The following is a 245,414-nucleotide window of genomic DNA, read 5'->3' as shown; positions in this document are numbered from 1 at the left end:
ATGTTAACAAGGGAAAAATATTGTGGGCAACCACTTTGAGGGGACTAGATTATTGTGGCAAGGTGCATTATAGGCTTTGTCTTCTATCCTGATAGTTGATGCTTTATTGTACAGAATCAGATGAGAGGCTTCTTCTGCTGCTGGATGAGTGTAGTTTGAAGGATAAATAGCAAGCTGATGTTACAACACTCTCTATCTATCACAGCATGTGCTTTACCTCCAAGAAAATGCAGTGAAGTACAATAAGACTACTCAAAATGTAATTTAAAAAAAAGAGTCTTAATATGGTACTCAAATACATATATATCTTCTTTGCACATTGGAGGGTTTTAGGGCATGAATGGCTTGTTTAAGGTCATGCCACAGGTAGGCAGCACCAGACCATCACATTAAAACCACTATTTTTGACTGTTGGTATGATGATCTTTTTATTAAATGCTGTGTCTGTTTTACGCCAAATGTAAGGGGACACACACCTTCCAAAAAGTTAAGCTTTTCTGCATCAGTCCACAGAATCTTTGTATATGTCCTGTCAGTAAATTTTGAACCACTCTTTACCTAACCCACTATGAATACCCCAGTAGTCAAGGACGTTAGGAAACGAGAGATTGAACAATAGCCACTAATGAAAAAATCTCTAGAGAGGATCTGGACGTGGCTATAGCTAATAATATGAAGCTAGTGCTCATACAGCAACAAAGTACATTCAATTCGGTTGTGGCTTCGACCGTAAGAAAAGCAATAGACTCTGTACTGACCCCAGCACTCCGTGATCTACATTTGGATATACAAACAACCAACTATTCTGTGAAAGAGCTAAAAGAAGAAGTTGAAAAGCTAGCCAATGCAGCAATGCAGACAAGGGGCCTGATTGATTCCATTCAAACATCTTCGCATGAGGATAGGAGAACAGTCAAAAATGTAAGAAATCAGTTGGAACAACTGGACAATGAATATAGGAGTATGAGAAATAACGTTCGACTGGTGGGGTTGCCAGAAGGGGCCGCGGCTCTGATGCAGCTTGCTTTCTCAGAGCTGATCTTTCCAAGTGAAGCCATTCACTGAAAAGCAATGACATCGAGGTTGACCAGGCACATTGCAATTGGAAAAACTGAGATCAGTCATGTAATCTCATCTTCCGTGTACTATCATGGCATGACATCTCGACGATCCTGAAAGGTGCTCAGCAGGCATATCTGGTAAAATATATGCCGGACAATATCATGCTTCTGTTTTTCCCTGACTTTAGTCCAGCTACAACTACCAATAGAAAGAGCTTTAATCCAGTCTTGTAAAAAATGACAGCACTCGGTCTCCAGCCCTTCCTCACCTATCTGGCGGTAATTAAACTACGACACAAAGATGAGCAGATGATGTTCGACTCTCCTCAAAAGGTGGAGGATTTTGATACTTCACCATTGCAGAAGATGTTTTCAGCAGTGCTACAAAGCAGATCTTGATATGTCAATAACTGGATTAATTATGGAATTTGAACACTTCAGTAGTCTGTCGGAGTACAAGATAAACTGGACCAAATCTGCTTTAATGCCAATTAACAATGTTAAAGTTAACTCTCCTATCCAAAATTATATAGCAAAACAGTTCGCTTTCATCTTCCATCCCCCTGAACACATCTGAGCAATGGAATTTCGTTTCCAGAAGGTCATGTCCTACAGGTGCATCGAGTACATGAATGTTTTACCAATTTAATAGCAGACCCATATACAATAAAGAGCAAATTTTCTCTTCACACACTCGCACAAATGCTAGTTCCCTGCCTTCTCTCGGTGAGCTCTCATTTGTAGAAATATACCCTCTAGTCTCCCGTTTCACAGCTTGTGCAGCTATTCCAAGAGTGTAGAGTTCGGTTTTAAAAATAATTCAGCGAGGTTACTCGCTTCAGTTAGCTCACAGGCCACCTCGCTTCAGAGGTGTTATTCAAACTTCTGTTCTGGACAACGAAGAACTCTTTCTCCAACAAGAAGTGCACACATTGCTTGCAAAAGGCACTATGGAAATGGTACCCTCAGCAAACAGCGAGTCGGGCTTTATCAGTCTCTACTTCCTCGTTCGAAATGGAGATGGCAGGCTGAGATCCATTCTAGATCTTTGATGTATTTAAAACGCTCGCATATGCTATCAAACAGATAACGTAAACAGATCCTCACATTTGACCTAAAAACGGTTTTTTGAAAGTGGATCTGAAAGATGCATACTTTCACATCCACATAGTGCCCCATCACAGACCGTTCTTGAGATTCACATTTGAGGTAGTGGCTGATAAATATACAGTTCTTCCGTTTGGACTGTCTCTGGTCCCGCGCACTTTCACGAAGTGCATAGATGTGGCTCTTTCCCCTCTAAGACAGAAGAGAATGCATATTTTGAACTACCTTGATGACTGCCTGGTTCTAGCTAGGTCAGAACGGCAGTTGACTGCTCACAGAGAGCTCTGGGCTGTTACTCAGTTGATCATCGACCCCCACAACAGTCAGCTGTTGTCCAGAAAGCAAACTGTCTTTTTGGGAACAATTTGATACTCCATCAAAGCCCACGTTCCACCCCATGCCTGCACCTGGGGTGGCTTTCATTCAGGGTAGAACACAGCTATATCAAGTCTGTGGCTCTCAGGATGATCTCTTGCCTGTTTCAAACAGGAACGAGGTTAGGCCTGACCACCAGAAGGAAGGTAGTCACAACGGAGGCATCCAACTTGGGTTTGGCTGCCCTGTTGGAGGGCAATCTGGCATTCAGCTCCTGGTCAGCCCTGGACCTCCTCTTGTTAAGGGCGGTTCTTGTGTTGGGCAGATTAAACCTTGGTGCAGACTTGCTATCCAGAGGCAAGATAGCCCCGGGCTAATGGGCGCTATACCCTTCAAATGGTTCAAGAGATCTCGTCAGTATTTGGGTTGGCAGAGGTCAACCTCTTTGCATCAAAAGTGAACTCTCAGTGCCCATCATATTTCTTGATACAGCGAAATTCACTGGCCCACAACTAGCCCAATGCTTGCTTATACGTGTTTCCTCAATCGCCCTGATTCCTCAGGTCTTCAGACAGGTCAGGGAGACCAAGTGCTCTCTCCTCCTAGTGGCCCCACTCTGGAGGAACTAAGCCTGGTTCCCAGAGCTACTGCAACTCTCAGCAGCAGCCTGTGGCCCATTCCGCTGAAGAGAAGTTCTGAACAAAGGTTGGACCCGATATCATGTCATCGTCCCATGTGATAACCCCATGTGATAACCCATTAGCAAAAGCTTCAGAGTAAGGGGCACACTCCCTCTTCAGGATGGGCTCCTTCTGCGCGTGGTCCAGCAGATAACTTAGACTAAGTTTTTTCAGTTTAATGTACGACTCTTCCCCCTTGGGCGAAGCTGGTTATATTTGTACTTCTCAGCCACTAGCTTGAGGCACAATGTGCTCATTTTCTCAGGGATCAGTGTTAGTGCTCTGAGACTGGGCTCGCAAAACAGGATATCCTGTATCTGCTTTTAGCACCACCGATTGGGTTCGTTCCACTTAGTGTCTCACACAACTTGAGAGACCGTTCGAAAGAGACTGCTCTTATCTCGGATAAGGGGACCAGCATTGCGTCACTTGCTGTGCTATAAGCTGCATGTGAATCAATGACTCGATGGCTCTGAGCCGTCTTATAAAAGGGTTGGTTCTGCCCTTTCTGCCGAGAAACACAAGTACAGTACAGAGTAAAAAAAGGCATTTTCCCCTTAGCGTCTCACGCAATCCTTGTTCCCCTATCTCAGGGAATCGAGGTTACATCAGTAATCAGAAAGTTATTTCATGATTTAACAGGAGGAGGCAATTCATTTTTCAAGTAGGGCAAAGTAGGTTTGTACAGTTTTTTTCCCATTAATAAATAAAATCATGATTTTGTATATACTTGCATTATATTTGTGTAATATTTAAATTAGTTTAATGATCTGAATCTTTTAAGTGTGACAAATATGCAAAAAACAAACAAACAAACAACAACAACAACAACAAAAAAGGAAGGCGACTATATACAGGTCCTTCTAAAAAAATTAGCATATTTTGATAAAGTTCATTATTTTCCATAAAGTAATGATAAAAATTAAACTTTCATATATTTTAGATTCATTGCACACCAACTGAAATATTTCAGGTCTTTTATTGTTTTAATACTGATGATTTTGGCATACAGCTCATGAAAACCCAAAATTCTCAAAAAATTAGCATATTTCATCCGGCCAATAAAAGAAAAGTGTTTTTAATACAAAAAAGTCAACTTTCAAATAATTGTGGTCAGTTATGCACTCAATACTTGGTCGGGAATCCTTTTGCAGAAATGACTGCTTCAATGCGGCGTGGCATGGAGGAAATCAGCCTGTGGCACTGCTGAGGTGTTATGGAGGCCCAGGATGCTTCAATAGCGGCCTTAAGCTCATCCAGAGTGTTGGGTCTTGCGTCTCTCAACTTTCTCTTCACAGTATCCCATAGATTCTCTATGGAGTTCAGATCAGGAGATTTGGCAGGCCAATTGAGCACAGTAATACCATGCTCAGTAAACCATTTACCAGTGGTTTTGGCACTGTGAGCAGGTGCCAGGTCATGCTGAAAAATGAAATCTTCATCTCCATAAAGCTTTTCAGCAGATGGAAGCATGAAGTGCTCCAAAATCTCCTGATAACTAGCTGCATTGACCCTGCCATTGATAAAACACAGTGGACCAACACCAGCAGCTGACATGGCACCCCAAACCATCACTGACTGTGAGTACTTGACACTGGACTTCAGGCATTTTGGCATTTCCTTCTCCCCAGTCTTCCTGTAGACTCTGGCACCTTGATTTCGGAATTTCATGCAAAATTTGCTTTCATCCGAAAAAAGTACTTTGGACCACTTAGCAACAGTCCAGTGCTGCTTCTCTGTAGCCCATTTCCTGCACACACCTGTGCACGGTGGCTCTGGATGTTTCTACTCCAGACTCAGTCCACTGCTTACGCAGGTCCCCCAAGGTCTGGAATCGGTTCTTCTCCACAATCTTCCTCAGGGTCCGGTCACCTCTTCTCGTTGTGCAGCATTTTTTGCCACACTTTTTCCTTCCCACAGACGTCATACTGAGGTGCCTTGATACAGCACTCTGGGAACAGCCTATTCGTTCAGAAATTTCTTTCTGTGTCTTACCCTCTCGCTTGAGGGTGTCAATGATGGCCTTCTGGACAGCAGTCAGGTCGGCAGTCTTACCCATGATTGCAGTTTTGAGTAATGAACCAGGCTGGGAGTTTTTAAAAGCCTCAGGAATCTTTTGCAGGTGTTAATTAGTTGATTCAGATGATTAGGTTAATAGCTCATTTAGAGAACCTTTTCATGATATGCTAATTTTTTGAGATAGGAATGTTGGGTTTTCATGAGCTGTATGCCAATATCATCAGTATTAAAACAATAAAAGACCTGAAATATTTCAGTTGGTGTGCAATGAATCTAAAATATATGAAAGTTAAATTTTTATCATTACATTATGGAAAATAATGAACTTTATCACAATATGCTAATTTTTTGAGAAGGACCTGTACGAGTGTGTGTGTGTGTGTGTGTGTGTGTGTGTGTGTGTGTGTGTTAGTGCTGTCAAACTATTTATTATAATCAAATCAATAATCAAAATAAAACACTCTGTATATTTTTTTATGTATAAATAAATACAAACAGATACAGTATATATTTAGAAAATATTTACAAGCATATATTTATATTCATATAATGTATATTATATGAATTTAGATAAATTAATTTAATACATAAACAACATTTTTTTTCGTAAATATATACATGCACCTGCATTGATGGGGAAAGTTACTTTTTTAAAGTAATGCATTACAATATTGTGTAACTCCCTAAAAAAGTAACTAATTGAACTAGTAACTAAAGAAAATAATGCATTATGTTTTAAATATAAGCAGGACTTAATTGTTTTTAACATAAGTTCTATTTATAGCCAATGTAAAAGCACTTTAACAACAAAAAGTGTAATGAATAAACCTCAGGCTGAAGGAAAAGTAAAAAGAAGGTTCAACACTTATCAGCAATAAGAAAAACAATGAAGCACAATTGTTAGTTTATCTAAAGTCATTTTTGCTTATTAGTATGGTTGAACTGGATTATCAAAGGTCAGCAACAAAGACACTACACTACTGTAAGGGAAACAGTTCAATTTAGCTCAAAGGGAATCTCTTTTCAATGTGAATAAGGCTTTACTAGATAAATCTAAGACATATAAACTAATCTAACAAATAAACGCACGCACTCACTCATTCACACAAGTTGCAGGAAGATCGAAAGTTAGGGAAAGATGAGTTTAAGAGAATGGAAATGTGAAATCCCAAGTTAACAGCAATACGTTAAACTGCATAGACATGAGCAACCATCAATCACTTAATTAGCCCTCGCATTGAGTTCCTTAATGAGGTTAAAATTAAATTAGATACACCAGTAATGGTCAGAATCTGAAGGTAAAGTTACTTGCGTCTCCTGTGTAAAGGGAGTCCCCTTCGTTGTCATTGAAAGGGGGTTTCCCGATGTCGCTGATTGGCTCGAAGTTCAGTAGTTGCTGAAGTGACGTCTTGGGATGCCCGTGGTTGGGCGCTGGCTGACGATACAGAGTTGTGTGGCTGGTTGAAGTTGAAAGGGCAGTCGAGGTCAGACTCGGAGACCGGCATTACAAAACTTAACTCAGAACAAGAAACTCTCAAACGGAAAAGAAAAGAAGTAAAGTTTGGCGAGACTAGGTGGTGTTTCTTCTCATCGTGGCTAAGTAGCAGCAGGCAGGCCAAAGCACGCTGGAACCGCGCTCAAAGAACAGTGATGACTAAAAGCATGGCTAAAAGCTAAAGCTAAGAAGCAAACTAAAAGCAAACTACAAGCAGGCATGACTAATAGCAGAAGCTAAACGCAAGCTAAAAGCTAAACGCATACTTAAAAGCTGGCATGACTGATAGCAAATGCAAAGCTAAAACTAAAAGCAAAATTTAATGGTGTCCTAAGTATTTAAACTGGCCTGTTGGCCACACCTCAAGTGTTGTCTTGACCAATCAGATATTGTCTTGGTTCAGGGGTATTACAAATCCTATGTTATCTTATCAAGAACGTGGTCCGAATTTTCCCGCTCTTGCAGGGTATAATTTTGGACTTGATTCCTATAACAAGAATATGATACATTTGACAAATAACTGATGGTCAGAACTGTTTCAAGCTAACAGAATCGAATACATACATACTAGACACGAATATGTATCCTTAAGCTATCCAATAGTTATTAAAAGACATACACAATAAGTGATTATGACATGATAGTCAAATGTGTGGGTTACATATAAATGAATAAGGAGTGAAGCGATGGACTGATATTCATTTATAAGTCTTTTTGAGTTCATTTTGGTCCATATATATCTAGAAAAGACAGTTTCTGTGCCATTCTTTTGACAAAGATTTCTGTGGAGACCAGAGGTTAAAAGGCCCCCCTTAGGAATTTCAGTCTGGTTCTGCTAGGTGGGGGAAGTGTTTAAGGATATGGTGTATAACTCTCATTGGTTTACATGTGATGTCCGGCGTTGGATCTCAATTACTTGCCCCAAATTTGACAATCTCTTCTCCGAATTGAAATTGTCAGTAATTGTTCTAGTGGTGTTAATGTTGAAAGCTGTTCTGTGAAAGAGTTGGTTGGTTTGTTATCTTGCTTGGGACTTGTGGCACAGAATGTTTTATGACTTCCTGTTGCCTTTTTGAGGAATTCGGCTCGTGTTTCAACCACAGTCCTAATCGACTCTTTAATTTGTCTGATTCAGGTCAGATCCGCTACACTACAATACATTTGTTTTATTTAACATATTTAATTATTTCAGGTATTGCCCAAACCTGGGTCATATTCTGAGTTTGCATTTCACTGTTTTAATTCATTTTGATGAATAATAATCAGTTTTTTTTTATGAATTAATGCACATTCTCATTTAGTCTAGAACTACATCATCATATTCACACAGAGCACACTATGGGTACAGGAGACTTGTCAGTCAATAAATGGGAAAACAAAGTAACTGCTTTACTTTTTTGAAAAAAAGTAACTTTTTTTATTTTAAAATAAAAAGTAATGCATTACTTTAATAATTACTTGAAAAAGTAATCCGATTATGCAGCATTATACAGTCGTGGGGCAGCAATGAAAACAAGTTCCTGCTTGCACACCGACCACCGATCTCCGACCACTCTCTGTGTGTCTGTGTGCAAGAATTATGTGTGTTTGTGTTCATCAATTAAATCAGTGCATTAAAATAGAACGCTGATTAACAGTGGCTTTGAAGCACCTTTGCAATAAACGGTTTTATTGCCTACCTGCTAGCCATTAAGAATCCAGTATTCCGACAGACCATGGTATAACAATTTAATTTATTTTTTACATTTAAGCTGTTTGATACTGAAAGGTATGTATATAAGTCAACTAGCCTATAAATAACGTGACTAGCTGGAAAAAGGGACAAAATCTTGGAACCTATAATTAATTTTCCCAGAATAATCATTAGTTTCACTTGTTCTTTTTTTTTTCAATTCCTGAAAACTGACTCACTGTTAAAGAAGAAAAGAGCACAAAAACAGTTTTTTCAGCATTACAGGCTTATCATTATGATTGGTGTGGGATGGCATTTGTTTTGAACATAAGGCTATCTATATAAAATGTCCTTTTCAAGACATTCACTGTGGGTGGGGGGACTTATTAGCGTTCATTCAGTAGCTGTCACAGCCTCAAATGACTCAGATTTATTGTTTTATCTCCTCCACGGGAATTTCTTTTGTGCATCCAAACCTGCTAACCTCAGTGCGGTGACAGGAAATGTGTTCATTTTACCTTCGCGTCGCAAGATAATATTTTGCAAAAAAGCACTCTCGCACACACACATGCCTCATTTTACAGGAAATTTGCTGAAGGCAAATGTACAGAAAGAGAGTGAAATGTACTAGACTCACTTCCATGAACATCTGAACATCATTTCAGCAACAAGAGTGACAGCTATTTCTCATCATGACTGAAGCATATACAGACAGGTAAAGATACTTTTTATTTATTAAATTTTTATCATGTTGTGTTTTAAACCATCATTAAGACATTTTAATAAATACATTTTGAAGATTGGCTCAATATTGTATCCTTGTTCCCTAAGAACAGCCCAATATATTACAGTCAATATATATATTTTTTTTTATCCAGTTATTATATCAAATATTGTACAAGTGATTGTATGTCTGATCTATTCAGCATAAGGAGTATTTTAGGACATCTTGACTGTACTGTGCCAGTACTGTTATTCACAAAAGTATTACATGATATCACATTGATGTATGATAGTGGGATTGCGGTGGGATGCTTGAGAAACCTGTGGTTAATCAACTTGCTGCGACCTTCTTCTGTTTGTATGTATTTCATATTTGAAAACAGTGTGGTCTGCATGTGGCAGCTTTGAGGTTTGACTTTAAATTGTTGTCCCTGTCAAATTTTGTATAAAAAATTCTAAAAGCATTTATTAAATGCTTTCCTTTTGAATGTATGTATTATTAGATACACTTTTAACACCTTTGAGCCTTGAAGTGTTACTGTACTATCAGTGTATCACTGCCTGCCCTACATAACGCAAATAAACCATTATACAACTTTGTCTTCTGTACAGCCACTAACCATTAGGCAATGAAATATTACTCTCTACAAATTATAAAGGTTAATTTATGTAAGCAAACTGGCATGCCTTCTGACTCACAATTTCCAGAATTATACAGTGAAATCCCCATGATTTGATAATGAATAGTGAAATTTACTGACATGATCTTTCACACTAATGATGACATTATTGCACATCAGTGTGGCTTGAAAAAAAGTTTGAAGAATCATTATATGATGAGTCAAACGCGTGGTTACGGTCCATATAAGTGGCATGTTACTAGTTTTATTAATTGTGTTTAAACTATCTTTTTTTTTTTTTTAGCAAATATTGATATAAGCAATTAATTAATCAGCCTGTCACTAAATCACATTTACTGTTTGTTACAGCATGAATACAACAGCATATGATAACTACGAAACAGAAAACGTATGCACGATTGAGGGTTCACACCTGAATTCACATCTCAAGGCTGCCATTTTCTACATGGTTTTTGCACTTGGCCTCATTGGTAACATCACCGTCTTATGGGTCCTCTTGAAAATCATGCATGTGAAAAATATGACAAATCTCTGCCTGCTGAATCTGGCTCTATCAGACCTACTGATGGTCCTCTCACTGCCCTCTTGGGCTCTCTATGCTCAGGGCCACTACTTTAAAGCCAATGGGATGTGTAAGGCAATGGCGGGTACATACCAAGTTGGATTTTACAGCGGGATCTTATTCGTGACTCTAATGAGCGTGGATCGCTATTTGGTCATTGTACATGCCGTTGCGGTGCTGGGATCGAAGATGTTGCGATATGGAATTATTGTGAGTCTCATTATATGGATGGTTTCCATCTGTGCTGCCCTTCCAGAGGCCATCTTTGCAGCAATGGTCACAGAGGACAACATTACCAGCTGTCAGAGAGTTTATCCTGCTGGGTCAGCCCAAAAGTGGAAGCTTTTCCGTAACTTTGGTGAAAATGCAGTAGGACTATTCATCTCTTTGCCCATTTTAGCCTACTGCTACATCAGGGTCCTAATGGTTGTGAAGAAGACAAAAAACTCAAAAAAGGAACGGGCCATAAAGCTCATTTTAGGCATTGTCATCGTGTTTGTGGTCTTCTGGGTGCCTTACAATGTGATGGTGTTTCTGAAAACCTTGGAGGAGTTTGGCTTTCTAAGTGGCTGCGAGGCTTATCGTGGTATCAACATGGCCATGAACGTGACAGAGACGATCGCACTCACTCACTGCTGTGTAAATCCGATCATTTATGCCTTTGTTGGAGAAAAGTTTAGAAAATCCCTAATAAGTATGTTTTCAAGATATCTTGGATGTGTGAAGACTTACCAATCGTCATCTACACAATCCAAAGTTTCAGAGAATGAAACTTCCAACACGGCAATTTTTTTTACATCTCCCATCAAAAGTACACAAGTGTAGGTTATAATTTTTAAAGGTTTTATAATTTTTTTCTTTGTAAATATTGTGCTTATCATTCAAAATGTCTTCATTCATGTGTTACAACATATAATACATTTGTTGATTTTATGATGGTAATATCATATCAATTAGACTACCTCAATTAATAAAACCAAATGTCAATTATAAAAATTAACCATCATACAAGAACATGAAAATTCTGCGTCAGCTTGGTGGGGCAAGAGATGCTTTCTGTCTTCTGGTGTTTGTGAATAAACTAGTGTTTTACACACTGGCTTAAAATGAACTTATGCATTAAATTTAATGAATTTACAAATGATTTAATGTTACTAATATATCTGTTCCTCAATATCTCTAAGGTCACATTACGTGACCTGTTAAAAAGTTCATTACTCTTTCCGTATAATAGTTATTAACCACAGGAAAAAAAAAAAAAAAAAAAAAATCATCTTTAACCACACACACTTCGAAGGCAAAACCAATCACAAAAAGTTTTTCCCCTCACATGGGCTAAAAGAGGATGTGTGAGTGCAGTATCGATATAGAGGAACTGTTCTTTGAATGTATTACTGAATTACTAAATCGATATCTGTGAATTGTGTATTCCTAATGTCTGTTACATTTTATGCTTAAACTACCTATTTCAAATGCACTGTTACACATATCAAGATGTATATCAATATGTAAATAAACAAACAAATAAAACGATCAAACTGTTTCAAAAGTATTTTGTAATGCTACTGCTTACCACAAGAGCCCTCCCTATAACACATATGGTACTGCCGTCACATACATGCCTATTTTATTATAGTTTTAAATCTTTGACAAACAGTGTCTCTGTAGCCTAACAGTATACTGAATTATGCTATTTTAAACATGTGGATCCAGAAATGAACCTTTTACTAAAGTGGCATATTTATGCATATTATCATGCAATAATATATCAAATATGGCATAATATTTGGACCATGGAATTTTAGATTTGATTTTAGATACTTTAATTTTAATTTTATTTTTTTACATTCATGGGGTTTTGTTTACACACTATGTTTCATCTACGCTGTCAGCCAAAATTAGGGGTACAACAGCTTGTCACTGAGGTAGTCAAGTCAAGTCACCTTTATTTATATAGCACCTTAAACAAAAGACATTACGTCAAAGCAACTGAACAACATTCATTAGGAAAACAGTGTGTCAATAATGCAAAATGATAGTTAAAGGCAGTTCATCATTGAATTTAGTGATGTCATCTCTGTTCAGTTTAAATAGTGTCTGTGCATTTATTTGCAATCAAGTCAACGATATCCCTGTAGATGAAGTGACTTGATTGTAGTGTAGAGATAGTGCCCTCAAAGGGTGCATATTAGCACCTTAGAGTAGTAATTTGTATCCTTAAGGTAGCAAAATGTACTCTTATGGTACTATTATAAACACTAGGGGAAAAAGAAGGTACAGAGTTCTCCCTTTGAGGATACTTCCCAGTGACAGGCTGTTATACCCCTTGAAGGTACTTTTTTGTTGTTGTCAGCGTGTCCTGTATATAAACAGTCTGTTGTTTATGTTTGTAGTGTGATTCAAATGCTTGTATGATGAATTAACTAATAATAATAATAATAATAATAATAATAATAATAATAATAATAATAATAATAATAATAATAATGGTTGTTACCTATATAATCAATACAAAATACAAAGCCAACTCAATAATAAATACTGTAGCATAGTTCCTTGAATATAATTTGCATATATTATTATTTATTTATTTGGCCATATTGGTTGTCATGTGTAAAACATCAGGAAGGTTCGGAAATAGCTTCTTGTAAAAGTGTGAATAACGTATGTGAAGCTTCAAGGAAGTAACTTCACACTAACCATTGTCTTTACCTTTTAAGCTAGAGCAGAAAGCCACAGTTTTCTGAAGAGACATGCACTGCAGAGTGAAACGGATTTCCTGTGTTCTTTGGCTCTGATGCAAACAGTACATTAAGACTGCTGACATGACTATTGTTTCAAAAAGCACAAAACAGATTAGGAAAATAAATCCAGAAAGTATTTTTATATAAAATGCACCCCTGAACTATACAGTAATGTGATATTAATAAAATAATTTATGCTTATAATGCCCTAATCAAAATAATAATTTAAAACAATGTGTCAAAAACCTTGCAAAAATTTTCTATAGGGTCTAAAACAACATTCTTTTTTTTATAGCGCTTTTTACGATACAAATCATTGCAAAGCAACTTTACAGAAAGTTAAATTTCTATAATATTTAGCAGTAGCTTATCAGTGGTAATTTTCAGTTTATGTGCATATGGTAGAAATGTTCTGAAAAATTAATAAACTACATTCAAACAGACAATGAACACTATCAACATCAATTATTATATGATGTAATCACACTAGTGGCAATACCCCTCCTCTGAGGGGTTAGCGTAGCTGCTGTTCCAACCAAGTAAAATTTATTAGTTTAACCCAAGCTAAAGAATTATAATGAGCATTTGATCAGATAAAACTGCAGTCTGAACCCCGAAAATTATCAGGAAGGCTATTCCAGAGTTTGGGAGCCAAATGCGAAAAAGCTCTCCCTCTTTAATGGACTTTGTTATCCTAGGTACTATCAAAAGTCCAGCATTTTATAACCTTAGGGAACATGATGGATTGTAGCATGGTAGAAGGCTAGTTAGGTATGCTGGAGCTAAACCATTTAGGGCCTTATACGTAAGTAATAACATTTTGTAACTGATACAGAACTTAATAGGTAGCCAGTGCAAAGACTGTAAATTTGGTGTAATCATCATATTTTCTTGACCTGGCAAGAACTCTAGCCGCTGCATTTTAGCCTACCTGTAGCTTGTTTATTGAAGATACAGGACAACCACCTAGAAGTGCATTACAATAGTCCAGTCTAGAGGTCATGAATGCATGAACTAGCTTTTCTGCATCAGAAAAACATGTTTGTATCTTAGCAATGTTTCTAAGATGGAAGAATGTGTTTTTTGTAATATGGGAAATAAATGTTGTTTTCAAAAGACAAGTTACTGTCTAATATAACACCCAGATTTTGGACTTAGAGGAAGTAACAGTACATCCATCTAGTTGCAAACAGTAATCTACGAGACTGTCTGTATTGTGTTTTGGTCCAATAAGTAATATCTCTGTCTTATCCAAATTTAAAAGGAGAAAATTATTGGAAAATTATTTTAACACACTCTTTTAGCTAAGATAATTTTGAAGTTTCATCTGGTCTCATTGAGATATATAGTTGAGCATCATCAGCATAATATTGGAAACTAATCCCGTATTTTCTAATAATATTACCAAGGAGCAACATGTATATTGAAATTAGCAGAGAACCTAGGACAGTTCCGTGTGGCATTCCATATTTTACTGGTGAAAAATTAGATGATTCATGTTGTTACAGGTAACAACTCTTTCAGTAAGTTAGTGGGTACAGGATGTAATAAACATGTTGTTAGGTTTAGATGCAGTGATAAGTTTATTTAGCTCTTCCTGTCCTATAGTTGTAGAGCACTGCAGTATATATTTGGGTGCGATGGATGAAACTGAAATATTAGACGCTGTAGAATTAACATTTTGTTATTGAATTTCTCATGTTATCTATATTATCAGTGAAGAAATCAATAAAGTCATTACTATTAAATGTTGATGGAATATATAAATCAGCTGGTTATTTGTTAATCTATCCACTGTGCTTTTTTATTTCTTTTCAATGAGTTTGGGGATATGACCTGGCAGTTTCTAGAGTCTGTCTATAGCTGGACATACAGTTTTTCCACGCAATTCTTAAGTTAGTTTTTCTCCAGTCTTTTTGTGCTCAAGACTACGAGTTTCTTTCTTGAGAGAGTGGGTATTACTGTTATACCATGGCACAAGTATGTTTTTCTCTAAACTTCTAATGTATTAGAGAGCATAGTGCCCATATGCCCAAGTTGCCAGATCAGTATTTATCCAAATCTATCAACAGGATATTTTTGATCAAGTATCTGGTGCATGGCATGATGCAAGTTCATTCATTGATGTTTTTGATTGGACTATGGAGATCACACACAACCACTTCCACGTTATGAGTTAGATGTGATTTTATCTGCATGCAAATATTATAGGTAAGACCACATTCTGGGACAATCAACACGCACGCATGCACTCGCGCATGCACGCACGCATGCACGCACACGCACACACACACACACACACACACACACACACACACACACACACACACACACACACACACACAATGTTTAACCACAGACTAGAACTATGCAGTTAAAAGAAAATGTTCAAAATAAACATTTTGTATTCACCAATACAATATACACCAAAAGTCTGCTCCTATTTTTGACTGGTGTTTCCAGTCAAAAATGACCAGCCTTTTAAAAATTGCTAATACATTTCTTGTTACACTATATTATTAACAAATATTGCATTCAATATTTTTGTTTTCTTTCAGTTAACACAGGTTTAGTAATTTATATTAAAACTGATTGTTCACAGGCCTTACAGATCTTAGCCTGACTGATCAGAAGATAAAATTAATCTCTGTGTAAAGGAAAGCCTGTAATACTAAAAAAAACATGTGCTTGTGCATGTGTGTGTGTGTGTGTGTGTGCATGTGTTAGTGTATGCATGTATTCATGCATGCAAACGTAGGCATCAGACCTGTGCAAGCATAAATGCACATACCGTATTTTCCGCACTATAAGGCGCACCGGATTATTAGGCGCACCTTCAATGAATGGCCTATTTTAGAACTGTTTTCATATATAGGGCGAACCGAATTATAAGGCGCATAGAATAGAAGATACTGCAGTCAAATGTTTGACTGGGTTTGTGTTATGCATCCAATAGATGGGGCAGTGCTAAAGTGAATGTTAACCTTTTGACAGAGTGCCTTGATCCATATATAAAGCGCTCCAGATTATAAGGCGCACTGTCGTTTTTTGAGAAAATTATAGGCTTTTAAGTGAAAATACTGTATGTAAACATAAACATGATGAAAATGCTCCTGAAAACTAAATGTTTCTCTTATTTTCATTATTAATATAATGCATATTATTGTCATGATTCTGCCCTCGTGTCCTTGATTTTTCCTAGTCTTGAGGCAGGATCATGACAGACCCATGTTTTGTGTACAAGCGCATGGCCTTGTCTTTGGGCCATGTGCTTGTGTTGTCTCGTTCCCTTGCCCCGCCCCCCTTGTTAACCTAGTCGTGTCTTGATTGTCCTATCTGTAACACCTGTCGCGTCTTGATTAGTACCCCTATTTAGATCTCCTAGTGTGCTCTGTCTTGCGTCGGTTCATTGTCATTGTGATTGTACCTGTGATTGTGATTGTTCCACTCTGTGATTGTTCCTTAAGAAGTGTTTGTATTACCGTGAGTGTTTGTTTATAGTTAGTATTTAGAGTCCTTGTTTATCTTGTCAGTCCAGTCCTGTTTTAGTTATTTAGTCTTTACCTTGCTCCGTGTTTTCCCCCTCGTGGGTTTTTGTTTCCCCTTTTTGTAATAAACCCTTTGTTTGAGAATCCCTGTCTGCACCTGAGTTCCTCCCTTGCAAACCCTGACAGAATGAACCGACCACCAAGGAACTCAGCAGACAGGAGGCAATTCTGGTTATCATCAGCCAGCAAGCGGGATGGTTATGAGGGCTCTCGCTTAGTGGTGTTCCGGGGGACCAGGGGAGGTCGCTCCGGAGCAAGTGGTCGAGAGGAGGAGCCACAGAGGTCCCCCCCACCTACCCAGCTGCCAGCAATCCCAGAGGGTCGGGTCCTGGCCGTGGCAACCCTGGGGGATCAGTTAGGTCCCTCCCAAGATCCTGAGGCACCTCCCACTACCTTAAGTCTCCCCAACAAGCGAGGGAGACGGTTTTCATGGGAGTCAGCTTCAGAGTCTTCGGCGTCTGAGGCTGCCCTGCCCGAGACCAAACTCCCCCAACCCGCCTCTGACCCAGCTGTAGCCTCTGCACCGCGCCCGAGGAGGAAGAGGAGGAAGAAGGGGCCTGCCGGTCCTGTGACCCTGTCTCCTCCCGTGCCAGCAGCGGTGAGCGCTGGCGTGCCCGTGCCAGCAGCGGAGAGAGCTGGCGTGCCCGAGCCAGCAGCGGTGAGCGTGCCCGAGCCAGCAGCGGTGAGCGTGCCCGAGCCAGCAGCGGTGAGCGTGCCCGAGCCAGCAGCGGTGAGCGTGCCCGAGCCAGCAGCGGAGAGCGCTGGCGTGCCCGAGCCAGCAGCGGTGGGCGTGCCCGAGCCAGCGGCGGTGAGCGCTGGCGTGCCCGAGGCGGCAAAGAAGGCCGTATTCAAGTCGGCAGTCGTGAGAGCGGAGGAGAGAGCCGCGGCCGACTCTGCAGCAAAGACTCTTGTACAGTCCGTCTCATCTCGTAAGGAGATGCCAATTGTCCTGGCTGCTAAAGCCTTTTCTGATTATTTGTCCCGTCTTGTCCAAATTTTAGAAATCCCCGTCAGTCCTGTCTTGTCCCCTGACCCTGTCCCCAGAAGTCCCAAGTGTCCAGCCGTTGTCTCCCCGTGTCCTGTTGATGTGGCCCCGTGTCCTGTTGATGTGGCCCCGTGTCCTGTTGATGTGGCCCCGTGTCCTGTGGTCCCCCCGTGTCCTGTGGTCCCCCCGTGTCCAGTAGATGTTGTCCCCCCGTGTCCAGTAGATGTCGTCTCCCCGTGTCCCGTAAGTGTTGTCCCGCGTCCCTTGTCTGGTCCTGTCATGTCCCCTGTCAGTTGTCCCGAGACCCCTCCCCGCCCCTCACCACCCAGACCTGCCCGTACCCCCCGCCGTCAGCCTTCGTCCTGTCCTCCTAGGATTCCTACCCCTCCCACCCGCCCTGGTCTGTCCCCCATGAACCTTGTGGTCCCGCCCCCTCCCCTTCCCTGTTTGTTTTTTTTTATTTGTCACCCTAACCCTGCCGTCGTGTATTCATGTCTGCCTTTGTTATTATTTGTCATGTCCTGTTGGTTTGTGTCTGTGTCCCAGTCTGTCATGTCAGTCGTGTCCCGTGTTTGATGTTCCCTTGAGGAGCTTCTGGAAGCCGCTCCTTAAGGGAGGGGTTCTGTCATGATTCTGCCCTCGTGTCCTTGATTTTTTCCTAGTCTTGAGGCAGGATCATGACAGACCCATGTTTTGTGTACAAGCGCATGGCCTTGTCTTTGGGCCATGTGCTTGTGTTGTCTCGTTCCCTTGCCCCGCCCCCCTTGTTAACCTAGTCGTGTCTTGATTGTCCTATCTGTAACACCTGTCGCGTCTTGATTAGTACCCCTATTTAGATCTCCTAGTGTGCTCTGTCTTGCGTCGGTTCATTGTCATTGTGATTGTACCTGTGATTGTGATTGTTCCACTCTGTGATTGTTCCTTAAGAAGTGTTTGTATTACCGTGAGTGTTTGTTTATAGTTAGTATTTAGAGTCCTTGTTTATCTTGTCAGTCCAGTCCTGTTTTAGTTATTTAGTCTTTACCTTGCTCCGTGTTTTCCCCCTCGTGGGTTTTTGTTTCCCCTTTTTGTAATAAACCCTTTGTTTGAGAATCCCTGTCTGCACCTGAGTTCCTCCCTTGCAAACCCTGACATATTATAGTCCAAGGGTGGCTAACTTCAGGCCTTGATAGCCGCAGCCATGCAGAGTTACAGCTACAAACCCTAACTAAAACTCACCTGCCTTTAGCTTCCAAGTAACAGGTCAGACTTTAATAAGCTTGTTCAGGTGTGATAGATTAAGGTGGAAGCAAAACTTTGCAGGGGTGCCAACGTTTGTCACCCTTTGTTATAGACTTATGCTGTGTTCACACCAAATGCGAATAGAGTATGTGGTGCGAATGATTTCAATGTTAAGTCAATGTAAAGATGCGTTTACGTTTAGGTCTCGTGGCGCGAATGAGGCGTTTAGCGCGGCGCGGTAGACTGGTGATGGGGCCTTTGATGTGAATTTGTGTCTGATGCCTGAGTTGAAAAATTTTAACTAATTCATGCCGCGTTAACCAATCAGGAGCCCGCTCAGGAGTCACTCATTCAACATGGAGGAACGACTGATGTTGTCAGTGAGCAGTCAACCGTAGCTATATGACACAAGCACATATAATTCATCCAAGAAGTTACCTTGTGGTCCTGGGTGTCGATAAACAACTATAAAATGGATTTTAAAAGTATGGTTAATAGTGACTGAATGTAATTCAAAGGAGCTATCAGTGTCCAGAGAAAGTAAATGAATAAATTTGATATTACACAGGCAATGTGCGCAGGTTGTTAAGATATATTTTTTAATGCATTTAGCAGATGCTTTTATCCAAAGCGACGTACATTGCTTTCAGGCTAACATATTTCTACTATCAAGTGTTCCCTGGGATTCAAACCCCCAACCTTGCACTGGCTAATGCAATGCGTCACCAGTTGAGCTACAGGAACACTAAGGATATAGTGTGTGATGTGTGGTTTGCAAGTGAGAGTAATAGTATGGATATGGAAATACATAGTAAGAGTTGAAATTGAGTTCAGAAACTGAAACAGAACTAAAGCAAGGTGTAGAAAAGAGAATGAATCAAAAGTGAATCTTGCGTCCTTTGCCAGTGTCCCTGCATGGTGGAGTCTCACAGTAGAGTCAATGGACTTTACACTCTTCGGTCTTTACATGAGGGCTGCTGTGACCGCTGCTGTGGTATACTTACCTTTTTTGTACCCATTTGACAAAATGGAAATTGAATTCAGCTGACCACACTTTACTTTTATCACAACAAAGGTCTAAGCAAGCACACGACACTGACAAGTTATGCGATACAGGGCGAGACCAAAAGCGACTTCAGCACGTCTCAACACAGTAAACAAAAAAATTGCTTCCAAGCTATGACAATGCGCTTAACACTAATGATGCGTCACAATTCACATACTATCCATCCTAAATATTTTCTGAAAATAGAATTCGTTTTTTCCAAATCATAGAATGTTGAAAGAAGTATGCCAACGATTCCCAGATGGTCTACTACTTGAGATTGAAATTCAAAGTCCAAATCGATGCACACTCTAACGGCTAATATTGCCCACAACACATTGCACGGTGGACGAGGATTTGATTATATCTACAAACATGCATAAAAAGTGTTTAAAAACTACTAACATGGTGGATATGCTAAACCGATGGACAGGCAGAGAAAGGGTTTTGAGTGATAAATAATCAATGTCTAAACCGATTAAAAATATTTGTTTAATATTATGCACATTATATTTCATCTGCAGTAACATTGTGAACTTTTATAATGAAATGTTTGGTCATTAACTTTTTAATGCATCATTATGCATACACAAAGAGAGTTCTCGGCATGATAGACCCACGACTGGTAAATCAACATTCCTCTTTTCTCTCCAATATGATAGAAAACTTAATTATGTTAACTGTTGATTACAGTGCAATTTAAACAGTAATAGATTGCACATAACTAAGCAACAGATTGTCCCAAAGCTTGCCTACTATTCTGCTCAGGCTAACTGAATAATCAATTGCCCTTATCATGACTTTTTCATACTAGAAAGCTGCAAAAGCAGAGGTATTTCATGCAGACATGGATAAGTGCTAAGTGTGGGATGGTGTGATGGCTCTTGTTATCTGCAAAAACCCATTTGATTGCATGGAGTTGTCCCAGGATTTTTACAGCCATGGCAGAGGTTGATCCCCAATGAGTTGCATTATCCTACAATGATAATAATATTTAAATAATTAATTTATAATGAATAATTAATTAACAACAACAATAATAATATTTTTTTTTTCTTTTTTTTTCTTTTTTCTATTGGATGCTAGGTTATATTAGGAAATTTCTAGAGAAAATTTTAACGAATAAAATAAGATTTGTTTAATGATAATTGAGTGTTTGAGACAGCAAGGAAATACACACTGCTTTGGATGGGTTTGGTTATACAAAAGTGTATCCCCGCTTTTTTAAAGATAAAATAATCTTGTAACATACTGACATAAAAATACAAATACAAAATATATTCCATTCATCATTATTAAGAACATTAAACATTTGTTTCAAGGTCTCCCAAACTTGGGTTTGTGTAATAACTATAGGATGTTTGTAAATTTCTTTAGGCATAGAAAATAATTTTTAAATAACATTAAAAATAAAACACTTACAGAAAAAAATTATGAACATGAATATTATCCAGTGTCAGAGAACCATGAACATGCAAGTAGTTTAAAATTTCAGGGTATACTACAAGTAAATACAGTATACTAGGTGAAAGACATTCTACTGTCAAAAAAGTTGGGAATCCCTGTATTATATGTAAATAAGAAATAATGTGTAATTTGTGCATTTTAATGTGTATGAAGGACAAAAGCCTTCTAATGACTTTTGGTGCTAATTTGTGACGGGCTGTTACTTTGTATCTATCACTCACATTTGTTTCTATTTTGAGTTTATAGTCTGTGTGTGTGTGGTGAGGATCCTCCAGAATGGTCGCACGTCCTGATATTGCTGAGTTAGATGTGTTCCTAGGTCAACATATTTTGTTGACCCTGGAACAACATTTTACTCAAAATATGTAGTCTTGACCATATCCCTACGCCTAAACCTAACCTTAACCATGAGTGATCCTTAAAATCAGAGGAAATGATAGATGAATGACACTGATGTACAAGCACCTAACAGTGATTGTAAGCATAAACTTCACAAAATCTATGAACTTGTTCTTTAAATCTGATTGTTAATCATAATGTTGTTCCAGGGTCAACAAAGATGTTGTCCCAGGAACATGTCTCACTTGGTTGAATCAGGTTCTGCGGCATGGTCTGCTGCAGCTGCATCCTGGTGTGATGATCGAGCAGGAGCAGGAGCAGAGAATTTAGGCAGTAATGGTTCTGCCTGGATATACCATTCGTTGAGGTTGCCCTGGGGATGAGGAAAAGTTGATGTCTTTTTGATTAGTTGATTTTGTTGTTTGTACATTTTGTGGTTGATTTATATTCTTGTTTTTCTTTATCTTGATTTAATGTTTCTATTTGATTTGGTTTTGATTCATTTAATGTTATGTGTTGAATGTTATGTTTCATTGGTTTCCCTCTTAATTTGTAAAGGGCCCATCTTTTCCTTTATAAACTGTTGCTTTGTTCATTTGAATGGTTAGGTTTTTTTTGTTGTTGTTGTTGATTTGTTTTCTGTCTGAAAGTTTAACTTTACTTTCTTTTAGTTTTTTGTTTAGTTTTGTGTGTGTGTGTGTGTGTGTGTGTGTGTGTGTGTGTGTGTGTGTTTGTGTGTGAGTTTTTGTTTTAGATTTGAGTTTGTAAAGATGTTTTATTGGGTGGGTAAAAATAAAAGTCCCATCTTTCAGTGGACAGCTGGTGTTCCTTGTTCTTGACTTCTCGGTCCCTCACAGACTGTAAGCTATAAACAGTAAGTGGTAGGGTTATTGTTATTGTGTGCATAATATATAATCATGTAATCAAACAAGTAACTGTAGACTGATTGCAATTATATTATAATGTAATATAATCTAATTATAATAAAGTTTAATGTTACGTTGATACTGAAGTATGGGGTCTCACTTGGCACCATACAGAATGTCAGAATTGGCATAATGTGTTACATAAATAACATATTTTTTTCAAGTCCTTTTTTGTTTATTTGTTTTTCTTTTTAATGTGGTGGGGAGATCAAGGCTAACCAGAATTAAAAAAAAATGTAAAAAAATAATAAAGCTAAATTTAATATATAACTATAAATAGAAGGCCGACGAGAGCCCCAGAGCTGTCGTGCTTCACGCTGGGGTTAACGACACCACGCTGCGGCAGATGGAGACGCTGAAGAGGGACTTCAGCAGCCTGATCGAGACGGTTTGCACGTCTGGGCAGAACTATTGTTCCAGCCACCAAAGAAAGATTTGCAAATTACCTGCCTGATCTATCTCATCTGCTATTTGTACCCAAAAATACACATGAATAAGACGAAATGACTAACAACATGGACACTATTTTCTCTAATACATTAGAAACTGTTGCCCCCATCAAATTGAAAAAGGTTAGAGAAAAACGTAAAATCGTAGACTTGAACGCAAATGGAGAAAAACTAACTTGGAAGTTTTTAGAATTGCATGGAAAAACAGTATGTCCAGCTATAGACAGGCTCTAAAAACTGCTAGGGCAGAGCATATAAACAAACTCATAGAAAATAACCAAAACAATCTAAGGTTTTCATTTAGCACAGTGGCTAAATTAACAAATTACCAGACGCCACCTGATTCAAACATTCCACCAACGTTAAATAGTAATGACTTTATGAATTTCTTCACTGATAAAATAGATAACATTAGAAATACAATAGCGAATGTAGATTCTACAGCATCTAACACTTCAGTTTCATCAATCGCACCCAGAGATAAACTGCAGTGATTTACAACCATAGGACAGGAAGAGCTAAATAAACTTATCATTGTATCTAAACCAACAACATGTTTATTAGATCCTGTACCCACTAAATTACTGAAAGAGTTGTTACCTGTAGCCGAAGAACCACTTCTCGATATCATTAACTCGTCGTTATCCTTAGGTCACGTCCCAAAACCATTCAAGCTGGCGGTTATCAAGCCTCTTATTAAGAAACCAAAACTAGATCCTAGTGTACTGGCAAATTATAGGCCTATTTCAAATCTTCCATTTATGTAAAATTTTTTTAGAAAAAGTTGTGTCTGCTCAATTGAGCACCTTCCTGCATAAAAATGATCTGTATGAAGAATTTCAGTCAGGTTTCAGGCCCCGCCATAGCACAGAAACTGCACTTGTTAAAATTACAAATGACCTGCTCCTTGCGTCAGATCAAGGCTGCATCTCATTTCTAGTCTTACTTGATCTTAGTGCTGCGTTCGACACCATAGATCATGACATACTCATAGATAGATTACAAAACTATACAGGTATTCAAGGGCAGGCTCTAAGATGGTTTAGATCCTACCTGTTCGATCGCTACCATTTTGTTTACTTAAATGGGGTGTCATCTCATTTATCATCAGTAAAATATGGAGTGCCACAAGGATCCGTCCTAGGTCCCCTTCTATTTTCAATATACATGTTGCCCCTTGGTAATATTATTAGAAAATACGGAATTATATTCCACTATTATGCTGATGATACTCAGCTATATATCTCAACGAGACCAGATGAAACTTCTCAATTATCTAAGCAAACAGAGTGTGTTAAAATAATTTATAATTTTCTCCAATTAAATTCGGATAAGACAGAGATATTAATTATTGGACCAAAAAACACTACACAGAATCTTTTAGATTACAATTTGCAACTAGATGGATGTACTGTACTGTTACTTCCTCTACAGTCAGAAATCTGGGTGTCATATTAGACAGCAATTTGTCTTTTGATCATATTTCCAATGTTACAAAAACTGCATTCTTCCATCTTAGAAACATTGCCAAGATACGAAACATGTTATCTGTTTCTGATGCAGAAAAGCTAGTTCATGCATTCATGACCTCTAGACTGGACTATTGTAATGCACTTCTAGGTGGTTGTCCTGCTTCGTCAATAAACAAGCTATAGGTAGTCCAAAATGCAGCAACAAGAGTCCTTACCAGGTCAAGAAAATATGATCATATTACCCCAATTTTACAGTCTCTGCACTGGCTACCTATTAAGTTCCGTATCAGTTACAAATTATCATTACTTACCTATAAGGCCCTAAATGGTTTAGCTCCTGCGTACCTAACTAGCCTTCTACCATGCTACAACCCATCACGCACCCTAAGGTCACAAAACGCTGGACTTTTGGTAGTTCCTAGGATAGCACAGTCCACTAAAGGAGGTAGAGCTTTTTCACATTTGGCTCCCAAACTCTGGAATAGCCTTCCTGATAATGTTCGGGGTTCAGACACACTCTCTCTGTTTAAATCTAGATTAAAAACGCATCTCTTTCGCCAAGCATTCAAATAATGTATCTCTTAAATTGTTAGTGTAGTTGCATCTGATCAAATGTGCATTTTTATTCATTAGCTTGGGTTAAACTAATTTTAGTTTGTTGGATCAGCAGCTATCAGGGATGGGCAGTATTTCAGATACATGTATTTAAAATACGTATTTGAAATACAAAATACTATTTTGTATTTTGTATTTTAAAGCCTTTGGAAAAAATCAAATGTAATTTGTATTTAAATACATTTATGACGAGTATTTTTGTATTTTCAAAATACTCAAAATATTTTGAGCCAGTCAACCTCTTTATCAGAGCGCTGTTTTCATGCATCAATTAGTTCAGACCAGACACGCCCCTCCCCCCCAACCCCAACATTCATCCATGTGAGCCGCAGCTGTACAACCCAGCCTTGGATCAGCAACTTTTCTGGAATAAAGTGAGGATGTGCTACTTGTTGATTAAAGTAGCTTGTCAAATGTGTTTGAATCATTAACGTTACTGCATGTTAGGGATGGGTGATATCATATGACAATATCATAGATTCGTAGTGATGGTATAAATTGTGAATCGATGGAACTTTTTCTAAATCTTTTACATTGGACTTTCCGCTTTCTCTTTAGCTTTGTGCAGTTGAAGCCTTGTTTATACTTTCGCAATTCGCATGGCTCTACGCCATGAACCTGCTTACTGCGTGCACTCCTCAGTAAACCTACAAGGCTTTTTATGCTTGACATGCTCTCCGTTGTATAATTCTGTGAAACGACAGAAGGCAACTCTGAGTAATTGTTCCCTAAACCACGAAAAAGCAGCGATGAGAGGAAGTAGTTTGCCGAATAGTTTGTCAAACATCTCTTATACTATGTCAAACACTCGTCTCGTGAGAAGTTTGTGAATAAATGGATGACACGTGAAAAAGTTTTTTAGTAAACTTCTTAAACCCTAACCAAATAATCAAGTTAAAACCAGTAAACTTGAAATTGTGACTGGTGACATTAGAACAAAACATTTTGCTCATTTTGTAAATGTAATCATTTAAAATTTTACAAACATGGTGCTTTATGAAAATGTAACTGGGCACATTTGCAAATTGTGATTGTGTTTACCCATCTATGCAAATCTTTGTTTATGTAGAGATGAAATAATTAGGTATATTATTGTCTGTCTACATCAGTTTAGTGTAGTGATTGTGTGCATTTGTGAGGACAATGATGTAAGATACACCACACTTTTAGTTTTATTGTTCACCAAAAAAATTGTGCCAAATGATTTCTAATTAAAAAAATATTTTAGATAAACTTTATATTTTCTAATTATGTATATAGAAACAAATAAACTTTACATTAAACAAACATAAAAGTTACTATACTACTTGCGTAAAAAAAGCATCAAAAGAGTTTGAAATTCAGTTTTTGCTGTGGTATCAAAACTGATATTGATAATTGTGAAATGCCATATATTGTTACTGTAAAGTAAAATTAAGATTTTGGTCATATCACCCATCGAAATTCCATCAACTAGTTCAACTGGGCGGGTTAAGTCAGCAATATTGGATGGCAGATACTTTAAGATTGTGAAACAAACAGAACTGGGCCACATTGGAACGCCAGTCTGTCACATTGGCTTTTAATGATGGTGATAAAACATAATAAAAGTTAGTTTTTGTAGTTTTTTGTAGTTTTTGTAGTTTTTTGTAGTTTTTGTAGTTTTTTATTTCTTACACTGCAGGGGAAGGAAAGAGGTATATAAAATTAAAATGAAAGTTTCTAAGCAGTTGCACAAATCTAAATGCTTTTTGGCATTCAGAATAGGCCCAGATAAATTTCAGTCTAATAGGGATACCTGCACTGAATCTTCAATTTCACATGTATTGTCAATAAAAAATACTGTATTTGTATTTAAATAAATTTTTCCACACAGTATTTTGTATTTGTATTTTAAATACATTTCCATGTATTTATGCCCATCTCTGGCAGCTATGCTAATGTTGTCTCTATTTTGTTTCTATGTTTTGCCATGGGATTTACATCCCGTGTTAACTAGGATTTACACAAGCTCCAGTCTGGATCCAGAACACTTGAGAGGAGATGATGCTGACCCTCAGAGGACCTCAGATGATGCTAACCCTGAATCAACAAACAGAACTAACAAATATTGCTACAAGTGTGACTGCATCATATAACAATTATTAATTAATAATATTAAAAATGTTCATCGTCTGGCTGACTACGTCTTGTATTAATTTTTTCTAAAAATCCTGTCAAATGTGCACAAAACTGTCACCACCATAAGCTACTACTAAATATTGTAGAAACATAATTTTCTGTAAAGTTGCTTTGTAACGATTCGTATTGTGAAAAGCGCAATACAAATAAACTTGAATTGAATTGAATTAATATGATTTTATTACAATTTTACTAAATATTATAATTAATTATATTTATAACATAAATATACAATATAATTATACATATTATAATTAAATAAGATATTTTTTCTTACTACTAATTATATTAGTAATACAATTATTATGAAATGAAAAAGTTACAATTTAATTTAATTTATATATATATATATATATATATATATATATATATATATATATATATATATATATATATATATATATATATATATATATAACAAGCCACTTTTTTCAGCAAATACTGATATAAGCACCCAATTAATCAGCCTGTCACTAAATCACATTTACTGTTTGTTACAGCATGAATGCAGCAGCATATGATATGAAACAGAAACCGTGTGCACGACTGAGGGTTCACACCTGAATCCACATCTCAAGGCTGCCATTTTCTACATGGTTTTTGCACTTGGCCTCATTGGTAACATCACCGTCTTATGGGTCCTCTTGAAAATCATGCATGTGAAAAATATGTGAATTTATGTGTCTTAAGCTGTAGATAAAAGTCACATACAGCTTGGATGGCCCGAGGAAAGTAAATTGACAGCAAATTTTCATTTTTGGATGAACTATCCATTTAAACCTCTTTACGACAGTCATTTTATGTCTACAGCACAGTCATCTGCAGCTGATATTCCTCTTAATAAATCTCTTTCTTTAGCAAGGCACATATAATTCATTTAACAAGAGTCAAGAGTTAAGTGCAACTATTGTAACCATATTACCATATAGTGACTTCATTTTTCTTCAATAAAACATCAAGTCAAAGAGAGATATAATGTGCTCTTTTATTTGTAGCTGATTCTGTTTATGGATGGATCCCTGACTGATATTCTGTATTTAGCTCATTTTGGGGGTTTCTGGATAAAACTGGTGCTGATATAGTTTAAGGCTGATATTCGGCACCACTGTTAAAGCTTATTCTGGCCTAATTCAAGGCTGGTTTGGAGTAATATTTGTGTACAGTCGAATGTGTAGCCTTTCAAAGTATACTTAATTTGATAGCGTGTACTGTATTTACGCAGGTGGTCGACATATGTGCTCTGTAATGTTATATCTTTGTCCAATGCCTTGCATTATTTTTCCCCAGAAATAATGATCAAAAAATATCTTTGAAAACGATTGTCCTCTAAAATCATCTAAAATCTCATAACCTTCTCTCACACAAGTGCTTGTCAATGCAGTTGTCTTACATGGTAACTTGTTTTTGTTTTCATTCTGTCTCTTTAGTTTAATTTTCCACTGTGACACTATGGCCAGGGCTAGTGTTGCCACTTCATGGAACAACCTCATGGTATAAATGATGCATGGTACAGTACATGTATACTATTCTGGATGATAACATGTTATGCACTGTATGTGGAAACTCCCATCCACTTAAAAAACAAGTGTACTTTGGGCTTTATACATGTTACCTTTTGGCAAGTGACTTGTCCACATTTATGCTATAGATGCTATAGATAACCTCAAATGAACTTTGTTGAGAGGAGATGAAGACTTCAGCAACATGTCAACAATTGTATATTTAAGCAAGCTCTATTTAAATATTGAAGCTATACTTCAAATGTGGAAATCTAGTTATATTTTTGTAAAATGTTTTAAATTTGATACTATTAAGTCTAACACATCTGTGTTTTTACACACTGTTTAAGCCTAAATAGTCTGAAGAAATAGAAAACTTTGATTTAAACTTTTCCAAGGCCAAGGCAAAAAAGAAACCCACAAAAGTGCAAAGACAAACCATCCCTGCTATTGGCTTCATGTTTTCTGTTTTAGTGTCTTACTCATTCAGATGGTGCACATCCAAATCATTGTTATTTAATGATAAAACATTTGAAGAAAACCAGAGTCCCTCTTACTATACAATGTTTCTGGTTATTCAGACGGATATCTTTTTTTAAAGTACAAGTGGTTGGGTGTGTGCAGAGCGTGTAAAACCACATAACACATTGCTTAGCCGTTCTGAGTACACATGCAAAGCTGAGCTTGTTTTTCTTTAAACTGGTTATTTATTGGCACATTTTATTATTGTTATTATTGCACCATTAAAGCACTATGAAGTTCATATTGCAGTATTACAACATTTGCAAATAAAAAGACAGAACATGAAAGTGACGTGATATACAGCCAAGTATGGTGACCCATACTCGGAATTCGTGCTCTGCTTTTAACCCATCCAAAGTGCACACACCTACAATTCCTGCCAGCCCGAGACTCAAGCTCACAACCCTTTGTTTGCGAGTCTGACTCTCTAACCATTAGGCCACGACTTCCCACATAGATGTATAGCAATGTCATTTCCTCTAAACTGTAGTCGAAAAATGGTGGGAGCCAATAGACACATTGCTGTTGCAGGCAACATGAAAGTATATCTGCAATCTGCAGCCCCATACCCCAATTTAACTATTCAGGAAGTACCATAAACCAATAGCCTTAGAAAAAAAAAAAAAAAAAAACACCTATAACAGATCATGCTTTTTTGACCGATCTCATATGGTATGATCTCAACTTCACAAGGTCAGGGGGCAAGATCACTTTGAACTCTTGTACTGTAAGTATGGCAAGCACATTTGTTTGACATCTTTTTAAAGTAGCATTTATTTTTTTGCCTTTAACATGCATGGAGAGCATTTTAAATATGAGCCCTAAGCCATACTTTTGCAGCAAACTCCTTTTGTATCAGTTTAAAATGGTTATGGTTTCACACTTTGGTTGGTAAACCAGCTGTTGGAAACATTCAGTGTCACAGAACTAGTCTGAATGTCACAGGTGGTTTCCACCACAGATCGACGTTCATAGTGCTCATAGGTATGTGAAACTTTCTGTAATGCTAATAAATAATTCTTAAGACTTTATTTGTTAAATTTATAAAGTGGTAGGGTGAATTTGGGATGTTCACAGAATGCTAATGAAGTTTTTCGAAAATCTTAATTGCAATTTGTAAATAAAACATCAAATTGCTCAGCACAAGAAGCCATGTCTTTTATGTGGTGGATAAAAGGCTAATACAATTATAAAAATATTAAAAATAAAAATTATTAATTTTCAACCACCTGTGACATATTGTGGCTCAAATGAACAATAATGTATACTTTTGTGTGTGCATATATCTCTACATTTCTGAGGAAGCATATTTAAGGCATATTGTTTGAAATGGTGCTATGAAACAATACTTTGTGTTTTTAAGTAGAATATATATTTAAGGGCTGTACAAATACACTGCATTTAATAGAGTGTCCCCACTTTGACATTTAATAAAGAAAGATGCCTAATTGTTACTGATTAATTTTATATATATATATATATATATAATGTTTATTTTTCTATTTTTATATCAAAAAGCAGTTGCATATTGTTGCATAAAGTATGTATTGTAATACTATTTGTGTGTGTGTGTGTGTGTGTGTGTGTGTGTGTGTGTTTTTCTTTTTTTTTTTTACTAATGCCTTAAAGATATAGCATTATGCTAAAACTTTCAGTTTCCCTGTTTGTCTTAGTTCACCTCTGGGTTTCTGATTATGAATTCTACAGCTGCGTTGCTGAGGTAAGACCAGACATCATCTCCAAATGTAGTTCAAAGAGCAGATAAAGAACACTGAGAAACTGAGACATGAACACAAATAAGTCTATACATCCACAAGTTATCCCGTTTTCAAGCCTATAGATTTCTTTTTTAAAGGCTGGTCACATCAACCAATCAAGATATAAGATAGATATTTCATTTGTTTCTTTTCAGTGTGGGTCAGCAGACGATGGAAGCCACACCATTTTCCAGGTGAGGTCACATCACACACGTCCTGATATTGCTGAGTTAGATGTGTTCCTAGGTCAACATATTTTGTTGACCCTGGAACAACATTTTACTAAAAAACTGTAGTCTTGACCATATCCCTACGCCTAAACCTAAACTTAACCATGAGTGATCCTTAAAATCAGAGGAAATGATAGATGAATGACTCTGATGTACAAGTACCTAACAGTGATTATAAGCATAAACTTCACAAAATCTATAAACTTGTTCTTCAAATCTGATTGGTTAATCACAATATTGTTCCAGGGTCAACAAAGATGTTGTCCCAGGAACATGTCTCACTTGGTAAAATCAGGCTCTGCGTCACATCATTTATTAGTCACAGTTGCAGGAGAACTCTGCTTTGCTTATAGTATAATTTCTTTTTTTGTTCAAGTGAGGATGGATACTCTACAAATGATACAACTGCTGATACAACTACAGGGGACTATTATGGATACTATAAAACTACAGGGGACTATTATGGATACTATAATGATGACATTGTTTCAAATTCCTGTATTTATGGTGATCATGGAGCTAGCATTCTTCCTGTGTTGTACTCTCTGTTTTTTGTGGTGGGCTTTCTGGGTAACATACTGGTGGTCTGGGTGGTTTTGATGGGTGTGAAGCTGAGAAGTATGACTGACATCTGTCTTCTGAACCTGGCTATTGCTGACCTGCTCTTAATCTCCTCCCTCCCCTTCCTGGCACACAGTGCCAGAGACCAGTGGATTTTTGGAGATTTTATGTGCACTATGGTCCTCAGTGTCTACCACATTGGATTCTATAGTGGAATATTCTTCATTGTGCTGATGAGTATTGACCGGTACTTGGCTGTAGTTCATGCTGTGTTTGCCCTGAGAGTCAGAACAAGGACATATGGGATCTTAGCCAGTGTGGTCATATGGATTATTGCCGTTTCTGCATCCTTTCCTGAGCTGATATACCTTAAAACCACAGAACACAACAAAACAAAAATATGCATGTCTTATCAATCAAATGATAAAGATTCTTATAGTACTACAAAGATAATTGGTATCTTTAAAATGAACATCATTGGTTTATTTTTTCCACTTTTAGCGATTGGATTTTGTTACTTGATGATCTTAAAGAGACTCCTGTCAGCTCGCTCCTCCAGGAGGCAGGCCATGCGTCTTGTCATCACAGTGATGGTGGTCTTCTTTTTCTGTTGGGCTCCATACAATATTGCTGCTTTTGTAAAAGCTTTAGAGATGATGGAACATATAACTGCATCTTGTGAAGGCAGTAAGGCAATCCGTCTAAGCCTGCAGTTCACAGAAGCTCTGGCTTACTCACACAGCAGTCTGAATCCCTTTCTTTATGTGTTCGTGGGGGAGAAATTTAGGAAGCAACTTTTTAGACTCCTGAATAAGACACCCCTTAGTAGAGTGCGGTTCATAAAAAGTTACATTGTACAGGCCACAGGATCTGTTTACTCACAGACCACTAGTGTGGATGAGAGATCAAGTACAGCTGTTTGAATAGAATATGTGACCCTGGACCACAAAACCAAAGTGTTAAATTTTCTTAAGTGTCACATTTTTGAGATTCAGATTTATACATAATCTTAAAGCTAAATAAATAAACTTTTTGTTTTGTTTTTGGTTTGTTAGGATCAGACAATATTTGGCCAAGATACAACTGAAAAACTGAAAATCTGGAATCTGAGGGTTCAAAAAAAAGTTAAAATGCTGAGAAAATCATCTTTTAAGTTATCCAAATGAAGTTCTTATCAATGCATATTACTAATCAAAAATTGTTTATATATATTTACAGTAGGAAATTTACTAAATATCTTCACGGAACATGAAAGCCTCGTAGAGTTATTTGTGCATATAAATGTTTGTATTTAATTTTTATTTAATCATTTAATTTGTATTCATACTTTTTGCTTTTGTTATAGCTTTGTATTATGTATATATGCATACATACATATACATATACATGGATATACATGAATTGCACTAATATTGTAACTATATGAATTATATTTTTGTAAGAATACATAGCTTCAGTAAAATGTTAATAAAAATCAATAAAAATAGCTTTACATGTAAGTGTGGCTCACTTTGCAGAGTGATTATTTTACCCCAATGATAACAGCAGGAAGGTTAGATGGTAACACACTTTAACCCATATATAATATATATATGGGCATAATGGCCTAAAGGTTTTTGGTGATTAATATAATTTTAATACATTTTATTTTCTGAACAAATGCTGTTAAAATAGGTTTAAAATAAAGCTACTTTGAGTGTATTCAACCCTGTTTTTATACCAGTTTTTTATACAGAAAAAGTGAACACACACACACAAAACACAACAGAGGTTTATGGTCACAGGTAAAAAAAGCAAATCCATAATGCTCCCTATTTGCTATCATAATATAAAAAAAAATCACTTTGCGGCATTCATCTTTAGTAGACGCTGCATTTTTAGATTATGGTAAACAGGCAACAGTCACAAGAATGAAAGTGTACGCTTCTCGAGGGGGTTATAAAATATAACGCAATGAGTGATGGTGATGAAATGTCCAACTCTGCCATTTGAAGCAAAATAACACGTACTGCACTCTTCAAAAAACAGGTAAATTATGTAATCTGTTAAAACACATCTCAAAAACAGCCCTAAACTCATGTAGAACTGACGCAATAGAAACTGGTTCACAGTCTTAACCACAGACCCCAGCCACTACTCCTCTCCAGAAGCATGATTCAAATCATGCTCAACTATGTTTCTCCCACGATGAGCTGATATTAAGCTGACATTATGATTCAGTCTAATATCCCCAGTACAGTCTTTCTAATGAAATTATGTGTCGTGTTCCCATATCTGACCAGTCATCGTGATTAAGCCTTCACTAGCCAGTCAAAACATTATGTGTTAAACATCACTAACAGGACAGGATGCACTGACACCTCCTGAGGTACTATCCCCATTACCATAATGAAACTGGTGCTTGCTGTTTCTGCTTTCTACAAGTTTGGAAATTTTTCTCAAAAGAGTCACAGACACTACGGGTAATTTTAAAAACACATATGTTACTCCAATATAATACTCCAACACAATGACTATGGCATTTTCATTGAAAACGGCAAGGAGTATTGTGTTAAAACATATAATGTATGCAAACATCTATCGTTTCTTAAGGACAAAATTGGTTGAGGTTAATCCAGTACAACCCAAACCTAATTTACACAGTTTATGAATACACATTGTACATTACAAAGACAATTTTAACCTGCTCTTATTACACTCCTTTACAAGTTCAATACATGAACATGATTTAAACTTTTTTCTCACATTGCTGCAGCGCCTCTTTTCACCCTCTGCCTTATATACTCTGTTTTAGTTCCTCTCTTTTTAAAGCCCTGCCTTTTGAAAAAGCCTTGTCTGCTCTGATTGGTCAACTACTTAGTGCGTGTTGGAAATGTAACACCTCTTACCATAACCAGGTTTCAGCTCCGGAGGCCTTTATGAGCAGTTGTAAACAACATTATCTATGGCATGTGGTAATTGTGGTATAAGTATTGGAAGTCTGGAAGAAGAAAAAAAAAGGTGACTGAAAATTTTAAAAACAGACAAACAAACACATAGATATGTATTATTTTCCTTGATGCTAGATTTTAGCTTACTTTTTCCTCCTTGTTTCACACTATAGCAAACACCAAAATACAATGCTTTGAAAATACACTGTGGTTCTGCAGCGTTTAATCTAGATATAAAATTTACTATATAGATACACATAGATATATTTCACACTTAATTTCAAATTTAAAGGTTGCCATGTACCAGAATTTTTTTTCTAAGCCAAACTCAACACAAACACATCAAAAACAAAGAAAACTAGCTTTTGGATAATTTTAGTTAAAGGCTTGATTAATTGTATTGTTCACATTTTATTACTAGAGTTATTATTATTATTTTATTATTAATATTTTAGTTCTTCACTCGAATAATTTATATTTATTTATTTATTTACACCAGCCAATCCATTTAGCATGCCTTAAAGGGATAGTTCACCCAAAAATGAAAATTAGATAGACACTCTATTTACAATCATTTGAGAGATAGGTGGCGGTAATGCACTCATGAGTCTGTGATCCTCCATAATGCAAGAAGAAGAAGAAGAATGGATCACATGCTTTGCTGCACGCTCAAGCACATTCATAAGAGTTCTGACAGTTTGGACATTGTGTGAATCAGTGGTACAAAAAAAAAAAAAAATTATTTAATATATATATATATATATATATATATATATATATATATATATATATATATATATATATACTGTTCAGTTTCTTGCACAGACTGATCGTTTTGGTGTCTTTACACATCAGTGTATTATCCAGGCTGCAAGGAATTCGACCGGAAGTTGAAGTCGGCCGCGTGCCGCCATCTTGTAGCAGAACTTCATTTGCGTTAGCATTCCCATTGACTTCCATTCATTTTGGCGTCACTTTTACAGCAAATAACTTTACATCTGAGGCGTTTAAAGACTCCATTTTTCCATTATTTATTTCTAAAGATACACGACATTATGGCCCCGTAGAAACAGTTTTTTAAAAAATAGGCTAACGATTGCGTCATAACCACTCGACTCTCTGTTGCACAGTAGAGAAATTACCGTACAGACAGGAGGAGAAGCTCGCAAGCAATTAACTTAAAGGGGGGGTGAAATGCTATTTCATGCGTACTGAGTTTTTTTACACTGTTAAAGAGTTGGATTCCCATGCTAAACATGGACAAAGTTTCAAAAATTAAGTTGTACGTTTGAAGGAGTATTTTTGTTCCAAAAATACCACTTCTGGTTTATCACAAGTTTGGGAAAGTTTTTTTAGAGTATGGGTGTGACGTTAGATGGAGCGGAATTTCCTTATATGGGTCCTAAGGGCACTTCTGCCGGAAGAGCGCGCGCTCCCGTAGGGCAGAGCACAGCAGAGACATTCACTGATCAGAGCGAGAGCGAATTGTCACAATAGTGTTTTTGGTTGCCAGGGCAAAACAACCCTGCACAGATTACCAAAAAAAAAAAAAAACAGCATTTGCATATCGTTTATTTCTTAAGGATAATGCAGTCCCAACGAAAAAGGGTCACGATCGTGTGTTGGAACCGCAGGCGGTGAGTAAAACTGCTTCAAATATCTCTGTGTTGTTAACTTAGCAATCGGCGCATAAGAACATCAAGTAAACAACATGCGATGTTGTCATCAAACTGCATGACATAAAGTGGAACTTTTGGTCATTTTCCAAAACCGCTAAGCAAATATATACAGTTTCAATACATACTAGGGCTGTGCAAAAAATCAAATGCGATTTTCATGCACCTCTCATCAGTAAAGACGCTCCTGTAATTAGAAGTATATCTCCAGCATGTGCGTTCAGATCAGGGTTGCCAGGTTTTCACAACAAATCCTGCCCAGTTGCTTCTTAAAACTAGTCCAAAACTAGCCCAATCGCGTTTCCGGGAGGTTCCCCGATAAAAATTGCTTCCCGGGGTTAAAATATAAATTTTGGGGAAGGGTTTCCCTGGTAAAATTAGCATTTTAGGGGCTAAATATCACGTTATTGGTATTGGGATTGCTTCAAACCGCTGACTTGAAAAACAACCGCAGACTTGGCAACACTGGTTCAGGTGGAGTGCCAGTTACTACACAGACAACTAACCGACAACTAACACAAAATCGCTTTCAAAATCGATAAAGAATCGCCTGCGATTTTAACATCGATTTTGTGTAGATTGTCAATGAATTATGGCTCTGTGTAGTAAATGCCAACCAGTGTTGCCAAGTCTGTGGTGGTTGTTTTTCATGTCCACGGGTCACAGCGACCCCAATACAAATAACGTGATATTTAGCCCCTAAAATGCGAATTTAACCAAGGCAACCCTTCTAAAAAAACGTATATTTTAACCCCGGGAAGCAATGTTTTACCTCCCGGAAACGTGATTGAGCTACTTTTGAGAAGCAACTGGGCAGGATTTGTTGTGAAAACCTGGCAACCCTGATCTGAACACACGTGCTGGAGATATACTTCTGATTACAGGAGCGTCTTTACTGATGAGATGTACATGAAAATCGCATTCGATTTTTTGCACAGCCCTAACATAGAGACGTCGTTGCTGATGCTGCTCTTGTTAAATTTCAGCCTCTGGATCTGATTCTGGATCATAAATATACGCTGAATCTGACTGCCATGGTTTGTTTTGGATGATGTATTTTTCCTCACGGTAATGTCACAGCTTCCAAACGCTCTCAACGCAAAAGCCTACTTGCGCTCCTGATTCTTTAGCACCGCCCAAACGTCACGCCTCCAGGCGCTCGTGTTTTTCCGGGAAAAATCGGTACAGACTATCTTTCTCTTATAAATATAATAAAACTAAAGACTTTATGGAGTTATGAAGGATGCAGTACTACTCTAAGTAGTACTAAGATTAACAGGATATTGAGTGAAAACGAGCATTTCACCCCCCCTTTAATATGGCGCACTGGCGTTACATTTTAAAATACTATACAAAATAATTAATCAGAATACTTACTCCTGCTCTCTCACGCCAAAGAACTCCCCGCTCAAGCTCGCCGTCTCTGCAAGATTAACGATGGCGGTTTGCACGCACAGCTACTAGAAGATTTACGTCTGTCAGACAGGTTGCTGACATCATCAAGCTTAGTTTGAGTCTGCGCCTCAGAAACGGAAGAGCTAAAAAAAAAACGCTAAAAATGGGCTTCACTTGTCTCAATTGAGTTCCAATGGGGTCGCTGTGTCCATTTCTTTTACTGTCTATGGTATTATCACAAGCTGTACAGTTTAATCTGTGCATGTTTTTCTCTCTCTCATATATTCTGTTACCATTTGCCATGCATTATACAATTAAGAGACTGCAACGAAGCTAAAAATAATAATTTGTGTTCTATTGAAGAAAGTCACCTACATCTTGGATGCCCTGGGGGTAAGCAGATAAACATAATTTTTTTTTGGGTGAACTATCCCTTTAAAATTCCTGATATGCAATTCATGCAATGTCTAGCTGGTGAGACCCCCAATGGGTTTAACCTGACCTGCTTTTTTAGTGGTCTGTGGGTTGAAGGGTTATTATACAGATATTAAAATTAAAACAAAATCATAAAAAAGAGATTACTTATAATGTAAATAATTTTATTTTTATTTAACCCTTATTTAACCAGGAGAGTCCCATTGAGATTAAAAACTCTTTTGCAAGGGTGACCTGGCCGAGACAGGCAGCAGCATATAAAACATAATACAAAAACATAGACAAATAACACAGAAAACAAAAAATAACACTTCAAATCATTTGCAATCATTTTTACAATCTAAAAAAAAAAACATTTACTTAATTAAGGTATCTGCTTTTACATCTTTCTATTTAGATTTAAATGCATTTAGCGAAGCTAAATATATTGACTGATTTCAATATATTATTGTTTGTTTTTAAGATTTTAAATGGGTTAGCACATGCTTATTTATCAGTAATTTTAAATGTCCACACTCCTGTTAGAGCACAGAGGTCAGTCAATCAGGTGCTCCTCGATGTTTCAAGAGCCAGGTTAAAAAAAAGGTGGCCGAGCTTTTTCAGTGGTGGCACCTAATTTGTGCAATAGTTTACCCGTACACATAAGAACTGCTCAGACTAATGGAATTTTAAGTCGTTACTTAAGACACAATGTATTCCTTGGCTTTTATTTCGAATTGAGCTGAGACTTTTGATGTTTTTACTGTATTTGTTTTGTTTCTTTGTTGTTGTTTTTTTTCTCTGACGTTGTTAGGCACTTTGGTCAACCATAGTTGCTTTTAAATGTGCTATATAAATAGAAGCTTTTAGTGGCTGTGGTACATTTAAGGGTTATATGGAAAATTACAGACAGAGGAAGCCCGAAAAGCTTAAGCAGGAAACATAGAAGCATCCTATGCAAATGTTTTAGTTTTTTTTTCAACAATGTCATGGTCTAGAGCAACAAGAAGACTAGAAATGTGTACATTTGCAAATTGTTTTATTAAATAATAATAAAAAATAAATAAAACATTACTCTGGAACATGGGAAATCAGGTAAATAGGGATACATCAAACAAAATCTTATATCAATTAAAAAAGAGGGATAATTAAAGTTCAAGAACTAAGAAAAATAAAAAAATAAAAAAGTAAGAGTGACATGACATACAGCCAGGTATGGTGACCCATACTCAGAATTCATGCTCTGCATTTAACCCATCCAATGTGCACACACACAGCAGTGAACACACACACCCAGAGCAGTGGGCAGCCATTTATGCTGTGGCACCCAGGAAGCAGTTGGGCCTTGCTCAAAGGCACCTAAGTCATGGTATTGCCGGCCCAAGACTCAAACCCACAACCCTAGGGTTAGGAGTCAAACTCTCTAACCACTAGGCCACGACTTCCCCTAAAAGAAAGAAAGAAAGACAAACATACACTATTTGTCTTAGACATATTTCCAGCTACTTCCTCTATTTTAGCTTTCGCAACTTAACTAATTCCAAGTAATCAATGAATAGAACCATGTTTCAGGCATAAGGACACAGTCACTAGATGAGTTGCATTTGGAAATTGTGAACTGTAAGAGTACAGAACTGTATTTGATGTAGAACTTTGTGTCTTAAAAGTATGTTTAGACAATAAAAAATGTTTGGACTGTCTTTTAGTGACCGATTGGGTGATGAGTAAACATGTTGTTTCTAACAAAAGCATTTTTTGAGATCTCCTATCACAGCTATAGGAAGTTCTTCTGATATCAAGGATGGTTTACTCCAATAATCTGGACTGTCCTATTGATACCGAGATGTTGTCTAACGTCATCGAAAGGAGGAACATCCTGAGTTTACACCATGCATGCATATAACCCTGGCAGGGGCAGAAGTTTCCCCCTAGTGGGACCAGCGAGGAGAATGAGCAAACTCAACTCAAACTCAAGCAAACAAACTCAAACTCAAGCAAACAAAACCTCTACTACTATGCTCTCTATTCCAGTTGGTCTCTGGAACTCAACCTCATGGCACTGACAGAGACTTGGATCAAACCTGAAGATACTGCCACCCCTGCAGCCCTCTCTACTAATTTCACTTGTTCCCACACTCCTCGTACCACTGGGAGGGGTGGAGGTACGGGTCTCCTTATATCCAAAGAATGGAAATTTGAACTTCAGCCATCACCTACAGGTACTGGTTCATTTGAATCACATGCCATTACTGTAACCCACCCTGTTAAAATTCACTTTGTGGTCATTTATCGTCCTCCAGGTCAACTGGGAAACTTCTTGGAGGAGTTGGATGTGCTGCTATCAAACTTTCCTGAAGATGGTATTCCTCTGGTATTGCTTGGTGACTTCAACATCCACTTAGATAAACCCCAGGCTGCTGACTTCAAAACTCTGCTCACCTCATTTGATCTCAAGCTAGTGTCCACTACAGCGATTCACAAATCGGGCAACTAACTTGACCTCATCTACACGCGCTGTTGCTCTGTGGACACCTCTTCAGTTGCTCCACTGCACACCTCTGATCACTTCCTCATTACTGCTAACCTAGCACTTACTCCTGAAGTGGCACACACTCCAACGCAGGTCACCTTTCGACGGAACCTACGCTCACTCTCTCCATCTCGCCTATCTGCTGTGGTTTCATCCTCTCTTCCACCATTCTCTCAGTTTTCTGCTCTGGACACGAACAGTGCTACGGACACTCTTTGCTCCACTTTAACATCTTGCTTGGACAACTTTTGCCCACTGTTGTCTAGACCAGCACACACTGCCCCATCTGCCCCCTGGCTGTCCGAGGTTCTCCGTGAACATCGCTCTAAACTCAGGGCTGCAGAGAAGAAATGGCAGAAATCAAAAAACTCTACGGACCTCAGTGTGTATCAATCTCTCCTCTCTTCCTTCTCTGCAAATGTCTTCACCGCTAAAACATCCTACTACCACAACAAAATTAACAGCTGCTGTGATGCTCGGACACTATTCAAGACTTTCTCTTCTCTTCTTAATCCGCCGCCTCCACCTCCTCCATCGACTCTTACAGCGGACGACTTTGCAGCTTTCTTCACAAATAAGACAAGATCCATCAGTGAACAATTCTCTACACCGCAGACTGAGGAAAACTTCACAATGACAGATGCACACTCTTTATCCTCCTTCTCCCCACTCTCAGAGATGGACGTCTCCAAAATTCTCCTGTCCAATCATCCTACTACTTGTCCACTTGATCCTATCCCCACTCACCTCCTTCAAGCAATCTCTTCTTCAGTCATACCTTCACTTACTCACATTATCAACTCCTCTCTTCAATCTGGAACATTTCCCTTACCATTCAAGCAGGCTCGGGTAAGCCCACTGCTCAAGAAACCATCTCTAAATCCAGCGCTTCTGGAAAACTACAGACCGGTATCCCTTTTTCCATTCATTGCAAAGACACTTGAGTGGGCTGTGTTCAACCAGCTTTCTATGTTCCTTGGACAGAACAACCTCCTGGACAGCAACCAATCTGGCTTCAAAAGTGGCCACTCAACTGAGACTGCTCTGCTCTCGGTTACTGAAGCCCTGCGATTAGCAAGAGCAGCTTCAAAATCCTCGGTACTCATCTTACTGGACCTGTCTGCTGCTTTTGACACTTTTAATCACCAGATTCTCCTGTCCACCCTCAGAAAGATGGGAATCTCTGGAACTGTATCTCCTGTGGGTTAAGTCCTACCTCTCTGACAGATCCTTCAGTGTGTCTTGGAGGGGTGATGTTTCAAAGTCACACCACCTTGCTACTGGGGTTCCTCAAGGCTCAGTACTTGGACCACTTCTTTTCTCCATCTACATGACATCTTTAGGATCTGTCATTCAGAAGCATGGCTTTTCTTATCACTGCTATGCTGATGACACCCAACTCTACTTCTCATTCCAGCCTGATGACCCGACGGTAGCTGCTCGCATTTCAGCCTGTCTGACTGTGTGACATTTCTAGCTGGATGAATGAACATCACCTTCAGCTTAACCTTACAAAGACTGAACTACTGGTAATTCCAGCTAACCCATTGATTCTTCACAACTTCTCTATACAGCTGGGCTCGTCAACCATAACTCCTTCGAAGACAGCCAGAAACCTAGGAGTTGTGATGGATCATCAATTAAGCTTCACTGACCACATTGCTACAACGACCCGGTCCTGCAGGTTTGCCTTATACAACATTAGGAAGGTTAGACCCTTCCTGTCAGAGCAAGCAACCCAACTTCTTGTCCAAGCTCTTGTTCTCTCCAGACTGGACTATTGTAATGCTCTCCTGGCGGGCCTTCCTGCATGTACTGTCAAGCCTCTGCAAATGATCCAGAATGCAGCAGCGAGGGTTGTCTTCAATGAGCAAAAAAAAGCTCATGTTACTCCTCTCCTCATCAGGTTACACTGGCTACCAGTAGCTGCTCGCATCAAATTCAAGGTACTGATGCTTGCCTACAAGACGACCACTGGCACGGCACCAACTTACCTAAACTCACTGGTTAAATCCTATGTGCCCTCCAGAAGTTGGGCTCTGCAAGTGAACAACGCCTTGTGGTGCCATCCCAAAGAAATTCAAAATCACTCTCACGGACCTTTTCCTGGACTGTGCCCAGCTGGTGGAATGACCTCCCAATCTCAATTCGTATCAGCTATCACAGTATCATTTTCAAGAAACATCTAAAGACTCATCTTTTTCGCCTGCACTTAACCTACTAACACCAGTACTTTTCCTTTTCTTGTCTTTTTCATTTAATAAAAAAAACAAAAAACATTTTATATATACCTGGCTATGCGTTCTATACTAGACTAACTGAGACTTGTCATGGCACTTGTATTCTGTTGTTGTTCTCTTGTTGACCTGACTGCTTCTATTGTTCTCATTTGTAAGTCGCTTTGGATAAAAGCGTCTGCTAAATGATTAAATGTAAATGTAAATGTAAATGTCAACTGGTGGCTTAAAAGCCCGCTGTTTGCTCCAACTGATTAAGATCCTGCCAGCAACAAAGAAGGATTGAGGAGCAACTCTTAGCAGGAAAAAGAGACTGATTAATGACCTCATTCTGATACAGCATGGAATGAAGAGATTATGATGTGGTTTAGATTTCTCAGAAGATTTTTTTTTTGTATTTGTTTGACATTACTGATAATTTTGTTGTTCTAGTTGACTCGAGTTACTGCATAGGTCTATAGCATTGATGTATATACTTTAAAAGTTAATTTGTAAGATTAACTTGATTTTTACACTAGAATTATTGATTAAAAAAAAACGCTTAAAAGTGTAGCACAAATGAGATGAGTTGAAAATTGGACCAACTCTAGAAGTCCACCTAGCATTAAATGACGTTTTTATTAACAAGATTCGGGAGGAGCGTGTCAGTGCCTAAGTGCCTTGATGAATAGAACTGTTGAATGTGCTGATCTTAAGTGGCAAGAAAAAAATGCTAGTTGATGTTAAGAGAAGGGGAATTTGGTAGAGATCCTTTATGCGGTTTATTATATAAACAAATGGGGGAACTGTTAGATTATATCACAATCTCTATCAGATATTTCTGTGAGTTAGCCTTTTATGCAATTCCCCCTCCCTTCTTTCTCACTGCCTTCTGATCGCTGTGATTTTGCCAAGTACGACATGTTGCTGGATCAACATCTTTTGATGATCCTGGATCAACGTTATTGTCCAAAAATGTAGACTTAACCCCAATCCCTACCCCTAAACCTAACTCTACCCATAATTTATTCCTAAAATCAGAGGGAAATGATAGCTGATTAACAAAGCTGAAGAAGCGCCTAACCCTGATTTTAAGCCTAAAAGAGATATTTCCTTAAAATTTATATATCTCAATTCTGATTAATTTGGATGTTGTTCCAGAATCAACAAGGATGTTGATCCGAGAACATGTTGTACTTGGTGAAATCACGCTCACCCTCCCTTCCACAGATGTTCCCTATTATTGTTTGAATGTGAGAATTTTTATTTTCTCTCTTACTCCTGTCCTCCCTTTCTTTCCCCATGTTTTCCTCCCTCCTCCCATCTGCGTTCTCTCTCTCTCTATTCTTCAGTTTTTTATCTCTTTACCTCAATGTATACCTGCATGCACATATGATACATAGAGTTGAATCGGTGAAGAATGGTGGGGGACCATTGTGGGCCCAGGTTGCTGGGTTTAGTTTGTCCTTTACTGAACGATTAAGTGTTCAGTGCCAATATTATTCCTTATATGTCCAGTATTTGTTGACTATATGCTTACCTCAGCTAATTTGTTGTTTTATCTCAAACTCAACACATATGCAATCCGTATCTCATTTGATAAAGTAGAACACCACCCCTTTGCAATGCAACTATATAATGTGTTAATGCAATAATAAACTTAATAATGAAGACGTTTGTGAGCAGAATAAAAGGCTTAATGTTCATACGTCTTTCCATGGGGCCATGCAAGGACTGAGAAAGGTCAGACGGCATCAAAGATAAAGACAGTGAAATGTGTTCATTTAACAGAAAATGAATAGATTGATAATTTTATTAGAAATTGCTTAAACATTTACTATACCGAAGAAGAAAAAAAAAAATCATAAACAAACAGTTCGGTTTGCAAACAGTAGAAAAGCATGGTGCCAGAAACATGAAACTGTAAACATTTTTTCATTAGCAAGACTTTGCAGTTCTTTGCAGCTGAAGTATAGTAAGCACTTTTCAACCGAAAAGCTTCAGCACAGGCAATTGTTTATGTAGGTGTCGCCTCCTTCAGGTCTTCTGTACTATAGCAGATAAAAAAAAAAAAAAAAAAAAAAAAAAAGATGAAACCAGCTCTAAAGTCAGAATAAAGTCTTCCTTTTATTCCACAATTTCCATATAATCTATGTTAGCAAATCTACATGGAACATTGAATACATAAATATTGAGTACATCAGTCTTTTCACTATTACTCAAAGGATGCATTTATATTCTCAATCTACTGGATGCAAAAAATATTTAAGTCAGTAGACTGTTTTGCAATTTTTATTAAAAGCAGACCGCATAAAAGAAATCATATCACCGTATTTCTTTGTTATATAATTTGGCACTGATTAGTTAGTTATAAATATATAGTTCTGCTTATGTTAAATGTTTGTAATTTTAAGTGAATGATGTAAAAAATACTATCAAATTAGAACATTTAAAATATTACATTAGTATGCCAGATATTTAAAGTGTTCTAATAACAACGGGCAAAAATGTTCTTTAAGTAATTACTATGCAATTATTTTGTATGAACACACTTTTGCAAATCTTGCCTCTTTTTTTTTTTTTTTTTTTTTGTGCAAGAAAAATAAGGAAGTTTGCTTGAGTGATTTGACATTTATTTAAATAACTCCATCCAGCCTGAGATATTTTCACTCATAAACATGTTGGTTTGAAACTTCACTTAGTTCAAATGTTGCAAAAACATTTAATTGTGTTTAATTTGCAGGCGGCGTGACTATGTAATAGCTAATGACTATGTTGCAAACAACAAGGCTTAAAATATACTTTTGTTATAGAAAAAGTTGTTTTCTAACTACATTGTAGTTGTTTCAATATTTTGCACAGTAATATAATTCATTAAGACCACAAGAAACACTCTTACCTTTTAAGCATTGATGAATCTAAAGTATTCTTTGCGTCAAGATAAACTAAGACCGTTTTGTTTCTATGCTGCATCAGACAACTGAGAACTTTGTATGGTATCTTAGGCAATATAAACAATCAGTATATCTGATCAAATCATGACAACATTTAGAAACCACAAATATAGCATTCTGATAAGTTTCTCATGCACTTACTTGCAGAATTATTAGTCCTCTTGAATTATTAAACTTCTTAATCTAATTAAAGTGTGCCTCCTGGTGGTAAAGCTACAAGCTTTTTTTAACTGCTAAGAGTCACTGTTGTCTAAATACCCCATTATAAAGACCGTGTCAACAGACAACTTATTTCAAACCAAAAACTTGCAAAATACATAGATGAGTCATGGAAACTGTTTTGACAGTTTCTTAGAAAGCAACTTGAGGGGGGAATTTTGATTTATACTTATGTAAGATTGAATTTAAAGTTTTCTTTTCAGTATGAAAGGTTTATAGAGATCATTTAGTTTTACTCGGTTGGTTATTTTACACCACAAAGTCTGGGCTGGGCCACTAAATGGAATTATTTCAACGTCAAAGTCTGAGGCACACTGCGTTTCTCAAGAGGAACAAACTGTATGTGTGGGTGATTGCAGAACCACATTAGCAACAGTTCAAACTCGACACCAAACTTCTCACTCGTCATAAAAAAAAAAAAAATATGACACAAAGCTGTTATATTCACACTATCAGACAAACAACCAAAGATGCTGCAAGTGCAAAAAACAGTCACAAACCTTTCTGTAAAGGCATACAAAAACCAGGTATGCCTACATGGTCACAAGAAAACACGCACACAGATACCTTAGCTGTGTACTTCTCAATTAACTGCAATTTTGTAATTAATAGGAAACCGGAAACCAGCATGCATAATAATAATAATAATAATAAAATAATAAAATATATATATGACCGTGCAAGCGCATTAGGGTAGATTGCCTGATTGGTTAAAAAAATGAAATCAATGTGCACATATAAATTCTTAATATTATTTTTGTTCTGCAAAACAATTCACTGAAATGAATTCACCGCTGCCATAAGATCAGGGTGATCTGAAATAGTCATTTATTTGTTTTGGGATCTTACCAAGATCACCCGAAAGCACCCACTGATGCAGTTCTCACACGTTCTGGGTGAGGCCTCGAGACACAGACAGGAAATATGTAAAAATACTTATGCTCAAATCAGATAAACCTGCTGTACCATAACATTCTTCCGATACCAGACACACTTCACAGACAAAGACACTGGAGACTAGCTGTACGAATAAAATGTTTCAGATGTTTAATCTCAAAAATAACTGAGGGTAAAGTAACTTATGTACAGCACGGAATGTGCAAACATGTATGGTTTCTGTACAAAGAAATATACATGCAAGATTAATATTGAGTCAAAAACATTCAAAATGACATTATGTAAAAAAGCAGGGTGTCGCTACGTCCATTTTTTATGGTGTCTGTACATCTATACATTATGATAAACTCACTTAAATAAAACATGAAAAATATACTAACATTACTGACTGAGCATGTTATTAACCTCCTTTATATTCAGCAATAATTGCAACTAGGTTTTAGTGACAAGCTGCTATTTTTGGAATATTAGAGAACTGCAACTTGCCTCTTAAACTTCAACCCACAATTCGGAGGCAATTCACTCTACACTTTCTCCCTGTACAGCAAAAACAGTACATGGGGAACGATTCATCTCATTGTATTTAAAACAATGTGAACTTAAAACAAAGAATAACTCTTGTCATTTAGTCATGCAAACTTACATTAACAGACTACTGCTACAATGAGCAGATATGGACATTAAAATTCCTAATAATCTGACAACATGAAGCGCTACTTCAATTCAATTCGATTAACAAAAACCGATCAAGACACAATAAATAAAACAACAATCAATATGAGTAAACTCCAGACTCCAGACAGGAGTCAGAACTGCATTCATAACTTATTGTTAAAAATTATAACCACCAAACAGGGAGAAGAAGAAGGTACATGAGGAGTAACTTTGGTATAACGATAAAAATAACGACATTCATGATGGAAGTGTGAAAAAAGACATTATTTTTTTACCAATGAGGCTTAAGCTTACAAAATAATACTGAACACAGAAATTTCAGCAAAAGAGCAATGGACACACATCTCAACTCACATGTACATAACAATGTTGATTTACACAAATCATTATAAATAGCTGCAAAATGTTAAAGCCCTGACATCGCACATTTCAACAGAGAGTACACATTTGCTGTGGTTGCAGACACTTCCTGCCTTCGCCGGCTTTCCAGCTTGTATTCTATCTGGTCAGTTGAAAGTCATGAGCAGCCAATGACAAAGCATTTATAACACTGCAAACGGACACGAACAAAGGCAGATCCAGTTTATTTACAACATAGGGCTGCTAGTCAGATGCAAGTTGAAATCAAGAGCTTACAGTATCATTTACTTCTTGTCTGAAAGAGCTGTTAAAAAGTTGTTTCATATGTTTTAATTCATTCCAATATGACTGTATGTTTATCAAACATGGAACTTGAGATGAATGCCATAGCGTAACCTATTTTACTTCCCTTTAAATCTTTAAAGATTTTTTTTTTTAAGATTTTTTTTTTCTCCAAAACGTTCAGGATAAAGATGCCATCTTTACTGTGCTTCTTTACATGGTTTGTACAAAATGTAATCTTTCCTGAATGTAGCTATTCAGATAACAGTACTCCACTGAAACAACCTGGTTAAAATACTGTTTGAACACGAGGCTAAACCTTTCTGGGTCAGGGGAAAAAAAACAACTTATAAATAAACTTTTTTTTTTTCCTTTTTAAAAAAAATACTGTTCGAACATGAAGTTAAACCTTTCTGGGTCAGGGAAAAAAAAAAAACTTCTTCACTTTTTTTTCCTTGTAAGTTTCGCCCATTCAAATGGAGAACATGTGCATGTATCAGAAATGATTTTTGAAGGGTAAGGGGACTTCAGAGATTTGTCAGCAGCAGTTACAGTAACAGAGACCCAGAACCATTTCAGAATGACTCAAAAAGCAGGATGAGATTTCAGCATATATCAGCAACCTATACTTTCCTTAATATCCTACAAGATTTGCACTCTACATTTCTCTCAGCTCTGGCTTAGCAGGCGACTACGCAGGAATGCTCGGAAACTGGCCACGGGTCGCAGGTCGTTCTGATGTTTCCTCCGCTCTATAAAAGAGATGAGTCTGGAAGTGTCGAGGCGAGCTGCTCCAGAGGCTGCATTGGGCTGCAGCCATGGCTGCTCACGCAAGCAAACCTGTGCAGAGGGACGTCTGCCTGGCTCGACTTGAAGAAGGACGCATACCAAATCCCGGGCCGCCAGACTCACGCCGCGGAAGTAGTCCTCCGGGAAACTGAAGTCGAGGCGGCAGATGTTGAGGCAGGTCTCCTCGACACTCTCATCAAGGAAAGGGGATGCCCCGCTGAGCATCACGTAGGCCAGCACACCTAGACTCCAGAGGTCAGACGCCAGAGCCGCGGGCTCACCCAACACCAGCTCAGGGGCGGAGAACTCAGGGCTGCCCAGCAGAGGGTGGATGAACGGGGTGTTGGAGAGATGTGCCGCATCACCAAAGTCCGTCAGTTTGACTAGAGGCTGGGTTGACGTTTGCTCAATTAATACATTCTCTGGCTGAAAGACAGATTACGGAAATGAGTATGGGATAGCAGACAGGTTTGACAGGTTCAAAATGTAGAATATGAGATATATTTGAAATATGATACATTGTAAACACATTTACAGAATGCTGTTCTAACATCCCATAGAGGCATCTCAGCATACTGTATTCATGTCAGCATATATCAGCTATCAATAATAATAATACAGAAAAAAATGGCCTGTTTTTTTTAAAGTCAAGCTAGTATTCTAGTATATGTTATTGATATATTAGTTATATTTAGAATTTTTATGTGTTGTATTGATGCATCATATTGTTATTCGTTTGATCTGTGCATTGATTTATATTAAATTGTTGCATTCCTTTTTGCTTAATATCATGTTTCTTTTGTTTATAATAATAGTTTCTATTGAAAAGGATTTATTTGTGTTACTGTTTATATTTAAAATGATAGCTGTCACCAGGATAATTTTTTTTTTTTAATTAAATTTTTTTTTAAGAAAAAAAAAAGATTATTACTATTATTTATTTTTTCACTTTTGCTGTCCTGCATTAGTTTCAGTTTGAGTCATGGGCGTTTCTCTTTGTTTGAGTTACATGAGAACTTTACTGCATCCTGCTTACTCTTAGAAAACAACCCTTGAATCCTTCCCTGTTCTAGTCTTTGCTATTCTGGACAACTCTGCATTGTTAGCACTTCTCATCTTCTTTAGATTAATTATTTGCATTGCTCATTTGGATGAAAGGGTCTGCTAAATGTATAAATGTAAATGTCAAATAAATACAAGTTTTTAAAATGTAAATAACTAAATTCAAGAACTGAAATGAAAAATTCAGGAAATGAATTTTCTTTGAGATTAACACTTTTTGACTAATTTTGAACTGTATTTCCAATCGTACAGAGTCTTTTAATTCACGAATAGCAATTTCTAAAAAAATTGATACCTGAAACATAAATAAATACATCTTTTATCATAAAAAATGTCCATGATTTCCCCAACATTCTTCAAAGTCTTTTAAAACATTCAAGTTTCTTAAATAAATCTGACAGTTAGTGAGTGAATGCATTAAAATAAGACAAATGCCCTCAGTTTTAGGTTTATTCGTTTACACTGTATAAAACATTTTATGTTGTAAATACGAGACAGCACTACTTCAGTCATTATACTTAAAACTTCATGTTATTTCTGAGCAATTTTCGAGTTTAAATTGGTAAATTAAATTTTTCAGTGTATTTTATAGCTTGTTTTGTCTTAAATATGATCATTTTAAGCCATTTTGTGCCTTTTTTGGAAATGTGATGAGGCTGACTAGTAGGTCTTACTTCCACAAATGATCTACTAATTTATTAAGAATAATTCTATGAAAAAAGCTCACCTTCAAGTCAAGATGAGCAATCCTACACGTGTGAAGGTAGTGTAAAGCTTCTAGAATATCCCGTAGGTAAAGAGACACCTTTTCTTCTGTCAGGTTCCCCCAGCTAACAATATAATCCAGGAGACGACCTTGATCCGCGCTGATGTGCAAAAAAAGAGAAACAAAATGTGTTAACTAAAACATCTTAAATGAACTGATGGTATTATGATTAGCGTTGCCTTTATGTGTGAGAAGATAAAGTAGAGAAGTCCACGTACATCTCCAGGATGAGAACATAACTGGCTGGGGTCTCGTAGGTGTCCAGCAGGCCCACTAGGTGAGGATGCTGAAGACACTGAAGGACACCCAGCTCTTGAACCACCTGCTCTCGACGCATTAGCTTCTTATTTACTAGCTTAGCGGCCACTGATCGCCTGCTTCCTCTTTGCTCACACCACTTAGTGACGGCAAACCTGCCTCTACAGACAGACAGTAAACAAACATAAGCTGGTTTAGAATGTTAGTTGTGTGTATAGAGATAGATGGATTATTTGTTTAATAGTATGTCAAAACATTTCATTTGCGCAATACCTCCCCAGTTCCATGACTTCAGTGTAGTGGGACTCAAAGTTTTCCTTCCAGAGGATCCCGTCACAGGAAGTGCCTACAACAACAACAACATCGGCGAATCAACTTCCATTCAAACTTTTTGTTTTAAGCAGTGTTAGCTGAAAATCAACTGACCGAGCACCCTGAGGTAGGCTGATGATGTCACTGAGCCCACATCATTAGAGGCGATGCAGGTATAGGTGCCGCTGTCGTCCAGAGAGGCAGGTGAGATGCGAAGGGTCACTTCCCCTGTCTCACTGAACAAAACATTAAACAATTAGGTGGCAAAATGTATAAATTGTAATGCATAAAATCAAAAATGCACAACATAGTCTATTAAAAACATGTTCTTTTAGTCTAGAATATTCTCAACTGCTCTATTCAGAGGACAAATATTGCTGTATAATGTCTGTTGTTACAAGCCAATTTGATCTCAGAAGCAAATTAAATGTTGTTTTTACAAAATAAATTAATTGAATTAATTAAAATGAAATTTTAAGTTACATCAATATTCAATGTGCATGTATTAATTTATTTGGTAATCATGTAATGTAAAATCAGCTAGTCATTACCAGAAAATAAACCCCTTGTGGAAAATACGACGTGCTTGTGGAAATAACTAGCTCACATAAATGGATTCTGTAAATGCATGTTTTACTTTATTTTTGCTAAATATTTTTATCATATATTTTTTTATTTTTACTTCATACATTTGTACAATTTTTATTTACACTATGCTATATGTAGTATTTTTTTAACCAATTTTTATTTGCACTATGCTATATATATACAGTATATATATATTTTTTTTTTGTACAAACCAAATATATATATATCTAACCAATAAGTATTTTCATTAAATAATTATTTTAGACTTTTTTTCTTCTTCAATTTTGACAGCATTTACATTTTCAGCAGAAATTTAACAAAGTATGCATATCCAACAGGTGAAAAAAAAGTGCGATAAGGGTGCTCAACCACAAAACTCAAACATGCTTACAAGTTATTTGAAGGTGCCCTTGTTACAGTGAAGTTATACATCTAAGTACTGTGTAATATTAATGAACCACACGTGGTAACGGTTTGGTTTAGTGTTACTTGCATGTAATTATGCATAATTTATTGTTATTATAATAGTAAGTACATGTAACAAGGTCACTAAAATAAAATGTTAACTAAAAAATGTATACTTTCTCACTAAAGGTAAAGTTTTAAAGCAATTTGGATCTTTATCAATAGCCACGTTAAAAACAGTACTTCTGGTGAGAAAATGGCATAAATATTTTTTATGATGTGCCATTTTTTTCTTCTTCCTTGTTTAGACATTTATTTTTACAATTCTAAAACATAATTAGATAATTGTAAATCAGATATTGTCCAAAAATTTGATATTAAGTTTATAGCCATGACAAATGGTAAAACTTAATGAATTTGTTTGTTCATATAGTCATATTTGAACAACATGGAGACAATTTCACAGAAATATTTAGCATGGAAAATGTTTCTTTTAGTAAACAGGTATGAAACTAGCAAAATGACTGTACATCTTTCACAATAGACTGGATCGAAAACCATAAAGCAAAAGTGCCCCCTGCAGTCTGTATAGGTTCATGACATATAAAATGATGTCTGTGTAGTGGTTTTACCTGTGTGTGAGTGTGTATCTTCCACCATTGCTGAGAGTGCTCTGGTCAGGCCCTCTCCAACAGACCGAGGCTTTGGGCTGCCCACAGATCTTACAGCGGAGGGTTACACTGTCGCCCCTGTCACACACGACCTCAATCAGGGGGACCACAAACTCTGGGGGAACTGCTGCCAGCAAATCAGAAACTTAAAGTCATTTGTCTGTTTCATTATGACACATGAACAATTTAATATATGCAGAGTTTTCCAAGAACGAAAGAGCAATATTCTAACTTACCATCATAAATGTAGTTGGGATTCAAAAGCTGCAAAAATTACATAAGCAATAATGTAATGTTGAAAGTACATAAAGTAAGTAGAAATTATCATAGCTATGAAATTGCAGCAATGATTACAAAATGAATCATTCAACTTTTAAGGTAGTACCTTTACAGAAACCTTATTGGCTGATCCATCTCGAGACTTGCGATAGCCATTCTCTGATTTGCTTTCTTTTCTGCCCTCTTTGTCTCTCTTTTCAGATTTTCGTCTGATGCGTAGAGCTGTGTGCCATGATGAGGACTTCCTGAAAGATAAATAAAGCACTGTTTTAAGAGAGAATTCACAGCTAGACTATTAATGTTAGACAGCAAACAGAATTAACTTGCATACATACTTGAAACACCTTCAAATCTAATTTTGACAAATCAATTCCCTTATGGAACCGTAAACAGTGAAGCTAAAATATGAAATCTATTTTTGAAATAGAAAATATATTAAGTTTCAACACTCATATACTAAAATATATACCAAAATGTATTTTAGGGTAAAAAATGTCGTAAATGAACCTACATTTAGGGTAAATGCAAATCTGTATGCAATGGATCAAATTTCATTAATAATTAATAATAATTCTATACTACCTATTTTATAAGACTATTTACCGTATTTTTCGGACTATAAGTCGTACCTAAGTATAAGTCGCATCAGTCCAAAAATACGTCATGACGAGGAAAAAAACATATTTAAGTCGCATTTAATTAGAACCAAGAGAAAACATTACCGTCTACATCAGCGAGAGGGCACTTTATGTTTTCAGTGTAGACTACAGGAGCACTGAGCAGCATAGAGCGCCCTCTGGCGGCTGTAGGCGGTAATGTTTTCTCTTGGTTCATTTCTCTTGGTTCATGTTTGAAAAACTATGAAAAAAGTGCGACTTATAGTCCGGAAAAAAAGGCATATTATTTTTCATTTATATAGTTATATTATAAGCTTATTTAATAATTGCATTTTATTAAAATGTGTTATATGTTCATATGTGTTATATGCTACAAATAAATGTGATATGCACGTATTTTCTTGGATTGAACTATATAAAACAAAATGTACTTTTCTCAGTTTTTTTCTTAAAAATGTATGTGTATATATGTGTGTAAATATACACTTCAGGGAGCGGTCCTCTGGACAACTCTGCTACATATGTGGAGTGGGTGCTGGGGCCTAATGGACTATGGACTCTGTCTGTCCCACAGGTGAGGACATTTACAGCCGCACTCCCAAACCAGAGACCAGCCAGATGTCATCCTGCTTCATGGAGCTTTTGCCAGGGTCTAACGCAGACAGAGAGCCTTAATCTCCTGTGTCTCCGCTGGTTCTGCCCATCCCTGAATCTCCTGTGTCTGTGCTGGTTCCGCCCATCCCTGAATCTCCTGTGTCTGTGCTGGTTCTGCCCATCCCTGAATCTCCTGTGTCTGTGCTGGTTCCGCCCATCCCTCAATCTCCTGTGTCTGTGCTGGTTCCGCCCATCCCTGAATCTCTTGTGTCTGTGCTGGTTCCACCCAGCCCTGAATCTCCTGCGTCTCCGCTCCTGTCCTCCAGTGTAACCCTCCCAGCCTCCCTCTCCCGCCTCCTCTTAGACCAGCCAGTTCCTCAGCCTCATCTCTGCTGGTGCCTGTCGGCCCCTCAGCTCACCCTTAGCACGCCATGTCCAGTGGGTCGGTTGTGCTATGGGACTTCCTGTCACCAGCTACCTCAGGTTTGGAGGATTCACTGTCTCCACCTCCAGTCTTCGAGACCCGGACTCCACCTCGACCATCCGACCCATCTGCTTCACCTTGGCTCCTGGTTCCCTTGTTTCCACCATGGCCCGTCATCCCACCAGCTCCATTGGGCTCCCTCATCCCTCCAGCTCTGCCTTGGCCAATCATTGACCATCCGATGCCTCGGGACTCCACTCCTCTGGCTTCGCCTCGTCACTACATCCCTCTGACTCTGTCAGGCTCTGCCTCGGTCCTCAGTTGCTTTGGCTCCACCGCGGTCTTCTGGAGCCCTCGCCTGAGCATTCAGCTCTGCCTTGACCCTCTGGAACCTCAGTGTCACTCTGGGTCTCCGTCTGCTTGGCTCCATCCTGGGTTCAGTCTCAGTCAGTTGTCTCCAGGGTGTCATCTAGACCAACTCCTCCCTCCCTTGACTCCACCCTGGGGCTTCCTCCTGGCTGGTCTCTTGACAAAGATCTGGCTTCTCCTGTTCCTGGCTTCCCATTGGCTCCTCCCACCCTACACCCTCCACCCTCCCATGGAAATTCTTTTTGGACTCTTTTTGTTTCAGGCACTCCTCCTGAGCCCCCACCCTCCCTCCTCAGTTGGAATATGTTACAGCATGGGGACGTGCCTTTGCAGGAGGGGGCGAACTGTCACATGACTGTTAGTCTGTTTCCTTGTGACCTAGTTTTACTTTGACTCCTTAGCTGTCATTTCGTTCACCTGTGTTTGATTAATTAACTCATTAGTTCTTTTGTTTGCTCCCCTACAAATACTCTGTTTTACCTTAGTCTGTGTCAATTCTCATTTATGATATATTGGTTTTCTTGCCTGTCTGCGGGATTTTCTGATTAAAAATACCTTTTTGTTTATCTCTGTCATCCTCCTGTGTATGTAACTCACCCACCCATAACAATAATATAATATATAAAAATAATTAAAATAATAAGCTTCTTACTCTTGAAGTAACTAAACAGTCAGTCTATAATCAATAACCATTAATAACCTATCCTCACTTGAGGGTTCCATCAGCGTAGTCGGGAATGAAGGTGGAGGTGTGACCCAGAACGTAGCCGGGGATCCAGCCCTCGGCTGCTGGGCCTTGTTCTGTGGCGGCACGGAAAACTAGAAACATGTTTTGCTGGTTAGAGGCCAATATCTGCACAACCTCTCCTTGATACACGCTGATCTCATCTTCTTTTAGAGCCACGTAGTCCTGGGTCACCAACATGGTTGACACACTGCTGCTGCTGCTGCTTTCACTCTAGAAGCAGAAACACAGCAAAACATCAGAGTAGCAACTTTTATATTATTTATATTTTTATATTATTTTTTATTTGATTAAGAATGTTTGCATATGAAGAATGTTGAAGACATTTAGTCAGCTGGTCAGAGAGCAAGAATAAAGCAAACAATGGCAGTTGCAGGAAAAGATTTACAATAGAAAGTTTACAAGATCCTCTTCCGAGTTACACTAAAGAGTCATGCATACTGACAGTACCAAGTTAAATTGCTGATGGTTGTCCAGACACTGTACTGTTGGTTAAGTATACCATGAGGTGGATGAGCTCAAATGTCTATGTTCCCACTGACAGTCACCAAAACATGCTGAACTTTGTCACATCATCAACAGTCTCTGTCACTCATGTTGCTTGTAACCACTTACTATAATTAAAAATAAATGACTTCTGGCCTCTTTGTTGCTGCAAATAGCTTTAATTGTGAGTACCCCTCAAGACTGTTGGTTAAAAGAGGAAATCTAACACCCTTAAAGACCCCATGATACCATCTATATGCTAGTGGACTGCTGAAAGTTGACAGGAAACAGACAAAATATACTGATGCACTCATGTGTGCACCCGTGTACCCAAATGTTTCGTCCAATTAAATGCTCTCTAGAATGAGAATATACTTTCCCCTAATACCCCGACTTTCTTCTGATGCAAATAAAGTATATTTGCTATGTTAAAAAAAGGATTTTAGCACAGGATTTTATGGGGCCTTTAACACCCCACAATATATTTATAAATTTTTTAAATATGTAAGCTGGTTAAAAAGAAAAAGAGTTAGTAATTGTTAGTTGGCAGTGGTTTATGTGCTTCCAATGCTTGCATATTAGGTCTTCTCAGGCGGTTAGAGAAAGAACATCCTGCCAGTTTAGAGCAGATAGAGTCAGCAGAAAGTCAACGGATGTACAGAGTTTCTGAGAAACTCTCAAGGTGATATTCTGGTTAACAGTGTACATTGTTAGTTGCTCAGCAGCACAGTCAGACCAGGCCAGTTAATATCCACACAAGCCGGTGAGAATCCTCTTCAAAGGTCAATGCACATATACCCCAGTGGGTTAGTATGAAGCCGCAGGTGGAGGTGAAGCAGGACCAGGCTTCACTGAAGCCAGGAGCTAGAGTTTGTCTCTTACCCCATTGCTGTGAGTGGAATGCAGGGACTGCTCACTGGTGGAGGAGCAAGTACTGATGTGGTCCAATTCCTTAAAGTGGGTGGAGTGCCTGCGAGTCTGACACTGGTTGCGACTCAGTGTGTCGCTCTGCTCTGTGTAAGAGCCAGGCCTGCCAGTAGGTGAGACTGGCATTGAGGCCCAAAACGGGGAGCCCTTCTGGACTGTAAAGTTCTGAGGGTTCAAGGGGGAGAGAATGGGCGAGGGGACTCTGAGACGGGGCTTTGTTTGGGTGAGAGACATGGGTGCGACTGTGGCTCTTGGAATGGGTGTCCCTGATTGGGCTTCCTCGCGCAGCTCCTTCAAGGGGCTCTCCAGGACCCGCATCCTAGGGACCTGACCGTTTAGGTCCTGGTCAGGAAGAGGACACATACCTGAAGTGCGGTCATCTGGGGCGGGGGCGTGGTGGTGGTGCTGCACAGGCTGGGGGAGACGAGAAGAAGGTTGAGGGATTCGGGATGTTCGGGACCGAGAGCCACAGCTGGGAACCATGGCAGAGCTGCTGCTACCCCCCGGAAGTCCACTGCTGCTAGGTCCACCCAGACCACTTGCCCCCACATGATTCCGTTGGTATTCAATGGGTGATGTCAGTGCTGAGAACACAACAAGAGGCAAGTTATATTATATAATATAACCCAGTCACAAAATACATAATTTTTTTAGGTGTATGCATTTTTATAAAGTGAAAGAGTAAAGCTTTGAACAATACATTTTGAAAAATATGTTTTAAAAGTCACTGGGACTGAATGACTAGATGGTCTTAAAAGCTGTGTTACCAAGTCTGCAGTTTTAAATTAGGGGTGTCCTATCCTTCACCAGGGGGCCCACTATTATGCTATTTAGCTCCAATCTTTATTAAACACATTTAAACCAGCTAATCGATGTCTTTAGTGTTACAAGAACCGTCCAGGCAACTGTGTTTGGACAGGTTGGTGCTAAACCTTTGGCCCACTAAAAACAGGATTGGTCACTCCTGATGTAATGCAACATAAAGTACACACATTATGTGGAAAATCCCACTGGAGAAGCAATGAGGTTAAGCAAATTACTTGGTTGTTGTATACAGTTTGTGGAGCTTTACACCTATTACATTTTGGTTTGTAGATATTTAACCAGTAACCTACCATTTTATAACTTTTTTTAAGAAATCCTACAATTGTGTTACCATTGAGGAAGTTTCTCTGGTTCTCCAGGATGCTGCTGATCTGTTGAATCCATGCCAGGCAAACCGCCCGGTTGGAGGAATGGAGGACATAGTGCTCTGTACTGCCAGCGGATGACCTTGAGGTCAAAACAAACTTGCAGGGGTCATTATCAGGACTCTCTTCTAGACCCAACCAACTGACCTGCAGAGCAGAGATAAATAAATGTTTTTACTTGCTATACTGTACCTTGAGCACTGTGTTTTCTACAGCAGTGGTTGTCTACATACTTTTATGCTGTTCTTAAACAGATAGCCCGGCATAGAGAATCCCTTCTTTTTATCCAGAGGTTCACTGAAGATAACTATCTGCTCGAAGAGAAAGACACGCCTCTCTTTCATGCGGGAAAGGAGACCACCATCCTGGTCGGAGACCATGAAGGTGTCCTGTAGAAGCAGTCTTCCCTGGGCTACAATTTTACCCTAAAAGCAATAACAAAACAAACAATGCTTAGTCCTCAGAACAGTTAAAATTCCCTCGCATGTGGAAACAAAACTGCATTAAAAAAGAACATTCACAACAAGTACAGGTTGGTTTGGAATATTGTAAAGTGAGGTTCCCACATTATTTAATTGGAGGAAAGGTCACGGTTTTATTTGCTTGGATTGTGAATAATTTTGTCAGACATCTAAACTTCCGTGTATTTGGTTTTATTAGTTGTGAAGTGAAGAAAAAAAAAAGTTGTGAACAGCTTGATGACTTCCTGCTGATTTTGTACATACAGTAAAACTGTTAATGGCTGTGTTTTTAGCTTTCCACCTACACACTCACAAACTTTTGCAAATAAGTTAAGAGAAATGTGTCTTACATCAAATCCTTGGAGGCGTCCAACATTCATCATGTCATTGCAGCGTTTTGGAACAACACACATCACCTCTACTGCTTTCTGTGAGAGAGAACATGATTTTTACATTTTATGAAGAAAATGTGACTGCTGCTTGCCTGTGTAAAATTTGTCACCATAATACAAAGGTGTTGTGGGTGGTTACTATGGTGTTGTTACTTTATGTGCTTTACTATAGCCCAAGTCAAAGATTCCCACCTGATTTTCTGGGATCTAGATATGAATCTTGTCAGTTGTCATATTATTAATGTTTTATCATCTCCTAGTCATAAATTGATTGAAAGTCAGACTAACTGTTTAGAAATGTCAGATAACAAAATTTTTCTTTAACAAGCTGCATGATTTGAGGTACAGTATTATTTATATTCGTAGCATAAATGTTGTTGCTGGATGAGTTATGTGTCAAAGTTAAACAATTAACCTTACCTCTATTTCTACAGTGTCCAAACCAGCCTTTTTGGAGAACTTGAGGAAATCCTAAAATAAAGCAACCAGTACAATGATGAGTTACATTAATTAATGTTGAAAGGCTGATCTTTTCTCAACATCTATTCTTTACATAAAGATGGGTGAGTAGAACTGGAAGGAATGACTACATTGCTACAGCAATTTCACTGCCTGACCTTCAGCAGAAGCTGGTATTTCATGATCCGCTGCACTGGTTTAATCAGTAGATCTGTGATCTGTAGCCTGTGGCCCAACCTCTGTTTTAAATCCTGATGACGATATAAAGAAAAGATGAGACAATGTGGTTCAAAGTCTGTCTTACTTTTTATGACTCATGTTTAAATGTCAGGGAGGATGTAGGCAGTGACTTTAGTCTTACCTCAAAATACGTATCAATGTATTCTGAAACAATGTGCTCTGATTTGGGCTTGTTTTGGCAGTACACAATGTACATGTGCAGTCTTCGTTCCTGTAGCCAAAACAGAATTTCAGACAAAGAAGGTCAAAAATTACTCATCAAGTAAGATTTGAATAAAAAAAGGATAGATCCTGTCCTTCATTCTGATTGTTCTATGCTGCTTGCCTGTTATGCTGAAATATATAATGTACTAACTATGAATCAGTTATTGCATATTCACCACATTCTGACCATTTTCTACTACATGCATGGCATGGCAGGAAAAGTTCCTCCAAAAATGAAAATTCTGGCATTATGTTTTACCCTCAAGACATTCTAAACATGCATGCCTATTTTTCTTCTGTTAGGTATCTCAGCTAAACATACAGAAAAAAATAACCATATGCAATTCATAAGTTGAAAGGGTAGACATTGTAGCTTTATGTTGTGAACAAAACATTGCTCTATTTGTTTGAACATCCCAACCAGACTGACATAGCAACATGATCTAAGTTTGAGGCGAGAATATCCATTTAATTTAATGATATTTGTTGAAACCCCACAATGAATCATTTCATACCTGTCTTATAAACAGGGGTGCGAGCCTATCTGGGTCTTCCAAGCACTTCTCTAGTTCACCAAGAAACAAGCTACGAAGATGAGAGTTGCAACATTAAATGGCAGGAAATGAAAGTAGGGGTCTTGGTGGTATTTACAAGAATGAGAATCATGAGTGTGTCATTTCAACATACTCTTTATGCCAGTCATAAATCTGGTGAATGTTCCCAAAGACGATCTTATCTTTGCCTTTCATGTCGTCGGGTACACCTTCCTCCTTCATCCTGCTCATGTAGCCCTGCAGGTGCCAGAACACATCAGTATGGTTACCATTGGAGACAGAAACACATACAACATGTGATCCTTCTCGACGACCATTCTGAATAACACAACACAACAAATGCATAACAATATCCTATCCTCAATAGAGGGATAGACAACTGATCAAACAGAACTGAACCCTGACAGCAGCTGCCAGTTATGATTCCTCGAATGAATGTGTTCAGTTACATGCAGTCACCATAGAGATCTCACTGCGTTATTCGTTAAAAGAACTGAATATTAGCCCACCTCCACAACTGCACCAAGGTCTCTCACATAGTCTCTCTCCGTCTCCACCAGTTCCAGCAGTACATAGCTGAAAATGAAAGAAATAAACACATTCACATACAACAAATCAAAGAACAATTCAAGATGGCAGGCTGAGTCAAAAGAAACCTATTTTATTTAGCATGAACATGTATCTGTAAAAATACTTCTTATGAAATCAATTAAAATGTCTTATAATATAATATTGTAATTCACATGACTCACATCAGTGTTCCTCAATGTATTGATCTCTACAGAATGAACATCAAAGCTAAATTAACTAAATTATAAATTCTTTCTAAATGAGAAGCTCAAAGTTTAAACTATTTCAGCTTTGATCCAGTTTGCTTCTGACGTTTTAAAGCAAACACAATAATTATGAGACAAACTGCGTGTCATACAATAATGTATAAAGAATATGTTACATGATCCTGTACCTGTTTTGAACCATTTCAATTAAACAAGAGCTTTCCAAGACAGTAAGTAGTCATGAAAAGAGTCACATTTGAAGAGTTATTTTGACTATCTTCAATCTATCAAACAGTCAGTATGACTCTTTTCTGATCTTATCTTCCCTCTTTTTTCTTCTTTTGCCCTTTGGGTATTTAAGTATCATTCCAGCTACCTAAAAACCTCTGTGATACCTTTCTGAACCTCTGCCACCTGCAACACTTTTAGCGTAGAGTTTTACACATTGACACTTGTGTTGAGAAAAGCTTGGAAGCTCTGACATAACCTTGTCACTAAAACAATCCACACACAAGATTTAATTTTGGTGAGGCCTTACAACTACTAGTTTTTTTTTAGAGTACTTATATACAAATACTTATAAATGAGAGAGAAACACACTGTCGTCTCTTGAGGAAGCCAGTCTTGCGTTCATCCATCTCATCAATGGGAGAGGAGGAAGACAGGAGGGAGTTATCCGATGGGTTGCAGGAAGGACTAGTGCTATCTCCTCGCTGAACAGGGAGAGAACTAGGCCTGTCCTCCAAACTCTGAGAAAGAAAAGTGGACAATAAAAAAAAAAAAAACATTTAAATACGAAGTGATGGATTTCCTACTACACCTCTGTGATCTCTTACCATTTTGCTCTTGACGAGTTCCTCAATGGCGCTGACCAGTTCAGCTGCACTTGGTGTCTCTGAGGTGCTGGGACGGAGATGGGAGGTAGCCTACACAAAAAAGAAAGAAAGTAACAATGTTTAGAATCTTACTAAAGTAGGACTCACAAAAATGAAACAAAATGAAACAAAACAAAACAAAAACACAAAACAACAGAACCAAAACAAAACACCCCCCCAAACAACAAAACAAAACAAACAAAACAAAACAAAACAAAACAAAACAAAACAAAAAACAAAAACATGCCTGTTAAATGCCCTGTATGTCTTTTTTCATGAGGCTTTGAGACCCTTTTAAGAGGTTTGACACTCTTTTCGGGTTACGGTTACATAGTTGAATGACTAATAAGTAAATAATACTGGATCCAGTGTTGAAAAATGAACCGCAAATTCTAAAGACTTCAAGATTGATTTATTTTGTGAATCTGCAATGATGCTCACCATTGTAGTGTTCTTACAATGAAGGCGGAAACATTCCAGTCCAAATATGGGAGTGGGTGCGGTTTCTTTATTCGCCAGCCAATCGGGCCTAATTTCAGAGTGGGAGGGGCATACAGCATACAGGGGAATGGAAGTAGGAACTTTGGTTTGGAAGATTTAGGTTGTTTTGGGTGAAGAATAAGTGCACACATGGCCCAGTGCATGTGATGTTACGCACCCCTGAATACTCCATTAAGGGGCACATGTAAGGTCACGGACAAGGTCAAGGACTTTCTCAGTCTATAACAGTCAGAAGTTCACATTTTAAGAAATGCTACTGAGCAGGATCAGTTTCTGTGCCTCAGTAAACAAGCTCTGGTAAAGCATAAATGAGGACATGTGGAGTATTCAAATACATGAATGGACAAGAAGGACAATATACAGTGAGGATGAGGTATAAAAGTTGAAAAAAGGACTGCAAATAAAGGAAAGATGAGGAGAAAGCTGGAGGATAGAAGACTACATAGAGAGATAAGGAAACTGAGACAAAACAGAGGCAGAACAGAAATCAACATAATGCTGGAGAACATTAAGAAACAAAGAGAAAACAGAGCAGCAGTTAGAGAGGCCTATTAGAGGACCTTCTAAACTAGTATCATGGGGACAACATGAAGTCAGCATGAATAAATATTCACAACAGATTTTACGTCCACAATGTAGCCAACATTTTTCTTCGTAACAAAGTTCCTAAAGAGATGTAAGGTAAGCTTTGATCTGCAAGGTACTGATGGCGTAACTAAAAGTGGGCATTCCACACTAGAAATCATGAGAATACAGATTTGGAATTGATTGTGAAGGACTGTTTTCTCTCTATAACAGTGCTTTCATGTGCCTTTTTGACCAGGACATGGACACTAAAGGTCAAGTTCATCCTCAAGATAATATGTGCACAATAAGGCCAGAGATATGTTATAACAGCATCCAGGGTATGATTGCATGTTGACTTTAAGAATGTTTATTAATTGGACTACATCAGCATTTTAAAATCAGCAATAAAATTTCAAAACATATCAATAATGATTAAATAAATCCTTCCACAAAGTTATATTCTGGTGACTGGCATTTACCTTGTCCTCCTGGGAGTCCTGATGCAGAAGGCTGTGCTGTTGGATGGCCATAGGAGGCGGCAGGGGAACTGAGTCAGGCCCTTCCTCCCCTTCCTCCTCACCACAGCTCTGCATCCCTGAGGAGGAAGACTTCGATAGAGTGCCACTGCTCAGTCCCTCATTTCTCATCCTCTGTGAGAAACAGAGAGGAAGAAATAAAGAGAGATAAACATTGTTAAGCTATGAAACAGCTCAGCAGCTGTGGAACATTTTTATACCAAAATAGCTCCAGTGAAAGAGTTGCACTGTATTTATAACTGCTCTACACCAGAAACCACAAGACAAGAATAACACTTACAAATCATACACTTAAAAGAAGACAGAACGCTACATTTACCAAATGCATTTACCAGGAAATGAGTGGCAACTAACTACCATATATTTACTCATCTGGGAGCTGTTTTAAACATTTTCACTGTTTCAGTAGGGCTCTGCTAGGCACTTTTTATTAATACTGTAAACTTTAGTCCCATTAACTTTTTCTTTTTTAATTCAGTGTTTTTGGAGAAAATTCAGTGTTTAATTCAGTGTTTTTGGAGAGGTTTTGGAGTTTTCTGTGTCATAATATATATATATATATATATATATATATATATATATATATATATATATATATATATATATATATATATATATATATATATAATTATTTTTTTTAAATACAATAAAGTGAAATATCATTACTTAAAATAACTGTTTTCTATTTTAATATTTGTATTTTAAAATCTTATAGACACACAAAGTTTTCAGCAGCCATTTCTCCAGTCTTCAGTGTCACATGATCCTTCAAAAATTCTTCTAATATGCTGATCAGGTGCTCAAAAAACATTTCTTATTATTATCACTGACAACTGACAATATCTGACTCCAAACTATGAAAAGTAGCGTATATACATGCTCAAATACAATATCAGAATACATTAATTGATATACAGTTCACTGCAGAAATGTAATCATACTAATAAACCTGAAAAAAATAGTGTGTGTTTTCTGGTCACCAACCTCTTCTAAGGTCTCATCTTGTGGTGTGGCAGCACTGTCATCTGAGTCTTTCTGTGATCCGGCTTCTGCGTTCTTGCGGACATCTCGACTCTTCTTGTGCTTGTGTGCAAGTTTTTTCACATGGCCGTCTGCTTTACCACTGCTGAGCCGTCTGACAGGGCTGGTCAGCCACTTGCGGAGAGTATTTCCAGGCCGTTTGGGTCCAGGAGAGCTCTGCAAATGACCCGGCTGCAGTGTGGCACTGCCCGAAAGTCCTCCTTCATTACTGGAGACTGAGAGCGTGTCTTCAAAGAAAGAGGGAGACAGAGAACAAGAAAAAAATGGTGTTTACATGTCTCGCTGCAGGCCGCAGTATTTTTATTTTATAGAACAGCTGAAAACAACTGGCAAGAGTTCATAGCTGTACAGTTGTACAAATCATTACTGAACAACAAATCAATAATCTGCCAATTAATCAAATGTCAAGAATTAATCAACAATATGGTATCCTACCCATGGTATCCAACCCTAACATGGTATCATACATTAGAAAGGGTAATTCATAACATAATATAAAAATAATATTCTGTTTGTTTATAAACAGGGGTGCACATATTTTTTTCAGCCTGGTTCTCATAAGAGAACTGATTAAAGAGCGTCAGTGGATAAATGTCACAGTTTTGCATTGTGCTTTGAAAACGGCATAGCCTAGATTTATGAATTACTTATTTTAAACAAATGTTGTTTGTTTCAATATGTTTTATATAACACAAAGACATGCGGATATTTTTATATCTAGGTTTAAGAGTGCAAATATTTTTGGGTGCATTGTACATAACCATATCTCTAAAACAAAATGATTGCAATATCAGTACAGCGCAGTTTACTGTGTTATAACTATATAATAAACATATTATACATAACTAAAACGATAGAGCATATCTGAAAAGTCAAATCTGACAGATGCTATCTGTTTCTGATTATTCTGGCGTTTGTGGCGAAGTGTGTGAGGGTGCTTTTCTCACCACAAGGTGACTCTATAGTGATGCAAATCGCAGATCTACATTTCACTTCAGAGAGCTTAACCCTCTTAAAAGACCCTGCTCTGCTCCTTAGAAAAAAAAAATGTCCTTACATAAAGCTTGCATAAGATATTCTCGTCAGTCTACGGATGTGCAGAAGGCAGGCTTATGATGAATGGAAAAACAAGAGCTAATAAATAGATTTTTTTCATTGAATTTCGCTATATAAACATAGTATATAAATATGTGTTATGTTGTATATATGAATTCTCAGCTGTCTTGCACTCAGTAGTTTGTCCCCTCACTCTGGGCAGTATATTGAAGTAGCTGACCCTAGTGTGACCCATCTGTCATAGTCCACACTCGGTGTAATGCAGCAGCAAGAGTTCTTACTAGAACCAGGAAGTATGACCATATTAGCCCGGTCCTGTCCACACTGCACTGGCTCCCTATCAAACATCGTATAGATTTTAAAATATTGCTTATTACTTATAAAGCCCTGAATGGTTTAGCACCTCAGTATTTGAATGAGCTCCTTTTACATTATACTCCTCTACGTCCGCTACGTTCTCAAAACTCAGGCAATTTGATAATACCTAGAATATCAAAATCAACTGCGGGCGGCAGATCCTTTTCCTATTTGGCGCCTAAACTCTGGAATAACCTACCTAACATTGTTCGGGAGGCAGACACACTCTTGCAGTTTAAATCTAGATTAAAGACCCATCTCTTTAACCTGGCATACACATAACATACTAATATGCTTTTAATATCCAAATCCGTTAAAGGATTTTTAGGCTGCATTAATTAGGTAAACTGGAACCGGAACACTTCACATAACACCGTACTTTCTACATCATTAGAAGAATGGCATCTACGCTAATATTTGTCTGTTTCTCTCTTGTTCCGAGGTCACCGTGGCCACCAGATCCAGTCTGTACTCAGATCAGAGGGTCACTGCAGTCACCCGGATCCAGTACGTATCCAGACCAGATGGTGGATCAGCACCTAGAAAGGACCTCTACTGCCCTGAAAGACAGCGGAGACCAGGACAACTAGAGCCCCAGATACAGATCCCCTGTAAAGACCTTGTCTCAGAGGAGCACCAGGACAAGACCACAGGAAACAGATGATTCTTCTGCACAATCTGACTTTGCTGCAGCCTGGAATTGAACTACTGGTTTCGTCTGGTCAGAGGAGAACTGGCCCCCCAACTGAGCCTGGTTTCTCCCAAGGTTTTTTTCTCCATTCTGTCACCGATGGAGTTTCGGTTCCTTGCCGCTGTCGCCTCTGGCTTGCTTAGTTGGGGTCACTTCATCTACAGCGATATCATTGACTTGATTGCAAATTAAAACAGACACTATTTCAACTGAACAGAGATGACATAACTGAATTCAATGATGAACTGCCTTTAACTATCATTTTGCATTATTGAGACACTGTTTTCCAAATGAATGTTGTTCAGTGCTTTGGCGCAATGTATTTTGTTTAAAGCACTATATAAATAAAGGTGATTGATTGATTGATATTTGCCAAAAATACACACACACACGTAGCTACACCTGGTAAACAAACTCCACAAAGTAATGAACAAAGAGATGAACACATCAGTTTCAGCGCTGAAATAAAATTACTATTGATGTCTGTAAATTAGTCATTGTAAACTGATTATGCAGATTAATTTGAACTGATTCACAAAGGAACTGAATCAATTCTTACTATGGCTCATTCTGCCCAAGAACTACCCAATCAAAACTGACAAGACAAGTGACCAATCAAAGTTAGTTTTTTTTTATTTTTATGCATTCTTATGCATTTTTGGATAGGTTTATCTAAAACAGGCAATATCTAAGTAACAATATTGTGTGTTTTTTGTAACTGTCTTTTTTAACAACCTTCATAGCAGGACAGAAACGGTAAATTAGCCAGTTCGACACAGACATGGAAAAGTTTACGATAACTGAATATGGTTTTTGAGTGTCATTACTAAATATATCAGTGATAAATGTGGTGTGTGTTTGCAGTTGTTTTCCAAAATAATTCCTCCTGCGCTGTCGTTAAATTCACACCTGAACAAACCGAGCCTTCCACGCCACAGACATGAGCCCTGTGTTGGACACTGTGTACAGTATTTGTCCGACTGTCCCCGCATATGAACCTTAAAGTCATTTGTACATTACACCAGATATAAATCATATATGAACATATTTGAAATATTACAGAACACTTAAAAAAAAAGAAAAAAAAAGAAAAACACTTTTCATCCCAACTGAGGTAACATTCGTTAATTAAGAAGGGGTGTGAAATCACATGCTTGAGGTGTGACAAAATTATGCTTTCTCATACTCTGAATCTCTCACTTCAAGGCTTCAAGGACTGATGGGTAATATTCAGAAAGAGATCATTAGTTAAAACCTCTAATTTATGATGCTTTCGAATAAGCATTTTACTGAGAGCCTCTTATGTCTCATTTAATAATGAAGACTCGCTCACAAACAACAATGCACAGGTTTCACAATGTTTTGCTGCATGTGCATAGCAACCTTTATTAGGGGTACAGAGACAATCCAGACTGTATACAAGCACAGCCCTGACCCAGAACACATAATCACCAACAAAGCATCTACACCAATCAGTCTGTGAACAAAAGCGAATTGTGAACACCATCATAACTTCATATTCCTATGCTACTTGAGTCAATAACAAAACAAACATGTTAATAATAAAAAGTAATAATAAAGTAAATTAGTGCCAAGTTATATAAATGTACTTGTTGTATTCAATTTGATTTCATGAGGGAAAACAAAAAACATTTAATTAATATTTTAAAAAAAGGTTAACATTTTTAAAACATTAAAAAAGTAATAACCAATTCTGAGTATTGTACATTTTAACAATCACTTTCAATAACATTTTTACATGAACATTTTTAAGGAAAATTATAATTTATTTATTTATTTTATTAAATTTATAAACTATTCAGTCATTAATTTAATTTAATTTAATTTAATTTAATTTAATTTAATTTAATTTAATTTAATTTAATTTAATTTAATCTTGCATGATTATCCGGGTAATTATGTGTTCTTAAAAAATAGTAACTGTTTTAATAAGATTTGTTTTTATTCATTAATAAATCAGAACAGTTTCTCCCTGACATTTCTGACTTATGAACATGTAAAATATTAAAATTAATTTTAATTCAGAAGTAGAACATCTTAAGAACAAAAACAATGCATGTGGAAAAAAAATTACAGAAGTGAAAGTCTAGTAACTAAATTAATATAAATAATATTCTATAGACACCTGCATATCTATAAAATGTCTATACACACCAAATAGATACAGGAACAAAAGCAAAAGTTCTGAACAAGCTTTTTTTTTCATTCTTAGATGCCATGAGTACTGAAAATTGTTGATCAATAAATATAATAAAATTACATCAGATTTGAATAATAATAAAAACTACTTGTGGTCTTTGTAGTAGTGCATTAAAGGCAACTCTTGTGTATCTTAATATAAACCCTGAATATGATTTATACATCTGCATATCAACATACCCTATGCTTCATTTCCTAAATACACTGAATTACCTTAAATAAACATAAACCACACTATATTAAGCTGAGTTACGTCTACTGTATTCAGTCCTGACACTGATGTTGTCCTGTGAGGCACATACCCAAATCCAGCAGCCAATACTTGCAGGTCTCGGAGCGTCCTGAAGCTGAACCCATGTGACAAAGTGGCCTGACTGATAAAAATGAGTGTATTCCATGTGCCATACCAAGAAGCAATCCGGACAGAGGACGCAAACTACACCAACTCCTCTAAACAGAAAGGATTTTACCACATTATGCTGAGAGGAGAGTGATGGACTATGAAAGAAAGGGAGGGAGAGAGGGAGAGAGGAAGGGGGACGGAGAAAGAGGGAGGTTTGGTGTTTCATGCACAGCTGTGACTAAGTTATGCTCAGAATGAAAGAGAGGGAGGAAGGGAAAACCGGATGAGAAGACTCAAAGAGAGGAAAGAGGTGTAACCTACAATTCTTTAATATGAAAGATGGGATTCTGAAAGAGTCAGAGTTAAAGTCTTCACAAGATCAGGCAGTTTCAGCTTTAGTAGCGGCTTTCTAAATGGTGTAAGCTCACAAAGATAAGCAGGTCATATTTAATTAATTTTCCTTTTTTTGTTGCACTTTTGTATTTGATCTTGCTTCCCAATTTATAATCCAGATTCTCATTACATTTGTTACCCTGGACCACAAAACATAAGGGTAAATAAAAAATGTAAATAAATTAAAATAATAATTGAGATTTATACATCATCTCTGAAAGCTGAAACTGAATAAACACCCTTTCCATTGATGTATGATTTGTTAGAATAGGACAATATTTGGCTGACATACAATTATTTGAAAATCTGGAATCTGAGGGTGCAAAATAAGTTCTTAGCAATGCAGGTTACTAATCAAAAATTAAGTTTTGAGATATTAACGGTATGAAACTCATGGAACTTTTCTTAATATCCTCATGATTCTTGGCATAAAAGACAAATTTATAATTTTGTACAATGTAATAATCCATACAATGTATTGTTGGCTATTGCTACAAATATACCCTTGCTACTCATGACTGAATTTGTGGTCCAGTGTCACATTTACCTTTTACTGTACACTTTATATTTATACACTTATTTTATAATTTTCACTGTCACTTTTGCAAGTTTACAGTTTTACATGATGTCAGGTAGAAATATGACATGATTCTTGACAGGTTGGCTTTGTAAGTTTCACACAGTTAGATAATTAAAATATAATAATAATAATAATAATAATAATAATAATGGATTTACAGATATTTGATATTCTTTTATATGTAGATTTCGAAAAACAGCAGAACATTTTCAGCATTTTTCAGTGGGAGCACAGTAATAATACATCTCAGACGTAAATTACAGTTTAAGTACAGTACGACTGGCAGGCTTGGCCAGTATCAGGTCACAGCATGAAAATCAAGTTAACTATACAAACAACTGCCTCTATATCACCTACACAAATGGCTGCCTCTCTTACAGGCTGCACCGGGGCGGATGGCTACAAAGATCTCCCTGTTTAAGCGTCTTTGGCTGCTTAACAGTAGCTGGTCTGTGGCCAGTCGAACTGCTTCCTTTGCTATACATACACAAACACATACACACACACACAGATGCAGATCCGTAACTGCTTATGCCAGAACTAATCAACATTCTACTGAAGATTCTGCTCTGGTCTCATGGTAGCCTAAAAGTTTGATTTCTTTCAGCCCCTCTGGACACGTTGCAACACAGCAGCTGCCTTAAATATACCTTGAACGATTCAGCGCACAAAATAGTCTGGGCAGCAGTTTGAAGAGGTTGAATACACTGGCCATCGTGAGTTATGACAGTTCCTATTTCACATTCTATAAATACAGATTGTCCTTGCTGTAAGAGAACCGGCTGTTTGACATTTCCCATGACCTTTGCCAAAGGAAAGGTGCTCGTCTACTTGTAAAGATGTCATAAAATGGACATAAATGACAGGTATGTGTCCTTTTAACTTATTAGTTAAAAAAAAAATATCAACATCATTAATTTCAATATGACTTTTACATAACTTTACAAGCTTTTCATTGAGAATCTCTTTAATAGACGGACAGACGGACAGATAGATAAATAGATACTTTTTGGGAAACATTTGAGGAGCATTTTCTTACTACTGTATATCCTGAGGTCAAAATAAGTCAGTTTCAGTAACTTCCCAGAATTCCCCAAACTGAACACCACACCCTGCACACACTAATGATCTCCTCTCAGATGCTGCCCAGTCATCCTTGTGTGGGTGACCTCAAAAATCTTTGCCTGGTGACCTTCTTAGTTTTACCACATGCTCTTCCTTTGTAATCAAGTCTTTGTCACAAATCATGGTCCATTCAGAGTTTTCAAAAGCAGTGACTAACCACCATGAATTCCATTTTACACAGCTTTGATCACAAGGAACTGACGAACACATGTAGTTCTAGATGTACTTACTACAGCCGAATGAAATTCCATAAAATGCATGTGAACAGTAAGAAAGCTCCAAAATGAATTATGCTGATCCTACGTCTCCTTCATATGCAAACATTTATTTCACCACAAAGAGTTAAATCTTAAATATAGTAAAGAGTAAACCTTAAATATTGCATGAAATGATAATGAATCATATACAGTGTTAATAGAATATTGTAATAGAAAAACAACATTACCACTGTTTCTACTAGGGCTGTGTATCACCAGCAAAGTTACATGATATGTATCACGATACTTATCACGGTACAAGACTGCACTGAATTTTACCTCAGAAGAATTTAGTAAAATAGCTGTTTATTAAACACTGCATACCATAGAGGCGTTGCTAACTATAGGCAGAGCAGGCAGTTGACCTCTGCATTATGAAGGGCCTCCATAACTGTACCACAGTACATAACAATATAGGTAATGGCATATATTTCATGATTACATTGGGCACTCCCCACTAGGTACAATAGTCAGATATTCAATATTCAATACAATATTCAATATTTGCATCTTGTTTTTAAGCCCATAAATAATAATGTACTCATTCTAATATATTAGAATCATCCTAACATTGCTGATAGGTTATCATAACACAAATCAACACACTCTCTGCGTAAAACTCTCAAAAATTGTATTAATAAAATAGATTCATGTCTGAAGAGCAACATTATCTTTCTCAACGAGGAGTTGATAAAATCATTGTTTCAAAAGCAATTAAACCACAACTTCACTGTTAATAGAGAAATGATGAAAAACAGTGTAATTCATACATACACAGCCCCCCTCTCTCTCTCTCTCTCTCTCTCTCTCTTATAAATGAACACTTGATAAATTATACTTTTCTGATAATAGTATACTGAAGTGGAGATCGCACAGCAATATATACAGCAAGCGCGTTTATTCTCTGTGAACAGAGACACAGGTTGACAAAGATAAGTAGCACACATAGCAGACATTTCCGTATTGTGCAGTCCTCTGTTTTGAGGACTGCATCTCTTTATATCAGGCAACCCAGTTGTGTTCCTCTGTGGCCAGATTAAACCCATTGTAGCCTATATATATTATGCTCTTTTCATTATTTTCAAATCTCTGAAAAGATACATCGTCTTATTGATGTATCGAACATGGCACTAGTTTCTACTGTTCCAATAAAACCAAGGCTACCTGTTTGACCAAACCAGAACAGAACAGAATAGAGAAGTATTTAACTGCCAACCATCCACAATTTATTCAAATCCTGGCAGATAAAATCGAATATTGTCTAAATATTTTCCTGCAAATATTCATCTTCTTTTTGAAATAGGTCACATTACAAATGTTACCCATGCTTTAAAAATATTTTGTTATAATAAAAAATATGATCATAAATGACATACAATAAATGTTTTTTTTTTTTATTATTATTTAAAATTATTTGAAAATGAATACAGCAAAAATGGCAATATTGTGAAATATTTTTTCTATTTTAATATAATAATAAGGATTATCTGATAAATATGAAGTTTATGACAGCATTTGTTTTATTATAATAAATCATTTTAAATACATTTAAATGTCTTTACTGTCACTTTTGATCACATTTATGTGTCCTTGCTGAATAAAAGTACTAATTTGTTTGAAAAAGAAATACTGACCCCAAGCTTATGTATTATTGTTTTCAAAATGCCTGGTTTTAATTGCATGACCAAAATCACAAGATCACATTAACTGTCCTGTGTACATGGATATAATCCTAGCAGGGAAGTCCCCAACAGCCCGGCAACCCTGTTCATCACCTGACACAGCCCATCACCATGGTTACTGCATGCTCAACACACTTCAACCCTAACAAGAAAGAGCAAAGCTGGACTGCAATTAAAATTTTATTTGGGTTCAGGGTGAGTCAAGAACAGACACACACCTGTTCACGGCTTTGATCCATTCCTCCTGAGAGAAAACACAATATCTGGCACCCACATTAGGATAATCCGATTTAATTTTGGATTGTGTATGTCATGCTTAAACTTGCACACAGCTAGAAATCTGTTTCCATAATTACTGTAATTAAACATCAATCCTCGAAGTATTCATTAAAAATCAAATTATTTTTAAAATGCTACCATAACAGATTAAAAAGCTGAGATTCCTATCGAGTCAAAGGTGGTTACTTAACAACTCTTACACAAAGCACCAGCTGGAAACCCCAGACGCGTGTGTTGACGTGTCTTTGAGTAATCCCTCAAGCATTTACACAGAAGCTCTTCCCATGACTGGAGAGGAACATCAAACTCTATTCCAGATTCTCAGGACCTGACAAACTCAAAACACTGACAAATACAAGTAGTGCAGCCTCTGTGAAGTGTAAGCCTTAATAAATGCCATTCAAATTCCTGAAGCCATCTTTATCTAACCCCATAACAAGGAAAGAAGAGCATGAACGTCCCCCAAAAAATCCAGAACTTTTAAGTAAATTCCGTCTAACTGAATCTAACCCCAAAAAGCTGTCCATCTTACCTTTATGATTGAAAATGCCCTCCATCTCCATGCTACTTCGGGAATGTGCGATGCAAAGCATAGAGCTAGGAACCAGGCCTTCTTGAGCAGGTGAACGGTCAGTGGTACGAACCAGACACCAGTCGGGCTTGTCTTGGGGCCTTTCTACAAGCTCCACTGTCTGACCCCTGCGTACAGTCAACTCCGATCCATTACTGGCCATGAAGTCGTGGATGACCACCGTCAACTCTGAACCACCGGATAACTGTGGAGAAAGTCATAGAGTCACATTCAAATTTCAAATATATGTGATAAAGACAACAAACGTGACAAAAAAAGAGGCATAATGAACATACCCACTGGTAATGTGGCGTTGCCAATGAGCTCAAAAGATGAGCAACTGACCCTGAACCTTTACACGCCATGTTTCTACCAAAATATCAACCCCTAGTACATCCTTATGCAGGAAACATCACACAGAAGAATGGTCTGGGTCAAAAAAAAGACATTTCCGACAATGCCATATCCTATAGTCTGGAAGAAAGAGCGTTGAATAACCATGTCTTATCAAAATGAATCTCATCTACAGTTCACGCTCAAGCATTCAGAACTCCAGTGAGGTAAAGTGGCAGGCGTTTGAAGGCTGCTGACACATCCTCGCATTGCCACGGAGATGGAATCAGTCTGAAGGAGTGACGCCTGGCAGGAGGAAGGGAGAGGAGGCAAAGACGGACACAATGTGCCAAGATTTAAAGGAGCAGGAGGCAAATTAATCCTCATTAGAAGTGACGTGCAGCAAATCATCCGCTTCTGAGAACTTCACCTTTTCACCTCACCATGAACTGAGAGGGCTCTGTGTGCGTTAAGATGTCTAAAACAGTGAGCTTTTGTGCAGGGTCATCAGGGCACATGAGTGAATTTAGTAACTCTTGACGTGTTTGTGTATGTCATGAAGAGACGGGGAAGGGACCGACATGGAAGAGAAGACAGAGAAGGACTAAGATATTCAAGTGTGTTTCGATCGGACAGTATCAGCAAGTAACGTGTGTTGCTGTAGGAGGCTTGCAATACATATCGGTGACAAAAAGACACATGTGTGAAGGCGTGTGAGAGGAGAGCTCTGACTGTGAGTGGGAAGACAAGCGTCTGTGCTGCTAAATCCAAAGCAACCGAAGCAACAAAAGTTCCCCAATGAGGAGCCTTCATTACGTCTGTTGGTAATCAGGTTAGTTGAATGTTGGAACTACTGGATGCCTCTGTGTCCAGACTTCTTGTATGGCTGATTTCATATTCAATTAGGATGAACTTTCTGTTCCCTAAAATGTTTGTATGTATAAAAACTTATCATAAAAATCCTAAAACGTTCTAAATGAGAGACTATAAAGAATTGTACTACTTTACTTTATTTACAAATTTGACCCTGGACCACAAAACCTTTTTATTTTTTTATTTGAAAATCTGGAATCTGAAGGTTCCAAAAAGTTCTTAATGCATATTACTAATCAGAAATTCAGTTTTTATATATTTACAGTAGGAAATTCACAAAATATCTTCATGGAACATGATCTTTACTTAATATTCTAATTATTTTTGGCATAAAAGACCCATAAAATGTATTGTTGGCTATTTATGACTGGTTTTGTGGTCCATGGTCACATAATAATTTCATAAAAAAGCTTGCTTTTTATTTTAGAAGCTATTTTTTAAATGTTTAATTAATTGAGTATTTATATGACACTAATTGCCTCGCTGCTTATAGCTGAACTTAACTGATGAACAACATTAACACTATTGAACTAAATAACATTGAACTAAATTGAGCTGAATATTATTTTAAGGCACTACTGTCTTCTTTAGAGCTGATTTACAGCTCTTGTTGTTTCATCATTTATTATTACCACTGATACCACTGTCTGTCTTCTATGAAGAGCTATATTAATAAATGTCACTTGACAAACAACTTGACAACAAAATGTCCCCAATAATGCTGTGATTACCACTTTCCACTGATGAGTCATTTTTTCCACAACTGCATAGTGACAGAAATGCAATTAATTTTAAGCTAATGATAATGAGTAGCTCTATTACTGTTAAAGTGTTATGGCACAGGTTCTATTTTTGTTTTTGAATTTTTTTTTTAGAAACAATTTAGCATTTATTTATTCATTTATTAAAATTAAAAATCACCACCATCAAACATTATAACAGAATCATTTGTCAAGAAGTAGTGTAATTGGCCCTATTTGGAGATTCACCCATATTAACTTGTCTCTAAAAACTAATGCTTGGAATCAACTGTCTTTAAGATTTTATTCTTTACTGAAATTTTTAGGGATGCACAAATATGAAAACTTATAGCCGATACGATAACCGATAATTCTTTAATTATGAAAGCTGATAACCGACATGTTGGCCGATAAATTTAAATCCACATTTTTTCATTATTTTTGAGAGCCTGTTTACCAAATATGTCTCATGATTAAAAGGCATTAAACACTTCAACATAAATCAAACATAAAGCAGCCTTACAAATAAATAAAATAATGCTTAAATAATGGAAAAAAGTTACTGTACAACATAACTTACGTGTAAAAAAAAAATAAAAAAAATATTATAGGTGTAGCCTGTTTCTTTCTTTTTTTTTTTTTTGCTCAGGTACATTTCACTGATTTTCCAGCAGCTCAGTATCATCTCTAAAGAAGAGTGTACATTTCAGGGTGGGAAACAATATTCTGTTCTTTAAATATTTGGATTAGAACAAGATGTTACTATGAAGTACAGTTCTTTAAATTAATTCTCATCCAGAAATGCCCATTATGGAATATAGCTTGAAGCAGCAGTAATGGGGCCAACCACACAGATGGCACAAATGTGGCATGTAAAGTTGTTTTGTCATATAATCCTTATCAGTGATTGTGGATATGCAGTTTAAAGGTTATAAGTATTTCTAGAAGTACTTGTAAGTTTTCACAACAAGGTGATGCAGTCATAAAATCGGTAAGGTTTTGTCAGGATATTGTGGTAAATATAACCGCAAAATTTTGTGCCAGTATGAAAAAAGATTGCAGATATATAGTACTTATAATTAGTCAAACACAAATGAACACAGCTTTTAATATTCTCTTATAATTCTTGTCCATCCATTGGAAGTGCATATGATCAAAATGTTAATGCTTCAAAAGAAATTGTAAAAGTAGTCCATGTGAATCAAGCAGTTTAAACCAAGTCTTCATTGCACATGCATAGAGCTCATCAATATGGTAAACACAGTTCCCTATCTGTCGGTCACTACGAGTTATGTCGACCGACAAATGGGGTCTCACTTGGGAGGCCAATCATCTCTGATTTTAAGAGAAAACGCCAATGAAATTGGCAAGTGGATTAACACACCTGAGCCACTCCCCGTGCCAGCGGGTATAAATAGGGCGAGAGGTGCATCCACTCATTAGATTTTTGCTTCGGAGTCGAGTGGTTGTATGAAAGCCGTTATACTCCACAAAGCCATTCATCTGCTGTGTCGGGAAGCTGTTCTGGTTGGCGGTACGGCGCAAACAGCGGTGTCCCTTTCAGCGATTCCCCTGGGCGCTTCAACTAAGAGAGCAGATTTCCTAAAAGAGCAAATCGCGGACGATTCGCGTCTTTTTCAAGACGCCGTTTCGTCCGCGTCCTTCTGGATGCGGTCGTTTCCTGTTCTCTGACAACGGCCATGTTCGCTCTCTTCCGTGTCTGGGCATTCAGCACGCTGAAGGCGCGTTCGTGGATGGTTCATGCACGCACTGCGTGTGTGACCATGGCAACGCTGTGATCGCGTCTCCCCTTTCTTAAAGGGAAGGGAGCAGACCCCTCTGTCACTACCCGTTCTGGTTTCTCTGTCTCGAGCAGAGGACCGCCGGCTAGTGCTCTGGGAGATTTGAAGGTGACAGTGAGAGCTTCTCCGCCGGGCCACGCCCCACGGACCTCTTACCCCTTCCGCAGTGTTTGTCCTGTGCAGCTGCTGGGTGATTTTGCTGGGCTGTCTTATGGCAGTCCCAACGGGTCATTCAGTTTGCCGCCGGAGATCAGATGTCGATTGCAGCATCGGGGATGGGCTGTTGACCTCTGTGGATGAAGATTCGGCGGGGCTGCCCCCTCGGGTGTTGTCGCCACTGCCGAATTGGACCCAGAGTTGACAGCCGTGCTTGCCCGGGCAGCTGTGAGCATCAGGATAGAGGTGAATGCACCGCCCAGCCCTGAGTGCTCATGGCTGTTTGATTGGTTCTCGGTGTGGAGCGCGACTCACAACCGCGTTTTACTCTGGTTCCTTTCTTCCCGGATGTGCATGGGGAAGTGATGTAGTCGTGGATGGCCCCTTTTACGGCCGGAAGCAGCTCATTTCGTTCCTCCGTCCTCACTACCCTCGATGGCGAGGCAGCTAGGGGTGTGTTGACATTCCCCAGCAGGAGAGTGCGATTGCGGTGCACTTGTGTCCGCAAAACGCCGCCACTGGGAGGGATAGTCCGCGCCCCTCACCCAAGGTCTGTAAGCTGTCGGCCGCGCTCGCTACCAAGGCTTACAGTGCTGCGGGCCAAGCTGTCTCTGCTTTGCATGCCATGGCTATCCTGCAAACCCAACAAGCCAAGGCTTTAACAATGCACGAGGGTAGGACCAACCCGAGGTTGATGCAGGAGCTGCCCATGGCGACTGACCTCCCCCTTCTGGGTGACGGAAGTCACAACGCAGTCCCTCAGGTAGGCGATGTCCACTCTGGTGGTCCAGTAGTGCCGTTTCAGGTTCAGCCTGGTCTGTATGAGAGACATTGACAAAGTGCACTTTCTCGATGCTCCCATGTCCCAGGCTGTCCTGTCTGGCGACGCTGTCAGGGGCTGTGCCCAGTAGTTCCTGACAGAACAACAGCAGACTGAGGCCATACAGCACATCTTGCCACGACGTGATCCTCCGGTTGCCACCATTCCGTCGCAGGCAGTGCCTCAGCCTGCTCGTCGCCGAGGGCGCCCCCCTGCGTCCTCCACACCAGCTCCGCCCTGTGCTGAGAGTTCTTCGAGGCCGGCGCGTCGAGCCCCGCGCAGGAGAGCGGCGCCCCCCGTGTCACTCCCGGCTGCAAAGTCCTCGAGGAAGTCGACTAAGCGGCCCTGACACGGGCAACTCGGAGATGCGGAGAACTACTCTTCAGGAGATGGCGGAGAGAGCGCCACTCCCTCCCCCGGAGGAGGGCCGGGTGGAGAATCTTCGGGTTCTGTTCCGCCGCTGGTCGAACGGCCAGTGGCACCCACATTTTCATTGGAAGAGCAATTTCTCCTTCCTCCGAGTTGCAAGGCTCGTGGGCTGACAATGAGCGACGCACAGCTTCCTCATTCTCACCCACGACGCCCCCTTTCGCCAGCAGCCAAGAGGTCGCGGTTTGGAGACGCAACGCCTCTCCACGCGTCTCTGGAGTGTGGTTGCGATGACCCAGGACGCAGTGCCTTCTGGGCCTTCCGGCACGACTCCCCATCGCTGCACCACTGCGGGTATGTCGACTGTCCCCTTGGTGCCACTTGTACGGTATCTGGGAGCATGGCTTGCGCTGCCCAACCCGTCACGCTGGCTCATCCGGACGGTTCGACTCGGCTATGCGATTCAGTTCGCCCGGCGACCCCCCAAGTTCAATGGCGTGCTCGAGACTTCGGTGGCAGTCCAGGACGCCCCTGTCTTGCGCGAGGAGATTGCTGTCCTCCTGGCGACGGATGCAATCGAGCCGGTCCCTCCAGCCGAGATGAGGACGGGGTTTTACAGCCCTTACTTCATCGTGCCCAAGAAAAGCGGTGGCCTTCGACCTATCCTGGATCTGCGAGTCTTGAATCGGGCCCTACACAAGCTCCCGTTCAGGATGTTGACGCAGAAACGCATTATCAAATGCGTCCAGCCCCAGGACTGGTTTGCAGCGATCGACCTGAAAGACGCGTACTTTCATGTCTCTATCCTCCCTCGTCACAGACCGTTCCTGCGCTTTGCTTTCGAGGGTCAGGCATGGCAGTACAAGGTCCTCCCCTTCGGGCTCTCCCTGTCCCCCCGTGTCTTCACGAAGGTCGCGGAGGGCGCCCTTGCCCCACTTTGGGAAGTGGGCATCAGGATCCTCAACTATCTCGACGACTGGCTCATTATGGCCCGGTCCTGAGAAGAGTTGTGCGATCACAGGGACTTCGTGCTTCGGCACCTCAGTCAGTTGGGGCTTCAGGTCAACCGGGAGAAGAGCAAGCTCTCCCCTGTGCAGAGAATCTCTTATCTCGGTATGGAGTTAGACTCGGTGAGTATGACGGCACGTCTCACCAGCGAGCGTGCCCACTCAGTGCTGAACTGCCTGAGTTCCTTCAGAGGCAGGACAGTGGTACCGCTGAAACACTTTCAGAGGCTCCTGGGGCATATGGCATCCGCAGCCGCAGTCACGCCGCTCGGGTTGCTTCATATGAGACCACTTCAGCACTAGTTACACTCCCGAGTCCCGAGATGGGCATGGCGCCGCGGTACACATCGTGTCACCATCACACTGATGTGTCGCCGCCTATTCAGTCCTTGGTAGGACCTTGCTTTTCTACGGGCCGGCGTGCCCTTAGAACAAGTGTCCCGGCACGTTGTTGTCACAACAGATGCCTCCAACTCGGGCTGGGGCGCGACATGCAACGGGCAGGCAGCTTCAGGGTCCTGGACAGGACCTCTACTGCTGTGGCACATCAACTGCCTGGAGTTGCTGGCAGTGCATCTAGCTTTGCGACGGTTTCGTCCGCTAGTGCTGGACAAGCACGTGTTGGTCCGCACGGACAACACTGCGGCTGTTTCGTACATCAACCGACAAGGCGGTTTACGATCACGTCGCATGTCTCAACTCGCCTGTCATCTCCTCCTCTGGAGTCTGACGTGGCTCAAGTCGCTGCGCGCTGTCCACATCCCGGGGGAGCTCAATCGTGCAGCCGACGTGCTCTCACGACAGCTCACTTTCCCCGGGGAATGGCGACTCCATCCCCAGACGGTCCAGCTGATCTGGAGTCGATTCGGGGAATCCCAGGTAGACCTGGTTGCTTCCCACGAGTCCTCCCACTGCCAGCTGTACTATGCCCTGTCCCAGGCCCCCCTGGGCACAGATGCACTGGCACACAGCTGGCCTCGGGCTTTACGCAAGTATGCGTTTCCCCCAGTGAGCCTGCTCGCACAGACACTGTGCAAGGTCAGGGAGGACGAGGAACAGGTCCTGTTGGTTGCGCCTTACTGGCCCACCCGGACCTGGTTTTCGGAACTCATGCTCCTCGTGACAGCCCCTCCCTGGCGCATCCCCCTGAGGAGAGACCTTCTCTCTCAGGGGCTTGGCACCATTTGGCACCCGCGCCCAGATCTCTGGAACCTCCATGTGTGGCTTCTAGACGGGACGCGGCAGACCTAAGTGATCTGCCCCCAGCGGTGGTAGACACTATCACTCAGGCTAGAGCCCCTTCTACGAGGCAGGCCTATGCTCTGAAGTGGAGTCTGTTCACGAATTGGTGTTCTTCTCACCGGGAAGACCCCCGGAGATGCCCGGTCAGAGTCGTGCTTCTTCCCTGCAAGGTAGGCTGGAGCGTGGGCTGTCACCCTCCACCCTGAAGGTGATTGCAGCCCATCACGATGCAGTGGACGGCCGGTCCCTGGGGAGGCATGACCTGATCGTTAGGTTCCTGAGGGGTGCCAGAAGGTTACATCCTCCTAGGACACCCCTGATTCCCTCCTGGGACCTCTCTATTGCCCTGGCGGGACTTCAGAGGGGTCCCTTTGAGCCGCTGGATTCGGTTGAGCTGAAGTTCCTGTCTCTCAAGACAGCGCTCCTGATCGCGCTCACTTCCATCAAGAGGGTCGGGGACCTCCAAGCATTTTCGGTAAGTGAAGAGTGCCTTGTGTTCGGGCCGGCCTACTCTCACGTTGTCCTGAGACCCCGGCCTGGATACGTGCCCAAGGTTCCCACCACTCCCTTCCGAGACCAGGTGGTGAACCTGCAAGCGCTGCCCCTGGAGGAGGCAGATCCAGCCTTGTCGTTGCTGTGTCCCGTAAGAGCGCTTCGCATATACGTGGACCGCACCCAGAGCTTCAGAAGCTCTGAGCAGCTCCTGGTCTGCTTTGGAGGTCAGCAGAAGGGGAGGCTGTCTCTAAGCAGAGGTTGGCCCACTGGATAGTGGATGCCATCGCCTTGGCTTACCATTCCCTAGGCGAGCCGTGCCCCCTGGGGGTGAGGGCCCACTCCACACGGAGTGTGGCCTCCTCCTATGCGTTGGCGCATGGCGCCTCTCTGGCAGACATTTGTCGAGCTGCGGGCTGGGCGACACCTAACACCTTTGCGAGGTTTTACAACCTCCGTGTAGAGCCAGTTTCCCCCCGTGTGTTGGGTAACAGGTAATTGGCGGGAAGGGCTGGCTGGGTGTCTCGCTTGCTGCGCCATTCCCCCTAACACGGGGATGTGAGCGCCTTCTTCTCCCAGTAGAGTTCCCCGGTTGGCGTACCCTGGTCGAGCATCCTCCAGCACCCTCGGCGTCAGACTTGGCGGAGCAGTCTGTCGCCAGGCCCAATACTGGCGTTAGCATGCCCGGAGCCGGTCAGCCCCTGTACTGGGCTAGGTGTCCATATGGCTGGGTTCCCTACGGGTAATCCCATATGTGTATTCTTCCACGGTAAGGTTTCCCTCTTGGCAAACCCGTGTCTTCCCTTGACAGATCGCTCTGTCAGTCTCTTCTGGCAGCCGTTCCATCCCTACTCCAAGGTAGGACCTGCCTCAGAGACCCTTTCCATATGTAGTACTGCCCCCTGGGTCAGTCCATATCGGTATATCCACATGTCACCTCCCTACGGGTAGGATGTGGTCTCCGTAGCGACCTTTCCTAAAGGCTCGCTTCCCCATTGTCTTGCCAGCTGAAAGAACAAATAGGGAAGATTTGAAGCAATCTTTCACTGAAGGTTGAAATCCCTTCCATTTACTTTATGTGGGCGGAACAGCAGCATGGCCTTCTCCAGCAGCGATGTACTCACCCTTTGGCCCCTTCGGTACCAAGGTCAGTGAATTTGCGCTGGGGCTTTGGGAAGGTTACGACCTTAAGCGTAGCTTTTGTGGCACGCCAAGGCTTGTCAACAATTGCAGCGCCTCAAGGTTGTGACGAGGTTCAGGTTATGGCGTTTTCCATAGGACCCCATTTGTCGGTCGACATAACTCGTAGTGACCGACAGATAGGGAACGTCTCGGTTACGTACGTAACCCTCGTTCCCTGATGGAGGGAACGGAGACGTTATGTCCCCATGCCACAACCTTGAACCATTCGCTGTTGCCGGGACACGTTCTCGGCTCCTCAGCGTAAAACCTAATGAGTGGATGCACCTGTCGCCCTATTTATACCCGCTGGCACGGGGAGTGGCTCAGGTGTGTTAATCCACTTGCCAATTTCATTGGCGTTTTCTCTTAAAATCAGAGATGATTGGCCTCCCAAGTGAGACCCCATTTGTCGGTCGACATAACGTCTCCGTTCCCTCCATCAGGGAACGAGGGTTACGTACGTAACCGAGACGATATTACCTGACAGGTGAGAATGGATCGACAAAAGTGATAAAAAATCTCTTTGTGTTAATAAGATGAATGGGAAGTCTTATGGGTTTAGAATGATGTTATGGCTGAATTTTCTTTTTTGGGTAAACTATCCCTTTAAAAAATTGATTGCAGTATTACAGGTTTCATTACAGTGGTCTTCGAATGTGATGGCAAAAAGGTTTTTTTTTTTTTTACCACAACAGCGCGTTTATATTATATCTTGGGAAAAAAAAAAAAACATTTTATACTGTATGTATATATATATATATATATATATATATATATATATATATATATATATATATTAGGGCTGTCAAAAATAGCACGTTAACGGCGTTAATTAGTTGTTTGTCGTTAATTACGTCAAATTTTTTTACGCATTTCACGCATGCGCAGTGTGACAAATTATTTAGGTCAGGAAAGTCTTGTCGATCTCTGAATTCTCAAGATAGTAACAAACAGCGGCGAGCGCCGCGACGAAAACACCGAAGAAGCTTAAGGTTTTACCCCAGTTACTCTCAAATACATTCATGCCAAGCTCGATAAACAGAGACGACTTTGGTAGTTGATACGCTGGAGCTTCTTCCTGTTATAGCGTCCTGTGTTTCACACTGTGCATGCGCAGAACGCATACATGCAATGCAGCGAAAATTACAGCTGTTTGAAAAAGCATTTGCATTTTTACTTGGTTTTACTGGCACTTGAAGCCTTCAGAACGTGAAAATATCGATCCTAAAGAATTGTGGCAGAGCAAATGAACACCTCCTAAAAACAAGAGTGCCCAGAGTGCAGAGGGCGCATGTTTGTGTTTCTGAGTTAATTCTTTCGAGTTTCTCTATGCATAATTTCATAGATATGTGGCTATATTTAACCACAGGTTCACTTAAAACTCTTACACTATCTGTAGTTAAATGGCATGGTTTGATATAGTGGTCAGGTAAATTTGATTAAGTAAATGTTAAACTTTTGAAATTCAGAAAAAAAGAACCACATATTGATGAATCAATACATGAAAATTATGTATCTGTGTCCTGTTATTTATCCTTTGGTACGCATTTCAGAAAAAAAAAAATGGTTAGGATTCAGGTGTATTTGCAAATAGTGATTAATCATGATTAATCCACTGAAAATTCTGATTAATTTGATTAAAAATTTTAGTCATTTGACAGCCCTAATATATATATATATATATATATATATATATATATAGAAGGAGGCAGCTGTGTCATGCTTTTAGGTCTTGAACTATAGGTATTAAATTGTGTGTGTATATATATATATATATATATATATATATATATATATATATATATATATATATATATATATATATATATATATTGCTTTTAGTTTGAGGCTAAAAAATTCAGTACATACATTAAACAATTTTCCTTGTTCTTACAATGCAGCAGATTTAAATATGTCACCAAAACACCAGAACTGAATGAACACCAGTTGTAGCATGGCACTTTTAGACTAAGCTCGACAGATTTTCACACTTACCTTGTCGCTATCCAGTGTGTTCTGGGAGGTGCGGGAAGCGATGGAAATGGTGTCAGGCTGACTGCTTGCATCACCCTGACTGTCTAGGTCCTCTCCATCCCTGTTATTCAACATAATATATATCATTCAAAAGTGCACACTGACCAAGGTAAAGCCACCCTGATTAGACAGTCGATATCAGAGACAAGATACTGATATGCATAAAACTGGTTTCTTCTGTGTTAACATATTCTGCGATCCAGAGACTCATCCTTGTTTATTGATTTAGACTGATGTGAGGTGTTAAAGTACCTTTTGCCCTTGTGTTTGGTTGCAGTGGCTTTGGGAATGGGGATTGGCTCTTTGAGTGCCCCCCGTAAATGGATGGTACGCTCCTGGATAACTTCACGAACATGTTTAATCCAATCCTGTTTGTTTTCAATACATGAAGCCTGGGAATGCATTGAACACAACAAAAAAATTAATGAACCTCAATTTACACAACAGACATAAATATCAATTGGACTTGTCAAAGCCTACAGATCTGTTGCAAAAATAATGACAACATGAATTTAGAGTTCAAATGAAGTCAAAAACTGTTTACCTAATTAATGTGATCCTGGTCTTATTATGTATACCATAAAGCATTTCTTATCATTTATCAAAATATGACAAAATGCTCTGTTTCTTAAAGGGATAGTTCACCCAAAAATGAAAATTCTGTCATCATATCCTCACCATCATGTCTTTCCAAACCTGTATGAGTTGCTTTCTTATGTTTAACATAAAATAAGATATTCTCAAGATTGCTGGTAATCAAACAGTTTTTGGTTCCCATTGACTTCCATAGTATTTCTTTCCCTACTATGGAAGTCAATGGGAACCACCAACTGTTTGATTACCAGCAATCTTCAAAATATCTTTTGGACAGAATTTTCATTTTGGGTGAATTATGCCTTTAATGTGATTTCTTTAAGGTCCCAGCCTCCAATCACATGTCAATTAAACTCTATCAATGATTTAATCAATTCTCAAAGTATGAAATCAATTCCCATGCAACTTTTCACTTGGGAATCAGATTACAGAAATAAAATAGGTGGGAACAATGTTTAGTAACTGTAAGCAGGCTAAAATTGTGAACATGAATGAATCCATTTTGCATCCATGTGTCTTGTCTATTTACACGTGAGAACATATAGAATGGCATATGAGTCATTACATGATTCAGTAATGTCTTCAGAGATGAAGGGCAACAATTCAGAAATAAAAGTTACATAAGTGTTTTTTTTTTCAATGTTACAAGTTTCAAAAAATGATTTTATACAATGGAATGACTCAAGCCAGAGCTACAGCTTGGAAGACACTTGAAGACATATCCACTCATGTCTAAGATCCTTGGATGAATGATATATACTGAACAGTATATTTTTTTATTTTAAAACAAAGTCGAACGGACAAATCCATTTAATTTGAGATCAGAGGCAACATTTCAGTAATGAAACATGCTTACGTGCTGTGCCAGTTAGCAATGGTTTTGACAAAAAAAAAAAAAAAGTGGACGAGGTTTCATTTTGGAACGTGAATCATACCTTTAGCACTATTTTGTCAGAGGTAGGTGTCCGTCCAACCCAGAGTGCAAATTTACATGGATCTCCTTCCACATGTTCAGTAACTCCTAGTTCTGAGGTCTAGGCAGAGTAAAAAAGCATAAATCAAACATGAAATAATTCAGTCTAATATAAAGTATTGCCATCCATAACCTGATAATCAAACATTTCCTTATTTAAACAACTAAACAAATTAAAAGTAAAACCTGTACCATGAGTTTGCTCTTGTAGAGGTACTTGCTCCTTCCGTTGGAGTCTTTGACGTCCTTGCTGAAGATGAGAGACATCTCAAAAAGGAAGAGGTGCCGCTCTCTGCCCTTACGAATCAGAGTCTTTGGATCCCAAACCTGGAATGACTCCTGCAGAATCAACTCACCCTGAGACTCAATGTTCTCATCAAAACCTGATGGTGAGAAAGAGCAAAAAGGAAAAAAAAAGAGGTTGAAAAACAATAAAAGATTAAAGAAGAAGGATTGGGTTTGGTGTAGGAAGCTGTGTCTGTGTGCGTAAGTTTGTTACTCACCCTCTAGCATGCTGAGGTGCATAGCATCATTAGCTTTTTTGGGCACACTAAGCATAACCTCCAGGCCATCTTTAATTTCTCCTTTACCCTCCTCACAACACGTCAATAGTTCCTATAAACAAACATAACAATTGCACTTTTACATTTGAATATGTACATTGAAGATTTTGTGCTTTAATTTGGATTTTGTAATACCATATTAAACCTTAAGTATCTTTTGGACCATCATTTTGGTTTTGGTAATGTGTGTCTAGTCTACTTTGGATTTATTTTTCTTTTTTTGTGACTGTGATGGTTTGTGATGGTTTTACGTTAGCTTGGTTTGTTATGGCTCAATGATAAGTCTGTGCTGGGCCTGTGTTAGCTTATGGTGTATTTGTTGTGGTTCTATGTAAAGGCTGTGCTGGGTTTGATATAGTTCTAGGTTTAATCTGTCTGAGTCTGTGATAGGTCTAGGTTTAGTCTGTGCTAGGTCTATGTTTAGTATGTGATGGAATTGTGATAGTTCTAGGTTTAGTCTGTGCTGGGTCTATGTAGTCTGAATTGGGTTTGTAATAATTCTAGGTTTAGTATGTGGGGGGCCTGTGTTGGGTTTGTGATAGTTCTTGGTTTAGCCTGTGCTTGGTCTGTGTTTAGTCTTTGTTAGGTTTGTGATAGCTCTAGAGTTACTCTATGTGGTGTCTGTGATAGTTTTAGGTTTAGTCTTTACTGGGTTTGTGTTTAGTCTTTATTAGGTTTGTGATAGCTCAAGGCTTAGTCTGTTGGGGTCTGTGTTTAGTCCGTGTTGGCTTTGATATAGTTTTAGGTTAGTCTCTGTTGGGTCTGAGTTGGGTTTGTGATAGCTCTAGGGTTACATTGTGCGGGGTCTGTGGATAGTCTGTGCTGGGTTTGTGATAACCCAAGGTCTAGTCTGCGGGGGTCTATGTTTAGTCTGTGTTACGTTTGTGATAGTTTTAGATTTAGTCTGAGATGGGTCTGTGTTTCGTATGTGTTGGGTTTGTGATTGGTCTAGGTTTAATCTGTGTAGGGTCTGCATTTAGTCTGTGTTGGGTTTGTGATAGTTCTCTATGTTCATTATGTGTTGGTTTTATGTTTAGTCTGTGCTAGGTTTGTGTTTCATCTGTGTTCATTGTTGAACAAAATTGCCATATGCTGGTTAGGTATGATTTGAAGTATGGCAGCTCCTTTGAGCCGGTTTAAAATGGTGCTTAGCTGGTCATGAGCTGGTATAATTTAGTCCTGGTCTGGTTAGAAGTTGGTTTTGAGCTCGTCTTTAGCAGGAGCTAGTTCACAATTATTATTATTATGTTTTGAAGGTTTTGTAGTAGGTCTGTACTTAATTTGTGCTTGTATTGTAAAAGATCCCTATTAAGTCTGTGCTGGCTTTGCGTAAGGTCTGTACTGTAGTTACTGTGCTGAGCTTGTTTTGGCTCAGTGCTGGGTTTGTGTTGGGTATGTTTAGTTTGTATCTGGTCTTTTTATGTCTGTGCTAAAATCTGATTATTTCATGTTTTTTATATACAGTAATGAAGAAACTGAACTGTGCTGAGTTTTTTTTTTTAAATGCATTGTAGTACACATACCTTCAGCAGAAGCTGATACTTGGTGATCCTCTGAACTGGTTTAATAAGGTACGATGAGATGGAATTAGCCAGCCTGTGTCTCTGTTGTATTTCCTGTACACATACAGTAAAGCAAACTTAATTCTTTCATTTTTCACCTCTTCACCCAAAAGCAATAACCATTTATCTTTAGCTTTTTAATTCTTAATAGCTTATTGATATAAATTTTGCAAAAGTTCTCAAGTTCTCAAGGCTACAGTCATTCATCAGTGCTCAGCCCTGAAAGAAGAGACCCTCTGTTCTGATCGCCTGGCAACAGTTTAATAGTGAGGCATCACTGGTCCCCCACCCACCCCCAGACACACAGGAAGTGCCCTCTCTCTAAGACCTCCACCTACCAGCTCAAGAACAGAACTGATTAACACACCACAGTAGTCATACACTCACTCCCACACATACACACATGCATCCCAATACATATACACATTAATACACACACACCAATGCTACCACAAATACACACTGTCACATAAATATTCATATAAACACCCACATTCTCTGTCAAATGCACACAAAAAGTCTCATATAATCAGAATAAATAAATGGAACTGCCTTAATTAAAGTGTGTAAAAGGAATACCTTAAATAATCCGTACACACAATCAAATTAATTGTATAATTAGTTTGCTTATTACTCACATCAAAATAGGTCCCCGCGTGTTCCAGAATCAGCTGAGTGGAGTCAGGCTTGTTCTTACAGTAATTCACATACATCCGAAACTTATCCGCCTAAAAATAAAATACACATCCAAAACAAACAAAATATTTTAAACATTTTTTAACATGAAGATGCTCTGTTTTAAACTCTAATAACCGGTTTCTCTTTTATCATGATAAGCTGTTATCAGTATTGAATAAAATACTGATTTAAGAGATAATTCGTAAATAGTTCTACAGTATATAGCTGTAATTGTTTTAAATATAAGCACAATCACTGTTTTCTATTAACATGAATCTTATTAGATCAGAAAATATAGTAACACATTAAAACTGTGAAATATTATAATTAAAACAATGATAAATAATTGTATTATTTCAAATAAAATGTGTTTTATTCATCGGATGGCAATGCTGAATCTTCAGCCTTCAGTGGTCACATGATTCTTAAAAAAATCTTTCAAATATGCTGATTTTTTGCTCAAGTAATATTAAATATTTTTATAATCACAGTTGAAAAAAGTTTGCTACTTAATATTTTGGAGGAAGCTGACACTTTTTTTTATTTAGGATTCTTGATGAATAGAAAATACAAAGAATAACATTTAATTCCCAAACTTCTGATTATAATAACAATAATTAATACCACAATAACAAGGAACTCTGAACCCAAGTTTAAAATGTTATATTATATATAATTTCTTATATTATTTAGTACTTCCACTGTATGCAAACTGTAAGTGCATGTACTGTCAAATACAGTGCAACCCAGATATGCATTTTAATGATCTGATTTAATGTCAATATAATGTTACATGAGTCTGGGGAACTTCTTGATAAGATTAGCATATCTTGCACACTGAAACTCACCCATGTGACAAAACAGTGACCCACATCCTCTGGAAGCTGCTCGTATTTTTCCAGTTCTTTAAGGAAAATACTGAGAAAAAGACAGAAAAGGGCATAGGGAAATGGTAAGTAAAGGTAATTAGATATACATAATTAAAAGAATTGCAGTTTATAAGGTTCACATACTTGTGATGGAACTCGTATAGGTCTTGCATGTTGCCGAAAATGATGTGCTCTTTATTGACAATCCCTGGGGGAATCTCCTCCACACCACTGGTCATCTCCCACAGATATGTCTGAAACACACACACTCACACTTAGAATTTCACCAAAAATTTGATAAAAGACTATTACACTTTCAAAGACAAATTCTGTATTTCAGTGTTTACATTGTTGGACTTTATCTATCTGGATGTGTTCAGATTGTGGATAGTTGGCTCTGTTATTATTGGTTAATACAAATTTCCTTCAAATGCACCTTTATTTATTTCAGTGGAAAGTATGTCTGAAGCAAAGAACATTCTCTTAGAACTGTCATCAAATGTTTTGTAATTTGATCAAAATGATTATGAAAACAAGAACCTTATATTAAAAAGGGTAAATTTATTTATTATAATTTCTTTTATAGTTTTAATCATATTTTCAACATTCTATTTTCTCTAAAAAATTACTTTTGACAAAGTCCAGTGGTATTAACCTGCATTAATCAGAATTTGGGGTTATAAAACCATATTATCTAGAATATACATTGAAACATCATAACAAAAGTAATTCAGCTACAATAGAACAAGCAGATCGTACTATTGATGACTATTGATTTCTGTTACAAACCTTAACTGAAATAAACATAAATCAATATAAAGATGGGTTAAAACACCCTTTGAGGTGACCTACGGTTTGTGTATGCTACTGGCCATGATGCGAATGAAAATAAATGAGCAGATTAAATTACCATGCAAAATTACAAAAAAATGCATCATAATAAATTAATCACAGACAGCTAGAAGAGAATGAAAGAAAAAGAATGCATATGTATTATTTTGAGAATAGGGTTACATGTGTATTCCAAAGTGCATGAATATTCCAATAGATGTGGAGCTCTTTTTTGGATTAAAAAATGGTGCATGTAAACATGGTCAGTGTTTTAATGACACTCAATCCTTTCATGAGATCAAACAGTAGCTATTCCTGGATAAACTGGATTGTTCTTAGGCTGTACTGCAGTGAATACATTTATAGCACAGGGCTTTTGTGATCTGTCCAAAGTGGATATTGGTGTACCACACCCTCTAAATGTTGGTCCGTATGGAGCAAATTGTGACAACAGCACTTACATCCATACACTCCCGCAGGTCTCTCACATATGCCTTCTCGGTCTGAATGAGCTCAGCCATTATAAACCTGAAAAGAGAGAGGTAACAGGCAATGCACCAGAGACCTATTGTCAACATTTGTTTGAAAGCACTATACCTCTGGAAGGGGATTCATTCTAGTACAAAAACCTCCAAAATGAAAACATGTTTACTTTAGTATGCATATTTATGGGTGTTTCCTCAAAACACAAAGTAACTAAAGCTGGACTTTCAGCACTTCCTGCTGTTGGCTTGATATCATATAATCAGGTTTAAAAGACATACTCTTTTCTGCGGGCCGATTTGCGTTTCTCCTCATTGAGTTCATGGTTGGCGTCTCTGAGCTTGACCTCTGCACCAGGAGCACTGGCTGGAATGATGTCCAACTGCAGATCTTTACTCTGAAAGCCCAAAAGAAAATGTTTAAATGGTCAGAAATCACCTTTCTTTCATAAATTAACATGGTTAACGACCCTTACAACACAAATACAGTTCATCCACACTCCAGCCATGCAGGCCACATCAACACACCCAACTCCCAGCACTCTCACCGCTTTGTTGGAGTCAGTGGACAGGCCGAGCGCTTTCTCCAGGCAGGAACGGTACTTGTCCATGCGGAGGGAAAAGTCACGGTAGCGTTTATCCACTGAGGCGACCCATTTCTGAATCTCGTTCGCATGGGCGTGGCCCTTCTCACAAAAACCATCAGCCAGCTGGATCAACAACTTTACCCGCTCTTTAGTTTGCTAGGGAGAAAGAGAGAGAAAGAGAGAGTGAGCTATAGAGAGAGCTACACTGATTCCACAGAGGCACAGATCAGAGAGGTGAGAGGTGTATTATGATTTGCTGGCAAGATGATAAACCTGCAACGTGCAATCACAGTCATAGAATAACTTTGGATGAACTAAGTGGTAAAATTAAACATTTTACCACTAAGTGGTAAAATAAAAAAAAATTAGACAGTTTACCTCAAATTGAAAATCAATTAATGTTTTCCCATTATAATATAATATAATATAAAAAATTTACTTTTGGCCACAAAATATTATCATATTTTGAAGTACTCTTTTTGTATACGTTCAGTTTTTTTTTTTTTTTTTTTTTTTTGTTAAAGTTTTAGTTATGTTGCACATTTTTGTCATTTTTTCCCCCCAATATGTCTACGTAATTTATTTTATAATTATTTCAGTTATTTTAGTTTTAGTTATATTAATACATGAAGTTAAACTAAATGACAATAAAAAATATTGCCTCAGCAACTAGCTGACATAAAACTTTTTTTTTTGTTATTTTATTTTATTATTTTAATTTAAAGTTTTGCTTTTTTTTTTGCATACTACAAAGTATGTCAAATCTGTTCACATGACTTGGAAGAAAGCTGGGGTAAATGACATTAACGGACAATAGAATATGTTCATAGTGATGTAGAAGCTTTCTGATTCGGTTTACACGCATCTAGGAAAATAAGAAAGAAAAATGTTTCTATATTGAGACATACCTTAGCTGTAATCTGGAAATCCTCATGTTCTTTCAGCAGTTCCTGTGTGTGGTGTATAGTGGAGCCTTTGGAGGTGTGTGTGGATAGGTAAAACTCTCCTGTATCATGAATCCATTCTAAAGCCTGCAGAAAAAAAAAAGTTATACAAGAATAACACATGAATATGAACTTTTAGTTGTTGTTGTTTTTATAATCTTGTGGGAGCAAAGCTTTTAAAAATTGCCTCAAATGAATTGCAGTAAGGGAGTCAAAGTAACGTCTTCAAGGTTCAGTTTATAGAAATTATAATTAGCTTTTATTAACAATAGATGTAAAAGGGAAATCCAGACAAGGATATATATATATATATATATATATATATATATATATATATATATATATATATATATATATATATAAAACCCAAAGTGTAGGAACCCGTGTATATGTTATACTCTCATGCATCCACAAGAGGGAGTGAAATCTCTAAGTGCTCAATTTCATTTTGAAAGCCATCAACATTTTCACATCAATTTAAAATAACTGATTTCGGAACAGGTTTGCCACTCATTTTTACAGACAAAATGTTTCTGTGTGTCATAGAGGAACTTTGCTGGCCACCCTCATCACACAGCCTGGGGAACGTCAGGACAAGACCATGAGTACTGCAGCAGAGCACTGTGTGGTCAAACTAGAGGCCTTCCTCTCAATTACTAAGCTTTTAAACACAGAACGAAGAGAGGAACTCCATCCAATACCACAGACTTCCTGAAACCTTTCACTGTAATTATGCAACAGACACAATATACACAACTTCAGAAAATGTGCATTAGGAGAACATTTTCAGTTATTTTTTTAGGCAGATGCTTTTTCACCATAATATGGTAAAATACAAATGAAGTGCTAGTAAGTGCTACAAATACATACACTTTTTTAAGTATGTGATATATGGCAGTTGAACCTCTTTTGGGTTTAAACAGCAGTCATGCAAACCACTGAATGCTTGACCTGACATGGTTCTGTTATTTGAGACTCCAGAAATACTTGTTGTGGTATGCGGCGGCTTCCAGTCAATTGTGTGTGAAATAAAATAATTTCATCTCAATTAGACTGAAGGTCTGAATAAAAAAATTCGGTCTGCGAATATATTCCAACTCTCATTCTTGAAATTTTGAAAAACTTTTGAGATGACACTCCGAAGGACTGTATGATGCACACTGCACACAAATATGGCACTCCACTGCATTAAAAATAGACATTTATCATAATTTCAGTTTTCTGGAAATGGCATTGAAAACATGACTTGTGGCTGAATAACATCTGTTAAAATTAGCTCTCCATTTATGCATATACAATATATAAGCTGTTTTCTTTTACAAATGTGTACCTTACTATTAATTTATCTTATTTTTGATGAGTTGCTCACATTAACAAGCAATTCGTTTTGCAATGGCTGTAAGAAAATCTTTCTCTTCTTTTTAATTTGTTCATCTTCTGTAACAATCCTTACACAGAAATTCAGGAATCACATTTTTCACTATATTTTGCTTTTGTCTGTAAAAGTAAGAGAGTTCAGTGACATTTGAACCACCATATCAAGTTACCACTTTGCTTCAATCTAAGGTGCAACTTCTCACAAACAGACTCTTTCTGGTTACATTTACCAGACTTTATGCTGACTCCACTGTACAGAACTCTGTCTTTTTACAGGTTCAGACTGGAATTTAACCAGTACAGACCTGTTTGGCGCTGCGTTCAAACACCACATACTGCTGACACTGGTCAAGCCTTCTCTTTCTCATGGTCCAGAAGTGCAGAACCCGGTTCTCCCGCTGCAGCAACTCATTAAGGATGTCTGCAGGACACGGTGACAGAATCAGAAACACAGAACATAGGTGAACCCTGAATCATAACAATATGTGACCCTGGACCACAAAACTATGTAGCAGTAACCAAAAATACATTGTATACATTATCCTAACAAACCATACATCAATGGAAAGCTTATTATTTAAGCAATGAACCCTTATTATTTTGCGATAGCAAATCATAGTTAAATTTGGTCCCTTTAAATCAGTCATAAAACAGTTTTTTTTAAATGAGGATGCAGTCTTACTCTTGACTTGTTGTTCAGGGGCTTTGACATGCGCAAGCATTCCCGGCATATTCACACTGTTTCTGTGCAAGTACTTGAGGAAGACATCAGCGTTGCGTCTTGCTAATGTGCATGCCTTCAAACAAAGAGAAAAAAAAAGTCACTTCTGAGTAAATGTTCACCAAATGTCATGATCAGAATGATACTGCATGAGTGTTTGTAGTTGGTACCTTGAGGAAGGCCTCTTTCTGCTCCAGGTGTTTACTGACCATGGGCGTCACGTGATCTGACTCAGAGTTTGGTCCCAGTTTATCAGTCCCTCCACACCAGTCTTCCTCTCGTTTGTATTCCTGCTCTAAACTTTCCAGCACACTACACACCTGCAGAACAATCACATGTAGTTATACATAATAAATGTGAGCAAAAATATCTAAATGCTCTTTAGAAACCTATTTCCACCACATAAGAAATAAAGTTACAATTATGAGATACTAGATCATATTTATTGGATAAAAAATATGAGACACTGAGTCATATTTATGAGGTAAGTCAAAACTGACATACGTAAAAATTATGACAAAAAGTCTCAAACCAGTTCAAAATGTTACAGAGAGTGAGTACATAAATAATGAAAAGACGCGGGCCCAAAACATAACCCTGCGGAACCCCAGAGGTAACTTTAGATGTTCTTTATTTGAAACTTTTTAACTGAATACATTAAGTGCGCCCAGAAAGATATGACCTAAACCAAGACAGAGGAGTGCCAGTAATCCCAATAGAAGCAAACCTGATTATTTATAAGTATCTTATATGAGACAGTATCAAAGGCACTGTTCAAGAGATCAAAGGTCAAAAATGATGGAATCACTATTGAGACAAACTCACTGACCTGCTCCGATGTCTTGTAGAAAGCCACTGAGGCATTGACCAGTTTGAGGCGGTCTTCCATCTTCAGCATGAGCTGCTGCCAGTGAGACGCCACCTTCTCTGCACATTCACGGATCATGTCCATGTCGTAATGATTGGCCTGTAGCAGAGCCTCTGCCTTCTGCTGCACCTGCAGTGCACTCTGATGGGTTTTCTTCATGCGATGAAATGATAAGGAAAATGAAAGAGAAAGTGAAAAACAAGAAGAGAAAGTGAAAATGAAAATGACTAGAAATTAGCAGGCCATAATAAAAAATAGTTCATGCCATGGAAAACAATTTTCCTTGCATTTCTGGCACAAAACCACAATTTAAAAAGTAAGTTGAGTTATTTATTTGACCAGACAAACTGTGGCCACCATGAGGTCATTTATTTATTTGACATATGATTTACATATACATTTCTAATAGAGACGACAGCAAAAAGAAAGTTAAAGCAACTAATATTGAAGTGCAACAGTTACAGTATTTTTGGGGCAAAAAACAAAAAAAAACTAAACCCGGATTACCAGCATAGGAAAAAATAAAACAAAACAATACAAACAAAACAGGAATGGCATGTCTATGGAACATCCACATTTAAATACAAATAAATGTGTTTTGTTTGGAAAAGATTGTTTGGTACCTCAATAGCGTGCTGAAATTGTTCATGTTCCCGCTGCAGTTGTTCTGCCTCCTGAAGAGAGCTGGCTGTGATGAGACCTGCATTGAGCATCGACTCCCCATTACGGATCCAACCCAGCACCTGAAACACACATACACAAAGCATTTAAAAGGGGCACATCATAGAAAACAGAATATTCTATCCTCTATGTAAACATATTCACATTTTCTAATATAAAGCATACAATGCTGCCTTTTACACTAAACTGAAAAGCACTGTTCCATGAAAGTTGAGACATGCAAACTTGTAGTGTGCTGTTAACCGTTAGATTGCATCAGTGGGGAAAGTGAACATATTTGATACCGACAGATGTGTTCTCTGACTCCACCTTTAGGTCTGAATTCCATGCCGTCTCCTAACACACTGACTCACACTTTACACACCTGATTTAGTGATGATACACTGCCAGTGACAGATAACACAACTATGCTCCTTGCATAAATTTAAATAAAAACACTGCCACACGGGCACACACATACACACATTTTCACTATAAAGTCAAATAGATGATTACATGTCTACTAACCACCACACACCCACTCAAATACTCTGTGGCCGTGTCAGGCCTTAAACTACACGGGCGTCCTAGTTCCTCGACATCTCTAATCACCCTTTTCCTCTAGAGTGGTCCAGACAAAAATAAATATATAAATAATAAAATAAATAAATGAAAGGATGAAATGAGATTAGCAGCTGCTCCTCCTGGCCTAGATTTTCTGATTTTAAGCGTGCCCATTGCTATAAAACTGCTCTGTTTCCCATCAGCTCTACTAACACTGCACTTAATTCAAAATTAAAATGCCTACATTAACACATTTTTAACAAACTTTATATAATGCTTAACAGATCAGTAGTTAATAGTAATTTCGTATTTCAAATGCATATTTAAATATAAAAATCAAGCTTCTAGCTATCTGCATTTTAACAAATTATATTTTGGCCATAATGTAATGTAATAATGACTGTTAATGTAATTAATAAAGTTTAATTTTAATTTAATTTTAATTTTAAATAAATTGAATAAAAATTTCAGGGTAAATAAATAGAAATTTAATAAATGTCAAATTTAAATATGATGGTTTTATTATTAACATGGTGATAAATTAAATTAAATTAAATTAAATTAAGATGTCTTTCTTAGAGATAATCTCCATGTTAATAATAAAATAATTATGTTTAAATTTATGACATTTATGAAATTTCAATTTACTGGTTGTGGGGTAAAAGAACCTCGTTGCCATCTCAAACATTTATAATACAATCTATAAACATTTTTAAACAAAACAAACTACTTTTATGATTCCCCTATGTGTTGTTGCATGAATTTTCAATATATATATATTGAAAAAAGTACACATTTTCTTTGAGGCGTGCCTTTAGCCCCATTGAAACCTACATGTATATATATATATATATATATTTTTTTTTTTTTTTGAAAGAATGGCACTGCCTAAAATATTATGAGCTTACTCCTTGATTACTGGAAGAAGACAGCCTATCATAGTTACATCACAAAAAGCTATATTGTGTGACAATGTAATAAACCCAAGATATGTTAGCAAGGCGTCAGTGGTATTAATGTACAAGGTAATGTCTCATTTTCAACCTTAGTTTAGCCTACATTCACTACGCGTGAGTCACTGCTCAGGTACAGACAGAGGAAATTCCCACCTCTAAAATAAAATCTCTACTGCATAATTAATCAGGACACTTATTAAATATGGAGGTGCTTTAGAAAAAACGCTTTAGACAGTGGTTGTTTTGTTCTTTGCTGACAAAGCCATATCATGATCTGAAATTTAATTCCATGCCTGTATTCATGTCCCCTGAATGAGTTTCTGCGTGGGTAGACAGAGACACAGACAGTCAGTCAGACAGACGAATGTTACCTGTTTGACCTCGGCCTGTAAGTGACGGAGCTGCACACACTGCTCCAGGTGTCTCCTGTGCTGCTCTGCGGCTGCATCCAGCTCCTGCTGTTTCTCATGCAGGAAATCCAACAGGTCCTGCACCCGCGTCGCCATGTCAACATCACGGTCGCACAACAACTCCACACCTTGACAGAGAAAGAGAAACCCAGAGAAACAGACAAATGGAGAGGTGTAACGCAAGGGCATGAATAATCTCCCTGACACAAATAAATCCAGCTTTTGTTATAACAGACTTAGTACTGACAGCTTCAAATGCCTAGCACACACATACTTAGGTCATATTTTATAAAGCAAAAACACATTATACATATATGAATGACAAGAGATTTGGAAAATGGATTTTTATATTATATTACAGTATATTAAATATTGATGATATCATCAAATATCAAAAATAGTATCAAAAATACTTTATATTCATGACAATTAAGCATAAATTCCTATTCAGTTCTAAATACCATAATGCAAAAAACAAACCAGCAAACAAAAAATATATTTTCATTAAGGTAATGTGAGAAATATATTATAACATATTTACACATCATTGTAGTATTTGTATTTGTTGTATTGATTTTAATTTATGCTGGTTTAAATTTAAAATATAACAATTTTATATTTTTTCTGGGTTGACTTTTGATAAAAAAAAGAAAAAAAAGAAATAGCATCACATGACAAGGAAGGACATGTTGGTAATCCTTAAAAAGACTTTAGGATGAAGACTATTCAGCCTGTGATTTTTTGGACAAGACAAAAACCTGATTACAGAACACAGATGCCACAGTAAACATTAAAGGAGAAAGGTGGAGGATCACACATATATGATTTATTTGAACTGAGCTCTATTTAAATTATGGGGATTTCACAAAGAATCAGGTGAATTATTATCCTAATTGTTTTTTTTCCTCCAATCCCAGCTTAAAGAGATAGATTACCCATTAATTTATATTCTGTCATCATTTATTCACCCTCATGTTGCTCCAAACCTGTTTGATTTTCATTCTTCAGTGAACAAACAAAAGAAGAATTCTTCCACTGACAAACAGAAACAACCCACTTCAACTTTAAAGGCACTGAAATGAAATTCAAAATGCATTTAATCTTTGTAATGTGACCTATTTGTCAATATACAAAGGGAATGTTTTATTTGATACACAGGAAGTCCACTGATATTATTAGTTTAAATTCACAAAATCACAAAGTTATTACATTCTAATTAACATTTTTCTTTAGAATAATGTGCACTGATGAATCGTGCACAATGCAACCTGCAATATGCGTGGGTTCAATTTTGATTTCAAAATGTCCTTATAGTCAGTACTGGAAGAAGCAGCATGACTTGTTTAAACTAAACCAACCAACTGAATTAACAAAAAAGATAACTGACATATGACACAAACAGCATGTACAGAAGTGCAGAAACCTCGGTTTTAGCATTGTTAGCACACACGTTATCACACACACACACATACTCACATTTTATACCCGTAGCCCAGAGCTGCATTGGGCTAAAGTTCTGAGAGTAGTCCAGTTTTGCGTTTGTATATGTGCCTCCACAAAAGGATGCTAGTAAAATGAGGATTCGTTTTGCTCTCTGCTATCTGTGTGTGCTGTCAGATGTCAAATCTTGTGTGTGTGTGAGACCAGTGATTTTGCTAGGCAGTGTGAGTCTATAGGATTAGTGTCGGGTGAGAGGAAGGGAGGGCTGCTGGGTGCCTGGATGGACCTGATGTGTTTGGCTTTAGAGGTTAGCGTTTAGCTGCATCCACTCCTCCCCCCTTAAGCCTGCTCTCGACTGACATACTAACACACACACGTGCACATACTCACACACACATCTCTGATGCCTCATGAAAGTGATCCTGTGACCGCAAAGGTTAGCTTACAGAAACATCACATAAAGTCATGCACTCTGTTTCTCTGCTTGTGCAAAAATCTTGAGTGCATTATTAGCTCACAACAAAACATTTACACATTTATATATATATAATTTTAATCAATATATTTTTTTTCTAAATAATTAAATACCATGGTATTCCAAAAATTATAGCATTTTCAGGGAACTCTGTCCCAAAACAAAATTAAATAATATTAGTACATTCTGGTACTTTTTTGTTAGTGTATTCTTTACCTAATACAAAAAAGTTTGAATGTGTGCTCACCTGAGGCCTGAACTTCTGTGACGTACTGCAGGAGTTCCTGTCCCTGGTGTATGACGTGGAAGGTGAGGTTGTTCATGGTGAGAGCTTTGTCTGCGTGATGCTGCAGTCTCTGCTCCGCTAGTGTCAGATCCTCAGTGTCAAACTCATTCATCTGCTGAGACAGCTCCTCATTCCATGACTCCAGGTCTGAGATGACCTACACAACACATCCACACAAACAACACCATAATAAGGCATGTACCATAGGTATAATAAATGAATGAACAGTTTTTGAATTAATTGTATTATTCTGAAAATGCAAATACTGTACAAAGTTAATTTTAAAAAAATAAAAAAAATAAAACATAACATAATATTCAAAATAGAAAATACTGTATTATAGCTGTATGGAAAAAGACATTAATCAAGCTAGATAACATATTATAACAAATTAAGTTACAGTTTGTTTACACATAACTTGCTCAATTGTTTGTCACTCTAGTGAAAAGAAAATGTGTGTGTGTGTGTGTGTGTATGTGTATATATATATATATATATATATATATATATATATATATATATATATATATATATATATATATATATATATATGATAACAAATAAATAAATAGATTAAGTGTGGGAGTAAAAAGTACAAAACATCCTTATTTCATTCATTAAAAATGTAACCTACTCTGACTAAGTAGAAATATTTTACAAATTAGATTTTTTTTTGTAATACATTATTAACACTTATTTTGATAGTCCAATTTAGACATTCTATTAAATAAAAGTAACGACCAGTCATTAGACTATTAGTAGACTGTCTAGGCTTGTCAAAATGAGTGAAAAACTAAATTTGAATTTTCTACTTATTATATTCCAATTTAAATGTGGTTTTATTAACAAAGTTCGGGAGGAGCACGATCAGATAATCATCCAATTTGGCACAGGTGCATCTCGTTTAGCTAATCATCTTAACTAGCACACAAGCGTATATATATCCAGTCTTCCTACCTCCTGTCCCATGACAGTTTTTCGGCATCCCTCCTCCACACCAACTCACTTCTAATCTATTTATCCCAAATTAGGGATAGGGGAAGTTATTTGGGTTCGGGCTATGCTCCGGGCCCGGACCTCTCCCCCAGGACAGCACGCTAAAATATGCCTACTATTCGCCTTCAGATTAGATGTACGGGTGAACTCGTGAAAAGGAAACATTTCAGTTGGGGGAAAAAGCTTTAGGCTTCTTTCCTGAAAAATATTCTCTCTGGAAAAATATTATGCACGTTTCTTCAAAGCGTAATAAAACGACAGCACTATCTTTTTAAAAAGTGCATAAGAAGTGCATAAAGTTTAAAATAATGTTTATAAACCATAAATAATTAATAAAGATGCTTAGACAATTAGAAAAATAATAATAATAAAAAAAAATAAAACAGCACCATGTATTTATAGTTTAATACAAAGGACCAAAAACCAATCACAAAAGTAGGCTATTTTCTTCATTTAAAAACATAAGATAGAGTGGGATGGGGAAAAACTGCCATAAAGTCTTGAGACATGTTTTTTAAAAGTTGAACTTACATTAATTTTACGTGGCTTTCTAAACATGCGGCTCTCTTGAGCGAGATGCGAGTGCAACACTGTCCCTTTAAAAATTTTGATAAATATGCATTCTGTGTGAACGGCTTGGTTTCAGTTTTAACATAAAGAATATCTTCTCCACACTGATGCTCTCGTTTCCCACATTATATTGAATGAACAACGTAGCAGCACTGCATCTAGTGGGTTCAACTGGATAGACTGACAAAAGCATTCAAATGCAATGACACTTGCACATTTCGTGCGTCACTGATAAGGCTGCCAGACGGCTGACACAGACCTAAAATTCGAATGTAACATTTTTGCATTCAAATGTGGGTTAAAAATAAAAGTAATTCTATGCATATTTAAATGCTTTATTTTTTTTTGACAGACCTACTGCCTAATATCTTTATTTGGATGGTTCTGCTGACAGTAGCAATGTCATGTCTGTATGTCATCTTATTTTACTAACCCGAACACTAAGAGTCTACTAATACTCTAATGAGAGTTAGCAGACATGACGTTACTTATAGTTAGCAGAATTTTAAAAGTAGATTCAAATAAAGTGTAAAAAAACAAAAATAAATAAATAAAAACTCTAAATAGGTGACTAATGCATATATAAAAACACTTTAATGTAAAACATGTTCAAATTTCAACCAACATTACTGTTATTATTTAATATCTCCTTGTATTCATTCCATATGCAGCTACAGTCTTGCCACTGCTTGTTGACTACTAAACATCTTCTATTTTCAATATCTGTTCAGTTTTGTTTTAAAAAAATTGTTTGATTACAGTCTCATTTCATCATCCTTAACTTGTAGTATTACATATTAAATCAGCCATTGGCCAGTCTGCTCACTAGCTACCAGAACTGGCCATTAAACAAAACTATTAGTGGTCTATTAAAAATGAATATTTACAAATTTTATGTTGAACATGCAAGACGAAGTACACAACTTAATCAGCAAAACAACAGGTGGGTAAAACAAGAGAAAAATGGTCCAGAGAACAAGCACTTGGCAAGCAGTTCACTTCAGCCACGTTTAACATCACACAACACAAAGCATCTAATCAAAACTTCACAATCCAGCTCAGTAAATTATTCCACAATAACACTACAGAAGACATTTGCCATTGATATAGCAATTAGTTTAAAGTCATAATTTGAACAAATAATCCTCTCATCAAAAGTCTAAAGCACTCACTCTGCACTGCTGTGTGGTTGAAAATTCCTCCTCTAATGAACATGATCATTTTTTCCAGCTTTTCTGAGTGAAGCACTGATAAGGACAGCCGATAATGACTAGAAAGGGAACACAACCATTTTCAGTAAGAAGTAAACGTGTTCTTCAATGCGTTGAAGCAGCATTTGGAAAAGCACACGCCCACTGCTGTACCTTCTGGCACCCTGCCGCCTTGACTGACAGTGCCGACCCGCCCTGCGCTGAGTAACTACCTCACATCCGATGTTGGAGTACACCTAAAATCGTCACCCATACTGGAACTTATACACGTCTGTGTACGGTTTTCAGGTTGTCCTTTCAGGTTTGCTCTGTCTATACAAGGTCTTCTTAGGTTTTCCTTATCTATCACTGAAACGTGAGTGCCTTCAAAACTCCCCATGGAATGTGATACTCCTTGATCTGTATTGGATTATGTTACAGAGAACGATATCACTTTTACTACAAAAGCCAGCTTGTTTTGTGGACTCTGATTACTTCATATAGGGTTTCCTACAAACAAAACATTTAAAACAGCCACCGAAGGTCAATCGCACAGCATGGTGTGGTTTATGCAGGTTTATGCAAATGAGCAAAAGAATCTCATTTAAAGTCAACACGAAAATGTCCATCTTTATTGTATTCTGTTTCTATCTTGTGCATGACTGCTCAGTGCATGTTATTCAACAGAAGAACATTTGTATTTCTTTTGTAAGTTTGCTCCACCTCTTCAACAACTTCTATTTTGGATGACATCATCTAGGCTCACTATATGGCCAAAATTATCAGGACACCTGACCAATATACCAAAAGGGACTTTATTCATAGATGTTAATTTAGAGTTGGTCACTCCGTTGCGGTTATAACAGCATCCACTCTTCTGCGAGGGCTTTCCACAAGATTCTGGAGTGTTTCTGTTGGAATTTTTGCCCATTTATTCAGTAGAGCATTTGCGATGTCAAGTGCTGATGTTGAATGGGAAAGCCTGGCTCACATTCCAGTTTATCTCAAAGGTGTTGGATGGGGTTGAGGTGAGGGCTCTGTGTGGGCCAGTCAGGTTCTTTCAGACAGGCACCTCCCAAAGTGTTGCCACAATGTCACAAGTATTGTATTGTCCAAAATGTTTTGGTATTCTGAAGCATTTCCCTTCACTGGAAGCCAGGGGCCTAGCCCAACCCCTGAAAAACAGCCCCATACCATTATTCCTCATGCATTATGCAGTCAGACAGGTAATGTTCTCCTGGAATCCGCCAAATGGAGACCATTTTGAAAAATTTTTGAACAACCATTTTTTTTTCTGCTGTAAAGTTGGGCATTTTAACATGGGGAGTCTATGGGACTGACTCCCTTTTGCAGCCAGCCTCAAGCGGCCAGTCGATGAATTGCAGTTTTAGTCACTTCCTTATTGGCTACACTAGAGAGAGCGGGAGGTTGCCGCTCGATGGAGACTCGCAGATCAGAAGCATGATTCTGTTAAAATCTAGATTAAAGGCACATTTCTTTAGCCAACCATTCACATAATGTATCTCATAACTTTGTACTTCAGTTACATCTGATCGAATGCACATTTTCATTCTTTTGCTTGGGTTGATAATTTTTTTGGCTTAGTTGGAACAGCAGATATGCAATTTTTTTCTCTATTACCTTCGCTGTTTCTGCCATCATGTGGTAACTAGGAATTACACAAGTTTCAGTCTGGATCCTGCCCTTACAAAGACCTTATACGACCGAACACCTGAGAAGAGATTATGCCAACCCCACAGAGGACCTCAGATGATGCCAACCCTCAGACAACATACAAAACTACCAAATTTTGCATATGACAATAAATAACTGCTTGATATTTTCTGTACATTTCTGCCATATGGACATCAACTTAAGATAATCTTATAGGGCCTTATTTTAACGATCTAAACGCAAAGTAGGTGCACTCAGGGCATGACCAAATCCACTTTTGCTATTTTAATTACGGAAAAATGGTTGGGGCACCTGGGGCACATGGTCTAAATTGGTTGTCCCTATTCTCTTAATGAGTAATGGGTGTTTTTTGGGCATAATGTGCAATAAACCATTCAGAGTCTCATCTTCCATTCCCTTTAAGAGCCAGTTGCGCTCGTGCCATGATGGATTTGCTATTTACATGGCGGAATTTGGCAAGCGCAAAGACAGAACGCATCTCCGAGATGAAACGGAGCTGCTTGTGTGCAAGCAAATAGTTAGCCTAATTCTGATACATGCGATGACTATCCATTATGACATGTAGGCATTTATATATATATATATATATATATATATATATATATATATATATATATATATATATATATATTATTTATATATATTTAATTAGCCTACAAAAAATGATTATGCATTGCAATCCTTTAATTTTTTATATTTGGCATGTTTGTGTGCTGCTGTGCGTCCCTGTGTTTAATAAGCAGCGTGTACGTGCATTGTGGACCCGCCTATGCTAACACACTCTTTAAATAACAAAGAAAAATATTGTGCCAGACTTTAGACCAGGTTTGAGTCTATTTTCAGCTCCTTAAAATAGCAATGTGCCTGAATACACCTCTTTTTTAGACCAGCACAAATGGGCGCAAATGCATTTGCTAATTAAATAACGTGGTGCTCATATCTATCTATCTATCTATCTATCTATCTATCTATCTATCTATCTATCTATCTATCTATCTATCTATCATCATCATCATCATGCATTTCCTTATTTCCTAAAACTGTAAAACATCTATTAAACTATAAAGAAATGCTTACTTGAGAATAGCGGTCAATGGGAAACAAGCTTTTTGGCTGAACAATGATTCAGTTACAGCATCTACCAGCAGAGGCTAACTGTTCATGCTAACAAGCCAAACCTTAAGCCTTTGGTGAGATTGCAAAAATGAAAAAGGTTGTTTCATGTTGACTTTCAGAGCTTTGATTCAGAGCAACCGTTAATGTGATATATATTTAATAAAACTGTTAGTTTCTCAAACATCTTTTTGATAAAAGTGTGACTAATTTTCACATGTCCAGAGACACAATTTTCCATGCCGGCTGTGAAAAGAGCATCCATGATGGCTTTATCTTTGCTCAAGGCTTCCGCGCAGAATCTCTGAGATCAGTGGATTTTATCTTTTAGCGCTTTTGTTCCTTTGATCAGATAAAAACTGACAACAAATATTGAAGAGACAACATGTGGTATACAGCCTTCTACCTCACAACTGATGCAGAACGGAAACTTTAAATTCATGTAATCAAGAGGTGCTGCCTGATGGCTACAAGAAAAATATATTTGTATCTGACAGATAATAATTGAAAAACAAATAGGTTCCTAAACTCAAATATTGAAAGGTGTTAATATAATCATGACTCGTAATGGATGAGCAACATGCAAAATGATTAAACACAGCATAAATGTAATCTAAAACATAGAAAGCTGTATGAGTATGACAAGTGCATTGCAAAATGTTAACTTTCATGAATGCAACCATAATACTGTACATGCAGCAAGTGGGAAAACCAGTGGGTTATCATTTGAGAATGAACTATCAGACATGTCATAAATTGGGGACTCACATCAATGGCATCTCGTTCAAAGATCCTGAGTTGGAGAAAGAGCTCTAGCTTGATCTTCCGTTCCTGAAACAGTTCCTCCATCTGAGCCTGGGCCTCGTCCAGCTGCTGCAGGACGCTCTCGATGTGAGCCATAGAGCTGTTATGAGGAGTTTTATTGCTGGAGATTGCAGAGTCTCTGCAGTCAGAAAAAAAGGTAATGCACGAGCATTAGAGACAACGTCTACTACAGAATATGCAGTACCATACAACTTCAATAAAGCATCTTCTTACTACAGTTTACTTAGTTTATTCAGATTAGGACATGGGTCATAGATAAACTCCACATGATATTGCAATAACATTGCAATATCAACTGTAGACATAACTGAAAAGTGAATTAGTTATTGAGAGTAACACGTTTACTGATGTTTCAGGATGGATTTTCCAAAACATGTGTAATTACACATTTTTAAGGTGTCCGTGGTGTGCATGATCTTGCAGCCGGCTAAATTTGCTCTATTGATAAAACCTGAAAAACTTGCATTTGCTTTCGGCCCCCATGAGGTCACTAGTTTCATAAAATGACTAAATAATAAAAAAAGGCAAAAAGTGTCTGCAGGGTTAGGGGTTAGTAATTGTAATTAATGCAACAGCCTCAATGGGATGCTAAGGCCATTGCATGACGTGCATAAATGCTCGAGTCAGAATTCTCATGACAACAAGTCAGTGTCATTGGGAAGTACCTGAGCTGCTGGATAAGATCCTCCCCTTCTTTAATGACGTTGACGGTGACCTGTAGGGTGGTTTGCTGCTGCTGACCGAAACGTTTGATCAGCTCCTGCACTGCCTCTACTGACTCAGCATAAACATCATCTAGCAACTCCTTCTGAAGCTCCTCCAACCATGTCCACAGCTGCAGAGAGATAACATCATTACCAGCCAATCAGAAACCTCACAATATTATGAACCAGTCAGTGACCCAAGTAGATTCATGGGTCTTCAAACAAATGACATTTGTTCTATACTCTAAAAAATATCCAAATGCACAAACATGGCAAGACAAACAGCCAGACCGAACGGCTGGTGTTGTTATTTCCTGTGAATGGCTTCATCTTATGTGAGCTCAGGATTAGCCATCTGCCTGTGTTGGCATGTCAAAGAGTGTATCTCCTGCCACAGCAGGCCATGCCTGTTCTTCCACACCTCCCCATTGTCTTTTTCCACCTCCACCGTTCTCTACCTTTCTCTTTTTCCAAAACTCCAGCCTTTAACCGCTGATTAATACCTATACCGTTATAAAACACACTCTCAGAAACAAAGATGTCTATATATGCCAGCCTGCTACAAATAGCAGATGGCTAACATTATGCCATATGGAGACATTAAAGAGAGCATTGTTTGCTTGTATTAAGTATATTATGAATCATGTACACACTACTACTCATTATCATTCACTGTTTGTGGAATATAGACGGGCCAGAAGTAAAGAGTTCTGAATATATAAGCAGACATATTGTAAAGATTTGAGGTCCAAACCACTAGTTTGGCTTTAAAGCAAATAATGTTTAATTTCCGAAAGTGAGAGGCTGCATGGGATTCTTTTAGCATGTAGGACACAGTTGAGACTGACTAGTCAATTAGTTCTGCCACTAGTGAATGTGTGGGGTCTGTCAAGTAGTCGTGAAACACAGTTTCAGTTGTGCTCGTTCTATGTAGGACAGCAGGAGGGAAATTCCTCTGTCAACAAACTAAATAGCATTAACAGGTTTTTTTGAGATGGAGTTTAATGTGCGTGAACATATACATTTTTTTTTCTAATTCTTATGTCATCTAAAGGCTGGCATTAACTACAGCAGCATGACTCCATGTTTTTATTTATCTATGTACAGTATTATTAATTTTTTTAAATATATTCTCATAAATATCTGGTATCATCTCAATTGTGACAGTCTCTCTGTTAACACACTCTACATCCATGCAAGTGAAGACCAGAAAAAAAAAAAAAAGTACCTGTTACATCATATTCAGGAACACATTTATGTCAAGTAGAACACGTCAACACTGGCAAACCCAGACAAATCCACACCCACCAACACCCATTCTTATTTTCTCATAACGTACCTCTTTGCTGTGAGTGTGGAAGGCCACAGACATGTCGAGCAGGACTTTGCGTTGTTCAACCCGTCTTACGAAGTCCTGGATACGATCTTCCAGCTGGTGTGCAGCCTGGTAGATCTCCTCAGGGTCACACTCGCCCGTCTGAGCCAGCTGCTCTGCCGCCTCCAGGAGTTTGTCTGCATTTGTGTAGGTGTTCTGAGAAACATGCAGAAGTTAATATGCATTTGACTCATTTATGCGATGGCCTAGTTTTGATTATGGATGGATATCCAGGTGGACAATAGCCAAAGCGATGATCTTACATCTGTTTCTCCTTACCTGAGCCACTTCTTCAAAGTCCTCATGACGTTTCTGTAATGCTCGAGCCCTGTGCAGAGACTTCCCTACTCCTGTGTGCTTACTCAGGAATGCCTCACCATGGTTTTCAATCCAATCTAGAACCTGTGTGAGAAGATATTCACAAAGAAGTGCATAAACAAAGGTTTAGAAGGTCAACAGAACCACTAAATCACTATAAAAGAACCAAAAAAGTAAGTACCATAGTACGTATTATTTTAATAGAGACCAGATCCCATATGGAATACTTTTATGCCGGGTATTTTTTTTTTTTTTTTTTCATCCTTTTTTGTATGTGGATATCTTTTAAAAACATATATATATATATATTTTTTTTTTTTTTTTTGCATACAGATTTGTAATGGCATACAGGTGAACAAGTATTATTAACAATTCAATGCGGTGGTGTCCAAAATCTACTTCTCAAATGTATATTTTGTTTCTTAACTGGGATAAGGACTTTGTTGAACAGGAGTGACAAGACATTCACAAAGAGAAACATGCTCAGAGTGTCAAAAGAACCACCACCTGCATTATAAAAACTAATCATTAATGAGACACTACATATTTATCTTTTTAGAAGTAAAAATATACAAAATTGTTAGTACTGCAAAATGTATATAATTTTAAATAATTAAACAACTATAATTCTGTCCAATATACTGTGTGTGTGTATAATAATATATATTTATTTTATTTTTTTATTTATTCAGTCATTAATTTTCATAAGATGAGGATTTTCCAGATTTTTTTCAAAAAGAAAATATTCGTTAACACTTTAGAATAGGGAACACTTATTCACTATTTACTATGGCTTTTCCCTCAATAACTTCCTAATTTGCTGCTAAATTAATAGTTAGTAATGTAGGTATTAAGTTTAGGTACTGAGTATGATTAAGGATGTAGAATAAGGTCATGTAGAACAAGGGACATTAATAATACATGTATGGAGACATTAAAGAGAGCATTGTTTGCTTGTATTAAGTATACTATGAATCATGTACACACTACTACTCATTATCACACTACTCATCATTCACTGTTTGTGGAATATAGATGGCCAGAAGTAAAGAGTTCTGAATTTATAAGCAGACAAATTGTAAAGATTTGAGGTCCAAACCACTAGTTTGGCTTTAAAGAAATAATGTTACATTTTAATTAATTAATATGTGCTTAATTAGTATTAATAAATGGCTAATATTTTAGTAATATTCATGCTAATAAACAACTAGTTAATATACCTTAAAATAAAGTATTCATTATAGAAATGTACATAACTTTTACATTTCCTGACTTTTTTCAGGCTTTATGTGACCGTTGGAACAATTTCCACAATTGGTAACACTTTACAATATGCTGTCATTTGTTAACATTAGTTAATGAACGAACAATGAACAGTATATTTATTACACTATTTATTAATGTTTTTTGATGTTAGTTAATAAAAATACAGTCGCTCATTGTTTGTTCATGTTAGTTCACAGTGCATTATTTAATGTTAACAAACACAACTTGTGATTTTAATAATGCATCAGTAAATGCTAAAACTAATATGAACTATGAGCATAATAAATTCCACAGTGGGAACCCTGTAAAAGTTCAGTACTTTTCTAACAAACAGACAAGACAGACAGACACATATATAGACTTTAAATACAGTATATTTTATGATACTTTGGCTAAATGTAATAAATCTGATTCATAAATGTAAAAGATTTCCACTGCATTTCCAATGTAAAACCAGCAGGTGGAGTCTCAAAGCATCAGGATTCACTGCGACAGCTCAACACCAGTATGAACATCAGCACCAAACACGCAGTGAGGTCATCCTGCAGAATAAGCGAGGAAGACTCTGGTGTCTGCCCTGATGGTGTTGTCTGAGAGTATAATAACTGTGTTTATTATAGATATCTGATTAATGGGGTAATATCTGTTGTTTCTCACAGGTATGCATGAGCATTCAAACAAATATGCAATATTTTACCAATAAAAACATACTAGAAAAGGTTTTTAGTGAGTATTTAATATTTTCTTAACCATTTGAAATCTACAAGGTGGAGCTGCTAAGACAGATCTCGCATCCGAGTTTGAAAGCTTTCTACTTGCCTCAAAAGACGCCAGCGCACACGGCGAAAACACACTCTCCTCTACTCATGCATATTTCATTATGCCACCTTTGATCTGGCTGAATGTGCCATACACAGAAATATTCAGAGCTGTTTGTGTGGTGGCATCTGTCAGTGTGTTTGTGATTAGATGCAATCATTTGTTGTGCAGATGTTGAGTCTCCTGCTCACATGGCTGCTGTCTGATGTCTAGAGGGTTTTAGAGGTCCCCTATGCCTGCATCATTTTATGGGGCAAACCCTCAACATAATGAGGCTGCTGAACACAGTTACCATGACAACTGATACTGAATGCATCTGAGAGGGAAAAAAAAACAACAACTGTGGGAACAGTGTGGGACAGACCGTGTGTGAGAGAGAGTGAAAGAGGCATTTGGACGTTGTTTTGAAAAAGATTACAGAATTTTAATCTTTTGGGGTAACTACTGCTTTAGAATTTCTTAATTATTTAATAAAAATAAATTAATAAATGATGCAGTGATGCCTAAAATCGTACTTTCAAATTTATATTCAGTTCTTAAGTGAGCAGAGAAATCCTATTTTAAATAGACTAGAACTCACTTTATATTCGACATAACGATGCCTCACAGGCATGTAGATTCTGCCATTTTATTCGGACAAAGAGAATAAGAAAGTGGACCAGAATCACCTCATCTATGAGCAGGAATCATTTTAGTGTCACACTATCATATTTATATTCATATGTCAAACCATTGATCATTTCACTAGCTAGGACCACGCCACAAACCAGCTATGCAACTGGGCAAGAGTAGAAAGAGGATGAAGGGGTCGAGGGAATGGGATGATGGTCAGGTTGATCAGGGAATCTTGAATTGATGGCTCAGGGAGACTCAGGGTGGGGGTACCGTCTCTAGCGTATATTTAGGCCAGACAATGAGGAATAAATTAAATTTTAATATGTAACTTTTTGTAAATTGTAAATATGTAAATATATAATATTATATATGTATATATATATATATATATATATATATATATATATATATAAATTACATTAAAAAACTTTTGACCCCATACTGTATTTGTTTAAATTAACAATTATTTATTTATTTATTTTAGCTTGATGGAAGAAAATCTGTGCTAAATCAAACTAAAATTGACCAAAAGCAGGCAGATCAAAATCACTGTGAGCAGAAAGTGAAATACAGTGGAAACAGTCATGTGCAAGTAGAAACTTCAGGGAAGTGGGTGAGAATGAAATGAAAAAAACCTGTCCCGCACAGATGTCTCCTGCAACATTCTGACACTTCATACACCCAGCAAATCTCTCACTTCACAAATAACATTGATTAAATAAAATAAATTGAACCCACATCCACATGAGATGTAAAAAAAAAAAATATTTACAATAATAAATAAAAAATAAGTGTCCTACCTGCTGGACATCCTGTTGGAAGACACAGAGCTGTAGCCGTTGGTGAAGACGAAGTTTGCGGTGTTGCCAGATGTTCTCCAACTGCCTCTGGTGATGCAGAACCTCATGAATGATGTCCAGAACATGGTGCACCGCCTTGGAGTAGTTAGCCGAGGCAGTCAGCGAATCTGCACTTCCTGGGGTCAAAGGCCGCTGTAGCTTATCTAGTAGGGCTTTGCCATCCTGACTTACCTGGGGATGTACAGATAATACACATCAACAACCAGAAATGTTACTTACAAAAAAAATCCCACCTTTATTTGAAAATCAAGTTCATTCATGAAACGTCACGTTCTTTTACATCCCATACACCATTTAAATAGTCTGGTACAGTGTTTTTTGTAAGTTGGTCCTGCAGTGCACTATTAGAGTTCCTTTGAAACCCTCCACCTCCCCAGCTCCACTTGTCTAGTTCTGCTAGGGGATTTATGTGTGTTTATCCATGCAGCAGCAGTAGCGTATCTTACAAGCTCACAGCAACATGTCTGTGTATCTACCGGCAGTAGCAAGTCCATAGATGTGCGTTGCAGATCTAGTCCGCAAAGACCAAATACTTGAACACTGTCATATTCAGAAAAAAACTATTACAAGTTTTTTAGTTCTTGCTCAGATTGGAGGTATCCTGAATTTAGTCTTTAAAGTGAAAATATTCACAAACACAATCAAAAGTTTTTACTTGAATGGAGATTTGTACCTCAGAATAGGCAGCGGTTATGTGTTCATAGAGACCCTGGTGGTGGTGGATGGTGTCTTCCAGGTCCTGTAGCTCAGAAGGAAGTTCTCCCTCTCCACAGGCTTTACACCAAGAGTCCATGTTGCTCATATACTAAAAAAAGGCAAGAATATTCAGCTATTGGTTGTTAAACCAACCACATACACATCTGTGATCTGTTACCACATACAGGAATGATTATAAAATAAGTCAAGAATATGACCAAGTGTCAACACAGCAACTGTTGTTAGGAGGCTAACTTTGAGCCATCCAACACTAAGTGATTTACAACAGTGTCTTATGTAGGAAAAGATTAAATACATAGCGATTAGTCTCTACAAATAAATTAGTTAGGTCCTGTCTCATTGGGAGCTAAATAAACTGAATGGATATTGTGTCAACCTAATATTGATGCTGACAAAAGATGTTACATGCTCAAAGTGAAAGATAAAGGACAGAAAGATGAAAAGAATGGATTTAATTCATCTTTTTTTCCAGTACAGGCTTATCTACATGAAGTATTCAATTACAGAGTCTCTGAACAATCATCGGTGATTCACTTATAAAACAAGAGATAGAAATCCAAGATTTTACACTGAAAAAAACAACAACACAAACATAGTTTAGTCTGCCTGTGTATATAGGTAGACTGCCTGGGAAGTGCAAGAAGCGTGGCTTGCAGTGCTTTTAAAATATTTGTGAAATGTCAACACATGGATCCTAACCTTAGCCAGTGAAGTGATTTTGAGACAACTTGATGACTTGTTTTTCTGAATAACAGAAAAGGGATAAAAAGTGGGTATGAGTTTTTGAGAACAACACATCATTCTCTAAATTCTGACAGCCCCGCTAGAATACAGTACATACTTACTCGGCTAATTCAGTTTAGCTGAAAATACATGGGCATCTAAATGATATGTTGTTTAGAATTTAGTTTGTAATTATTTGTTTGTTATTAACGCACACATTGCATCATCATCAATGCATCAGTTTGTTTGGCCACTCAGTCTATCTGTAGGTATGCGTCTGCACATTTAGGCCTCACCTGGTCGGTTTTCTGGTGGAAGTTAGCAGACATTTCCAGCAGCGTGCTTCTCTCATCCAATGCAGCGGCAAACGCTTTCCACTCCTGTTCCAGCTGACCTGAGATCTGCTGAATCTGCTGGGTTGCATAGTGACCCGACTCCAGCAGCCTGTTCCCCACGGACATGATCCGACTGATGTTCACATACACATTCTGCAAGAGACCACAAAAAGACTGAGTGCTATATACACTGCATACTTATATCTTAAGAGATATAAAACAATGACCCAGTCACAGTAAACAGCTAGTAGAATGTCGAGCTCTGGTTACCATGCTTTTTCCTCACATGGGACTAATTACACAGCCCAAAGGCATTCAAAAGGGAATAGGATCAATACACAGAGAGCTGTCAGATGAAAACCTGATGGGGTTTTTGGTATTGGCCTGCATAAAACAATAAACTGCAGCAGTCGTGTCCATGCACGTGAAAACCTGGAGCAATACTATAGTCACATGCATAAACTAAAAACCACAATCAAACTCTTGATCCCTTAGCTTTAAATCATGTCCCAGTATAATGCAATGGATGCACGTTACTAAGGTGACTATGTCAGTCAACTGATATTTTTTTATTTTTGGTATTGATATGAAAATATGCACCCATCTGTTATACATTAATATACAACACACAAACACACACATCACCCGTGGATAATTCTATAAACTCTGGAAGATGTGCACACTCACATGTTGTCAGTTTTACCAAATAATGACACTTTCTTAATAATACAGCCTGCATATGAAGATAAGACAAGCTACTGGTGCCCACATGCACAAATGTATTTCTAACAGATGAATTCAGGATGGAAAATAGGGTTACTAACTCTCTATATCACTCACCCCGAGCTTGGTTTCAGAGCTCCTCGGGGAAGATAGACATGCACCACTAAACACAAATTCATCCAATCCCTCTGTTATGTATCACAGGCCTCTTGGATCACATCATGGAAACAATTAAAAGCTTCTGGTATCATTTTCATGTAAATCTAAAGCAGCTTAAAGAAACCTCTGGATAAACATATGCAAAATATATCAGGTGCTATTTTCATGCCAATGACCAGCATGTGGTTAATTAGCGAAACTGACTTCCACATAGAGGGCACATGACATTTGTATGATTTACATAAATGTATACAACTTAGGAATCATGTCTGCTGCAGAAATGCAACTGGACAAAGTGTACATTTCTAAGTATATATACTTTTATCTTTATTTTTAATTGACCTGAGCTAACATGGACTAACAATGAACAGTTGTATTTTTATTAACTGATGTTAAGAAAGATAAATAAATACTGTAACAATTAAATATAGTTAACAAATTGAACCTTTTTGTTAAGTCGGTAACACTTTAGAATAGGGAACACATGTTCAATATTAAGTATGACTTTTTCCTCAGTGAACTCTTAACTCTAAATATATTAAGTTTTAATTATGGGATAGAATTAAGGGATCTAAAATATGGTCATGTGGAATAAGGCATTAATATGTGGTATATATTTGGTGCCTGCAACTATTTTTTATTTAATTTGATGCATCCTTCCTTAATAAAAGTATGCATTTCTTTCAAAGACAAAAATCATACTGTCCAGAAAAGTGTGAACAGTTTTGTCTGTGTGTATATATTTTAAATACCTATGTTTCTGTTGATTGAATTTTACACGTTACATTTTTATATTCCATTTTCAGTTTTCTTTTTCTGGTACAAACACACACGTACACTTACTCCTCCAATGAGGAGAAACCTTTTTACAGTCCCCCGTCCCATTAGTATTTTGGTCAAGCACCTGTTATAATTATATTTTGGACAGAAATAACTTTAGCAATACTATGATCCATCATCTCATCCCAAAACAGAAAACATGAAAAAAGACACTTGAGTGTAAAAGGACAGTACAGACGAAGGAAGTGCTTTACAGTACCTACATTTGCACGGATCACATTACAGGACCTGAACACAGCCAAGACACACATACCACAGAACAAAAGCCTTCCTCACATGAGAAAAGAGAGAGTCATGCAACGACCTACCCTTCACTCTCAGACTCCCACGTTTAATATTATTACAGTAAACCTCTTTTCTCTTACAAATACAGGATGATTAGAAAAGGAGTGCCTGGAACATGATATATCTGGGACTAATCAATACACCAGCATGATAGAAGACTGCAGCCATGTGTAAAATGCCTTTAGCCAGTGAAGTGTTTTCTAAATGTTGTCCTCCAGACTGTCTATCATAAAAGAGTGGGAATCTGAGTTAATTTACAACTTGACAAGCGTAACGTTCCGCTCAGGTGACATTACCCCCGGAACTCAATGACATAGCTGCTTAAGCATGTCTATTACGAAAGGTTACAACCAAGCCCCCAGTGTGCCATGTGATGAACATGGATGTCTCCATAAATCGCCTATTTACTGCCAATACATACAGCAAATGCCACAGAACCTGCAGGATATTAACCCCAAGCCTACTGTATCATATTTGACATGCAAAATTCTAAATACTGCTAATTATCAACATGATCAATACACAAATTCTGCTCTTTGGACTTTTTTAGTTGTGGTTCTGTGAAATCTTTACTGAATTTTAGTAGGTAATATAAAATAACTTTTATATTATTAGCAATGTCAAGATGAACACTTAATGGACTTGAGCAACTTTTTTTTAATCATGCTAGTATCAAATAGTAAGTATGATATATGATATGCTATTTATTTATTTATTTGTACATCTCCCAATAATCAATGCACTGCATTGCACTATACTGAATGTTTTGCCCTCCCACAATAAAAACAACAGTTTTGATCATTTAACTACCGGTAAGTGTTTAAATATCATCTTACTGAGAATTGTTATAATTATTATTATTTGGAATAATAATATTATCTTATTATTGATATTATGATTTTATGTAAGCAGTCTTCTACACTGTTATAAAGATCATGTTGATTTGCATCACATTTACATGCCATTAGAATTTTTATCCTACTTCTCCTACACCGAATCTAACATTGAAAAAAAAATAAAAAAAATAAATAAAAACATTGAAACATGAAACATGTATTATCACCTTATCAAGCAATACACTTAATCGTACAATATAACCAAGTTAACACAAAAAGTGTTTACGTCCATTCATGCATCATATCAGACGGGAAGTAAGGCTCCTAGGACTTCCTGAGGAGGTGGCTGTAGTGCCCCCGGCTGCCCGGCAGTCAGGCTAACCCAAAACAAACATTTGACAAAGCATTTCATCCGTTAAGTTGTGCACAGTTATAGCAACGTGAGAGGGGGACGGACTGTTCTCACAGCTGAGGCAGGACATGTGATTCTAGCACACTCAGCCAAACCTAACACCCTAACAAAAGAGCAACAAAGAGCCTGATGAAAGCCTACAAAAACATCCTAGCAATTGGCAAGGACTATAACCTTAGAATTTCTGAAAATTCACGAGGGTGGAGAACATGAAGGCATGAAAATAGTAAAAATAATAATTCGATGCAGTAACTAAATTCTGCTTTTTACATTTATTTTGCTTCTAGATCTATATTCTTGTTTATGAACATTTGCTTTGTCTCCATACTTATGTTTCCTTATTGTTTATCGAAATCGGTTTTGTTTTCCATATCTATATTGTTTGTCTAGGACTGTTTACATCTATGTGTGTTTTTAAATGTTTATGTAACTGTTTTCATACAACTAAACAAACAAGAATCTATGTATAAATAATAAATGTAACTGCCTCATTCATAAAACTTCTGTAAGTTTAAGCTTAAATCCAGATTAATATGGGTGTAAACCGGACCAAAAAACTGTCCTTTGGATTTGCGAATACTTCATAAACCTTAGATTTGATTTAAAACTAAAGTGATTTGTGAAGTGAAAGCAATTTCATTGTTGTTTATCAGTGAAAGGTATCCTCACCTTTAACTCAGTGGTTAATCAATTATTTTTTTTTGTAAATATTATCATGGTAAATAATGGTATCAAAATGCAATTTCATCAGTCTGTCTAAAGAAAACAAAACATTTGGAAGTCTTATGCACATTTTATGCACAGTTGGGAGCAAATAACACTCATAAATACAAAATATTTATATCAAAATGGCTTTACAAACAATTTACACAAAAATTGATTCTGCTCATGTTTCATGAATGATACTCAATGTGTGCTTTAAGAGTTGAAAAGGTAAGCACCACTTACAGTACATTTTCCTCAAAAAAGCAAAAATTTAATTTGGAGTTATTAAACCTAATGACTTAGAGATAAAAAATGTTTATATATATATATATATATATATATATATATATATATATATATATATATATATATATATATATATATATATATATAAACCATAAAAGTATATTAACTACTGGTCTGTTTAATCATTTTTATGGTTTAATGACTAATTAATGTGTTAAGGATTTATATCCTTCAAATTTGCGAAACATTCTCTGTGAATTCCAAAAATATAAAAACATTTAAAACTACATGGATCATTTATCTGCAAGATGATACATGCTCTAGACATGCTTCCTATTGGCTGAACAGCAGTTACATTTAGATATGGATTGGCAGATGGCAGCTGAGACCACAGAGATGGAAAATCAGTGATTGATGCCATGCTGTTTTCTTGTGAAACTCTCTGCCTTTGAAACCTACTGGAGGTGATTAACATATCTGCCAGGGTCACACACACACACACACACACACACAGAGATGATGTATATGTGTGTGACTGTTATCCCGTGGCATTACATACCCTTCAAGCATATATGCACATGACTATTATATGACAACAGAAAATTCATTCTTGCATGAATAAGTCAGGGCACGTGTAAAAACGCACATCATTTAAATGATGTAACACACATCAAGCTACACTGTTATAATGCCTCAGGTGGTGACACGTATTACTGCTGGACCACTGGATACAGCCTTACCATGCAGTTCATTGCAAAGTGGTTGTGCTGGGTCTGCAGCTCAAGCACATGCTGATGGTTGGCTCCTATCTCTGTGTAGGTTGTCAGGAACAGGCCTTTATTATGGACGATCCAATCGAACATCTGTTGAGAGTTGACAAGGTATCTAGTTATTTATACAATATTTAGTTTAACATCATAAGATCAGAAGTTTTCACAGGAGCCTCTGGAGGGAGGTCAAACAGTTTGGTTGTGAATAGAAAACACTACAGAAATGTTTCCCTTATTGAAATATTCTGATATCAAATGTAACAAAATGTAACCAACAAAAAAGTTCCAGTATGTTAAATCATTGCAACTTGGTAGCATGCAATAAACATGTTATTACCATTTGATATGATTACTGTACCACAGAACTGAGGGTTGGCATTTTTGTTAATTTAAAGTACATAACTTTCATAAAATTACATACGTTTACATAAATTATAAATATAAAGTGTCTTTGCAGGTAGTGTTTTCTATTATGTGGACACACTTTATTTTAAAGGGATAGTTCACCCAAATAGCAAAATTATGTCATTAATAACTTACCCTTATGTTGTTCCAAACCTGTAAGACCTCTGTTTATCTTTGGAACAGAGTTTAAGATATTTTAGATTTAGTCCGAGAGCTCTCAGTCCCTCCATTGAAGCTGTGTGAACGGTATACTGTCGATGTCCAGCAAGGTAAGAACATCATCAAAGTAGTCCATGGGACATCAGAGCGTCAGTTAGAATTTTTTGAAGCATCGAAAATACATTTTGGTCCATAAATAGCAAAAACTACGACTTTATTCAGCGTTGTCTTTTCTTCCGTGTCTGTTGTGAGAGAGAGTTCAAAACTAAGCAGTATGTGATGTCTGTTTCACGAACAAATCATTCGATGTAACCGGATCTTTTTAACCAGCTCACCAAATCGAACTGAATCATTTTCAATGGTTCGCATCTCCAATACGCATTAATCCACAAATGATTTAATCTGTGAACTTTTTTAATGTGGCTGACACTCCCTCTGAGTTCAAACAAAACAATATCCCGGAGTAATTCATGTACTCAAACAGTACACTGACTGAACTGCTGTGAAGAGAGAACTGAAGATGAACACCGAGCCTAGCCAGATAACGAACAACAGACTGACTCATTCCTGACACACAGAGCGTCTGAGCCGAACTGATTCTTTTGGTAATTGATTCTGAACTGATTCTGTGCTAGTGGTATGAGCGCGGGTAAACCGATTGCATGAATCAAGGGCAATCATCACCAATGACGCCATTATGTCGAGTGCAAAAGAAATGGATAACCGTTTTCTTCAACTGGTTTATTGAATCGAACTGTCCGAAAGAAGTACTGGTGATCCGAAAACCGATGCAACCAGTCTGTTGTTCGTTATCAGGCTCGGCTCTGTGTTCATCTTCAATTCTCTCTTCACAGCAGTTCAGTCAGTGTACTGTTTGAGTACATGAATTACTCCGGGATATTTGTTTGTTTGAACTCAGGGAGTGTCAGCAACATTAAAAAAGTTCACAGCTTAAGTCATTTGTGGATTAATGCATATTGGAGACACGAACTGTTTAAAACTATTCAGTTCGATTTGGTGAACTGGTTAAAAAAGATCCGGTTACATCAAATGATTCGTTCGCGAACCGGATATCACAAACTGCTTTGTTTTGAACTCTCTCTCACAACAGACACGGAAAAGAAGACAATGCTGAATAAAGTTGTAGTTTTTGCTATTTTTGGACCAAAATGTATTTTTGATGCTTCAAAAAATTCTAACTGACCTTCCGATGTCCCATGGACTACTTTGATTATGTTTTTCTTACCTTTCTGGACATGGACAGTATACCGTTCACAAAGCTTCAATGGAGGGACTGAGAGCTCTCGGATTAAATCTAAAATATCTTAAACTGTGTTCCAAAGATAAACGGAGGTCTTACGGTTTTGGAACAACATGAGGGTAAGTTATTAATGACATCATTTTGCTATTTGGGTGAACTTACCCTTTAAGGTCCAATTCCCCCTATTAACAAACGATTATACCTCAATAAATTCTTTGATGCTTTCTTTTGCTGCTTATTAATAGTAAGCAAGGCAATTGTTAAGTTTAGGTATTGGGTAGGATTAGTGATGCAGAATATGAGTGTTATAAGTACTAATAAACAGCAAATATGTTAATAATAGGCATGCTAATAAGCATCTAGTTAATAGTGAGAATTGGTCCCAATAATAAAGTGTTATCTATTATGTTATGGTCCATACCCTATAATATATGTAAAACTATCCAGTTTTTTCCCTATTAAACTTCACATATAATTAATGTTTACACCTTCTCTGCATCCTGCTGAAAGAGTCTCAGCTGGAAGCACTGATCCAGTTTAACTTTGCGCATGTGCCAGGATTGGTGCAGATGTTGGCGTGTGGCATGAAGTTTATCCAGAAGCGCCTGGACTTTTGGAGCTAATCCCTGGATATCTCCTCTGCCTTTTTCCCCACACTGGATTCGCTGAAGCAGGTGTTGACCCTCGGTATCTAACTCCTCCACAGGAGCTTTAGTAACCTTTTTCTTCAGGGAGGCGTGTTCCTCAATAGCACGCCGAGACCCATCCAGGTCTGATGGCAGCTCCCGCTGGGACACAGAGTCCTGGAGTTCTTCCAAACGGGAAAGGATGCGAGCTGCATTGCTCGTGAATTCTTCAAAGGCCACTCGAACTTCGATCCACTCCTCGTGGTCATAATCCAGACTGCCCTCGAAGTCTGGAGTCAGCTGGGAAGGATCAACCACTTTGGTCAAACCCTCGAGGGACACCATGATGGTCTGAAAGGATTAAAGTAGGATGCTTAACTTCATATTCTGAATGTAGCAGATTTTTTTGATCTGATTTATTGAACATTTCTCATTTTCATTTAGTTTAACTGCATCCTAACTGAACTGGAACCCCATGGAACACTCCACATATCTACATATGCATTAACTCTGTATGTCACAGAACTAGGACTCCACATTAAAAGACTTAATGAGAAATATATATTTTTATGTATATATCTATTTTTAGATTTTGAGTCTTTATGTCTGGAGAGTCTCTATAATGCCCTGATTCAAGTATTATAATGATAATTACTTGGGGTGTAATGGGTCTTTCTGTTCGGTATGCATGAGTAGCAAACAAATACAGTATTGTTTTAACCACTGCATGAGTAAAACTTAATTGGAAACTTACAGTTTTATACATATGATAAGAAATAAGGTATCCTCTTAAATATTATATCCATTTTTCCAGGAAATTAAAATAATAAATACCTTTCTGGCAAGACAGATTGCTGTATAAAAACCTCAAATGGCAATGATGCACAGTGTGAGAAGAGCATTTCATGAAATATTAGACTATATAGACATTCAAGCGTACATTATCTGTTAGTAATGTCTTGATTATTTAATGTATGTTTGAATAAATCTGCTATGAAACAAGTTATGACAGCCACTGTGTTAATGAATCTATTTCAACAACATAGAAATTTTATAATTTAGAAGTTCATTTAAAAACTGCATTATGTGCAATTCACGTTTGCATACAAAACCGATGTAATAAATGTAAACAATTTTAGTTTAGAAATATATATATATATATATATATATATATATATATGACAAGCTATTGTACCCCTAAAGGTACAATTATATACTTTATTTTCTGAGAGTGTATATATATATATATATATATATATATATATATATATATATACACTCTATACACTAGTACACTCTATATATTAGTGATGGGCAACAATACATTGCACAATTGTCTGCAATTAATCACATTGTTATGCACAAAACTAATAATGCATTCAAAAATAGTGTATTGTACACTTTTTTCATTTAAAATTACTGTTATATGAACAAAAGTGTAATAACATATGGTTTGCAAACACTTTAAACAAATAAGGTGCTTTTTTACAGCAGTATTCATTTTACATAGTAGCAATAGTTCTCATAAATCATAACTTAAAACATTAACGCAATTAAATTAAATATAAAACAAGCTATTTGTCACTGCCAAGACATTAAAGTTTTCATAAAAAAATATTTTATAGTTTGTTATAGAAAAACAAGTTATGCTCAGAGTCCAGAACCTCGACCATAACATTATAACAGGCATCTTATGAGTAGAGACCTGCACAATTCTATCTGAAACTTCCTATTTCCCATTTATGACATTGTGATTCGTTCTCGTTGCATTCATTTCTGTTAAAAATAACAGGACAGTGGTTTGTGAATGCTGATGCTTAGCCTAAATAATTTGATCAGGAGCATCCCCTCCTGTGACCCATGGTTTGTCTGTATGTGTATTCAGAGTCAGTGAGCAACGGACTTTCATGATAATAAAAAACTGTGTTAACGTGCGACAAAATAATTATCGGCATTAATTCTTTTAATGCATTAACACGATAATAACATGTTAACTTGCCCAGCCCCCTGATATATATATATATATATATATATAGGAAATCTCAAAGGCTCGACTGCTTGTATTGATGTAAAATTTTAACTATAACTGCATGGCTATAATCTCTTAAATACGACAAACTGCTACCTCAGTAAGAAATTATTTTAGATTTTAAAATAATATTTGATATCTGCACAATTCTGTTTTGATATCTGCTTGACTATTAATAGTTTGTTATCTCTACATTGTTTCCACTTTTTGGCCACATGTCTTCATTTTTGCAATTTAATATTAAAATGTAATGTTTTATATGTGGGTGGGGCATCTTTGTGACATCTATACAACAACCAAAACAAATTACTGCAAAGTGTAACAATATTTTGCCAGTTCTGGTTTCTGAATGGAATGGTTTTGTCTGTGACTCAGTGGGAGGTTTCCAAGAAGCTGAAGTTGTTATTTCAAACAACAATGCAATTAAGCTCTGATTGGGTGATCAGTTACATTGAACACTTTACTTAAAGCAGCCCAAAAAACATTCCAGAGATTGCAGCTCAGGTCATGTTATTAGAGACAACAGTAGACACATGTGGGTACAATAGACAATTGAGACCTTGGGGATAGAGAGCAGAACGTCAAGACAGTCTGGTCAGTATTACATCAATGCAATTAGAAGTATTTTTCAGAGGTTTAGGTGTAAACAACCTCAAATAATGTTTGTGATGCAGTTAGTATAAATAGTATAAATCATAAATCAGTATTACACTTAGTATAAATCAATTACACATATATTACAATGTAATAATACTTCTGTATTTGGTCCCACACTAGATGTGTTAATTTAAGAAACCTCCTTTGGGAGATTAAGCCTTCAGATTAAATATAACACTTCTGCATGTGTCTTCCTCTCATCTCTAATGAAATAGGTCAGAAGTAATTTTGACAGCTCTTCTTTCGCACCATCAATATGGAATGTTCTAGGAAAAGGACTGTTTTTTCTTTCTTTTATTTCCCTGAAAGATTCTGTAATCTCAGACAAGAGATTTTAGAAAGAAAATTCAAAGCAATATAACTGTATCAACCAAAAACCAAAAAAAAAAAAATTTCACTGTCACTTTATTATAAGTCAATTCACAATGCACAAAGTTCTTACCTCAAATTCAAATTTGGAACTGCCAAAATTCGTCCTCTGTTTCTGCCAGAAGTTGTCAGGCTTGATGATGAGAGCGACGTGGATGCAGGAAGGAAACGATTCCTGTAGGATCTTCAGCAGAGGTTTGATAGAGTCCCATTTGGATCCTCGCATATCCACGATGACCGTGAAGCCATGTCTGCTCACCTCCTCACTACACAAACAAATAAAAACACAGCATCACATCTTCTGCACCGATGACACTCATATCATTAGTGAGATGTAAAGAAGAGCCGCTGCTTTCAAACTGAAATACACTTAGTAAATCCTATATAATGTGAATGGACCGTACATGCAAAATAGCACTTACCAAATATAGCATATGAAAGACAAACAAACCTTTCTTGCTAAATTTAGAGAAAACTGCCATAGGACAAATAAATAAATAAATAAATAAATATAAAAAACAACAACTAAAGAGCTCTCTAGCTAAAAAAAAAAAAAACAGCCGGTTAACTCAAGAATGTCTTCAAACCACAGCTGTACTTCTCTAGTCTGACTCTTAAGCAGGAATGAGCACTGAACAACTCTAAATCATTCTGACCTCCCTCTCTGAGAGTGAGAGAGAGAGAGAGAGAGAGAGAGAGCGCGAGCAAGAGAGAGAGAGAGAGAGAACATAATTAAGGATGAGATGAGGGAGACAGAGAGAAAACAAGTAGACACAATGTGAGGCGATCTATATGTACACTACTGTTCAAAAGTTTGGAGTTAGTAGACCTCGCAAAGAATATCAAAAACAGTTTACACAGAAATATTAAGCAGCCACTGTTTTCAGCATTGATAATAATATTAAAGGAATGCCTCTTGAACACCAAATCAGCATATTATAATGATTTGTGAAGGATCATGTGACATGTTCCATCACTGAAATAAATTACATTTAATAAATAAAATATATTAAAATAGTTATTTTAAATTGTAATATTTCACAATATTATTGTTTTACTGTATTTTGAACAAATAAATGCAGCCTTGGTGAACATAAGAGACTTATTTTGAAGAACATAAAAAAAAAAAAAAAAAAAAAAACTGTAGTATATGTATTAAATTTAATACAAGCAAAACCGAAAAAACATTACATTATATATTGTGTTACCAGTGTAATTCCCAGAGAGAGAGAGAGAGAGAGAGAGAGATTGAGAGAGAGAGAGAGAGAGAGAGAGAGAGAGAGAGTATGTGTGCCTGTGAGTTTATTTACTTCAAAAACAGTGGCATTACCACCTCAATGCTGCAAATTAATTAATAAGCATCATGGGGCAGCACTGACACCAAGTTGCTCCTGAATGTTTCTGTTTGTTCAGCATGATCTCCAGTCTCTGCAAAAATTCTATAGTGTGCAATTGTGTCTTCTTTAAATGAAGGCTGCACATTGGAACTACCTGTGCATTACACAATTACACGCACACCTTCCAGCCAATCAGAATCAAGTATTTAGATCATGGAATAATGGTAATATTAGGAGTTGAAAACTGTGTGTAAAAGTGATTTTATCATATAACTCAATATTAACAAACAGTACTGTGGGTATACTTCCAAAACAGTGTGTTTAGACATGTATCCTTGCGCAATGCCTTGCCTCATAGACTTGCATTGCAAGTGTAAAGATATACACAAACATGCTGGGTTTGATTTCAAGAATACATGGATGTGTTATAATTATTTTATGTGGTGTTTGACATAATGTGGGTTGGATTGAACCATGAACATTTATTTAAAGTGTGAAAGAATGAGAAATCTTCTTAGGAGTGAAGAAAAAGTAGAGAGAAAGACATGAAAGGGTGATGGAGGACAACCAGTGTGGCCTTAAATCTGCAGTTTTAGGCCAAACAACATATCTACACCCCTGGCTATCTGGTACACACCAGACACCAAAACCAACAGCCGTAAGCGTCTATACACTTCCTCACTAAACCACTTATTTTCCTAACCAGGGGCCACATCTGGGTCTCCAGCATACTGTAATACTGAATAACTGTGTTTCCGAGCAAAGGGTCAGAAGTGCTTTATTTATTTTCAAATGAACATATTATTCTGTGCAAAAGTGGGGTATGTGTTAACAGCTGTTGAGAAGATGAAATTTAATTTCTGTATTATTCAGTTTGGCTCAAACAGAGTGATTACGGACAACAAAACAGAAGTAAAGTTTGGGAGAACCCTGCGGCAGATGATAACCTACATAAAGTTTTGAACTGTGCAGAGCTGGAACCCTCTGGCTGAAAGCAGAGATTCACGTGGAGCTGGTTGAGTTTCACTGAGTCAAATCAATGCTAACTACAGAAGGACACAGCAGGGAAAAGACAAATTGGCCATGTGATGTCTAAACAAACCAGAAACCTGGGAGCTTAAAAACAAAACCAGGACTTGACAAGAATACATAAACTAGACTTGAAAGTTCCCTGAAGAAAATACAAATGATACTCACTTCAATGCCTAGGTGTTATGCTAAGGTGTAGGCAGCTGTTAAGCTATTCTGCGTGTTAAAGTGTGTGCAAGATAGGGAAAGCTTAGCTACAGGCATTACTTATATGAATATAGATATGAAAAGAAATGAATGCTAATTAAATTTAATGAAAACTGCTGCTCAAGAAAGCATTTTCACAAGCAATTTCATTAGAAACATCCTAGTAACCCACCAAAACACCCAAACAACTGTCTCAATGCCACAGCAACCACCCACAACACCCTAGCAGCAAACCAGCAATTCCCTTACAATTACAGAGAGAAGATTTTCAAAGATGGCTGCCAAGTAAAATGGCTTGCCTTGAAGGGATGTTTATGGCCTAACCCTGTAAAACACCCTAGCAACAGTCTAGAAATGCCATGACTTAGTAAGAACACTCTAGCAACCACCTACCAATTCTCTAGCAATCATCTTGTGTAATTCTTGTTTAGTGTCATATTATCCTTCAGAAATCATTACAATATGCAGATTTGTTGTTCTAGTAACATTTCTTATTATTTTCAATGTAGAAAACAGTTGTGTTGCTAAATATTTTGTTGAGGAAACCAAGATAAATTTTTCAGTCTTTGAGGAACATAATAATCAAAACAACATAATCTGTTGTAAACATATTTTGTAACAACCCTAGTGAAAAATAAACAGAGCCAATCCTCCCTATACGCAGAGTATGCAAGCTGTGTTGGCCCCTGAAACACCAGGGGGCCCCCTTGCTTTCAAAGATTATTTAATTTTAGTTTAATTTTTTAATTTGGCCAGCATTTATGAAAACCACTTATGTCATTTCTTTTAATGTGGTGCATGTAAAATGTCATTTCTTTCTACGTAAAAATCTGTCAAATCATGAAACATGAATGTCATACAGTGTCCTAGTACAAAAAAAAAAAAAAAACTTGTATTGTTGGGCCACCAGAAGTTTAGGATCGGCACTAAAAATATACTGTGCACACTAAAATTGAAATGCAGTTATTTCCATCTAAGTATACTACAAGTATTTCATTTACTTAATAAAAATACCCTGCAGTTAATAATTTTTTTAAGTAAAATAAAATAAAATAAAATAAAACACACACACACACACACACAATGCTTACCTGGGAATGCCTGCAAGGTACCCAATAAGTCGTCTGAGGTCCTCCTGTCGTATTCTATCATGGTTACTCCTGGCTGGAAATGTAAGGACTGGACCTCCACGACGATCTCTTCCACCTGCAGGCCAAATCAACGCACTTATATTTGGCTGGAACAACAACATCTGTGCCACTCAAGCATTAGTAAAATAGGGCAATGGCTAATCTTAAGAAACTCCAACTAGCCTACCTACTGTATATAGTGATGCTTTAGAACACCATGGCCTACTTATCATAGCCAACCATGCCAAGTGGTGTTTAACTAGCTTCGATTTTTGTCTAATACAGAACATGATGTCTCATATATCATTGCTAGGGTAATATGATTGCTTCATATTGTTACTGCAAACCCACTTCCATTACACTTTCTTTGAAGTGCAGAGGTGGAAGAAGGGCAAAATTGGAAATTAGTTATATCTTTAACAAGCTGAGCTGATGATAAGGAAGTTGGCCTGCCAAAGATTAAGATGTTCGTAAGCTATCTGGGTCAGTAGCCAGCTAAACACTCACTGCATTTCCCAAGCGATGCTGCTCTTCCTTTGAGCTCACATATCTGAGAGTGTTAATGACTGTCACTGCAAATAAGTTTCCTCTCATTAATATTCATAGAAATCTGTGCCTTTGGATAGGGAGTGAACACTTCTAAATAAATGGCTTAGAATGGAGCAGGAAGCAACAGTTTCTTTTTCACTCCTTTCTTAACTATGATTCTTAACTATGATAGCTTTTTTAGACATGGTTTATACATTTTGGGGTCAACAAGAGATTTAAATATTTTTCAATCTCTTGATTGAACAATTAAAAGTAATACTTTGAAATATTTTTACAATTTAAAAAAACATATTATTATTATTATTATTATTATATTTTAAAATGTAATTTATATCTGAGATAGCAAAGTTGAATTTTCAGCAGCCATCACTCCAGTCTTCAGTGTCACATAGATGATTAAATAAATCTGATTTGGTGCTGAATTAACATTTCTTATTATTATCAATATTGAAAATAGATGTGCTCCTATACATTTTTGATGAAACCAAGATACATTTTGTTTCAGGATTCTTTAATGAATATAGTCCAGAACAAAAACATCTATACTAAATGTAATTTTTGGAACATTAAAGTATGTTTTACTGTTACGCTTGATTAATATTTAGCATCTTCTAAATAAAAGCATCACTTTTCTAAAAACCTAAAAAAGAAGAAGCTTACTTTTGTATACAGGCTCACCTGATAAGAATGCCACCTTTTCTTTAAGGATGGGAAGAACTTCAACAGCCTTCATGTCTTCATTTCTGTGGAACCCTGGAAGGATTCAAAAACTGGTCAGTCTCCAAAGCTCATGATGACAAATACATTCACGTAAAGTGTAAACAGGAAAAACAACACATGGTATCATTTATTCATAGGTTGATTAGCCTACATTTATGAAACCGCACAGTTGAAATATGGCGGGATAATAACTAAAAAATGCAGAGATTTATCACATTCATATTTTATTTTTATTCACTTCAATATGTTTAAAATGTGTTTGATTATATGGTATGCGGTTAATAACCTATTTAGTTTTGTATGTCAAGGCCTCCTGAGTCAGATACACCCTCTCCTCCTCAACCCTGATCCTCATTCTCTCTCTCCCCGCCTACTCAACAGATGGCAAGATCTTAATTCATCAAAAGATTCGCCAATGCATATAACATGCTAATGTGCACTCAATGACACCAATCTCCCATACTACAAAGAGTGTCAAAAACTTGAATTAAACCAATTTGCCAATTAAAATTTCAAACATATTATTGGTCTTAAGAATAACTGGGTTATAAAAAAGATAAAAACATCAGTAACCCAGTGAGCACATAAAGGTCAGAATTATACGCTCAGGAAAAGTATTTTGTTCTGCTTTAAACATCTTGTTGAACATCTGGTTAATATATTCTATGCAGAGCATTACAAAATTCTGGAACTGACACAAGGACAACTTCTGCTGGAACTTTTGGTGGTCCATATGCAAACAAACATTCTCAAAATGGGCAAATTTTCAATGGTTAATTGGCCAGTACAATATTTATCTATAAAATTGGGTTTTTGGGGTTTTGATCCTTGTTCACTGTTTTCTTGTGTTATTTTGATGTTTTAGCCTTGTCATTTTTCCTGCCTTAAGCCACGTTCAAACCAATAATGATAACTATAAAGATAACGATATTAGCATCCACACCATCAAACAATATCGTCTGTTTATTCTAAGAGCACTTGCGTCTGCTACTTTAAATTCTCAAGCTCGTTATAGCATGATGAATTCTGATTGGCTGTAAATGTTTATATTGTTCATCACCTGGAAAAGATCATTCTGAAAATGATTCCAATGATACCGTTTCTCTACGCCTTTATCGTAATAGTTGTAGTGTGGATTGTGCTATTCTTTAACATCGAGAACTATATCTTTATCGTTATCTTTATCGTTATCGTGCTTGGTTTGAACGGGCCTTTAGTCACGTGATTCCCTTACCCTCATGTTATCCTGCTATTGGTTCTTTGGTTCATATGTCATGCCATTGGTTGTCTTAGTCATGTGTCCTGTCTCTCATTGGTTGGTTCCTGTCATGTGACATGCATTGTTTGATATGAATAGCCATCAAGTTGCCATTGTCTCCTGTCGAGTATTGATGTTGTGACCTGCTATCGGTAGGCACCGGCGGCGCCAGGGGTGGTCTTGGGGGGTCTCAAGACCCTGCCCAAAAATGCCTTGACCCCCCATTTGACCTCCCAGCCTCTTCCTGATTAAAAAATATATATATTCGGGATAAAGATCCAAAAATGTTTCTCTTCAAACTACGCAGAACAATAATAAATATTAATTATTTAAACATTTATTCATACACTGAACCGAGAACCGTTCTGTCGGACGTGTCCGATTCGAGAACCGATGAGCTGATGATAACTGCGCATGCGTGATTCAGCGTGAAGCAGACTGACACAGAGCGCATCTGAACCGAACTGATTCTTTTGGTGATTGATTCTGAACTGATTCTGTGCTAATGTTATAAGCGCGGGTAAACCAAAGGCTTAAATGAAGGGCAATCATCGCCAATGACGGCATTACATCGAGCGCAAAAGAACCAGTGAACCATTTTTTTTCTCAACTGGTTTATTTGATCGAATTGTCCGAAAGAACCGGTTCACTTGAGCACCTGCTCCTTTGCCCCTTAAGTGCCCTTTTGTCAAAGCAAAATTTCCTCGAATTTTTTTTGTAATAACATAAACTTTTGTGAATGCCTGCCCATGCCCAATCATAATATTAGTACAATTTATTAATAATAATTTAGCCGTAAATAAAATGACCAACATGATGACCGTTCACCTGACAACGACCTCATCCAACCGGGAAGATTCCTCATGCTGCATGCGCATTTTTTAATTGCTAGAGGATATTTTCAACATCGTGGCAGCTGGTAAGTGGTGTTTCATTCTCAGCGAAGTAATTTTGATGTTTATTTACTTATTATTATTTTACAAGAACGATGTGATGTGAGAACATGCAGATATGTTGTTTATAATGCTGTGTGTAGCCTGTAGTGTAGAAGTAACACTAGCGTGCCGTTTGAGGGAGAAAAGTTTCACAGACATCGAGGGGTTTGGTCTTTTTTATGTTATTTGAATAAACTTTTATTATATTACAGTACTTATTTATTTTTAATATGTAAAAATAATTATCACAACACTGGTAAGGCTTATTCAGATTTTCTCATTCTCTGAATTATCATTATAAAAATAAAAACAATTCAGAAATGAATTCAAATATAATTATAATTTAAATGTGATGCAAATATTTTTTCTACAATAGCAACGGTGTTTACCACAGCAAGACCACTTTAGCCTGTAAACTCAATAATATCTATCTGGAAATAAATGTAAAAATATCAATAAAAATGCATAACATACCTGACATGAAAGTGAAGTGTGAAGGATATGAATAACAAATGTAGCCTGTCATTTGTTTACATTGCAAAGGTGTTTTTGTTGTTGAGTAGCAGTAATAAGCAGTTATTAGACATGTCCACTGTATTTTTTGTTGGTTTTCATGAGACCCCCCTTGAAAAGACCAGGACCCCCCATTGCCCCCCCAATCAAAATTGTCTGGAGCCGCCACTGTCGGTAGGGCTGGTCCGAATACCATTTTTTGAGCTTCGAAGCTTCAGCAGTAATCAACACCGAATATTCAAAGCTTCCGAGGGAGGGGGCTGAACATATTCTTCTCACTAATAAAGGCATTAATCTCTGTGTGATTGTCTGTGTGCATTTCATTATGTCGAGAACCATTCATCCAATCTTCACACATGGCGAATGTATAGCTGCCGACCCAAGGTAGTGCAGTGGCACATTTTGGTGCAATATGGACATACAACACTTTCAGAATGAATAAACATTTAATAAACTACAGAACAGCGCAAGTCGGAAGCGGCATGTCTCACACAGGCAGGGTTTATATTCTCCTAGAAAACACATTGCGCTAATGATACAAAACACACAGGTGTGTTAAGAGCAATACTTATAATATTGCCAAATTATTATTAAGCTGGGCTTCTGTTGTTGTTGTTTTTATTTTTTATGACTACCCTATAAGCAAACAAATTAAGTGCACGCTTTTATCATGTTTAAAATTGCTGATTAACATGTGGCAGATAAAAACAAGGGAACTTTGAACTGTGTCCTCTAGGGGGCGCTATGTTTAATAAAAAAAAATTATAATAAAAATGAATATTCAAATCTCATAATTAAAAATGTAATGCCAACCTACCGACTGAATATTCAAATAATCAAAAATTCTGGTCCAGCCTTAGCTGTCGGTGAGTCAAGGCTGTTCAAGTCTGTTCATGCCAAGTCAAGTCTTCATTTGTTTTTTTGGATGTTTGGATTACTTTGAATAAAAGCTGCACTTTGGTTCATCACAACTCGCCTGCAGTGAAACATTTGTTCTAAATATATAAAAACAGCCTAAATGTTCCAGACAAAATATATACAGTTATGTGAAAAAGTTGTGCCACCTTCCTGTTTATTTATTTATTTATTTTTTCATATTTGTCACACTTAAATGATTCAGACCATCAGAATTTTTTTTTTTTTTTTTTTATAATACACAAAGATACCCCTGATTAAATATAAAATGCAATTTTGAAATAATGATTTCATTAAGGGGAAAAAGCTGTCCAGATCTGCCTGGCACTATGTGAAATATAATAACTGGTTGTGCCACCCTTTGCAGCAACAACTGCAATAAAGCATTTCCGATAACTGCAAATGAGTCTTTCACATCGCTGTGGAAAAGTTTTGGCACACTCTTCTTTGCAGGATTGTTTAAATTCAGCCACATTGAAGGGTTTTTGAACATTAATGGACTGTTTAAGGTCATGCCACAGGATCTCAATCAGATTTAAGTATGGACTTTGATGTGGCCACTCCAAAACCTTACTTTTATTTAATATTTTTTTTCCTTGAGCCATTCAAAGGAGGACTTGCTGGTGTGTTTGGGATCATTGTCCTGCTGCATAACCAAATTTAAAATGTATAAATAAATAGGCTATATGTCATCCTAAGTAGGTGTTGTTCACTGATTTTTGCTATTGAGAGTGGAGGTTGGGTGTCACAAAGGCAGGGCTGGATGGGTGAATAATAATATAAATGTTAATGGGAGGTTAATCTCCACAGGAAACAGCAACTGCCTTGTTTCATAAATTTTTCCTTAACACACAGGAAAATATTATTACCATATCAAGCCCAGTACAATCTGGTAGCAGAATGCAAACCACACCATAACACCTTATCAGATAATCTTACCAAAAAAAAAAAAAAAATACATGATAGAGTGACTTAGACATGATATGGTTCACTTAGAATTTGCTAGTAATTTCACAATTAATTATAAAGAAACAGCTAGTAAAACATTGAATTACACAATCTTAAAAAATAAATAAATAGAAAAACGGAAATATATTTTCTTGTATGCATACTCCAACTGATTTTGCTTTATATATATATATATATATATATATATATATATATATATATATATATGCATATTACCATGTATGATGTATATAGAATGATAACTAGCAAAAAAGAAGTAAACAAGACTAAAGCCTGGTAAATATAACCACAGTATCTGGGTCAACAAATTGCTGTGCAGCTTTAAAGGACAAGCATATGCAGTTTTAGTCTGAATTCGGTGCTTAATATATATATATTTTTTAGCTGACTCATATCCCAATATGGAAAGTCTTAATTACTAAACCTGTTCATAGTTCAGTTATCTTTTTAAATTGCTGGTTATTTATATCGAGAGAAATACATAAACTTGTTAAAAAAAATTATTATTCTTAGTCTTACTGAAGGGCATAAATGAGCAATGCACTTCTCCACACTGCTAGTGATTTCATTAGCTTTATGAGGGAGTCAGCAGAAGTCAGGCTTGATTGCCCATCATAACACATTATGTCACTAGGCTAAATTGGCCAACACTTCCTGGCGTAAGTTTATGGCTGTCTGCAGGGAGATATAATGACTGGGACATGTGCAATAGTAGTATGCGGGGACTTCATGGGGCATGTTAAATCTAATATGGGGCATGTTATATGTATGTGTGTGTGTGTGTGTGTTTTATTTCCCCCACATTAGTGACCTCATCACAATCCAATATTCATAACCTTTACTCTGTTTGTATGTGTGTGGGCTTGTGCGTCACTCCTTCTTATATCTTTACTTATACTACTTTAGTGACTTCATCTTAAGCCACTACCCACATAAAACAGTTACATGTTTTTTGTGTGCGTGTTGTGGGTATACATTTTATTATTAAAATTAATTTACATTTAGCCTACACGTCTGCTGACATTCAGTGGCCCTTTACTACATGAACCATACATACCTTTGCAGATACTGAGCTAAAATGTTCTGAGCTTTTATCCGTCAGCAACATAAATTTCTATGATAATGATCCATCAGCCGCGGATCAGTCCTATGGCACATATGATTATACATACATATAACACATAATATATTTTATCAAGTACATACTTAGCTTTTTGAATATGCTGTATTTGCGTAATGTCTGCTGTAGGGCTGGGATAAACTATTATTTTTTAAACGATTAATCTAGCGATTATTTTTCCGATGCATCGATTAATCTAACGATTAATTTTTTCAGACCGATTCGATTTCGATTATCTCCCCATTAATTGACTACTAACAATTTATACATGTTGATTTACATATCTGAATGAAAAAAACATGAATTCCTTAACATTGCAAAAATTTTTATTGCTCTTAAAATTACAAAATAAAAGACTGACTAAGAATGCATTACTTTGCACTTGTATAGAGATAGCATTCAATAAAACCTTGAAGCCTTGAAAACACATAGCTTACTGAAACAAGCTTACTGAACACATAGGGCCTAGCTTACTGAAAAAAAGTTCTTCTTTCAGATGAAAATAACAACAACTTGATGTCTAGCATTCAATAAAAAAGGTCACACAAAATACTTGTTTAGAGCAAATGAAAGAATACAGTAACCAATGTCAACTTGAGGGCTTTAAGCTAATACAGTGCTTTTCCAAAAAAATAAATAAAAATTAACAGTGGGAGCCAGCAGCCTGTCATGGAGAAAAAAAAAAAGGTACGCACATAAGGTAAATGTTTTGCAAACGTTTTTTAGAGGAATAAAAACAGGTCGACGAATCGATGCGCATATTTTGCGTCGATGTATTTTTTGCTTCGACGTCATCAATGACTTCGACGCGTGGTCCCAGCCCTAGTCTGCTGGCATCAGGGTGTTCAAAAATGTATTATATCACAACCAAATTGCATTGTGTTCAGTCCACTTATGTAAAACAAAAGTTTGCTTAATTTGTGTTTGGCCTACACTAACCATTTTAGTTGCATTAACTGAAGAAAATATTGGTGTTTTAGTTCCCAGCATGCTTTGCATAAAGGAAGTGAAGTGAAGTGAAGTGACATTCAGCCAAGTATGGTGACCCATACTCAGAATTTGTGCTCTGCATTTAACCCATCCGAAATGCACACACACAGAGCAGTGAACACACACACACTGTGAGCACTCACCCGGAGCAGTGGGCAGCCATTTATGCTGGGGCGCCCGGGGAGCAGTTGGGGGTTCGATGCCTTGCTCAAGGGCACCTAAGTCATGGTATTGAAGGTGGAGAGAGAGCTGTTCATGCACTCCCCCCACCCACAATTCCGTCCGGCCGAGACTAGAACCCACAAGCCTTCGATTGGGAGTCCAACCCTCTAACCATTAGGCCACGACTTCCCAGCCAAGTATGGTGACCCATACTCAGAATTTGTGCTCTGCATTTAACCCATCCGAAATGCACACACACAGAGCAGTGAACACACACTCACACTGTGAGCACACACCCGGAGCAGTGGGCAGCCATTTATGCTGCGGCGCCCGGGGAGCAGTTGGGGGTTCGATGCCTTGCTCAAGGGCACCTAAGTCGTGGTATTGAAGGTGGAGAGAGAACTGTACATGCACTCCCCCCACCCACAATTCCGTCCGGCCCGAGACTAGAACCCACAACCCTTCGATTGGGAGTCCGACCCTCTAACCATTAAATACCGTGAATAAATATACATTACAAATGATTCAGAATTTGGAATGCATTTTAAGAATATTATTCCCATCAGCTGCTTAAAATGCACAACATCGCTGTATGCTGCTTGAAAGAGCGCATGCGCTCTGATATAAACAAGAGGCGCATGAGAAGCACATGGAGGAACACGTGAGAGACGCGCTGAATGAAAGCTCTCTGACAGCAGATGGCGCTAAAATGCAGCCCTTACCCTATAAACAAAAATAATCTTAAATAACCATTCAGATTTGTGTTTTCCCTATGGTGTTTATTACAGTGCCAACTACTGAAATATTTAGACCTAATAGGCTATTTATCTTCACACATTCATTTAAAAAAAAAAAAAAAAAAAAAAAAAAAAATCTGGACTACAAATGCCCTAGATATTGTTTGAAAGTGTTTTGATCTTTTATTGTTCATTCACACTTTAAATTATGGCGTAATTAGTTAACATAAACTGCCAATTAAAAAATTATGCTGAACATTCATTAATCATAGGTATTCCAATATTTAATAACAAATAGTTAAAACTGAAAGTTGCAACTGTGCTATTTAATTAGCTAACATGAACTAAGACTTTTAAGATTTTTTAACAAAGATTAATAACATCTATACCAAATGTAGCTATTGTTCATTGTTTAGCTGTGCATTTATTGAATGAGCACTATGCAATGTTCGAACTGATTACACTATATTTTATGTATTGCACTGTATTTTATGTAAAACTGTCTTAAATTCATTTTAAGTAAATGTTTTAATCATTTTCATTTTCAAGTTCTTAAATTGCTTTTATGTAAAACTGTCTTAAATTCATTTTAAGTAAATGTTTTAATCATTTTCATTTTCAAGTTCTTAAATTGCTTGTTTTATTTTTGTGATTATTTTTCGTCATGACTTTTTTTTTAACTTTGTGATACCTATTGGTTTTCATAGTTCTTTTGCACTTTAATGTGTAAAACATTTAACTTTTATATATTTTTCTGTATTGCTTTATTGTTCTAAATGTTTAGTTATTTTTGTTATAAGAACAGAAAAATTATTGAACCTATTATACTGTATTATGTAAAAAAAAGTAATACAGTATACCACTTAAAAAAAATAAAAAATCAATACCGTGATAATACCGTATACCGTGATAAAAGCATTATCAATTAACCGCAACAGGAAAATTTGATACCGGCATATCCCTGATTGAGACAATAATTACTAGTGTTGTCAAATGATTAATAGTGATTAATCGCATACAAAATAAAAGTTTTTGTTTGTATAATATATTTGTGTGTAGTGAACTGTGTACAGTTATTATCTATTTATAAATACACACACATACATGATATATGTATTTAAATGTATTTATATTCCTTTCATTTGTATTATATATAAATATGTTGAAAATATAATCATAACATATTTTTCGTAAATATTAACAAGCATGTGTGTGTATTTATACACAGTAAAAAATGTTGGGTTACACATATTGGGTCAATGTGTTGGGTTATCTTAAAATTTGGTGGGTCTTTTTTTTTTTTTTAGTTGTTGGGTTATTTTTACTTATATCCCAACTGTTGTGATAAATATGTTTCCTGCTTCACTCCGGTTCAAATTTTAACGGTCCAGTCAGAGACTCAGCGTGGACATCAATGGCAGCCTGCATGATTATGAAGGGTAAGTAACTGTTAATATAATCGTATGATGTATATAACTGTTATAACATTAAGTGATGTGTCTGATAAGTTAATTATTATTTTTTAATACGTTAAAAAAGTTTTTATTCCCTTTAGTCCTTTTGTTTCACCCAGAGAGGAATCCTATTCCTGTTTGTTTGCCAGCAGTAATACATTAAAAGATTAGCTGCAAAACTTTTTAGACAAGTGTTACTTAAAGTTGATAAAAATGTCTGGTGAAATGTGAAAGTTTGACGAAATCATTAGAATTAAGCTAGAAAAGCCGCACAGACCATTTATCAGATCGGACCAGTGAATGAAGCTGCTCGAGGCGAGCAAGCTGAGCTCACACACACATCAGTCATGCAACAGACAACAGACTCAGTGAGAATCATTTGAATGAACCTGCAATTTTCTGTTATAAAAGTTCAAAACCCAGACGAAAGAAAAGAGCGCAGTCGTGAGGCAATCCGCTCTTTCAGCGGAAATTAATACCAGTGCCCCAAATTTACATAACGTTAACCTGACTCCTACAACCAACCTTTAAGTGGAGAGCGTAAAACAGAAGCAATATTCGTCTTAGCGCACCAGCACTAATTAATTGTACAGTAATAGTGTTTTTATAGTTTATTCATATTGAATACTGTTATGCATCTATCAGAATACCCTATAATTACAGCAATTTATCTTATGAAGCTAGATTGATTGATTGATTGATTGATTGACATGTTTTTTAAATGTGTTGTACTAAATGTGTTTATACTTATGTTTTATACAATGGACTTTTTCGTGAAGGAAAAATTGCAACAATAGAATTTCTGCCTGTTAATTGAAACATTTCAAGGTAAGTAACCTATTTAAATTAATGACACATAAGTTTTCAATTTTACTTAGACCTATGACTTCCAAAAATTATGAAAAAAGACAAATGAGTCCAACAAAGCTTCCTTTCATTTACAGTGTACTTTTGTTCCTCCCTACTAGTCCAAATCAGTCAAAGGGCAAAGGGTGGTAAAATGTACTCACATTAGCCGCAAATATTGCCACAAATTTTCTGAAGGGAGTGAAAACTGGTTTAGTCTGTCTCTTAGTGCAAATGATAGTAGATCCCCACAAAGACTGTAAAAATGTAAACTGTAAGCTCACTTTTTTTGTGCTTTCTCTGTACTTTTGTCATTAAAAGGCCTTCGTGCAGAAATTGTCTTTAAAACCCTTCCTGGCATCTGCACCATACCACACAAATGGAAAAATGGTGTGCACATTATACACGGAAATTAAGTGGTCCTTCACTGACATTCAACCTGTGAGTAAAAGCAACACTTAAAATTACAGTGCCCTGTGTAGTAAAGTCACCTTTATTTAGTTTGTATAAGACACACGTTGTACAATACAAATCGTCCCAAGAAGATATTTTGAAAAAAAAAAAAAAATGATGACAGAATTTTTATTTATGGATGAATTATCACTTTAACCAATTTAAATTCGCTATAGCTTTTAACTCATTTAAATTCACTCATTTGTAAAGTGAGTGTATCAATGAAATATCACAATGCATGTTAACTGAACTTTTTTTAAAAATTATTTTAAGGTTGGCACTAATTAGTGCTGTACTTGAAACATGAGACAAGCCAGAATCCACATGTCCTGGTGCTTGGTGACAAGGAAAACTCCTCCCAAATTTTTTTATTATTTTAAACGGGGAGGCGATGGAACAGAAGATGATACTACAAGCAGTCGATCTGTGTTTCAAACTTTTCTTTGTATATGACATCTACTACCCAAAGCCCTCTGCTCATATTTGAGAGTTTTTGTAACAAACAGTCTTTAATAGTTTCTTCTGCACACTGTCTCCTCCTTAAAAACTTTGTATTTTGTAATCAGTAAAAAAACTTTTTTATTTTATTGATCATCAGTAGATCCAGCAGCTGGTACATTTATATTATTATTACTTGATTTTATGATTATTTTTTTGTTTTATTATTATATGTTAGGTTCATTTTATTTGAAAGTCGTAATATTTGCCAAGTATGGTAACCGATATTCGGAATTGGTGCTCTGCACTTAACCCATCCAAGTGCACACACCGAGCAGTGAGAGGTGAACACACCCGGAGCAGTGGGCAGCCATATCCAGCGCCCAGGGAGCAACTGGGGGTTCAGTGCCTTGCTCAAGGGCACTTCAGTCATGGGTATTGAGGGTGGAAAAGAGCGCTGTTCATTCACTCCTTTCACCTACAACTCCTGCCAGCACCGAGACTCAAACCTGCGACCTTCGGGTTACAGGTCCAACTCTCTAAACATTACCCACAGCTGTGAACATTTGTTCACAACATTTGTACATCTTGAAAATTTCAGTTTTATTTTTACACATTCTTGTACATTTAAATAAAATATTTAAAAATATATTTGTAAATGTGTTATTTGCATATTAAAATAAAATCTGTAATTCAAAACAAAGTAGTTTCAAATTATGGTTGTAATAAGTCATTTTTAATAAAAATACTGATGTTAATTAATATAAATAATTAACTCAACTGTTGGGTAATTTTTAACTCAACAGGAGTTTAACCCAATGGGTTGGGTTGAAATAAACCATAGATGGGAAGGTGCTATACCAACTCATAGTTGGGTTACAGGTTGGGTTATTTTTAACCCAACATTTTTTAGTGTGTATGTACTAGGGGTGGGCGATATGAAAAAACAAAACAAAACATCATATCACGATTTATTCTTATTATTTTCTTTTAGAAATTTCACGATTCACGATTTAATCAAAATTTTTGTCATGTTGGTTTTACTATTTTGCAAGTTGTCTGGGCATTACAGTCAAACTAATTTCCCTATTATAAAGACAAAGCCTTTCAAGGTAAAAAAAAAAAAAAAAAGAAAGAAAAAAAAGAATGGCAGATATATAGGCCAAAGAGGGTGATTTTTTTAATAACAAAGATAAAAGAATGACAAAGATACACATTACACATTTTGTTTTATTAACGTTAAAATAGTTCACCCAAAAATTATTTCAGTTGTCTGTCAATTCTGTCATAGTGTTTTATATTTATACCACCATTTACTCACTGAAAAGTGGTTTAAACCTGAATGAGTTTCTTTCTTCTGAACATGAACACATTTTTGAGCAATGCGGAAAACCTTGTGTATTTTGACTGCATTTTGTTACTGCAGAAAAGATAACTTAGTTCAACAATCAGGCACTGTTTGACAGGCTTTAGTGCACGCGCTTCGGGTGTATTCGACGCTCAGAAAAAGTACAGGTCAGGCCACAGCACACGAATGAAACATTTAAAAGCACAAGCAAATAATGAGAGAATAACTATACTGCTGAGTTAACACTGTTGTGAATGAAAGTTCCAGAATTGCAGCAGATAGAATGTGCGCTGTAGCACGATAATACGATATTTCTTCAAAAGCTGATCATGGAGACATTTTTAAATATTATGTAAACAAAAACTTTTACTTGACTATAGTGTTAATGGATTTCATTTATTGAAAACTGTTGTATAAAGTCTTGCATTAAAAAAGTTAGAGTAAATTTAGAGTAAATAAAAAAATATATATATATACTTATTTACTTCATAAATTTAGCTAAACTTAAGCAGATTTACTTAACTACATGTGTGAAATTTATGTGAAACATAATTTGCAAGTGCACAAACAAAAATACACTAAATTTAACTAATTATTTCAGTGATGTTGTCAAGTGAACCATTCAACCGAACCAAAATGACAGCTTGTTTGTTATTTTTCATAACTTTACTATTACCAGCTTAACAAACCACAACACAATAAATCAACCAAATATAAGAAGCTACCTCTTCCTTTTTTTCTTTTTTTTTTTTCAAACAAGCAATGAGATTTCACAGGACACTTTGCTGATCTCTATTTTTATGAGTTTCTTTGTAGCTATGCCCACTGTGAAACCTTCAAAACCTGCTCAAATGGCAGGGCACTAAAAACCTCCACAGCTCAGGCATTGCTATAAAAAGTAAGAAGCACTTAGAGAATCAGCATTCATTATTTACAATATTCGCAGGGATGTTACAAAAAGTGCTGATCAGTAATAGGAGACACCACAAGCTGATCACAATCATAATATTTAGTTGCTACCCACATAGGCGGACAGTGTACACTGTAAAAGTACAGATACCCCTTGCTAAATTTTACTCAAGTACAAGTAAAAGTACTACAGTCAGATGTCTACTTAAGTAAAAGTACTGAAATACTTGTTTTTAAAAATACTTGAGTACAACATTTTCTAAATAATGCATTACTACTGAAACAGTGCTTACATATATGTACAACGTCCTACATGGAGTTATGAAAAATGTTAATACCTTGGAGAATGTAAAAGGAACTGAAAGTAAAAGCAAGTCATTTTCATCTTTTTACCACGTTGCTTTAACATTTCTCACTTGCCCACAAGGCAGTAGCACAATGGCAACGTTCTGACAAACCTCTGCTAGAGTTTTAATGGATTTTTTGCACCCGCATTTGAACCTGGCTGTGTTAAACACACTGCATACTCAAAAATATCAAAGCAAATGATCAGCTTACATTGTGTAATATCAGAAAAGAAAATTCAGCAAACAATTGTGTGTACATGTGAGTTTCTATGTTTTTTTAATCAATCAAATCAATAAACCTAAACAAGCAAAGAAGGCAATATAACAATGTTCTAACACACCTCTGAACCTGACCGTGTTATACACGCAGCATAGAAGAGAAAATAAAAACGATTTTATAAAATAAGCTAATCAGAGTTTAAGTCAGCGTACAAAGAAGAAGAAGAAGAAAAAAAAATCAGCTCATTTGAGTGACAGTATTAAGCCCCTTCCTCTCACACTGACATACAGGCAAAGGCAGGAGAAAATACTTTCAGCTGAATAACACCATTCTCACACACACAATCTATGTGTAACAACTCTGTGTTTGTGTGTGTGTACTGTACTTCAATTCAATCAATTCAAAATGTCCTTAATCATCTTGTTTTCTTGTTTCCTTTTTTTCCGTCCACGCATTTCTGTGAATTCGCACACATTTTTTTATCGGATAGTCATTTCATCCACACGGAATCCGGCGTTTCGAAGAGTGAAACCAATGTTTTTTTTTAAACCGGGTCCCAGAGTGGATACATTTGAAAACGCAGCTTTTTCATTTCTGAAACGATGACGTCATCAGCCCACGTCTCCCCCTAGTCAGACACCGCTACGTCACGTAACAGCAACAAAAACATTAACAAACAAGGAACGATTGTCTTTTTATTAACTAACGTTAACAGATTAATAAATGTATTGTTCCATGTTCGTTTGTGTATCACGCGCAAGGTTTATGAACAAGTCCATGTCTTCTCCATTTTAAGTGTATCTTTGTGGCAGAATTACAGCGCCATATGCTGGCCTGGCATGTATACTAAGTCTTTTTGTGAGGAAAAAAAAAGATTGGATTGGGGTAAACTCCATGTGGACGGGGAAGAAGAAGTAACGGGTACTTACGGTTATGGATAGAAATGTAGCGGAGTAAAGAGTACAATATTTGCCTTTCAAATGTACTTGAGTAAAGTTATTAGTACTCCCTAAAAATGATACTTGAGTAAAGTACAGATCCCTCAAAATTGTACTTAAGTACTGTACTCAAGTAAATGTACTCCTTTACTGTCCAGCTCTGGCTACCCATAATATATCTCAGCAGGTAAGCTGATTTAATGACACAGTGTCTGATGTGTCCAAAAACGCCTGACTGTCCTCTAAATGCACCAAAATGGAAATTCTTGGCCGAAACCGAAAACCGAAAAAGAGAAAACCAAGGCCAAAAAAAACAAACCAAACCCGAAACACCGAAAGAAATTATGCCAATTATAAGTACCATTGCATTTATTGCTATGACCGTGTACTAACTTTACTAAAATTAAGACATTGCAATTGCATAAATTAATATTAAAGTTTCAAAGATAATGACAATTCCATAAATTATAAAAAAAAAAAACATAAAAATACATAATTATAAATTATGCAAATATTTATTAAGCACATTGCAACAATGCACAGTATAAAATAAAAATTTTAAATGGCTCGAAGCATCGCTCGAATGGACACCCAAGAGGAGAACATCTCTCTCACAGGGAGGACGGTCCAAGCGCTTGTGATGCAGGTGTCCGAGCTCACCCAGCAGATAGAACAGCTACGAGTTTCCACTGCGCCACCCACACTGCCAACTCCACCCCCTCTTCCAGAGCCGCAGCCGCGGTGAGAACCGAGACTGCCGACACCAGAAGGATATTCAGGTGAACAGAGTTTTGCAGAGCTTTTCTGACCCGATGTTCTATGCACTTTTCATTACAGCCTCAGACGTTTAACCAAGAGCGTTTATACAAAGTGGCGTTTGTGCTGACGCTACTTTCCGACAGGGCGGCTCTCTGGGGAACGGCGTTGTGGGAGAATCAAGACACCCTTGCACGTTTTTTTTCTCATCGTTTATCACCTGCCGAACGTGATTATGACATTGGTAACAGAGAGTTGTTGGCAGTCAAGTTAGCACTGAAGGAATGGCGGCACTGGTTAGAAGGGTCAGGGGTACCTTTTATCATTTGGACCGATCACAAGAACCTAGAATATATTAGAACTGCTAAAAGACTCAACTCTAGGCAGGCTCGATGGGCACTTTTTTTCGGACATTTTGACTTTTCTCTTTCGTACTGCCCGGGTTTCAAGAACATCAAACCCGATTCTTTATCTTGTATTTTTGACCATTTCGAACGCCTGTCCACTCCCGAGTGTATTTTACCCGAGACATTAGTGGTCTCCACTCTCAGATGGGAGGTCGAATCGAAGGTCATGTAGGCCTTAGAAGGGGTAACGGCTCGATACCGGTTATTTGTGCCTGAGGAGTATCGGTCTGAAGTCATTCAGTGGGGTCATTGCTCCAGTATAGCTTGTCATCCAGGAGTCAATCGTACCAGTTTTTTGGTTAAGCAACGATTCTGGTGGCCGTTAATGGCTCGTGATATCCATAGTTTTGTTTTGGCTTGCTCTTTTTGTGCCACTGGTAAGATGTCCAACCTGATGGGTTACTCCAACCACTGTCAGTCCCTTCGAGGCCCTGGTCCCACATCGCGCTAGATTTTATTACCGCCCTTCCGCCCTCCCAGGACAAGACTGTCGTTTTGACGGTCGTGGACCGGTTCTCGAAGGCGGCTTATTTTATCGCCTTGCCCAAATTACCTTCAGCCAAGGAGACAGCGGTTGCTGTCGTAGATCATGTCTTTCGTTTACATGCCCTCCTGATGGACGTGGTTTCCGACAGGGGTCCCCAATTTGTGTCCAAATTTTGGCAAGAATTTTGTAGATTATTGGGGGCGACTGTTAGTGTCTCTTTGGGGTTTCAAATACACACAGGGAAGTGTCACACCATGCTTTTAAGTAGAAATGCTTAGGAGTAGAGATCAACCAATATGGGTTTTTCTGTAGCCGATGACGAGGTTTAGAGGTCTGGGTCAGCCAATGGCCGATATCTGCTGCCGATTTTTAGGGCCGATATCTTGAAGTTTTCCCCTTCATTTGCATGCTTAAATGTCAAGTCAAACATTTACATAAAAGCTTTAGAGCATTTATCAAGCAGAATTTTTCAAGTTTGTTGGAACATAAATGTTAAGTTAAATATACATTTAAATAAAAAAATAACATTTTATAAATAAGAATAAATTAAACTGAAAAATATATAAAATAAAATATATAAAAAATAAATAATAGTATAGTAACCTCTCCTTGAACTGTCACCTTATTGTGGTGGAGAGGTTTCAGTACCCGAATGATCCTGGGAGCTATGTTGTCTGGGGCTATATGCTCCTGGTAGGGTCTCCCAAGGCAAACAGGTCCTTGGTGACGGGGCAGACTAAGAACAGTTCACAAAACCCCTTATGTCAAATTGTAAATCAAGGACCGTGAGGTCGCCCGGCATGGCGCAGCCGGGGCCCCACCCTGGAGCCAGGCCCGGGGTTGGGGCTTGTATGCGAGTGCCTGGTGGCCGGGCCTTCCCCCATGGGGTCCGGCCGGGCTCAGCCCAAGGAGTGATGTGGGGCCGCCCTCCTGTGGGCTCACCAGCTGCAGGAGGGAGCGTAAGGGGCTGGTGCATAGTGGATCGGGCGACAGTCGTAGGCGAGACCCCCGACGACCCGATCTCTGGACATGGAATCTGGCTTTAGGGACGTGAATGTCACCTTGTTGGTGGGGAAGGAGCCTGAACTTGTGTGGGAGGTCGAGAGGTACCGACTAGAGATAGTCGGGCTCACCTCAACGCACAGCTTGGGCTCTGGAACCACACTTCTTGAGAGAGGCTGGACTCTCTACCACTCTGGAGTTGCCCATGGTGAGAAGCGGAGGGCTGGAGTGGGTTTGCTAATAGCCCCCCAGCTCAGTCGCCATGTGTTGGAGTTTACCCCGGTGAACGAGAGGGTCGCTTCCTTGCGCCTTCGAGTCGGGGATAGGTCTCTCACTGTCGTTTGTGCCTACGGGCTAGTGATCGATCGATGTATCTGTTTACCGATATTTTTCCCGATATTTAAGCATTTTTCCATAATCGGGTATCGGTTTTGTAATATCGGATTCGCCGATTTACGGCGCCATCTTGTGGCCGTTTTAAGATTTCCGCCAATGTAAGCCCGGGTGTCTGAGGAGATCAGTCAACAACAACTCAGTGCACAGGTAAATATATGTTCTACTTGGTTTGCTTTAATTAATCAACTTTATTTAACATAACAGACATGCACAAATGAGATCTGAGACATAAATTCCTGATATAGTTAATTTATGCAGCTTGTTTCTAAACAATTGAGACGAACTCATTGAGTCACGTAGTGTAATTCATCATGTCCTGCCCCAATAAAGACGTATCTTTACATGAATTAAATAAAACAGACAAGAATGAGTGCATGTTGAAAATAAAAGCGTTGAATTTAATTCTCTATCTGTTGTATTTGCTCACCATTAGTCTAGAAGAGAAAGTTTGTTCATATTGCTTAGCAACTGACGGATGATCTGGAGGCTTAAGCACGGCGACTGAATGAAACTTTTGACAAGATTATCTTGTTTAAACACCCTAGATTATATTATCATTTACTACATAACAATTATTTCGCTAATACACATATAAATATAGCCTACCGCTTTGTGGAAATTAATTATTTATTATCTCCATGCGCAATCGCGGTTGATTAAGTTATAGTCAAACAGCACTTTGTCAGTTGGCATTTCATGATTTAACGTTAGATTAAATTTAGATCATAAAATGTCAACTGACAAGTGCTGTTTAACTTTATATAGTCTCGGGAAAAAAAGTTCGTTCATATTGCTCAGCACCTGACTGGGTTGATGATCAGGAAGCCTCAAGCAATGCCACTGAATGAAACTTTTGACAAGATTATCTTGTTTAAACACCCTAGATTATATTATCATTTACTACATAACAATTATTTCTCTAATACAAATATAGGCTACATATACCGCTTTGTGGAAATTAATTATTTATTATCTCCATGCACGATCGCGGTTGATTAAATTATAGTTAAACAGCACTTTGTCAGTTGGCATTTCATGATCTAACGTTAGATTGAATCTAGATCATAAAATGGCAACTGACAAGTGCTGTTTAACTTTATATAGTCTCGGGAAAAAAAGTTTGTTCATATTGCTCAGCACCTGACTGGGTTGATGATCAGGAAGCCTCAAGCACGGCCACTGCATGACATTTTTGAAGGAAGCAGGCTTACAGGGCAGAATGCTGAAAGACTCTGTTTTCTACACTAAAACCTAGTTCTGCTTAACTGGGAGTAAATAGCTATGCACTCCTAAATAGCCCTCCCGCCCCCACCAATATGTTAGAATCATTTTTGTGCTTTATTTTTTTACCTGTTTTTATTTTTTTACCTCATCAAAGCTTTTATTTTAAAACAAAGACACTTAGTAACAGTGCGCTTAAATTTTTTGGACTCAGACCCCTCTATTTATTTGTGTATAAATATAATGTTTTTTTTTTTTTTGTATGCAAGGGGGGAGTGATTGTTATAAATAAAATGTTTTTTTCAGCTCATTTGTGTTGTAATAATTGTCAGAAACAGAAGTATAACAGTAAATAAATATCGGTTCTGCATATCGGTTATCGGGTACATAAACATACAAATAATCGGTATCGGTATCGGTTATAAAAAACCAATATCGGTCGATCACTACTACGGGCCGAACGGCAGTGCGGACTACCCGGCCCTCTTGGAGTCTCTGGGAGGGGTGCTGGAAAGTGCTCCGACTGGAGACTCCGTCGTTCTACTGGGGGACTTCTACGCTCACGTGGGCAGTTACAGTGACACCTGGAGGGGCGTGATTTGGAGGAACGGCCCCCTGACCTGAACCCGAGCAGTGTTCTGTTATTGGATTTATGTGCTAACCACGGTTTGTCCATAACGAACACCATGTTCAAGCATAAGGGTGTCCATCAGTGCACGTGGCACCAGGACACCATAGGCCGGAGGTCGATGATCTACTTTGTGGTCGTGTCATCAGACCTTCGGCCATATGTCTTGGACACTCGGGTGAAGAGAGGGGCGGAGCTGTCAACTGATCACCACCTGGTGGTGAGTTGGATCCGATGACGGGGGAGAAAGCTGGACAGACTCGGCAGACCCAAACGTACTGTGAGGGTCTGTTGGGAACGTTTGGCCGAGCCCCCTGTCAGAAAGATCTTCAACTCCCACCTCCGGCAGAGCTTCGACCAGATCCCGAGGGAGTCTGGAGATATTGAGTCCGAGTGGACCATGTTCTCCACCTCCATTGTCGCTGCGGCTGCTTTGAGCTGTGGCCGTAAGGTCTCTGGTGCCTGTCGAGGCGGCAATCCCCGAACCCGGTGGTGGACACCAGAAGTAAGGGATGCTGTCAAGCTGAAGAAGGATTCCTATCGTGCCTGGATGGCTTGTGGGACTCCGGAGGCAGCTGACAGGTACCGGTAGGCCAAGCGGACTGCAGCCTGGGTAGCCGTGGAGGCAAAAACTTGGGCCTGGGAGGAGTTCGGTGAGGCCATGGAGAAAGACTATCGGTTGGCCTCGAAGAGATTCTGGCAAACTGTTTGACGCCTCAGGAGGGGGAAGCAGTGCCCTACAACACTGTTTACAGTAGAGATGGGCACCTGTTGACCTCGACTGGGGACATCGTCGGGCGGTGGAAGGAATACTTAGAGGATCTCCTCAATCCCACCGACTTGTGTTCCGTTGAGGAAGCAGTGGCTGGGGACGCGGAAGAGCACTCGTCCATCACCCGGGCTGAAGTCATCGAGGTAGTTAAAGTACCTCTGGACTGGCAGACCGGGGTGGTGGTCCCTCTTTTCAAGAAGGGGGACCGGAGAGTGTGTTCCAACTATAGGGGAATCACACTTCTCAGCCTCCCTGGGAAAGTCTATGCCAGGGTACTGGAGAGGAGAATTCGGCCGATAGTGGAACCTCGGATTCAGGAGGAACAGTGTGGTTTTCGTCCCAGTCGTGGAACACTGGACTAGCTCTATAACCTTTCCAGGGTGCTGGAGGGTTCATGGGAGTTTGCCCAACCAGTCCACATGTGTTTTGTGGATTTGGAGAAGGCATTCGACCGTGTTCCTCGCAACATCCTGTGGAGGGTGCTCCGGGAGTATGGGGTCGGCGGCTCCCTACTTAGGGCTGTTCGGTCCCTGTACGACCGGAGCAAGACCTTGGTTCGCATTGCCGGCAGTAAGTCAGACCTGTTCCCGGTGCATGTTGGACTCCGGCAGGGCTGCCCTTTGTCACCGGTTCTGTTCATATTTTTTATGGACAGAATTTCTAGGCGCAGCCAAGGGCCGGAGAGTGTCCGGTTTGGGGACCATACGATTTCGTCGCTGCTTTTTGCGGATGATGTTGTCGTGTTGGCCTCCTCAGACCAGGACATTCAGCGTCCGAGGCCATGGTTCTCAGTCGGAAAAGGGTGGATTGCCCACTTCAGGTTGGTGGAGAGTTCCTGCCTCAAGTGGAGGAGTTCAGGTATCTTGGAGTCTTGTTCACGAGTGAGGGAAGGATGAAACGTGAGATTGACAGACGGAGCGGTGCAGCTTCTGCAGTAATGCGGTCGATGTACAGGTCTGTCGTGGTGAAGAAGGAGCTGAGCTGTAAGGCAAACCTATCGATTTACCGGTCAATCTACGTTCGTACTCTCACCTATGGTCATGAGCTGTGGGTCATGACCGAAAGGACAAGATCCCGGATACAGGCGGCCGAAATGAGCTTTCTCCGTCGGGTGGCTGGGCGCTCCCTTAGAGATAGGGTGAGAAACTCGGTCACTCGGGAGGAGCTCAGAATAGAGCCCTTGCTCCCCCACATCGAGAGGAGCCAGCTGAGGTGGCTCGGGCATCTATTTCGGATGCCTTCTGGACGCCTTCCCAGGGAGGAAGAGCTGGAAGAAGGGGCTAGGGAGAGGGAAGTCTGGGCGTCTCTGCTTACACTGTTGCCACCGCGACCCGGCCCCGGATAAGCGGAAGATGATGGATGGATGGATGGATGGATAAATATTTGTAGTGCTGCAAACACACTAGCAACCAGCAACATTTGTGTTTGGTATAAATTACACTGAACATCTAAAGTGCATTTTAATTTCAAACTTACATCACTGTCAGGGTTTGGTAAGGGAGGAACTCAGGTGCAGACAGGAAGTAACGAAACACAGGATTTATTTAACAAAAAGGGGAAAACAAAACCCACGAGGGGGAAAACAAGGACTAGGGCAGATACAAAAAAATAACTAAACAGGACTGATTAGACAAGATAAACAAAGACTCAAAACTAGAGAACACTAACTACAAGTAAACACTCACGGTTATACAGGACACAATATCTCAAAGGGGTTACCAGGGAATAATCACAGGTGAGGAACACAATGAACCGACGCAAGACAGAGCACACTAGGAGATCTAAATAGGGGAACAATTAAGACACGACAGGTGGCACAGATAGCAATCACGACACGACTAGGTTAACAAGGGGGGCGGGGCAAGGGAACGAGACAACACAAGCACATGGCCCAAAGACAAGGCCGTGTGCTTGAACACAAAACACGGGTCTGCCATGATCCTGCCTCAAGACTAGGAAAAATCAATGACACGAGGGCAGAATCATGACAGAACCCCTCCCTTAAGGAGCGGCTTCCAGACGCTCCTCAAGCGAACATCAAACACGGGACATGACTGACATGACAGACTGGGACACAGACACAAACCAACAAGACATGACAAATAACAACAAAGGCAAACATGAGTACACAACGGCAGGGTTAGGGTGACAAATCAAAAAAAACAAACAGGGAAGGGGAGGGGGCGGGACCACAAAGTTCATGGGGGACAGACCAGGGCGGGTGGGTGGGGTAGGAATCTTAGGAGGACAGGACGAAGGCTGACGATGGGGGGTACGGGCAGGTCTGGGTGGTGAGGGGCGGGGAGGGGTCTCGGGACAACTGACAGAGGACATGACAGGAGCAGACACGGGACAACACTTACGGGACGCGGGGAGACGACAGCTGGACACGGGGGGGACAACATCTACTGAACACGGGGAGACAACAGGACACCGGACATCTACGGGACACGGGGCAACATTCACTGGACACGGGGCTACATCAACAGGACACGGGGCAACATCAGCTGGACATGGGGCAACACTCATGGGACACGGGGAGACGACAGCTGGACACGGGGGGACAACATCTACTGGACACGGGGAGACAACAGGACACGGGACATCTACTGGACACGGGGAGACAACAGGACACGGGACATCTACGGGACACGGGGCAACATTCACTGGACACGGGGCTACATCAACAGGACACGGGGCAACACTCACGGGACACGGGGAGACGACATCTACTGGGCTCGGGGAGACAACATCTACGGGACACGGGGGGATAACTGGACACGGGGAGACAACGGCTGGACACTCGGGACTTCTGGGGGCAGGGTCTGGGGACAAGACAGGACTGGCGGGGACTTCTAGCATCCGGACAAGACTAGACAAATAATCTGAAAAGGCTTTAGCAGCTAGGATAATTGGCATCTCCTTACGAGATGAGACAGACTGTACTAGAGTCTTTGCTGCAGAGTCAGCCGCGGCACTCTCCTCCGCTCTCACAACTGCAGACTTGCATACAGCTCTCCTCTTCGCCGGCTCGGGCACGCCAGCGCTCACCGCTGCTGGTTCGGGCACGCTCACCGCTGCTGGCTCGGGCACGCTCACCGCTGCTGGCTCGGGCACGCTCACCGCTGCTGGCTCGGGCACGCCAGCTCTCTCCGCTGCTGGCATGGGCACGCCAGCTCTCACCGCTGCTGACACGGGCACGCCAGCTCTCACCGCTGCTGGCACGGGCACGCCAGCTCTCACCGCTGCTGGCACGGGCACGCTCACCGCTGCTGGAGGCGACAGAGTCGCAGGACCGGGAGACCCCTTCTTCCTCCTCTTCCTTCTAGGCCGCGGTGCAGAGGTCACCGCTGGGACAGAGACGGGTTGGGGAAGTTCGGTCTCGGGCAGGGCAGACTCTGACGCCGACGCCTCCGAGGCTGACTCCCACGACAATCGTCTCCCTCGCTTCATGGGGAGACTGCAGGCTGTGGAAGGCGCCTCGGGGCTCTGGGGGGGACTTGCCTGATCCCCCAGGGTTGCCACGGCCAGGACACGACCCTCTGGAATCGTTGGCAGGTGGGTACGTGGAGGGGACCTCTGTGGCTCCTCCTCTCGACCGCTTGCTCCGGAGCGACCTCCCCTGGTCCCCCGGAACACCACTAGGCGAGAGCCCTCAAAACCATCCCGCTTGCTGGCTGATGACATCCAGCATTGCCTCCTGTCTGCTGAATTTCCTTTTGGTCGGTTCATTCTGTCAGGGTTTGGTAAGGGAGGAACTCAGGTGCAGAGGATTTATTTAACAAAAAGGGGAAAACAAAACCCACGAGGGGGAAAACAAGGACTAGGGCAGATACAAAAAAAAATAACTAAACAGGACTGATTAGACAAGATAAACAAAGACTCAAAACTAGAGAACACTAACTTCAAGTAAACACTCACGGTTATACAGGACACAATATCTCAAAGGGGTTACCAGGGAATAATCACAGGTGAGGAACACAATGAACCGACGCAAGACAGAGCACACTAGGAGATCTAAATAGGGGAACAATTAAGACACGACAGGTGGCACAGATAGCAATCACGACACGACTAGGTTAATAAGGGGGGCGGGGCAAGGGAACGAGACAACACAAGCACATGGCCCAAAGACAAGGCCATGTGCTTGAACACAAAACACGGGTCTGCCATGATCCTGCCTCAAGACTAGGAAAAATCAATGACACGAGGGCAGAATCATGACACATCACAGTCTGTTCATTATTAAAATAAAGTACAGTCAACCAACCATATTAAAGGTTACACTGGTCAGTTTAAATAAACTCAAAAAGACTTATAAATGAATCGTTCCATTGCTTAACTCCATATTCATTTATGTGTAACCCACACATTTGACTATCATGTATAATCACTTATTGTGTATGTCTTTTGATAACTATAGGATACATTGTCATGTCTAGTATTGATATAATCAAATTTTTTTGCTTGATGTTGTCCTGACAATCATTTATTTGTAAAATATATCATAATCATGTTATAGGAATCATGTCCAAAATTAGACCCTGTGAGGCAAGAACCACATGCTTGGTAAGATAAACAAATGATTTATGATACCCCAGACCCAAGACCATATCTGATTGGTCAAGGCAACATTTGAGGGGTGGCCAACAAGGAAGTTTAAATACTTTGGACCCCATGAGATTTTGCTTTTAGTTCTAGCATTGCTTGTGCTATCAGTCATGCCTTGCTTTTAGTCTGCTTTTAGTTCTAGCATTGCTTGTGCTATCAGTCATGCCTTGCTTTTAGTCTGCTTTTAGTTCTAGCATTGCTTGTGCTATCAGTCATGCCTGTTTTTTTTAGTCTGCTTTTAGTCCCTTGCTGCTGCTATTAGCCATGTCTGTTTCTAGTCTCTAGCTATGCTTCTGCTAGCTTGTAGCTTCTAGCCATGCGGTTTAGTCATCACTGTTTGAGCGCGGTTCTTGCGTGCTTCGGCCTGCCTGCTGCTACAATGCCACGATGAGAAGGAACACAACCTAGTCTCGTCAAACTTTATTTCTTTTCTTTTTCCGTTTGAGAGTTTCGTGTTCTGAGTTAAGTTTTGTAACGTCGAGTCTCCGAAGCCTAAACCTGGAAGCCCGTTCAACTGGAAGCCCGTTCAACCCGTTGGGGCTTCCCAAGATGTCACTTCACTACTGAACTTCCAGCCAATCAGCGACAACGGGATACCCCTTTCAACGGGAGTCCCTTTCACAGAAAATGAAGGCAACGTATCCCCAGATATTTGTTGTACTGGTGTATCTAATAGAATTTTAACCTCATTGAGGAACTCAATGCGAGCGCTAATTACGTGATTGATGGTTGTTCATGTTTATGCAATTTAACGTATTGCTGTGAACTTGGGATTCCATGTTTCCATTCTCTTAAACTCATCTTTTCCTAACTTTCGATCTTCCTGCAACTTGTGTGAATGTGTGAGTGCGTGCGTTTATGTGTTAGATTAGTTTATATGTCTTAGATTTATCTAATAAAGCCTTATTCATATTGAAAAGAGAAGTATCTTGTGTTTTGTGCTTACAAGTTAATGTCTTAAACTGCCGATCTTGTTACTGTGCTAATTGATAGTGTTTTCACTATAGTTTGGATATTAGTATCCAGCGCAGATTTGATGTTAAACGGCTCGTTCACTGAACCGCAGGCGCGTCTCCGTGAACAGCCGTGAAACAGTGATTCTGTTCAAATTCCCTTTAAAATCTTAAATGATTCCCTTTGAGCTAAATTGACCTGTTTCCCTTACAGAAATATTTGGATATGTGCAGAACGAGACGTGAGTAATAAGGCACGGACGCATGCACTGTCACGATCTAATGCACTGTAAATGCTGGATTTTTTAAAACAAATAGGCCTAGCGGAACACAAAAATTCAAAATAGAACATTTTGCAGAACATGATCAAATAAAGTACTGGTCATAATACTTACATAAAACATTTGATGTGAAAAAAACGGTTCACTGACTGTGCAGCACAGCCACAAGCGCCACAGTTACTCTTGGGATAATTGTATTTTTAATACTATAGTGTCATATGAAAATATATCAATGAGCACCATGAAACCATTTAAAGAGGCACATTCAGTGGTCTCCTTTACGGGAAACAGTCAACAAAGTAAAATGATCTCAAACGTATGGCACACTCTCCTCATTCAAATGATCATAATCACATCTATTCATTTTACAGTCCTGCTACTAGCATTTTATTCAGAATAAAACCCCTTTAATTTGAGTGAGAAAGCTTTTTTCCAAGTGGCTTTGCACATAATAATAATACCACTGCAGACACATTTTGCAGCATTAAGTTTATTAATTAATCGTTAATTTAAACGACAATCGATCATGGAAATTATCGAATATTGACATCCCTAAATGCAAATGAGTTGGATGGCAACCTGGCTATTGTCTGCATCAAACCATGCTTCCAAAAAAATGTCATTCACCGTTCTTGGCAGCTCCAGGACAGCTGTCTCTCCAAGCACGGTGCTGTCTGTGAGCTGGGCGGAGTAACCTAGCCCTCAATCACGCTGCAGTGTTTATGAGAGCTGGCAACTTCTCCACCCCATTTATTGAGTGAAATTCTCAGACTACCTTTATCTCCCAGGACTGTTGTTGAATCTTCCAAAAGTTTTGGTTTGGGGTCCTTCACATGCGGCAGCAGCACTTTCCACTGCACCAATAACACAAGGCTGCCTGCCGAGGTGCCTGACTTTAAATCGGCACTACTAAACACGGATATAGGCCGATGCGATATATTAAAAAAATGACAAATATCCGCCCGATACGTCGGCCGATCGATATATCGGTCGACCTATACTAAGGAGTCAGCTTCTCTATCCAACAGCCATACATTTCAACCAGTTAAATTACTCGGACAGACATGCCAGAAGAAAAATGTGCTGTTAATATTCAGTTCACAGGTGGAATTCCCAATTGTAGACAGAAAATATCCTGGTGCTAGACAAGAGAATGTCATGTGAGAACATGACAAGCATTCAATGACACGGATACAAGCAGCGCATGCAGTTAATAAATGGTGTTGGCAGACCAGCAGTTAATTATTTTGACTGCAAAAAAGTTAGTTGCAGTTTTGAATCCAACAAGCTTTAAATAGTTCAAACTATTTACATTTTGTCCCTGTTTGACGATCTATGTCATTTATGGTAATGGGGTATCTATAAGAATGCAGTTATTTGCAGGAACAAATTCTACAAACTTGCATTTATGTGGCAATAAATTAAATAAATTCTAACTGATTAGTTAATTTCATTTTATATTATATTATTATTTTTTAATTTTTTTTATCTGTGGTAACTAATTTTGGCAGTAAGACTGACCCAAGCATTCATGTAGTCATTCTGTCCCTTGTAGGCACCCCACACAATCCACTGTAAACTAATTTAATGCAGCAAAATAAATTGTTAAACACACCAACCATTGTCTGTTCCCCTGATTCAGAGACAGCACAGCAGCTCAATTTACAAAACCCTTGGACTGATGATTCAAATGATTCGGCCAATTTAAGCCACGATGAAAACAAATTGATTGAGCAGTGTATATTGACTGAAACTGACCAGCGTGGTCTAAGCGCTTCTATATGAGATACTTAAAATGCTCTGTGAGGTTTTGGCAAAACAAGGCAAGCAATATGGTCCTCCACTCTAATCATATACGGATGGAAACGTTTGGCTGTGTGTATGTCTGTATGTATGTTGGCTGGTGCTATGCTACATTTTCTTTTTTTGGATTCCGTCTAAATATAGGCCAGCCTCAGAGTTAAGGATGTGCCACTTTCTCAGCTTTGGGGATTGTGATTATCAGGCCAGTCCTTGGCCATGCCTCTGTGCACCAGGCCCAGTTCACATCTCTGTCCACATCAATCAACTCAAGTCAGAGACACACCTGATGGAATGGGGTGAGACATATTTGCAGGAAGCAAAGGGGTCGGAAGTAAAGATTTAGTTTCTAGTTCCATAGACTAATTTAAGAAAATGGGGCTCATCAGTTTCCAAAGTATCTCTGTTGATGCAGTCTGTTTTAAGTATATGCCAATATATCAGTCATTCATTTGTTTATTTATCAGCAAAATTATAAGCCTTTTCATTATTACTGTTAACCACCAAGTTAAAACTAATTTCTGCTAGCAAACATATGTAGCCCTTTAAACCTGTAACAATATTCATCTCTTTGGAATTGCTTACCAGTCAAGCTCACCCATTGTTTACTTGAGCAAACCAAGAAGTTGCGTTCCAAATTGGATAGTGTCACATGTGCATAATCTTCCTAATGTCAAGGCCATCATGTGTTAATACTGCATATGCTGGATTTTGGTCTAGTGAAACAGTTCCTCAATTATAGCATTAGCTTCACAAAAATATTATGTCATAATAGATGTAAATGCAGTTATGAATCTTCTCATCAGTCTACTGTTGAGGATTTGCCTGCAGGTATACTATCAAGCCATATTAACCATATTTTCCTATTCTAGATATTGGTATCAGCAAAATCCACTATGCACTTCATTGAAAACATTTTGCAACTTTTTTTTAAATTCACTTAAATCTTGATTTACTAGTGGTCTAACCACACCTTCAAAAATACTGTATTTACCGACATTCAACGAAAAAGAAATCAAGTCATTTTTCATTCTAGATGTAACCACAATGTTCTAGTCACACACTTTAAAGACTACTCAATCTACATCATCAATTCAACGTCGAGTTCAAGCTGCCATAATGTGAGCCAAATGAGTTGTCTGCCAACAATTAATTATACTGCACATTTATATTTTGGATTTTCCGTGGTTGTAAGAGATGGCTGAGAGGGTGTCTGAGCTAACGCCAGCTCATTTCTCTCACACATTAGCACCTCCCAATACAGTCCCTGCCTCACATGAGTTATGGATTCCTCGGCCCATTCTCCCATTTAAAGGCTGCATTTCTCCCCCTCTATTCTGCCTCTCCATTGGCAACCTTTACCGACCTATTCTCATCTTCGCTTTTATGGACCTTGTTCGCAAGTCTTGATTGCTTGTTGTTTTACAGCCAGTGAGAGCCTACAATGGCTCATACAGTCTCAACAGGGGAGCACCAGGCATGTTGACACAGGGTTGCACAATCACATGTCCTTTAGATATGACACTGAGCCATTGAGGGAAAATTCTCTAGACATGAATTTATTTCATACTGACATCCTTTAGATGAATGGTCTTCATTTCCCAGAGCTAGGCAACCACTGAGAGGCTGGAATAAAGTGATATCTGATCAGCATGGAAAGCCAGATTTGCTGCAGAAATAAGTCACACAGACCGTAGAGTATTCTGATTCACATTTGTTGACTGAAAGGAAAACAATTGGAGCGGTGTGAAGTAATGTTAACGTGTCCAAGTTAGTCTGAGTCAAACCCAAATATTGGAGAAACTACAAGAGAGCTCCACATGGGTTTGCAAATAAACCAGTGTCACCTTTTACTTCTCTACCCAAACAGTTCTACCTCATTAATCCAGAGCTTCACTTCTTGAATAATTCCCTCTTATGCCTTAAGGCGGGCGTACACGGTGCAAATTCGGATGGTCGGAAGATCGTATGTCCACGCACACGACACGAGTGAGTTTATCTGATAATCGTATGGACGAGATGATATACGACATGATTTTACAACCTGCAAATTCCAGAAGCAATCGCACAAAGTTGATAGACGCTTTCGACTTGAAGCACCGCTGCACGCACAGAAGGTATGACATTAAAGTACCGCGAGAGCGATAAGAGAGCACACATATCCAATGCATTCAAATCGCTCTCACGGTACTTTGATGTCATACAGGTGATCATTCTGTGCAAAGCTGCTTCAAGTCGAACGCGCCTAATATAACTGCTCTCCCTCTCTCATAAATGCATATAAAATATTGATACGAGCCGTGACTGTTTGTGCGGACAATTCCTGTGCCCTCGTAAACCAAATGGCTTGAAAAAATACTATACGGTGTTTTTAATAGAAATTTTAAACATGCATTTTCCGTGATGGATAGAGGTAGTGTATGGGGACATACAGTATAGAATACCGTTACGTCTATGGAGAGTCCCTGTAAACTACATATGTGTGTGTGAGAGCGAGAGAGAGAGAGAGAGTGAGAGAGAGAGAGAGAGTGAGAGAGAGAACTAAAAAGCATGGTACACGTTGCTAGAAACATCATACAGCACTCGCTGTTCCTGTCAGACTTCAATGAGTTTATCCTCCTGGTCAATAGTCCACATTCGCCGTGGTGCTGCCATCTTCGTGTTTCTTCTTCTGTGGTTTTTCTAATTCGTGATTGGTCAACTTCAGATAAATCAACAAATCGGCTCGTTCAACTGCACACATGTCACAAATTCAAACCGATAGCTCACTAACTTTTTGGACATGTTTAAAAATAAGGGAGGTCGGGAAGTGCTCGTAAGCCACTCTGCTCGGCTCGCATTTCATCGCAAATGAAATGTATGCCCGCCTTTATGCCTGATTTTACAATAAACAACCATATTTCAGTCTTTACAAATCACATTTCCCAATGCATTCAAATCCAATGACTGGTAAATGCAATGTGTCTGAATAGTTTCAATCCTGAACCAGTATACATTTCCAAGATCTTGTATCTAAAGCCCTCAAAACAGCACATATTTTATTCGTTCTCTGATATCTGTGGGGACAAAAGACAGAATATTTAAGGGAATGAGCTAAAATCATTATATTTTTATTTATTTAACTTTTATTAATAGGGTTGTTCCCATTGAGAGAGACCTGGCCAATAAAGTCAGCAACCAAATTCAGACAGTATAAAACATACTACTTAAAAACATAAAACAATAGTGTAAATACAGTAGGAACATAAAAATGTTTTGCATTAATTTAAATTAAAAGACTCATATTCTTTAGAATTCACAGGGAAGGTTCCGTTACAACACGTTGGCTTTTTACACATACAACAATTTTATGAATAGTTACACAAGAGACCATAGAATATATACACCATATCTAAGAATAGAAATAGCCTCACAAATAAATATATACCAATGAGTTGCATATGTACTGTATATAAAGGAAAGACCAACCAAGTTCGCCCATACACAACATCTAGCATACAAAAATGCTGAAATTATGCATTTTCATACAACAGATAACTAAAGTCAATATATAAATGCGAGGAATAAATAAATTGTGTTGATGTGTGTTGATGTCCCTCATCAATTCAGTTATTAAAGGAAAACAAGTTTGAAGTGCTACTCTACAATAACCATGGTCCCGTTGGATGATTTTAGGGAATAAGTAACTCTCATACTTCCATCTATACTTCAACAAATCACATTTATCAAATTTTAAACAGAAGAATACCTGAGAGTGGGATGAGTCTCAATCCTGCTTGAGCATATTGCCAACAGTGGCTATTCACAAGGGTTCCCATCTTACAGGCATAGCCATCAAACTACAGATATTGCATTTGCTCCCTGAGTTTCTGGGAAATAAGAGGAGTCAGTCAACTTTGCCAAAGTAAGCTTTTAAACTAATGGTCTAAACAACACAAGAGGGTGTTGCATGGCTAATTCACTGCTCTCCACTGCAGCTTTTCACTTTGTGTTCCCTAGAAGGAGAGATTTACAAGTGTTCTTGTGTGTGTTTTAAAGCTGTAGGGCTCTAAAGCTTGGCAAATGCTGAGAGTGTACAGATTTATGATGAAATATATTTTGCTGATGGCTTCTAATCCACCTGTTAACTCCAAGACACCCTGTGCACACGCTTGCCAAATATCTTGTAGCAGTGCTGCTTATGAACAAGATTTATGTAAAAATTTGCTTTGATTAGAACTTACTTTAATTAGCTACATAACTTAAAACACTTAAACTCCTTAAAATGAGAGTTAATTTCATCATCCAAAAGAACATAGGTTTTACACATCATGACGATTTTAGGTTACAAGACTTTAAGCTTTGTGAAAGGCGAGGAATTCCAGCAATATTTTCCATAATTATTTGAGGAAGAATATATCATGTTTCTTTATGATCGATTGTAAAGAAATATAATGACATAAAAATGTGTAAGATGGCATGCACTTACAATCTTGAAGTTTTATCTAAACAGTAACTCATTTGTAACTTTACAAAACAATGCTGCTTTTGTTTTAAAATTAAATGTATATATGCTGTATGATATTTGAGCAGAATTGTTCAACAGCTATGTTTATGTCCACCCAAATCAAGTCATCACACTTTTTTATAGTACTTCATACAATATAAAGATTTCAAAGCAGTTTCACAATATCAAACGACAAAGAAACAGAATCAATGATGCAACCTTAAAAAATTAGGCAAATCCAAAATTCTGTAATAAAGTAGCTGTAGCAAGACAATAGTGTCATTATTCATTTCCACTCAGTTGGATGTTGGTTCAGTTCAGTAACTGTGTAAAGTTCATTCATTATGAAACAAGTTAAATTCAGCATTAAACAGCTTTAAGACAGTAGTGTCATTATTCAGATCAATTCAAAACAGTCCTTGTTTTGTTCTCATCTGATAGTAATGACTTTATGAATTTCTTCAATGATAAAATAAATAACAGAATTTTTTATCAGAAATACAATAGAAAATGTAGATCCTACAGCATCTAATTTTTCAGTTTAACCCATTACACCCAAAGATAAACTGTATTGCTTTACAACTAAAGGACAGGAAGAGCTAAATAAACTTATCACTGCAAAAAATAATTAAATGTATGAAGAATTTCAGTCAGGTTTCAGGCCCCACTATAGCACAGAAACTGCACTTGTTGAAATTACAAATGACTGGCTTCTTGCATCAGATCAAGGCTGCATCTCATTGCTAGTTTTACTTAATCTTAGTGCTGCGTTCAACACCATAGATCATGACATACTCATAGATCAATTACAAAACTATACAGGTATTCAAGGGCAGGCTTCAAAGGGTTAGTTCACCTAAAAATGAAAATTTTGTCTTTAACTCACAGTTTAAGATATTTTAGATTTAGCCTGAGAGCTTTCTGCCCCTCCATTGAAAATGTATGTATGGTATACTGTCCATGTCTAGTAAGGTAATAAAAACATCATCAAAGTATTCCATGTGAAATCAGAGCGTCAGTTAGAATTGTTGAAGCATCGAAAATGCATTTTGGTCCAAAATTAACAAAAAATACGACTTTATTCAGCATTGTCTACACTTCCGGGTCTGTTTTGAGTGCGTTCACGATGCTGCAGCAGTACGTCATACGTCAGCAGTGTCACCGCAGTGTTGTGAACGCACTCACAACAGAACCGGAAGAGAAGACAATGCTGAATAAAGTAAAAGAAAAAATATATTTTTTTGGACCACAATGTATTTTCGATGCTTCAACAAATTATAACTGACCCTCTGATGTCACATGGACTACTTTGATGATGTTTTTATTACCTTTCTGGACATGGACAGTAAACCATACATACATTTTCAACGGAGGGTCAGAATGCTCTCTGACTAAATCTAAAATATCTTAAACTGTTTTCTGAAGATGAACAGAGGTCTAACGGGTTTGGAATAGTGATGTCCGATTCGCAAACGAATAGTTCAATTTTACTGGTTCTTCTTAGTGAACCGGTTGAATCAGTTCACCAAATCGAACTGAATCGTTTGAAACAGTTCGCATCTCCAGTAAGCATTAATCCACAAATTACTTAAGCTGTTAACTTTTTTAACGTGACTGACACTCCCTCCGAGTCAGAATAAACCAATATCCCGGAGTAATTCATGTACTCAAACAGTACACTGACTGAACTGCTGTGAAGACCGAACTGAAGATGAACACAGAGCAGAGCCAGATGACAAACTAACACGCCCACTGCTGGAGCAGTTCTCGTTCTCGAGTCAAGAACCGGCTGCATCGGTTTTCGGAGTTTTCGAGTACCCGGGAGGACACGGGCTCTACACGGAGATTATAAAATCTCACGAATGCGTTAGGTGTCGCCCAGCCCTCAGCTCTACAGATGTCTGTTAGTGAGGCACCATGCGCCAGCGCCCAGGAGGAAGCTACACTCCTAGTTGAGAGAGCTCTCACCCCTAGGGGGCATGGCAGGTCTTGAGCCAGATAAGCCAGGACAATAGCATCTACTATCCAGTGGGATAATCTCTGCTTGGAGACAGCCTTTCCCTTCTGCTGGCCTCCATAACAGACAAAAAGCTGGTCTGAGGTCCTAAGGCACTGAGTTCTGTCCACGAAGGTGCAGAGCGCACGTGCTGGACAGAGCAGTGCCAGGGCCAGTGCTTGCAAGTTCACCACCTGATCCCTAAAAGAAGTGGCGGGAACTTTGGGCATGTACCGGTCTCAAGATAACGTGAGAGTTAGCCAGCCCGAATTCCAGGCACGCTTCGTCAACTGAAAATTCTAGACCACCCTAACGGTTGATGTACACTACGGTCGCAGTGTTGTCCGTATGGACCAGAACGTGCTTGTCCTTCAGCAGGGTCCCGAAGTACGGACCCTGTCCTTCAGCAGGGTCCGTACTGCTAGCAACTCGAGGCAATTGACATGCCACTGAATTTGGGGTCCTGTCCAGGAGCCCGACGCAGCATGCCCGTTGCACATGGCACCCCAGCCCGTGGCAGAGGCATCTGTTGACACAACAACACTGTGTCGAGGAAGATTGGAGACATGATAGTACGCGTCCTACAGGTCGATCGCTGTAAACCAATCCATCGGACGAATGCATTCGAAAATGTGCTTGGGCATTAGCATCTTGAACGGGAGTCTGTGCAGAGCCCGGTTCAAGGCATGCAAGTCCAGGATTGGCCGCTCTTCTTGGGTACTATGAATTAAGGGCTGTAAAAGCCGGACTTCAAATCGGCCCGTATCTCTTTAGTGAAAGAAATTTGCTCTTTTAGAGGTGTTGAAGCGCTCAGGGGAATGCGGGAGCTGTCGCAAGAAACTCAGATGAACCGCTGAATCACGCCGTCACACCAACACCAGTGACTTTGTTTGTAGCATTCCGGTGAAAGCAGCAAGCGATGTGCTCGGCTCTGAATCGAAAGCTTGAATACGAGTTGCTCGCGTTGCTCCTTATATACCCGCTCTGCGGGGTGGAGCTTGTGATGCAAATAACGTAGACCAAGGTACTTTGTGTACCATTGGCTCGTTTTTACCACTCAAAGGTGATTGGGCTCTCGGGCGAGATCCCATTCATAACGTCAAACGTGACCGACTGAAAGGGAACTATATATATATATATATATTTTTATTATTATTATTATTATTTAAGATGTATATTGTAGATTATGTATAGGCCAAAGGGGTTTTCAGGGAAGTTGGACAATAATTAAGACTCTAAAGACTCTGTATTTATATAGAAATATCTGTACTGTATTTATAGTTAATGATGACACATTCACAAATTGAGTTTGTAGTAAACAGAACATGAACACGAGTAGAGCAGATGATACTTAACTGCAATTTTCTCCTTTTAAATTTGCATAAGACAGATATATTACTTAATGGACCAACAGTACACAAATTCTCGTAAATTACAATTTAAAAACTAGATGGATGTACTGTTACTTCCTCTACAGTCACAAATATGGGTGTTATATTAGACAGCAAACTTTTGAAAACAGTATTTCCCATATTACAAAAACAGCATTCTTCCTATTAGAAACATTGCCAAGCTACGAAACATGTTACCTGTTTTTGATGCAAAAAAGCTAGTTCATGCATTCATGACCTCTAGACTGGACTATCGTAATGCACTGCTAGATGGCTGTCCTGCATCTTCAATAAACAAGCTAGAGGTAGTCCAAAATGCAGCTACTACAGTCCTTACAAGGTCAAGAAAATATGATCATATATGGAAGAAATGTTGTGTATTATTCCTTAAATTATGTTCGTTTCATTTTAATAGTAGTAGTAGTAGTAGGTTTTGTACATTCTTCTGAACAATAGTAATAGATTTCTGGCAAATATTTTTATTTTGACGGGTTTACCTTTACAGTTCTGTGTATGTGATACTACAGTCTATGATGTGATATGAAGATGCTCATGAAGTGACTCTCAGTGCAGTTATGGAGATGTTGTTCATGTGTTAATATCCTCATTTAGTGATAGGAAAGACGCTGAAATTACCGTGAGCGTCACGCATGCTTCCATGTGTGTGATAAATGAAGAAGTGCCTCTGCGCCATTCATTAACACAGACATGCAGAACATGCAGGATTCATATTTAAATAGACTTTTCCAGCTTAACATTTACAGATATTAGTCCATATCGCGATTTGATGTGAGTGCAATGACCTACTTTTGATTAATTCATTCAAAATTTCAAATTTTAAAAAATTTCAAAATCAAGGAGGCAGGGGCGAGCACAGGAAAGAGAAGACAAACAAACAAAGTGGCGGAATCAGAATTAAATATAAACAATATATCGATATATACGATATGTGAAAATCCATATCGTGTTTATAAAATATCTCGATTCACGATATGGATATGGCTCGCCCACACCTAAGTTATCAGTTACAAATATTACTTACCTATAAGGCCCTTAATGGTTTTGCTCCTGCGTACCTAACTTGTTCTACCATGCTATAATCCTTCATGCTCCCTAAGGTCACAAAGTGCTGTACTTTTGGTAGTACCTAAGAAAGCAAAGTCCACTAAAGGAGATACAGCTTTTCGCATTTTGCTCCCAAACTGATAATGTCTGGGATTCAGACACACTCTCTCTGTTTAAATCTAGATTAAAAACACATCTCTTTGGCCAAGCATTCAAATAATGCATTTCTTAATTTTGGACTGCAGTTATATCTGATCAAATGTGCATTATTATTCTTTAGCTTTGGTTAAAATAATTAATTTTACTTGGTTGAAACAGCAGATATGCTAATTATGTCTCTATTTGTTTATTTGTTTTGCCAGGATTTACACAAGCTCCAGTCTGTATCCAGATCACCCGAGAAGAGATGATTCCAACCCTTCAGAGGACCTCAGATGCTAACCCTGAAACAACATACAGATCTAACAAATTTGCTGTTAATTGTGTTCATTATGTCTTTAATTTATTTTTCTGTACATTTCTGCCATATGCACATATATTGACAGTTACCACTGATAAGGGACAACTAAAAATTGTAGAAACTTAATTTTCTTAAGTTGCTTTGCAATGATTTGTATCGTAAAAAGTGCTATACAAATAAACTTGAATTTAATTGAATAGTGTCAGTGTCATCAAATCGATGACATTACTGAATATTAAATATCTTTAACTTAGACCCTAACTATTTAAGCCAAAGGAAACAGCGGGAAGAAAACAGTCAAAGGCCAGTTCTGGCCTAACTGAACAAGCATGGTGTGATATTGCTCAGAATACATCAAACTTGGGAAGGAGATATTGTAGTCCATGTATATTGTATTGATGGCTTAATCAAACTGAAAAGCCTTAATGTATACATCGCAATCATTTAAGCGCGATCCTTAGTTTGATCAGGTTGAAAGGGGTGATGTACTGTAGACATGAAATTATCCAATTAAGAGGAAAAAATTAAACATGTAGACGCTTGACTAAGTTCCTAATCAGAATCAAAAACAGCTTGCACACATGCACAGTGCTGTGATGTATGTTAACATACAGTATTTTTTACTTCATACAAACGTGTGTGTCTTGTAGAGTTGGGTCCGAGTCCACCTTTGTCGAGTACGAGTCAAGACCAAGTCCACAAACATCGAGTCCAAGTCCGAGTCCGAGTCCAAAAGGGGCCGAGTTGGACTCAAGTCCGAGTTCTTAAAGGCCGAGTCCGAGTCGAGTCCGCCCGAGTCCAGAAAGTAATTAAATTAAAAAAGATTATAAATTGGTATTTTACATTTTTACATTCTATTAATATTTTAACCTTTCAACCCATTAAACCAATGGCAATATAAAAATGTAATAAAAAAAATACCACTGTTACATCTAGTCATTGCCATTGAACATTTTTATTTTATGTCAACAGAACTAGTTTCCTATCAAAAAAGGTTTCAAAGGTTTTATTGTATTACAAGTGCATGAAAATACAAATGAACCTATTTTATTATTGTATCACACTATATTGTCCTCCAGTTAAAGATGACATTTCAGTTATTTAATGCCTCTCCCCCACATTTGACAGAGGTAAAGTGCAGCCAATGAGGAGATCCTTAATGATGACATTATGAATTTCTTGTTGTCTTGGAGAACTTGCATCATAAAGTTGCATTGCTTGTTTGGTCAGTTCTGGTCTTGCTGAGCTGTGCAGCATCTGTTGGTTGCTGCTGCTGTCTTTGGTAGTCGGTTGCATCGGTTTTCGGATCACCAGTACACTGAACCGAAAACCGTTTCTTTCGGAGGCGTCCGATTTGAGAACCGATGAACTGATGATACTGCGCATGCATGTAATTTTTCAAGTATTTTGTTAAACATCGGAAAGTGTGATAAAACTATAAATTTATATATATATATATATAAATTTATATATATATATATATATATATATATATATATATATATATATATATATATATATATATATATATATATACGTTTTTTTTTTTTTAAGATAGGGGCTACATGTTTCTAATCTGTATATTGTAGATTATGTATGGGCCAAAGGGGTTTTCAGGGAAGTTGGACAATAATTAAGACTCTAAAGACTCCATGTTTAATATGAATAAGGGATGATTTATGAAATATCTGTACTGTATTTATAGTTAATGATGACAGATTCACAAACTGAGTTTGTAGTAAACAGAACATGAACACGAGTAGAGCAGCTGATGATACTGAACTGCAGCATGTGCCGGTGTCCTGACATTTTATCCTACCCGGGTTTTGAGCGATTCTCGTTCTCGAGTCAAGAACTGGTTGTATCAGTTTTCAGATCATCAGTAAACTGAACCGAAAACCGTTTCTTTCGGACGCGTCCGATTCGAGAACCGAGGAGCTGATGATACTGCGCATTCGTGATTCAGCATGAAGCTGACTGACTCACAGCGCGTCTGAACCGAACTGATTCTTTTGGTGATTGATTCTGAACTGATTTTGTGCTAATGTAATGAGTGCGGGTAAACCGAGGGCTTGAATGAAGGGCAATCTGACGAAACGTAAATTCATTTAATAACAAATACATCGCAATGGATTATGTATCCGGTGAACTGTTTTTTTTTTTCAACCGGTTTATTGAATCAAACCGTCCGAAAGAACCGGTTCGCGGAAAAGAATCGAACTTCCCATCACTAATCCACATTGATATCCAGTGAGTGGTGCGTGTGTTTCGTCTGCAAGCATGAGACTTCTGCCTGCCGGTGTGGTGCAGTAAAATGACAGAAGGGGAGACATTCATTAATTTATCATTTCAATTTTATGCTGGTTTTATTGTTACACGTGACGCGGACTCGACTGTACTCGGAATATTTTCCGAGTCCAAAATGTTCAAGTCCGTGTCAAGTCCGAGTACAAATTCATCCGAGTGTGTGACAAGTCCGAGTTCATTCAAAATTGGACTCGAGTCCGAGTCCAAGTTCGAGTACCCCAACTCTAGTGTCTTGCATACTGGTCAGTTCTAATGCTCACATTTACAGTTCTGACATAAATGTCAGCTTTCTTTTTAAATGAAATACATGTAATGCACATTGTAACACTTTAGTATAGGGACCAATTCTAATTCTAATAATATGAAATAGTTGCTTATACTCATGCCTTTTATTAACATATTGGCTGTTTATTAGTGCTTATAAAGCACATCTGCATGACCATATTCTTGATCCATAATCCTACCCAATACCTAAATTTATCAACTTCCTTACTAACTTTTAATAAGTAGCAAATTAGGAGTGTACTGAGGCAAAAGTCATGGTTAATGGTTTATTAATGGTGAGAACTGGACCTTAAAATAAAGTGTGATCACACATATGTGAATTATATTGCAACATTTGGGGCTCATATAAACAGAATATTCAGAATCTGAAATTAGACTGGATTAATTCTGATTGAGGGAAATTACTGCATTAAACACACCTAATGTGAATTATCAAATCTCTGTTAAAAATATAGGACTATAGTCATAGAATTTTACTGTAATTCAGATTTACATTTGGACTAGAATTCCATTTTGTGATTTGCCTGTCATTGTTCAGCCATAATGTACATAAAATAACTGATTTCGCATTTTACATTAATACCATCCGACATACTTGCTATGTTCTGTAAAAATCAAATGATAGCTGGTGTAAATACTGGTGCAAATAATAGCACATCCACATACATTTACTGTATATAGACTCACCATACAATGAGTTCTGCATTCTGCACATTGTACATCAAACAATGACATAGCTATGAGCTGATTCAATAATTTCTAAATGCTAATGCTTGGATTAATAAGGCACATTATTTAGCCAGGCAAGTGTATTGATCTTACACTGCTAGAATCATTAAATTGCAGTGTCCCTAAACACTCCACTCTTAACTTATACAAGTTTCCATGTTCAAAACCTGTTTCACTAGCATGTTCAAAACTCACATGTACAAAACCTTGTTGTAACAAAGCTCTGACCTACCTTTATCAAATACTGGACACCACTCAGTGAGGCGTCCTTGCCTGTTTCTCACAAAGCCCACATAGAGAAAGCGAAAGAGAACTGTGAGGTTTGCCATGACTGAGATCACCTCATAAATCATGCTATTCCAACAACATGACTGTCTCGTTGTCTTAAGGTACGAGAAGTGAAGTTTGGCACACAGATATATGAGTGTCTTCATAACAGTCCTGTGCAGTCTGAGGTCACAAGTCCTTTGTTTAAAATAACCAGAGAATGTTGCCAGTCACAGGTTTATTTAGCCACCCAACAAAAAGAGAGGGTGGGCAAATTACTGTTGAGCTGAGAAGGTTTACAATATGGTTAAAGCAAAATGGCCAAATGAACACAGCTGCACTATTCCATACTGGGAGGTACTACTCATCTGGCCTTTGATTCTAATCCTCAAAATGCCCCCTAGTCCACTTTAGTATCACTAAACATAACACTTCTGCCCTCCGTTGAGCAGGTGACCAAGTGTAAAGCCCCCTATTGTTTAATTATAGCCACTACGATGACACAATGGAGTTAGTTCATCCTTTTGCACCCAAGTACCCCATCACATGATGATACAGTTACCAACTTTCTCAGAAAGAGCTCAGTGAGTTGCCAGAGACGAAAATGCTCACTCTCAGAAAACACTGAACCAAGTCTTCCTGCAAAGACATCTTGTGTATATCATTAGACTCTTTAGCCAAGGATAAAACCTTGATATTAACTTTCTAAAAGGGGGGTCACACAAGGCTCTGTGTTAGGAACCTATGTAAAATCTCCAATTGTACAACAACAATAGTATCAAGTCTCTAAACTGCCATCGATAAACAACTTAAGCACTGACAGAAAAAAAGCTCATTCTGAGAGGAGGAACATCAGCACAGCATAAATGCAGAATACCAGGCATCTGACACTACAGAATGACTTTTATTTTCACAAACTGCCAACTGCGCATAAATGAATACATTTAAAAAACAAGCCTTTGTGTCTTTTCCTTCTACTTTACAGTTCTTCTCACAGGTGGGCAAAGTAAACAAGTTAAAAGTAATGTACTTTCCCTGACTTGGCTACTGCATTTGTAGTTGTTTCTGTTTGATTGTGTTATTTCTGTGACGTGTACTGCCCTCATTTGCTACTTAGACAACAAAATGTATTGTCTGAAACAAATTTGTTGAAACAAGCACATGCATAAATACTGAAACATGAGCCTAAACAACATAACGTATCATAATATTTAGGCCATCTTGCTAACTTTGATGTAAACTTCTCAGTAAAACTCATTCTGTGATAGGTGTCCATTCAGTTAAAATCTAATGTAATACATTACATCACCCTGCATCCTATCTCTGCATTCCAGTATGACAGGAGCTGCTAATATTCCGTCAGCACATATATAACAGTACCACAATGTGGAACTCCATTACAGCATAAGGCAGCACATTTCAGTTTTGATCTCTCACTTGATAGCCATGTATGTAACTTTACCCTGGAGTCATGCAGGTGGCAAGAGCAGTGATGATGTTAACCACGAGATGCTGCCCTGGGAGAAGGGACACATTATACTGGCCTGACTGTGTTGCATGTCATTTGTTGAGCTGTCCTGTCATTGCAGTCCAGCCAGTGAGGGTAGAGCATATATTGTCTTACAGTCAATGTAAGAAAGGACGAGAAGCATAGGACAACAGGGGTGGCCATTGTGATGTCAAAAGAATAAAAGGAAAAGAATGATCAATCATGAAATAAGTATAGTCTACTAAGAGTTTGCAATTAAATCCATATCCTACCTTTTCTTGTAACACGATACAATCAATCCATGATGATGAACGTCATTGGAGATGATAAATCCACAAGCATTCTGAGCATCATTCTCATCAATCCACAAGTCATTCTTTTAGTTTAGGCTATTTTTAATACAAGTCAATATAAAAGCAATATGCTGTGTCTATAATTATTTTATGTTAATGGGCATAGCAAATAAATTGGTATCCACTTGCACGTTTAAATTTTAGTCTGCTTGTTAAGGCCAAAAAAACAAAAAATATTAAAGTCACATTACTATATGCAATAGCCTATATGATATAGCCCATGATCACGATTTTTTACAGGTGTTACTATAACGATTTTTCAAATAGTGATCAGCAACCAAATATTGACAATGTGGAAGTTACCACCTTTTGCCTTGGTAGGACTTCTCACATTTTGCAGACAATGCAAAGGCAGAGTACATTAACTTCAAATTAGGGATAAAAATCAACTTTGAGCTCACAATTTTTGAATATAGATCACTTTCATTACTAAAACATCTCATTGTTAAATTTCCAGTGTCCTACCTATAATGAATTTGGCTGGACAAGTAAAAAAAAAAGTAATTTTTCTCAGTTTCACTCTAGCAAGTCAAGGTCTTTTGCTTTTGTAGGTCAATATGAATGTGGAATAATGTTCTTTACATGCAATCTAAATGCAATCTATGTCAGACGATGATTCATAACTAGCAAAAAGATTTGCTTCTAAAAGGGTGTCTCTTGATAACTGGATTCCATCGGAATTGTCGATCTTTGCACATCATTTCCACATCTCAGTCTACATGTGAGAGCAAACAGAGCACAAGTGTCATTACCGATAGAATGCTCTCCATCTCAGCACATACACCTCATAAATAAAGAAGAAGCTTCTGTAGCCCTGAAGGAGCCTTGAGGATCAAGTTCAGTTAAAAACTGACAATCTCAATAAAGTAAGTGTTGACCTAAGGGGGGTTCTGTCAACTCAAAACCACAAAGATAAGATGTTTCAAATAGGTTTTAATATGTTTTTGTGGTTGTTAATGTTTTCTGGGCAGTTGCTAAAAAAGTCCAAATGAAGGGTCCACCATGAGGAAGTTACAAATTCATATGAGGTGGGTGACATCACTCAGTTTTCAATCAAGTGATGTCACTCAATTTCTAATGCAGCTTGTGAGGTAGTTGAACTCAATCATCAATGGAGTTGAGGTATTAAGCACATCTGTCCAGCTGACTAAAGCCTTTAATCCATGTGCCTCATCTCATGTTCATTAAAGAGTTGGTTCACCCAAAAATTACGTCATTAATAACTCACCCTCATGTTGGTCCAAACCCGTGAGACCTCCTTTTATCTCTGAAACACAGTTTTAGTCAGAGAGCTCTCAGTCCCTCCATTGAAGCTGTGTGTACGGTATACTGTCCATGTCCAGAAAGGTAAGAAAAACATCATCAATGTAGTCCATGTGACATCAGAGGGTCAGTTAGAATATTTTGAAGCATTGAAAATACATTTTGGTCCAAAAATAGCATAAACTACGACTTTATCTACCATTGTCTTCTCTGTTGTGAGAGAGTTGAAAACAAAGCAGTTTGTCATATCCGGTTCGCGAACGAATCATTCGATGTAACCGGATCTTTTTGAACCAGTTCACCAAATCGAACTGAATCGTTTTAAACAGTTCGCATCTCCAATACGCATTAATCCACAAATTTCTTAAGCTGTTAATTTTTTTAATCTGGCTAACACTCCCTCTGAGTTCAATCAAACCAATATCCCGGAGTAATTCATTTACTCAAACAGTACACTGACTGAACTGCTGTGAAAAGAGAACTGAAGATGAACACCGAGCCGAGCCAGATAATGACTCGTTCACGAGTCAAAAACGGTTTCTGTAAGATGTGTCCTATTAGAGAACCGAGGAACTAATGATACTGCGCATGTGTGATTCAGTGTGAAGCAGACTGACACAAAGAGCGTCTGAACCTAACTGATTCTTTTGGTGATTGATTATGAACTGATTCTGTGCTAATGTTATGAGCACGGGTAAACTGAAGGCTTGAATGAAGGGAAATCATCGCCAATGACGCCATTACGTCGAGCGCAAAAGAACCGGTGAACCGTTTTCTTCAACCGGTTTATTGAATCAAACTGTCCGAAAGAAGTACTGGTGATCAGAAAACCGATGCAACCGGTTCTTGACTCGTGAACGAGTCAGTCTGTTGTTCGTTATCTGGCTCAGCTATCTTCAGTTCTCTCTTCACAGCAGTTCAGTCAGTGTACTGTTTGAGTACATGAATTACTCCGAGATATTGGTGTGTTTGAACTCAGAGGGAGTTTCAGCCACATTAAAAAAGTTCACAGCTTAAGTCATTTGTGGATTAATGCATATTGGAGACCCGAACCGTTTAAAACGATTCAGTTCGATTTGGTGAACTGGTTCAAAAAGATCCATGGAATGATTCACTCCCAAAACGGATATCACAAACTACTTTGTTTTGAACTCTCTCTCACAACAGACACATAAGAGAAGACAATACTGAATAAAGTCATAGTTTTTGCTATTTTCGATGCTTCAAAAAATTCTAACTGACCCTCTGATGTCACATGGACTACTTTGATTATGTTTTTCTTACCTTTCTGGACATGGACAGTATACCGTTAACAGCTTCAATGGAGGGACTGAGAGCTCTCGGACTAAATCTAAAATATCTTAAACTGTGTTCCAAAGATAAACAGAGGTCTTACGGGTTTGGAACAACATGAGGGTAAGTTATTAATGACATAATTTTGCTATTTGGGTGAACTATCCCTTTAAGTAGGGGGTCCACACTGTTCTATTTTCTTGTCTGTGTGTGAGTATAGAGCCACGACGAGAGAACAGGTAGCAGTAACTGTATTCATAAATCCAGTCCCCAGGCTGTGTATGGAATATCCTCTCAAGTGACACTGGGAATAGATTGTCACCCAAACATGTGTCTCCCTCACACACACAATGGCCTTATTCCTAATATACACATACACGTAATTAATTCCATTTTATCCATGCTATTTTTTAATTTAATTTTTTTAATCTATATATTGTATCTTTCAGAAACTGCATATATATACACACACACACACACACACACACACACACACACACACATATATATATATATATACATATATATACAGTACAGACCAAAAGTTTGGACACACCTTCTCATTCAAAGAGTTTTCTTTATTTTCATGACTATGAAAATTGTAGATTCTCATTGAAGGCATCAAAACTATGAATTAACACATGTGGAAATATGTATGGAATTATATACATAACAAAAAAGTGTGAAACAACTGAAAATATGTCATATTTAATATAAATATGTCTAGGTTCTTCAAAGTAGCCACCTTTCGCTTTGATTACTGCTTTGCACACTCTTGGCATTCTCTTGATGAGCTTCAAGAGGTAGTATATATATATATATATATATATATATATATATATATATAGTTGGCATTTTTAGATGCAAAAATATATAGGCAAATATTTAGTAGAAATCAACTGAAAACAAAAACTGCATGTCGACTGTATATGAAATCTCAGTAAGGCCTCTTCTATGGACATCCATATTTGATACTGATATCATTATTATCTAGCTACATTTAACCGAAGCGTAGGCTGAACAAGTGTTTTCCTCTAAAGCGGAGTTTACACACTACAATAAAATGCTCTGTTGTTTTTGAAAGCATGCAGTGTAATCAAAATGAGAGCTTTGGACAAGGTACGAATCCCACAAAATATTCAATTTCTAGGATTCTCCAAGCTCTGAGTTATTAATGAGCTCAGCAATCTTTTAAATCTCAACCAGCATCATCAAAGAGCAAAAATTTCCTCACAGATTTTTTGAAAGACACTGAAAAATAGGACAGGAGAGAAAGGAGTGTGGCTTGTGTTCCTAATTTTGGACGCACTGCTCTTTTTTTTGCTAATTGCAGGTCTTCCAAACTGGGTTTCCATGCGGGCATGCAGTGCACAACCACAACTACCCAAACTCCACCCCAAAACCCTAGAAAATATAGACTTCAGGAAGAAGACACTCCTATAAAACCTTCTGTAATGAAGACATATGTTTGACCATTGCTTATAGTCTAGATTTATTTTTAAATACTACTTCGTTATGATATTTATTATTATGCCAACTATAATACCATAAAGAAATTTCATACATTCATGCATACACTGGAGTGCAACATTAAGTGACAGTTAAAAGGTCAGATGTTATAAAGACAGCCTCTAGTTTTAAACAAGGTCGCCCCAGCAGGTGTCAGCATGTACTGTATAATCGCTCCATATTTTAAACTTCACTACCCACAAGCCTCTTCTGTTGCCTAGACAATGAATACTAGTCTTAATTAGCAAAGTCTCAAAGTTGCTAAGCACACTATATTCCAAAAGTGAAAAATCTTTCTTTCAAAAAACATAGCTGTAATTGAAGTGATAACTCACAGGGAAGGCTGTATGGAGATGTTCATGATGTTTCACGGACAGCTCATAAATAATGAACACATGTTGTTGGAAAAAACCTTTAGGATTTAATTTTTAACAGTACTCTACTTTGCTTCCTCATTGACACTGAAGTCTCTATGATACTTAGGTCCCTTAATATAAGTTGGGTCCTTCTGTCAGCAACTGGGATTTTTCATTATTTATTGTCTAACTGGTGGAAATCATAAGACTGGTCACTTAGAAATGTGATAGCACACATTTTTATGTATGTAGCACAAACAGACCTAGATGAGTTATGTGCTGAAGGGGTCGTGGTTTCTTCAAGTCATCAAACTGAGGGTTAGGAAATAGCAATGTTTCCCTAAGGAGGACAAGGAGGATTTATTACTATATAACAGTCTGAGCTGTGTTCAGGTGTTGTTGTCAGATGCTGGATGAAAGCTAATCACTGGTGCAACCAAAAGCTGTACAGGTTTAAAACCCAACAAAAATATCTATCTATCTATATATCTATCAATCTATCTATCTATCCAGGGAACTACACTGTGACCAAAATGGTCGCATATGCGACCTTTTGAAATGTCATTGCGACCCTAATTTTTATGGGGTCGCAAATGTATCACTGATTATTTTTGTACCTACTTATGTGTTATGCAATGAATTTAATATGAGCATTTATTAAAACAGAAATGTGTATTTTAAGAATACGTTATATAACGTGCTCCGAGCATTCAACACATCAAGTTGGCTTGCCAATTTAAACATTCAAAAGAGTTTAAAGCATTCAAACACAAGACGCAGGAAAGCTTAACTGATTACATAGTTACTCGCGGCCTGTGTTGGGTGTGCACAAGAGAGCCGCGTCTCACAGACAGCAACACTGAACCGAGCTCTCCTTCAGGATGTTTGCATCCTCCTGCACCTGAACGAACAAATACAAATCGCAGTGTAAACAAACAGAAAAAAAGAGCGAAAAGCGAAAGAGCTTAATTCAGCACCGCAGTGTTCAGGGCGCACACAGAGACGCGTCTCGTAGTGACAACATATAGATACAAAGTATGTCAAAATACCCGTCTTTGAACGTGTGTTCGAAAAAGTCTGTGGCAAAATTGGATGTGTATCATTATAATGGATAGACTGTCTCTTAAAGTGACCGTGCCTAATTTACTAGCTCTGCTGTCAGTGTCTTTAATGTATGGAAATGAAAGTAAATCACTCACTGCTCTTGACTGAATTACTGTGAAGACTGATCTGTGAAATATTGTTCACAAAAATTCTTCATACTGTAGACTAACAGTGAAATTGATTTTTAAAAATTACAGTTTTTTTCCGGACTATAAATCGCACTTTTTTTCATAGTTTGGCTGGTCCTGCGACTTATAGTCAGGTGCGACTTATTTATCAAGATTAATTTGACATGAACCAAGAGAAATGAACCAAGATGAAACATTCGTGGCTGTAGACGGTAATGTTTTCTCTTGGCTCTTGGTTCTAAATAAATGCGACTTATAGTCCAGTGCGACTTATATATGTTTTTTCCTCATCGTGACGTATTTTTGGACTGATGCGACTTATACTTAGGTGCAACTTATAGTCAGAAAAATATGGTATATATTTTATTAATGACCTGACCATGTTTTGCTTAAGTGTTTCTTTCTTTAATTGCTAATGCAACCTTTTCACACCACAGACTGAACAAAATTAACCATTGCTTGCTTGGTAACTGTTCAACAAAGTATTGATAGTTGTGTAAATATCATTATACTGATAGTTGTCTGAAGTTTTGGTTGATTCCATTACACTATGAAAGTTATCTGATATTATCAAGATGAATTTGTTCTGACAGTTTAACTCTTGAGTTCTTGTCATATTTTAGTACCAATTTCTAAACTATAGCAAATAAACTGTGATAAAGTGAGAAATGTTGAAGGTGTCTGAATACATTTTGGTTTGACTGTGTATTTTATTTTACACTGAAGACTATGCAGTGCTATTAGTTTCTGGACACCTACAAACTTAAAAAAAATTAAATATTGTTTAAACAGCACAAATAAATAAATAGAACTAACATACAGTACAAATTAAACTATTTCAGACATAAAATATGTATAGTGCTTTTCACAACATATATCAGAATCAGAGCAGCAAAAATCATAATGTTAATGTTAATAATTTCTTAATATTTTTATGTCTTATGGTTGTATTTAGCAGAATTGAGCTGGGCGATACATAGTTTATAATATATTCAAAATTAACCCACAGTTTCCTAAAGCACTCGTGTATCTACCTTCTATTTTCCCAGCTTTAATGAGATGCATGCATCTTCACACACATATAACATATAAGTATGTGCAGATGGATACACTGTGTTTTGGACCAATTTGCTCTCTAGGGCATCTCAAGATTTGCCAAGACATCAGCGCTGTCAACAGGGAGTTGTCTCCAAAGAATCACCTTGAAGAACAGGTGCCAAGATAAGGTCTTATAATAAAAAAAAGAAAATTCTAAATGTCTTGACGACAAATAATAATAATAAAAAAATTATATTAAAATAAATTGATTTGTTACTATGTATACCCCCTTTTTATTTATTTATTTATTGGAAAAAGTTGTACAGTTTACAGCAGGTATATTTATATTTAATAAATACAATTAATAAAATAATTTATATTATAAAATAAACATCTAGGCCTAGTTACTTCATGTTTATTAGATTAAAGGTTCTCAATATGCTATTATTCTCTACAAAGTTGATACAATGACTCTCAGCATGTATTTAAAATGTACAATCATTGCAAAACAGACCTCAAAAAATAAGTTATCTTGTATGCATGGGCACAAATTATTGTTCACAAGTTATTATTGTTCAATAAAATGCTTTCTGCAATGAGAACATCCCCTTAGTCTTAAAAAACCTAAATACTACTGGTCTTGTATAAACCTCTCTTGTCTCTTTGGTTGCACTAACGCTCACTTTTATTTCCAGAGGGAACCCAAGGTGAAATAGCCTTTCAGGCCGGCCTACAATTTGACGTCAAAATTGAAATAATGAGCACCTATAGCATAGGCTACTAAACTTGATTAGCCCCTCCCCAACTTCCTCTTTCAATAAGAAGAACTTCAACACAGCAGAGAAAACTGTACTTATCAAGCATTTTCAGTGGCTAGGAACCTATAAACCTGTTTCATTTTGTATAGAATCAATGGCTTGAAATGTCATTGCTTGACTGAAAACTCATAGTACTGAGAAGAGGAAATCACATAGGCAAATTACTCTAACGGCCCCTAACCACACCGCAGTAAACCGTACAGGCATCTGAGCCCTGAGCCAATGAAAATACAGAACCCAGCAAGGACACTTATAGATCAGGGAAACAAAGACCGATCCATGCTCACTAGTTACTCAGCAGACTGAGCATATAGAATAGAACTGCCACATCACTGAGATGAAGATAATACTTCTGCTATAAATGTGATTATATATAGGCTACTTACACATGAACACACCATCACAACATTTTAAACAAGAAATTCCAAAAGTTATCCCATCGGAACACACCAAAAAGACTGTAAACGCATTCTATTTTGAAATAAAATATCATCACGGTAATCAACAGCAATATGTATTTGTTATGTTAATCAAAAGCACACTGAGTAGCACAACTCCAAATGCAATCCCTAGGTATGACACTATACTACGCAGTAAAACACAACAAACTGCACAGTCACAGCAGGTATCACAGAAAACATCACTTACAAATCCCTGCAGAGAGGATCTGCAAGGCCATTATTCTTAATCCGAAGCATCCAGCAAAAATCTTCAGCCATAAGCACACTCAGCAGCTGTAGTAAGGCAAGGCTTGATGAAAACAAGGCTATAATAATTTCTCTCCTCCCTTTTCTTTCACTGCCATCTTCCCTTCTCATCTCCTACAGTCAATACAAGGGCCCATGCAGGCAGTTCTCTGACAGAACCCATTATGATCTCATGGTTTGCTATTGGGTGAGAGCTATTCTCAGTGGGATGTGATTGGTTAGTTAGGTGGTCAGGGGCAGGGATAATCAGACGGTGGTGATCTGAGACATGGACCCAGACAGGTGACATGCATGGATGCTTTTGAGAAGGAGGCAGCAGTGACATGCTTTAGTCTTGAACTATAGGTATTAAATTGTGTGTGTGTATATATATATATATATATATATATATATATATATATATATATATATATATATATATATATATATATATATATATAATATATAATGCAATAAACACCATTTAAAAAAATATATAAAATGAGTTCCCACCAAAATCAGTATTGTATCTGGTCAGTATTGAAAAGTCAATTTAAAATTGTCCGAAAAATGTCATGTTTTATCCCTATCTTTCCAAACCGCAAGAAACGCCATTCTCCCTTAAGGCTACCCTAGATTGGCCAATAGCTTTGTTGGTCTTTTTCGTCGTGTGGAGATACAAATCAACGGTTTGCCGGAGTTCCCTAATGTCATCGGCTTTAACTTCATAGCACCAATCTAGCTTTTTTAGCAGGTCTGCTTGGTATGCCTGTAATAAAGCCATTGTGTGAATTTGAGGAAGAACTGCAAGCCCCGACGTGGAAGGAGCGGCTTTGACCGCAAAAAGCATTCATCTAGCTTGCTTTTGGTAGGTTCTGCCTGCTTCTCAGTGGGCCATTCGACATTTAATTATGCCACAGCAAAAGTTATCACCTCCAATAACTCCTCATACTGGGCGGACTGGGGGGGTTAGTTGACACTCTCAACCTTCCGTCGAGCTCTCTCATTGTGGGGAAGAAACCACTCCCTTGGAGCGTGTTTATGGAAACCCTGGGAGGGGGGTTGGATCTGGTGGTCGAGGAAGAAGAAAAGGACTCGCCCATCTCCATTCCCTCCACCAGATCCATATGTGATCCCCACGATGCCGCCGCAACCGCTCTGTCTAAGCAGCAGCAAGTTCTGAGCAACTCTAAAGGCATTCCCAAAGCATCTCGATGTAGCTCGAGTTCCTGAAGGGAAACATGTCTTATAAATATAAATATAAATATAAATATAAATATAAATATAAATATAAATATAAATATAAATATAAATATAGCTGCAAGCAGCAATTACGGGGCCAACCAATATAGAAGCAAGCTTCAGACGAATGGCAGGAATGAGTAATTAAAACCATTTTAAGATTATTTGAGGCAAAATGGCTTGAAAACAATAAACACAATAACTAGTAATAGAATTTATTGGCTCATCACATTTGACCAATAGGTGGCGGTGTTACCAAATTAGTGTTGAATGGTCAGAGTGAGGTGACTATTGCACATAAAAAAGTTTGGTTTCATTGTGTCAAAGCTTTGAAGAGGTATAGCCTTAGAGTCATTTTGACACAGTGCTTAAAGTTTATAGCGCCGCTGTACGAAAACGGTTGCGTCTATCGACATGAAATCCATATTTTTTTGTAAGCACAGTCTGAAGATGATTTTATTCAAGTTTGGTGAAAATCGGACCAACAGTTGATGAGAAGCAAAAAAAAAGAAAGTAAACAACAGAAATCAAACTGGGCGACAGGAAGTTCAGCTTATTATCACATAATTTATATGTATATTGTCGGCATGACCCAAGGAATATTATGAGACCACTTTCATTACAAATAGGTTACTATAATCAAAAGTTATGTAATTTTCAAAAAGTGAATAATTAAGAATAAATTAATGTTTATTACTCCAGACCAGTAGGTTGCGCTGTTACCAAACTGATGTGGCATGGTCAGTGTGAGGTGATAATGGCACATGCAAAGTTTGGTGCAAATATGTCAAAGCTTTGCAGAGATACAGCCTCAAATGCATTTTGGCACCCTTCCAGCAAATTTGTTGATGCGCTAAATGTGAACCGTTTCGTATATCGACACGAAATCCATAACTTTTTGCCAGCATGGTCAGAAGACGATCCATGTCAAATTTGGTGAAAATTGGACTAAAGGTCTAGGAGGAGTTTGAAAAAGTAGGTTTTCAACTAATCAAAATAACTTTTTTAACCACCAAACATTTTTAGGGACCTTCAGGGCATGGAGCCGAAGATTTTTGTAATTATTTTCGTAACAATACGATGCTGCGTTCAAAAAATACAGCATTTTAAAACATAATTCAAAATGGCCGACGCCTAAAATGGCTGACACGGGAAAATTGGAAATCATTCGACACGACATGACTCACTGAATCTAAAGAGACCAGTTGTGTGATTTTTGGCCAAACCATTCAGACGTTATAAGCCAAAATATGATTTTTTCATATCTCCTGACCACTAGGTGGCGGTGCATCAAAACACTGCAGGTAGTCTCAGGTCATACTTGTTATAACACACACCAAGTTTTGGTCTCAATGTGCAAAACCGTTGCCGAGATATAGCCTCACATGCATTCTTGCGTGCTTTTCGTCAAATTTGTTCACATGTCTCTCGAGAACGATTGGACGAATCCACTTGAATTCCATAACTTTTTGCTAGCATTGTCTGAAGATGATCTGAGCCAATTTTCGTGAAAATCGGACTTACCATCTAGGACGAGTTCGAAAAAGTAGGTTTTTCGAAAAACTGAAAATAGCGAAAAGATTTTTGAATTTTGTGACTCATTCGACTTGGCATGAGCCAAGGATTCAGAGGAAAAAAGAATGTCCATTTTCTGACTTACGGTTCAAAAGTTATTAGCACAATAATATTGAAACTTTGGACAAGTGGTGGCGCTAGAGAGTTGGAGTTAGAGACTTTAAATTTGCTATAGTTAATGTTGGGACGGTCCTCTATCAGAATGTCAAACCATTACAACTTCAATCGGTTCTGTGGGCTGCCATAGACTTGCGGTGGAAGAAAAAAATTATGCTAACGGATACAATAGGTGCCTTGCACCTTCGGTGCTTGGCCCCTAAATATAAATATATATGACATACCAGGGCTCCAAACAAAAAAATTGAGTAAGGAGCCATTGGCTCCTATAAGAAAAAAAACTTAGGTGCCAAATAATTTTTTTAGGTACCACAGAATAAACATGTTTTATGTGTTTTATTTAAATTATTTATTTTACATTTGTAACTTTTTGATCATACTGACGTGTTTATGTCTCATCTTTTCTTGACTTTATCAGCATTTTAATCCATCTTGTACATGACCTGGGAATGAAGGTTCACTTAAAGTGGGAGCTAAATGTCTTTTCCAACTTGAAATATACAGTCATGCGTTGTTTATTACACAAAATCTGTACCAATATCATGGATCATAAGCATCACTTGGCCCCTGAGTATAGTTTGGGGTCCTCAATGCATTCAGTAAATGTTGTCATACTCTCTTAAAAATAAAGGTGCTTCATGATACCATATAAGAACCTTTTATTTCCTTTTATATCCAAATATTTATGGTCGCAAATGCGACCGTTTTAGTCGCAGTTTGGAGCCCTGCATACTCTGCCACCCTTTTACATCAAGCAACTACAAATCACATTAGCAATGTCAGACAGGAGGAAATCATCACCACAAAACTGGAATACACTTCAAAAATGCAAATAAAACAGCTACACACCCTTAACTTACTCAGGGAATTATATGATGGCTTGATATTCCATTCTAAGCACAATTCCAAGCAAACTCCTTGGAGGACAATTATATTGCCTGTTTACGTTGAGTAAACACACTAGAATTAGCCCACACTGTGCTAACTGCAGGGTGCTATGTAAACAGCAGGGAGGTCCATTTACATAATGCAATTTCATCCATAAACTGTCCAGTAAAGCTTTCAGTAAATATCTCAGTATTTTCTATCTGCCTTCAGGTAGATTCTTCCATTAAGATTCTGGAAAACATGAGATAAAGATTATTTATGCTGAATTTATATGATTGAAATCTAATGGTATAATGCTTGACTGGTTAAGCAGTCGTCATGGGGATATTACTGGCAAACTTTTACTGATAAAAGTGGGGGTATTGACCATCAGACAATTATGCTATGAGTGAATTAGACACTGGAAAGGGACACTCCTGCATTATGATCAGTGCACAAAAAATACAGATGTCCTTCACATATATTATACAAAGCTCATTTCATTTTATTTCTTTATGATTTCTTTAAAATTCTTTATGTACTTAAGAATTTAGACACTTTAAGAAATTGAAAAATAATAAAAATAAATAAATAAAATAAATAACTTTCAAAATATTAACCCTATTTTGCATGAGCTGCACAAATTTGACCATTTATAGATCATGTGTGAAATACCAGTAAGTCAGTTATGATACCGTGCCATAATATTACTGATGTATGTGCATTTACAAGGTCAGGACAGCCTGACACAACAATTCTGCTTTGGGCCAATCATAAAGGTCTGTTGAATATGGTGCAGTTACTTTAAATTGTGCTATTTACAGTAACACCAGGCAACCCATGCAGTGATTGTTTGGTTTAATTTTACTTGTGATGGTGTGGTCAACTAATGCTGAATTGGATTATATCATTTGGTCTGTCTTAAACTTTGTTTCCCAATTAAATCACTGCTCACTTTCATTTCACTGCCACTAATGTCAATGGAAATCACCTGTTGTTGCAAAAAAGGAATGATGTGCAGTATTGTCAACTCCTCCCAGGCAGCCTCAAACAATGACTTTGAATTAGTGCTGCAACTTTATTTTATGTTAAAAAAGTAAGTCTGTGTTGGCGCGGGTTTCTAACATGCGTGTTCACATATCGCGCCTAAAAACGCGATATGTGAAATATGTAAAATATGTAAAACCGCGTCGCTTCCATTATGAGCGTGCATTCCTGTGCGCCTACATTAGAAATAACGAAATTGTGAATATGTGAACGGCCCCTTAAAAGACAGCGCCCCGCGAGACAACAGTCACAAACCACCGAGCTACCGAGCTACCGAGCTCTACTTTGAAATCTATGGCTGTAATCATTACACAACTAAGGCTTATGGACCCTTTTTTTTGCACCCTTAAACAAAGTAAAATCAATGAAACATAAACATGAAAACGTGAAAAACAACAAAAACAACAACAAAAACTAGGAAATTAAAACTACACAAGACAATATAGATATATATTGATAATAATAATAGTAATAATAATAATAATAATAATAATAATAATAATAACAACATCAATAGGGATGTAACAATATTAAATATAGATCTAAATATAGACTGATGTAAGTGTAACTATGATGTCACTTTGTAGGCAAAAACCCGGAAGCTTTTGAGCATTTTAGCACTTCCGTTTCCATCATCGGATCTAAGATTGCTTTCCTACTGTGGAGACTCAACTATTATTCCATGTAAACACCACATTTACCGACTTAGTCACAGTAAAAGTGAAGCTTACAATACATAGTGCTTAAAGCAACATGAAAATAAAATGTTTACGCCTACACGATTTAATGGATTAAATGCACTGGAATTTAACTGAATAGTATGTGGAGACACGTTTTTAATTAAATTATAATTTTTAATTTAATTTCTTATTTTGAAATACACAGATATGGAGGAGGCTCCATAGATATGTATTTTATATTTATCTTCCTCATGGAGCCAACAACTATCAATGGTGGAGTAAGCCCACAATACATTACCAGTATCAGCGACGTGCCTATCTCCGTTCAAGTGTAGTTAAGAATACCAGCCACCAATTTTTCCCAGTCTGGAATCCGAAGTCGCCGTCCCCTCCATTCACGCCTTTGTCCAGAGGTGTCACCGCACATGGACTAGAGCCCACGAGACTCTACTCTGTAGGATTACCCTTGAACAGGCCATTTCATTAAAGCCCCTTTCACACTGCACGTCGGACCCGCAATATTCCCGTAACATTGCCTGGTCGCCTTCTGTGTGAAAGCAACCACGTCCCGGAATTGATTACCGAATCGAACCCGGGTCGGGGACATAGTAACATTGCGGTAATCGATCCGGAACAAGCGCTGTGTGAACAAAAGCCAGATCTAATTCCGTATCGAAGTGATGACGGGCGTTATCGCGCGACTCTTTTACCGGTTTTTTTAAGGAAGATCAACATTTGCGACGAAAACATATGTGCAAACTGTAATGAAGCAGAGATCAGTTAGTTCCTCACTTTCCGCGCTGACTCAGAGATCGTTTGCTTGCTTCAGTTAAAGTATAACGTGCCAAGCGTTGTCGACTCGTACATTACACGTCACGCACTGATGTCACGTGTCCTTACGGGATCTTCAAGGGTTGTGTGTGAAAGCACGCACATATACCGGGTCATCACTGGCAGTGTGAAAGTGCCAAATCTAGCGACCAGGGAACAATAACAGGAACACTTTACCCCTGTATTTGCCGGAATGGCAGTGTGAAAGGGGCTTATAAGAACCCAACACTGCATTCTACAGTTCAGAACGATTCCCCATCGAACCATTAGTGCGTCATAAAACACAGTCAAGGAGATGTCACCCCCCTTTTCCTTCTCGTGCCTGTCTAATCTCATACCAGCGATGCCAGGACAGCAGGAAAAGATATCTCTTTGTTCCCCAAACTTAAGACCAAATGGCCAAGAACCCCTGTGGTGACCCCAATGCAAAAATCCCCAGCCTTATAATGAAAGGAAGGATGCTAAGGCATTCATTTGGCCCAGGATCACCAAAAACCTTAAACCAGGGAACACTCCAAAACCAATAGACTGAAATGTAACCCACTTGTGGTTTCATACAAACAACGGTCTCAAAATTGCTCCCAATAAACTGAATTGATTACAAGTATTTACCTCTCAGGTTTCTTATGTATCATGTATGTTCTATATAACCTGTGGAATTATTTCTGTGTGTTTAACTTCCATTACAGCCTATTCGTAGGGTTTTCTAGCTCAGTTATAATAACTAATCACCAGAAGTTGCCTCATACATGTGTATTCTCTGTATTATGTGTGCTTTATATTACTCAAGTAATTTTGTGTGTTAAACACTTATCACGGCTAAATCCTTATTTACTTCCACCTCAACTATGGGAAGTATATGTATTCTGGTACCTACTTGATGGGTAAATGATTTCTAGAATTTTGATATAAAGTAGATGTGTGTAGGATGCACCACATTTAAACTATTAAGTTTGCTTATTAAAGCGTTTAAACTAAACTCTCAGAAGTTTGGACACACGCGATCACGTGGACATTACGATAATTACATGCAAGAACCGGAGAACGGAGCATAGGCCTTGCCCAAGACAATATCTGATTGGCTGTCGCACTAAGAAGGACGGGTCAGATGGACACGCTTATAACCCAATGACAAGCTTTTTGCCTTTGCTTTTTGCCCTGCTTACAGTGACTTGGGCTCTTGCCTATGGTTTGTGCTGACCTTTCCATCGTCCAGCGTGCACTCTTCAAACCACCAAGAGCTCACTCAAAACTCATCAACTCTTCAGTAAGCTCCTTCGCTGAACTTCGTCAACCCTCTCAGAGGGTTGATAATATTTTGTCCAGAATTTATAAAATAACCTAATCTCAATTTATCAGTGGACGAATAGTTGATAAAGTGTTAAATATTATTTCTGAATAATTTGCATACTAATTCAGTTCTTATTCACTTTAATTCAATCCCCTTTGTGTTATATTGATCTTAATTCCCTTATTAATCTTACAACTCCAAGTGGGAGTGCGCACCAAGGCTAAAGCCAATCGCCACCGGTCTAAGCCTCTCGTATATGTTGTTGGTCAAAAATTGTGGCTTTCTACCAAAAACATTCCTCTCCATTCCGTTTCCAGTAAGCTCGCTCCCGAATTCATCCCTGTCCTTCGTCTCTTGTTTGTCAGATCGTTGTTTGTGGTCCTCTGTTTTCAGGATTTCTCAGAGGGCAGGCTTCAAGTATAACTCGTTTGAAGTAATGGTGCTTCATATAACATTATCCAGAGAAACAAATGTTAATGATAAATCCCCTGTTATGTTTGTACTGGCTACTGTATACAGGCCACCAGGGCACCATACAGACTTTATTAAAGAGTTTGGTGAATTCACATCCGAGTTAGTTCTGGCTGCAGATAAAGTTGTAATAGTTGGTGATTTTAACACGTTAAGCCTTTTCCTCCCATAGAAAACCATCATAAGGCTTAAGCAGTTATTAAACGACTTGCACTCATATTCAGGGATCATCTGTTTTTTTTTTGTTTTTTTTTTATAGATAGTATACTTTATTAGTATGATTTTTTTAGTGAGTTTGGTCTGTTAATATCACTGTCTTAGTACATCAAGCCATGTTAAGCGTTGTTCACAGTAAGCGTCCAGCGCAGCTGCCCCCTCAAGCATCAGGTCGCGGAGCAACATAAAAAAAACAGCTGAGACCTTTGCGAAATCTGTAAAATACAGCCGTGAAAGTAACAGGCATACCTGCTGAAGTCACGGACAACCTCCACGTCAGTGCCCATACCCAAGAGAGCGTGAGCAGATAACGAGCTCACACGCTTTCTGCATGAGGAGTGCATCGACTCCAGTGTGAATCCACTGTCCTGGTGGGCTAGTGGTACCGCGATAATCAGTCTAGATTTCCGCTGCTATCCAAAGTCGCGCGCAAATACGTGTAATACCAACCTGTCCTCCAACCCCATCAGAGCGTATACTACAATTGCGCCCCTATTGGCAAAAGGTAATTTTCATATTAATGTTTTGTACTCTTTTATTTGCCCTCTGGTTTACGTTTCGTTTAGCTCAGTTAGTAGATTATTGCGTTATACCTTGATGTGTAATCATGCTATCATGGGTTCGTTCCCATTGAACAGACGTGCACGAAAATGTATATGCTCAATAAATCATAATTTAGTATGATTTCTGTGAGGGTTAGGTTAAAGGGTGGGGTTAGGTGTGGTCATTTGAACGAATAAGCCACCTACAGTAGTAAAATATGTAGGAAATACTGTGAGATCGGTGTAAAACGGCCACACATTGCATTTAAATAACCGTGTGTTTTGATTGGTAATGACGTTATACCTCAATTCATGACGACAGACGCAACGCGATACTGTCATTATTTTTACGCCCGCTAGAGGGCGCTTAACTTTAAAATGTAAATATAGGTCGTAATAAATGCTTGCACAAACAACCTATATGGTCGTTTTTTGTTATACTATCACAATACACAATACTATTGTCTATCGGTGCAATGTTGGCGTCTCCTGGCATGACCAGGCAAAACCAATAAAACCCATTACAAACTTGCCTTTTGTTGCATCCAGTGGGGACATAATTACTGATTATAATGACTTATATGGTATTTTTACACGTTTCATTGCATATTAATGTGTAAACATAAAACCATGTCTGCATTTGTGATAAGAGAAACAACAAACAACAAGTGCTACTCTGCAATGCTTAAAACTCTTTTGAAGGCCAAACAAAGTACTGTAGGTTCTCCACAACATGACGGCAACAACAATACTACAGAAAGGGTTACTATTATACTACTATAAAAATGGTTTTTGTTCTGGATTTTTTATAAAAAACTATAAATTGTCATTCTTTCTAAATGTGATATATAGTGTGATATATAGTGTATATAGGCTACTGTGACTACAAATAAACAGAAACAGACTCAACTGAATAAGCAGGCTATGTTCATAATGATTTATTTCTGTGTGACTAATTTTCAATCCTGATAAATTAATTTATTATCATCAATGTATCACTTATTATAGTAAAACATTGATGCTTTTGGATTTAAATATTTAACAATATTTATTTTTGTGATCATGCTAATTCCTGTGACTTATTTCTTATTAGTTTTCTGATAACTTCTCTTTGTTGGTATAATGATGGGTTTGCATGATGTTGTTCCTGAGAGGCATGTAAATGGGTGGGTTTTAGTGAAGTGCGGTGGAGCTTCTGGCCCTACGGTGGAATCACAGCGCTATTTTGGCCTCGGTGTTACAGGTCCAAAAAAAAAAAAGAACGGAAAACTTTGGGTCCAAAAAATCCCTCTTTTAGACTGCATTTGAAAACTACGCTAGCTACTGGCTATATGCAAGCCCTATTTTACAGGCAACCTGGAAAATAGTCCACTTGGACTAGGTCAGCTATTTATAAATGCTGTTGAGAAGAAGATGTCTCTAGACTGTGTGACCAAGTGCGCTGGTCAGTTCTTGTTCTTAATACTTCCAGCCCTTTAATGCAAATTTAGCTCAGATTAATACAAAAACCTGCACATTTTGGCCTTATCTAAACAATTGCCCTTGTACAAATGGCAAGCACCTTGCTCTCTGTGAATTTGGCCATTCAGAAAATGTCTAACCTCAGATAACTGCAAAAGTATTTTTTGCTAACCACCCTTTATACTATATTGCTATATTTGTCAAACTAAGTGAACTACAAAGTTATTTTTAGTAAAGCATTAACCCATCATTGTATAGGACCTAACCCTGCTTGAAAGCAGGGTTGGACAGCAGCCCACCAAAGTATTTGGATGAATATATGTGTGTTTCCATCTCTCTGAAAGAGGTGTTTTAAGGTTTTTAGTACTAAAGAATCATTGGAGCCTTCATGTTCACTCTACTGGCCACAGTAGCTATGGTGGGACTGATTGGGGGTGATGAGCATGTCAAGGATTTTGGCAGACAGCATAAAGACCTCCTCTGGAGATGTCCATTGTGCAAGTGACTATCTCCGGACCTGAGAACATACCAGAATCTGGCACATTTGGGCATGGGTCTAATACACTTCAGTCTCCAATTAGAGAAAGAATAAACCACTGCGGGGAACAGGGCAGAGCTCACTTGCCTACAATCGACACAACTTTATTTGCTAGGTTTTGGGATTAAAAATATTTTCTCATTTGTTATTATGAGTTGATGTTATTGCGATGTAATAAGAAACAAAATTCTTGAAGGCTTGGCCATATTAATTTTATTCTTATTGCTTTCATGTTAATAGTGTAGTTTTGAGGTTCAGTAGTCATTAGAGAACTGATTGTCTAAGACACAGCTTGAAATGAATAACAAGCTGTCTCATATGAAAGGTGCCATAGGGGACGAACGTGAGAAACAAAGAAATGTTGTGCACCCCCATTTATTTTTAGACATGGTTATTGAACTGATTTAGATCATTGCCACTCACAGAAATGTTCTGTGCACCTTAAGCAATAATGAGATGAACAGCATTGCACCAATAACCAGCATGAGGAATACTACACAAACCTCAGCAATTTATTCTTAAATATCAGAGTTTTTATTTTTTTTTCTACATACACTGGATTTGATGGGATCTTTTTAGGGTGTAAGCAAAATAAAATTAATACTGTGACAAATATAAGCAAATCTAAAGAACCAGATATTAATTGTTTCAGCTAGCTACAGAAGCTATTATCTTGGGATGAGCAAATGTTCAACTAAAATTAGGCAAAACTGGGTCAAGTATAGTTACTTTCAAAATATATCCTAGAACATCCCCACTGGCTGATATAAAATAATAATAATAATCAATGTTCTATATATAAAGGTCTGATTTCCTGCAAAGTGATTAATCTTTTTAGGAGTTTAGGAGTCTTTTTAGAGACTCAGTTCAGTTGCATCTGAGCTCAATCTAAACCGCAAAATAAAAGAGTAAAAACTAGATTCACCCTGCAGGAATCCAATGACCTAATGAAACCAAATAAAAGCAGTTCTCTTAGCTGAAACAACCTCACAGATGGCATTACATATTCTTGAACAAGGATTTCAAGACATTTAACAAAACAATTATGTGCAGCAGGCTAAAATAAATGGCACATGAATTAGATTAAACATCTCTTTTACCAAAGCTAATAGCTAAAAGGAGACTAATTTGAACACCATGCAAAAATATTAATGTAGCTCAACCAAATACATTTTAGCAATAACAGTGTCTTACCTGGGTGATTGGGTAACTCAAGCTTTGGTTCACATTTTTGAAGAGAACATTCTGAAAATACGAAGAATGACAGAAAGAGATAGGGGTTAGATAAAGTTCAGTACATTCTCAATCAAGTCTTAGAGATGAAGAGGATTCCTGACACTTTGAGGTATTTTAAAGTTTTAAATTGGCATTTGAATTGGCGTTTTACATCATGAAACATACAGTATGGCCTAACACAGATCTCAGAAGTAAAGAACGATTCATTTACATAGTTGTTACATAAATTTGACAGAAAAAAAGAGTAATGATCAGAAGTTAGCATTGCTAAATTTAACACTCAAAGTGTGCTTTAAATCTATTTTGATTGGAATAATCTGACTATCTGAAACTATCTGACATATAAAGTCATGTGCAGTACAAGTATCTGCATCTACATCACAGTGGATGCTTTCAGCACAGCAAGTGGATATTATGCAGTGTATTGTCATTTCCTCATCATCTAAAACATTAAACAAGCTGTAAAAATCTGATTATCAGATTAAATTTAAAATAAGGATATATTTAAAATAATTATTATTTTTGGCTTGAGCTAAATTTTCTCCAATTAACATTTTTTTCAGAAAAACATGTTTTGTTATTATTTATTGGAATTTTATTTTAGGTGTTAATCATTTATAGATTACTCATGTTCTCATCACATTCCACTCCATTACTCTTTGTTGCATCACTTTACCTAACAATAACATAGTTTTTAAAAAGGAATGCCATCATTTTTGGTGGAGGAAAACAGTGCAAGCTTAGAAAAGTAGCAATTTGACTAATTCTATGATGTATTTCTTGTTTTAGTTTGTTTGCATAGAAAATATTTCATCATGTCTGATAAATTTACAGAGATCCATATGATAACACCAAATTTTCAAAAGATGTTTAAAACTCCAAGTTGACACCTTCAGGCTAACTTCAGCTCTGCATTTCAATCCTGTTATCATCCTTTATTGGTTAAAATTAAGTTAAGCATTCACAAATAAATAAGGTTTAACCATTGCAAGTGTTTTTCCAGTTAAAACACTCCAGAATGTGTGTGCTTCAGCCTGTGGTTTGCTTTTAGAATGCTCTCTGGCCTATTGAGTATTCCGCTGAGACTGTGATATGATCTTATTTTAAAAGAGGCGACCCCCAATACTGCTAAGCCGAAATCCTCCCTCGTTGCACTGAGGACTGACACTCACTGATAAGACCTAAGTCACTCGCTGCCCTTCCTCACTGACACTGCATTATAACTCTTGGCCTTTACCATAACCTCAATATTAGATGGCAAATGTCAGTGCTGATCTGGGAGTATCTGCTGGAAAATATACAAGGTCTTGATCAGATAAGGGTTATATGGCAGTGGCAAGGCCTAGTGGTCTCTTATCAAGAGCAAAGACCCCATGGCAGGAATAAATGATTTACCTCAACAGGATTTTAGGTGAATGCACCTGCTTTTCCTGATGTGTATCTTGTGCAAACACACACCACACAATGTTACAAAGCACATTTTCAGGCATCAATTAATTTGAGGTAAAATTAATAGTGAACTCAAAAATTTGATTCTGACATATAATTGACTAATTTATATGTAATTAACTCACCCTTGGTCTGTGGAACACAAATGTGCCATATTTTCATGTGCAAGTGCAAATACAAAGCACATTTGTACAAGTGTCTACAACAATTGCATAAAATATTTTAATGGTATTTTTGGTTAGCTCCTTTTATGTTCTATGGGTGAAAGAATATCAGATTTGAAATGCATATGAGTGATGTGAATTCTCACAATAGAAAAGCAAAATTATTGATTGTGAAAATTGTGAGTATATAACTCATAATTATAACTTTATACGTAATTCATCATGCAATTCAGAGAAAAAAAGTCATAATTGTGAGATACAAAGTCAAAATTACCTTTTTTTTATTCAGTGGCAGAAACAGACTTCCATAATATATTATACATTTATTATTAATATTTGTAATACCTGAAACATCGTCACATCGTTTTTACAGTGAATATTTTGCAATTATATCTACTATTTGATCTTCACTAAAGGTTTATTGAATATTTTCACTGGCCAACACAGCACAAGTGTTTGAATGACTGTGGTTTTGACTTTTGAAAGAAATCATGAAACTGTTTAACATCTGTGTGTGCTTCACTTCCTCTCCTGGGCAGCCCATTGGGCATCTGCCTTTATTTCAAAATCCAACTTTGAGATAAACACATCCATAACATCCTCCCCTCAAAAATCTGTTCCTCATTGTAAAAACATTGTTCTCTAAACCCCTTCAATAGATGGAGAGAGATATGTAAACTTAAATAATCTTCTTCCAATTATAGAAGATGACATAGCAGCATTGTCTATTCATTTACCATAATGCTGTTCTGCATTTTAGGGATGTGCAACAGTGATCGAGTACTTGAGTACTCGACCGCGACAGCGATGATCGATCATCTTTTTTTTTTTGATTGGTTATGGCAGCACGTTGGGCAGCGCCCTGAGCTCTGATTGGTTAGCTTCCCACTTGATGCCTCAAAAGACGTAAGAAGACAGATAATCATGGCCTCAAAGTCACGTAGTAATGGTTGGCTTCCCTTTGAGAAGAACGATGAAAATACAGTTCAGTGTAAGCTGTGCAGCGCCAAGCTGTCACACAAATCTACGACAAATATAATCCGCTATCATCTAAAATGTGTACATAAAATATCTGGCGATAACAGAGCGGCAACTCAGACCAGCATTGAATTACTTGCCGTAAGACCTTAATGCCACGCAGGCAGAACAGAGAAGATGACAAAGCTAATCGCTGAAATGGTGGTGAAAGATTTGCTGCCCGTTAGTTACAGGGACAGAGAAGGTTTACTTGTCCAGTGGTACATGGCTGTTCCTGCAACATCTGTTACAGCGGAGCCAATTTATTCCACTAAATGTGGACAGGCGCACTCGGCTCTCATCTGAGCACGTAGACCGCCTTATCTTTTTTAATAGACATTTGATTGTTTCACCGGTCGCGGTAAATATAATATCCTTTTTTTTTTATATATATAATATTATTATTTTAGTTTTAGCCATAATTAAAATATCTATGCTATTCGGTCTCTGTTTTATACCTTATAATAGTGTTTAAACTTGGTGAACTCTTTTCTTTATCTTTTAAAAACTGTTTCACCGCTGGATCAAAATAAATATGCTGCTAAAGTTATACTGGAAGACAATGTTTTGTTAAAAAAAATGCAGTTGAATAAGTAGCAAAAAAAGAAAAAGTATGTTAATTTTTAAATCACAGACAAATAATGAAATGGTCTTTATAAAATAAAAATGGACTAGATATATTTGTAGCCTAACGAAAATCAAAATGATTTGTTTGTCATAGTTTTTATCTTAAATATATTTTAAATCTCATTCAATTATTTAGCAATAATCAGTGATTTCCATGCTGTAAAATAATATTTAAATAATATTTTGGTTGATCAGAAAGAGCAAATTGAATACAAAATATTAATTAAATAGAATAGGCCTACATAAAAAAATAATGATAGTGACACTAATGTGAATTTATTGTAGCCTACTTTCGTGTTTGTAAATCGTAATCTGAGTTACACTTTTGGTCAAGTTCACATCTGCATCGGCAAATTTTTTTCAGATAAAAGTTGCAAGAGCTAGTCTACGTCTGATTAATTAACATGAACAATTATGCTGAAATCGTTGCATCAGCAATTCGTGTCAAGCTCATATAGCCTAAGCAATGTCCGATAATGATATTGCTCTTAAATGTTTTATTTTTCTATTTTTGCTGTTATTAATTTATTACTGATGTTATAATAATGCAGCCGAGCTTTTTTTCCGCCATGTTTGTGGGCATAATTCAATTCAAATGGAATTATAAATATAGATCTGTGGTTCTTGCCCATCTTTCAGTGCGCTGTCATGAAAATGCATCAGCGGCAGCTCGCACTCTCTCTCTCACGCATAACTTAGCATCCTATTGTGCTGATACAAGTTGTAATGTTACGTCTGATATGTATCTCAGTTATCTGATTTATCATAGGATGTGTCTTAGAATTAGCTTCCGTTTATTGGTATACTCTTCACCTCAGGCAGATATTTCTTGCTCCTTTATTAATAACATTGCTTCATCATAATCATAATCTAACCTGTCCTAATCATGTGTTCATGTTTTCATAGACAGATTTTCATGTCAGATTTTTATTTGTATTTTTTTTCTTTTTCATTTTCATAACAATCTTCAGATTTTTTCATTATATAAATTATGGACATACCCCCAACCCCCCACCCCCCGCATAAGCCTCACCCCCGATTAATCGATTAAGTGAAGTGAAGTGACATTCAGCCACTTCACTTCACTTAATCGATTAATCAGGGGGTGAGGCTTATGCGGGGGGTGGGGGGTTGGGGGTATGTCCATAATTTATATAATGAAAAAAAAAAGTATAAAAAAAGATTTTTATTTGTATTTTTTTTCTTTTTCATTTTCATAACAATCTTCAGATTTTTTCATTATATAAATTATGGACATACCCCCAACCCCCCACCCCCCGCATAAGCCTCACCCCCGATTAATCGATTAATCATTTTTGAAACCTATCGATGATCGAAATGAGAAATTTCCCAAAATGCCCATCCCTACTGCATTTACATTGTATCGTAGCCTACTGAAACACTGACATGAAGAGCAAATTAAGAGGTTCTAACCCCTCAAGTACAACTTTGGACAATAACAATTTTTTTTTTTTTTTTTTTTTTTTTTTTTTTACCTAGGAGTCAGTGATGTGTGGGTCAATGTATTAATAACCCAGCACCCGACCGACGTTTTCAACTAACCCGCCCGCAAATCGGACCGCAAAAAAAGGAAAATTAAATATTGTACCCGACCCGCTTCCTGAACTTAATATATTCTAATCTTGTCAAGAATTATAAAAAAAGATTAAGTTGACAATGCGGACTCGCCACGCCAGAGAGAAATCCACATTTCATATGGATTACATAATCAGAGAGTAGCCTATTTATTTTGGTTTGAATATTTTCAATTAAAAGTAGACATTTCAAGCTTGTAATTTATAGCCTATTTTCCTCAAATTTGTGAGGCACAAGCTGAGTTTGGTGCCCTCCAGTTCACATGCAATGCAAGTGATCGTGCTGGAGCCTCATTACATTGTCTACTATATATTTGCTTCTTATTTATAAAATACGGGCAATTGATTGACATTGATCAAAATTAAGATACAATTTATAAAAAACGAAATTTAAAAAAAAAAAAGAGTTTTCTATAAAACAAATCTTAATGTAGTCGTCAAAATCTTGTTTTGCCAAAAACAGCGTCTTCACCTATTCTCTTGCCGCCTCCATCTCTACCTGAAGACTGAGCTTGTGCATCATCTTCACGCCAGTTATTCAGCCAATATAGTGAAGGCCTATGTATTTCAAAATTGTGTCTAGTACTATATAAATTAGAAGGTTTAATTGGCATCTTTATTTCAAACGACCTGACCGACAGCGACCCGAATATCATTAAAAATATTTTTGGATGACTCGTAACTGTAGGCAACCGCGGGTGACCGAAGGTACCCGCTCGTTTTGCATCAACCCGCGCATCACTGCTAGGAGTACCATGTAAAAACCACAATATGTCAATGATAATCTGATACCATGGTATTGTCACAGTGCATTTTTGTAAAGGATGATTACATGAATGGTACCCAATAACTAAGCTTAGTGATATTTAATGCATTCCTTCTCTTTATCTTAAAAGTTATTTTCCCAGTTGAATCAATTCTGCATCTGCAGCAATTTCAGCACGAGTGTTGGGTAGGTTCAGATAATATTTGATCATTCAGGGCTTCATTATATTACATAATCTAATGCTTTTTTACTTCACAAGCCATAATGGTTATGATCAATCTCACAGGCTACTGTAAACAAGATTGCAATTCAGTTTAAATAAGTTGGACTCCGGGGTCTGGTTCAGGATACTTGGGCATTTATCATTTTCATGAGATGACACACTCATATGCCCATCTGGAGTCCAAAACAAGGATTTCCTTGCCCACCGATTATTTCTACTAGGTTTGCATTAGGTAGGCTACTAATGTATTATGACAGTAATTTTAAAATACCAAATTCAGTACACATTACTGATAATGCAGTCTGATAAGCAAATGCGCCCAGAACATGAACGCAATGCGCAAAATTGCACCTGAAGTGTTCTTCATAGATAACCATTATAATATGTAGCTTAATGCTTTAAGACAGTGACAATGTGCTACTTTTGCATTGTTTTTCTATTTAAACATTCTAGACTTACGTTTGTGACCATTATGCTCGTGTCTTTTGCTGTGTCTCACAGATGAGCGTTTGCGCCCAGAACATGAACGCAATGCGCAAAATTGCACCTGAAGTGTTCTTCATAGATAAGAATTATTTAAAAATATATGATCTGTCTTATTTTGTTATATGAATAAAAATAAAGTTGACCTCCGAAGACGGGGGGGTGGTGGCTGGGCAAAAAAAAAAAAAAAAAAAAAAAAATAGATAACCATTATAATATGTAGCTTAATGCTTTAAGACAGTGACAATGTGCTACTTTTGCATTGTTTTTCTATTTTAACATGCTAGACGTACGTTTGTGACCATTGTGCTCATGTCTTTTGCTGTGTCTCACAGATGAGCGTTTTTAAGACAGAGTGTCATCAAAATAATTTAAACTTTTACATAGAGTGCAGCTCATCAATGGCGAAACAGTGGACCAATCAGAAGACCCCGGAGGTGGGGCATGCATTGCAGCCTTTTGTTTATAATAGAAAGCTGGCATGGAAACTGTTTTATTTGATGGCAACATGGAAGAGAATGCATTCTGCACTGTGTCTTGTGTTATGAATGCAAAAACATGTTCTGTGTGAATGGGCCTTAAGGATGTTTTGCATTTCAAGTCTCCCTGCCAATCACGTGAATTAAATCTATGAATTTTTGACATGGGAAAGCATTCTGTTAATCCGCTATTGACTCAACAAGTAGTGTGCCTTTTGTTTTCTGGAAACTTCCTTGAAAACAATCATTTTTACAATTTTGCCACAAGTGGCAAAGAAATCACACACTTTGGCTTTAAATAATCTTAAAGTACCTTCTGGGTAAATTTATAGGGGAATGATTACTTTGTCAAGCAGCTACGATCCTCAGCATTTAGCACTACCCACAATCCAACATAAAGTGACCATACAGGGGGAAAATGTTCTCATTTTTCATATCATGTGATAATCAGATGTGTAATTGTCTCAAATAGCATGTTTCTTTCCAATGTAATTATGTTTTATAGTTGATCAAAGTGAGGCAATGTTAGGAAATATCCCAAGCCACAATCCTCCCTTCACTTTTAGCTAACCTCTTATTACACATAAAAAGACGTAAGTTGAGAATGATTTTAGCAATGACAGATCTCTTCAAGTCAAACACTGCCAGTACAGGATATGAGCAATTTCATTAGGCTGCATTTGGTAAATTGCACAATTATGGAGAAAATGATAACTTTCATTTGGCAATCATTTCATCAAGTCAAAAAGTCACTTTAGTATCAGAGGAAGTGAAACAATATCATAAGGTTTGACATCACTTAAATTAAGAACGTCCTTTCCTTTCAAGAATGAGGCCACAACGGCTTTTCACACCTCATCTGACTCCTTAATTTAAAAAACGGACTGTTAAATGATTACAAATTTGGAAAGTTGGTGCAACAACACCTTAAGATGTTTTGCATAAAAGGCACAGAGCCACCACAACAGAGAATCAAGTATTCGGAAGTCACAGTTTCTCGCTCTTTATTGCAACAGACTTCAAAGGAGGTTTGGCCACACCAATAACAAGAAAGAACAGTAAAGAGTTAAAAAGACTAACTCAGCTCAGAGAGCAACATTTTCTATGGAAGTGGTTTGCTGCTGATAGACTCTGAGGGAGGGCTCAGGTTTTGTGTGATCCAGCCTTCAGCTGTTCCGCCACATTGTGAAGTGGGCTGAATATGTCATGACAACCTCAATCATCCATCCTCAAGTGTGTGAATAAGTGGTGCTGTCATGTATAAAGAGCTGTCTTCAAGACAGAAGATGGTTGCATTGTATTGAAATAGATACAACTGCCATGAAAATTTGTACATATGAAATGCAGCCTGACATATTTCAAAATACACAAGTTTGTTGAGTTAGAAGCGGTAAGCATACTTGTGTATGTTTCAAAATTTCCAGGCCACAGCTTGTTCCAAGCAATAAGTCTGCATTAGAAAAGTGAGTATGTCAATGTCGGCAAACTTACTGTATAAGAAGCATGACATGTATAAAGAACATGACTATTGGGAACATGACCACAAAATGATTTAGTAACAATACAGTTGTTACTGATTTTGTTATTATGACAGAAATAATCTGGATCGGGGTCTTCAAACTAAGGTTGTCAAGCCTTTTAGACCTTGGTGGACAGATATGATGGAACAGGTTACATAATATTAAAAATTAAATGTTTCAATATAGTGTAAACTGCCATTTTAATATGTTAGCATTTATTGTTATGGCAGATGTATTAAAATAATTGTTTTTGATGCAAAGAATCATATACTTAATTTATTTATTTTTTTCTAATTTTACTCATTTTGTATTACATTCATTCAGTTTGTGTCTTGTTTTTCCCTACAAAACTGGATAAACCAGTGCCACCAATATTCTGAAACATCTGTCACACACTCCACTTATGGATGCCTCTAACTGACTGAACAGATCACCATCACTATTCCGTGCTGCTTCTAGCAAGCACTGAGCCATTTTCTTTTCTCAGCATCAAAAGGTACTTTAGAATGCAGGCCAAGGTTGGTGTGCAAGATCTGCAACAGTCCTCAAAACTGAACAAAAGCTCTTTAGGTGGGCGTCTTGCCCCAGAGAGACTCCATTCAATGCTCAGTGACTAAGTAGGGCACTGATGAGACATCCAATGTTCTGGAAACACAAAATGTGTTTAACGCAAAGACAGCCAGAGAGAAAGCTTGTCGGTGCCAAAACTTGAGTGTTGATCAGGCATGGGGCAATTAACAGACCAACCGGAGGAGTCAAAGAGAGAAGGCTTCGTTCAGAAACACTGCCCTAGGATGCTGCAGTGCTTTAAAATAGACCCTTGGAAAGACTTTGCTCTAATGGGAAGTGTGAATCTTACTGTATAACACCTTGTTTCTTGACATTTAGAACATAACATGAGCAAACCAGCAACTTACATACTGTTTAACTAAACACACATCAGATTTCCTTTGGTTACATGAATCATTTAACAAAACACTGCATTGCAAGCATTTTAATGAACTTGTTGTTTATGTTGACAATGATGTGTTGAATGCTGGGTTAATTTCAACAGAGACGGCAACCCCCTACACCAAATTTGCCTACACCAGATTTTTTCTTCAGTCTAATCAGACCAAATTTCAAATGAGGCCCAAATAAGTATTATTCAAATTTGTAACCTGATTTCAAGTAAATTTAAAATATTTATAAATCCTTTTTCCAAACAGCTGGTACAATTTAAGGTCATGGGGAGCCATAGACAGGGAACCGCCATTACAGGCCTTACAATCTTAATAGAAACAGTTTAACATAAGGCCTTCGCAAGGTTTTATTTTATTTTTATTTTTTATTTTTTTTGTGAGGGCAAAAGTTGTAGTAACTTTTCCCCTCACAGATCTTCCAAAGGCGAGCTACTGAATGAAGCTACTAAATGAAGATACTGAATGTATTAAGCACCTTATTTGCTGTCATATCATGCTTCATTTCTGCTCACAAGAAAGTTGAATGAACAACATTACACAAAGCATATGCATCATCACTAGAAACCACTTGCTGAAGCAGAGAGAAAACAGAAATCGTGATATTGTGAAAATACTTCTGTCACTCAGGGCGTCCATGGCCCATTACAGAGTCCCTTCTTGGATGCACCTGGTATTGCAGAGACAGCTGACACAAATCAAAGCAACAGCTGACTGCAACAACCCAACCAGTAGATTGTCAAAGTGGTGTATAAAGAAGCAGAATGATCTCAAAATTCACACGATGTCTGTGAATGTAGGGTAATAGTGTATTAATGTGAATTAACTCAGATGGCTGGTGATGTATGACATCACTGACATGCATGATGACAGCAGCAGCAGCACCATTAAAAATGCATAGCTGCCTGGGCCAAGCTTTATGACATCACCTTTCTGTGAACTCAAACATCACACTTATAAACAATGACATATGACATAAGGTTTTAAGAAAAAACTGCTGGACTGTGTGCTGACTTGTTCCCTGGCTATGTTTTGTGTACATTCAAATGCAATGTAATATTCCAAATAAATGATGTCATGTAAAAGCATTCAAAGTGATTGACCTATATATCTTAACCTGCCAACTATACCCTTACGCAAAAAAAATATATATATTTCTTAATGTATAAATTTTCATATATTGAAAAATATGCAATAATATATTTACTTATATATCACAATATGCCATTTTATACTCGGTAACACACTTTATAATGTGCATGTGTAAAAATAAATTGAACATATATCCATACAGTATATACACACATATATAGAAATTATATTTCTTGTATTTAACAATCATTTATGATATACATTTACATGTACATATACATTTTTCATATTTTAAAATTTAGCTAGTTTACAACAGCATAAGCACACTTGTTCATATCAAAGCACTTAGTGAGCAGACTATCACTGTGCTGAACATGTGCAATACTATAATTTTTTCAAAAATAAAGTAACATATAAATGTGTTTTGGCCAATCTTCTTCCTGACCACAGACTCTACTCTTCTGCACAATGGTAAGCCCACAAACTTACACATACGAGAAAACCTTTTACATTTCACAATAATACAACATTAAACACTAACAGACATCCACCTATATTAATATTGAGCCAAAACTCATGAAATAAAACTTAATTTTAAAATGGTTTACTCTCCTTTAACAGTCAGAAGCAAAGCATGCTAGGAACTAGAAATCTGCTGTAATGTGTGTGTATATATGCACGTATTCACATTTATATGGGAACATCTATGTGCAATACCTACATACTCAATAAAGGATCAAACAATGAACATTTATTTTTTATCTTAATTTCTAAATAGTATATTATGTATCAATATAGCTATATATTGTCAATGCATATATTGTTGTATATTTAAAAATATATAAGCTCTAGTTTCCAATATATGTAAATGTATTATGTAATAGGCTATATCGCATTATATTTTGCAGTAGGCTACATTACCATATATTTTTTTTCCTAAAGGTATATGGCCATAAAAGCACGTTTGCAGATTCACAGTAAACATCATCAACATCTCAGAGGAGGAAAAAAAAATATGTTCGGATCTATGGTCCCGATCAGTTCGGTCACGTAGCCTATCACTGACGTGAACGAGGATCCGGATCAGCGGGTTCATCATCACGAAAACACCGAACCGCGCGCCCCTCTCTTCTTCTCCACTTACCGGATTTAAAAAACGCCGCTATGTCGGCCGCCTCCTTAGATGTGTCCTCTCCCTCCCCTGAACTCATCCTCGGATCAGTGATTCTCCCTCAAAAAAACTCCCCAAACAAACGGGTCAGTGTCGATTTTCGAGATCAAGTGACTGATCAAGAATAAATCCTCTTCATTTGAAAGCAAAGAGTGGCTTCTTTCCTGTACTCGCTGAGCGCGGACCCTCCATCTTGGCTTTAGCTCGCAGGAGAGGTGTCGGTACCGATCGGCGGCGCTCCTGAGCTTCAGATGGTAGAGAGGAGGAAAAGGATGAAGGGAGGGAGAGGGGAGGTCTTCTTCAAGGAGGGGGTCTCCAGGAATCCCCCCCCCCCCCCCCCTCACAGGTCACCTCAGCCATCACAATGCTGTAATACAAAATTACAAAACGTCAAGAAGGAACTTTAGGATGCTTTTTCAAAGACTGGAAGTATAAACTTCCAGTCTTTGATTCAATAAAATGAAATAGGCTATTAAAAAACTAAACATTTTGACAGATATGATATGCTGATATACAGATATGATATACTGATATAAATATCATATACTATATGATATTTCTTATGATGATATGATATCTTATAGATATACGTTTTGCTAATTTTCATTAAAGGTTGATATAGGTGAGCTTGGCAGTCATGAGGGTCTCACTGGTTAGGCCTAAAACATACTGATCAATGAAATAATATATTTTATTACAAATTTGCTTCACTGCAATTGGCTGAATTACAATCAAATTCAGCAGTCATAACATAAACTTTTTTAGTTATTTCAGTTCTGTGAAAAAGAGCTTAAATATATTTATAAATTATGGTTTGCTGATATATTTCTGTTCAATTTCACTACTATATAAAATCAAACAAATGATCAGATTTTAAATTGACCACACACACACATTTCTGTTTGTGGCTTTTTAAGCACTGATTATCAACATCATTAATTGTTTACTGAACCCACACGTTTTGTGTATTTTGTGACATCTGTGTTTTTTTTTTTTTTTTTTTTTTTTGATGATTTACTGTTTTCTAAATAAAATCATCCTTCAGTGAGGTAAAGAACATTCCGTGTAAATGTAACATTGATATCTTTATTACTGACTAAGACCATGTCAAATATTGAAATCATAGTGAATTTAATAGTTGAATTCAAACTTTGATGCTTGTTATGTCATTAGGTTTCAAGGCTTTAGCCCAGATTTCACAAAAAGGGTCACATTGAATGCATACTTTCTGTTCAAATACAATACAATTTTAGTTAAAAAAAAAACAAAACTATTCATCCAGCTGCTTAAAATTCATCATTGTCAACATTATCAAAAATGTATTTCGTTCATCACAGACAACTTTTCACACACACACACAAAAAAAAAAAAACTAGATTTGGTACTACAAGATAAACAAAAGTTATGTAAGACATTTTCCAAAAACATGCATGCATGATTCCACACATAGCCTACATAATTACAAAAATACACATTTTAGCTATTACCTAAATATTTTAAAAATACATACACACATTATTCATATTTAGTCATACATATTTTTATATGTTTTATATATTTTATACATTTTCTTACATTTTCAAAGTGAAATATATAACTTTAATTCCTTATCATAATTATCCAATAGTTGCACCCCTTTGACAGATATATGCCTATTTTTACATTTACTTTTTAAACACCTTCCCTTTCATTTTTACTGTCTTTCTCTTATTTTGAACAGCCTCTGGATACAGTTTGGAAGATAATATATATTGTTATATACTGCATCAATGTTTTAATATTCACCCATCTGTTCACTGGCATGTTACAGCATGAAATTATGTGAGAACTGAAACAATTGGGCCCTCTGGTGAAAATGCTCAGGAATTACAGTCTTACAGTGGAGTGTAATTAGAATAGAATAGCGCCATAAGAGTAAAAAAATAAAAATAATAAAATAAAATAAAAACTAATCAAGAACATGACCTCAAAAATCAAACGAGTACTTTCAATATTGTCCCATATCATTTATTTGAAAAACTTGGGGGAGTATATTTTTTGTTGCAGTGTACTTGCTATAACTGGCAAACTTCCCATTGCTTTGGCCAATTATCACAAACAAGTATTACTTTACTGGTCACTTTTGTACAAACACAACTTTTCTCCAAGCAGGAGTTTTATATGGAACAATGGTAATATCACTTATAGCAAGTCATTGTACATTGAGAATTTGGATTCGGCATAACATAAAAATGAAAAATAATTAACAAAGTAATTAAGGCTATTAATTATTTATTTATTAATCATTTTTAACCAAATTCTCTTATCTAAATATTAATAATACAAGCACACAAAATCTCCAACTTTTTGTAAATGGTCTCTCCGTTTTTTACAAGCGTTGTAATAAAAGCTTTATAAAATACTTCTAATTTCTAATAAAGTAAAAGAAGTCCTTTACAAAATTATTCACAGATCCTGTAAATTATAAAGATATATTCTTTGTGTTTGTGATGAATGTACCTTTTATAATGTATCTGTTGAAGATATTGAGCATTTATTTTTCTATTGCCCTTTTTCTGTTTCTTTTTGGGTTGACTTTAAAATAGACATAACAATATGTATGTATATATAAAAAATAAACATAATAATCATAAGTTGAAAGTAATTAAAATAAACCATCATATATAACATTTTGTAACACTGATCTTAAAATAAACTTTGAAACCCTTTTTAATATGAGATCACAAAATAAGAAGCTTATAAAAACAATATAAATTCTAAAGCTTTTCAAATTTATTTAACTGCCCTAATGTATGTATTGTATTTTTATTATGTTATTTTATTATTTTTGGTTTTATTTATATGTATATGTTTGTATTCATTTTGCATTTTTGTTGTTGCTGTTGTTCTGTTTTGTGTGCTTTGAGATGTGAAACTTTACATGTTTGCATTGTGCCTTTGTGTAATGGAACCATACAGTCTATGGATGGAAGTGAAAAAAAAAAACTCAACAAAAATAAAAAAGCAACCGCACTACTTTTAGTAGTAAATGGTATTTACATTTCTAAAAAAGGAGTTATTTGTATCTCCATGGCAACTGCCAACGAAAATGTATAGTGAATTCAATTCAATTTAAGTTTATTTGTATAGCGCTTTTTACGATACAAAATATTGCAAAGCAACTTTACAGAAAATTAAGTTTCTAAAATATTTAGTAGTAGCATATCAGTGGTGACTGTCAGTTTATGTGCATATGACAGGAATTTTCAGAAAAAAAGATGTAGTCAACCAGACGATGAACACTATGAACAGCAATTATTATAAGATGCATTCACACTTGTAGCAATATTTGTTAGTTCTGTATGTTGTTTCAGAGTTAGCATCATCTGGGTTCCTCTATGGTGGGTGGGGGGGTGGGGGGGGGTTGACATCATCTCTTCTCAGGTGTTCTGGATCCAGACTGGAGCTTGTGTAAATCCTAGTGAACACGGGATGTAAATCCCACAGAACAACAGAGAAACAAATAGAGACATAATTAGTGTAGCTGCTGTTCCAACCAAGTAAAATTAATTTGTTTAACTCGAGCTAAAGAATAATAATGTGCATTTGATCAGATACAACTGCAGTCACAAACTATGAAATGCATTATTCGAATGCCTGGTGAAAGAGGTGTGTTTTTAATCTAGATTTAAACAGAAAGAGAGTGTGTCTGAATCTCGAACATTATCAGGAAGGCTATTCTAGAGTTTGGAATCCAAATGCCAAAAATTTTTGTGTTTTGTGACCTAAGTTTTTCTTGACCTGAGTCTAGAGGTCATGAATGAATGAACTAGCTTTTCTGCATCAGAAACAGGTAACATATTTCCTAGCTTGGCAATGTTTCTAAGATGGAAGAATGCTGTTTCCGTAATATGGGAAAAATGGTTTTCAAAAGACAAGTTGCTGACTAATATAACAAATTTTTGACTGTAGAGGAAGTAACAGCACATTTGTCTAGTTGCAAACTGTAGTCTACGAGATTCTGTGTACTGTTTTTTGTTTGCCCAATAAGTAATATCTCTGTCTTATCTGAATTAAATAGTAGAAAATTATTGATCATCCAATCTTTTACATTTTTAACACATTATGTTATCTTATATAATTTAGAAGTTTAATCTGGTCTCATTGAGATATAAAGAGACCAGATGAGGAAACAGGATACATTATGTAATTTTCTTTCTTTCTTTCTTTCTTTCTTTCTTTCTTTCTTTCTTTGTATTGTTATTTTAAAATGTTTGTTAAAGTCTTTGAAACAACATATAATGCACACTTGTTAGGGCTTCTAATCCTATAGTTTTCGAGATTAGCCTATGTTTAAGTGTTTAAATGCTTAATGAAGTTTGAATGAGACATGGCAGCTGTTTATCTAAAAAAAAAAAAAAAAAAAAAATATGTTGATGTTGTTGATATTTAAAATAGCAGTAACGGTAAAGTGATCATAACTCATTGCATCTTTCTTTCTCTAATAATAGTGATGTAAAATGCAAACAAACTAGAAAAACCCTGTTATGGCATATCTTTCTGATTCCAGTTTCATAATTTATTTTGTTTATGTATGTATTTATTTTTCCAAATGTTTTTTTAAGCACTAGATGGCAGCAAAACTCTGTGTAAAATTTCTAATCAACTAGAATAGAATCTTAACTCGCAATTGTTACTGGTCTGGTAGAAAATGTTGGCACTGGTTAGGACAATAATAATACAGGGTGTGAATGTGCAAGTACTGTGTGTAATGAACATGCAATGTGATATTCACAAAATAATAGGCTACATTGTACAATATACAATAATGTATGTCCTTCACGCTGTCATTTTGCAGAAATTAAGATTTATACCATAACATGTGACACAGTTTTGTTTTGTTTTGTTGCAAATACAGTTTTATTTTTTATTTTTATTTTTTTTGTATTTTTATTTCATAGTTGGGTGGAATGCCCATTTATGTTTCATATCAACATGTTAAAGTAAGCTTTTCTCTGATATTTCACCTCGGATTGCAGGGTTGAATACACAAATAAGACCACTGACACATTACAGAGGTGTAAAACTAATGTGGACAGCATATAGCTCACATAATCTGGTTTTGGAAGAATTCATATTCATAATTTATATAACAAATATGTGGATACACACTACTGCAACAAAGCTAAAGTTTGAATTATCAGGAATGTTTACATGATGATTACAAAGAGCTGTCACATTCTCATGACAATTTGTAGCTGTCTTATGTTTTTGCTAATTTGTTGGAAATTTGTATCTCATTTGTGCATTTTCATATATCTGCTTAAACCTCACTGACTACGTTTAGGGGTGGACCTTCAGGCTTAGGCTTTGAGAGCCGAACCTGTTAATTAGGAGGGGTGTGCATTTACCTTTCACCATAATTTGTAGCATTCATACTGAATTCTCTAAGTGTGACATTGCCGAGATTGTATTACTGTCTACAGGAAGAGACAAGTATGTTCCATGGTGGCCTGAAAATTATTTCTTCTGGCATCTAATGGTGTAGAAAAATGAAGAAAACTAAGAACAGTTCAGTCAGCCATTTTTAAATATTCAGGATTTAGATCTGCAGACCCATATATCCCAATACATGAATGCCTAAGCATCAGCCCCAATGCATTTTGGGACTGCAGGTATGGAATTTTTGTATCCAGCAAGCAAGTTCTCCTTATTAAGTAACAAATCACCTTTGATTGCTTACAGTTGTGCAATTAGAGGTATCTTGGAAATGATCGATTTGCTGTAAATGTTTCCTATCTTGGTTCTTGTTTGTGCTGATGGAAAGCATTATTGGATTTTGCACAAATGTTTTTCTTTGAGAAGGTCAAAAATTTCCTGTTAATGAAACTTAGAGCCTGACTCAGGACTTGTGAATAAAAAGTGGACTGAACTGCCTGTGTGTGCAATAAAAGTGTGTGTGATGGAGTTCATATGTATGTTCTCCACTTGAAAAGCTATAGTTTGCAGATCCTCTGCATAATTCAACAGGAGGATCTTGTTATACAAACCCGTTGTAATAGGAAGATCCTGTTAAAAAATCAGTCATAGCCACAGCGAAACAGTGATGACCAAACTGCTTTTAAATGCAAACCTTCAAAATAATTTTCCTGGTATCCATGTGAGCACACAGTCCTCTGTACTTATGAAGAGAGAGTACCATATGAGTTTGATGGCTTTTAATTGGTCATTGTATGTGGAAAGGCAGGCACTGGATTCAGAGAGCAATGAATAATAACGGACTTACTGTTCTCAGAAATCTTTTGAATGCCCATTGAAAGAGTTTCAAGGGCTTTTTCTCTGTATCTAATGTTATATCTTGTATTACTGCACATTCAATGTATAATCAACCTTTAATGATTCAAGATTCAAGATTTTTTATTAGTCACATACATGGTTATATGGAGAGCAGTGAGATGTAAGTCAGGTCCACTCCATGGACAGTGCAATTATTAATGACTGTAAAGAAGAACATAGATCTGAAATTGATCACAATAGTGTCTGGTATGTCATGAATCATTATTGCTATTACACGTACATACGCTTAAGGATTTGTAAAATATAAAGCATTGCATTTAGGCACATTAGTAACATCATTCGTGATGTGTACCATTTATTTTCTGTGCAATCAAATTAAAGGCCAAAGAACAAAGAACCAAGCCATATCTAGCAACCAGAATATCAATGACTTTGTTAATGTGCAGGGGGCATTTGGTTTTATCAGCCAGATCTGATTTTGTCAGGTCAGAATGGTTATACAAGAACGTCTACATTGATTGCCAGTTTATGCAGATTTACCATGCTGGTGATAGATGATTGATTCAATTGTATTTTTCTTCATTTTGGAAAACTGCATTAGTAATAATAATAATATAACTGCAGATAACATAATATTAATGAAAAAGGCCACTTTAGTGTACTCAAAGAAGATTATTTAATTGCCTCAAATGTTAATGTACATTTAAGACAATTAGTTTTAGCATTAGGGAGTAGAAATCTACCCTCTGTTGCTCTTCTAGTAGCATATTCATGTGTCTGAACATAGGCTTGTAGTTGATTATACTAATCCAATGGAGTTTTAACATATAAAACATTCCATGTTGACAACAGTATTGCAGCAATCATTCTATCTTCCACTCTAAGCCCTTTACGATCAAAGTGCCCACTATTAATAGTTGTATCATACGGACACTGCCTTATTTTATATCAACTGGAGTTTCTTCAAATCCTTTTTTTTTTTTTTTTTTTTTTTTTTTAGCCTTGGCCCATATTATCTGACAATAGTCTAGCTGTGAGAAGAAGATAGTGTCCAATATTATTTTCAATATATCAAATGTAAAATATTGTCTACATCTCATTACTACAGCTACCCATTCTCTTCAGTATTCTCAATATGCTTTGACCATGCCAATTTATTATCCAGGATGATACCCAATAGTTTTGCCCAAATACCCAATAGTTTTAGACCCAAATACTATATTCCTTATTTTAGATGAATTTAGTATCAACTTGTTTTCTAAAATCCACTCCTCATTCAAAATAGCTATCAATTCAACCTGACGTTTTTGCAGATGCATAAACTGTTGTATGATCTGCATACATTGTTAATTTAGCAATTCTTAATACCAGATATAAATAATTTGTTAAAATGGAATACAGAAGTGGTCCTAAACAGCTCCTTTGTGAATTGAAAAAGACACATAATCTATAGCTAATCGGATAAGATGATCATCTATATTATATATCCCTGGTTGTTTGTCTTAAAATACATATTTTATTAGCCTTTCATAGTTTTATTAGAAATTTTCTAATAAACAATTACTAATTATAATTAATAACACATAAAAGCACGAGTATTTTAATGTGTTTACTAACTAAATATTCTAAAGCACACATCCTTAAAGGGGGGGTGAAATGCTATTTCATGCATACTGAGTTTTTTACACTGTTAAAGAGTTGGATTCCCATGCTAAACATGGACAAGGTTTCAAAAATTAAGCTGTACGTTTGAAGGAGTATTTCTGTTCCAAAAATACTCCTTCCGGTTTGTCACAAGTTTCGGAAAGTGTTTTTCGAGTATGGCTCTGTGTGACGTTAGATGGAGCGGAATTTCCTTATATGGGTCCTGAGGGCACTTCTGCCGGAAGAGCGTGTGCTCCCGTATAGCAGAGCACTGAGAGCACAACAGACTTCACTGATCAGAGCGAGAGCGTCGCGAAATGTCACAAAAGGAGTGTGTTTTTGGTTGCCAGGGCAAGACAACCCTGCACAGATTACCTAAAGAGAAACAGCATTAAGGGACCAGTGGATGGAGTTTATTTTTACAGAGCATCAACGGAGTTGTGCAATTGTTTGTGTTTGTTCCCTGCATTTCGAAGATGCTTGTTTTACAAACAAGGCCCAGTTTGACGACGGATTTGCACATCGTTTATTTCTTAAGGATAATGCAGTCCCAACGAAAAAGGGTCACGATCGTGGGTTGGAACCGCATGCGGTGAGTAAAACGGCTTCAAATATCTCTGTGTTGTTAACTTAGCTATCAGCGCGTAAGCACATCAAGTAAACAACATGCGATGTTGTCATCAAACTGCACGAGTAAAACTGCTTCAAATATCTCTGTGTTGTTAACTTAGCTATCGGCGCGTAAGCACATCAAGTAAACAACATGTGATGTTGTCATCAAACTGCATTTTTCACATGTACAGATAAAAAAAAAAAAAAAAAAGACGACAAAGTGGAACTTAGTCATTTTCCAAACCCGCTAAGCAAATATATACAGTTTCAGTACATACCAGATAGAGACGCTGTTGTTGCTGCTACTCTTGTTAAATTTCAGCCTCTGGATCTGATTCTGGATCATAAATATACGCTGAATCTGACTGTTAGCCATGGTTTGTTTTGGTTGGTTTTGTCCTCAAGCTTCCAAACGCTATCAAAGCAAAAGCCTAATGGCGCTCGTGATTCTTTAGCTCCGCCCACATGTCACGCCTCCAGCCGGTCGTGTTTTTCCGGGAAAAATCGGTACAGACTATCTTTCTCTTATGAATATAATAAAACTAAAGACTTTTTGGAGTTATGAAGGATGCAGTACTACTCTATAGGTACTCAAGATTAACAGGATATTGAGTGAAAACGAGCATTTCACCCCCCCCTTTAATTGTAATGTTAAATTGAATGATATTACATTTAAAATTAATAGTTGAAATGTACTTAATCATTAAAAATGTTTCAATAAAAATCACATTAAAGTATTTTTAGGTTACTATAAATGCTTGTCGGTACATGTAAAACACTAATCGTATTTCAAAGACAATAGAAGCAATTATAAAATTAGACACACAGAAGTACTTAAGTCCTGCTTAAGCCATAGAAATTTGAGGGTTGACTATTTTTGACCTGGGCCTGTAAACAGCCAACTAACATCCAACAATACTTCCTAACAATGCATAATCAACCACCCAAAACACCCTATTGGCATAGAAACGTAGCATATGGCAATGCAATTTTATCACCTATTCATTATTCATTTGCAGATTGTTTCAAAGCAGCTTCACATAATTACTGTTGTCAATTACATAAATCCTAACTATTTCTTTTCAGTTTATCATATCTGATTAAAATACAGTTAGTTCACATCCATGAGCCTGTGTTAGTTGTTAGTTCAACAAGCTATGAATGGTCACGTGTTATTGTGGCAACCCATTATGTACTGTAGATGCGCCTTCACAAAACGAATGAAAAGCTGACTTGTATTGTCTGACTAATGAATAAACTGTTAGATTGTGAGGAAGTGTAAATATTTCCTCTCATCCTTCAGAGGGCTGGCATTCTATCTGTAACCGTAGGCTTCACAACAATAGTCCATTTAGCTTTATAGTTGATATCTGAGAAGTTCCAAGACCTCTTCTGTTAACCACCAAGAGAACTGGTTAGAGAGCTAATGAAGGGGGAACTATTTTAGATCAAAATTCCCCAAAGTTTCCCATACTACACAGCTCTATGATCTCATGCAATATTTAATTATATTGGACATTTTTCGAGCTCTTGGCTGCACATAGTTAGTGTTCCTTAGATGAACCTTTGCTTCTGATGTTTACAGTGTCTGTTAACAGGGTAGAACAGCATCCATAGTTAGTGCTACTTAGAATATATAATTGTTTAACAGTTCCCTTTCAGTCGGTCACTCTCGGCGTCATGTCGGTGATTGAAGAAATTGGGATATCGCTTTGATAGACCAATATAGTTTGAGTGTAAACTAAATGAGCCAATGCACATTGACATGTGCTGATCACAGCTTGAATATAATAAGGCAGCAGGTGCAATGCATACCAGCTTTTTGCTTCGGAGCCAAGCGACAGTATCATTCTGTTCATCTGTGTCTATGACCAAACTATGAGTTCAGCATGCTCTTGGAAGCTTTCTGTGTTGGTGAAATGGCGTTTCAGCGGCGGTCGTTTCAGTGTCAAGTGGATTGCACACTTCGGGCTGCACTACCTCCTGTCGTGTTGCAAGTGGCTATCTCCCCTATGTGCCTCAAAATTTCCCTAAAAGAGCTTCACGGGTGCGTCTTTGTAAAGACGACGGATTGTCCATAAAAGGATGCCGTTTCACCCATGCGTTTCTGGTTGTGGTCATTACCTGGCAATGGGTGATGGTCATGATCGCTGCCTCACGTGTTTTGGGCATCGTGCACACTGAGGTGGCCTTCATGGATGAGTAATGTTCCCACTGCGGGAAGATTACCATCTCTGAGCTGGAAACCAGGGGAGGTGGAGTCCCATTGCCGCTTTGCGATTTAGGGCACTTTCTGGCAGCTGACAGATGAGAACCACTTCCGGCAGTAGCGCGGGTGGTTTGAGGATTACAGTGGTGGCAAACCTCACAGGGAACCAACCTTCTGCGGACCATCACTCCTCTTGCACCTCCGATCCAGTGGAACATACCACATAATGCGCTGGGCCCTCTTCAAAGAGGGTACCAGCGGTATCCAGTGGGCATCCCCCTGACCAGATGTCGATCTCAGCATCGGAGAGAGAGCTGTCGGATAAAGATTCGGCTGCGCTGCAGCCCTCCGGGATGGTGGCAAAGCCTGAGTTGGCTCCAGAGATGGCAGTTATGCTTTCCCAGGCTGCCAAGGTCACTTATGAGGCAAGGTCACTTATGAGGCAAGCATGTGCTGGTTCGAATGGACAACACAGCGACCGTGGCGTACATCAACCGACAAGGTGGTCTGCGCTCCCGTCGCATGTCGCAACTTGCTCGCTGGTTAGTGTCGGCTTGCTAAAACTGCTCCAGAGTGACCGCACTGTAGACCCTGCTGAGATCCTCCATCACCCTAGGCAGCTGGACGTGGCGGAACGTCCAGTGCCAGGCCTTCATGATGAATCCATGAGAACCATGGAAGGCTGGGTTCCATGCTGAGACCTAAGCGGTACTTGTATGTGTATAGTCCATGATATAGCCTTAGACTTCTGCCTTCCCAAGAGGGTTTTAATTACCTCAAATTTCTCAATATATATGTGCTATATGTGTATTTGCTCCTGAAAACTCCTTTGGGAAGGTTGGGGCTTCTGCAGCATCCCTGTTCCAAGCAGAACTGGTGAGTTTTCCCAGTGTTATCCAATCTACCCCAGTGAGGTAGTGCTTTGACAATAGTGAGTAGAACTACTTATTCTGAGCCCCGTCCTACACCTAATAGGGGCACAGGCGGCTCGCACAGGGCACTGGAAGGGGCAGCACTCATGGCGCTTTGGTAGAGGATCCCAATTTCGTCAGTCAATAATGTGTCGTCACGACTGACCGACTGAAAGGGAACGTCTCGGTTACATTTGGTAACACTTTTTCCCTGAATGAGGGAACAGAGACGTCACGTCCCATCACCACGGTTGCTGTACCGCTGCTGAGCTGCCAGTTCTCCAGCTCGGCTCATCAGCGAAAACCTGGTATGCATTGCACCTGCTGCCTTATTATACTCATGCTAGATCAGTAGCAGCTGAATGCAATAATTGCATGCCAATGTGCATTGGCTCATTTGCTTTACACTCAAAGTAGATTGGTCTATCTAAGCACCATCACAATTTCGTTGGTCTCCAACGTGACGTCTCCGTTCCCGCCTTCAGAGGGTTACCATACATAACCGAGACATTTTGTATTTCCAATTTATAAACATATAATTGATAATAACAAACCCAAAAAGAAACAAATTACATTGAAGGCATAAAGTTTCTCAAAAGAGCTTAGAATTGCCTATTTTGTAGGGTTATTATGCTTTCATAATGTGGTTATCATGCTTTCATAAAGTAACATAATATTTATTCATCTGATAGATTTTAGTTAAATTCTGTGCCAAGTGTGTCTGTTTATTTATTTATAGTATGGAGGGCTGGGGGGTGGGGGTGGGGGGATGCTGTCTATAAAGCAGCATTAAAATTCAATGGAAAATGTAAGTGCATGTTTAATTGATCCTCTGGTGTTCACATGCAAGTAGCAAGTAGATTTTAAGTTATAGTTTTAATATTTGTGGCATTTCATGATCACAAAATTCCAAATACGTTACATCGGAAATTCACAAACTCTCAAAAGAGGTGAAATTATTCCGATTATGTTATATTTGCTCTGAAATCACTTGAACATGAGTAGATCGCCGCTCTGTGTTGGCATGAACTGTCATATCTGTTAGGAGATTGATGCTCTCTGTTCATCTGGAAAATCTTCCTCCACTAAGGTTATTTTTTTATTTGTCTTGTGTGTTGTGTTGCTAGGTGACGGCTAGTGGTTGAGGAAACAGTGATCTGTCATTCCCAGGCTAAATGATCACTCCTATTATCTACACAGGTCAGTTGCTATGTATGCTTCTGCTTGCCCAGGCTTGTTAGCCCCTGTTTGCTGTGGCATTTGATCATACATTGGACTATAAATCTTCACCCTTTTCCCCTACTGTCATCCAGATGGCTTCACTTGACTTCTGAGTCTGTTACCTGTGTCAGACTTGTTTCTTTGGCAGTCATATACTGTATCTCACAGTTTTGGCCAGAGCAACAGCCATTTTAGAGGAGCAGTCCTCAAGGGAGTGAAAGTCTATAATGCATTATAAAAGTAGTTTTAATTATGCCTTACAATGCATTAAATGATCTTGTGAATAATATAATACAATTGTAAATAAGTTAAGTGTTACTAACTATTAATTGCTTTGTTCAAGGCACAATAGTGATTTCATGGGTTTAAAACTATGTCTTTTTGGTAACCAGCAAAAATATTTAAACTGATAGTTTACAAAAAAAAATAAAAAAATCCATAATTTAATAAACTTAATTTTGTTCATATGCCCATTACAATGGATGGACAAAAATTGCATATAAAAAAGTGAATATATATATATATATATATATATATATATATATATATATATATATATATATATATATATATATATATATATATATATATATATTTTTTTTTTTTTTTTTTTTTTCAAAGAATGACAGTCTTATATGAAAAAAAAAACTGTAATCAGGCAGAGGCTCAGTACAAACGAATAAATAGCAGAGGTCTTTTTATATGAGGAGATACCAACTGTGGTGGCTTCATGGAAATGAATGAGTAGTGCCATAAACTGAATACTAATTGTCACAAAAATGATCTTTTAAAACAATATATATATATAATTAATATGAAAAGGCCTATGTGTGAATACTATTTTATTTTTATTTTTTTATTTTTTTTTTTGCCATAGAAAAAAAGTGAATGGTAAAAGTGAATAGCTGTCAGGAGAATACTTTTTTTTGTATTTATTTTTTTAATCTCATGATTTATGTCTTTAAAAATAAAATGTACATATGTAATGTGTGTGTGAAAATTATAGCTTTTACATTTATTTTACTTAATATTATAATACTAATATTTTACACATTATTATTATTATTATTATTATTATTATTTATTTATTTATTTATTTATTTATTATTATTTATTTATAAAAAAAAAAAAATTACTTTTATGAGATTTCATTCACTGGCCATGATGCTGCCATTATACCAACACAGATAACACTGCAAGACCTCCAGTTGTTTGAAATGCAAAGATTGATACGACAAAAAGTGATGTGTTTTCACATATGAGAATGCTGATGTGAGCATGATATTTGCTGCATGCTACATTTGTCAATTAATTTGCATGTAATTATGGCCGTATTATGCTGACATATCACATGAGCAACAGCTGTCAATGCTTAACCTATGGGCTTCATATGTATGGCTCCTAGATCTTAAATGCTGATTGTGTCCAATAAGTGAGACATCAAAAAGGTATTGTCGGGGGATTGGGATTGATATTCAAAGCAAGCAAGCTATCACTCCCAGGATAAAATGCATGAAGAATTCAGTGCTAAACTGAGCTCTAACCTGCCACCTCTACAGCTGAAGTGTTGTGGTAGATGCAACAGCACAGGGACAGTAAGATGTCAGGGAGATTAAAATGGGCTGATTGTATCTCTTTTCTGCTAGTTATTTTTTGGTCTCCTTGGCACGGATCACAACTGCAGCCTCTTAAACAATGTTGTAAATTAACTTTGAAAGCATAAGAGGTGCTTTAAACTTTACTTTGATCTGAATTATTGATATATCCAAGCAAATAACCAAATATTCAACATTTGTTTATTTGTACAGAGCTATGCATGAAAAATATTATGCTAAATCTTGTGCACAATTTACTAATTTGTTCCCTCAATATATATTATATAGCGCTTTAAACAAAATACATTGCGTCAAAACAACTGAACAACATTCATTAGGAAAACAGTGTGTCAATAATGCAAAATGATAGTTAAAGGCAGTTCATCATTGAATTCAGTGATGTCATCTCTGTTCAGTTAAATAGTGTCTGTGCATTTATTTTCAATCAAGTCAACGATATCGCTGTAGATGAAGTGACGCCAACTAAGCAAGCCAGAGGCGACAGCGGCAAGGAACCGAAACTCCATCGGTGACAGAATGGAGAAAAAAACCAGGCTCAGTTGGGGGGCCAGTTCTCCTCTGACCAGACGAAACCAGTAGTTTATTTCCAGGCTGCAGTAAAGTCAGATTCTGCAGAAGAATCATCTGTTTCCTGTGGTCTTGTCCTGGTGGTCCTTTGAGACAAGGTCTTTACAGGGGATCTGTATCTGGGGCTCTAGTTGTCCTGGTCTCCACTGTCTCTCAGGGCAGTAGAGGTCCTTTCTAGGTGCTGAACCACCATCTGGTCAGGATACATACTGTATCCGGTTGACTGCAGTGGCCCTCTGATCTGAATACAGACTGGATCTGGTGGCTACGGTGACCTCGGAATAAGAGAGAAACTGACAAATATTAGCGTAGATACCATTCTTCTAATGATGTAGCAAGTACAGGGTGTTATGGGAAGTGTTTCCAGTTCCGGTTTACCTAATTAATGCAGCCTTTAACGGATTTGGATATTAAAAGCATATTAGTATGTTATGTGTAAGCCAGGTTAAAGAGATGGGTCTTTAATCTAGATTTAAACTGCAAGAGTGCGTCTGCCTCCTGAACAATGTTAGGTAGGTTATTCCAGAGTTTAGGCGCCAAATAGGAAAAGATTCTGCCGCCCGCAGTTGATTTAGATATTCTAGGTATTATCAAATTGCCTGAGTTTTGAGAACGTAGCGGACGTAGAGGATTATAATGTAAAAGGAGCTCATTCAAATACTGAGGTGCTAAACCATTCAGGGCTTTATAAGTAATAAGCAATATTTTAAAATCTATACGATGTTTGATAGGGAGCCAGTGCAGTGTTGACAGGACCGGGCTAATATGGTCATACTTCCTGGTTCTTGTAAGAACTCTTGCTGCTGCATTTTGGACTAGCTGTAGTTTGTTTACTAAGCGTGCAGAACAACAACCCAATAAAGCATTACAATAATCTAACCTTGAGGTCATAAATGCATGGATTAGCATTTCTGCATTTGACATTGACATAAGCCGTAATTTAGATATATTTTTGAGATGGAAAAATGTAGCTTTACAAATGCTAGAAACGTGGCTTTATAAGGAAAGATTGGGATCAAATAGCACACCTAGGTTCCTAACGGATGACGAAGAATTGACAGAGCAGCCATCTTAGACAGTGTTCTAGGTTATTACAAGCAGAGTTTTTAGGTCCTATAATTAACACCTCTGTCTTTTTTTTTTTAATTTAGCAATAAGAAATTACTCGTCATCTAGTTTTTTATATCGACTATGCATTCCATTAGTTTTTCAAATTGGTGTGTTTCACCAGGCCGCGAAGAAATATAGAGCTGAGTATCAACAGTATAAATGAAATCTAACACCATGTTTCCTGATGATGTCTCCCAAGGGTAACATATAAAGCATGAAGAGTAGTGGCCCTAGTACTGAGCCTTGAGGTACTCCATACTGCACTTGTGATTGATATGATACATCTTCATTCACAGCTACGAACTGATGGCGTTCATATAAGTACGATTTAAACCATGCTAATGAACTTCCATTAATGCCAACAAAGTGTTCAAGTCTATGCAAAAGAATGTTGTGGTCAATTGTGTCAAACGCAGCACTAAGATCCAATAAAACTAATAGAGAGATACACCCACGATCAGATGATAAAAGCAGATCATTTGTAACTCTAAGGAGAGCAGTCTCAGCACTATGATACGGTCTAAATCCTGACTGGAAATCCTCACATATACCATTTTTCTCTAAGAAGGAATATAATTGTGAGGATACCAACTTTTCTAATATCTTGGACAGAAAAGGGAGATTCGAGATTGGTCTATAATTAATTAGTTCTTTGGGGTCAAGTTGTGTTTTTTTTGATAGGAGGCTTAATAACAGCCAGTTTGAAGGTTTTTGGTACATATCCTAATGACAATAAGGAATTAATAATAGTCAGAAGAGGATCTATGACTTCTGGAAGCACCTCTTTTAGGAGCTTAGATGTTATAGGGTCTAACATAAATGATGTTGGTTTAGATGATTTAACAAGTTTATACAATTCTTCCTCTCTTATAGTAGAGAATGAGTGGAACTGTTCCTCAGGGGGTCTATAGTGCACTGTCTGATGCGATACTGTAGCTGACGGCTGAATGGTTGCAATTTTATCTCTAATAGTATCGATTTTAGAAGTAAAATAGTTCATAAAGTTATTACTGCTGTGGTGTTGGGAAATGTCAACACTTGTTGAGGCTTTAGTTTTCGTTAATTTAGCCACTGTATTGAATAAATGCCTGGGGTTATGTTTGTTTTCTTCTAAAAGAGAAGAAAAGTAATCGAATCTAGCAGTTTTTAATGCTTTTTTTGTAGGATAGGTTACTTTCCCACCAAGCAATATGAAATACCTCTAGTTTTGTTTTCCTAGAGCTGTGCTCCATTTTTCGGGCTGCTCTCTTTAGGGTGCGAGTATGCTCATTATACCATGGTGTCAAACTGTTTTCCTTAACCTTCCTTAAGCGTAGAGGAGCATATGTATTTAAAGTGCTAGAAAAGAGAGAGTCCATAGTTTCTGTTACATCATCAAGTTGTTCTGAGGTTTGGGATATGCTAAGGAATTTGGATAAATCAGGAAGATAACTTAAAAAGCAGTCTTTTGTGGTAGAAGTGTGTTCAGTGTTTCTTGATAATTACAGGCTGGTGTGTGTTGGAACGGGGTTGAAACTTAAATCTGCAAGATTAAAGATACCTACTTTAGACGATATAGTTCATCTTTTTTTTTCAGAAGCAATAATAGTAATAATAGGTCATAGTGGTGCACTGAAATTAATGATTTGCCAAAACACAGATACTGAAATTAAAGTTTTAATTTAGCTGAAAACCATGCAACACTGAAAATAACGTTTATTTAATAATCTGTTAATGGTCAAATTTTATTGTAATATTCAATTCAATTACTTAAATAACTATTAACTATCACTTTTGCCTCAAAAAACTAGTGGTGGATTATTGATAATCCACTACTAGTGTCCACACTGAAATGAACACCTGTTGTCTTTTATCTAGACGTTATTCACAAATTAGACAGTTTTAAATAATTTATTATTTTTGGAAGCAGTGATTAAAATCAAGCAATTTATTATGAATCGTCAATTCTTGAAAAAAAAAATGGTTAAGTGAACAATTCATTTAGTCATTAATTAAACCAATCTGTTCAAATGGCTACTTCATTCAGGAATAGAGCAAGTCTTTATGACCGACTTTCAATAACCAAAACCTATCTATCTATCTATCTATCTATCTATCTATCTATCTATCTATCTATCTATCTATCTGTGGTAGGATATAAAGTTAAAATCAGAATCAGATTGAGCTTTATTGCCAGGTATGTTTTTTACATACAAATAATTTGTTTTCATGACAAGCTTCTGCAGTGCAACAGAATGACAGGAACAGAACAAAAACACAGAAACAACAACAACAACACAAACAGAACAAGTAATAAGGAATAACAATATATAAATTGACAATTATATGTGCATGTATATAACAATAGACAGTTTTGTATGTACAGACATATTATGTGCAAATTTGAAGTGTAGTCTAAGTATGTGTGTTAGATAAATGTATAAGAGTATAATAGTGTTGTGTGTTCCACAGTTATTGTCAAGTTTTCATGAGATGGATTGCCTGAGGGAAGAAACTGTTTCTGTTGCCATTTCCATTGAAGGTAGTGGGTAACCACACAGAAACACTGGAATTCCTCCTCACTGACACTCCCCTCAGCCCCATAGTTCTCGGGCACCCCTGGCTTATCAGACACAACCCCAGGGTGGACTGGGGCCAAGGCTCTGTTTCCACCTGGAGTAATCAGTGCCATGCCACTTGTCTTGTGTCTGCTCATTCGTCTGTGTCAAGTTCTATGTTTCAGGAGGAGACGGTGGTTTTTTTTCGAACATGCCCAAGGAGTACCTCATTTGACCACCATTGAGGGTTATTGTGAGCATGGTGTTTCCTGTCGAGTGCTCAAGTTTTCTAACCCTCTGAGGAGTTGGATTTCTCGCTCCGTGGGCTGTTGTCGTGGTACTATTAGCGCACTATTCCCTTGTTGAATTTGGTTCTCCTCTCACGTGAGTGTTGAGTTCTCTGTTTTCCCAGAGCAGCGGAAGGTCGAGCTCCCTTCTCGGCTAAGAGCTGGGTGTTTGCCCCCACAGCAAGATATTTAATGCTAGCCACTCAAGCATTTATACCTTAGATCGAGTTGGTGACTCTCTCAAACAAACTGGTTTTGGGATGATCCATTCCATCTATGAGCTGCTCTTTCAGAGTGCCACGGGAGCCTCTTTGAACAGTATACTAAAATCCATGTTGTGGTAAGTGTACACATGAAGTCTTTATGCACTTTCTAAAATCCACACTGTGGTAAGTTTGCATGCTAGTACTTTGCATTCTTTTCAAAAATCCTACGTGGTGAGGGCTTTGCGCGGTTGCTTCGTGCCCTTTCTTGAGCTGGTAAATGCCCCGTTCATCTTGGGTGCCACTCCACCTATCTATCCTCAGAATACCTATTTAAACAGGGTGTTGCTACGAGGGATCTGTTGAGACAGTTCCTTCAGCAAGCTTATACAAGAGCAAGCAGTAACACCAGTGTGAAAGGCCAAGACTTAGTATGATGTTAGGCTCTTGGTCTTATCGCTTAAAAGGAATCTATTCTTGATTCCAAGCCTTGATCTATACCCTGGGGCTCAGGAGTCTGGCACTAACAGGTATGTTTGGGTATGTAGCCTAGGCCTTTGGCCATAAGGGATAATGTCACATACAGCCATCTAACGTCTAGGGTTGGGTACCTATGAAACCATTATGCACCAAACTGAATAAGAATGTAGATTTCTGTGCCTCATTTTGGTGACTGTTAAATGCCTGAGTGATCGACTGAAATATTTGTCCTTGTTTTCTGAAATGTACACAAGAAGAAGCATGGGCATCGCTAGGATGTTTTAGCGGGGCTATAGCATTTAGCTCCATAAACTGTACACAGGTATTATCAAATTGCCTCAATTTGAAAACCAGATTACCTCAGTCAGTCCACTTAAATTTAATATAAAAAGGTCGGTAGTCCCGTCTCCTGCCCATCTTTCTGTGCGATCTTCAATCCTCAGACTGCAGGTTAGCAGCGTGAGAGGACTCAAACAGAAACAGAGGACACACAGTGTGTTTATAGATAGATTGTTAGAATATCTGTATCTGTGCTGTTCTTTGTCATGAATACAGTTCATCCCTGTCTCATGAATAAATAATAATAATAATAAAAATAATAATAATAATAATAAAATATTATAAAGGATATAATAAAATAGTTTTACCAAAAATATATTAGTTTTTTCTTAAGGTTCTAAAAGATTATGGAAAGTTATTTTTTAAAAACAATTTTCACCCATTATTTGTATTTTTGAGAACAAAGAATCACTGTCACCAGTACAGCTGTCAATACTATATTGCCAAACATTTGAGTGATTTCTTTTCCCTCTCTCTCTTTTTTTTTTTTAAGAAATTCTGTTTGGTAATCATGGAAATATAAAGTGATAGAGAAACTCATCTCTGCCAGTGAATGACTGGATTTTTATGATCTGATATATTAGGTGGAATTACAGAACTTAACTAATTAATTAATTTATTTATTCATTACTAGTTAATTTCAATAGTTGCAGGGTTATACAATTTCTATAGTGCAGGGTTAGTAAACATTGGGACAATTGATCAATCAATTTGTAAAATGTCACCACTTGTATTTATCCACAACAGGCAGGCATATTTTGATATTATTTTAATGCTGATTAAGGCAGACTCATAGTATGAAATGTACGTTCTGTTACAAATCCTTGCAACCAATGAACAGTCAACATCACTTCTCCCTGTGTTGCATGATGGATTGAGATTTTTTTTATGTGAATAATAATAATAATTAGAAGAAGAAGAAATGGTTGCAACTTATGTTTCACATAATTTAATTAATTGGTATTACATTTTAAATTATTTAAAAGGCATTTTTACATTATTATTATTATTATTATTATTATTATTATTTATAAACTGTACTTTATTTCTCTATCAGGGTGTGGCCAAAGGTTTCATTGGTGTTTTCTCATTATTGCAAGTTTTCAGATGCTAGCTAGTCACTTCTTCCAAGGATCCAAACACGGCCATGTGACCAGAATGCTCCACTGAAACTGTATATTGTGTGTCTACTTTCAACTCTTAGAATTAAGGTATTATGTATAAAAGTTTAGAGTGTTTATTACAATTAAAATGTGCTTTATTGTTCTCAGTGGCATTTAAGCTAATATTAGACTGTCTCATTCTTATTCCAAGCCTCCAGATCAGACGGTGGATCAGCACCTGGAGACGACCTCGACAGCCCTGAATGTCAGCAGAGACCAGGACAACTAGATGAGCCCCAATGACAGATCCCCTCCGAAGACCTTGTTTCCTAGACAGCCACTGGGACAAGACCACAGGAACCAGACCAGTCCTCTGCACAATCTGACCTGTCTTGCAGCCTGCTATTAAACTGCTAGATTTGTCTGGCCAGAGAAGAACAATGGAGTTTTGGTTCCTTCGACACACAATTTATCTGTTTAATACTGTAAAGCTGCATTGACACAATCTGTATGTAAAAAGCACTATGGAAAGACACCGTAACTTGAACAGTACCTCCTGGCTTATTAATTTTTTTTTCTGACTTCTGCCTAATTTTAAAGATGTAATTGTCAACAGTAATAATATTTGTAAATGTTTGTTTGCACACATTTTGTTTAACTTTTTTAAAGTTAATTAAACAAATGTTTAAAATACATTTCCCAGATGTATTACAAATATAATGTTTGACCACTGGAGCACCTTAAAGGGATAGTTCAGCCAAAAATGTAAAGTTGCTGTTATTTTATTAACCCTCAGGCCATACCAGATGTCAGTGATTTATTTATTTATTTATATCAGTAGAACAGTAAAAAAAGATTTTTATCTGAAACGGTGATCCTTGGTGATTCATACACTCCATGCTTCTGGCTGCTGGTTTTTGATTGTTTAGCTTCATAAGGCTCATGAGTCTTTGGTCATTTGGTCTTGTTTGTATGTTTATTTGACTCTCAAAAGCCGGCAGCCTGAAAAGTGCAGTTTACAAATGTTTTTCAAAGCCAATGTTTTCACTTAAAAAATAAATTACTATTCAATTGAAAATAAATAAATAAATAATAATAATAATAATAACAATTAAAAAAAAAAAAAAAAAAAAGTTAACTACATCTTGGATGGCTTGAGGGTAAGTCAACTAGCAGTAATTTTTTTCTGTGAAAAAGCCTGCATGGTTAGTCTGTATGACAAATTATTTAAATTCAGATTGTTATTAAATAAAGGCTATTATGTGTTGTAATGTGTGTATTTTAGTGATTGATAGACACCAGGAAATAATTTTCTTAAACTCAGTATAATATATTATAACTAGTTTCACAGCAATTTCTTATGATGCCCAAATAATAAATCTTAGTTGCGGTAACATAAAAAAAACATGGAGTAAATGGTAAATTTTTAATTGACAATTTGCTGTAGTTTTCTTATTGTTGAAAGGGCTTGACAAAAGCTGAAGGAAGGCCAAGAGAGCACAGCTAGACAACAGACATGACTATGTTCTCAGCATTGTCTCCTCTTGTGTGGGCCTGGAGAAAGCTGTAGTGGAGGATGCAATACTGGAGGGCAGGTTAACAATATTCCATTTACACACTTCTAACAGGTTTAATTTTGTATTTGTTTTTTATAATATTGGAAAATTGTTAATATTGTTATTTAACAATATTATGACTGATGTTTCAGATAGAGCAGATAGAGCAATTATTTGCAGCCAATGGCCTTCCTCACCTCATTTTATACTACCAGGACACAGAGCACGTGGACACAGGTTAGTAAAGCCTGTGAATCATATTGTGAAAATAGTAATCATTAAAAAATAATATTAAATTAAATAATATTTCAATTGTTTTTTTTTTTTTTTTTTTTTTTTTTTTGATGAATCAATGATGTATCTAATTAAATTGTCATTACTGTTACACTGCACCCAAACAATACATGCAATGATATAAGTTTGTATTTAGTAGCCGTATCCAACTCAGTGATTCACAGTAAGAAAGCCAAGGTCTTTGTGACGGAAGGCACAGATGTGCCCCTCAATGTCATTTGTGTATTTTTTTTTTCTTTTTACCCAGGCTAACACCTCTAAGCCTATCACATCAGAGAATATCCACAGGGTAAATGGAATAAAGAGAAAAGTGTGAAAAGCTGCCCTTAAGGTTTTTCAAGGAAAATATGACCATCTGTTAACCATGTCAATGACAAAATCATGTTTTTTTTTCTGTAAATATTTCTTGCCCTAGTCATATCTTTTATTTGACACATTCCATATGGTAGATGTTGCTGGTTTCCTGTTAATCGTTTTTAAAGCATAAACTCTTTTAAATCAACCACTTTTCAGCAGACCAAGCTAAAATATTGCAGTTGGGTGCAATTGCTGATATTTATGTGTCCAAAAAGTGAGATTTTGTTAGCTATAATGTAAATCAATTTTATTTTTATAACAGTACAGCATACTGCAAGAAAACAAAAACAACAGCAAAAAGTGTAAGTTAGAATTAGAGTGCAACTCCATGAATGCGCCAATGGGAGGGGAACATTCTGCAGGTGATTACTAACAATGCACACATAAAAAAATAAAAAAATACTGTATGCTTTAAGATATGCTTTTGGGGGGTGTTAAATAATGGCAAAAATACCAGCAATTTGACAAGCGCAAATGTTAGTAAAGTGAAAAAGTAATGTGACATACAGCCAAGTATAGTGACCCATACTCAGAAATCGTGCTCTGCATTTAACACACAGCAGTGAACACACACACACACACACGGAGCAGTGGGCAGCCATTTATGCTGCTTCACCCGGGGAGCAGTTGGGGGTTCGGTATTGCCTGCCTGAGTCTCGTGCAAAAATAACTGCATACTAGTTCTTCACTTAGTGAATCCTGAGAGTACTGTTTTAACGCAAAATATTAATGCAAAAGACTGTTTGCACTGGTGCAAGCTGTTAGCAAACCACCATGTCTTAGTAAATGTATTTATTATTATTTTTTACAGACCATTTGCTTTGTGTAATATAGTGCTTTGATTAGCACCTTATATGTATTGAAAGCAACAACAGAAGTGTCTTATGTATGTTTTCATCCTGTACCCTCTGTTTGCTCTCTCACAGGATGTGAACTTTAACATATTGGACACCACGGGTGTAGGTCTGCTAAAGTGTGCGGGGAGCAGATGCTGTCAGAGATCTTCATCCCCACTCTGAGGAAGATGAACCACGGCTTGGGAGAGCTAGCGAGCCCACAGGCTCAGGCTGTCAAGCAAGACTTTATTAGCTCTCTGGACAGCTTTATCTCTGTGTTAGCTGGGGCACAGGAGAGCCTGCAGAAAAAAGGTCTCACAAATATAAAAGGACAAAGAAAGAGGCACATTTATACAGTGACAAACACAATCAAGAATGCACACTCTTGCACACTCCATTCTAGGGCTATATTGATCCATAGCCTCTCAAAAATGAATTGGATGGTAGATTTGGTCAGGCAGATGAAATATTGGAAAGTTTCTCACTTCTTTCAATCTTTCATTGCCCAAGATCCTTTTTCTGGAATAATGAGATCTAGGATTGTGTCTGGGAGGCGGTTGACCATTTAAGAATTTTTGAGGTTTTAGTTTCCAAAAAAAAAAAAAAAAAAAAAAAAAACATTCTTTCAAATATTATATATTATACAGTGAGATTTGTGTGCCTTTATTTAGAGTTATAGTTACTTAGCTTTGAATTTCGGTATCATGACCTTGTAAACCAGATAAACTTGCATGATATCTACAAGGTTACCGGAAATTATAAATTAGTCGTACCTCAAAATGGATGATTATGACAACTTTACAGCTTAAATAATAAACTACAGTATTCCTAGTAAGAAGCATTCTTACAAAAACATTAAATTGGCTCTTTTCATTTACACCTTTGGTCTAGTGTAGTATAGTGTATAGTTAATGTATTTATTTACTTGTTTGTAATAAACAATAAAACCTGATTACTGTATTTAAATTTGTATTTAGAATAAATCTTTAATGTAACATACAATATTCTAAAATATCTGTTAAAACTGTTTGCTATTTCAGGTAAACCTTAAAGAATGTGAAACATTTGACTTGAAGACATTGAAAAGTCCTTCAGAATACACTGGTGTGGCCAATAGCGCAGAAGCCCTGGAGAAGCCTCAGACCTGTAGCACCAAGCCCAAAATCATGCTGCGTTTTCACTGTCGGGCCAGAAGCTTATCAGACAGTCAGGTATAAAGAGACAAGACTTACTGACAGCCTATATGATTTGTCTGATTTCTGCATGCTGTCTTATTTACAACCAAAAAACATTGGACGTTGGCCTTAGCATGTCTAGACAGGTGTAGCTGGGGGAGGTGGAGGGTTTATGAGGAACTCTGATAGCATGCTTTCTGAACTGGGCAAGCAAAAAAAAAAGGTCTAAATAATAATGGATAGATGACTGGCTCAGAGCGTTTTGTAGGTGGTTCCCAGTATTCAGTGGTTAGTAGCTACCAAAATTGATGCAAGGAAGGGCTGCTATAATATCACAGCAAAAATGGGCTCTAGCAGTGGGTTAAAGTTAGTCTATAAAGATTATTTTATACACAGTTTATTACACCCTGTGACATTACTGTGTTCTTTCGGCAACTTTATGTAGGTGTCCATGGTAGAAGCTATACCTGGGCTCATAAAAGCAATATGTATGATCCAAAGCATCTATCGTTAACTAAATTTCATTTAAAAAACTTAATACTTTAACTGGAAATGTTATCTTTCTCCTTTGGTTACAAATCAAACGATCACCACCTGTAAGGCCTGTATCACAAATAACGGCTCAGCAACCATATGGGATCTGAGAAGTCTAAAGCTGCCATGTAGCTTGACTCGGGTACAATTTGACATTTAGCTGGAGGATGTGCTTATATATACTGATCAAGGTCTAGATATTACAGCATTTTGTAAAAGGCAAAATGTGTCACATTTTACTTGGCCTTTAATACGAGATATAAGAAGATGTACTGTAAGTGACAAAAAATCCCTATAAGCATGTCTGCTGAACACTGTCTTTGAGCACAATGCTTAACCTTCATCCACAGCTTCATTTTCTTCTACATTTGTTTATCCCATTTTGCCAAGACACAAATTTTACTAAGCTTTAAGGCTCTGATGTTCATCCCTAGCAGGCTAAGAGAAACACAAGAGGAACACATAACCAGACAATATATTAAATTAAGTTCAAGTTTATTTGTATAGCACTTTTTACGATACAAATCACTGCAAAAAAATATGTTTCTACAATATTTTGTAGTAGCTTATCAGTGGTGACTGTCGGTTTATGTGCACATGGTGGAAATTTTCAGAAAAATGTATACAAGATGTAGTCAACCAGACGATGAACACTATTAACAGCAATTATTATATGACACAATCACAAGACGCAACAAGCAAGTCATTTGCAATTTTAACAAGTACAGGGTGGGGCCTGAAACCTGACTGAAATTCTACATACAGATCTTTTATTTATTTATTTTTTTTGCATGAAGGCGCACAATTGAGCAGACATAACATTTTCAAAAAAAATTTTGACATAAATGGAAGATTTGAAATGGGCCTATAGTTTGCCAGTTCACTAGGATCTAGTTGTGGTCTCATAATAAGAGGGTTAATAACCGCCAGTTTGAACGTGACCTAAAGATGACGACGAGTTAATAATCTTGAGAAGCGGTTCTTCGGCTACAAGTAACAACTCTTTCAGTAATTTAGTGGGTACAGGATGTCATAAACATGTTGTTGGTTTAGATGCAGTGATAAGTTTATTTAGCTCTTCCTGTCTTGTAGTTGTAGAGCACTTCAGTTGATCTTTGGGTGCAATGGATGAAACTGAAGTATTAGACAATGTAGAATCTACATTTGTTATTGTATTTCTGATGTTATCTATGTTATCAGTGAAGAAATTCATAAATTCATTACTGTTAGACGTTGATGGAAAATTTGAATCGGGTAGCGTTTGGTTATTTGTTTATCTAGCCACTGTGCTAAGTAAAAACCTTGGATTGTTTTGGTTATTTTCAATGAGTTTGTGGATATGCTCGACCCTGGCAGTTTTTAGAGCCTGTCAATGGACATACTGTTTTTCAATGCAATTCTTAAAACTTCCAAGTTAGTTTTTCTCCATTTGCGCTCGAGACCATGTGTTTCTTTTTTGAGAGAGTGGGTATTACTGTTATACCATGGCACAGTACATTTTTCTCTAACCTTTTTCAATTTGATGGGTGCAACAGCTTCTAATGTATTAGAGAAGATGGTGCCCATGTTGCCATTCATTTTGTCTAGTTCATGTGTATTTTTTGGGTACACATAGCAGTTGAGATAAATCAGGCAGGTTATTTGTGAATCTCTCTTTGGTGGCTGGAACAATGGTTCTGCCCAGATGGTAAAACTGAAGTTAGTATCAGTGATACAAGGAAATGGGCAGTAACATCATCACTTCGAGGTACGATATCTATATCAGTAAGAATGATTCCATGCAATATAATTAAATCTGGTGTATGATTAAAACGATGAGTTGACCTGGTGACATTTTGCTTGACTCCAAAAGATTTTATTAGTAAACGGAAGACCTAATGCATAATTTTGTATTATCAACATGAATATTAAAATCTCTGACAATTAGCGCTTTATCAACTGTAACCAAAAGGTCTAAGAGGAAATCTGCTAATTCTTTTAGGAATTCTGTATATTGCCCTGGTGGTCTATACACAGTAGCCAGAGCAAGAAATACAATAGATTTATATTGCATATCTGACAGAGTAAAATTAAGCAGTTAAACCTGTATTCGAGCTATAGAGAAGGACAGCAGCTTGTGTTTTGTCTCGTTTTCTCAATAGACTACTGTGTGATCATCATTGCTAGGAAAGTTTTAGGTTTAAATTGTGTGTGTCTTACCCTGGTAAATACGTGCTGAAAGTGGGGCTTGGACTGCCCAGTTTCGATCTGCTAAATAGTGAGGCGTGGCCAGCTGACTTCAATCACAGGTAATCAGGCAAATACAAAAGCCAAAAGCGGCAGCGGTCGCGGCAGCCCTCGTGTGATCCCTCCTCGTGTGAAGACTGACAAGTGTAAAGACAATCGACTCTACCTGCACGACTCCACCGAGCAAGGACACCGACTTGGCACTTGAGTATTGCCCCCCCTCCCTTTCTTTACTTTTTGTATAACTTTTTCTCAAATATTTCTTACACTTGTAGTCACTATGTGCTTTCAGATCCCTACTATCACTACTAACACTCGAAGAGCATGCTATGTACATCACGGGAAGACCTGTCTGACAAACCTACGGCCTGTCCCTCTGACCTCTACTTCTACGCTATCTATTCCAGTTGGTCTCTGGAACTGCCAGTCTGCAGTTAACAAAGCAGACTTAATTTCTTCTATTGCTACTCATTCCGGTTTCAACCTCATGGCACTGACTGAGACTTGGATCAAACCTGAAGATACTGCCACCCCTGCAGCCCTCTCCACTAATTTAATTTGTTCCAACACTCCTCGTACCACGGAGAGGGGTGGAGGTTTGGGTCTCCTTGTATCAAAAGAATGGAAATTTGATCTTCAGCCATCACCTACAGGTAATGGTTCATTTGAATCACATGCCATTACTGTAACCCACCCTATTAAATCCACTTTGTGGTAATTTATCATCCCCCAGGTCAATTGGGAAACTTCTTGGAGGAGTTGGATGTGCTGCTATAAAACTTTCCTGAAGATGGTACTCCTCTGGTACTGCTTGGTGACTTCAACATCCACCTAGAAAACCCCAGGCTGCTGACTTCAAAACTAATTTGATCTCAAGCTAGTGTCTACTACAGCGACTCACAAATCAGGCAACCAACTGGACCTCATCTACACGCGCTGTTGCTCTGTGGACAACTCTTCAGTTGCTTCACTGCACACCTCAGACCACTTCTTCATTACTGCTAACCTAGAACTTACTCCTGAAGTGCCTCACACTCCAACCCAGGTCACCTTTCGACTGAACCTATGCTCACTCTCTCCATCTCACCTATCTTCTGTGGTTTCATCCTCACTTCCTAAACTCTCTCAGTTTTCAACTCTGGACACAGGCAGCACTATGGAAACTTTTTGCTCCATTTTAACATCTTGCTTGGACAGCTTTTGCCCACTGTTGTCTAGACCGGCACGCATCACCCCATTTGCCTCCTGGCTGTCTGAGGTTCTCCGTGAACATCGCTCTAAACCCAGAGCTGCAGAGAAAAAATGGCAGAAATCAAGAAACTCTACCAACCTCAGTGTGTATCAGTCTTTCCTCTCTTCCTTCTCTGCAAATGTCTTCACGGCTAAAACATCCTACTACCACAACAAAATTAACAGCTGTTGTGATGCTCTGACACTCTTCAAGACTTTCTCTTCTCTTCTGAATCTGCCGCCACCACCTCCTCCATTGAGGACAACTTCACAATGGCCGATGCACACTGTTTCTCCTCCTACTCCCCACTCTCAGAGATGGACGTTTCCAAACTTCTCCTGTCCAATCATCCTACTACTAGTCCAAGTATTATATATAATGAATACTTATTATATATAATAAAGTATTAATTATATAATGAAGCTTGCGTCCGAAGCATGGCAGGGTGCTAGAGGACGCAGTGTCTCATTCCCTACTCAGGGAACAATGGATACATAAGTAACCAGAGATAGTTCCCTTTCCGAGCTCAGACTAGCGCGCTCATAGGCGACCCCCTTTTTTTTTGGGAAAAAGGGGAGCACTGCTAAATTACCACAAGATTCACCCAAATAGCCCCTCATGTTGAGGGAAGCGATGCTTGAGGTGTATAAACAAATACACACTGGCTGAATGGAGCCCAAGGAACCAAGGTCTAATCATCTCAAGAAAGGGAACAAAGCGGAGCGCGTAACCCTTATCGTACAACATTTCATAAAGTTTGCAGAATCTTACGTGCAAACTTACCTCTTGTGGATTTTTAGAAAGTGTGCAAAGTGTTCACGTGCACACTGACCACCATGTGGTTTTGAGAAAATACACAAAGTTTAGCGTGTGTACTTAAAGGTTCCTAAGCATCGCAGAGGTGCTGAATCTCACGGGAGAGGCAAGCTCAATTTTACAAACCTCGGGCGAGGGGAGCATCACCTGAGGCAGCATATACAAGAAGACTTCTGTAACTGCCACCTCCACTTCCCGCTAGATGCGACAGCACCCCTAAGCGGCCAGGAGACTGTGCCCGTCTTTGATCCTCAGATCGAGACAGACCAGGACCCCTATGTTGTTTGGGCTCAGACCTGGACCTTTGTGGAACGAAGGATCTCAGCAGTATGCGCCTTCGTCTCCCTGAACTTCTCAAATCGCCTTTTCAACGGAAATACCGAAAAGTTCAGAAGGCCTGAAGAACCTGAACATTGAGAAGAAAGCATTTTCTTTCCTCCCGATATCTGCTAGGTTCATCCACAGATGTCTCTCCACTGCCACCATGGCCGCCATAGTCCTGCCCATGGCGGAGGTGGCCTGCTTGGTAGCACGGAGAGAGATCCATGGTGCGGCGCAGCTCAGCTACCAGATCAGAAAAAGGCCTCTGCCTCAATCCAGGTCTCTTAGCAGATCAGTCTGATATGTTTGAAGCACCAGCATTGTGCTGTAATAAAGCCACAGCCTGACCTACTACTGCGTATGCCTTGCCATTTAAGCGAGATGATTTTCTGAAGGGGCTTAAATGGCAAGGAGGGAGATTAAGAGAGGATGTTTCCCCTGCAGAAAGAAAAAAAAATCACAGATAAAAATTATTTCATGATATGCTTTTTCACCCTCCTCAAATATCTCAGACATAATATCATCCTCCCGAGGCTCTCTCTCTCGTCCGCCACCCTTTTTTTTTCTTTTTTTTTACGAGCATGAAAGGGAAATTCCCTCTTTAAACCATTCAGACAGATCTACCTGTATTCTCACAAGCTCATTCTCTTCCGCGCCTCAACGCGGACAGGTCCTGACCCGCGGGAAGCAGATGGCTGCCTTTTTTCCCCCTTTTCTTTCAGAAGAGAGACGAACGAGAGCGGGGCTTTTTCCATTGAAAAAAACGCTCACAATGCATGCAGATTGCCTCCTCAAAGACATTGCGTGCGTGCTCTTCACCCAAACAAAGATCACGGTCAAATATATCGGGTGTCAAATAGTGCAGACACGGATGCACACATCGTCTAAACGCTTGCTAGTTGTCACCATGATAAACAGAGAAAGATCGCCCTTACCGGTTCTTTCAGATGCACGCTTCAAACGAAACAGTCAGTGAAGTTGAAGAAGATAGTGACGTGCTCTCCCAGTGCTTATTTATAGTCGCGCCGGTAGTGACGTCGGAGGCTGTCGCCGGCCAAAAAGTTGGTTTTTTTTCAATGTATGCTTCAGACACGGGTCACGATGAGTTGTTCCCCAAAGCGGCCCTTAGAGGACGCAATTCGAAGTTCCCTCGAAAGGGAACTGTATACAACTGCCTTTGCATAAAAAGGATGGTTGGATTTTGATCGAGGTTTGATTCAGTATATATAAATTTTCTGGTTTGGAATAAGCATTGTTGTCATGGACTGGGTGGTATTTGTTCTTTCTGCTGCCTACCATGGAAAGACTGCAGATATACTGGGGAAATGGGAGGTAACTGTAAAGGAATAACCTGTTTTTAACATAATGCATGTCTCAACATATGCATTAACCAGCATGGTAACTTAAACCATATTTTTAACTTAGAAATAAAAATTGCCCTTTTATGCTGATCTGACATCAGTATTGTGGTTTATTTTAAAATCACAAAGGCCCTGATTTAGGTTGGCAGGCTGGTTCTGTATTTGCATTAAAGAGCAAATGTTACCTCTAGCTTTGACCTAGTATGGTTGTACTGCAAGTCCATTAACATTCATTGCATCTCTTTATTCTAGTCACAGGTTTATTTATTCACTCTTATTTTTGTGTCCATGGAAACAAAGTTCAGACCCAGAGGACTCCATGCTCCAGGAGTACTGAATAATTGAACAAAAGCTGATAAAGATCTATCGCTAACTCCTGTTCTTTGTGAAATTTGACAGTCTGTAGGAGTCTAATTAATATTTTACATCAAAATGCTCCTCTGGGCATTTAAGGTGTTCTGGTACACACAGGTGACTGCTGGGGTAGCAAACGACTGAATTTTTATCTTTTCAACTGGGAATGCTTTTGGTACAACATCTGTTCATTGTTGTTCGTTGTTGTTCAAAAGGCATTACATGAATACCTCACTCTAAAATTTATTTTCTATCATAATTTAATTTATCTTCTCTCATGTTATTCCAAGCCTGTGATATTTTAATACTTTTGAGGAACACATGGCTTCAGAAGGCTTATAGCACAACAAGCGGTATGGACTACTCGTATGGACTTTTTATTTATTTATTTTTTTAAAATAGCTTTTTATAGAAAGCATTTCTAATCATCTTTACAGATATACAACAATTAAATGACTTAAATGCAATTATACATTTCTTTTAACAAAACAAACAGTCATATTTGTTTGTAGGTTGAAGAAGTCCAGAAACTGGGGAGCTATATGTGAACTTTGACCCCCAGATACTAACTCAGATTCAAGAAACAGACTGTATTCTCAGAATGAGACTGGAAATTTTACCCGTGGCAGCCATCTTGCAGAAGAAAAATTATGTTTAAAAAAAGAACTACATTAATCTACAGGTACATTTGGCCCTTTTTATTTGTGGCAGATCTATATGGGTGGGGCTGAGGGAGGTGGATGGTTTCTGAACCAAACTATTTAAAAGTAAAGTAGCAAGCTCTCTGGCAACAGAATCAGCATAGACCAATCAACTTGTGCCATGCTAATAGATTTTTCTGTTGTTTGCAGATTGCATTAAGAATCTATAAGCCTGCATCATGTAGAGTTTCATGACTGAACTAGATGTCAACCCCCATTTTTCTTCCAAGCTTGACTTTTGTTCATTTTCAGAACACAAATGAAGATATTTAAAAAAATGTAAAGACATCATAAAAGTAATTCATATGGATAAAGTGGTTTAATCCAAGTTTTCTGAAGAGACGCAATCTTTATATTACAACTAATTTCGGCTTTTATTCACAAATAAACCTTAATCAACACACATACAGTGTGCCAGTGCTATTTTAGTTTCCTTTCATAAAATTTTTGAATAATTTTTACTTTTACATTTTCTCTTTGGTTTCAGTTGAATTTGAACATGATAATTATATATATATATATATATATATATATATATATATATATATTAGAGTTGGGGTACTCGAACTTGGACCCGGACTCGAGTCCAATTTTGAATGAACTCTGACTTGTCACGCACTCGGGTGAATTTGTACTCGGACTTGACACGGACTTGAACATTTTGGACTCGGAAAATATTCCGAGTACAGTCCATACCTGTCAAGTTTTGAATTTGAAAATAAGGGAAATTTTCCGGCGCCCACCGCGAGCAGTCCCACCACCCCAACAAAGCTCCAGTATCCCTTACATTTTAAGACAGGTGTTATAGCCCAAATGAAAACACAAAAGGGTATATATGAAGAGCATTTATTTAAAGGCTTATTTGCATATTTTCTGTTAATTTAACATAGCTTGTCTTTACATTTACATTTTATTTTCATTCCACACATTCTTTTCATTTCATATTGCTTTTCTTTTACAGTTTTTATTTTTATTTCACATAACTTTTCTTTTACTCTTTTAGTGAGTTGTTGTACAAATTTGTTGCAGACTTTGCATTCTTTAAAAAAGTAAATTCGCTGTCCCATTTATCCTGGTATTTACACATGGGTTTTGGTTCTTTGGCAGGTGTGCCTTCACTCTCTATTGTAGCATCCATCATCCGTCTCTGTTTTTTCTTTTGTTGTTGTTGTTTTTCCCGCGTTATAACTCATGTCACCTGACCTCACACACCACTCGCGACAGGCTACTACAGGTGGCAGTTATCGCGAGGCTAGTGACAGAGCTCAGATTGGGAATGTTTTTGTTATTATTATTTTATTAATAACGCAGGTTAAAATAAAAAAAATTAAATACGGGAGATTTACGGGAAAATACTAATACGGGAGGACGGCGGGAAAGAAGGGTAAAATACGTGACTTTCCCGGCCAAAACGGGATACTTGACAGGTATGGTACAGTCGAGTCTGCGTCACGTGTAACAATAAAACCAGCATTAAATTGAAATGATAAATTAATGAATGTCTCCCCTTCTGTCATTTTACTGCACCACACTGGCAGGCAGAAGTCTCCTGCTTGCAGACGAAACACACGCACCACTCACTGGATATCAGTGTGGATTAGTGATGGGAAGTTCGATTATTTTCCGCGAACCGGTTCTTTCGGACGGTTTGATTCAATAAACCGGTTGAATAAAAAACAGTTCACCGGATACATAATCCATTGCGATGTATTTGTTATTAAATGAACTTACGTTTCGTCAGATTGCCCTTCATTCAAGCCCTCGGTTTACCCGCACTCATTACATTAGCACAAAATCAGTTCAGAATCAATCACCAAAAGAATCAGTTCGGTTCAGACGCGCTGTGAGTCATTCGGCTTCATGCTGAATCACAACTGCGCAGTATTATCAGCTCCTCGGTTCTCGAATCGGACGCGTCCGAAAGAAACGGTTTTCGGTTCAGTTTACTGATGATCTGAAAACTGATACAACCGGTTCTTGACTCGAGAACGCGAATCGCTCAAAACCCGCGTAGGAAAATCTGACAGGGTATAATAAAATGTCAGGACACCGGCACGTGCTGCAGTTCAGTATCATCAGCTGCTCTACTCGTGTTCATGTTCTGTTTACTACAAACTCAGTTTGCGAATCTGTCATCATTAACTATAAATACAGTACAGATATTTCATAAATCATCCCTTATTCATATTAAACACATGTCTTTAGAGTCTTTAGAGTCCCTGAAAACCCCTTTGGCCCATACATAATCTACAATATACAGATTAGAAACATGTAGCCCCTATCTATATATATATATATATATATATATATATATATATATATATACATATATATATATATATATATATATATACATTTTTTTTATATATATATATATAGTTTTATCACACTTTCCGATGTTTAACAAAATACTTGAAAAATTACACGCATGCGCAGTATCATCAGTTCATCGGTTCTCAAATCGGACGCCTCCGAAAGAAACGGTTTTCGGTTCAGTGTACTGGTGATCTGAAAACCGATGCAACCGACTACCAAAGACAGCAGCAGCAACCGACAGATGCTGCACAGCTCAGCATTGCAGGATTTGCAAGACCAGAACTGACCAAACAAGCAATGCAACTTTTTGATCCAAGTTCTCCAAGACAACAAGAAATTCATAATGTCATCATTAAGGATCTCCTCATTGGCTGCACTTTACCTCTGTCAAATGTGGGGGAGAGGCATTAAATAACTGAAATGTCATCTTTAACTGGAGGACAATATAGTGTGATACAATAATAAAATAGGTTAATTTGTATTTTCATGCACTTGTAATACAATAAAATCTTTGAAAACTTTTTTGATAGGAAACTAGTTCTGTTGACATAAAATAAAAATGTTCAATGGCAATGACTAGATGTAACAGTGGTATTTTTTTTATTACATTTTTATATTGCCATTGGTTTAATGGGTTGAAAGGTTAAAATATTAATAGAATGTAAAAATGTACAATACCAATTTATAATCTTTTTTAATTTAATTAATTCATGGACTCGGGCGGACTCGACTCGGACTCGGCCTTTAAGAACTCGGACTTGAGTCCAACTCGGCCCCTTTTGGACTCGGACTCGGACTTGGACTCGATGTTTGTGGACTTGGTCTTGACTCGTACTCGACAAAGGTGGACTCGGACCCAACTCTAATATATATATATATATATATATATATATATATATATATATATATATATATATATATATAGTTATTTTATTTTTCATACTGATTTTCATTTTTTTCAAACAATTCAAGTAACCCCATCAGGTCAATGTAGATACTGTGACATGTAACTTCACTATCAAGGTCATTTCCTTTGCTTGTCTGTGTTGCGTTGTTTGTTCCCTTGCTTCAGTTGATTGTGAGAGAGAACTCCAGGGTTAGGTCTATAAGATTCAGACAGCCTTTGAAAATCTGCTCATGCCACATGTGGCTAAAGTAGATGAGGCCACCCTGCCTGGTCTAAACTCCCTCAGTTGGACCTCTCTTTACACAGAGAAATACCTTAATCATATCACTACTGCACTTAGTTAGAGACTCCACTTTACAGCTGATTTCCATGATCACATTAGGAACATACACTACAGTAAATGGCTACAAGTTCAGCAGGTGTACATCCAACTATACACTTGTTGAACATTTAATGTGACGGCCACTGCCAATTATAGGAAGCTTGTCCTCAAAATGTCATTAAAACAGCTTCCGCTCTTCTTTAATGGCTTTCCACGTTATCCGGGAACATGCCTGCTAGGATTTTCTGCCAATTCAGAAACAATTATTAGTGTGGAAAAAGGGGTGTCAACATACCTCCAGCCTTGTTGTGTACACAAGACTTTTGTAAGTGTGCCCTGCATGATTAGATATTTGAAATGAAAGGGTCCTTTCTCCTGGTTCACATAGGATCTTGAACTTCTGCTGAAGAGTGAATGACCTGGTGGAGTTTAGAATTGATGTTGTTCTCCAGGAAATGAGCACAACTATACTGTGTGTGTTGCCTGAAGATGAGCCATGCATCTGTGAGGAGTTTGTAGAGACAGCCAAGATACATGCATACATATACATAAAATATTAATATTCTGTATTCATAGGAACATGCTGTTATTTCTCTAAGGACATTGAGGCAGAACCAGTTCCACTTGATAAAATATATAAATTCAGATCAGTGGAATTATAGATCTCATCAGTAAACTATTTGACGAGGTGGTGATTTTGAAGTAATTTGTGATTTGAATGCAAGCAATCTATTTTTATAAAGAAGCCTAAATGTCTACCCCTAAAACTGCAAGGGGAGCGTTAAGAGATTGTACAAAAATGTAAAAATTTGATATTTCTACAAATTAGTGAATTATTTGAGTAGCAGAATAGCAGTCATTAGAGTATTAGTAGACTTTCTGCTTAATATCTTCTAACACTTTATTTTGATAGGTCCACAACATGCAACATACTGACTATGAGAAACTTTGCAAGTATATGTCATCTTATTCTACTAACCTTAAACCTAACCTAACCTTGTAATTCAAGAGTTAGCACATGTAGTAGCAAATTGATGAGAATTAGTTGATGAGTGGCTGCAAAGTTACTTATAAGTTAGTAGAAACTACATCTGTGGACTATCAAAATAAAGTGTAACTGAAACATGTTTGGGAGTCTTTATTTCAGATAAAGTACAAAGACAGCCATTTTTACTTTTTTCATTACATTTTATTATAGAAATGGTAACAAAATACCATTTTATGGCGTCTTGTTACTGCTGCCATTTGCTATTACATCTTTTCAAAAACCTAATTTCTTGTTAAATTTTCGGAATTAAGAAATAATCAATCTGATCAGGCTCAATCAATTTATTTTCCTAATTTAGGGGCTTTGCATCAAAGAAGCCCAAATGCTGCATACTAAAAACTCATCGGTGGAGGAGGCAGCCAATGAACTGATTAATATGTCACTGGAATTTGAGCAGAATGAGGAAGAAGAGAGAAACTGGGATGAGAGTAGAACAGAGAGCAAAATGGAACAAATGGACAGTGATGGTAAGTACTGCTTTTCATCATTCATGCAGTTGGCACCAGAAATTAACTTTTTATTTATTTATTTATTTTTTTTTTAAAGAAATGCAGTTTGCTTTAGCTGAAAGCATCAACCAAATGCATAAATCCTAATGAAAAAAAAAATGACTCCATGAGTGGTCCTCAGTGTGAAAGGATGAATAGGATGGAAAAGTGTTTAAAAATGCAGAAAACCCCAAGAATGTGCAGGACTAGGCCTTATTAATTCTTTGTCTCATATTCCAAGTGCTTAACGTAATATTTTGTGATCATTTCTGTTTTATTTATCCAAAGGAGAGGAGGAATGTAAATCTGAGGGCTGTGTCTGCCCTTCTTCTCCAATGTTAAGAAAAAAGAAGAAGGATCTGATGAAAGTGATGGAGGAGGAGGCAAAGGAGCTACTGTCTCATTTTAACCATCTGAATGTGGGAGCATTACTGCACTGTCACTTCCTTACCATGGTTTTACTGGTAATACTTTAGTACATTTATTAAAAATTTATATTAAGTCAAAGTTTTTCTTAAGTTCTGTTCATGTTATCAAAATTTCAGTGGAGTTTTACGTGCAAGTAGAGTTTGAGAATGCCTCCAAATAAGTTCATTTTTGGATGTGAGGGAAAGTTTACCGTGTTCAGCTTCCCCAAGAACCCAGCATTACATGAACAGTGGGTGCAGTTTGTTTTTCCAGGGCACCAACTGAGTGCATCAAGTGTGTGTGTGTGTGTGTGTGTTCTGGTCATTTGAGTGACGAATGTTTTATAAACAAGGCCCAAGTTGACGCTGGATTTGCACAACGTTTGCTATTAAAACATGGAGCCATCTCTGTGGTAAAAGACCCCATTCATGTGAGTACAATTGCATCAGATTTCTGTATTTTGTTGGAAATCAGCACATAAGTGAATATATGTTAATGGAAACAACACAAAACGTTAGTATTATAGCTCTGCTCACGGCACGCCTCCAGGAGGTCAGCTTTTTCCGGAAAGAATTGTAAAGCTGTAAATCTCATTAATTTACAAATTTAATCTGCTCAAGCAAAAGAGCAAGTGGGAAAAAAAGTGGAGTTCCATTTTCTATCTCACATCTTTTTGAAAATTCATTGCCAATTCTGACCTCTATACTTCTGTGCGCCATAAAATCTTTAATCCAACTGTAAATTCTTCCACCTATATTCATCATTTTCAATTTTATCAAAAGTCCCTCCCTCCACATCATATCATATGCTTTCTCAACATCGAAAAATACTGCAATTATTGATTCCTTATTTACAGTGGGGATCGAAAGTTTGGGCACCCCTTGCATAATCTGTGAAATTATGAGTAATTTTCAAAAAATAAGAGAGATCATACTAAATGCATGTTATTTTTTATTTAGTACTGTCCTGAGTAAGATATTGTACATAAAATATATTAACATTTAGTCCACAAGACAAAAAAAATGCTGAA

At 37.7% G+C, this 245,414-nt stretch overlaps 3 protein-coding genes across 7 annotated transcripts; 2 read left to right on the top strand and 1 right to left on the bottom strand.

The window, feature by feature from the left end:
- Positions 1–8,702: 8,702 nt before the first annotated feature.
- si:cabz01093077.1 (C-C chemokine receptor type 4) lies at positions 8,703–11,545 on the top strand. The gene is made up of 2 exons (XM_026284133.1): positions 8,703–9,064; positions 10,062–11,545. Exons 1-2 carry the CDS (start codon positions 9,042–9,044, stop codon positions 11,098–11,100), a joined length of 1,062 nt encoding a protein of 353 aa, XP_026139918.1. The 5' UTR covers positions 8,703–9,041; the 3' UTR covers positions 11,101–11,545.
- A 17,839-nt stretch (positions 11,546–29,384) lies between these two features.
- On the top strand, positions 29,385–33,582 carry LOC113116171 (C-C chemokine receptor type 5-like). Of its 3 annotated transcripts, none has more exons than XM_026284132.1 (4): positions 29,385–29,994; positions 30,975–30,987; positions 31,180–31,218; positions 31,631–33,582. In XM_026284132.1, the coding sequence occupies exons 3-4, from the start codon at positions 31,196–31,198 to the stop codon at positions 32,736–32,738; spliced, it is 1,131 nt and encodes a 376-aa protein (XP_026139917.1). In that variant the 5' UTR covers positions 29,385–29,994; positions 30,975–30,987; positions 31,180–31,195; the 3' UTR covers positions 32,739–33,582. The 3 variants fall into 3 exon arrangements, with proteins under 3 accessions (XP_026139917.1, XP_026139915.1, XP_026139916.1); XM_026284130.1 differs by having other exon boundaries at positions 29,386–29,994; positions 30,941–30,987; positions 31,631–33,581; XM_026284131.1 differs by lacking the exon at positions 29,385–29,994 and adding an exon at positions 30,005–30,251 and having other exon boundaries at positions 30,941–30,987; positions 31,631–33,581.
- Positions 33,583–47,171: 13,589 nt separating this feature from the next.
- Positions 47,172–206,253, bottom strand: triob (trio Rho guanine nucleotide exchange factor b). 3 transcript variants are annotated; one of them, XM_026284127.1, is made up of 59 exons: positions 205,992–206,253; positions 194,432–194,482; positions 131,429–131,503; positions 130,163–130,277; positions 126,572–126,764; positions 123,306–123,794; positions 120,963–121,085; positions 115,978–116,169; positions 115,658–115,702; positions 114,915–115,046; positions 114,182–114,412; positions 110,643–110,765; positions 110,328–110,519; positions 108,950–109,119; positions 108,228–108,402; positions 101,857–102,052; positions 99,656–99,822; positions 97,728–97,847; positions 97,066–97,257; positions 96,407–96,556; positions 96,198–96,312; positions 95,821–95,936; positions 94,103–94,225; positions 93,156–93,350; positions 92,890–93,005; positions 92,587–92,653; positions 91,439–91,548; positions 91,274–91,343; positions 90,386–90,475; positions 89,709–89,801; positions 88,126–88,237; positions 87,815–88,005; positions 87,585–87,683; positions 86,308–86,447; positions 86,017–86,116; positions 74,967–75,210; positions 65,395–65,678; positions 64,354–64,524; positions 62,768–62,857; positions 62,532–62,680; positions 61,665–61,731; positions 61,289–61,392; positions 61,117–61,186; positions 60,519–60,608; positions 60,316–60,408; positions 60,119–60,169; positions 59,657–59,734; positions 59,079–59,270; positions 58,812–58,992; positions 57,611–58,239; positions 56,208–56,455; positions 53,600–53,738; positions 53,451–53,478; positions 53,176–53,341; positions 51,665–51,786; positions 51,512–51,584; positions 51,199–51,399; positions 50,942–51,080; positions 47,172–49,578 (listed from the first exon to the last, which is right to left on the bottom strand). In XM_026284127.1, exons 1-59 carry the CDS (start codon positions 206,056–206,058, stop codon positions 49,033–49,035), a joined length of 9,090 nt encoding a protein of 3,029 aa, XP_026139912.1. In that variant the 5' UTR covers positions 206,059–206,253; the 3' UTR covers positions 47,172–49,032. The 3 variants fall into 3 exon arrangements, with proteins under 3 accessions (XP_026139912.1, XP_026139913.1, XP_026139914.1); XM_026284128.1 differs by having other exon boundaries at positions 53,176–53,338; XM_026284129.1 differs by lacking the exon at positions 115,658–115,702 and having other exon boundaries at positions 53,176–53,338.
- Positions 206,254–245,414: the final 39,161 nt, after the last annotated feature.

The sequence above is a fragment of the Carassius auratus genome, chromosome 16, assembly GCF_003368295.1.
Source record: "Carassius auratus strain Wakin chromosome 16, ASM336829v1, whole genome shotgun sequence".
Lineage (NCBI taxonomy): Eukaryota > Metazoa > Chordata > Actinopteri > Cypriniformes > Cyprinidae > Carassius > Carassius auratus.
This window is presented reverse-complemented; position numbering and strand designations above follow the sequence as displayed.

Excerpts from the sequence above, each read along its gene's own strand:
- LOC113116171 (XM_026284130.1), top strand. The coding sequence starts at position 30,962 with ATGAATTCTACAGCTGCGTTGCTGAG. Across the intron at positions 30,988-31,179 it reads TCTACAGCTGCGTTGCTGAG|TGTGGGTCAGCAGACGATGG; the intron begins GTAAGACCAGAC and ends GTTTCTTTTCAG. Across the intron at positions 31,219-31,630 it reads GAAGCCACACCATTTTCCAG|TGAGGATGGATACTCTACAA; the intron begins GTGAGGTCACAT and ends TTTTTGTTCAAG.
- si:cabz01093077.1 (XM_026284133.1), top strand. The coding sequence starts at position 9,042 with ATGACTGAAGCATATACAGACAG. Across the intron at positions 9,065-10,061 it reads ACTGAAGCATATACAGACAG|CATGAATACAACAGCATATG; the intron begins GTAAAGATACTT and ends TGTTTGTTACAG.
- triob (XM_026284127.1), bottom strand. The coding sequence starts at position 206,058 with ATGAGTTCAGGGGAGGGAGAGGACACATCTAAGGAGGCGGCCGACATA. Across the intron at positions 95,937-96,197 it reads CCCTGAACAACAAGTCAAGA|ACATCCTTAATGAGTTGCTG; the intron begins GTAAGACTGCAT and ends CGTGTCCTGCAG. Across the intron at positions 92,654-92,889 it reads AAATCGGCCCGCAGAAAAGA|GTTTATAATGGCTGAGCTCA; the intron begins GTATGTCTTTTA and ends CTCTCTTTTCAG.